The sequence below is a fragment of the Apteryx mantelli genome, chromosome 5 (assembly GCF_036417845.1).
Source record: "Apteryx mantelli isolate bAptMan1 chromosome 5, bAptMan1.hap1, whole genome shotgun sequence".
NCBI classification, from domain to species: Eukaryota; Metazoa; Chordata; class Aves; order Apterygiformes; family Apterygidae; genus Apteryx; species Apteryx mantelli.
This window is the reverse complement of record NC_089982.1, coordinates 3370078-3656448: the sequence shown is the minus strand read 5'-3', so window position 1 is coordinate 3656448 and position 286371 is coordinate 3370078. Positions and strand designations below refer to the sequence as shown.

The following is a 286371-nucleotide window of genomic DNA, read 5'->3' as shown; positions in this document are numbered from 1 at the left end:
AGAGGATCCAAAAACAATTGCTCCGTGCTTTGGACGGCAAGAGAAATGTACTGTTACAATTAAGATGATAAACCTACCCCTGAGGACATCTGTCTCTGTATTCACAGATCTCAGACATTACTTTTACTTGAGGCATTCTTTCAAAGAGTCTAGGGTTCTCCTTCCCATGCTAATCCTTTTGAAGAAAGGACTGAGTATTTATTTCCTCTCTCCGCCATGGGCCACTACCCATCCCCCTAATTTGGGTACATGAGGACCTGAGTTTATTTTGCTGCATCTGAGGACACAGATCCATGTCAGAGCAAGATGCTTCTGGCCTTCCTTTTTTGCCTTGTTGACCGATATTTTGTGAAATGCAAATTAGCCATCTCAGGTTTTCTATTCTCCGCTCTGCACTTAACCCCTAATGACCTCTTGTGGAAGAATTTTTCTTTTTCAGCCTTGACACGTATTTCTTCCTTCTGTTGCCATGTGGATCCATCCATCCTCTTAAAATAGGTCTGTTGACCAACAAGCATCTGTTACAAGAAAGCCCCATGCATACATACAGGCAAATTGGTGATTTATAGCTAAAATTCAAGGAGGGATGGCACTTCGGGGGGGGTTGGCTGCTGCTGCCAGCTTCCTTCGTACAACTCCTTCCAGAGGCCACTAGGCTCAGTGGAGCACCTGATTGTTTTGTGTTCTGTAACAAAAAAATAAAAAAGCCTTCAAGCTAGGTGTGTCCTATCTTACTGCCACTCAAGGGGGCAGTAAGATCCCAGGGGTCACCCTATTGTGCTCCATAAAGGAGCAGAATTGGAGTACAGGGACAGGGAGTGCGATGTCTGTGGGTGCCGGTTCTTCGCCTCTGTTCCCATGGGAAACAGTGGGAGCAAGTCAAGAGCAACAAAAGGTTCTTTTGGAAAAGCTCATACTTCCACAGCTCGTGCAGCAAGCAAAAACAATGAGCACAGACACTTCTGTGTTATCCCTCCATGAAGAGGACTAGCATCTTTATGTGCAAATAGCATCTTATTTCAGAAGAGGAAAAGATCTTTGGTTGCTTACCCACGGATCTGGTAGCTAAAAAGCCTTGATTTTCTTTTCTAACCAGTTCAGTGTTTTCTAACGAAAACGGAGAAGAGGGATGAATTTAATGAGTGTACAATACTAAACTAGGCTCTACTGGTAGTAGACATCACATGCTAAAACATGAGGGGTATAGAAACCAAAATAAATGCGTGACCCATACCACTTCACAGCAATGTGACTTCCAGAGAGTCATCCTGATTTTCAGACACCTCCAAAGTAGTTTATGCTGAACAGACTAACACAAGACACCCAGAGAAAATACTGCCACGCCGGCACAAGTGAGCTGCTAAAGGATCCTACTGTGATGAGCACCATTGCTGCAGTTATCTGGTCTGTTTTACAATGCAGCATTTTACATTGAAGCTTTTAACAGGTTTCTACCAAGGTTGCATCTGAGTCACATAGTAAATCTGGTGTTCAGAAATCTTTGCAGCTGTATCTCAACTCCCATAACAACTTTTAGTTACAATGCCTGATTCTGGGCAATTATTTCCTGTAGAGTTCAGTGGGTTTTGTTTGTTTCTAGAAAAGTTTGGAGCAACTTAAGGACTGCACTATTAAGCAAAAAAAATATCCACACTTTTAGCCTCTTCAATTTAGAGCCAATTTTGTAGTTTTTCGGTAGTCTGAATTATGAACTGTAGTAATATCAGTGGTTTCATCCCGCTGTGAGGGGCAGGTGCTAAGCCAGAACCAGAGGTACTTTCTGCTCCCAGTAGAGCAAATTAAAAATAGTGAGGACCAGTATGGAGCAGCTACTGCAGTGTGTGTGGCTTCAAGATTAAAGATTATCTTCTATCTTTGGATGCCGGAGTCTGAACTGAGTGCAGTTTCCAAAGTTCTGGCTGCATCGTATAATTTTTAAACAAAGATAATATAATTCTCAAATACGTGTTCAGTCCCCTACAAAACCTCAAAGAAACATGCCACAGATTTGGTAAATACGAATTTAAAGAATATGCACAAGAAATGTTGTTTTAGGAGAATATTTCAGCTACGCAAGAAAGCAGTATCTGTAAAACAGATACATAGCGGATAACTCTAAACCAGCTCCTGTGAGACTTATTGTTCCCATTTTGGATAAAACTAGGGGCCTGCGTGAAAATGAAAAATGTTAGATACAAAATGGATAAAATGCTTTCCCCATTCCTAATCTGCACAAGTCTGCCACAAGATGCCAGTGGAAGATACCTCAGAAGCATTCAAAAAAAAGCAGTTGTTTCGATATACAGAACATTATCAGTGTTACGGGTAAGGACTAAAAATAGTGAGTTACTTCAGGAGTTAAATCGACCTCTAACTATTTAGATTTGGAAGGAAACTTTCCTTATGAACAACTTGTCCCACTGTAGGATGCTTGCATCTGTCTCTGAAGTATCTGTTGTTGGTCACTGCTGGAGACAGAATAAGGGCTTAGCTGGAATGTGGATTCAATCCAACCTAGCAAAGCCTACATTCCTGAAATTACTCGCAACTATTGTATTCAACAAAATTGTCAGACTTCATTAGATACCTTATTTGTAACAAATAATCCAAGCATCTGTCTTATTTTATTTAGCCATTTAGAATAACTGTCTCACAGGTTTGCTTTTCAAATACCACCCTTATTGTGCATGTCTATGCCTTGCCTTGACTGGCTGCTATGCATATGGAGTACTCAAGATGAGAACTCTTCCTTTTTGCCCCCTCTCAAAAAAGCAGCAAGAAATAACTGATCTGATCACATACTGAAAACATGTTGAGACAACTTTAATTAAAAATCCTTCTTTGCACAAAGTAGAGGAAGCTGTGTGACAGAAAAATCATGTACCAGACTGCTCATTTTGGTTTCAGTCCAGGCCAACATTTCAGCACGTGCTTAACCATACGCCAGCATTTCCCAGCCTGTGCAGTGTGTGTAGCTGGAAGCCAGCGCTTCTCAGGAGACAGAGTACAGCGCCCCGCATAGGGATGCCACTGAAGGAAGACACCAGGAGAGGCTGGAAAGCTGAGGAGCAAGAACTGCTCCATGAAGAAAGCAGGGCTGGCAGTCCCCTACAGACAGCTACAACAACCCCATAGGTGCAGAGCTTGGGCATAGAGGAGGGCACATGCCATAGCCCAGCCCGCAGGCTGCACCTACAGCTGTGGCAATACTTTGCATTTTTGATTTACAGCTTTCTTAAAAGTGAGAAGATTTGTGTTTATATCTCCACTGTTTAAGCACATGCAAATGCACTGAGAGTTTTTTGCAGAAGAGCGTCTATCCCAGCTCAAAAGCCAAACAGCATGGGAAAGCAGGGACCGAACAGTTTCCATGGGGCAGGTAAAGTGAAGGATTTTCCCCAAGTGCTCACACTTGATCTAGCTGATGCTCCAGCTGAAGTCTGTAGTGAAAAGCTGCCTGTGCTTTCAATGGGAAGCAGACCCTGAGCACTGCTGAGTGATCACTGAAAACACAGCGCACTTGAAATCCAGACAACTTACTAATTCTGGCTATGTTTCCAGCTGCAAAAGCCCTGGCAGGGAGACCCAGCTGGAGCTGAGTTTCAGGACATTTGGCAGGGGATCCTGGACACATTATAAGGCCCAGACACAAGGCATGAAAGCAGGTGGCCCTGGCCTTATACCTATAACCAAGAGCAACACAAAACCGGAAGGAGCGGTGAGGCCTCAGCAATGAGATCAGTGGCAACCTCCACCTTCTGCTGGGGCATCATGGGTATTTGTAGCCCTTGAAAGACTTCCCATAGGACCACAGCATTTGTTTTAAGCCCTGCTGCTAAGTCCCATGGCTCTCTCTTCAGAACAGCACCAGCACTCTTGACCCAACCTACTGCTGCTCTTCCCCTCAGCCTTGAGCAACAAAAGGAATAACGAGCCAGCCTTGAAAATTTGAGCCAGGGTGATGAAGCCAGGCCAGTTTTGTCCCACTAATTTGTATTCCTCAAGCAGAAGGAGCTCTACTTTCCCCCCTTCAACCTTTCTAAAATAGTAAATTATCAGACAAGATCTTTTCTTTCAGCTGCTGAATAGAGGCTCTAAATGCCAAGCTGAATTAGACACAAACCTCCTGCTGAAGGAGCAACTGGTGTAGTTGTAGTTCATGATATACCTCCTTCACTTATCAGACTTATCAGCATCCCTCATCTACTTCTCACTCCCATTCTTTCTCCTCATCCCAACTCTCCTGCTCTGCTAAATGTCTCAGAACAGAAAAAGTCAACAGAGGTCAGAATCAGGAAAAAAATTCATAGGCCTGTGTAGGCAAAATGAGCAGTTTAAGCAGCAATTCAGAACATGGAATTTTTACAGTCCCTTTTCAGTAGATCTGATAGTCACCTGCCACTAGAAACACAGCATCCCCAGCACCCTACAGCAGCTTGAGTACTTGATGCAAGAGCTGGAGTCAGCAAAACACCCCTGTGAGACTTCCCCCAGCCTACATATCTATGAGCCCCATGGCTTGCACTTACCCTTTGTCTGTGGGCTGCAGGTTTGTCTCCGATGCTGGGTAAGAGACTGGACTGTACAGACCCAGCTGCCCTATCGCTGGTGCCAATGGCAATAACTTGCCTTGCCTGCACCCTGGCCTCCCAGGAGGGATTTGGATGGTGGCTGATCTCTCAGATGTATTTTCACAGGAGGAGCCTGATCCACAGCACTGCTGCTCTCCCTGATGTCTCACACAGGATGCTCACAAAGGGCGAGCACGCAGCGTTTCCCATCAGTCCTTCTGGGTCACATCTAAAAGTTAGGTGCTTCCTTTGCCCTCCCTTATTAGTTTGTCAGAAAAGCAGCCTTCAGTTTCTATAAGCTGTGGAGTAGGTGAAGAATTTTCACACATCCTTAGTTCACAACATCTGCAAGAGTTTCTCTGAGCGAAGACAAAACTCCAAAGAGAAAGTCCTTTCAAAACAGATCCTTCTCCCTAGTTTACACAGCAAAAGGATATCACTTGCCAGTGTTTGCTAATGAGTACACAAAAGGGGAAAAAAAAGCACAGTAAAAAAAGTAAGGACATTCTGCAGGATTCAATGGCCAAACATCTAGTTTGCCACTATTGTCTTCCCCACTTTTTATAAGATCGTCCTGGCTCAGAATCAAGTTAACCAGTTTGCAAATCTAATTTGAATTCTTAAACACAACTCCAATTTATCATGCTCCTTTCTAAGGTCAAATCTATTCTGTATTCTTTCTCAAAGTTTTCCAGCATGGTAAGTACTGTAGCTGCATAATAAAAGGAAATGCAATTCTTACTTTATGGAAAACTTCCTTGAAAAAGAAAATAACTCTGCATGGTTGTAGCTATTATGAATTTCAGCTTTTATAAAGCACATTAGTATTCACATTGGTTTTCACAAGAGCTTTGTACTCCTGGCAACTGTAAGACAGTTTTTCTTTCTCTATATATGAATATATATAAAGCTTAGAAAAGATGAATTCATGTTTGTGTTCACAAGATGCCAAGGTGCAGCAAAAGTGGGAATTGTATCTTTTTAATACCGTTTCCTTGCTAAGCCTTGGAGATATGTGGGACAGTAGTTGATGTACTTTGCAGGACCAGCAAGTGCAGCTGTTATACTGAAAAATGACAAACAGGGAAAGGCCCAGAAAAGACACCAAAAATAGTGGAAGAGTGTAATACACCTGGCTATACACAGGAAGGACAACCTTCAGTGCACAGTTCTAGTTATATTTATGCTGGAAGCACAACATGGCAGCATTTCATCAGTAACTAGCTGCTCAGGACATTCTCAGTCTAAGGATGATCTAGGCTCATGAAGAGAGCAAAAACCCCTGTAGACAGATCTGAGGAATGCTGTCGAGCAGCATCACACATCAAATATCTTGGCTACAATCCTCAAAAAAGTCTGAGTGAGTCAGTACTAAATGCCACTGAAATTAAATGCACCCAGATCATTCGATTTCCTTGAATAGGCTGTTGTACAGTGCTACTAATAATGCAGGTCACTAAGCTAGTGCTGCTAAAATCTTGATACCATATTGCTCTACAGTAGAATAAACACTTTGCTTCATTAGGGAGTTATTTTTTGCTAGTACTTTTTTTTTTTTTTTTAATCTTTTGGCATAATGTGAGGCTCTCTCAAGACCATAAATCCAGCTTTACGAGGACTCAAAAAGGAGAAAGAAAATACAATAAGAAAAATTAAATCTTTAAAGTGGTTCTGTTGAAATATATGACACCATAACAGTACAGCAGGATGTTGCAGGACTAAAAACAATGGTCATGCTCTAACACAACATGAGAGTATTTGCTTCCCAACAGCAGAGCGCGCATCTACTGCTCTTTTGGTGCATACAGATGTTACATTTGTCCATGCACCAGGACACTACCTTGCCCACCCTGGGAATTGGACCAGAGGTCTTTGAAAGTGAAGTTATATTTGAATTTGGTGACTGGATGCAGGCAGCACAGCAAGAAAATTGAGAGGCAAGGTGGCGCTCTCCCACTTGCTTTCTTCTTTGAGCATTTAAAGCTGTTTGCGAGGTCAGACTGAGTAGCAGTGTGACTGAGTAGACTGAATCCAGATGGAGGCCGGCTAGTAGGGAGAGCACAGGAGAGATGTTAAGTGCAACCAATTTATTGTGCAACCCTGCAATTCACAGCAAAGTCTCAAGTGCATTATATATAGGACTACTGTTGCCAGAGCTGGGTGCATGAAGAACACTGATTCTGATGCTTCCACTTCCAGATGCTTTTGAAAATCCACAGCAGATTTCTCTTTATCCCCTGAGAAGGCATTGGGTGGCTACAGGGCAGGAAAGTGTGCCCTGTGACACTGCCATCCACTCTAAGAAACAGAGGTCTCCAAGGATGTCAAAGGCAGAAGAGTTTCACTTTCAGTAGTGGCCCAGGGCAAATTCACTTCAGAGGCTCATAGATGAAGTACATAACTTTATGGAAGCCTGCACACATTTTATATGCCAGCTCTCAAGCTTTTAAATTCAGTGAGCTTTTGCCGTTATTTTTCCCACCTTTTCTGAAGTTGGGAGAAATGCAAAATTCCTCAGCAGTGAAATGTCATGCTCAAAAATAAACCCAGCTGCAATTCTTGCTCTAACAGCATGTAAGAGACATCCTGAAAGCCCTCCAGGCATAATACCCATTTTTGAGTCCCAGAAATCAACTGCTGAAATTTAGGCTTATTGACACAAATCTTTCCCTCATTTGCCTCTTGGAAAACAAAACGCCGAGCAAAGCAGACTCATCTCCCAGCCAACCATGCTCAGTAAGTCAATGTTTACCTGGAGTACTTTCTGATGCTTGAGAAGGATGCCACACTCAGATCCAAAGGCAGTGAAACTCTGCTCTCTTCACCAAGATTTCCCCCAGCTTATTAACTATAACTAAGACAATATACTCTACCAAGATGGAAGAGTATGTTGGCTTAGTTGTAATCAACAACAGACCAACTTCACCAAAACTGAACCACCCAAGAAAAACCCCAGAGGGGGCCCTGAGTTAGGAACACATTTCTGCTAGCGCTGACATCTTTTCCTTGCTCAGGAGGGCATGCAGGGCAGGTACTTGCATGCCTTCCCAAACAGGGATGGCATCTCAGAATTGGGGTACCTCAACCTGCTTCTGTCTTGAACAGTGCTTCAGCTTTTATTTCTTTTTCCTGATTTTGACCATCTTAGGCCAGTTCTTCCACACTGCATAAGACATGGTCTCCCGCAACAGGGCTCCAACCTCACTCCAAAAAAAGATACATAGCACAGATGAAAATCTGAAATCTGAAGTAGAGCCTCAGACCATTTTGGAGATAACATTATTGAACAAGAGACCCTTATCTCCTCTGATATCAGGCCTGATTTATGCAACCAAATTGTGAGTCACTGATATCTTCGTTGCACCAATGTGTAATTATTTTGCAGTAAAAGCTGCTCCCTGTATCTGTTTGCGGACATTTGGACACAGACTCTTCTGAAGGTGAACAGACATGGAGAGATGACATAAGCCTGCCCAATAACATACTGCTCTTCACAATAGTCACAACAAGGGAATTATAGGCTCTTGTTCTGTTTTTGTGGGCTAGGATGTCTAACTACTTATTGTGTATTTAAAAACAATAATCCTCCATTTTAAAGATTTGCAGAGCAAATAAGATAACTTGTTTTTTCTGAAAAGAAAATTGCCCTGCAGACGTAAATGGTCACGCAACCAGTCTGGAGTGACAGCTGGTATTTAAATGGAAAATTATTTCTTCTCAGTCTGTCAAGACAGGGACCTCATCTTCCAAAGCAAGTGAGATTGCTTAAGCCCCTGCATATCATGAAGCTGCTGACATAAGGAGGAAATAAGCAAAGCGAAACTAGAAATCATCTCTTTCTCCATGCAAGCTGCAGTTCCCTCGCAAGCCCTGGCTCCCAAATTCCCATGGGCTGTTCACAGGGTGGCAGAGAACTAACACTTGCAGAGCAACAGTGACAATCTAGCAAGTCCTAACAAGGTAGCATGTAACAGCATATGAGCAAGGCTCACACCTAGTCTACCCTCTCACCCTCAAAATGCTTGCTTGCTGCCTGGCACACACTCCTTATAGTTTGCTTTTAAGTCATGAGACATCTGTGAAGACAACTTGGCTCTGAGCATTCCACCTTGCTCTGCAGGATGGGAGCAGTAAGATATTTCACTTCAGTTTATGGAGCAGCTTATCCTCTGTCATATCCCCAAAACAACCATCAGGATGGGCTGCCACAGCCTGGGCTCCCTGTCCCTGGGCAAACCAGCACCCTCCAGCTGCCTCTCCCTGCTTGCTTGCTGCCAGGAAGGACTACTTCATGGGCAGCTGCCGCACAGCATCTCCAGTAGAGCAGATGCATTCCTGATGGCATTAAGGGGAGGTCCATCATGCTGCATGTACCAAAAAAAGAAGATATTCTCCTAACTTAAGTTTCTTTGAAAAATCTTGGCCGATGTGTAATCATAATACTATGCTCAGGTTCTCTCTACTTGAGGAATGCCTGGACAGCTGAGGCAAAGCAAAAAAGAAAACCCTAGTAATGTAAACAGTATTTATAAGGTTTTATTTAGGAAATAATTCAAAGGACAATGTGTATTATTACTGAGATGACATGTTGGAGAGTCTTTAGCTGAAATACATCAGCTAAGTTTCATGAATTTTGAGGCAGCAACTCCCATGTAGTGAAAAGCCTGCTCAAGTGCATACAATAGTTTTCTTCAAATCATTTTAACTTTTGTATTTTTATTGTGCCGATAAATCCTCAGCACTGTAGTACTTGAGGTTGTCTCCATCCTCCCACAGCCCTGTGACATAGGAAAACACTATAAACCCAGGCTAGAGATAAAACAAAGCACAGAAAGGTAAGCCAAGCTCTCCAAGGTGCTGCTGCTTCAAGCAACTTGACTCAAATCGAAGCAGCAGCACCTTGGAGAGCTGTGAACAAAACACACACTAGGCACGCATGCCCTCATGCATAGGTACCAAAACACATTAAAACACCTGGACAGCTTTCCCCTTAGTTAGAATAGACTCCATTTAGTTGGTCTTGGAGCATTTGGACACTATGGGATTTCACCAGAACAAGAGACATTTTCTGTGCATGCACACATACATAGGAGGCATGCAAGTGAGCATATATGTGATTTTAGAAACACCATGCTTTGGTGCACAGCTTTAACTTGTCAGAGGACTGTCATGGACCATGCTGCATACTTATGCCAAAATGATGATCTGGATGCAGATCATGGGTTCTGACTGCAGATGTTAGGAGCGCACCATTCCTAACAGATGTGTAATGTGATTAAATATGAAATGCAATGATACTGTCAAAACCCATTAATCACTCTTTCACAACACATTAATGTAGGCTTTACTGACAGCTGTGATTATACTGTCTTTGCAGGTACTGTTGCTCAAACTTACCCATTGGGTCTCAAAGAGGAAGAGATATATAGTATGCAAAGTATACTTAAAATGCATGGTACAGATATCTGTATCATCACAGAAAGTGTTTATAAAACATATTCCTACAGCATTCTCTAGGTTCTTACTTTGATTTCTGTTTAACCCTCTAATTCAGTGCCCTGCACAGAGACAGGGATAGTTTGCTATATGCAGGTTCAGAAACAAGCCATGAGCATGGCAGGTTCATGTGTTAGAACACAGTTTCATATGGGGTAGTGTGTACCTGCAGGACTTGGGGGCAAACTTCCACTTCAGCTGGAAGTGAAGATAGATTGCAAATGGTCCAATTCTGCAAACCAGGCACCTACAGCACACACTGCTCTGGGTGCCACATGATTTGGGGCCACAATAGTAGGCTGAGAGCTTCAGAAATTAATGCGAAAGTCTAAACCCTGTATTTAGGCAACTGAGGCTTGATTTTTCAAGACCATTCAGTATCCGTTGACCTCCATGGCAAATGCTGGTGCCTGGACCCTCTGAAAAAAAAAAAAAAAAAAAAAATCAGCCAGCATCAGACATGAGCTCAGTGCTTACCACTTTGAACACTTGCTGTGTGCCTTCCTGTGCTTTGCAGTCTCCCAACACTCTTCTAGGATGAAGAGCTTTCTATTTGTTTCTCCATAGGGCCTGTTTAGTTGTTTCACATGACTGTCCTTTTCAGGCACCGCCCCCATCTCTGAGTTCTGACATGTAAATCCTAGCACAGCAACTTAGAGGCATCAGGTTTAGTAACAACATCTGCTGTAAGCATAACCCCTTCTCTACCACCTCAGGACTGACCCTCTGCCTTCACTAACAGGGCAGAGTGCTCTGGGCTGCTGCCATTCATGTCTGGGACCTGCAGGAGAGGAGCACAGTGGGTAGAGGAATCTACAGCATAGCTATGTCGATTGAAATGGTCTCTCCTTTAATGTATGCATCCAAACTTTTGGCTTCTTGCCCCAAGAATTATGTCAGCACCCACTCCCTTGCATCAGATCCATGGGTCTAAAGGAGCCAGAACGTGAAACAATCACTCATGCAGCCATGCAGATCTCCTGATTTTGGCCTCCTATGCCCTTAATGCACCTACAACTATTAACCATCCATTGCCAAAATCATCTTCACTTACGCAATAATATATTGGTATGTATTTCTCCATCTGCTTTTAGTCTATTCTGAGCTTCATTTATTTGATGCCAGTCTTGTTTTATGACTTCCAAGACCTCTGAATTATTTATTTTGGCCTGAATATAAGATGAGCAGCTGCTCTCAGGCCCAGTAAACATTAGGAAGGCCAACAGGCAGCCTTTGGTAATGCTTCAAAGAGAGGAAAAGGCTCCTATTGAGTGATGTAGAACAGGCGTGTCTGTTGTTGTGCTGTTCAGGTTTGGCCATAACTAGTTATCCCAAGGAAGAACAACTCTTGTCTGCAGGAATAATAAACTGCAGCATTGGGGAAGGGGTAGCAGTGGCCAGTGCATGTTCACACAGGGAAAAACAGCAGTCTTGGCAAGTTACATTGTAACGCAGGTCAGCGGTCACCAGTAGTTACCATACTAGACCATCTGTTAAAGACTGTGCCAAACAGAAAAGCACAGAACAAAAAGATTTACCAAGTCAGAGCAATGACCATCTACCTCCATATCCTGTGGCAGACAGTGGCCAGCAATGGATATCTGAGCAAGCCAGGAGTGAGAATTTTGCAAAATACTTTGCAGCCTACCAGCAAGTTGTGGTTCCCATATGAACTGTGCCAGAGGCAGTGGCTCTGCATTTAATAACCTGCAATACCTTCTTATTCCATTAAATTGTCCACTCATACTTTGAGTCCATAAAAACTGTTAACATCCGCAGTATTCTGTGGCAAGTAAATCAGCAAGGTAACTACCTGTGTGACAAATTACCTCCTTTAATTTGTCTGAACACCTACTTGCCACCTACTAGGTCACCATGATGCATCCTAGCTCTTGTGCTAGAAGGGGCAAACATCCTATGCCTATTTCCATTCACCATATCTGGGATTGCATTAACCTCTGTCATATCGCCCAGTCATTTTTTCCATGCTGAATAGTTCTAGTCTACTTAGTCATTTCTCATGTAGAAACTGTTCCATCATTCTCATTGGCCTTGTCTGCAGTGTTTCCCCCCCACCCCCCTTCTTTTCCCTAGTCAGCTATCTTGCCTATCTAGACCTTCCTTCTGCGATTTACAGGATCAAATAGAGGATAAATAAGGGACCAACAGCTTCAGAGGGAACTAAGATTGGCACAGCAGTGCACCACGTATGTTGATCAAAGGAACAGGGTTTATATCAAACCTTTCAAGCAGGGGCTCTCTTACCACGTAATTTGTACAGTACTTAACTCAGTGGGGCCTTACCTTACCTAGGACACATGGGTGTTACTCCAACAATAAATAGTTCCAATAGGCAAAACAATGCTAGAAGCACACATTTTAAGGAGAAAAATAAGCTGGTAGTTGAAGGCTTACATGCATGCTCAAATGAGCCTTACAAAGTATTAGTATGGTGTTTGTGAAGGGAAGAAAACTGAAGTGTATTTGAGAGTGACATGGGGATAATGCCAAAAGGCTGTGAGACAGGTCTCAGACTGACAAAAACATTTATATAGAGCAGTACCTGCATAAAAGTACATATATATATATATAATTAGCATACAGATAGATCACACAGCAAACAGAGCATCTTTTATAGAGTGCAGGTTGGAAAAAGTTGTTATAATGCAAGTATCTTCCTGCACTGGCTCTTAGTGTGAGACCTTGAAGGTTGGAGGAAGACAGTATGGCCCAGTGTCCAACAGATTTGGAGAGGCCTTTTAGGTAGACATTAATGCAGACAGTTTAATTGAATCAGTGTGAACCCAGTTAGCCATATGGATTTATACAAGGCTACCATTAAAGTAAATACTAGAGGCTGGGACACCACATCAGTTTTTACTGCAATGTCACCTGAACTTTGCTTGTTTATACAAAATACCCCATCTAGAGACCAGAATTTCCCTCCCCTCTATCAAATCTGGCATCCAAAATGGCATTTCTATCCTGTCCAAATACAAGTCTATGGGATCACTGTATCACAACTGCCACACCTTAGAATTGGCCAAAAGCTATCATTTCAGCCTCCCGTGAGCAAAGGTGGTCTTTTCAGTGGAAATACTACTAACAAGTCTTGCACTGCAAAAAAGCCCAGCCACCTTCATTTTGTATGAACTCTTTAAGCTCTTGGTTGCCTACATCACAGGAAAAAAAATCTGGACTGTGGTTCAAAATCACTATAGAAACTGTTCCCTAACACACTACAGCCTGAAGAATTTATAACATGACCTCCTTGGTAAATGCCTCTCTAATGGTATTTCACAAAAGCAGTCTGAAAACCAGGTAAGGGAGCAACTGGAAGTATGAAGTCCTTCAATCTGAAGAAATTGGAACAGAAACAGTGTGCTATGAGAATGGAGATTTTGGTTTTCTCCTAGAAAGGATCAGTTGTTCCATTAGGGAATACTGATAGAAATCTTCCTTTTTGAACCAGAATCTGAGTCACAACCATACTTCATGGGAACTTGACTTCAGTTGTTTGCGATCCTTCCTCCTACGTCTTGCTTCCCCACCAGCATCTCTCCCATTAGGTTTGCTATCACATCCCTATTTGCCCTAAGTCACTAGTACCATAGAGGAGATAAGTAAAGATGGGGCCCACCTTCTACACCAAATACAATATGTGAAGCACAGAAAGCACTGCACCACTGGGAAGGGAAGCTCTTCATCTTCCCACCAGCACATGAAGTGAAGCGGACTCTACAGCCTAGACTTCTGTTCAAAAAGACACCTTGAATTATGTGCCTTGGAAGAGGCCATCAAAACAGACAAAGTAAATAGGAAAAAAACAAAGTCCACCCAATAATAAAAATTACTCCTCAGTAGAAAGCAGAATTTCAGAATCAAGATAAGCACATCCTAAATGCCAAAATACCTCAGCAAGGGAAAATGCAAGAGGGTAGGCTCTGGAATAGAAATTCATTACCATACTTGAAGTAGCTGAAGACTTAAGCAGGGGTAGATGAAGATGTCAACATATTATAACAAAGTAATACAGTATAATTCTCTGTAAATGGTTAAAAATACTTGCTTTGATAGCAACATACAGGCCAAGAGTTGACCAACATTGCTTAGTTTTCACTAGTGCTGAGCAGCAAAGGAAAAAAAGTCTTTTGAAGCTTGGCTCTTAGTTTATTCAGTGTCAAAGAGGGTTTTGGCTCCTTGTGGGATTTGCATGAAGCCCCCTTCCCCTGTGTGAAGTTCCTCCTGTTGTAATTTCAACAGCACTGCTTTGAGCAATATCACCTGGCTCATGGCATCACTTGCAAGAGTGAGACCTCAACCCCAAGCTTCCCTGAAAGGTGCTCACTGAAAATTAATCCTCCCTTAGTCCAGAAACGCAACCAGTCCAGAAACTGTCTGCTTGTAGCTATCCACCCACAAAGCCTGAGTATACTGGCAAGAGGAGAAAAACATTGGTTTCACGTTATATTAAAAATAGTTTTCTCCAACAGTTCACTCTTCAGTAGATGAGCACATGAATTCTGTACAGGACAGCCCACTGCTGATCTTCATGGCAGTGTGAAACATGCCTAAAGAATCACAGTAATTGACAGTTCCACATGTTAAAAAATTTTAGACCCAACTGCCATTCATGCTAAGACTGCCTTTTAGCACTCTTGTGATACAAGGCAACCACTCTCCAGCCAGAGCACCCAAGGCTCAATTGTTTGTCACATGGGGAGTCATGCTTTTGCCTTTAAACACACTTTCATATCTTTTAATCAAAACATGAATTTCTCAAGAAAACCCTTATTACACCAACATGAAAAATGCAAGCCTGCCAACTGTCACCCACCTGGAGTGATGACAGCCAGAACTCCATCCCCCAAATCCCTTTTGCTCTTATCAGCTGAGTACCACTCCTAAACAGGGCTGCAGAAAGAGCAAGCTTGGTCTCTCTCAGTTTAGGAGCTACTGGCTGTTAGGAAATACGTTTGTCTGGCTGGGCAGTCAACTCTCCCCTCTGCCTCTCCAGGAGAGAGAAAGGGAATTGCAGACTCAGGTTCTTGAGACTACAGGATTAAAATCAAGACTTATTCATGGTGCACTGCAGAAGGCCATAATACTGACAGGTGTAAGGACTTATCTCATCATGATCCCACACATTTCCCCTCTGCATTCTACCTGCAGGGTTTCACCTGATTTCCACGGCATCACCAGTAGCACCTGCAAGATACCTCACCTTGAAGGTTTGGAAGCACAACCCTAGAGGAGGAGGACAAGCTTCCCATAACACTACTCCAGTGCCTGTGTGATTTGGCCGGAGAAGTGCCTTATGGGGCAGTGAAAGCCAAGTTTCAGCTTGTTAGCTCAGCACAGAGCCAGCCCAGATTGCTTAACCCAAACACACTCCTGCAGAGCAGTACACATACACCCAAGACAAGATGCTGGAGAGTTGACAGGAAGTCAACTCCAGACATGGGAAGGAAGGGGAGTCACTATCTTTGGCTGGTATAGAGGGAAAGCAGTCATGTGTGTGCACACAAACTGTTTTATATTAGGTAACTATTTAAGCAGCAATAAAAACCACCAACAGCACTGTTGTAGCAGGCAACCAGCGACACTGATGCCTGTCACTCTATAGAGACCTGATGAGATTTCTTTTTCAACGCATTGCTATTAAGCAGAATGCTTGACATTTTTCTTTTCTCTAAAAAGGAAAAAATGCAGCTGTCCTACAGCTGATTCTGTAGAGACTCATATATAGCCTAGTTTCTAAGCAGCAGTCACCTGGCTCTTAAATATGGCTACACCAACTGGCACCTAACACAGGGATACTTTGTCTTGACCCTTTGCAGAAATTGCTTAGATCAGATTGACTTGAGGTTGCAACTTCAGCTGCAGCAATATTTGAAGGGATGAAATGAGAATATCCTAGACAAACCAAAATATTGATTTCTTGGTATTTCCCATTGCTGAGCATGAAGAAAATTCACATTGTTCAAAACCAGTGCTGCATCCCAAGACTGCTTATAATTAAATATAGCTTGTGTGCCTTGGGTTAGAGCACTTGGCATTTGCAAGCTGGAACTCTCCTGAAAAAATGTTTGCAGAAGCTCACATCAATTTGTTGCTGCTGGGCACAGAGGCAGACATCCTAAAAGCATGCAGATATAACCAGAAACACAGCAGCTATAGGTGGAACTCCAAGAATATTGAGGTATCTACATGTAAACCAAGTTGATTAGATGGTAAATTGTAATACAACACTGTTTCATGCAGAAAAGTAATGCAAGAAATTTCTTGCAGTGTGAGAAGTTAGGACAGGAATTTGGAATTTCCTGATCTCCATCCCAAAGGCCCCAAAAGTCATTAAAAAATTACTATAACAGGAGAAGACTGGCAGTCTTTTAGACTTCAAATCAGATTAACAAAGTTATTCTTTATTTGCATGGTTATTCAAAGGAATTTTCACTGAATGTTCAGTGTCAAGAAATACTCAAGTTACAATATACGTACGTCCCTTCTCATTTATCCTCACCTTTCTAGGAGCACAAAAGCTCTCTGACACAGAAGGGAGGCAAACGTCCTATGATATGGGAATACAGACTTCTCCATCAAGCCACTGTAGTCTCAGAAAAGACTAGAAGAAACACCTTTGTCTTGTAAGCCCTCTTGTCTTCCCTCCACATCTGTGCAGAATATCCTTTTATTACAGAAGCAGAGGGGTAATCCTCGCATAGTTTAGGATAATGGCACTGGCTCAAGTGAGGCATGTGGACTGAACTGAGCTTGCCAGCCTTTTTGAGGGCATCTTCAGCAGTCCAGATGTCTGAAGGGGAAGATCACAGTAAAGAGAATATCAACAAAACCAGCAATAATGCACCATCTCCCACTCTTCTACCTCATGGGAAAATCAATTTATTATACTAGCAGTTTGAGTCATTCTCCATGAGTTTTGTTCTTCCCTGTCAAAGGATTGTTTTTCCGATTCCACCTCAGACATTTGATATACTTAGACTAGATTTTACACCAACTTCCAAAGACTAGCGCATAACAATAGCTCTTTCACACTGAAATAATACATAGGCTCCCAGTGTCTTTAGCAGAAATGCCCAACTGGTTCAGCACATGAGTTAAAACACTTGAAGTCTGGGCAGGGGCCATGTCCTCATGACCCTCAGTGCCCAGCTGAGGGATGACTCTGACTCACTGCTTTGGGGTGGGGTGACTCACCCAGCTACCAAGTGACTCATTCCACAGGGTGAGATAACTCCCTCATGGATCTCTCACTAAAAAAGCCTTTAGCAGCTGCATCCAGTCCTAACACCTCATGAGCTCAAAGTGACCACTTGGATACTTTGACTTTCATTAACCCTTTTGAAGGTCACCAGCCAGCACATCTCAGAACACCAAGGGTCAAGAAAGTCAAGGCAAATAGAAGTCAGCTTAATTATTTCCCATTAAGACAAATTATTGGGTACAAATGGAAACCACATGGAAATGAGAGCTTCCTAGGCACTTACTAGCACTTATTGTGCCCTACCACGGGGAGAAGGGCTGGAACAAGCAGGAAGCAGAGTTAGTTAACAGTTCTGCTCTGCCTTGTAATAAGCCTCCTCCACAGCAGGAGGGTGTTGCAGTCCCTGCTGAGCTCAACACAGAGGGGAGCAAGGAGGAAAAAGGTGATTTTTCCCCCAAGGTACATTCTTCTCACCCAGAAAAATGCTGGCTGGATCAACCAAAGCATTCTGCAAGTCTTTGCATCTCAGGGGGAAAAACAGGAAAAAATGAACCTAACTTTCTTATATAATAATCTCCACCGGAAACATTTTTCTGATCACCATTTAAAACTGCCCTTTGATCAACTTGCAGCAAGCTGAGGAAGGACAAAGGTGCTGCAACAGTGACAGCAGCACAGCTAGTCCAGCACAGCCCTTCTGTTTCTCCTTCATCAAGCCTTATTTGACTGTGAATGAGATCCCACATTCAGACTGTCCATCAAATCCCAGGACACAGGCTAGCTATTTTTTAAAAACTATTTTGTTGGCTGGGATTGAGCTTACCACTTAGATAAAACATTTTAGGGGCTCTGTGAACCATACTGATGCACAGTAGGAGAGAAGAAAAATCATTCTTTATTATTCACTCCCATATCAAGATGAATGCAAGTAAGGTTTATAACAGAAGCTATCTTCCAAATATCAAAGTCCACATAGAACTGTCACAAAAAAACAAATCCCACACACCATAATCAGCTCCCATGTGCAATAGTTAAATTTTGCTTAAAAGCAGGGCAAGAGTTTGAGCAAAATGTGCCAAGTATTGGCATTGGCAGCACACAGTTCCTGGAATAACAGTGCATAAGCAGGAGAATTAGTCATAGAAGATAACACGGCTAGAATTTTCATTATTCAGGAGTTTGCCGAAATGCACAGCTTGGAGACGAGAAGCCAGGCTGTTGAGATGTGTGACAATAGTCAGGAATGTTGTCTGCATTTCAGAGACAACACACTGTCCCTTTCAATAGCACCAGTTCTACATCTCCATATAATCACTTTAGTTTAAAATTAGAACATAAGCCTGTGGCCAGAGAGTCTTAACACTTCAGCAGCGCTTAAACAGTCAACATTTGGGGGGGGAAAAAAATGATCAGGTGATCCACAGTGCATGCACTTTGCTAGCTGTCAGGAGGTTAATGGTGTGCCTCAAGCACAAGGCTAAATTAGGATGTGAACACCTTAATCTACAGTTGCAAATGCTGACAGCAATGGCACTTCATCAACTATTTTTGCAGTCTTATTTGCTGCATATCTCCCTGATTTCTCAAGCCCGTGCCACCAACCCTCCCTCATCTCCACATAAATTAGCTAAATGACCTCTTGTAGCCTGCTTGAAATGAAAATTGTCATCTGAAGGAGAAAATAGCTGTTCTGAATGTTTGCAGGGAATGGAGAGGGTGGTGGAGATTGAGTTTTCCTGCAATACAAAAACCTTAGAAATTAATCCATCAGAAATTAGTTGTACCTGATATTCAGAGCTAAAACATGAATAATCTTGCCCAGGAAAAGCATTAATATTCCTTCTTAATATTTGCACTTTGTTTTTAGGTCTGTAATGCAGTAAGAACCTACGGGATCTTGATTATGCAAAAATATTGCTGTAGCAGAGTTGGTATCTGTATTTGCTGCATGTGCCTTATAACAGGGACTCTGTGCCATGCTCCTAAAGAAAACTGATAGAGGTGTCTGAGTGGCCACTGTGGATGCACTGAAACCGTGCTCTTAAGAGCTTTATTCCAAGAATGCATTAAGCTTAAGGCTGAATGGCAGGCAGAGTCAACCTTGCAGCGGTACTGTTTGAGGGAAGAAAAGATACCAAAATTGGAAAAATAGAAATTAAAATATTGGCCAAGAGTACAATAAGAGAGCAGTTCTCCAATTTGTTATGCATGCATCCCTAAAAGGATTAAATTAATGATAGCAACAGAGTCAAGTCACCATGGATTAACCTGGGAGCAAGTTATTTCCTCCAGGGTAACTGCATCTAAACACATCACATATCAAACATGAAGCAGCTTTAGCAAAACAGTTGAAGTGACAAAATCCTCTTCCAGCACTGGAATAAAACATGCAACAGTCTCTGACAATAATTATCCATCAAAATTTCAGTTTTAATGAAGAATGACTTTGCAAACAGAAGTCTTCACCAATCAACTTTTCATTCAGACTATCACAGAAGCATGGACTTGCAGGACAAGTCAGGCTTGGGGAGACAGATCCCTGAAAGTCCAACCACATGCCCAAAATAGGGTCAGCTCTGAGGTGAGACCAGGTCGCTCAGGCCTTGATCCAGTCAGGTCTTGAAGACCCCCAGGGATGGGCACTGCCCAATCTCTTTGGACAACCTGCTCCACTGCTCACCTGTCCTCGTGGGGAAAAAGTTTCTCCTTATATCCAGTCTGAACCTCAGTTTCAGCTCACACCTGTTATCTCTCACCCATCTGTCCTGCTCTGATATCCCCTCATTAGATTAATATATACACAATCCATACCCCAAACCTGTGATCACTTAGCAAGCCTGATAATGCACTCCAGACTGAAAAGGAAGCTGATCAGAAGAGAAGAAAATTTAAGACACATTAGCTAATGGATCTTTGAAGAGGACAGAAAGGAATCTTTAGGCAATGGCATATGTGGGAATCTTGTCTCCATCAGAGAGAAATTTCTTCATAAAAAGAGAAAAATAGACCAAGGTCAGAAAATGTAAGCTCTCTGCTATTTCAGGGCAAACCACCTCATGACTCTCCAGTCTTCAGGAGCTAAATCTTTGAGGGTGAAATCTGTCCTTTTTTAAAGGGCACAAGATGATGTTTTAACACACAAAAGTGAGAAAGCAATTTTCATTTGTAAGAAAGCCTAAGAAGGTTTATTTTGGGATATTTGCGCACCCTCAGCCTCCCCAGTATAAAAGCACACTTCAAGTACACGCCATGCACCACACGAGCAGCGTAACAAAGATCCCAGCTGCCCTCTCGGCACATCCCGCAGATACTCACTGTGTCACTTCATTTACAGGCAAGATGATCATTGCCCCCATTATCACAGCAGCTGAAATGCCCATCTCAGAATTGCGCTGGGTGCCTCAGTGTGATAGGTAATATACCAACGCATACAGAGGTAAAAAGCCCTCTTCAAAGTATTCACAATCTAGTTGGGAAGTACACAGTGAAAGGGGAACTGAGATGGCACAGCCTGTCCCAGAGCAGCAGCCAGGCCAGGCACAGAATTTGTTTTCTGAAGCCCAGCACAGCACCTTTGGGCTGTACTATGCTGCCTTTCAGCCCGAAAGCCAGGCTCAGCTCTTTTAATCATTAAGCATTTTAGATGGGCCAATCTGAATCCTGGGTTATATCTGAGAATGTGAGCTTCCCTTAAGGTTGCACAGTTGAAACTCAGAAATTTCCAGGAGTGGCAGACTTCTCAGTCACTGAGCAGGAACCTAGCTAAGGTGCTCTGTCCTGACCTCTGCCAGCACGTTGCAGCTTTGTCTGCTTCTTTGTTCATTCCTGCTTGCTCAAGAGTGAGGAAAACTTGAGAGCACCCCTACACAGACACTGGATTTCTCTCCATCCAGAAGATGAATGCTCTCTGGAGAGAAATAAAGGGGCAAGACTGTCCTGAAAATCCAGGGAGAGGACACCCTACACCCTGGCAAGCCAAGAAAATTGTCAAAGCTGCTCCCCAAATCTGTTCTTCTGTGGGAGAGAGACTTCTGTAGCCATTACACTGGGACAAATATACAGACTCAAAATTGCAGCACAAAGAAACCCTAAAAACAGGGGCTGTACCATCCTTGAGCCTTGGAAAACTGTCCTACAGTTTTTTCCCCTCCCACAAGGGGACTAGGGCACATAGGTACTCCTATAATACCCCTCATGCAATATTGCTCTAGGTGACCCTGTTTGAGCAGGGACATTGGACTAGATGATCTCCAGAGGTGCCTCCCAACCTCAACAATTCTGTGATATTACCAAGCTGCACTATTAAGAAAGCTTCATCACTAGCAGAACAATAGAACCAGGAGCACTGAAGGAAGGAAAATATTACACATATATTTAGTCAGAAAGGTCACGTAATACAGGCTTCGTTTTAGGCTTTTAAGTGCTTAAAATTACACCTTGGTAAAGTTTCTTCCCAAATAGTAATGCTTCTTTTCTGGATTGGGATAAAATCAAACAGGGCTAAAAACATTCTTGCCTGGAGATAACTATAGCATGACCCAGCAAAGTAGTTTTCCTTCATGTGGGAAATTTTACTCTGATGAAAATTTAGCAATGAATTATTTTGGAAGAAGTTCCTAAGATAACTATCCCTTTGTACAGTTGCCACAGGGCTACTACAGCCTTTTGCACTGAGCGACTCGCAGCAGTTCAGCTTGGGTTGCCAGAGTCTCAGCAACTTTCATTGGCTTCTGAGAAAGGTTCATGAGTCAATGAGATCATGTCCCCAGATCCTGCAGGGGACTCAAGGAATCACTTTGCACCCCATCCAGTCCTACCCTCTAATTTCAGTGGATCAGAGAGGGAACTGCCTCCTGGAAGAATACGAACAAAGAAGGTGAACCCAAGTGCTCCATCACTACTGCAGAGCCTGGTCAGACCCCAGAGTGCCTGAAAACTATGACAAAATCTCATTGGTTTCACACAGCTGCAGCCAAAGGGCAAGGTTTCAGAGAGGTGAAAGATTCAAGTCAGCCTAAGCAGCAAAGAGTGTTTTATCCACTATTTGCCTCTGTAATGGTTAAAGGGGTTTTATTTACATTGGTTATTCAGAGTGAAAACTACTGGCAAACATCCCACAGCAGGTTTTGCAAAGAGTTTTAGCTGTAGGAGAAATCCTTATCTTTGGCAATTTCAGACCAGCAAGCAGAAGATGTGAAAAGATAACTTTTGTTATTACAACAGAAGGTTTTTTCATAGCAGTTAACCCATTTGGGAAATACTACTTGATATCCTGTAATCCCTCTGCACCTGTCATTTCTGTTTATTAGTTCCCTGAGTATATTCAAAGCTGTAAATGGAGACGCTGACCTGTCCAGGCTTCCAATTGAAGATGGGAACCAAGTGACAAAACACCATGTAGCTGTTTCAGTTTAATAATCCCACATGGACACGTTATGCATCTACTATCCCTTCTGAAGCTTATTTCCCAAAGGTGGTTATCATGCAGACAGTAAAATCTATTCTTCTTTGAGGGTCAGCATCAAAGCCAATGAAAAGTGCCATGTAATTCATAGAGAAAAAGCAGTTAATATATATTCCCCAATACAGAACTCCACATTGCGACAACTAAGACTGCTCAATACACCACTAAGCACTTAAACTTTAAATTATCTAATGTGCTGCATAGAAGCAAACAAGTACAGCTCAAAACCACAAATGCTTTCTGGACTGTATAACCCAACTTAAGCAAAAGCCCCAGAAGAGCATTAACTCTCTCCTTCAAATTCCAAATGCCCTAATATCCAGAGTGGGGCTTAGGCACCCTGTCTGCCAAAACCCAGAAGTGACTGCACATACCTAAGCTTCTCCAGCATGAGAAGCCAGACACCTAGCTCCCTCCTAACCTTCACAAGGACTCAAAGCAGGTGGAGTGGTGCTTATGTCCCATGAAGGGCCCAGTCTGGTCAGCGTGCTCGCAGTACACACAACATCCTTCAGGACAACCAGATTCTCAACAAAATCAAATTTCTATGCAGACAGCAAGGGTGAGAGCCAGCTTTTGCACAACAGCCAAGTGTGCAACAGGAACAGGAGAGCCAACTCCTCCCTCGGCAGAGCGGAAAGACTCAATTTCCACCTCCCAGGAAGGTGCCTTGACCATACCACAGGCTAAACCAAGGCGGAGACAATCTCCATCCCACCTTGTGGAGGGGCACCGGGAGAGGGGAATAGGCAGCATGGCACTGCAGCATGCTGTTAGGGCACTCAGCTGGAGAACAGAACCCCAGACCTCACCTGACAGGGGTCTGCGTCAGGCCTGAGAGGTTTACATACTCCCTGGGGCTTGCTGATGTGCAACATAAATCAAGAGATGCCACAGCACTAACAGCTAGAAAAGAAGAAAAACAGGCATCTCTATGCCATCTCTACAGCATGCCAAATATAGCATATGTAAAAATTGGCCAATTGTCCAAAAATAGAAAAATATTATCACAGTACATTAGAGTAAGTTCATAGTATTTTTTACTTTGCAAATTATTAATTCATATAGCTGGTTCACTTTTTACTGAGGGTAAAGAAAGGAGTTTTAATTTAACCCTGGTGTTAATTTAACCCTGGTGCACACTTGCTAAATGTAGCAATAGGGCATTGTTGAAGACAAACAACTAAGCACACGGCTTATTCTATAAACCATCAGAATCACCCTTCTAAGACAAAAAATACTTTAAGAGCATTTGGGTCTTTAAAAAATTAGTCAGTGACTTAAAATACCTTCTCCTGGTCACAGTAAAATGTGCTTCTCTGGCTCAACTGCATTTCCACTAGTTTTATACCTGCAAAACAGGCATGGGCCAGAAAAAGCAAGTTCTACTTTTTGGTATTCAGGGATCTTCCTATTATCTGCACAACTGGTTAATGCTCAGTTTTACCTGGGGGCATTTGAAGTCTTGAGGAGCACAGTCAGCTAAAATAGAGGTATGACCTGCTCATGCGAGCAAACCGACTATCAAAGAGAAAGCCACAGGGCATTCATCATTAAAAATTGAATTAACAATGTATTTGCATTTCCTCTATAGAGTTTTCTTTGAGAAAGGATTTAAAGGATGCTCTGCATCCAGGAGCTCCATAAATCCATAACAATGTCACAGCAAAACTTCTGAAGCATATCCTGACCCACACATTACCATGGCACCATACAGGGACAGGCAAGCTTGTGCAGCACTTGCCAGACAATACAGCTGAAGACCAGACTTCGGAGTCCTTGAGATTTGGACCTTGGTGGAGGTAAACTAAATAACCGCTTTTGAGTAGCAGGCCATGAATCTGGAAAAAAAACCAAAAAATTAAATTTCCTATAAGGACAGAAGCATGAAAACAGCAATGATGAGAAGTATGTGTGATAACCCATCAAAGTAGACAAGAATCGTCTACCATGGAAGTTATGTTACCTTGGAAGTTAAGTTTCTACACCTGGAAAGTTGTGATTCTGGGGCTGTATTTAGAAAGAAGCAAGTGTAACCCATTACCTACCTCTCTAGGTAGTTCTGGTTGGTGATCCCAGTACTCCACCATGGCAGGCATACAATTGCTCCATCCCCAAGAAGCTCATGCTGCAAAGCCCTTGTGCCCATGTCAGCTCTAGCTCATGAGCTTTGCCTCCACGTGATGCAGAGCCACAGGCCAGGAGCCCATGTGCACCTGCACTGCCAGACAGCCATGGCAAGTGAACAGTGGATACAGATGGATACAGACAACCAGGGACCAAGTTATTGCTGGTATTTCAGTAGCACATTCCTGTCCCAGGCAAAACCAACAAAAACCTGTGTGTCATGAACTATGAATTCCTCCTGAGATCCCACACTACCCCCTTACACTGCCTAACCAACAAAAGACGCAAGGAAACAAAACATGCCTCACATCTCAGTACCTAAAAGCCACAGTTTGATTATCCACCCCATCAAAAGCAGGAAATTCATGAAGTACAGTCCTTGGACAATGCTTTTTCTCAGTGTAGTGTATGTACCTGCATCCCTAGCAAGCATTTCCACTTGATAAATATTGCTGCTCTAGCAGGTTATGCTGTCTGATCCAAGGCTTGCAGGAACCTGTGGGTATTTACTGCAGAGAAATCTGAATCAGGCCCACATCCTTCTAAAGAACACTTCCATCCTGGGTATACCACAAATGGGAGAAAGCATACTCCTTCTGGTAGGAAAAAAGTGTGATGTGATGCACTCTACACTGTAAACCTCCCATGTGAACCAAGTCTTGAGAATATGTCCATCATTATGGTACTGCCTTTGATGCATCTTCCATTCACAAGGTGGATTCTCAAATGCACCTCGAAGTCCTTCAGCAACATCCCAGTACTTCATCAGATCTCAGCAGGGAATGGAGGGGGGAAGAAATTTAGGCTTTTTCACCTGTTACAGCATCACATTCCAACTACTTGTTTCTTCTGGCAGGAGCAGGTTTGAGTCTACCTGCTTTTTTTGAGGCTTCTCCATACAATCCAGTTTTTCCCCAAATTAATGCACTCCACACTGCTTTTCCAACTAGTAAGCACTGTTTTTAATCTAAATTTTTTGCAGAGGGACACATTGTGCAATTGATATTTCAGAGCAACTCCCCACTGCAGTCAGCAGGGAATTCCGCTTCCAAAAAAATCAATGGCACAACCAAACCTTTGGTTGTCAGAACTTTGTTTTATATATTGTGTTATATCTTCTAAATGAATCCTGGCATTGATCTTTAGAAAATTAATGAAAAATTAAATGAAAAGGGGAGAGGGACAACAAAATACTTGCTTCAGTCAAAAGGCTGGTAAGGGCAAAGACAATAACATGTGTTGTGCTGCTGGAATATTAGGTGTAGAACCTGATAGTGTCATAAAATAGCTCTGCTGTAAGCCTGGCAGGTGTTTGTGGGATCTCTTTACATCATTTAATTATTTATTGTAGAAGCAGTCAAAAAAGTAGAGTAGGGCTACCACCATTTTAGAAGTGAAGGACTACAAAAACCTTGGCCCAAGAAAGGATATTCAACAGTATTTGAAAGCCTTCAGATGCATGTTCCCCACTGAAATGGAAAGGGACTAGGTCTCCTAAATCCTTTACACACTTTGACAGCCTAACCCCTTATGTGCAAAAAATTAGCCTAGTAAAGAAGCTTTGCCAACACATACCAGCCCCACTAACTACAAAAGATTCATTTTTTCCTTGTTAAGAAACCTCCCCCCACCCCTCTGAACTTTAATGGAGTTGTGATTAATTACACTAAAGTGGATCTGGTCCAGTCCCTCCAATGCAACACTATTGATTTACTCCTGCAACACATGTAGCCCACCAGATTTTGACATTGAAATATGATCTCCTTTAATGACACCCTCTTAGTAATATCTTCCAGCTTTCTGTTATTCATTCTGGGATTTAGATTTAATTTGGGTGCTGTTATGTTGCATATACTTTTATTGTGCTCTGTTTACAAAATGATTCTTGCAATTAATTACAGTAATGAGATTATGGCTAAAAGACTTGCAGAATGCTGATTAGATAACTAATGATTGGTTGTTGTTTGTAGCATTTTATTCAATACACAACTATGGAATGGTCTCTCCCCTTTCCTTTTTTGGTCTTTTTGCCTGAGTTCTAATAGGTAATTGAATAAATGATTAGTGGGAAAGTAGATTACATGAATCATATTTAACCCCTTGGCACTTAGACAGCAATCTAGAGTAATATAATGTGAAGAATATTAGAAATCAATTTCTTTGGTATTTTCATTGTAGTAATTACAGGCTGAAAATAGTTTCAAATCAGACATTAGTACCAAACTGGCAAATAGGCTGAACCTGAAATACAGTGCCTGTGTGCAGGAGAGAGTGATGTTAGATAAGTAGACTCATCTAAGCAGCTTCATGCCAGCAAGGACAGGACTGAGCAGGACATGAAGGGGCTAGCAAGGGTGAGCAGAAGTTGACCATTCAACCTGGTGCAGCTGACCAAGAAGTCAAACAGCTTCCAGAACTACAATGCAGATGGGGGATCAGGTCACCCTTCCCCTGCTGTCAGCAAGCTCCTGTGAAACACTGGCCACATTAAAGCCCCATCTCTGTTCAGGGTCAAGTCTGAGCCCCAGAGAAAGCCCATGCATATCATAATCAGTAGGGATCTCATGGCAAAAAAAGTAATTAGTAATTAAAATCATACCATATTTCATGTGCAAAAATTGGCCAAATCAACATTGCTGGGCAGCTTTAACTATTGCCTTTTGGAAGGCCCATATTCTTCTCCCCAGGTATTTTGGCTTGTTTCTGCTAAGTATGATGTAATTTCTCCTTTTTTAACAGAAAGGATTTTTTTCAGAGCTTTTCTTTTAAGTATCTGTGCTTTAATTAACAGAAAAGAACAATTAGCAAGAAAAGCTAGCACAGCTGACTTAACCTTTGGTGTTGCTCATCAAGTGAAATAGATTAGATCACATGGGACTGGTAAGCTATACTTACTTATAGGGACTAGGGTTACTCCAAAATCTTAGTTATATAGTCAGACAGAAAGGACTCTGGTAGTTTCCAACCATTCTACAGAGAAAGCTATGAAAGATCTGAAAGGGCTTCTCCATACAACTCCATTCCCAATAAGGTAACCCAACAGGCATTTAACATGCCAAGAAAAACAAGAGGCACTGGACCAGATGCAGCATTTGAGTCAGGTTCTGCATAACGACTTGCAGGCAGTTTCAAAACCACCTAGAGAACACATCTTTCCCTACAAGGAGGTATAAGATTCTGTCCTTTAGCTTAAGCAAGACCCATCTCATGTCTGGAGATGCAGGATTTTCTCCCAAGGCCATACTGTTTGACTAAAAAAGCATGTCAATGTCCTGCAGAGGTCAAGGCCATGAAGGCACCACCTTGTCACCCTTATTGCCAATCTTAAGCAGTCCTCAAATCCCAGCCTATGATAGAAAAGCCAGAGTACTTGGACATTTGAATCATTATTTCCCTCCCTCAGGATCTATACAATTGGTCCACAGGTCTAAGGCTCTAAAATCATTCTGGGGGGCAGAACATGCTTGCTCTCAGCCTTCTGGAAAAATCCAGACCCTCCTAGCAGGTGAAAAATTTGCAATTCACACTTCAATCACAGGTGCTGGGTAGTTGATCATCTTTCTCACAGTAATTCAGATGTCAGTCTTCACAGGTGAAGTGGAAACCAGCATATTCATCAAGATGATGCAAAAACAGAAGCTTTTGTGGTGTGCCTTTGACACAGATCACTAATTTACCGCTCCTATAACAGCTTCCCAAATTCAAGCTGTCAAGTTCAAAACATCTCAGGATAGCCAGGCCTCAACTGATGTTAATCAACATTATTCCACTACTGAGTCAATCAGACCACCCAGATTAAAACAGATGACATGCAAGCCTATCCTAAATAATTCATTAAATGAATGCAAGATGAATTATCTTGCCTCAGTCTACTACAAAAGACATGGGCCTCTACAGATAAAATCCTGCAAAACAGACCTACTCATGGAAGAACAGATTAAGCTATCACATACCCCCACACAACATTTTCATCACCCACCTGTACTTCTTCAAATGTTTAGTATTTTTTCCAGAAAAAGCCAAAGATCTGGTAAGATGCATTTTTAGAAGACAAAGGTATCTAAGCAGAAAAATAGGCAAGGTTTCTCTCTATCCTCCATCAAAAAAGAAACATTACCAATAGCCTATGACATAGCTATACATTTGAGGCAAACTACACATTGGGCACAGTTTTCCTCTACACAGCCTGTTCATAGATAATGTATAAAATCGTTAAGCACACAAAGATAAGCCTCTGGCTAGAACCTGACTTCAAGAATTCCATTCAAATCAAGGAAAGGAGGGTCACAATCTGTTCTGATAATATCATATGTTATAAATACTTGCAATATGTTTAAGACAAGAAACATGATTGCCACTACTATAACATAACCTTTATCATAAGCTCAAGAGAAGCCAGTCATCTTTGAGCAAGGACAAAGTGCAGCATTGCTGATGGTTGGGGTGAACACAGTAGAAATCAAGTCACTCGAGATGCATTCATGTTTGTTACACCCATGTACAGCACCCAACAATCACATCTGTCATTGCCTTATGATTTTAAGCAGCTAGTATCTACTCTTGGAGGAGGAAAAGCATAGGGAAGCCTTCTGTTCTTTCAAATAAAGAACAGTCCTGCAGTTGCACTTATACACCAGTCTGTGGCAGCCCTTAGGCAGTTGGCAACCTGACAGCACTAACACATTTATCTTGTACTATTGCAAAGTAGATCTTTTCTACATACAAGGTTTAAATGCCTTCTACAGATCCCAACCAGGAGCTAGAGCCCTGCAGTTTAGGTCACCTTCTAGCACCGCAGTCTGTACAAACTGCACAGCAAGTCAGAATTCAGTTTAAATCATTTCATTTTGGAGTTCCCAACTACTCATCTTATACAATAGCCACTTGCAGGCTGCAAGGCAAGTGACTGCTGCTTTGCAAAAGAGCAGCAAGATTGAATATTAGAGCACTCTGGCCCCTCATACATGCTACCAATTTCACGAGGGGCAGTGCCAAAAATTCAACATCTTCCTTAAAGTTCCCAGCGTGGACACCAAACTCAAATACAATGGTGACACAGAGCAAAGCCTGAGCTGCATAGAATCCAAGTGCTGCTGTACCCTGAGCAGGACCGAGGTCCTCAGCATCTCCAGAAGAGCAGCACCTTCAATCTGCTATCCTACCCAAACATCATGCCAGTCAGCTCTATGAGCGCCACTACACAGTAGTGCATCCACCATGGACTGTTGTCCATCATGTCAATAATTCAGCATCAAGTTCCAGGTCCTAATGCAAGTCCTGTTACAGCAGTTTGAAGCAGCCATCAGAATGTATTGCATTAATTACGCACAAATAATGGGTTGTTTGTATATTTTAAACACATTATACAATACTTGGGAATAGGGAACAAGTCCTATTCTAATTTTTCTCTTATTAGTATTGATCACTTTGCAAAACAGGGCAGCTCTTTCATTGCTCCAAACACGGGAAACAAGATAGGTCAGAAAGGGCAGACTTAGCTGACAGCTAAGCTTCTGCTGAAAGTCCCAGAGGAAAAGGTGAAGATGGAGACAGTTCTGCACTTGACTCATTTTCCAGCCTTAACTATATGCAGCAAGCGCTTCAGGAAACTTGGGACTGTTGTCCAAGCAGATGTACAGACAGGTTAGGAATCCCTGACAGTATGATCAAGTGAGATCTAGCAAATGACTTCATCTCCCACACTGGTCTTCATTCAACTCTCATTTCCTGAGGTCAAAGACCAAATCAAAGTCACTGTTTGTTAAATATTTACCTTATTGAGTACAATTTGCTGTGTTCATTAGCAGCAAACAGTCCAATACGATGAATAATAGCATCTGACTTTACTCCAACTCTGAGCTGCAGCTTTTTTTTAAAGGAAGGCTAGTGACTTGAATTGCATCATGATCATTTAATTCAGAACAGTTGTCCACTTGGCACTGGGCATTTAAGTGAGGTTTCCTTTTAGGGTGTACTATTCAGTAGTGCCAGATCTATTTTATTCAGGTGATGATCACGGGTAGAGAATTAGCCTCTTGTCCAGTAGTTCAGAGACACTAAAAATATAAAAGCCTGGCAATCAGCTTCTCTTGTGGGTTATTAGAAGTGAGATAGCTTCAACAGAGAAGACTTGAAACCTCCCTGTTTTTGAAACAGCCTGTTGGGTAGCCCAGAAACAAGTAATTTGCTAGGAGGCAGTTATGAACCCAATTCCTGCACCTTCTGAACAAGTGTTTGAACTGCTACCCCACAGGACATTTATGGTCCCAGGGTGCTGTTGCAGGTGGTGCTCCAAATACCTTTTAATTCACCATGTGCACAACTCTGAATAAATAAGTGGGTCTAATCTCATCTGGAAGAAGCCATCCTGACTCCTAGTTAAATTAGTATTTGAACCCCAAAAGTTTCAGTCTGCCCCCAGTTTGGAAAAAGCATGGGTCTTGTGGTCAACCATTGAGCAAGGACAATAAAAGCATGAGTCCTGAAGCAAGGGACACTATTACCAAAAATCCAGCCAGCTTCCAGAAAGTTGGGAAAGAACTTATTTCATATATACATACACATACCAACATCAGTCACAATATCTCCCAAGTATCTGCCCTCCCTAAGTTGCCTGATGCTACATGGCCAAGTATAACATGCCCCTAATGGGCAGTTAAGTGTAACATAAGCAGCTAAAGTAGAGCTGAACGGCCGGATTAAATTTAGGAGCAGGACTACAGTTGAAGGAAACTACTCCCCATCCAAATTTTTGATCATTTGCCTGACATCACTTGAATTTTTAGTACTGGGCACGTGGGGAGATAGAAACACTTTCCTCACGCCCTTTATGTGCCCAGATCTAAAACAGAAGATACAAAGGAGTTAGGTGCTGATCTGATACAGGTCTGGACACTGTACACTCACAGGCTGCGGTATTTTCTAGGCACTGTTCCATTCATTATCTTATTTACAGATCATGGCAACTCCTGTGATAAGCAAGCTCCCAGATTTGTGTTTGTTTGAATGAAAAATACAATTCAGATCTTAACAGTATGCTAAGGGAATTGCTTATTTTAAAGATATTTGTTGACAGAGCACAGTTACACTATCAGATACAGTACTAGTATGGGGAGGGAAGAAAGAATCAATAGTCCCTAGACCAGTACAAAATAGTGAAGCCATAAAAATCAAGGCCAGCCACTACAGCTGTATATTAAAAGAAAATAAATCAATTGATTATTTTTTCATTAGGGTCACTTCTGTAAGATACTCTTTGAAATAACCCATATGAAAGAAAGGTTATGGAAGCATATCACCAACAAGAAGAGTGAAATGGCTAAAGACAGCCAGGAGTGACTTCAGTCTCTAAGTTAAACCCTTCAAAGGGGCTTGGTTTTCCAGCATGAGCAGGCACTTTCAGCAAAGAGCCAATTTTCTGAGGTGCTGCACATTACACAACTAGAAGCAACCAAAATCACTTTTGAGAAGCCCACGATAGTTCTAATCCTTTAGGCATAAATCAGTTACACAGTCAGCTGAAAGCCTCCCAGAAGTCCCCATGTGGAAACCCTTGCTTTCAACCCTTTCTTTTAAAATGGCTAAGAAGAAAATAACTGTTCAAAATTTTGTGCAAGTTACATTCTGTGCCCATCACCCCTGCTAATATGAATGGTTACAGATAAGCAGTCAACATTCATTCTTACTCTAGTGTCACCTCTGAATGTCCTATTATAGCAGTGGTGAGATAAACAGCTTTGTAAGCCTTGGATATGGCCAAGGAGGATTCTTCTCTGCGCAGGACCAGTGAACACTCAAGAAAATGAGGGAGAGAAGACTGAACACGTAACTGAGAGAAGCTATTAGCATTATTCTGTTTAGAAAAAACGCACATAAAGTCATCTTCTGAGTGGCAGACCTTGTTTTCCACATAGTCAGAATGAGGAAAGGGAGAGTTAACATACAGACAACGAAAGATTTACACACTCCATATAGACTCATAGGTATGTCTGCAAGCACCTTTGGTTTTGTGCTCACACCCTACTTCACGTGAAAGGTAGGACTAGACTTCCTGGGTCATATCACAGTGAGAGGCAGACCAAAACATTGCCCTGTAAGCATACAGAAGAAGTAATAGAAGTTATGGAAATCCAGCATGTAACATACTATGTCAGGTGTTACAGTCAGACCACAAAGCTTCTGCTCTAGCTACAGACACAAGTTCAACTTTTGTAAGATTTCTTGCATATGCCTATTTTACCCACCAGAAGCAACCTCAGTCACATCAGCAGAATTACCCACAGCCCAGAGTTAAGCATATGCTCAAGCAGAGAAATTGAACTTGTTTAAGGCATTAGCAGCTGCCTAGGGAGGCAGCCTACAGTCAACAAGGCAGACAACATGCACCTAGCAGGCAAAGCTGGACCAACCCAGCTGAGACACTCAGATTTTTGCCAGGAACACCTTAGTTTTGAGCACTTTCAACTGTTTTCCTGAAGCAAGAATTGTGTTGAAGAGAAACAGCAAGAGCCCTTCTCTCCACGACTCTTGCAGCTCTCTGTTCCTATCCCAGAAGTCAGCCCCAATACCCCAGGAAGAGAAGACTACTACTTACAAGAAATAAATATAGATGCTAGAGAGAAGCTCAGGAAGAAAGAAGCTGGAGAACCATTTTTCAGGAATAAACAAATAGGAGAGAAGAATCCTTGCTCTTTTGGAAGGAACAAAGTTTTCTTCAGCTCCTAAAAATCTTATCCTACTCAAGCCTTGTTTTAAGCATACTCTACTAACACAAAAGTAGAACTTACCAACAGAGCTGAGAAGTCTTATCTACTCCTTAATAAGAACTCCTAGAAAAGAGCACAAACATTTGTCTCAGAGGAAGAGAAACCAAGGGCTTTCCTAAGATACCTAGCACCCAGCAAGACCAGTTCCAAGGTCTTGCATGCTACATAATTCCTATATATCAATAAAAAGATACAGTCCCAGCTCAAGTGCACGTCTGCTTTCAAAGCTCTAGCTGAACTCTCATTAGTCTTTTATTACTAAACATAAGGAAGAAACAAGCCCCCATTTTCTTACCACAAAGCCTGTGTTAACAAGAAAGGACATCAACTCTCTAAAAGAAAGTACAGTCTCAATTAACTCCCTTGCACACAGCTCTACACTCCCTCATCTTACTCACAGCCAAAAACAAGAGCAGCCACAGAGGATCCTCCCCCCCCCCCCCTTCCCCCCGAATGTGGTCTCTTATAGCAATGTTTCTAATTGCCAGCTTGGTCACAGCTGGGTGAAGCTCTGAGACACTATTTACTGCTTGGGTGCATATTCTGCTATTTTCCATGTTCTTTGTAAGAGAGCTGGGGAGTAGAAGAGGTTTTGCTGTATTTTTTTAAGTTACAGTTTTAAGGAAAGTATGGGTTTCTTCTGAACTTGCTAGATATTGCCTAGCTAAGTTCAACAAGGGATGGTTTTTCACTCCTTTAATTCTGTTCTTTTTATACTGCTTATTGTAGGCTCATAATACAGAAGGCTAAAGCTCTTCTATTCCTCTCATAGAAACAGCGCTACAGACCTAGAGTTCACCTAGTGTTATGACTTTATGGGTACCTGACAAAGATATAAAGCATCATTAGCAGATGATGTACTGCTCTTATGGAAGATAAGCAACTGTCTTTAATTATGGTTTATACACTTTCAGCTGCTCTATTTACATTCTTATTTTAACTCATTACTCATGCCCATAAAGGGCTTAGAGACTATTGACCACTTATTAACCATTCATAAAATTAATATTTTCTCAGGGGGCTTAAATACCTGTTTGTTACCTTAAAATAAAGGTAGCAATTGATAATTTTGTTCTCAGATTTAGTCCTTGAAACTTCTTGTCTCTTTAATGCTTCACATTCTAATAGTTAAGAACCTTATTATTCATGGAGGTTCTAGTGCAAGTTGATATTTTCCAATACAGGGAAATCAAGAGACAGGCAAGTATATTCCTAAAACTTGGTTTAGCTGGCTCCATGAAAGGCAATTGTTCTGAATATAATCAAAGATGTATTTAAGAGTATAATTTTAATCTTTTTCTTGGAGGTTTCCAATTCCTTTAGTCTTGATGCTGGTCTTAGCTGTATGCCAATTGGCTCAGAATTTTAATTAGTTCTAATTGTAGAATATTTTGGTGCTGTTTTAGCCTCCTGGAAGAAACCTCCTGAATGTCTCCAGAGCAACATGGGCAAGCTGTAGACACTGACTTGCTGTAAAGGCAGCATTTTTTATTATGTTTGTGTTTGGAGAAATTCCTGAAGGGGGTTTACATTCAGGTAATAACCTCCTGCTCTATAAAACATTTTGTTCAATTTCTAGTTTGATCAGAGTTGTAGGATTTAAAAAAAAAAAAAGCTTAACTAATCAGTAATACACATTGTTTCTTAGTTGCAGTGTTTCTGGTTCTTTCATTAAGTTTTCAGCAAGCTATGTTTTAACACTGGAGTAGTTTTGGAAAGCAGAAATGAGGAGGACTGAGACTGGACAGCTCTTGACAGAAGTACTCCACTTCTTGCAGCCTAAAAAATGCGATGCTTTGCCAAATGCTGTATCCCTAATCTGGTGTGTCAGTGCAATGTGATTTCCTGTTTGCTGGCAGCCCATCTTATTCTGAGTAGTTGTAAACAGTGATGCTGGTATTTTTATTGGCTAATTTTACAAGCTGGCATCTGCTGTCAGCAGCTTCATGTAAACACACTCCTGCCACAGCATCTGTTCTGCTGCATATTGCCCTTGCTCTGTCTCACATGTGGAGCCAGGGAGGGAGTGATCAGGCTCTCTTTTGAAAGAAGGTATGTGCATTTAAAAATGAGAGCTGAATAAGGGACTCACCTTGTCTCTTGGGCCTGAATCTTTAGAAATGGACTCCTTGAATCAATTCAAGAGGGTTTTCTAAATGACCTTGAGGTTTCCACTCAGTGTCCAGCCTTGCTTAACACGTGAGCTGGGAGACATTTCCTTCACATGAAGACAGGAGATGTGTAAAGATGATCAGAACAGTGGACTGCTGTACAGAATGAAAGATGATTAGAATTAGAACGGAACGGAATTTGACTAAGACGACAGGACTGAATTGCTAGTGAAATGAGATAAAGGAAAGATTGATCTTATGGACCCTGTATATAAACTAGATACATACGGGCAGCAGGAGAGAACAGACCCCAGTCAAAGCTAGCACTGTTGGGCAAGGAGATAGGTATATACCTAGAAGGAAACCTTTGGTCTCAAATTTGATCTCAACAAAGAAGATAAAAGGTAATTATGATCTGAAGTTTATGAAAGGTTTATCAAGATATATAAGTATGGGAAACTTGACCAGTTGGCAGCAATGCCACAGAAATTGTCCAGCTTGCTTTGGCATCAGGCCAAAGAAAGACCTAGGAAAAAAACAAATAGTTGTATGAAACGTTCTATGTTATATTATATATTCTCATGCCCCCATGCATCTCCTACCACTTCTAGTGTAAAAAACATAATTGCTTTGTTTGGGTCTCCAGTGTATGTAGAATTTTATTCTGCACTTGTCACCATTAGATTTCTTTCCAGCAGAGTACCAAGCGTTGATTCAGATTTGTCAAATGCGTATTCTTCGTTTCCTGGGAATAGGCAGGAGGAATGCGTTGTGAAATGCTCAAGGATGTATTACTTCAGGACATATATCCAAACAGACTTACAGGCTTTGTTTGCTTGGTCCCAAGACTATGCTAGAGGAGGAAAAGGCAAAGCAGTTAACCTTGTATTTTTATTGGGAGGTGCGGGGGCTAGTGTTGGTTTTAGAAATTCATGTGAGGTATTGGATCAGTCTTAGAAAAAGGTCAGTCGCAGCTTGAAGAGAGCTGTATTCCTTTGAAAACATGGCCCAGGAGGCAGAAGCCTCCTCTTCCATGTTCAACAGTTCTTAGTACCCAAAAGAGGTATTTTTATGGCTGTTGTAGCTCTCCTGTCAACATCAGAATTTTGTTCCCACTAAAGTAGGTTTTTCTGCCTCAAGCAGGAAAAAGAATACTGAGAATGTAGTTACTAATTAAAAAAAAAAGGGGGGGGGGAGGGGTAGGCAGACCTGCAGCAGCCTCTCTCCTCCCTGGATGCTGCCATGACCTGAAGGTTAACTGGGACCCAGAGCAGCCACCTCTTTTGTAAGTGCCTGAGTCTAGGAGAGGTAGTCTTAAATGGAGTTAATGGGCCTGAGTTTGATGTAAAAGAAATGAAGAGAGCTGGGCATTGAGGGAAATGGAGTCACAACACCTGCAAGCAACAAAACAGCAAAGAACAAGGGTGTTGCTCACCACCCTGTGCAATGATCAGCCCATTTACAGACCGTATTTGTAAACACTCACTCTTGGTGCAGATGCTTGTGGAGGCCAGTAGATAATGCTTCGTGTAAATCTCCTGTCTGGCCACTTACCTGTAGTTCTGAGACAAGCTCTGCTTATTTTCTCTATAATTGCCCTCTGTTTAGGGGACTCATACAGGAAAAAGGGCATGTAGATTCAATACTTCTGTCAGAACACCCAGGGAAAGCACATTCAGTGTCTCCTGTTGAAATGTTTCTATTTCACATGGAATAATTGCATCTTTGGGCAAGAAAGGAAACACAAATAACTGGTCAGCTGGTTAGGTGCTCTCTAGCAAGATGGATGAGGTAGATTTGCACCTCCCCTTGGCTGGACTCTCCCCTCCCTTGTGAATGCTTTTAACCTTTTTCATTGCTATTTGGGCAGCTATGTTTGTCACTTTAAGAGGCAAGTGACAAGTTATCTTGCTTGTTAGGGTTGAAGTGATTCTGATCATGTGCAGAAATGATGTTTAACCCCACAAAAATGTTACCTTTTAATTTACCATTATATTGAGGTGTGCAAGGGGTTCAGATACTGTGAATATGAAATGGGAGTGAAAATACCAGTTCTTCACGTAACTTCTCTAAACACACTGATTTGCAGAGTACACTGGATGCCTAAGATAAGGTCTTTTTTGAGATGGTTATTGTTCAAAGACTAGTTCTTAGACCGGAGTAATGCACTGACAAAAAGCCACACTAAGGGTGAGTATTCAGTAAGTTCTTATGTAAATGGGCTGATAATTGTACAGTTTGGAGATCACTTCTGTTCACCCTGCTCATTTCATTATTCAGGGCTGTATGTAGCTTTACTGTGTAAAGGAGCTGCACAATCGGTGCATCCGTAATGGTTTTATTAAAGTTTATACCAGGCTCAGTGTTTCCTGAGGTAAATGTCTTTGGGTGACTACTGCACTCTGGGTAAAATATCTATTATGTGCCCTGGACCAGAGACCCATTACAAGTTCACATTACCAAGTATTCTGCTCTAGGCTATAGCTGTAATCTGATTGCCACTCCTTTCTCTACTTGCTGTGCATGTGCCCCCATCTCCTTCACCTCCTGATTGAATGAAATTGTAATCACCTACTCTTCTGTTTAGCTTGGGGCAGAATTAAAGGCAGAAAACAGAGGCAGCCAGAAGTGTCTGGGAGTGCACATGTGGGAAGGCAGAAGCTACAAAAGGGTGAACTGAGCAGGGATTAAACAAAGGTGCCAGAACCCAAAAGATCTCACAAGAGACAAAAAAGAATGAAGGTTTGAGAGCAAGGAAGAAAAGCTATAAATGGAGGAATAATTTAGGCGAGCAGCCGGTTTTCACTTATAGCCATATGATGCAGATGGTGTGTTTACATCTTGCTGGTGATATGTTAGTGAGCTCTATTAACCTTTATTTGTAGAGCATTTTCCTAAAGGCCTTACCAGGGGACTCTTCTTGCATCTAGGCATAGCCAATACTCAGGTTAAGAGGCAGTCCTGCTTGAAAGAGAAGGCAAAAGGTGTTTGGCAAGGGAAGGGGTTGAGTCAGAACAACGAGTCGTGAAGGAAGATGCACCAGTGGTTGCAAGCATGGGACTTTCCTTGTCTGATTCCCAGGATACTCCTCTAGTTGTTTAACCGCACTGCCAATAGAGTAATGCAAAACAGCTGTGGCAGTGATGGTGCTCCCCTTCAGCCTCACCCAGGTGTAATGCTCACCCTTTAAAGCACCTATCTTTAACAGGATTATACTTGCACCTTATTTGGCACTCTGTCATGACCTGTCTTCTCTGATGTGCTAAAACATCCCCTGCTCCAAAGCATCTGTAGCATTGAATGAATCAAGGGATATTATCAACTGAGAAAATAGCTTCTTCAGGATCACTCAGGGTGCCTGGGTCAGAAACAAAGCTTGTATCAATGCACCCGCGTCCTATAGCTTAACGGCAAAGCCACCTAAGTGCTCCAGCTCCTCTGGGACTGAAGGAGTGGCTTTTTCTAGCAGTGGACAGAAGTCTGTAAGGCTTGCCTCTTTCCAGCCCTTGGACTCTTGAGCTGGGAAGCTGCGTACAAAGGAAGGCTGCTGCTTAGTTTTTGGGACTCTTCTTTCCATTTTTTAAAATCTAAGACAGGTAAGCTCTTGAGTAATATATTCTGCTCATAACTCTTGGATGGGATGCGGGAAACACTATGAAAGCTAAGACTGACAATGGGAAACACATGGATCGTATGTCATTGGGCAATATTTGTGCCAGGATTTGTCACGAGGCAGTCTGTCCCAGAGAGCTGGCCCCCATCCTATCCTGTCACTCTCGGTTATTTAAAATTATCTAACAATGCACATGGAAAATAATTATTTTAATTGCTGAAGCACTTCTCCATGAGCAGATACTAGAGTTTGCAAGCTAAGTATTTCTGTGATTTTGGAACACAAGCCCTAACTAATGGCATAACTTGAGCATTACAAAGGAAGGAGAGAAATAAATATGCTCCTGCATTTTAAAAACAGTTGCAATTAGCTGATGGAAGGGACTCAAAGACTATAGCTGTGATCCAGATGCCATCTCGCAAGAACATAAATGAATGTGTTGGCAGCTGAAATTGCTAAGCATTTGCACATATTTGAGATATGAAGTGACTGACAATGACGTGACTTCTTTAGCAAATCATTAGGGGTAGGTTGAAAGAGAAGGTGGTGTCAAATAGCCCTGCTTGGAGAGGGGAGATCGAATGTATTTGCTTTCCTCAAACAATGGGAGAATAGATGTGGTTGGCCTCAGTGTGGAATACGAGGCAATGGCCCAAATGAACAAAACTGGTCCACTTATGAGCAAGGAAATTCAGGGCAGCCATCCAGACTGCCCTTACAGAGATTAAAAATAAAAGAATTATTGACCTTATAAAACATGGTTCAGAAAGGAATGTAGTTCTGTACAGCACTCTGTGATATTAATATATTTCACTATTATGAGACATTAATATAGTCCCAACTGTCATCGTTATATACATTATTGTGTTTGCACCCTGAAAGGCTGAATTCGGTGAGTGAAGGGCTGAATGCTAACCCTTGACCTACAGTAGAGTCCACAATTGTTATCACAGATCCTGATCCAAAATGACAGGCTGGGAAAGGAAAAGTGAGAATGAAGAGCAAATGGATCCTCTAATGGCTTCTGAGCTAGGTTTGGGCCTGCCACACACACCTGTGGGACCTTGAGCAAATTACTCAAGGGCTGAGTTTCCACAAAGCACTCTGGTACTTGCAAATGTATTTAAGTTGCTTGCCTAAGTTTGTGCAGTGTTTAGTAAAGCTGCTGAATGAATTGCTTGAGGGGAGAAGCCAGCTCTTCTTCATATTCGCTGATCCTTATTCTGATACAAGATCATTTTATTAGTCTTTTAAGAACATTATCCCTGATTCAGAAGAGCCATAATCTATTAAGTAATCTTTATCTGGATCTTTAGTATCTGTTTTGCTTCTGTCTATCCGTACAGGAACATTAATGCTACTCTTCCTCGCAGAGGTGGTTGAGGAGATGGATTCAGGAGGGTGAGATGCTGAGCTATTGCAGTTAGTGGATTCAAGTAAATAGCTTATGATGAGAAATGTGGAAGTGAGTCCATTATTAAATTTATACAGGGCTAACCATGTAATCAAATTAGCCTTTGCACTTTCTCCTGTGCTCCACTTTCTACATTAGAATATCTCCATAAATCTCTGCAAAGCCATTTCATTTGTTCCCCTTTAATGCTCTCTTCTGTTGTGATGCAAACAAATATCTCAATACTTGCTAAGTAGTGGGTAGGCTGCAAGTACCTCTGGCTCTATCAGCTGCTATTCATGGTACTCTTAAGTGTGTACTTCCACATCTGACTTGAATTATCTTGCTGATCAGTCTAACCTAGACTAAAGCATGAATATGTTGTTGAGCACTCTGGGCCAGGGCCTGTTTCTTTGCTCAAGGATGGACAGTATCATTTTAACACCTGGAGGCTGGCTCCCTGGGGTCACTACAGCCCAGTGAGAGAACAGTCGTGAGCATCTGTGAATGGGAGAGTATGCTGCCAAATCCAGAGTGCTGTGGGAAAAACTGTCACCAGGACCAAGGGGTGGTGATGAAACACTCCAAAATAAAATGCCAGGCTGAAATGTCACGCTTTCTGAGCCTTCTTTTGTCTGAGACAAATATTCATATATTTTCCCATGGATTTTCAAGACTTTGGATCTGTTTTTAGGCTGTAAATTAAGTGAACAGATTGTCCTAAGTGCTCAATTGCCAGTAGCTCCTGTATTTTGAGGGGGTGGAAAAAGAGAAATCGGTGCTGAGACCCTGTAAGTGACTGGGTCTTGAACTTGCACAGGCAGTGCTTTATTCACCACTTGCTCATTTTTCTTCATGCAAATACTGGTTTGTTGGTTATAACATCTTTGCACCAAAGTATGAAGATTTCAGGAGCCATTGAGGGGTGTAATCCCCGATATACCTCATCTGGCCAAGGGGTGGCCCACTAGCATTTGATGCCTAATCTGTCTCCCCCCTGGCTCCTGGTACAGATTTCTGTTGTCTGCTTTGGCTGAGACTATTGCTTTCTGCAGTCTTGCGTAGGTTGCTGTGGTGTTTCTTGAACACAGCCATTTTGTGTTAAAACTGTAGTTTTATCCATGCTACAAATCCAAATATATTCATCTACTACACAAAGCTGCTCAGCTGCTCCCAGATTGCTTTTGCTTTTAATATGCATTTAGTTACTGAATAGAAGGTAAAGCTTTTCTTTCAAGCATTTTGGAGGAAAAAAAGAAGTAATTACTAAATTTCATGAAGGTATTCCTTGAAGGTGTCATCTTCTCTGATTCTTCTTAGAGAAAAGGATTTTTAAAAAGAAAATGGCAATGTTTATATGCCTAACTAATTAAACAATTTGTTGCATTACAGTGGGATGGCTTCTATTCCATTAATGAAATGAAGATATGACCTCAGTGGGACTGTTTATACCTAAATTTGAAGTACGAAATTAAATCTTTCTCCAGACAGTGGCCCTATTGAATAGATGCAATAGTGTTATACCTTTACACTTTAGTAAAGGACAATGATACAGGGGGATGTATTTGGCTGGCAGTTGAGGGTTACTGAAATAACCTGAAGGATAAACTCATTTAATGTTCACTTGTATCCTGTTGATGACAGGATAAACAACATGCTAATGAAATGAATAGGCAATGCAGAGTTAGAAGCTGGTCTGAGCAGAGAAATTATATAAAGGGAACTACATACATGGTAGAAGTGAAATTAAACTTGGAAAAATGACCTCTTGCATATCTAAGAGAAATAATTGTGAATACACTAAAAAGATGATATCTGGTTTAAAAAAATAGTTTAAATAATATGTAATAGCTGACAACAAATTAGGAAGTGGCAAGTCACATTGGTCAAAGCTGTCGTTTCAGACATTATATACAAAAGCATTTTAGAGCTAGTTGCTTATTATGGCTTTGGTATGATTACACTTCTGGGCAAAATGTTATGAGAAAGATGTTGGAAAACTGGAGGCAGTCTGGAGTATAGCAGTGTTACCAACACTATAGGAATGACTCATTAGAAAAAGATATAGAGGATGACATATAGACCTTGGCTAAGCAATGACTAAGCGGAAACACTGCAAAAGTGAAAGGGGGTAAATATCAGGGGCAGAAATGAATCAGTATGAGCCGGAGACAGATCAGGTTCCTGAACAGTTTCTAGAGCAGAGGCCCATCCCTTGTGATTTTATTGTGAACTTACTCAAAGCAGTACCAGATCTACTTTCTGTTTTGGTGGGAGATAGGAATGAATCTCATGAGATTGCCCGGTTTCTCTCTGATCGCCTCTCTTTTCTGATGCATGAATACAGGTGAAGAAGGGACTGCTTCTCACAGTGATCTGGGATTGTGGAGAAAGACCCTTATAAAGGAGGAAAACTGTATTTCAGCCTCTTGCTGACTGGCTGTTCTCTCTCAGCCAGCAGGAGGGGGCATACTCTCAACATAGGATGCCCTTGCTGGTGTCAGAAGGCAAGCAGGATTGGTGCAGCACTTTGCTAAACTCGCTGTCCTCTCCTGAAGAGCCTGAGGTGCATTGACAAGGCAAAAGGCAGGACTGGTGATAAAACCAGAAGAACAGCAAAAAATCTGAGCCCTGACCAAATATGATGTGCTAGGCTCTGCACAGAGTTGCAATAGCCTCCCTGCAGGGCATGAGGCAAGGAGCATTCGGAAGGCTGTATTTGGTATTTTTTTAACAGTATGCAGGGACAACCTGGAAGATGAGGTTAGAGCACTTCTAGATCCTGGCTGTGGCACTGGGAGAACATGAACCACATGCCTGGGAATGAGAGCTGCTTTTCTACAGGGGAAAAGGTAGTCACGAGAAAACCTAGAACATGGCTGCTATTCATAAATAGCTTATGAATCATATGGAGCTCATCACAGTGTTTCCTAGAAAATTAAGATGTCACTAACATATCATCTGAAATGTCTCTAAATTACAAGCCTGCCAGTCCAAACGGCAGATAATGACTATCAAATAGCAGCCGAAAATGGGGAGCAAACAACACTGTGACATTAGATTGTGGTAAGAGACTTGTCTCTCCACAGCAGACTTGCCTCTCGGCCAGCAGAGGCTCCTGATTAGCTGGGCTTTTTATTTGTTCTTTGCCATCCGATCCTTTTTGAATATGCTAGCAAGGTGCTATTTCTGAGGGCTTTTTTCCCCACTTTTCCCTGATTTTTGGCTGGCAAAAGTTAGCAATGCTTCTGCAGATGGAAAAAACCTAAAAATGTGTATGCCAGGTGACATTACTCTCTTTGTAAGTCTGATGCAGGGCCTGGGTCAGATGTTCTCTGAATCATGATGATTTATCCCAGCTGAGGGTCTGGCTCTGCAGCTGTATCCTAGGGATGGTCTGATCGAAAACCTTAGTTCTTTTCTGATCTACTAATCAGTATAACATTTGAATAGCGAAGGTTTGACACTACCACAAATAGATATATGCTGTGCCTTTCATTTGCCTGACAACTTTATGTATGTACTTAATATTATAAAACAAAGCCCCTCCTTGTCCTCCTGGTGGCAGTAAAAATGACAAACATGGCATAGCTTGCAAGCTAGAGAATCCTCTTGTGTGAGGAGCAAATACTTTTGAAAATAATATGCATGATACAGTCTAAGCCAATGTTTATATTTTTGCAATAGCGGAGATTCATATATGGTGTCAGGGCAGAGAGAAGCATGCAGTGGGTTGGCTGCATTGTCCAGCTAGCTTATGAATAAAGAACAACTAATGCCAATGTGCAGAGCTGTGCATTATTGAAAGTTCCCCCATTAAAGACTGTGGGTCTGAGTACAAGCCTTTAATTGTGCAAACCTGTGCATTTAAGTCCTTTTTTCTTTTATACTGGCTTTGTTTAGGGATTGTGTGACGGAATTTACAATTTCTTTGGAGCCCGGATCCTGAACCTTGCCCTGCGGAGAGAGATCCTTGCACAGAATACAACGCAGGCATCCAACCATCAGTTACTGCCTTCATGCTATAAACAAACAGGGCAAAATCCTGGCATCACTGAAATGAAAGATAAAACTCTCATAAACTGTGAGAGGGCCAGCACAGAATTTTGAAATGCCCTGATTTGGGCTAAATTCCTGTCCAGCTGAAATCTGATCATAAGCTTAATTGGGAGCACAGTCAGGCCAACACTCCAGATATTTTGAAAAGCTTATCCACAACGAGGTGAAATTGAGGAGGAACTACATGGATGAAAAGGGTGTCCGTCAACCTTTAACTTTTATGCTTGTGTAGCTACAAGGCTTGATTTTGTATTTATTTGCTTACCTGGAGATAGTCTCCTCAGGGGCTAAAGCAAGGAACTGATATTGGTGAATAAACCCCCAGGAATTAATTTCTGATACTCTGGGGGTTTTCTGGTTTTGCTTTCTTTTTTTTTGGGGGGGGGGGAAGGGTAGGAAGATAACATGTAAAAATTGGTGATGACAAGGGCTCTGTTCTCATGAAGGAAAAAACTTCAGTGAAAACTTTCATGAAACTGTCAACACTGAATTCAAAGCTGTGTTCTAGTGCCTCTCCTGAAAGGGTTAAACATGCCTGAAAATAACCTTTAATCTATTTGTCAGATTAATACCTTCACCTGATTGAATAGTGTTACAGTGGTCAAACCGGGTGATTGTGAGAATAGGATAAAAGCAACAGCCTTTTACACTTAGGGCAGGGAATGTCTCTGTAGATGGCATACTGCTAGGAAGCGGGTCTTCACTGAAGGTCTGGACATGGTTTCCAAAGCTTTTTTGAATTTTGGAGGTTGGCAAGTATTGCTGTAGCGTGGCTCAACCTGTCCGCAACCGCTCGCACCACCTACCCTGGCAGCAGCGTCACCGCGACTCTCACCTGTGAGAAACAACAGGAAAAGTTCTAACACAGTTTAGCTACCTGGTGAGTGTTGTCGGATCTGGTGATTTCACGCTAACGTTTGCAGTATTTCTGCTTTACTCAGCATCCTGGGGACGAGCGCTCCTGTGCTGTTTCTGTAAAATTACAGCTATTCAGCCTCTGCCGTTGAGGAGAAAAGTTTGAAGACGTCACTTAGCTGCCCCCTCTGCAGGAAGCTCGGGGGGGGGGGGAAGAACCGGAACGTTTTCCCCTCACATCTTAACGTTTTTTTTCCCGAGCCTCGCGCTTTTCCAGCCCCTCTCCGGGGGGCTGACGGCGGCGCTTCGCAGTGGCAACACTGCCACCTGCTTTCCCGCAGCTCGGCCGCGCCGGCGGCTCGTCGCCGTCCCGCAGGCGGTGAGGCGGTTTCCCGCGCTGCGCTGAGGCGAGCCGCGGCGCCGCCCCCGGCCCCCCACGGGGCGCCGCGCCCCCCTGCGCGGCTCGTTTTATCCCGCTTTCGCCGCCGCGCTCCCCCTGGCCGTGGGGGGCCGCCATGTTAGGGCCGGGCGGGTGGCCCTGAGGCGCGGCGAGGCGCGGCGCGGCAGGCTCCGTCCCCGCGCGGGATGGCGGCGGCAGCGGCGGCGGCGGGTCCGCCCCGTCGGGGGCGTCTCCATGGCGGCGGCGGCGGCGCCGGGCCGCCTCCCCCATCCCCGCCCCCGGTTCCCTAGTCGCGCCGGGCGGCTGGACGGGAGCGGAGCCGCGCCGCGCTGCCAGCCCGCCCCGTCCCCGACCGCGACCCGAGCGGGCAGCGCGGGCGGGGGGGAGCTGCGGCCCCATGCGCTGAGGGCGGCGGCGGGATGGGGCTGCGCGGCGGTGGCGGCTGGGGCGGCCGCGCCGGGGCGCCGGCTCCCGGCTGGACGTGCCTGCTGCTCTGCGCCGCGCTCCGGAGCCTGCTGGCCAGCCCCGGCAGCGAGGGTGAGCGGGGCCCCGGGGGGTCGGGTCGGGTGGGGGGCGCGCACTTTGGGGCTTGTTTTATCCGTTTGGTGGCCTGTGTTGGAAAGGGGAGGGCTGCGCTGGCGGGGCGGCGGATGGGGGGTCCCGGGGGAAACGGGCCGTTGCCCCCCTCAGCGCGCCCCGGGGTCCGGGAGAAGGGAGGCGGCGGCCGCCGCTGCGCCTCCACCCCCGCGGGACGGCCGGTGGGTCGGGGCGGCGGGGCCGGCCGCGGGCGGGTGTGCGGGCTGCCTTCGCGGGGCGTTGCGCGGGGAGCGGGGGTTGCGCGGCCGTGCGTTGCAGGGCTTTGCACGGCGCGGGGGGGGGGGGGGATGTTGCACAGATGGCTTGGCGCGGGTGGGTTTGTGCTGGGGGTGCAAAGCATCGCACGGGGCGGGGGTCGCGCAGACACCTTTGCGCGGATGGGGTCGCGCAGCGCACGGCGGGGCTTGCACAGGTGCCTTCGCGCGGGTGCGTCCGCAGGACAGCGCGCGGCGGGGCTTGCGCAGGTGCCTGCACGCGTGGGCTTTGCGCGGAGCGGAGCGGGGCGCGGGGGGGGGAGGTTGCACAGGTGCCTCGCATGGTTGGGGTTGTAGCGGTGCCTTTGCACGGGGAGGGGGAGGCTGCAGAGCTTTGCCCGGGGGTCGCCTGCTTGCAGGCGGGCGGCGCTGGCTGCGGGACGGAGCTCGGGGGTGCCCGGCTGGGGAGGCTCCCCGTGAGGAGCCCTGCAGCTCCCGGCCGCAGTGCGCTTAAAGATAAACATATATACATATAGGAAGGAAAGGCACGAACGTGCCGGTGCCTAACCCGTAGCGCCGCGCCGCAGAGCGGTGCGCGGCCGGTGGGGCTGCTGGTTTGAGAGGCTTCATCTCTGACAAGTCAGCAGGCGAGAGCGTGTGGGAAGGTTTCCTCTCCGGCTGGGGGGCTCCCAGGTTTTTCGAGGCGCCGTATATCCCCCCGGGCCTGGCGCGGGCAGTCTTAGAGGCTTTTCGTTATTTCTGGGGCTCGCGGGCGAGGCGTGAGGTGAAAGCTCGGGGGGGGGGGGAACACCCAAGTTTGGCATCGTGCGGGGACGCTGGCTGCTCGCAGCAGGCTGCTTTTGTGAGGGAGGCTTCGTGGTGAAACTCCGGGCTGCCCAAACCCGGGAAAAGAGGGGAGGCAGGCAGGCGGGCGGCGGAAAAAGAGCAACCGCACCAGAATTTCAAAGATGTGGCCTGAGGTAAGCAGCTAGCCACAAATTATTTTGTAGAGAGACAGTAATGCGAATCACAATTAAAAAAAAAAAACAAAAAACAACGAAGTGAGGACTACGCTCTTCCAGCTGTGCCTGTGTCCGGTGTTCAGGGGTGGGAGATGCATTGATTTGGGGCAATGGCCGAAATGGCTATGATTTTGCCCTGGTGATAAAAAAAAAAAAATGGTGGGCCCAATCCGTGGGACCCTGCCTGGTGCTGAGTGACTTCAGCTGTGCCATGCCGTCATGCACAAGTAGCGGTGTTGCTGCCTGCGCAGAGCTGTGCGAGTTACCTCCCTGGCTCTTGTACGCGCTCCGGTTCGCCCTGCCGCGGTGCTGAGAGGCAGCTGGAGATGCCCTGAGCCCTGTCCCCGTCGTCCTTTGCCCACCCGAGCGTTTGCCCCAAATTGGGGAGCCTTCCCCCTGGCGCACGGTGGCTGCGTGCGAACGAGGAGCTGCAGAATAGGACGTGTACCCGACGGGGAACAAGCCTGCAAAGGATTAATACAATTGCCGAGTAACTGGTTTAGTGGCGTTTTTAGAGAGAGGCTACAGGGGAGTATTACAGTAATGGTTAGCAGCGTGAGGGTTTGCTTCGTGGTCTCTCCCCTCCTACTTCCCCTACTTGTGCTCTGTAATTTTGGTCTCTTCAGTAAATGCAAAGCTAAAAGACTGCTGGTAGGAGGGGTCTAACTGCAGACCTGAACTTATTCAATAACTGCTATCCTTGGCTGCTAACAGATTTATTTGTAAACAAGCATTATTTGACAAGTGCTTCTCACAGCGGGTCTCTCTTGCCAATTACTACCGAACAGCTCTGCTTTGGGGAAAGGTTCGCCCTGCAGTACGTGAAGCCTAATGCATGAGAAACCTCAGGCACTGATGGCCGTCTAGCCATCCGCCACTGACACTTGTCACCAATTTGGGTTCGAAAAGTTCCGTTTGGCTCCTTCTGGGTTCTGAAGCATGGGAAGAGAAAGAGCCTCCCCTGGGGTTAGTTGTCATATCCAGCTGACTGGAAGCTTTACGTTTTCTTGGATGGAGATGGCCATCTTAGGCCTGCGAATAATATTTTTAAAAGCTGTTGGTAGCAGGCTCTCTGGGTCTTTTTGGTTTTGTTCTCCCCCACCCTGCCCACGGTGGTTAAAAAAACAACTAGCAGATAACCTGTGATATATGGGTATGTAACTCAGCCTCTTGTTTTCCAGCTGCATAGAAGATGATAGAGTCTTACAATTATTTCTATTTTCTCGACTCCTGTGTCATATTTTTTTGTGTTCTTCTAAATCTTGTTGTAGTACATAGTGACGTTGTAGGATAACATTTGTGCCACACTCTGAACTGTTGTTTTACACATTAGTGTGAGGGGGGGAAATGCTTTAAAAATCTAGGTTAAGATTGGGGGTGGGGTGTCCAGAGACATTTCCCCAAGCTTATGTTTGGGTTCCTTAGCACAGAAATAGGTTTCCAGAAGTGCAGCTGAGTTTCAGAAACGCCTGCCCATTTTGATGGGGAACTATGGAGTGCTCAGCCTGCATCTCAAATCTGGCCACCTTCGCAGATCTCTTCAATTATGAATTTAAGAGTATAAATAGGGAAAACAGGGTTAATTTTTCCCAGGATTTTGGCGGCGGGGGGGGAAGATTTTGGTCATCTTTTCTCAAGCTATGTATTAAAAATATAGCACACGGTGAAGAACAAAGCCTCAGTACTATTTCATATTTCAAGCGTTGTTTAGCTGTTATTTTTAACTCTTCATCAATTAGAATTGGAGGCTTCCTTCCTCTCTTTGGCTATTTCTGCAAAATCAGAAATTCTGCACAATGAAAATATTCCAAAAAGTACACTGGAAAGTATTGCACATTATATTGAAATGTCAGTATTTCATCGTGGTTTATTACTTTAAAATGCCTTGCTTATGATTTGTCTGTAGGGAAACGCTTCCCTTGAATTACCGTCATACCGTAGCAGGTTTGACTGAACATATTATTTTCCAAAGAATGAAAATACATTCAGGTATTGGTAATAATCAGAAATACATTGCTTCAGACTTGAAAAAAGCATTGTTGACACTGTAATTAGCTGAATTACATATTTTTGGAAGCCTTGTAATTTTGAAGTCACTGGTGATGTTCAGGGTACGTGAACCTGAACAGATTTCCTGCGCGGGTTGTGTCTTGTTTTTCCGCCTGCGGTAACTTCTGACCTGTCACAGACCTGAGAGGCAGCCCTGGACTATACAGCTGGATTTCCTGCACCTCCTTTAGTTTAAAAGTGCACGTGTTTTAAATTAATCTGTTTTAAGTACTCGGGCTTGGGAAGTGGCTTGTGTAAATTATTTATGTAAAACAGACTGAATGAACAAATTGTTTAAAGACACCCCCCCCCCCCCCAAACTTGAGAATGATTTGTTACCCATCTCCTGTGAATTTGGATTGGTTTGCAGATCTCATTTGGAAATCACCCCAATGACCTTAAAAAGTGTCATGCTGGCAGATTTTTAAAAGAATGCAGTACACTACATTTTCTGACTGCTTGTAACAAAATAACAACATACCTGCATAATTATCATTAAATATAAAGTATATTTTAGTTTAGGGCTTTTCAGCAGAAATAAGTGCTGATAAGGCAATGCTATAAAAACTGAATATATTTTTAAACAACTACAGTTTGAAATAATGGCATTGTGATTTAAATAGGCAAAGGTGAGAAATACCAAATGAGTCTGCTTTGGTAATGAATATGTATGCTATTTATTTTCGGGACTTCAGACTGGAAGGATATTCTTTAGTTACTGTGTTTGGTCCTCTTCCTTTTAACTTTTTGAGGGATTTTTTTGAGGCTGTGTTTTTGTCAATTTATCATTTTTAGTTTGATTGAACGAATAAATGAGTACAATTAAAGGGGTGGGTTTGGTACGGGCAAAAATAGAGGAAGGTTGTAATTTGCAGATTATTGCTGCCAGAGCCTGGAATGATCCTACCTGTTCTAAGTGTGGTGACTTGTGTGTTTTGTGTTGGATGCTGAGGTATAATTTCTATGTCATGGCACGCTGGATAAATGCATATTTAGGTATAATATCACAATGTTTAATCTGACTGGTGAGTGAAGCCTTTTTCAAGGAGTTTGTCATGTGTTTAGTGGAAGTAGGTGTGAAAATAATTCTTTCATCAGCATGTTTCAATTAAGCTAATGGTTTGGGTACCAGTATTTATGATCAGGGGTTTTTTTTGGTTGTTAAGTTGCTCTTAGCAGCTTGGCTTCACATGTTGTACGTTCACATAGCTATGGCAATTGTGTAATTCTATAGGTATTAAGGACTGCCAGCATGTATATACTTTGTGTATGCAAAACATCACTTTAGATACATTTCTGTTTGTTCAACGCTGCTGTATACGGAGGCTTTGAGGAGGTCGTCTGTCCTTTACTTCATACATGGGAACGGTTCCCTATGTGCTTTCCATAATAGCAGTGCATAGCCTCAGCACTGTACATTTATTTTACTCACAGGAGTAATGCCATTAACTTCTAAATTCACTGCAGTGGAATCACTGGTATGAGGAAGGACAGCTCGTGTCTAATGGTCTTTTTGGGATCAGTCTTACGTGATGTATGCTTTTTTCAAGAGGTTTGGAATGACTCAATCATAGTTTTAAAATGAAAACTACTATCCTTATTTGATACTAGAACAGCATTTGAAACGCAGCACTTTAAGTATACGACTAAAAGCACTGCTGCTTAATGACACATTTTTACAAAATGCAAAGTAAACAATAGCAAAAGCCGACTCAAAGATAGTCCCTGCTTCCTTTTGAAGCTTATCTCAAAAACTGTAATAAATAATGGAAAACAGGCAAATTGTCTTAGAACAGAGCCACTGACAGACCGTCAGCTTATAGTATCGTAAATGTTGACACCATAATTTGATGTATAAAGCAGCTATTTGCAAATCAATTTACAGATGGATAAACTGACAGGTACCTTGGGGGAAAGGGAACAGTTAGTGTGCTTGTCTGACAGCTTCCACCCCCCCCCCCTTTACTCTCCCACAGTTGCCTAACGTTTTAACTCTAACACACCGTCCATCTCCATATCTGCTGTTTTCTTTCCATGAAACAAATAAGAAAACTAAATCTCTCACATAAGAACCTGTTTACTCTTTGTACTAAATACAAAATGCATTTTGCAGTAAGCAAAGAAGGTAGGGAGGGTGGGAGTCAAATTTCACGAAATGCTCCTGAGAATGTAAAGCCAGGACAGTTAATTGTGATGCCTCCCTCTCTCATCTAACTGGTTTTACGCTTTATTGCTCTGAGGATTTCAGTGTCGCTTCTGCTGAGAGCCGTGTTTCTACCATGCGCTGTGCTAGCGCCGAGTCCTCAACCCTGCGACGCTCCAGTGAGAATTGCTCAACTGAGCTATAGCGTAGGATCCTGTTGTATTGCGAGAAGCAGTGGGCTGTTTGACACCCAGTCTTTCTGACCTGGAGTTGAGACTAAGTTTTAAGTAGTCCATTCGCTGAGTATGCAGGTAGATATTTTTTTGAATAGAGATGAACTTTAATAGTTGCTTAGGGACACTGGGGAAATGAGACCTTACCTCAAAGTAGGAAGAAAACAAACTTCTTTGGCAATTGGAGTCATTTTATTCTCACTTTCTGCATTAAGAAATAAATCTAAATCATGGTTCGAGGGCAAAATGAGATTGGAGGGGGAAATAAAAAGAGAAACACACGGAGAGATCGTTTTCTAGAAACGTTGGCCATCAGTGATCACTTGTATAGAGGAAAGAGTATTCCTTATAGCTCTTCAGTTAATACTCAGCCTTCTATCCATTAAAAAAGTAAAGAAAAAAAATCAATAAATAACTTCTGTTTATGGTAAATCAGCCAGACACAGAATTTTAATTCCTGTCATGAGTGCACCTTTCTCACTGACCCTAAGTGCTGGTGAGAGTTGGAGCCTTATTTCAACCTAGGTGGGCTTGCAGTAGGTAGTCTCCTTTATATACCACGCAACGTTGTCCGAGTAGAAATAGTGTTAATGATTGTGTTGGAAAGAACAAATTTATTTTTTGTAATTTATTCTTCACTAGAACATTCTCTTTGAGTTCTTTAATAAAATTGCTGCATATTTTAAAAGTGAATAGTTTTTTTTTTTTCTTCTTCTTCTTCTTATTCTTTCAAAATGTATTCTGTATTTAAGATGTTGCCGTTTTGGTACAAACGGAACTGAGCAACGACCTGTCCTCTGTTCACATCATTCTTGTCCTGCTCGCCCCTTACTCTGTGCATGTGACCAGCTGGATGTTCACGTGAGGGATCGTGCAGAAGTGGAAGTGTTTGGTGCTGCAGTAGCTTTCACAGACACCTATATTGGGAAACTTAAGCACTGGCCTTCAGTAGCTTAGGTCTCTATGGGGATTTTCTACCTTTCTAGTTGTCTTTTGACCTAGCATTTCTGTTATAGTCCCAGTTTTGGCAGTTGCTGTAGCTTCTGTGAGTGGAGTATTTGAGCCTCTCCAAAGGTTTAGATGTATTCATACTCTTGGAGGTAGACAGCAATTACCCCTGTCTTTCACAAGGAAGCCAAGGAAGGGCAAGCACTGTGATCAGGAGGGGACTGAAGTGCAGTGATTTCCAACCTTGCAGCGCTTGGCTGGTGATCAGTCGGCCAAAACCCTTCCGTGTTCCGAATTTGCATGTTGGGTGGCTGTCTCCAGGGATCTGATGGTACGCTGCTGGCTGTGGACGAGGGTGCCGTGACCTGCGGGCTTCCCTGCAGCGCGCACGTGAGCGACAGCCTTCCTGCTCCACTCCGTGCAAAGAGGACTTAAAGATGCTGTGGGCTAGAAAAATTGCAATAGGAGTGTTCAGTGCAAACTAGGCCACACCAGGATGCATGGAAATTGCCCTCCTTCCTGCCTGCCCCCCCCCCCCTTTTTTTTGGTGCTTGAGGTAGCAGGCTGCAGCTGGGCTTTGTATGGATTGCGGTGCCAGGGGTGTATTACCAGGACAGGGACCAAGTTGAGCCCAGCAGCTAGCTCCTTGGATCAGAGATACCCCTGCGGAAGAGATGGCACGACTCTTGAGTTGTGGGCTTGTGTGCAGGCTGCTTCATTTGAGTGGAATTGATGGTGCTGAATGTTTTGTCAATGTATTAACTCCAAGGTTTTCTAACTTGAATTATTTTTAGGTTAAAAATAGTGTGGAGCAGCCAGTTTGGACTTCTTCATAATTCTGTGAGAGGTTAGAGAATCCCTTGGAAGCAAAATAATTATTTGGCAACAATAGCGTACATGATGTTTCTGTGCGGACTCATTGTTTTTATATTGCTTTAACTGTTTTGTATGTGCCAAATCAGTAAAGCTACTTGCAGAAATCTGTATACTTTTCTTTTTATGTTACACTTCTACAGAAAGCAATCATTTCAGGTTATTCATCTTTGCTTTACTAATGTCCTTACAAGTTTTCTTCTTAATATTGTGTTGGCAATGTGCTCTTCCTGCTAAAAACCTCCATCCTCTTCCCTCAACAGAAAAAGAAGGGATAAACTGTCAACGCCTTGAAAAGCCAACAGATCATCTTAACCATTTTTTGCTCCCACATGCTGTCTAAGCATTATGTCAGTTTGTCTCTCTCTCTCTCTCTTCCCCCCCCCCCCCCCACTCCAGTGAACTGGGTGGCAGCGGAGTAGTCATTATTGTCAACAGGAAGGCTTTATTGGTGGTGGACAGTGAGGTCTTGCAAGTCTGCTGATGCTGAAAGCTGACAGCTCTGGATTTCTCTGTGCTGAGTTTCTTTCCTTTTGCTGAGTTCAGTTATACGCCTAGCAGAATTTGATGTTCACGTCTCTTGGAGTCCCTTTTAGGAACAGAGCTTGGATTGCTTTTAGTTGGTACCTTTCTGATTCGGGAAGGGACATGAATGCATTTTAACACTCCTAGCAGGTGGTTTGATTGCATTGGGAATCCACTGGGATTTTGGTGCTCGTCTTTTAAGCGAGTGCTTAAGCAGGTGCTTTTTTAAGTAGGGTCTTGAAGAAACTGACTGCATCTTTGAACCGCTAGTAGATATGGTGAAAAGGTGTCGGTGACCTGTTGATCTCACTCTGTGCCCTGGGGAAACGTCTGAGTATTGCCATGGCACTGGTGTACCTTGACTGGAAGCAGTGGCTCTGAGGGTATGAATCTACCTAGGCCTCCAGGCAGCAGTCGGTATTTTGTCGCTCCATGCAAGCCTGTGTGGTGCTGGTCGTGCCTTGCCTCACGGGAAGTTTCTTTCCTGTTGCTGATGAGAGCGATGCTAGCCCCGAAGGTTTTCCCCGAAAGCTTTGCACTGCAGCTGCTCTGGAGACTGCTGTTGTGCAAGTGCAGAATGTAGTTTCCAGTGAATCTTATGTGTAGAGCTGGAACCGTTTTATTGACTTGCTCTCCTTTTTCAGTGAGTAATTCCTTTTAGATTAAATGGTGATTTCAGTGGAAATGGAAAAGCTTGTCCTTTTTTTAAAAAAAGGCAAAACAGAACTGGAGCTTCTTTTTAAGTTTCCATGAGCTTTGGTGTCAAGCTTTCTGTTTTTTTTTTTTCTGTTTTCCCCAAAACAAAAAATGTCTTGTTTTGTGGGAGGCAGAGAGCTAATAATTTCCTGACTGCTTCTGCTTTTAGGTAATGTATTGTGAGAAGAACAAACAACTGCCTCTTGTCTTGAGTGAAAATCCTTGCAAGGGAAAAACCTGCAGTTTACTATTTGATTTAGTGGGTCTGGTTATGGAAGTGAGCTTTTCAGTCCAGCTCCCTGGTGCTGCAGCCAATGCTGTGCCTGCAGAAAAACGCACTCAACCCAGTGAACTTTGACAGAAAGGGCAGTATCACACCCCTCATAAACTGCGTGTTCAAACAGAAATTACAGACATAATGCAGAAATTACTGAGTAAAATTGTCTGGCTGATGCTATGAAAGCAGTGGTCCATCTGGCCTTAAAAATCTGTGAAATCTGTGATGTAGATTTTAACATTTTGGCACTTGCTGTAAAAGGAAATCATGAGAAAACTTAGAGCAGAATGAAGCCAACATAATAAGACATAAATCTGTAGTTAATATTAATTTGTGAGTTCATTAACTAGTGTATATTTTCTTCCTCCAGTGGGCTATAAATAATAGGTACTTCTACAGCGTGCATTCTGCTGTAGTTGATTTCCATGGATGGAAATGTTTCCCAAGTTCTTGCCTGCTTGTTTTTTTGTCCTAGCTCAGTGCAACTAATTAATACAAAGCATCTGCTCCCCAATGACTTTGATTCTTTCCAGGAGTTTATTTTTTCGTTTGTTTTTGCTTTCTTGGATTATTTTTGACTGTCATTTGCTGGAGCGCCTTGGATTTATATTTCTTGAAGAAATACTTGGCACAACAGGGGAAACAGTTGGAAAATGAATGGCAACAGTAGTGCAATATAACCAGTAAAGATTTATGAAGAGGGAAAACTTTGACTCATGATGATGAAGAGACCTCTCCAGTCAGTGCCTCTTGGTAGCTCTGAACTCTGAGAAGGTAGGAGGAAGGATGAGGGGGTATACTGCATAACGAGAAACAAGCACTGTTAGTGATGGTGGGTTTTGCAGCTGTAACCCTTGCCTTAGGCCAAGGGAGGTGGAGAGGAGAAGAGGCACGTGCTGAAGGAGTAGTCCTTACAGCCTCACACGCTCAGTGTAGCATCAGTCCCTGTCCAGTTGAAGGAAATGCATTTCCCTCCCAGCGTTTCAAGAAAGGATCTGAGTCCTTACCACATCCATACAAATCCAGCTGAAGGCTCAAACCCTCAGTGGCTTGGAGGCTCAAGGCCTGGCAGAAAGCCAATAATGCTGTTCAAAAAGCCTCCCTGTGATGGTTCAGTGCAAAGCACTGCTGTCGTGTGTTATCACGTGCCCTGACCCCCATCCAGCAGATCACTTCACCTCGTGCTAAGTTTCCAGTGTGTGAATACTCCCGTCAACTTCAGTGAGGTTTCTTATGAGTATTTTAAATGTCGTTGCTCCTACAAACTATGAGTGTTGGGTCAGAGCTGTGACTACCTTGATTTAGCTCTGTCTTGTCCATGGACAGCTGCATGCTGCAGAGTGCTGCGCCAAGGAGGCCGAGAGCTGCAGGAGGAGCCTTGAGGTTGTAGGAGTACTTACTTGATTTTCACCTTTTTTCATACAGGAGTTCAGGTTAACAAAAACAATGTTCAGATTCCTGTTGAATTCATAACAAGTGTTTGTTTCAAAGCAGAGTTTTGCTTCAGTTCTATAAAAAAAAAAAAAAAAAGAAATTTTAGTCTGAATATTTTATTCCAAAATGTGCTACTTATTTGTAAAATTGTTTTCAAACATTTAAGTTGGCTTTAAGTGAAGTTTTCTTTAACCTCTTTTCATTTTGTGACGGAAGCTGTAGTTCTATGGTGTGTTGACTTGATCAAAGAGGTTATTCTTTTCCTCCTGCTTCTCAGTTTTATTTCAGTGAAATAAAAAAATGATTCATAAAGCTTTGCGGCTTCATGGCACAAACTCCGTCGGCTCTTGATATCCTGACCATTTTGCCTGTTCTCCTGGAGCAATTTCTCATGAGTAGCTTCTGTAAGTTGTGTCACATTATAATCTTGGAAACCTCTACTTGGAAATGGTGCTGCTAAGAGCAGGACTGCTCCAGTGCATGAAGAATTTTTGGGGCTTGGCTCAAAGACCATGGCCACCCAGAAGAGTAGAGTTTGTCATGTGCTGACAGAGACTTTGCCCCCATGTGAATCATGGATGTTTTTCTGGAGGGTGCTTGGATGCTGAAGTGTCAGGATGTTGTGTAGCTGGCATCATGATAAACGCTCAGTGTTTCATGCTCTTGATGGGATGGGGGTTTTTTGTTAGTTCCGGGGACTTCTTTCCTTTTGAAACTGGAGCAGAGAAATTGAAGCTGCTGCCAGTGGATTCTGCTCCAGTCTGGAGCCATTTCAGTTTAGTAGTGTGATCAAAAGCCCATGAAGCAGTGGCTTCTACCCGAGATGTCCACTATCCTCACAGACCAGTCCTGCTTTCACCTGCGCGAGCTAATGCAACCACGTGACGCTATGCTCGGTGGTGGACAGGGTGCTCTGCTGCCTGGGCAAGTAGGCTGGTTTAGGTCAATATTGAATGCTGGCAGCAGCCTCACTGGGCATTTGCTGTGCTTGCGCTTCCTTCCAGCCCTGATCCCTGCACAGTCATGATGAGGCTGCTGAATGCCAGTTGTATGAATGTGACAGGGACGTTTGAGTAGAAGGCCAGATGCAGCATCCTTGTCGGAGATTCATGAGTGAAAAAATACTGCTAGAGTTCAGGGCAAAGGTTTAGATCAGTTCTGGTTTTATTCTAACTTGATTACTCGCCTTTAGTAACGAGCCTGTCTGAGAACAAGAATATGCAAACTCCTCGAGCTATTATTCTACATTTAAAAAAAAAAAAAAAAAAAGGCTGTGGAGTGACTTTAGACTTAATCATCACTTATCCTACCCTGAAGGCATGGAAGTTAATGATGATATAGATCTGTGTGGTTTTGTGTTCCTCTTGACTGAGCATTAGAAATAATTAGGGCTTGTGGGATGGGTGACACCGATGGTGGATATGAGCAGAAAACATTTGTGAATGTATGCATGTTCCTCTTCCAAGTTCACTGGCAAAAATACATGTGCTAAGTGTGTGCTTATGTGCTGTGCGGTTTTTCGCTGATTTGTTGAGGCATGCCTGGCTGGTGCTGAGGAAGAAGGAAGTTGGCATAAATCTGTTCTGTTATTTGAAAGCTTTAAGGTTACAGGCCAAGCAGAGTTGCTCGTGATTTCTGGAGAGGTTGCTTAGCAGGGAAAGCTTTCCTGCTTCCCCAGGGCTGCTGAATATAGACAGCTCTGGGTTATGCCGATGGAGCATGTAAAGCATTGGGACTGGTGCAGGGATACCCAGCTATACAGGGGCTGAGCCTGGCACTGGACTTTCTGCACTGTGGAAGCCCTAAGCACATACTTGGAGGTTTTCCTGAATTACCTCCTTCTGTGCCCTAAATTCTTGGTTTAGTCGGCTGTTGGACAGCCACAGCCAAACGCACGCTGGTCCTCAGGCTTGTTGGGGAGGACCTGGTTCTGCCTCTCCTGAAATGATCTGTAGTCTCTTTTTCCGCCTTGTTGTGGGCTGAAACAGAGAGGTTTTTTTGTTGTTGTTGTTTTTATTCAGGAGCAAAAAAGCTTAGTTTTTGCCCAAGCAGCCACACAATTAGTGGTTAGAGCATCCGTTTGGGGTGGTGCCAGCCCTTCCATAAAGTCTCTGCTAAAACTCTTTCCTCCATGTTGCAGGCATGTGCTTATACCTGCTGTTTGCCCGTTGATTCTTCCACAGCCTGGCCAATCTGCGTTTTTTATGGCGAAAGCCATTTCGGCAAAAATAACGTCCCTGGCTGGGAGAGCAATGCTGCTGAGCCCGGGCCTTGAACAACGTGGCTTTGCTTAGTGAGCCTGTGTGTGTGCGTGGCTCTTGGGCCCGGGACACGAAGGCTGTCCGAGAAGGTGTCCTGCAAGCCCCCGTAGCCCAGGCAGCATGTGCCGGGAGCTCCTTCGGCTGAGGGGTGGGGGAGCCGCCCCCCTTCAAAGGGGAGACATCAGGGCTTGGATGGGGTGGAGGCAGGATCTGGCACTGATAAAGGACACACAAACTTGCCGAAGATGCCTGGCTGGGGTGGTGGTTGTGGTGGGAAGATGTGGATACTTCACGTGGAATAGTTGTCATTTGCGTTTATAACAGGTTTTTGGTATTTGAAAGCAAAAGAAAATGTCTCAGTCTGTACAGGCAATTTAGAATAACCACTAGCTAAACATATTCCTCAGAGCAGATCAATACAGTGCAGTATTTTAGAAGATACACTGTGAAAGCAATTCTGGGCAGAAGCTGTGGGGCAGCCAGAGAGTCTGCCGTGACGTATAAGCCCCTCAGAGCTGTCTGAATTATGCTGGGAGCCTCTCCGGTCTCGTCTCCAAAGCGGCCTAGGCACGAGGAGAGTTTAAAGTTACTAGAGGCTTTTATTTGCCTGGCATGTGAATTTTGGGTTACACCTTTTGACGGGCACAGTGCAGTATCTCATCCCCTCCTCTTTATTTTGTTCTATTTTCAGTCCTACTGAAATAAGGGAGGAATTGCCTCTCTTCTAACCGAAGATTTAGTATTCACTTTTCTTGGCTGACTCACCGGTATAAAAATTCCCACTGACTTGATTTAGAGTTGAATGGATCGTATTATCTTTTCATATGCACAGAATTGTTTTGAAATTGAAGTTAGTAACAACAATTTAAAAATTGCCGTTGATAGAGAATACAATATTTAGTTGTGTCATACTCTCTTTGAAACTTGATGTTTGAATAAAAGCACAATTTTTGCTTTTTCTTTTTTTGTTTTTGCTTAATTAATATGTCACAAAGAACTTTGTAGCATCAAACATTTCATCTGATTACATTCATTAGTGGCTTCTCCAGGACAAATTTTAATTAAGTTGTACAATGTAGACCAATGCTTGTTTTGCATCCGTTGCAACTTAAGACAGGAGTATACTGTTCTGCACTCTTTAATCGGTGATTGTAATGCAAGGAATTTGGGTAAATCTGCCCTTGTGTTGGCAATCTCACTCCATCCCCCCACTCTTTAAAATGACACATAGTTGTAAAATGGGAAGTGCTAGAAGGCCTGTTTTTAAGAGTATTTTAAAATGACCCTTTTTCTGACACTGTGAAGGAAGAAATGCAGTTCTGTTTAGGAGCACTTGGGTGTTGGCCTTAGACTTCAGCTGGAGCAGGAGAAATTAATGAGCATTTTACCTGAAGGCTTCAGAGGGGAAAATTTGGCCTTTACTGGGTGATATCTGTAATGACAGATGATAACAGGACTTTTGTTTTACTTAGGCTGTGGTGTGGAAAGCAACCTAATTGTGTATTTACTTATTGTGAACGTGTTTCAGCGTAGTCCTGAATATTATACCCACTGACTGTTCTGTAGTTAGGTAGCATTGCAAGCTCCCAATTTTCTTTGTGCTTTAGCAGGAGAAAGCAATCTGGCTACCGAGACCCCGAGCTGCCATGTGTTTTTGCTAAATGTCACGAAAATAGGCTAGTTGAGGCAGAGCAGCAGCTCTATGCCTTATGGTGCTATGCCGGATTAATACTTGGCACACGTTGTGCAAATACCTAGACAGAATAGTTTTACAGTGTTGGTGACTCCAGAGCTGAGAACTAATTTTTCTACTTGAATGTTGTTTCGTATGTTTTGGGCTATTTTTGCGTACAACAGATTTCCATCTTCAACTCACAGTACAGTACAAGCCAATGGTCAAGATCGAATCGACTCCGAGAACTGTTTTTCAAACTAGATCCATTGTTTAATCTGCACTTACTGTGTTAAGTATTTCCTTAAGGTGTTAAAGGAATATGCCTTTTGTTCTGGTATAATGTACCTTCTGGTTTTATTTCTCTGCCTCTATGTAGACAATATGGTTTGGTATTAAATCCTTGTACTTCCTGTACATTTAGGTCTTTTTGACTTGTTTGGGAAAAACAGGCACTTGAAGTCGAATACTAATTAAAGAAACTTGATCAGAATTTTTATATGTGTCACGAACGGCAGATACTCTGTAAATAGGATAATTACAATATCGGAGGTAGGCAGTTGGCAGTGTTTTTCTTTGGCTATAGCGCATTGCAGCAGGGTGACGTGGGCCGGTGTAAGACAGGGTCTGTATGCCTGCTAGTAAGCGTTCGCGTTGGTATATTTGTACAGAGTCGGTGAATTAGCCTGATAGAAGTACCAGGGTGACGATGATGACAGTCACGTCGGCTATACTTTAACATATATCTTGTTCGCTTCACTTATCTACGAGTCTGTAGGTACCTACATAAATGGACTTATTTCAGAAGGACTGAGTACCCAGTCTCCTCCACTGATTTCAGGCTTGTTGGGGCTGGCTTATCACAGACTGAAGGCTGCTTTAGGCCATCGAGTCTTGAAAAGTTGTTTGGGGATTTTTAAAGAATACGTCGGGTGGAGATCAGGAGACCCGGAGAAAGACCCAGAGAAATTGGTTCCTTTTCAAGAGGGATATGAGTGTAAAAAGTGAGATTGCAGTACACAAGTATACTGTGGGAAGCAAGTTTTGTAATCCAAAGAGAAGGAAATCCTGTGCTTTTAAAGTAGTAGAAAGTTCCTCCTAGTTTTAGACTTTGTATGACATCCATTGATTCAGAGACTAGTTTTAATTTCAGGATTTAAACCCTGGATACAGAAGGGGCACTGGAAGGCACTGCAGGCTCTTAGCCATAGAGACAGCACCAAAAGCTGCTATAATTTTCCTTAGCTCAGTTAAGTGTGTGTAGATTTATTCTTTAATTATTTCACACTTTGTACTCCGTATTTTAGGTAATATGAGGGAAAAATGTTATAAGCTTGGGAATAGTTTATTGCTGTTTAATGTAAATAGTTAGTTAATTGTGTGGCTTAACAGTTTAGAAGTTGATTAATTTGGCCGCAACTGCAAACAAACTGAGTTTTGGGGGGAAAACAAGAAAAGATCCCTTGGATTTCTAATAATGAAGTTGTCAAAAGACTTGGAAAAGTGCAAGAGAGAGAGAGAGAAAAGAATAGTTTTCCTGATAACAAGAATACTCTATTACTTGTGTATAAAATATTTTTTAAGAATTAGTTCATGATAACCAGGATACTGTGCCTGTTACTTCTGTTTGTTTTTTGTCTTATGGTCTGATTATGCTAAAAACTGTACTACTTAAAAAAAAAAAAAAGTAAAGAGTGTGTATGTGTGTAAGCATACGTATATATGTTTGTGAGTATATACATATATATTTATACAATGTGTCTTTATATATGTGTACATATATATGTGCGTCTATTTATTCCCCCCAAAAAGACCAATTCCCAAGAACTTAATGGTGGGATGTGCATCCTGCAAAAGTTTAGTGCATATGTAATCTTGTTTCAGTGGGAGAACTCAAAGGAGTAATAATGCCTATATAGAAGTGTTTTCACAGTATGACCTCATTGTTAAGAGGAGTTCTTGCATCGTTATCCTGCTCTAAAGAGATCTAACCTCCTTGGTTAATTACAAACAGTCTGTTTACCGTAGTTACCTAAATCTTGAAGCCTTTCTGAAATCTGTAATCCATCCAACTTCCCTAACAGTTTTTCCTCTTCTTTCTTTTTAGTGAATTTACTGGACTCACGCACAGTAATGGGGGATCTGGGATGGATAGCCTACCCAAAAAATGGGGTAAGTCTCTGTTGTTTGCTTTCTCAGTCACAAATTATACTAATCGTTTCCATTCCAAATGTAGACAACTGGGTTTAAAAACCTCCCTGGAGTGATTTGTTGGTAATGGAAGGAAAAAAATAAATAAAACAACAAGCTGTGACTGGAAAAATGGAGCTGTGTGGCTAGGGGATTGATTTATTTATGCCGTAGAGGCAGCCACACACACACACACACACACACACACACAAAAAACCCCAAACCAAAACAAAAAAACAAAACAAAAAAAACCATGAGTCAGCCCCCTCACTCCTCCCCACACCAAGAAAATCTGTGAGGTTATTTAAAAATTTTAAGTGATAAATTCTGATTCTCTTTTTCCTGAGCCTTTGGGATGAATGTACATCACAGTTTTCTGGAAGTCTTCTGCATCCCAAGGTGTAGAACATTACTGTTCACTTTAAATGAGCAGTGCTGTTTAGAAATACTTCTAGGTACATGATAAACTTCTGGAAGCTGATAACACAGAGTTCCTAGAACGGGAGCTGAGTTTTAAGCACCTTGAATAGTGCTATCGAAGAGCCTGTCTCTTTCCACTAACCATATGGAAAATGGAAGGAGTGTGGCCTCCTGAGTTGATACTGGAGTGAGTGCTGGAATTCAGGTGCATGAAAATCCTTCAGGGTGTCTGTTTGGCCTGACTGCATCATGTGAGCAATCACTGTTGTAACGGTGGCTTCTCCGTGTACAGCTGGGTGATTTGGGTCAGCGTGTTTTGTTTTCTTGCGATTGTAGGAAACATCGAGTGATTGCCTGTCTATTGTGGTCTTAGTTTGGCTGGGACATACTTGATATGCTGGTGTCACAGAGAGTTTATTGATAAAATCATATAAGGTTGCCTCCTGCAAGCTGCTGAGTTGAGTACTCCTGTCAATTCCTGGGAGCAGTGAACACTATCTGATGTTAGAAAACGTCCTAAGATTGAAACGCTACACAGCTGTGCCCTCCAACAAGACAGCTTTTGGGACTGTGGCATTCCAGAGTTTTGGACACCAGCTGAAACTGCCTGCAGAATTGCTTTGGATGCCAGTTCATTTGGACGCCAGCTGAATTGTCATAAAAATGGTGGTGGCAGTGTTTATATGAAATGCAGCCACCCCTATGCATGTATATTATACAGTGAATTCAAATCTGGCTTTCCATGTATTCTATTCTTTTTCCATATATTTGAAGAGCTGAAGTAAGCTCTTTGATGCATTGTATTTTATTTTTCCTGTTAGCAGTATTCTGTAGGTTCTAGTCACTTTATTTGGTAGCAATTCCAATTGTGATATGGTTCCTACTGAAGATACATTTTGAAGCAGCCTTCAGAAACTTTTAGTGTTGCTAATTACCTCATGAGGAGGAGAAGCATTCATTTGCATTATGAATCTCAGAGAAATTTAATTTTTATTCCTAGAACCACATCTTCTAGAAGTAGGAGACTGCATGAGGAGCTCGACTGTCATTAAAGAAAGCAAGCATTTAGTCCTTGTAGTTGTATGGGAAAGCCTGGGAAGAGTTACTGGTGTATCACAAAGGCTCAAACCAAAAGGCTTTGAAAATAGATTTCTGCATCTGTTCTTAAAAAACTAAAAAATAAGTCGTTGTGAGGGAAAAGAGGTCCGGTCATGCCAAATGAACTTGCTTTTGGCAGATCCTTCGTAGGATCTGCCTTTGTCATACTCTGAGTTTCTGTTACAGCTATATACAGTGGCAATTTATGTATCTTAAACCTTTAAGATGTTCCATGCTCCAGAGAGGTCCAGCTGGTCTCGTTTAGCCTTTTGTTGATCCCATTTTTGCTGATTGCAACGGAGAATGTGCTCTACTTTGGGAAATAAAAGCTGTGACAGGGGAAGGAGACTGACCCTCCGGTCTGGAGACAGGTTAGGCTTAGAGCCTGTTTTATAGCTATAATTCCAAATAAAGTACTTCAGTGCCTTAAATCCCCACAAGATCAGACTTTGGTCTGCTGCAAGACAGTGTGCACCAGCTAATCCTGTGAATAAGGAGTTTTAGGGGAAGGGAGAGGAACGCTTCAGGTTAGGGTTGCCTATGCAGAGCTTTGTCTAGCCTAGGTACTTGCGTGATACGGCTTTTGGCGGTGTCCAGTATTCTCGCATTCTGGCTGGGTTTCATTTCTCCCATACTCCTGAAAAGTATGACCCCCCCCCCCTTCTTTCTTGAGGTGAAGTGTTGAGGGGTCAGTGGGAATGAAGTGATTTGTCTGAAATGTGCTGTGGCCAAGCAGGGGTTGAACTGAGGCCTCCTGGAGTGGAGAACAGGATGTCGTGCGCAAGCAGACATATTCTTCTTTTGCTGCTTTGCTCTCTGAAGGGTTAATGAATCCTGGTAGCATGGCTTCCTCCCTACCCCAGGAGGTCCTCCCGGCTGTGCAGACTTCAGCTTGCAGCAGTCGTGCATGGCTCTTAAACCTGCAGTTACATCCGTGTTAGGACGTGGGCAAAATCCTCCTAAAGTCTGTGCAGCAGCGGAGCTCAAAGGGGGCCGTCTCCCTGCTGGTGGATCGTGGTCAGGATAGAAATGCTTTCTCTTTTGCAGCTCATGAGTTGGGAATTCATCCTGTTACTACATGCCAAAGAGACAATATTGACCTTGCTCTGCAGTAGCTGTAAGTTTACGTTATGTTTAGGGAGGTTATTGGAATTTCCTGAGGTTGTTTCAGAGAAAGATCTGGTCCATAGCGGGAGGTAGAAGCCTTCCGAGCACATCAACGAAACCAGTCAGGTTTTCTTTATTAAAACCTGTGCTTGTGAAGCGTGCCTGCAAAGTCTGCAAGTCTCTTAGCTCTGGATTGATTTCCTGCGGTGCTGCCTACGTTTACAAGAACTGGGCACATTAGAGGTTTACATAACATTATATATGGCTGTGACACTGACTAAGTCTGACCTACAGAAACTGCTTTTGCTAAACCTGCCCTTTTATCATACGGAAACTCCCAGAAGTAGGAGCAATGGGAAATGCTGTCAGAGAAATAGTTGGGTCCGATCAGACAGTGTTTGAAAGCTGTGTTGCCCCTTTCCTCCTTTGCTCTGGCAGGAGGCTACGTGCAGCACGTTTGGGCTCCCTGCAAAGTCGTAGCAGGGGTAGAAGCCGCAAAGAGCCCCCTGTAAACCTGTGCTGTTCAATCTTGTTCAGTCTGGCAATGTAAAAACAGGACCACTTCTAACAATACCCAGCTAATTGCAAAATCTGCCTTTTAAAATAAATGCTTTGGTTTAGCTGGCTTGATTTCTTCAGCAATTATGTCTGATTTTTGTTTCAGTGGTTATGATAGCATTGATTTACTTTTCTCACACCTTCTTCCTTCTGGGGTTTGTTTTTAAGTTCTTCCTTAACAACTTTGAAGTACTCTTTTTTTCCTTCCAAATCAGAGTACCACATACCTGCTTTACTTTTGTATAACTGGTCCTCTCCCATCTCCTCCACCTCCCATTGATTTCCTTGAACTTCCTGTAGCACGGAACAGGAAGGCCTCTGTGGTCCTTTGGGTATTGGCTGTGTGCTGTGGCTCATTGCACAGCTCCATGTTCCGTTTTTTTTTCTAGGCTCAGACAGGAAAATAAACATGCGCTAAGGAACCTAGTCCTGTGGAGATGTTAGAGGATGCTGGGATCACTCATAATTCTTCATTCATTGCAGAGGATGAGAGAGAGCTGGCTGGCTTGCTGCACTTGAACTGCAAGCGGAAAAACAATTGCCTCTGCTTTTGACAGTAGATAAGGCAAATACTGAAAATCAGGGTAAACTGAGCCAGATTCATTCTGCTAGTTGCTTGTCATTTATGTAGGGCATTGGTGACTCTGATTTTTGATGAGCAGTATTTCTGGTTCATTTTTTTGAGGCCAGATACCCGAGGGTGCCTCTTTGAAGTTAAAAATAACAGGGGTTTAGATTAGTCGGCATGGTTTGTAAACAGATTCACGTTGCTCTCTGTCAATCTTGGTTCAGATTGAGATTTTATGCTGGAATCCTGGCTCTGGACTGGAGGCAGTGTTTGCCCTCAGGGCTAGAAATAAAGTAAAAGGGGAGGAATAGAGGGGAATGGAAGGGGAAGGAGGATTCTTGGCATCATTGAGCTGTGTCATGTAGCTATGATTATAATTGGCATTTTCAGGGCAGTACTTTTGGCAGCCTGTGTTTTTTCCTGCAAATGCTGCTGTTCAGCTGTGACTAGTATAGAAGAGGAAGCAGAGAGGGATACACTGCGAGAATACAACTCGTCCTGCAGCAGGGAGCATAATGGAGATGAAAGTAATACCTGGGTAGGTTAAAAATGTATACTAATGACTCCTGAAAAACCTGCAGTTTGGCCACTGTTTTTATTTATACGCACATGCACTTGTGCACACGCAGGTCAGTGAGAAACAAATACTCCCCTTTTAAATATTATTATTTAAAACAGAGTAATCCAGACCAAAGTGGTACTTGTAATTTTCCAATATATGACAAAGTCAAGGATTTTAACAGGAGTAATTTGTGGGGTGGTGTTGAGTTCAATAGAGTCAAAACATGTAGGAGGTTTCTGTTTTCCCCTAGGATTTCTTAGGGTTAAATGTAGTATCTGTATATATCTAAACTTCTGTCCTCTTTGACCCTCCCCTCAGCTCTTCATGTTCCTGTGTAGTGAGCTTTGCATGTATCCCATGGTGATGTGTTTTCTTTTGATTATGCCACCTGTTTCAATATACCAGTGTGATTCATGCATGTATGGTATGGCATAATTATTAAAACAAAACAAAAAACTTGTACTTTGGTTCTGCAAAGACAACAGAAGTTAATAAGGCAGTTGTTGTGCAGGATAATTGAATTACCTTTTAAAGCACTGCTGAATTAAGGCTTCAAACCCTGAAGGCCACAGAGCAAGATTGAAGGTGCTAGCATTAAGGGGGTTTGGAGGTACTGCCATGAGAGCTACATTTGGCCTGCCAAATACTGTTCAGATTGGTGCATTTATTGTAGGGCTGCATTTGTTTCATGGAGCTTGAATGTATCAACCCAAATCTGAAAAGATGCGCTCTGCTTTACTCAGCATTCACAAGGCCTCTGCTGGAGAGCAGTATCAGGAAACATAGCAAGTAATTGAAGAGAATCCACAACAGAGTAATCACATGACTGGAGAACTCAGAGATGCATCCACCTACAGAGTAGTGGACTTGCCCATAACTATTTTAAGGGATGCAGAGAGGAGAGGAATAACCTCTTCCCCAGGTTTGCACTGGGTAGGACAAGAAGGCTAGGGCTTCCGTTTCAGCCAAGATGATTCAGATTAAACTTGACAAAAGTACTTTCTAATGGTAAAGACAGTGCAGCTTAGGAGCAGATGTGAAGTTTCTTTGACAGGAGGTCTCTGAGAGCAGGTTAGATGGTCATCTCTGCTCCTGTGGGCAAGCAGAGTTGATCTCCTCTGCAGGAACAGATGAAATAATCTATTTTGGCTTTTTCCAACCCTATATCTGAGATCCTGCAGGCAGAAAGATTGTGTTAACTCCGTGTCTGGGGTGCAAACTCCTTGTGTTTTCTCTTTTGTTCTTTCCTTGTTCACAAACAGTCCTTTTATTCATTCAAAGACCTGCATTTATGACCCACTTCTTGTCTGGTGCCCCCAACAGATTAGGTATGTTATATAGTTTTTTTAAAACTTGAGTACCTCATGCTCTACAAGACTTTTCATTGAATAGCCTCACCATTTAATTGATATGAAATATATCTTATTTCATGTATCATACATAATCATATAATAAATACCGTATCTTATATCTTATTTCCTAACCAAGCATCTGAAGTTGAAGCCTCTCACTACATTTGGGTGTGCTCTTACGTTTGTTGTCCTGGACTCCAGTCTTGCTGTTCCTCCCTTGGCGTGCTGTTGATGTGATGTCTGAAAGGGTGCACGTTTCTTCTGTAGATATGGGATGGGACTCTAGCAATCGCCTGCAGACAGACAATTCCCCACTACAGAAAGTTGGTGGCAGCATCTGGCAAGGCATAGGTCATGCTGAAGGAGTTCTAAAGTACCTAGAGTACTCTAAGATCCTGTAAAATAAAGTATTACTACTAAGATTAAGAATAAAGTGAATCTTTATCTCTGCTAGAGCTATACATTGCTATCTTGGTCTTGAAAATCCGCTACAGAAGAAATGAAGGCTGATCCTTCAGTATATCTCCTTTTTGTACATACAGTTGTCAGCGTTAGGTTCCTCTATACAGGCTCATTGGGCGCACAATAATCTCCTTTCATGCTAAAAAGCCTTTTTTTTTTTTTTTTCCTCTAGTGTTTTACAAATTAAGTTCAGGGATAAAAGAGCTTTAAACAGCTTTATCGTCTAAAACCATTGTTTTGTTACTTCTGTGCCAATTCCAGAAATAGTGGTATCCAGTTTAGTAACTGCACAATCAGAATGTATAAACCTAACGCTTCTACTAAGAATATGAATTTTTGTAGAAAAGTACTGCTATTGCAGAATGCATGTGTCACCGCCCAGGGTCTGTAATATCTGCATTAAGATTTTATAGCTTATGTTGAATGTATTTTTAGGGTGTAGTTATTTCTTCATTAGCTTAATATGTTTCACTTGAGTATATATCACTTAATGGCACGATCTGGTTTTATGACTTAGAACACATTGGCCTTGCTCTCGCCCTGTTAGACTGTATATATTTTTGTTCAGGTTAATGGCATTTTGGGGGTAACTGTAAATACAAGACTGCAGTCTTGAGTTTGTTTTTTTTGATGGTCTTTTCATAACAGAAGAAAGTTGGTTTTCTTTTCTTTCTACTCATTCAGGAAAGCCAGCTCAAAAAGCACAAAATAAAATGAATGTTAACTTCAGAAAGGAAAATGCCTGGTAAGTTTTAGCCTGGATGGTGAATATTTTTAGAATGCAAGATTTCTGAAAACGTGGTATTACAATGGAAGCTATTATTTTGTCTTCATGGCTAGTGGTTGCCTTGTGGATTGCACAGTGAATGCAGAAAATGAAACTTAGAGAGGAGCTTTTTGGCTGCAGTGGGCATTGGCCTAGGTCTTTCTTCCAAATGAAGAGCCATCACCTAGCCTAAAACCAGTAAGAAGAGCTCTTTGACTGCTGTATTACTGCAAATTCCAGATATGTGGCTATTCAAGAAATAGCTCAGCAGTTAAACATCTAAGACTGCTCAAACAACCTACGCGCATGTGTACAAAAGCAGAGGGTGTGGCAGGAATTTGGCCATCAGAAGAAAATGCCAGTATTTTAGTTGGAAGCTCTTTTTGCCTCAAAATATTTTGTTTGTATGCACCTTATTTTCTCCCAGAAAACTTTTCCATTTGGGTGGGGAGGGGGAACACGCTGAGCTGTATTATTTAGCGTACGATATCTGTGCTAAAGCAACCAGTAATCACAGGGTCTGTCTTTTTTAATGCTGAAAGTATAGTGGCAAAATAGGTCTGACCTTCAGTACCAGAAGTACACATGGCTATAAATACATGCTTTCAGGAGCTGTGTGTATTCATCTGCTTTTAAATGTCCAAAGTATGGCTTCCAAATTGTATTTAGCCTGAACTCTTCTGCTAAGAAAAGTGGTGGCTATTCTAACTAGGTTTTAGGCTCTTCCCAACTTGAATGATGAAGCGTTGTTGAAGGGAACGTCAGTGACAGCTGGCTATCGGTCATCTCTGCGTTGCCCCTGTGACACTGTATGCTGCCATGTCGCTGTGATTGATTGTCTATATCCCACAGGCTGAAGAGTGAGTATAAAAGAATTGCAGAACATGATCGGGTTGTGGCTATTACTGCTGCTTCCCCTGTCTTATCAGAGGGTTTAAAAAAAATCCCTCAAAGGAAAAAAAAGACAAACATGCGCACAACCAAAAAGACCCTGCTGCAATCAGTGAGGAGTTGTAAGCATTTGGGGTAGAGAACACTTATTTTCCCATGTATAATGGGAAATTGCTGTTCCCTATTTTCATTTTGAAGTAGTTAAATGAAAAAGCATCCATGATGCAGTAGAGCGTTGCAAGTGATTGAAACTTAGTGCGGGTTTTTTGGTTTTGTCGTCCCCCCCCCCCCATTCAGACCTGCCTCTGGATGGTCTTAGTTAATTGTAAGGCCTAATCCAAGGAAGAGTTGCCAGATAGCTCTAACGGGGCCAGGGTCAGCCCCGGGGAGTCAGTAGGAAGTGAGCCACTCGACAAGAAAAGTGGAGAATGACCTGGGCTCAGTGTTGGTGTATTGCCAAAGGAGAAGGATGAGGAATTGCCTGCTGAGCCAGGCGCCTCTGGGACAGCTCCCAGGACGGGAGTAAGGAGTAGAGATTGCTGATGATTTTCTAAAAACTGCATCTGTTGGACCAGGCTGTAACACCCCCAGCGCAACCCTTTATTCGCCTTCTTATACAGCTTTCCAAGAAGCAAAGTCATATTAGATGCCTGGTTCTTACCAAAAGCCTCTGATAAGCATTTGACCTTTGAATTCTTGCTTGTTTCTCTTTTGTGTTCAGTATTCCAGCAAGTGCCAAGCCACTGCTTTGATTATATAAAGTCCTTGATTTAACAAAATAAGCGTCAGAGAAGTAAAAAATTGTTCTCTGTATTGTGAGCAGAGATGTTTAGATTGTGAGAAAAGTTACCTTTCCTAAAGCCTGTTTTTGCCCTAAGAGTGTATCTTACTGAATTTGGTGCGTATGAACTACCTATATATTAAAACACAACAAATACACATTGTGCTGTAGATTTGTTGCTGTGCTGGAATAAAATAAGCCAGAAGCTTGTGAAGATATGTGCTCGCTATGGATAATTACCCTCCTTGCAACATTCTCCTACAGTATCAAAGATGAGAACTTTTGACTTTGAAGAGTGGAAAGGTCTGAGCCCTTCTGCTGAAGAAGTTCTCTTTTGACTTCAGCAAAAATGTTTTGGGGCCAGTGACCCGATCCTAGTCTTTGAAAGTTTTCCTGCAGCATCAGTGTCTCTTCACATAATATTGACAGTCCATTAATGCTATGCAGAAGATCCAGTTGGCAGGAGAAGATAGCGTAGAGTATTTCTTGATGCGATTTGAGACGTTGGTGTACACTGATCTAAGAGTTAATGTTTGCACTTCCGTTCCTGTTGTATAGGGTGAGCTGCTGGCCTTATGGTCTCCTCATTCAGTTTAGATACTGCCTTGCCTTGAGTTTTGGTACAAGCTAGATCAAGAACCTATGAGTGAGTCCTAATGGTGTCTCAGAATGAAACCAAGGTGGGAGAGGTGCTAAAAGTATTTGATGTTGTAATTTAAATATCTATTTATTTAAAGTGATTAAAAAAATTCATTGGTTTTGGTGTTTGATTTTCAGCAATACCTGGTGCAGATGTGCTGCTTCTAGGGAGTAGTCCTGCGGAGATAGTGAAATCCTGAAGTCCCAACTGTACCCAGCAGATGCAAAGCAGGGTGGGAAAAATACCTGGGATTTTTGCCTTTCTGAAAAAGAGGAGAATGACTTGATATGTATTTAATCTTCCAGCTATTTAGAAGAACTAGCACTTCTTCCTGTACTGGCAGTCTTTTTCATCACGACCTCAATTCTCTCTTCTTTTGGGGTGTCTTTGCACAGTCAATCTTGTCAGTGCTTGGTCATCTGTTCACAAACCTCACGGAGGTTCAATTTTGTTTTGTTTGATTTTCCTCAAGAATTGGGAAGATGCACACTTGAAAACGCTGGTCTGGTTTCAGACCTCCAAACTGTTTATGACTTGGGCAGCTGTTGGAGCTCCTTGCAAGACATAATTTTAAGTGCTGTTATGAATTTTAGGGCATGCACTGGCTGTTCTAGTTGATTGCAATGCAAATGTATAGTAAGCCAGTGAATCGTAGACAGCGTCGTGATTACAAATCATTTCAATAATGCAAGATTATTGAGTTTATGTCACAAATCCTTCTGGACTACACAATTAAAGTCATAACCGCAAGTATAATCCTGTGAGATAAAGTCACTTCATTACACAAGCTCCTTCTGGTTTACTGTTTGCTTTATTTTGATGCCAGATTGAATAACTGAATGTTCCTCTGTAATTAACTTTAATGGCAGCACATCTGGGTTTTTTTGTGTCTGTGCTAATTCTGGAGTTTATTTTAGATCCTTAAAAATATGGATTTTGATTAGTACAGTAGTTGAGCAAAGCCCTAGTGATTTCAGTTCTGGTATTGGGAAAATCAGCAAAAATGATGAAGGAAGTTTTAGGAAGGTTTTATCAGTTATGTCCATCACAATAGATATATTGTCAGATGATCAGAATAGAAATGTTTTGCGGTCATTGATACTTGCTATTAGGTGGTAGGGTAGGTGAGTCTGAGCAGTTCAGTGCCTCTGTGGGAAAGCAGTGGCTGGAGCGTGTGTGCTGCTAGGCAGAGTACATCCGCTAAATGCGAGTGGAACAAATACTTGATTCAGAAACTGAATTCGGACCAAATCAAACCTTTCTGCGTGGTTTTAGATATTCATCTCCTTTCTTGCGAGTTACTTGTGTTTTTTGGGTTTTTTTTTAATCATTGGACATCATTACACTTCCTGCTTCCAGTGCAAAAGAAACCGAGGTGGGGTAAGGAGCTACTCGTGCCAGTCAGCCAGAGCTTGATGACTCAGTATGTTGGAGTGATGCTGATAAATACCCAGATTGAGATAATCAAAACCCATCAGGGGATTTGGATGTTGTCCTACTTATTAATTTTAATGATAATTTAATATCTATGCCCATTACACAGGCTGTAAAGCTCTGCCCCTAGCTTCCTGAGCCCTGTACGTTCGGTTTTAAAACGTTGTTTATTCACGGTCTGGCATGCTTAACTTAGAGGGCTGGTCCTGCTGTGGACAGGCTGTACAGATAGATGGGAGCCATTGTGTCCTTCTGAGTTGCAGTAGCAAAGTCTAGCAGAGCCTGTTTCTCAGAGCCATAGAAGTGTATTGAACTGGCAAATGTCTTCAGTCCCTAGGGGATTCGGTTATGATGTTTGCAAAAGGCTTTTGCGGTGTAGGGGTTGGAGAGAAAGCAGGGAATCCTAAATAGGTCTTGCTCGGTGTTTCCAAAGCTATTTTGTCCCATGCCATTCCCCCTCCCTCCAGTAAACCTTTTTGACTCCTCTCTTCACTGCCTCTTTCAGGCTTTAACTAGCTGCATGAGCATAGCTTTGCTCCTGAGCTGCCCTGCTTATGGGGTTAGCTCTTCCAGTGCTAATGGAATCTTCCCCAGCGCATCGCTCTTGGCTGAGACTGACCCAGCGGATGGTCGATACACAGAAGTCCCTGTGCCTCTCTCCAGACGTTGCATGGGGTCCTCGGCAGAGGCTGGAATCTCTTTGTGTTAAGCTTTTCATATATGAGAGGGGCTTTTTCCCAGATGAATTCCCCGTGCATCTCTTCCTGCTGCAAGAAGATGTAGTATTGTCCCCACTGATTGAGGTTAAAGTCAGCAACTGAGGCTCAAATTGGGTGCTTGTACTGCTGATCTCCAGTCTTTTCTTGAACAACTGTGAGTGAGATTAAATTAGCAAAGTCCTGGACGCTACCTTTAAAACCAGACTACCATGCTCTTTTTTTTTTTTTTTTAATAGTCTCTTTTTAGTCTTTGGTTTGTGTGTTCTAAAATAAAGCCGCAAACAGAGAAAATAGTGAAATAAAAAGTTTTCACAGACAATGGTATGACTGAAACTACTGCTGACAAATTTTCTTTCTTCTCTCCTCTGCACACAGTTTTAAATCTTGGAGAACTGAACTAGTTTTCTCTCATATTACAGTCTTAATATATAAGTAATCAAAACGAAAATAGGCAAGAAAGTTGGGCAACTCTTCGCTATTCAAATATGTTAATTGCAAATCACTGCCATTCTAGACGTGCTGTTTCTTCCCGGGTTATAGTTTCCTTGCTTGTGGAGTAAAACAGCCAATTAAAAAAGCACAAAACTATAGTATTTGCTATTTCTCATTATTTAAAAATAAGAGCAAATTAGTGAATGAGCGAGCTGAAGGTAATGGTGTTGTAGCTTCATCGGATTTAAGGTCGGTGAGACCGTTAAGATTATGTAGTTGGATCTTTTGTAGTATTTACTCTGTACAAACTTGTGCAGTGGTCCCTACAGCAGGTTGTAACTTTGGTTTGACCTATAGTGCGTCCTTCAGAGAAGGGTTTCTTCCTTGATTTAAAGTCTTTCTGTTACAAGGAGTCTGCCATATCCCTCTGTAACTTGTGCCAGCAGTTAGCTCTCTTTGTTCGAAGATAAATTTTCTTTCTAGAGCGAATTTGTCAAACTTCAGTTCAAGGCTGATGGATCTTGCTATGCCTTTTCTTGCTAACATTACATATTATCTAGCAGTCATCCCTTTAATTCTCCTTCCTACACACGTGCCCTTGACACTATTGCAGGCTATAGCCATACCTGAGCCTTCTCTTTAGGTAGTTTTTATAGTTGTTTCTGCTGTAAAGCAGAGTTTGAGCTCGAGTAGCTCTGGACTCTCCTTTCTGAACTCTTCCCAATTTGTCAGCATCCTTGTTGAGGTGTCAGCATTTAAAATGAAAGTGGCTTTCTGGCAGTGGCTTCAGTCAAGTGTTGCATCCTCTCCATTCTCCGCTGTATCACCTTTCAATATCATTTTCAGTTGGCTCTGTGAGGCAAAGAGACCAAGGGGAGAAGGAAATCATCCTTGCATTAGAAGCCATGCAGAAATGAGAGGGCGTTTTAGTAGCTCCTTGGCTGGACACTGGGGCCGAGAGGAGTTCAGATGTGATGCTCCATGTGTGTATGACCTGGAGCCGTGTGCTAGGGCTGTGCCGAAGCCTGCTGTCACTTGACGTGGACACTTGGTTATTTGGGAAGGGGAGTCCAAGGGACACGGACGTGCTACTACATCAGTGTGTCACCTGCCGGTGGCTGCTGACTATCTGAGATGACTCGGTAAGCTGCTAAAAGTTGGTTGGACTGTGGCAGACAGTCACCTGTATTTGTGGGGAATACACTGTACAAATAAAAAGGGATCCAGTCGTTGCTTAGTCAGGAGGAAGTAAATAGCATTAGTAACACTGGGTGTCACTGCAGGAGGAGGAAGGAAATATTATCATTCAGCATGGGAGGGGTGATGGAAGGAACTAGTCAGGACTAGGGAAGATTTCTGGGTTGAAAATCCCAAATCACCCATTTAGTGAAGTGGACCTGTACTGTGGACTCCTGTTCCATCTGTGTTAGCAAGCACTTAACATCCTTCCTCTGGAAGGGCCCGTGATGTGCTGCCTTTGTTTTCCCTGGGCAAAAGCACTGTAACTTCTAGTCAGAGCCTGTCCCTTCTAGACTGGGGAAGTGGGTTGTCCTAGTGCAAGGTCTGTGGTGGGAAAAGTTCCTCTTTAAGTCCTAGTAAAGGTAGGGTTCAGTCCTTGCTCAGCACCAGCCATAGTGCTCATAAAGGCTTCGTGCCTGCAAAGCAGAGCGTCTTGCAGCATCTCAGAGCATTGCATTGCTGAGCACAGGAGATGGCAGACTTCCTTCCCTGAATTCTCGCCTTTGTGCTTGGGTGGCCTGTCTCTGGCTGCTTCAATCCACAAAAATATGAAAATTCCTCTTCTGAATGGGGAATGGTGTGTCCATCTACATGTCAAGCAGTAATTAAACATGCATAGCTTTCGGAGCAAGTGACAGCCTAGTTCTGTAATCCGAGGCTCTACACAAGAATCCAGTCTGCATTTCTTTCTTGCAAACATGGTTATTGCTCATAAAAGCCTGTCCTCCTGTACCAATGTGCTGTAGCAAGGACTGTCTGCTCCAGAACAGGACTGTTATTTGGAGCAGATGAATTTTCCAGTCAGGTGTGCAGGGGCTGCTTTGAAACTCGCTGAAATCGTAAGTCACAGGTAGTTCATTCCTTTTACCAGTAGTGGGCTTTGGGTCTAGTCCTATGCGAATAGCATCTAAGGAAAGTCTTCTGTCTGCAGTATAGCTGAATGAAACAACTATGGGAATGGAGAGAAGCGTGCAGATCAAATGGGTGAAATGTAAGACAGTGAGGTTGGCCTGGCTTCATTTGATGGTACTGTTTATCTCGTCTTCCTCGTGGATGCCACATGTACATGCCACATACTGCAGAGGGACAGGTGATAGCTTTAAAATATATGATATAAGCAGGCAGTTTGGGGAGGGGGTAAGCTATAGAGATGCAACAGCAGGTGGGGTTTTTGTGTGTGTGTGTGTGTGTGTGTGTGTGCATGTCCTTCTCCTGAATGGTTTATTCTTTTATTTAGTATGAAATTTCTTCCACAGCTTAATGCTTTAAGTTTGTGCACAATAATTTATGGATGAGAGCACACAATATTAGAAAGCTTTACGTATTGTGCGCTATTGGGGGCAACTTTTCAACATCCGAGTGCCATTTCTTTAGCATTCTGACTTTCAGTGGTTGTGTATTTTAAATAAGATGAATGGTGTCCAATTAACCACGCAATCTGTAGAAAGGCTGTTTCCTATGTTAATTAGTTCTTTCGGTGAGAATTGTACTTTTTATTTATTTCCTAAAGTTCATCCGTTCATCTTTTGTCTTTAAAATTTCAACATTTTATGTGAAACACATGCAAATCCAGTTTCACCGAGAGGGGACAAGAGTCTGAAGCTGAAGAGAGACAGTTTGAAAGGGGAAGAATTTCATGGTTTAACTGCGAAATAATAATGAAATAATTTGTAACTTCATGTTTAGTTGAAGTGGTCAGTTGGCTCATTCTGTGGAATGAAAGCAAGGCCTAGAAGAGAAATGGATAATCAATTCCGGTTTCTATGCTGAGTACTGCCTTTCCTCTGGGGGTCTCCCAAAGATGATTTAAAACCTTTATTTATCTGAAATAGGAGCTGGAGAAGGATTGTTGTGCTCAGCAGTAAAATGCCATTGCTGTAATTCAGCTGTTAGGGTTATAAGTTGCACAAAACCCATAGAGCAGCTCACGTCCAGTAATGGGACTGCTGTGCAGGTGGCTCTTCTGTAGGCAAGTCCAAAGGAGTCCCTGCTCATGGCTTTCCGAGGGGCTCTAGCCTAGCAGGAGAGAGGGAGCGCTGGAAGGAAACCTCCAAAGTTGGAGGAGCTGTGCGAGACTGCAGATCGAAGTGCTCAGGGGTGCTGAACTCACGAGCACCGGTTTGGCCCTGGGATGGACAGGCACTGGCTCCATATGACTCCTATCATTTCCCAGCTTAACCTGAATCTCACGTTGTTGGGAAAGGTTGATGGTGATCTCTTTTCACCTGAAGAAATGCATAGTCTCCCCAAGTTTGTGTTTTTAACTATTCCTCCTATTCTACCACTCTATCTTCTAACCCTCTGTTCATCGAAAGGAAACCTTGGATAGGAAATCGGCGTATACAGGCGTGTGGCTAATGTCAGCAGGCAAGTACTTAACGATAGACCAGCACTTTCATTCTCAGTTTTTGGTGTGGTGTTTTTTCCTTCTTTCTTTTCTTTCTTCTCTGAGGTACTTTGTCCTTGGCACTTCCATGTTCTTCCCCTCCCATGGCTTTGGGACTCGGGCATGGAACAGACGGTCATTATAACCTCTAGAGATAAGCATAAGCAGACCTTTAAGGTGTGTACACTCTGTCACTGTTTCTGTGCATCACAGACAGGTTGGAGCTAGTTTTAAACTGCCTTGCTCAGGCCGGACATGGAGCTCGCCATGGGCTGGACTGCCTCAGCATATGCTCTCCTTCAGAAACTTCTCCAGGTTCACCCTAAAGGTTTCTAACGATGGAGAATCAGCTCCTGCAGCGAGTTCCTCTTGTTGTTGCTTACCCCACTGCTTAAAATAACTAAGTTGTTTCTTCTGTACAGAAGTGTTTAACTCTAGTTTTCTGTTCTGGATCTTTTGTTGGTTAGATTAAAAGCAACCTAGTATCAGAAATCTTCTCTCTGTGTTAGGTGTTGCAGTAATATCATCGGGTAACACATGGTTTACCCATTGGTTAGGTAAATAATTTGAGGTTGTCTTGTTTTCTTCTTGTAAAGCAGCTTTCCTGGACTTTGCATTATCACAGCTGTTCGCTGAAGCAGCATTTGTTTTTGAAATGCAGACATCTCGGCTCAATATTTAGCAAGTGATTGTATTTGCTTTCTTAGCCACTGCAGACTGATGTTCGTTTGATTCTTTAGAGGTTGCCAGAGACACCAGAAGGGAGCATGGAGTTGTGTTAGGTTACAGGTCAGAAAAAATAGCTGATGAAATATGGAACCTCTCCAGAAATGCATCTTTTCTGAGATTTTTAGGGTATAGGACGTCCATCATAAACAAATGCAGACCTACATGTGTCTTCAAGTCCAGATTTAAAGAGACATCAAGGGCCAGATTGCACCTCCATCCATTATATTTATATCACTGTGATTTCAGTACTGTATTTAAATACCAACATTAGCTTGAAGCAGTGGGAATTAGATCCCATATAATGAAAAGTAACTAAAAGTTGCATTATGTTGTGGAATAACCATAACAGGCATCCACATGTATAATTTATTACCTATAGTGGGTAAGTACTTAACAACAGTCATAAACTCATTCTGTTCATTCATTTTTAGATCTTAGCCTACTGATTCAGACCTTAACTGAAAGTGAATATACAATCAATGTGAGGCTTTTTATGCTGGTTTAATAATGTAGGACTGCTGAGGATCTTTAATTAAATAATTATTCTTTGTTCAATCAGGACAGATTGCTTCACTATAGGGATTGCAGGAAGGAACATACAAAATCCACCCTAAACTCATCATGTTTTAGCTACTTACTATAATCCTGTGTAAGTGATAGTCTTTGTCTCGCACAAAGAAGCAACAGCATCCCCCAAAGCAGGAAAAATTGTAGTTAGATATTAAAAATGTAAAGCCTAATTCTGAAGCGATCAAAGAAAAGCATGCTAAGACCCAATTTGATGGTGCTGTGAACAATGTTACAGCTGTCTGACAAATGGGAAAAGCAGATTTTTCTGAAGGGTTCAGCTTCCAGCAGTTTTCTTTGTTTTTGATGACAGTCGTAAGGTGCTCAGCACTTCGGAAAGTCTGCCTGCCTCATTTAGCTGCCTCCCTAGGAAGCGGGCTCTTCAGCAAATTGGGCTTTTGGTTTTCTTACTGGTAACCTCACGTAATAAAGAGGTGGCAAATGGAGCTGTTAGGAGGAGGTGCAATAAATTGCATGGTGTATACGCTTGCTGTGCATGCTGATTCCCATAAGAGAGTCTGCAGAGGCACAGCAGCTTTCACATTTCTGTCTCGGTATATCGGAAAGGCAAAATATGTTCGATGTAGGGGCCGCTGCTTGTAGCAGCGCTCAAGGCTGACTTCGGATGGCCCCTGCTGCCGCGCGGCGTCATTAATGCGGCTCACGGCGACTGGACTGAGAGGACTTCAGTGTTTATGAGGGGACTGTAATCATTTAAGCCTGAATAGGCTTCAAAGCTCTAATGTGGCTGTTTGGCCAACAGAAATGAGATGTAAATTTGTGCTGAATAGCCACTGATTACAGAAAGATGATTAATGCAAGATTTGAAATTGATTTATGGGTGCAGTTGTCAAGGCCGAAGCCATGAATGTAATAATATCTATATGAAAAGCTTTGGGTCGATTAGAGACCAGGGAGCAAGGGTAAAATAGTGCATTTGCTGGAGGTCTGATACATTGTGTGGGCTTTGTATAATCCCGTCAAATTTGGTGCGTGCCTGAGAGGTTGGGTTTTGCCAGAGCAGCACATGGGTAATTTTATCACTTTGCCTGAAACATTGGATAAAGTAGTTTAACCAGTTTTCTTTTCATTAAATGCGCTTTTTGGTCAAGTAATTTTTCTCTCTTACTGGAAACTCCTAAAAACGTTTTCCCACTTTTAGGGAGTTGTAGGTAGCTGCTGACAATGATGAAGATTAATGATGTCGTTTAGTTTATACAAAAGAAATATTTGTTGTTCCTTCTCTTCCCCCGCTAACAGTTTCCCCGGTACATGCTTTGAAAATAGGCCAAATAGTCTCATCCCAATTGCAGTAGGCTGTTAGAAATCTAAAATAAGTTCTCACATATTTAAATGTTAGGACACATATCAGATGAACAAGGAAAACTTCCTTTCTTGCTCACTGCTTTTGAAAATTTGTCTGTGAACCTCTTAGTATCTTCCGTTGATGAATAACATTAACGCTATCCCTGAAAATTTCAGAAATCCAGGCATTTAGTTGTAAACCTAAAGCGTATGTCATCCTATGCGGAGTCCTTTTGAAAATCTGGCTCTGTCGGTCTTCCAGTGTTAAACTGTACGGTGTCAACGCTGATTGTTATGGCATTTGTTAAATTGTTCTGCAATGACTGTTGCATTAAGCGATGAAAAATGATTTAATGGTACTGTGTTTTTTCGTTGCCTCTTTCATGCTCATCTCCGTTGTCTTAGCCTCAGTTGCTGAACTGTGTCATGTACTGTATGCTTAACTCATAGAATTTCAAACCTTAAAAAAAGGGAGGGGGAGGGCAAGAAGCTGCGGTTGCGAGCAAAAGGGTTGCTTTGTTCTGGGAACAGGTCAGAGCAGCCTCTGATTAGGCATGCTGGAGAGGGTCTGATGCTCCTTCTTTATTTTGACTGCTTTAACCTCCAGCTGGGTTCTCCTTCCATTTGGATTTCGGTCCTGACATCTTTCATTGATCATGCAAATGATCAAAGTCGGAGCAAAACTTCTGTACCGTTTTCTTTTCCCGTTACATCTTGGAGTGTAGCACTAAAAAGTCTAGGTGACTTTTTCCTGATGTTACTTCATTTTTAACAACTGAGTGTACTTTAATTGTGCACTTCTCCAAATGGATGCTATATTTCATTGTGAGCGTGTTTTGCAAGTAATTTTTAAGGCTTTAATTGCTCTTCTTTCTTACAAGCTTGCTTGGGTAGGACTTGCTTTAGCAAATTACTGCTGGTGTTTCAAGATGATGTCTCGACTTCACAGGCATCTGCATTGTTTCTCATCTTGTCAGTAGTCTAGAGCAATCCCGGACTTATCAAAACTTCTGCATTATATTGCACCGAAGAAGTTTTACTAAGAAGTCTACTGCCGTACCTACTACACAAATGGAGGAAAGAGATGGGGCAGCAAGCTTTACATCTATATTACAGCTATAAAGGAGTACGTATATGGAGGGAGGAATCATTCAAATGGCAAATTCAATTGTTTGAACAGTAGGAGCCGATGATCTTAAAGTTCTTCAAATAACTTTAAGTCAACTTCTGTTACATCTTCACATTTAGCGCTTCCGGAGGCGAGCAGTGGTGCCAGGTCTCGGAGGTTTAGCATGAGCCTTTCCCATCTGGTGTTCTTCCTTAGCTCTTCAAGCAATTGAGTTGTGTGAGAATTTCGATTTGTAGTCATTTGGGAGGGAGGGGGATTTCTAGTGGTCCCAATTGTGCACAAAACCTTGAAAGCTTGACCCAGATAGAATTTGAGATCTAAAACCAAGATGAAACATAAAATACCAGAAGAAACAAAAATATCTACCCAGATACTTAAGTTCTCATTTTTTAAAGTTGCGGTTTTCTTTCTTTTTTCTTTTTTCTTTTTTCTTTTTTTTTTTTTAAACTAATCTTATACTGGTGTATTGTGTTCTGAGTATCTGAGATTGGTAGTAATGGAGTTGGGACGGAGAAAGGTGGTGCTTAACATTCGCTCAACTTGTTTATGGGGTGGTTCTGGTTTATAATGGCAATGCAACATTAATCATTCCCCCATCTTTATTAATTCCTGGCCTGCCCTACGTTATGATGCGTGTAGTACAAAAACCTTGGCATCTAGTGAAATTGAGCCCTGATAAATCTTGATGCAGTGATGAATAGCCTTTAACATGGATTAACAACTCTGCTACCCGCATGTTGGAAATAGCCTTTGCAAAGCACATACCTGGCTGTTCCCTTAGAGTTGCTGTAGTGAAGAATTGACTCCTCATGTTGCAGAGGGAGGGATTGTCTATTTATTTAAGTCTGCTCTCTGCTAGGCAAATTTTTTCCTTTGAAACGTATCGCGTACAGGGTAGCAGGGAATTTTTGAGGCTTCGCTGGTTACTGCAGTTATCAGCAGTGATGGAAATCGCACCGAGTCGAGCTAAGGGAGGAGCGAAGTCCTGGTGAGCCCGCAGCAGCCGGTGCTTTCCTCGGAGCTGCAGGTTGGCCTTCCCTGAGGCGCAGCAGGACCTCATGCCAGGCCTTCACATCTGGCGTCGGTCCTCTCATCTGAGCCCGGGGCAGAAACCGAGCTGAGTTTTTGCCATTCCTTTTATTTTTAATCGTATGTTCCATCTGGTATTTTGCTTAACCTTTGAGAGGCTGTTATGGTGCTGAGCGTTGGATGTGAAAATAGTTTTCGAGTCAAATGCGGTATGTCTTAGGAAAGATGTTTGGACTTTCAGTTCCTATCTTTCCTCCTTTTTGCAATTTATGTTTTTTCTTCCTCTTAAGTTCTGAGTTTATGAAAAAAAAAATCCTTAACTCCTGGCTGAAAATCTACTGAAATTAGTGAGGAAGCTCTCACTTACTTCATGTGATTTAGAACCAGGTCCCAAGGTATTCTGATGAGATGAGTTAACCAGACTGTTCAGCTTAGTGGCTAGGCTAGAGCGACATTGTAAGAAACAGCAGAAGACTGCAATTCAGTAGAAAAACATGAGAAACATAGCCCAAAGAGTGGTATTCTTATTTGTTTTTATTTATTTTTCTAATTTGACAGATTGAGGGGAATGTGTCAAACCACCAGAAAATATTCTATACCTTCTTTGGAAACTTTGCTTTTTAAATTAATTTTATTAGATCAGATTTTTGCCCAGGTAGGAAGTTTAATCAGATCCTTTCTATCCTCTGTATCTGTTCTCCATTTTGTTCTTTGCTTGACTAGTTACCTGTCGTCAGTAAGAAAAAATAAGTATGTATTCATGCATAAATGCCTTAGTTATAAATTGCTATCCAAATGAGGCTCCACCTTGGGTGGGGGGACTGTGGTATGTATGGAAATTGTGAGCTCCCAGGCAGTTCCAATTGCCTCTGGCATTTAAAGCTTTTAACAAACACTGGGCCAAATATTCTTTGCCTTGAACTCCCTGTAATTTTCTTTTGCTGTTTCCTGCCCTTAAAATGTGTTCCCAAAATCAAAGGACAGGTAGATGCTGTGTAGGAAATTCTGCACCTTTTGCGTCGTAAAGGTGGACGTTGGTATTGTGAAAGAGAAGTTCATCCGTGCAAATAATAACTTCTTTTGGCTTGGTAGCTGAGGTTAGAAAAATGCGTTTGAGGTTGAAAGGAATACTTTGGTTGTCATATTCATTTCTTTTCTTTTCCTCCTCTACTTTTTTCATTTATATTCAGGAAGAGAAGATGCCAAATACTTGGTTTGGGAAGCTGTCAAAAAGACCATTTTCCTCTTCGCTGATTTTTGTCCCCTCCCATCCTTTCCTGACTTGATCCGAGTTCATGAATTATTTTGACCAACCCCCCCTTTTTTTTCCCCTTGTTTAGAATTTATCTATTGAAAAAAGTCACCCAGCTGTATTTGGTTTCTTTGCACTCTCCAGGTGGAGCAGGACTGGATGAAGGGTGTTGCAGATCTGTATGTTAGCCAGCACGCTTGCTTAGGGTGGCGCTTGGAAGCAGAATTTGAACTTCAGGCTTGTGTAGTTGAATTGTCTTAAAAATTGTGCTCAAAATGCTTGAAAATTATTGTCTGATAGCTGTGCTTAAACTGGGACCCTGGGCAGTGACGTAGCAGTGGTAGAGGCAAGTTGGGCAAGGCCGTTTCACCTTTTATTTGCATCTGGCGATGGCACCGTTTATCCTGTAAGGCTGGAACTGCTCTTCTCTACTCCTGGCACCGCTCCTCCATCAGGAGAGCAGACTTGCAAACTTGCAGTGTCGTGGCTGGTTATTGCCTTTTTATTTTGCCCGTCGCACGCATCGCCTACTGGTGTTCAGATCTCCGTCACTTGCTGCGAGTGGGACAGGGTCCCCCGCATCCATCCCTTCCTCTTGTTGTGGTCGCTTCTCATCTCCAAGGCTGTGTTTTTCAGGGACACCGGAGGTTTGTGGCTGAATTGCTGACTTTTTTTCTTCTCAAGGCGTTTGAGCGCTGTCCTGCAGGATTTCATGAGGGGCTCGCGTCCACCTCCTCACTGCGCGCAGGAGGCAAGATCACAGTTTGGTTTTGAAATGTTTCATTCATGCCATGCTCAGCTGGATGATGATGAGACTCTGCCGCAATCAGTAGATTATGTGGGTGATACGCACCCTCTTGCCAATGCTGATGTTCAAAACAGCTGTTTTGCTCCTGCAGATCCCGAGTTTGGCATCACTTCAGGGAGGGGTACGAATAAGGCGAATGTTGAGTTCTTGTTTTGCACTCTTGTTCTGAGCAAGCAAAAACCTTCTTGTTCTTTTTATGAAGGGTGACCCCTGCCCCCAGCAAAAACAAAGGTTCTCCTTTAGTCACGGCTCTAGAGCTGAAAATCTGAGTCATGCAGTATATCACAGGACTCGGGATAAAATGTTAATATTGATAGGGGCCATTGAAGTAGCGAAATGTTGGGGCCAGTGTGTCTGTAAGCTGTTTTACGACAGACAAGATGGTGACACAGTCACTGTTACCGTACAGCTGCCACAGCTCTGCAAAAGCTTCTGCAGTGCAGGAAAAAAAATGTGTGCGGCACTCTGCCTGGCTTGCACGAGAGATTTAGCCTTACGTAAGCTCGCTGAAGTCAATGCAATTGCACAGAGGAGAGCCTGCTCGGATGCCCTTGTTATTTGCCTTAACTTTCTAATGCAATAATAGCAGGTGGGGAGCCGGCAGGCAGCTAAAAGATAAAAGTTGTTGGGTTTTGTGATGGGAGGAGAGCAGCAAAGGGAGGGATGGAGCAGGTTGCGAGAGGAAGAAATCTGGTTGCAGGAGGAAACGTGCATGTCGGAGGTGGCCTGGAGGTTATTGACTGGTAGCCAAGTCTTGACATGAGCTGCATAAATGGAAGTCAAAGAGCTGCCCAGATATTACTGGGATGAAAGGCAGGGTAAATTGTGCGATCAGCACGGAGCAGGATGCCGGGCCGGTCTTGTCCTTCTGGAAGGGCAGTGGGTTTTCTGTTACAACCTGACGTGGGAATTGTATAGCCCCATGTCACGCTACTCTCTGCACTGGTATGGTCATACTGGGTTCGACAGCCATACCTCAGGGTAAAATTAATCCTTCTCTGTCTGTGGGTAAAATCTGCGGAGTATCTTGGGTGCTTTCACATGTTACACACCAGTGACCTGAGACTGGGCCAGGCTTGCCTTTGTAGCGAGGGTCCGGGTTTAGCATGGTTGCTGCTGCAGGGGCCAGCACTGGTGACAAGATATGGGGGCTTACGGACCTCACAGTCATTTTACTGTGTCCGAGCAGCGGGCTGTGAAACACACTGTCTTCCTGGGGTCTGAGGTGATCTTCCTGTTCCCTCTGGGAAGAGGCTGTTGTGTTGGGGATGCCTCAGCCCAAGCACCGGGCTGTATTTACATGTGCTGACCCCACGCAGTAGCCCTCCAAGCAGGCTGGGAGGCTCGTCTGCTGGGACAGCGAGGTAAAGAGTGCTGCGAGCCGCTGCTTATTAATTGGGTAGAGTGCCATTCGTTCCTAAGGAGGAGTCCGCAGACTGGGACACGCATTCCCGGAGGGCTGAAAATGTTCTTTTGATGTGTTTTCAGATCTTCAGCAGTGAATTTTACACTGTGAGAAGTACCTGGAGCTCTAGCTCTTTGTTAAATATGTGAAGAAGCTGACAAAGAAAAGCATAGGAAAAGTAAAGCTGTATTCAGTGCGTGGAGCTGGTGAGCTAACATGAATGAAGAGGCCGGAGCCGCTAGTCAAACTAGCATATAGAGGCAGGAGGCAGAGAGTTGTATATATGTGGTGGAGAAGGCCCAGCAGGAAGGAAGACACGGAGGAGGATGGAAAAGGAAACAATGTGATTATTTTTTCCCCGAAGGAAAAAGTGAAAATACATAAGTGCTTTTCCAATTTTGCCTCTTTATGACAGCAGATACCTGACTTGTCATGCGATGTCACATAGCCCCACATGGTGGGGTGGAGAATGAAATGGGAGATGATGACTGGGAGAAGAGGAGGCTCCGCGTACGAGGGAGCCTGCGAAATAGCCGGTGGGAACAGAGGCAGCCTGAAAATGTGTTAGTGGAAGGCAGGGGTCCTGCTGGAAAGGTTTCTGCTAAGTTCTGGGAACCCCTTTGCTTAACGCTCTTAAGCCTTCCCCTAAGACACTTAGGATTTTGTTAGACACCTAATTTCTCACTTAACAGCACTGGGACATGGAATTACGGAGATGCTTGAAATCTCCACACCACCATTAGTGGTCATTTCAAGGGGAGAACCATACTGAAAATTCTCTTTGTAATAAAACTGCTTTGAAATTTTTGTTCCCATTGTCAGTATTTGTTTTTTGGGGCAGCAGCCTTTTGCTGTGCTGTGCTAGCAAATTAGAGTCCTGGAATCCTGGAGATTAGAAACAAGCCTCTGAGTAGCAGACAGCTGGTGAATGTGTTTTAAAATTGTCCATTTAACCCAAGGCCACTCCACTGAATGTTTTTTTTTTTTAGCTCATATATTTTTAGTTTGTGTGATATCTTTGGCCTTTCCATAGGCAGGCAGCCTGCATGAATTGCGTGCTTCCTATTGATGGAGCAGAGTGAGTCTGAGCTTCTGTTAACTTGCTAGCAGTAGCGTACTGGAAATTTCTGATTCAGAAATAGGTCTTCTATAAATGATTTAACATCAGGACATTGAAATGCATTTGTGTTTTTCTCCTTATGGCTATTAAAGACTTAGAGAAAACATTTAGCACTAAATTAATGTTGCATTTTTGTTTTAATCCTGCAGATGGGGTTGATTTATATCTCAAAAATATGTACTGCAGAAAGGAATTAAAATATGATATAATTATTCAGTAGTACTTAATTTTTTTCATGCAAATATTTTCAGCTAGATTTTGTCATATTAATGCATTGAGTTTTCTTTTTCATTAACCATTACTGTGCAGTATTTCATCCTCTGGAGTTTGTAGCTTGCTTGTATTCCTTTGTTGCTTGGAACGCTTGTCTGAGGTCTGAAATAATCAGGACATCAGGACCGCGCAGAAGGTGCAGGGGCTCTTCCCCCCCATCGCTGCCTCATGCAGGGATGTAGGAGCAGAACGGTGACAGGCTGACTGCAGTCTCCAGGGTGAGGTAGACCTGGCTGAACTAATCAGAAGAGAAAGAAATGGTGCACTTCTACATGCAGATAGGAAAGAAGAAGGTGGGATTAAATGACAGAGCGGGGATTTTACACAATAGCGGCTGCTCTGATAAAATCTGGTTGACTCTCCCTTGAGGATTATACACAGATAAGCAGCCTTAACTCATTAGCACCTCCCTTTCCTCTTGCTCTCTGATGATTGCTTTGGGTTTGACAGCAGGTGGTGATGGCAGGACTTACTCTGATCTGGGGTACAGTGCTGGAAACGCAGCACATCCTAGAATTGGAGATGTTGGATGATGTGCTTTGTTGTAACTGAGATCAGACTCTAGCACAGTTAGTGTATTTATGCTTGGATCTTATTCCTCATAGTGTTAAGAGTGCTCTCAGTGCATGAAAGAAACTGTTAGAATCACTGGATTTAGTTTTTGAACAAATTAGCTTTTTTCTGCTTTTTCCCACCAACGCAATTTCTGGAGTTTGCAATGGAAATGAGCTTAATTTTGTAACTCTGGAGGGCATGATGGTTTTTTTAAAAATTGATCTTGCAAGTATTGAAAAAGAGTGGTGCTTTTCTGTGGATTTTTGGTATGCTTTTGAGTTAGGTCATTAATGATACTACTGCAACACCATAGTCACTGCAAACATCAGTTCTCTGAAAATGCACATTAGATGCTCCCTAAATGTTGTATAGGGTTACACTGTGTATTCCGTAGCTATCCATACACATCCTCACTCCCTAAAACTGTTCAGTCTGGGCATTTTCCAGCCCTCAAATGCTTTTCACCACCTTCTGCTGGAGCTTAACGCTTCCCACTAACTGTGGGTGACCCTCTTTTTCAAGCAATCCTCTGACCTTCACCCAGAAGGAGCAAAGGCTGAAAGTCACTATGGTCATCTGAGTCTTTCCAGGGCTATACTGGGAAGTGTTCACCTGCACCCCTAACTGAGGAGGCCACAGTTGGAGGGCTACCCTTTCCATCATATGGAGACTTGCCAGTGTAATAAAAATAGGATTTTGGATTTACAGTGTCTTTGTTGTTATAGCTGTTTCTAATTAACTGCCTCTCCCCAGAGTTAGGCAGGAATCCTGCAAAGACCTGTCTAGGTTTAGCCATGAGCATATCTCTAGCTCCGTCTGTGGGACTGCCAAGATGGCTGATGTGACACGTGCATGTTCGTTGTGGGTCAAGGCCTTTCTAAGCCCAGAGAAATATGAAGGGTTTTGTTACATGAAAATATAGTTTAGCGTGAGGAAAAATTTCCTCAGGTTTGCCTTCCTCACTCAGAAGGCAAGTGGTGCGTGTGAACTCTGTGCATCGCAGCAGGCAGATCTTTTTGTGGAAATTGCATAAGTCTTGACCTTTACCTGCCGAGTCAGAGAAGAGGCCCAAGTGGAGGAGAGGAAAGGCTTTTTTGGTGCTGGCATTCATGACTCATTTTGAACTTAAGCATCGTGTTATGTTTTCATGCCACTTGTTGCTTTTTCATGAAAATGCTTGACTTCGATTTTAAATGAAAAAAATTCATCATGATGTTGGCTCTGAGGGTGTTCCCTGTCAGCTTGACAGTAGTGATACCGGGGTCAAGAAGGCTCTTGGCTTTATCTCAGGCTGTATTCACAATAAACAACTTGGTCTTTAATGTTACAGAATATTCAACTTGGAATATAGCCATTACCTTGTACCTGAGCAACTTTGCATTCTTGCTTTATGCTGCATTCACAGCCCTAATTAGGAGCGAGCAGCAAAGTTGAGTAGAGGCACTGGGAGGATGGAAGAGGTCTTGGGAATTAAGCCCTTACTGATGAGCAGGCCAAAAATAGAGAGGAACAAAACTGAAATAATCATTGGTTCTCCCCAGTTCTTTGTATTTGGTGGGTTAATCTAATCTCTTAATGTGACACTTGAGTTCTCCAAAGCAGAGAGGAAACGTTAATGTTGCATATTGCTATTATAGGCACTGTTGCAGTGCTATTTACTCTTATGTGCTGGACTGAGAAACAGCATTTCTTCCAAGTGATGTGCTTCAGAATGTGGCCAAAATAAAAATGAAAAAAACAGTTGCTACAATTCCCATAAACAGCTGGGAGAAGTTACAGCTGGAGCTCTGCTTAAAAACCCAAGTAGCACTCTCATAAACAGCTCAAGATTTGCAGTTCCCTGTAACTCCTTCTGTTGGAAATATCCTGCTATCTGCATGAGCAGAAACTCCTCTAACCAAGGCTCTCAGGGAGCAAAGGCCCATTTATTTCATATGCCACTCTGCTGATTTTTCCGTCAGGCTGTTGAAGGCGGGAGAGTAGCCTGGAGAGATGTGGTTGTCTTCTGTTGCGCTGGGCAGCAATAATACGGGAATGTGGAAAGGAGCTGGAGGGGGGAGCATGGACAAACGGGCTGTAAATAGCTTTGTTCTCCTATGTGAATGCTTTGGAAAAGGCCAACTCATGCCCCCATCTGCTTTGTTTTGTCAGTTAAAGCAAGAGTGGACAGATCCAGCAGTATGTTTTCCCACTTCTGAAATGTCTGAAACAGAAGGTTAAAATTAGCAACCTTTTATATTTATAAATATATTTTATATATTATATTTATAAATATATTCATTTTTTCATCTGACTTTATCAGGAATATATCAAGCCTGCAGTATGGAAAAACTTGCCATTTAAAACGTGTTTTTTTTTCCCCCCCCCGACATTCCCCTTAACCTCCAAATCCCAAGGTGCCCTTTCATGGGAAAGCTAAGATTTCAGTAGAGTTTTAATTTTTTTTTTTAAAGTAATACTTTCTCTTTTTACACAGTGGGAAGAAATTGGTGAGGTGGATGAAAACTATGCTCCAATACACACATACCAAGTATGCAAAGTAATGGAACAGAATCAGAACAACTGGCTTCTGACCAGCTGGATCTCTAATGAAGGGGCATCCCGGATCTTCATAGAGCTCAAATTTACCCTGAGGGACTGTAATAGTCTTCCAGGAGGGCTTGGGACTTGCAAAGAGACTTTTAACATGTACTACTTTGAATCAGATGATGAAGACGGGAGGAACATCAAAGAAAATCAGTACATCAAGATCGATACTATTGCTGCTGATGAGAGCTTCACTGAGCTGGACCTTGGAGACAGAGTTATGAAGCTAAACACAGAGGTGAGAGATGTTGGGCCCTTAACCAAAAAGGGATTTTACCTCGCTTTCCAGGATGTGGGTGCCTGCATTGCCCTGGTCTCGGTGCGTGTGTACTACAAGAAATGCCCATCAGTGATCCGCAACTTGGCCCGCTTTCCTGACACCATCACGGGAGCGGATTCCTCGCAGCTGCTAGAAGTGTCGGGCGTCTGCGTCAACCACTCGGTGACTGACGAGGCTCCGAAGATGCACTGCAGCGCCGAGGGGGAGTGGCTGGTGCCCATCGGGAAGTGCTTGTGCAAGGCAGGATACGAGGAGAAGAACAACACCTGCCAAGGTAAGGGTTTGTGGGAAGGGAGCAGTGCCGATGCCGTTGGGGTGGTGTGCGGTCTTGGCTTGGTTCTCTTGCACCCCTCCCATTGCTTCCCGTTATATCCGTGTTTCACGCCTAGTGGAGTTGAGGCTGGTAGACTGGATTCTCGCTTCCACTGAGGTCCCTTTGAATGATTGTGGTAGCGTGAGGAGGCCTTGACTGGATGTAACGGGACCTGCCGATGCTTCAGGCATGTGGACAACGAGAATCTGGCACGCCGCTATTACCTCTGGAGTGGTGTACTGTTGGGCCCATGAGGGGATTGCAGTCTCATCTGTTATTTGAAGCTTGACATTATTTATACTCAGTGTTGGGATTTTCCCATGAATTTTGGGAACTTAATTTCTTTTTTCTGGACTATTGCAGGGAACGTTTGAAATTACTTTCCATATGCAAGATGCATTTTGCTTTTGTATGTAAAGGAACATGTATTTCCATTTATGAGAAACAGGATTTTGATATGGTGTGAATTGATTTTATTTTCCCCTCTGGTAAATATTGTAATGCAAAGTTGCTCAGCTGTTTAGAGTTAAATCTAAAGCCCCACTCATGCAAACGCTTCCATGTGTGCTGAAGTTTACCCACCAGTAGCCAGCAGAGATTTCTGGGATTGCTGGTCAGAATAGATCTCCTGAATCATTGGGGTCTTGGCAAGAAATTTAGGTATCTGAAGCTTAAGACCTAATAAGAATACTTTAAGTGCAATATAAAATGAGGTTATGCGCTCTTGGAACAAACCTTGCTGTATTATGTAGTTGTGTATAAAATATGTACTTTTGTTGTATAATGGGGTAGCTTAGAAGAAAACCTGTATGGGCACAAAACAGAAAAGAAGATTTCAATGCAGTTTGTTTTTTGGAAGATAATTATTTATTGATTGTAAATCCCATCTTACTGCCTTGTACTTGCAGACACTTTGTAAGAAAGAACCTGTGGCCCGTGGGGGAAGCAGGGTGATTCTGCTTTGACTGAAGGCAGTGTTGCATTTTCTCTTCACCTCACTCCAGGTGCTCGTAGTTGTTGTTCACAGTGTTGGTGCATAGAATAGGTCAGCACATATCCAAAGTAAACTGTGGCCTTGATCCTTTAGTCCTCAGTCACACACCATTCCCCTAAAGATCTTAAAGTTCAAGTCTCTTCAAGAGTTGACTAGGAGAGAGGGTGTAGGTATATTTATTTTCAGAGAAACATTCTCTAGTATCATGCAGAGTGTGTTTTTTGACTGGGATGTTCTCCTTTTGTATGAGTAGATCTGTAGCAGATGCTGCAAAATCTGTCCTGGTTTTGCTGTCCTTCTGCCAATAAAGATCTCTCTTCCACATGTGGGTTAAGGTGAGCCTGAACTGGTATTTGATGCCATAACAAGGGGAACAAAGATGACAATTAGCCCAAACTGAGGACATTTTGGCCTACCTCTCTCATCTGCAACAGTTGGACATACTGGTAAGGATCTGCCTCTGTGTAGCTAAAAATATTGTGTCCCAAAATAGTATGTGCTGTTTGGGTGCCATGTCTAGACACTGGCTTCAGTCACCCGTGAGAATTTTTGGAGCCAGTGGGTACATCCATTAGTTATCTTTCAAATCCTACCCTTGTACGCTGCTTGAGCAGGAAGCGGTATCTCTGGGCTTTAGCCTGGAGCAGTCGCACAGGTCTCAAAGAGCTACGGGATTCGAATCTATTCTAGACTCGAATCTGTTTTGAATAGCCGGGCTGGGCCAGCAGAGAAGCAACATCTCTGGCAGCGCTGAGAAGACAATCTGGAGTACGCTTCCAGAAAACCTAGGTGACTTGGGGGTCTGCTTTCTATTTCCTTTTTAAGTCACTTGGGAGGAGAGTGCCTGATCCCGCAGTTTGACTGTGTTGGTTAGGAGTGTGGACATAGTTTGGATTTGTAAAGGTGGTCTTGTGGTGATGTAACCTTGCCCTCCTGTGATAAGGTGCAGCAGTATAAACTGCTTTTAAACTTTACTTACTGCCTGCACCCTACACAGAAAGTTATTTCTTTAATGACACCGGAGTTGTTAAAAGCCCTGAATTCCATCACTGAATCAATGGGATGCTGGGATATAAGTGCCTATGGCAAAGTCAGTTTTAGGGCCCCTTTTGGATGTCCCATGTTTCACTGAGGTCAGTGTGCCAAGTATTTGCTGCTGGTTGGCTCCGAGATGCTCAGTCGATAGGAGACACTAGCCTTAGGACATTCGGACTGTCCACGTTCAGCAGCCATGAAGTTCGTACTGATACCCGGTGCAAGTAAAATGTTTTCTGGCTTGGATGTTGCTATGCTTGCAAGGATGAGCTTTTTTTCCTAGGATAGTAAACTTTGCAGCCCGTAAACAGAGTAAGTTACACTGAGGAAGGTGCTATGCGCATTTTGCCTCTGTAATTGCATTGATACGAGTGGCTTTTTCCCAGCCTGACTGGCATTCAGGGAATGCACTTCATGTTCCCTGCTGGCATAATGATGGTTTCAGCACTCTGCAGTGTGGCTACGACAAACACCTGAATGACTTCTGACCTTTGGTTTGTAAATCATTTAGGCACATCTTGCAAGGGGTCTCCTGCTTAGCTTTCACGTACGCTTAAGCAGGTTATTACTGACTGCGCTTTGGGAAACGGTGCGTTTCCAACCCGGAAGAGCCTGGCTTCGTTTATTAAAATTTATCCTACAAAGATGACATTTTCCAAGCTCTAGTGTCACGTCTGGACAAGGCAGACTGCGCTCTTTTTATTAGAGACGATGTAAATCCCAGTCACCCTCAGAAACATATGGGAACTATTGAAATCCCTTCTGCCTACAAATCATTAATTGGCAACGATGTTCTGAATTCATCATCTTGTCAGCAGGGTTCCTTTTGAAGAAGGCACTGACAGTAACAGCTGAGCAATTTCTCTCGCTTGGGACACTGAGGCTGTAAATATGACATGGTCTAATCTACTTATATAATGTGCTTGCTCTTTCAATTAATGTAGGCAGCTAGGTAGTATTTACTTTGAAGAACCTAAGCTACTTGTATTTTACACTTCTTATGGCAACATGGCTCATTTATCAGCAACTGCCATGTTGATAACCAGAGGTAAATCGTGACTGTTTTGGGATATGGTTATAAAGGACCAATGTTAAGGTTAATTATTCACAAGAATAAGTTGCTGTACTTGTTAAAAAAGAAAGATTAAAGCACTTTCTCTGCGAATTCCTACACTGGTTTCCAGAGCAGTGATCTGGTGCAACTAAAGGAGTGGTGGTTATTGGTTTTGTCCCAGTTCTGCCCATGCTGTCTGAATAGGCCCTTGAGAAATGTTCCCGAGCATTTTCACCGGCCGACAGATGCCCAATTTCAAGTCTGTTTGGTCAGGTCTGCCCCAAAAAGGGCATCTTCTGGCATTTCTCTGTTCTTACTGAGATCTGTTCTCTGTATTCAGCCTCACCTTCAGCGCAGTGTGTTTCAGTGAGAAGCAAGAAACACTCATTTTCATCCCTGTTAAAGGCCATTGGAAGGGAGGGGCTGTTGGCACATGAACCTAGTGAGACCCAAATACAGTTGTAGCAGTGAGGTCCCACGAGTGACCGTGGGGCTGCCGATGTAATTGATTTGCAGAGCCTGGTATTTTTGCAGCTGCTTTTCGGAGCCGAATCACAAATTAATTAAATATTTGCATACAAAAAAGAAGTGCATTGAATTAGAGCCAAACCGAAAAAGCGTTCAGAAGGTTGTGAGGCTCTCCTTTCCAAGAATCAGTGCATGCTGCTGCTTTGAGACATCAAAAGGAGTGCAGCCAGTTTTAGCCAGCTACAAGCTATGGACAAGACTACAGATGTTACAGAGCCGGACAAAATAACGGAAAAAAAGGTCAGGTAAAATCTTAACTTCAGTGACGCCCTTGCCACCTTCCGAGGGAAGAATTTCAGAACTGTTAGCTGAACAGAAGATGGTTGGGCTGTGGTTTTCTGCTTTATAGAAAGGAATTGCTCCTGGAAGAAATATTTGGATGATTTTTTGTAAAACAATTATAGTATGTTCTAGCCCTTTTATTCTCTTGAATATTGACATTTTTATTTGATTCTTTTCCCCTTAATCAGCTTTGCTGAACGTACCTCCGTGTATTTACAAGCAATATTTATTTTTGCTGATTGTTCACTCCTTGTGTTGTAATGCAGCCCAGCTATTGCCAAGAGAAATGACAATTTCTTATAGGAAACAAAGGTCTCAGCAAAAACCCATGTTCACAGCTTTTGACTCAAGATTTAATTAAAACTAATTGACACAGGTAGCCAAGCTTACGTAGATCAAAAAGTTTACCTGCAGAATCAATTCTCCAATGATTTTCTTCCCGACTGATCGGAGGCAAAGCAGAGTTACTCATCTTCCTCTGAGAGCGATGCAATCAGTGCAGGCATTTGGAGGAGCTTTTCCAGAGTGATGATTGCCCCCCTGTTGCTCACCTATGGGAAGGATACTCGGAAGCAATTCATTCTCTTTTGGAGCTGGGCAGGAGCCAGCAGCCAGAGATGGCGACCCACAGTTGGTGGGTAGCAGGAGACACTATCTGTGCAGGCTTGGGGGGCAACCAAAGGTGATGGCAGCGCCACACTTGACAACCATCTACTTTCTCTGCGTCTGCAGTAGCAGCTATCCCAGAGGCCTGACTTGTGAATGGAACGCGTAGCTGATACTGCAGTAAAAATAACTGTGTTTTTACAAACAAATTCAATGTGTGTGGCTTCCCCAGGTGGCACAGTGCTGAAGCTCAGCCATTAACTTCTGTTCCCTTGTTTCTGGGTAATGGAAACATGCCGTTGCACAGATAACCTTGTTCTGAAGTTGGGGCTTTGACCCCAAAGCAGCCAACATTTCTCTTTTTGCTTCTGAAACAGAAAAATAAGGAGGGCAACTTTTCAACTCCCTCCAGAGCTTGCCTGCATACATCTCCTCCTCCGGTCAGCTCAGTTATCACTTTAAACTGTTATGGATACTAGAAAGACAGCATATCGCTAAATCCTGCCTGTCTTTTGGGAGATTTCCCAGCTGGGACTCAGGTGAATAAGGCAAGCCTGCTTTTACCCTTGTGGTAGAGCAGAGAGCAAGCTAAGTCCAGAGATTAAAATACATAAAGAGAAAGCTCATCTTAATTGTTCTACTGGGAGGTGATTACATGGCAAGAAAAACACTGATGGAAATATTCAGTATATGGAAAATACTGAATTTGGAAATAGTCTTGCCCCTCCAGGGAGTTCTTTGCCCATCATTCATACTTCTCAAGCATTTTTCTGATTAAAACCAAATTGTCTGGGAGTATGGTATTGTAGGTGTTTATATAATTATGAGCTGAAGGGCCTAGTTAATTTTAATTGGGCACAAAACCAACCGACCAACATCAGAATAGCTGAATTTTTGGCTGCACCATATGTATTATCTTTTCAAATGTAAAGAAAATGACTTGAGTGCTGCATTACAGCAAAAGGTAGCTGTTACTGGAGGGGGAATGATTTTATTCTGTAGAGAGGTGTGCACGTGTATATTTAAGTATTTTGTTAGGCATTTCAGCTGCAGAACAAGAGCACAGAAATAATTTCCACAGATCAAAACTATTGCAACAGGATCGATTAACTACTACTTTCCTTGGTTTATTCTGCACATCTGTTTGCCTTCAGTATAAGAAGCACAGTCTGTGAATGCACCATATATTGTGCTTTGCTAATGAGTTGTAACCTTCTGTGCTACCTTAGTATGCTCATGACCCCTAATGGCTTTGAAGATCTTGTTCTCATTCTACAGCGATGCTTTTAAGTCATTACTTTGTCCAGCTTAACCTTATTGTTCCTTGCAGTGACTGCTCTGCAGTCACCTTCCAGGAGGGCAGTTAAGGAGTACTAAAGTATGGATTGAGCAGCACAATTAAAACAGGTGGGAGAAGAGTTTGGAATCAGCTCAGCAAGTGTGAATTGCAAAGGTTATATTTGCTTCTTGCTCAAAAGATATTTGGGGGCAAGTTTTAGGGTGTGTTTTTCCATCTGCTCCCAGATAAACTACCTGATACTTAATTGAATACTGATTTTGTTTTCTTCCTTTAGCATCCTTGAATATAGGATGTCCACTAGTAGCTTAGGGAGCTACTTTTTGAATTATGGGATAGGAGAGGTGTTGCAGTAGGAAATACGTGCTAGCCATGGTGCCCTTTGGTTCCTTTGATTGTCATCTTTGTCTCTGAGTTGTTTGGAAACAGCTTGTTTATTAATTGTGGTTTTCGGAAACAGTCAAGGACTCTGGGCAAATACTTATGGATAAAGTATGTGAATACTGGTTGGCAGCATTATAGATTTAACTGCACTGATTTAAAATATAGCTGTCCCCACCTGCCCACTCTGCTCTGTTGCTGGAAGTTGCTGCTGTCGTTGCAGAAGTGGATAGCCTGCACGCGGGCTGAAGTGACCAACGGAGGATTTGTCTTAATGCCCCAGCCCGGGGCAGGTAAGACAGGGGCGCTGTCCCTGGGTGGTAATCTTCAGCAGAAGGGTGGCTGCAACCTCTTAAACTGCCACAGATCTGCCAGAGCTTCTCTGTCAGAACCCTCATTCCACAAAATCGATATTAAGTATTAAAATGAAGTGGCAATATTGCATGTTTTGTTCATAATGCAGGTTTTCAGTCTTGTATTTCTTGTTTAGGAGCACTTAGCAGGAGTTAATGATGTGTTGACATTTCAATTATATGCTTTTTCTCTTGGCATGCTTTATATCTTGACCATTTTAACTTGCTTTGGGATAACATTGAGGCTGACATCCAGGTCCCACAAAATGAAGCTATAATTTTGCCTTTTATGTACAGGTTTGCAGCTGATATTGTATTTTAGCTGGATAAAATTGTGCCCTGTATAAGGTAAGTTGCTAAGTAGAATGCAATGCAGACATTTCCAGAATGAGGTGAGTTGTCTTGTGATATGAACAGAGGTGCCCATTTATTTTGCTGGAATTTTGCTCATTTTTATCAGTGAAAAAGTTAATCTAGCGTAGATACGATGGTATTGACAGAATACATGGTTAAGGCTGTACTGAGTTTGATACTGATGTGCCTCCATTTTTAATTTCCCTCAGGATGGCGATGAAATTGTTGTTAATACTGGAAGTCACAGAGCGGGACTAGGTGTTATATAACCCCAAACCATGTACCCAGAATAGATTAAAGAAAAAAAGACAATAGAAGACGCCAGGCCATGAATATCCATTATTACTTTCATATACCTGTCCTACCTTTTATAAATGTATGTTCTTAAAAAACAGCTGAAGTTTTGAAGAATTGGGGTTTAAGATGACAACTTTCTTCCTGCTGTAAATGATGGTAGATGAGGTTAAGGGAAAAGAACTTTTTGGTGGCCTCCCCCAAATCCAAGCTCTAAGTGCTGCAGCTCAGTGGCCTTATTGGACAAAGTCTAGTGGATGGCTGGAGGTGTGAAACAAGGCCGGCCCTAGTTGCGTGCTCCTGCTGCTGTGCCCGAGGTCACCTCCCTGAAAGCAGAGCCAGTGGGAGAGGATATGTATCGGCTGCTCTGCCACCTCGCTTTCCAGCCTGGTGCCCGCGCAACCCCCGTGGTGGGGACAGCCTACCTCCTCAGAGGCAATGTGGGTGTTGGAAGTGTCCACGGCGAGGCTCTGAGGTGTCTCCTAAGACAAAACCTCTTGATGGTAAACTTTGAGAGTCGTTTGTAAGCAGTTTTGCTGGCACTTCAGATTTGACCCTTTCAATGTGATGAAAGGAATAGTTAATACAAACCATTAAAAGCATTCTGCGTCACTGAAAGGGCTTTTCTCCGGTGTATCTTGAAGGACCTTCTTTATGAAAGGAGGTCAGAGTCGCTAGTCCCCATTTATCAAATGACTGCCTTGGGGTAGAGACTGAGTTGTTCAGCGCTGCCCAGAGGCTAAAGCCTGAACTCCAGCTCTGGGCATCAGTGCTGTGCTTTATCCCGTATGCTCTTTTGTGATTTTAGAGCAATGTAAAAACCCTTGTAAGATCATGCCTCTCAGGGTGGATTCTCTGGGAAGTGCTGGACAGCAACACACAAACTTCCATTCCTCTAAGCCTGGAATTTCAACAGAAGTCATCTTTGCAGAGGATTTTCCAAGCTGTGGAAGGTGTTCTCTCTCCTTCCTCCCCCCCCCGCTTCTTCTCCTCCTAAATACTCCCCCCACACACACACCCCATTTAAAAACCTCCACCTAAAGTTAGGTCATTTAAGTCATTACTTTGGGCCCTTAGAAACTTTCTTTTCAGAAGTGTCAGGCACTTATTAGCATTTGCTGACACCAGTGGGTGCTCAGCGCCTCTGAGAACTAACTAGGCTGTTTGCTTTTGTGCCTCAAAATTAGGTACTTCCCTTCTGAAAATGTTTGGCCTGGAGGTGCGTTTTCTGAACAGGACTCTCATGCGAAGGAAAGCCTTTGTGTCATGCAAAAGCCATGCAGAGGAATCCATATCTGCGTGAAGGTCCCTTTCACTGCCAAAGCTGCAGCGTTTTTGAGAATTGGATCTTCTGCATATGGTCAAAAAAGCATACCCTGCATCAGCACGCTCTCTCCGGTCCTTCTGCGTGTGTGTGTGACTGGTATTACTTAAATAAAGTGAACGTTCCTGGGGAAGCAATAACATCTTTATTGAACTTCAGAGTCACGGTTACTCTCCACCAAGTGAAATGGCTGCCTCGTGCATGGTTATAAGGGTCCCTTTTGCTACAGTACTAACTCCCCAAATAATACATTAGATGTCTTGCACATAGTTGGATAGTCTGTCATCTAGTTATAACAGTGGCAGAGGTCACAGCATTGTGTTTGAAAGCTGCCTGGAAAGGAAGCTTTTTAATTACTGCAGAGCAAATGGAAAAGCTGCTCCCTGAGCGTGTGGGGAATGTGCTAATTTGGTATTTGGCGGAAGCAGCCTGCGGGTTGCAGCTTCCCAGCTCTTAGCTGCTTTTCAGATAGCCTGCTACCCAGACAGCAATAAAGCCAGGACGCTGGGCTTTGTTACTGCCGGAGCTCGGTGCCAAACAGGCTCCACACCGGTTCGGGAAGTACCAATGGTGCTGAGAGCTTGGGATAAGGGCCGTCATTGTATTAGTATAAATCAAAGGTGATCAATCATGCTAATTACCGGGCAAAATCCATAGTGAAGAGGAAATGGTTCAAGGTGATATGCGGTGCTGCAGGGTGACAGGGAGTGCCATGATGAATTGTGAAGGTCCCTGGATGCCCTGAGCCCCTGTGTCAGTGGAGGTTCCTGCTCACTGTTGACTCCCAGCAGATGAAACGTATGATCTCTCCAGGAAGAAAAATGCCTACGGCAAGGTGTCTGCAGAAGGAATTTGAAGTAAAAATGGCCAAAATCTCAGTGAGTACCATGGCAAAAAAGGAGTCAAGACCCTCCAGTGCCAAGCAGGATGGTCCTCAGGGCCTATATGTGCATATGAAAGTGCTGGGTTGAAGTAGACTTTGCTGGGTAAGGGGTAAATGTATGAAAACTATTGGGATTTCACTCTTTCTGTCCTACAGAGTTTGGGGTGAGGGCTTTTTTGGTCAGAGCTCGTGATACTGTTCAGTAGAGCGGGCGATTAGCAAGATGCACATTCTAGAAGTGAAATGCATGGAAACGGCTACAAATGGCTGCAGAAAAAGCAGGTGTCTTTGTTCTTTTATGAAATAATCTTCTTTCCCTTTCTGCTTACCCAAACTCCTTAGTCAGGCTCAGATAAAAGCTTTTCTCCCCTTCCCACGGATGAGGCTTGTCTGTATTATTTATTTATTTTCAAAGACTTTTTAGAAGAGCTTTTACATTGCTTTGTTGCTCTCACAGTTCAAGCATGATTTAATATGTCAAAACTAGTTTGCTTAACCGGCCTTGATTGTCTTGCATACTTCCACTAAAACAGGGCAGTCGTCTTTCCAGGCATATTGCTGCCCAGAAAAATGAAGTGTCACAACAGTTCGGACTTGCTCTTGTATTGTGACAGCGGTAGCTTCCTGTGAAAAAGTCGGCAGCGGACACTTTAGCGGTAATGCCAGCGGACACGTCTTGGGTCAGAGCAGTGGGGGCCCACACATGCAGCTGCAGAGACGAGCTTATGCTTGAGAGAGTTAATCGATCGTTCATGTGAAAAGGCGTTTTGGTCCAGATTGAGAGTCTGGAAACCACCGTGCCGGTGCCTGTGCTCGTGTGGCCTTGCTGAAATAGCACTTGAGTCCCTACTCCAAACTAATATACCTGGGTGCAGGTTTCCTGGCAAAAGTTAGCTGCCACGTGATCTTGTACCTTCTCTGGTTGGTGGGGATTTTGCCACTGATTTTGGTGGGAGGAAGACGATAGTTCCTTACAATACATGCCTACTAATTAAAACAATTTCCTGGCCTAGATCTCACTTTAGAGTGTTGTATTGACTGCCAGTAAAGCACAGGCTACAGGATAGGAACTTAATTTATACTAATTCATATAACTGAGATCCAACCTATTTCTCAAATGATGGTGTGATCCTGATCTTCTCCAAACCTCCTGAGTGTTGGAGAGCCTGCCTCTTTACGGTGGTGGTGGTCTCACCTCTAGCAGGGGGACACAGGGAGACAGTACTCCATTAAAAAGTCCTAGGGAAGAAGTTTTGAGTCACTCTTTGCTCTTATTATAGTTTTAAATGGCAGTCAACCCTTTGGGCCTGCTCGCAAGACTTTGTGCATCATAGGAAATGTTCCCTAAGCTGCCGTTGCTGCAGAGCTGTGCGCTCATCTAATTTTTGCTTTGCACTTGGCATCTTTGTTGTTGACGCCTTTGGGCTCACGCCTCCTGGCTGTGTTGATAATACGTACTCAGCATCGAGGTCAGACATCTCCTGGTGCTTTTTCACTGGTGTGCTATGCGGGGTTTTCTCGCTGGTGCGTGGGATGGCTGCCAGATGGAAATCTGGTGCTTGGGGACAAGGAAAATGAGTGTACGATTCTGTTATTGACTGAGCTCTGAGCACAGCTAATGGCATTGACAAGGACTCTGTCATCCTGATGGTGAAGGCAGAAAGTCGTGCGCTGACTCTAAAATGTAGCGCATTAAGTGCAGTGGCAGGGGCGGGGGGCAGTGCCCCTACCACCAGACTCTTCCTGGCTTATAAGGTAGATTATAAGGTAGATCCCTCCTGTTTGATTTGGTGGCTTCCCAAGTGATTCATGGGGCAGAAGGGTGCATGGGGAGAAGGGAGGGGGAAAAAAAAAAAGCCTGCTTTTTAGTATTTTGCCAAGAAGACAAAAGACTATGCTAGATCTGACCTCAGCACGTGAAGCAGTTGACCAGTGTTACCTGAAGCTTCATCGCCTGACTGCGAACGCTTAATGTTGGTTGAATGTGTGTTATAACGCAAGGCATTTACTGAGATTCCTGTGTGACACCTTCTGTATGCGTCCTAGCCAAAAGATGCAATTGTGCTGGTGCATACAAGTCGCTAGCTGTGCTTTTTGCGCAGTGTACGTGTGTTTCAGAACACTAGTTCCAGTGCCCCATGTTTGTTTAATATCACATATAACTCTTACAGGCTAAAAGCAAAATGAGCATTTTGCAAGAAAGCAAGACCAGCCTGAACTAGAGTCAGCGTTTTCAGATGTAGGCATTTGCTTTTAGGTCAGAAGCAGAAAAGCATTAGCTTAGGGTCTCAGTGTTCACTTGGAGTGAGCTGGTATAAGAATTTTGCCATTCTGATCAGGAAGAAACCAAGGCTGCTGTCAGCTGAGGAAAGTGATTTCTTCCTGAGCAGACCCAAAACCTTTGTGCCCCTCAGAAGATTGTGCTTCTAACTGTATGGAAAATTCTGAATACAGGCATTTATATGTAGCTGCCATTTGAAGCTATGTAGGTGACTGCTGGCGGGGTGAGCAGGGATCTCCTTCCGTTCTTTTCATTGCCGCCCAGAAAACAATGAAAAATAAAGCAAAAGCAGTGCATTGTTTTGCAAGGAATGCAAAGAACTGATGGCTGCAATACTGCTGTCTCGTGTCTAAGTTAAATACCTGAAAATAGGTTAGGCTTCATCTGTTGGTCACTCCAGTTTCTTCCCCCTCCCCTGTGGTCCTTCTTTCTGGTAGTATGAAAATCAGCACAGACGTGCACAGAGACTGTTCCTATGGACTGGTTTGGTGGGGTGAAGTAGCCTTCGCCCTGGTATCACTTCAGCATCACCCCCAGTAAATGCACTGGCCTCCCGCTTATCAGCTGGGTTCAGCCGTTTCACTTCTGCTGTGATGGGGACCCACTAGCTCTGTGTGATGCAGGAAACTCCCGCCTGTGCCATCCGGTGACCAGCTGCACTGGAGCTCTCTCCGGGGAGGACGGGCTACAAACGGGTGTAGCAATTGATAAGCCTCATCAAAGCTGTTCGCCAGCTTGCTTAATAATCTGTTTTTGAGAGTGGTAAGGAGCAGGAATTTCAGAAGGGGGTTTAAGGAGACCTGCAGAGATTGGATTACAAACCCCCTAGGGAGGTTTCCTGCACAGGTCCCAGTGTGCATTTGAAAGATCTGATATGGCAGGATTAGTACTGTCATGATGCTTCTTTAAACTCCAGGAGCCCCAGACTGCGGCCTGCCCACACGTACATCTGCACAGTCGACTGGTAGGACAGCAGCGTTAGCGGAGAGGTGCGGCTGTGGCAGTCCATCCTTGGAGAATTCAGCTGCAGAGGTCTAAGACCTCCCTGTATGCCCTGCACATTTGCCTCAGATCAGTACCAAGACAGCAGAGGTGGTATAACGGGATGTGTAGCTGTTCCTCAGCCTTTCCAGTGCTTACTCAGATGATTTAGCGCTTTGAGATAAAGCCTGAATTGGAGCAACTGAGGCACCAGTTGCTTCACATTTCTCCCACCGCACGCGTTGCAAAGGCGGCGTCTTGCAGCAGGGTTGGTCGTGAACTGTCTTACTAAGGCAAGATTTGCAAGACCGCCAGTGCAGTGCTAGAGCCCCCTGTACAAAGGTAGTCATCTTTTATATGCCTAGGGAAGGGATGAGCTCTGCAACAGCCACGCTGCAGAGATGTCCGGAGGACTTGAGTCTGTAGAGCTGTTGCGGGATTCGGTTGAATGCGTGTTGTCGCTGTCTGTGTGCTGCTGGGCAGATGGGAGGGCTTGTGGAAAGCCAGCTAGACCGTTCCTGTTTGTGGAGTTCCTTCCACGTTTTGTGTCGCGTACGTGCATGCAAACAATGCAGACTGCGCATATATAGATGAATGAGCACGGTCTCTCAGAAAGTTTATTTATTGAGCAAAGGCTTCTGGTGTAACAAATTCAAATTTTACATGTTCCAAAGCCTGATTTCCAGATGCCACTGGGAAAAGTGTTGGGCCACATTCGGATTAGCCTTATTGTTCCGTAATATCTTACTGGAGTACAAGGTTAATTAGTACCATAGGCAATATGCATTATTCATCACAGCAATCAGGCTTTTCTTCTGTTGGACTGTTGCATGCTGCAGATCGTTCCCCTTCCAATAACAGATCCTTGATATATTGTTTTCGTATTTAATCCTGTCAAATCGTATATGTGATATATAAATTATGTGGGCACTCTGCTGATTGAAAAACAACACTTCAGGTGTCCAAAAGGACTATACCTTCAAGGTTTAAATCTTGGCCTGCTGTTCTGGTTTGGCATAGACCTCTAGGACCATGGGCAATACAAGATGACTTTATTGCCGCCTTTCTTCATTTTGGGTTGGATGCTCAGATGATCCAAACTGCGATAGCACTTGTGACGTGTTGTTTTACATCAGCAACGGTTTCGGTGCTAATTATCAATGGCATCTCGTCGCATGCATAAAGTGCTAAAATCATGTTACTACTGTGCACTGTGACTGCCTGTGATATCCCGGCACAGACCTCTCAACCATCTCCTTTCCCTGCCCGAGGGCTGCAGCTGGAGAAGGCGCTTTCTAGCAGGGCTCCTTTAATGACGAGGACTAGCTGTGAGGTGCCCCTGGCTACCGCTTCCTACATCTACTGTCCTCACTTTGAGAAGATCATTGGCAATTCCCCAGATCTCATTTGCTCTCCTGAAAAAGCTTTGGGCATGCACTCACTTTTCGGCATAGTACGGCATAGCCTCCTTGCACAAGGGGGAGTGCCTTGCAAAGTGATGCTGTGCTCTCAGGGTCTGGGGGAGCGTCTGGTACTGACATCGCTGAGTGATAAACGTGGCAGAATTTCACCTTAAATAGCCTACAGTAATGAATCCTCCATCTTATGCCAGCCTTACTGAAGTGATGGTGATGAATGTTCAAGATCCCTTTGTATTCAAAACTGCAAGTAAATATTTTCCAGCAAATCTGACTCATTTCCGTCCTGCCCCTCTTGTTCTGGACGTGCATTGTTTTCCCCTTCCAAGTTTCCCTTTAATAGAAATAGAGCGTTCGGCTTATGCGACTGCCCTGCTTCTTGCCTCCTCTTGGCTGGGACAGGGAGGAATTTCAAGGCCATGATTTCTGCAGTCGAATGCAGAATTTATTTGTACAGGTTAAATAATAAAAAACAAAAACATATTTTGAAAGCTAGTACCCAAATGTGTCCAGGGCCTTTCTAGGGACACTCTGGGAACGGGTTTTCAGCAAGAACAGAAATGCGGAAGAAAAAGAGGAGTATTTGTTGAAAAGTGACTAAATGGTAGCAGTTGGTAGCCCTGTGGTCTTTCCTCAGCTGAGCTGAGAGATGGGGATCTAGGTGTCCTCAGCAGAAGAGGCACAGGGAGGAGGACAGTCCTTGCCCAGGAAATACCAGCTGCATCTGGCATGTGGTAGGATCCTGCTCCGTTGTGCCAGTCCTGCCCTGGCCCAAGGTCCTTCACCGCAGTGGTGGATACCTTTGGAACGAACGCCTACCCTTGTGGGTAAAGTGACTAGCAGACACCTCTAGCCTTTGATTTAGGTGATGCTGTAATGTAAACAAATAGCCCTGGAAATGTTGAGAGGTTGATTATCAGTATTATTCTTTTGCCCTGATTATTACCTGCTGTTTTGAGCAGGCAGTTAAGATGCCTTGCATCAGAGTCTGCTGCCTCCAGTGTTGCATGGGACTGCATTTGTAAAGTAATTTGAGATTAAAACCTAGAGGTATGCATTTATTGTTTGCTTAAAAGTTAGTTATAGGTGGCAGAATATCAAGTAAATTGTGCCTAAATTATAATTATGTGAATTATCAAAAGCGGAATGACTTTGTCAGCTTGGTCTTTAAGGTCTCATCAATAACTTAGGAGCCTCAGTAAATGCCCAGTGCTCGCATGCTATTTTGCTGCATGGTATTATGACATAAAGGCAAAGAAATTTAATTTTTTTAAGTAGTCCTGGGGACAAAAAAAAAAAATCTTGCAGCAATCAGTGGTGTGTAAATTTAGTGTTGTGTTGCAGAGCAGCACGGGCAAAAGTATTAAAGAAGATCTTCTGCAGCTGCTGTGTCCGTAGTTCGTAGGTCTCTGAAATAGCTCGTGGGGGCAAAAGCTAGAATGTGTGGCTGATAAGTAGTAGAATAGCGTTGCTCCCTCTCCTCCCCCGTTTTCTCAGTTATACATGACATGAAGCACTACTAGTGGTTTTTTTTTTTCCAGTATATGCTGGAATATAACAAAAGCTGTCATTGTTCCAGAGAAAAGGTACATTTTTGTTGTCATGTTTTGACTTTGAAGTAGTCAACCTAATTGAGCTGTTAAGTCTGAGCGCGTGAAAAAAGCCGCTCTATGCGGCGAGGCTGTCTGTCCGTCCTTCCTTCCCCAGGCAAGGTTTGTGCGTGCCTCTATGTGCCTGTGCTTGAAATAGCAGGAGGAGGTGCCTCGGGATGCCAGCCGCACTCGAGAGAAGGGTCCATGCTTCTGGTTTTGTCCTGCACCCTCCAGACGCTGCAAGGGTTAACGGCACGTAGAGGCCCGTTCCTTGGGCTGTGTCTGCGCTAGTAAAGTCAGCAGTGCTGGGAGCGTTCCTGGGCGCTGAAGTCTGTCTGTAGAGTCACATCGCTAGCTGGGTTTTGGCCGGACGTGCTGGTGCTCCCCCCCAGACAACTCTCTGGGAGGTGACATGGGCCGTGGACCAGCCCTAGCAGGCAGTTTGGAGGCAGCCACCCTGTTTGGGTGAGTAAGGGTTGAAAAGGATGAGCGTGGGCTGTTTTTGGCCAGTTTGCCTCAGCTCCACGCAGCTGCCCCAAGCCCATGTCATTTCTATTGCAGTTTTAATCGCTGCAACTGGATGGCTTCGGGAATGGCAAATGTGCCATGAAGTCAGAGGACACGCGCAGTACCAGAAACGTCCTCTTTGCTTTGGCCACACGGATAGACAGAGATGCAGCCAGCAACTTTGGACCAGTTACACTTGAAAAGTGTGCTGCATGCTCTCCTGGCTGGGAGGTCTGTCCCAAAGAGCAACAGAGCCAGGATCGGGGCACAGCGTACAAGCCAAATGCCTGACGTGACGTTCAGCAGGCATCGTGGGGACTCGGTGATATTTTTTTCCTTGCACTTTCATTTCCTATGTGTTTTATATAGACTTATTAAAGAAGGATATGGTGCCTGCACTAGGTGGGACTAATGTAACTTCCTGAAGAATGGCCCCATACACTCAGGTTTATGCTTTGCATGGGATTTTCAGTGCTAGCTCTTGGAATTCAGCTTGGTTTTTGGTAGAGGCAGGATGTTAAAATCTCTTACATACTTTAAAAATGCTGTCTTTAAAATTGTCTTCCAAATTTGCATTTCGCGGAGGAAAAAAATAGCTTTTAGTAAGTGGTTTGTTTAGGTATTTTAAAAGGTAATAAATAAAGGGAAATGTATAACTACTTAGGTTTTAGAAACATCAGCAACAAAAAAGTTAGTAGCAATAGTACGTGGGCAGCATTGCCTTTCCAAAGCTCTGCTCCTGCTCCTCTTTTCCCGAGAATGCTGCAGTTGCTGATAAAGGGGAAAACAAGGGCTGAGCACTGAATCTGAGCTGCTGCTTGTATGCTTCCCTTGTTTGGGCTCAAACTCCCAGGGCTTCTGTCGTGGGAGCAAATACTGGTTTACACAGGTGATCTCATTATCCTTATTTTAGTGATGAGGAAGCAAAGCAGAGAAAGGAATTGCCAAAATCATGTAGCCATCTAGTGGAAAATCAGGACTTCAGTGCTGTGCTCTGCTCGCTAAACCACGAGTCCGCTTAGATGCAGTGACTGTTGTTATATCTTCTCATTAGTGAGCGTAGGCGTGTGTCTAGTTTATTTTAGCTGATCTTAAGTGACTCATTGCCGTGACAAGAGCTGGTTTCAGTGATATGATTTGCAGTTGAGCTTCCCCCCTGTTTACTTGGGACAGGATTTCAGCTGTAGCTCAAACATCTTACTACATTTTTGTATTGCGCGTTCTCACTCTCTACAGGATATTTTTCAACTAGGTTAAAAAAGCTGGAGACAGGAGAGCAACATAAATTTATGGCATGAATACTTCATTTCTAATGTCTTAGGCTGTTGGAGAAATAGAGGATATTTAACAGGTTATCAAAATTCCACTACAAAGTACATGATATTACTAAGCTATTTGTATCTTCAGCTTTTAGAAAAGGCTGGAGTAGATATTTTGCTCTGTGCTGACTTGTTAAAAAGTAAAAAGGATGATGTGCAACCTGTTCTCTTCTGCCGAAGCGCCAGACTCTAAATGTGCATTCCAACGTTTACTTTAAAATAGCATGCGACTGTGCAGGGTGTTACTACGTATTTAATTATCTCCCTTTTTAAAAGGGAATGAAAGTGGATCAGTGCCTGACAAAGCAATATGCCTCCGTTTTGTGTCCTGTGGCAACATGACTTGATCTTTTCCTCTGAGGTAAAAACAAAACCAAAAGCTCTTAGTGTCTTCACACAAAATTGGCAATCTACTGTTTAGGCAAAACCCTTCAGACGCGCAGCTTCTGCAGTCAAAAGATTAGCAAGCCACGCCGTAGCACAAGGGCAAAGTTTCCAATAATTGGTGATTAACTAGTGCTTCCAAGTGAAGCCCGCTGTGAGCTTTCAGTTCAAGTCCCTTCAGCTGAACAGCTTTATAATGTAATGCTAGCAGGATATTTCACTGTATATGGAGAAGCAAGGGAATAATGAAATATACGTGCTAGAATTCCCATGTGCTGGGGCATTTCTTTAATTTATCAAGCTTACTGGTGTGTCTCCTGAAATTTTCGCCGGAATGATGACTAGTTCTTTAATTACACTTAGAGCTGCGTTGTTGTTGTTTGAAACTACAGATTGAATTTAGTAATGTAAGTGTCATTAATCTGGCGAAATAAAAATGTCTAGTTTTTTAATAAGGTCTCAATTTAGTGTTTTTAAAGACTCTGAAGAGATTTAATGCTAAAGCAGTTGATATAAATCTCCTCCACTCCTCTGTAATTGTCTCTCTCAAGTGTGTACCTCTTTTCAAGGGAACTTGGCTCACTCTAATTTGAAAGCTGTTTACTGCCTGCAGGAATTTGATGGTCTCTCACTTTTATTGTTAAAAGTTGTTAACATCAGAGGTGACCAGGAAGCTGAAGTGCCAGAGTTTACATAGAGCATTAATTGTCCCATTTTTTTTGTAAAGTGATGCCACAGAAAGGCCCCAGTCAGGAGCTGGGCTCCATATGCTGGATGCCGTGCGGATGCTGGGGAAGAGCAGAAGCAGAGCCTGTCTGAAAGAATTGAGTCTTACTGCATTTTAGACTTTTCATGTGAATTTCGCTAGTCCCCATTTTGGGTCCGTGTAACGCAGTCTTGCTTCTTGGCCCTATAAACTGAGCTTTATCAGTCCCCTACCCGATCTTGCTGGTTTTTGCAAGGCATTGAAAGATTTAAGTTCAGGGGTGCTGTATGGCTGCCTGGGCCTTGCACGGCGAGGTTTCATACGGTGCTAAATGGGGTGGAAATATGCGGTTGTTTCCATGATCATATTTGCTATGGTTTATCCCTGAACAGACTCCGGTCTTTTCTCATGGCATTTAATTCACACACACACCCCCTTTCTTTTTGCCAGACTTACTTTTCATAGTAAATCATCATATCGGTTTGTTTTAGATGAGGACCTGAACGGATTACTTGAGTTGTATATTGATTTAGAGATACGAAACAGGCACTGGATTGGCATTACTTCTTATGGAAACATTTGTGGCTTTTTCATTATGCTGATGTTCATTCAGGCAGACTTTATTTCTGTGGACCTTTTTGTCATCGTTGATGCCAGTGCCAAGTGCATCCGAATCAACTCCCTTCTACGCTCCGTTTCCCAGTATAAGGCATGGAAAAGCTGAGAAAACCTTGCCCTGCGGGTCGAAATGGAGCTCCCTGCATGGTAGTACGTGTATTTAGCCATCTTAATAGTAAATATTGCAGTTAAGAGGCCCTGATAGTCACCAGGGAGCTGAATCACTGCAGTCGGTTTAGAACAACAAAGAGCGGAAACTGTACCAGCCTTAAAGATGAATCGGCGCTGCGGTGATTAAAAAGATATATATTTCCCCTGCTCCGAGTAGGAGTTGACATTGTTTTCCTTTGAGATTTTCAGAAGTCTGTAAATAAAAATGCCTCCAGTTTCCTCGGGGAGCAGCTTAAGGTCTGAGAACGTCATTTGCCGTGAGCTGCTCCTCATTAGCCGGTGGCTGGCGTAGGGGCAAGAGGCCACTGCGCGGAGGGGCAAGCGCAAGCGCTCGGCTTCGGCGCTGGCTCCTTTCCTCAGCTGAGGCGCCCCTTGCCTTCTCGGGGTTTGGCGACCCGCTGTCGCCGAATTTAGAAAAGCGTAAGCAAATTCTGTCGCAGAGCAGGGCAGGGAGCCCGCGTGTTTGTTAGCGCGGTGCCGGCGGAGGCCGGATGCTCCCGGGTGCCGCGGCGCAGTTAATGAGCGCTGCTGCTTTTCTTTCCTCGATATGTGAGCGGTTTGGCAAGCAGGCCGGGGAAGACAAGGGGCAGCTCATGAGCCCAGCCGCTATCCTGCTTTTTAATTATTACTGTTTCCAAATCCCTTTCAGTATTCACAGCTCAATTTATGTGCTAATTGGTCCTTCTAATGATCAGAAGATGGAGACTACCAGAATGTGTGTGCGTGGGGGGTGGGGGGGTGCGTTTTCCCGGCAGTGCTACTGCGCAGCCAACCATAAATTATCTGCGGCAAACGTTGGTTGCCTTGTGCCCCTCAGCTGGTATCAACCAGCCCGTTTTGTGCTGGGTCCAGTGGCCTCCAGGGTGAGGGCCGGCTTGGGGAGCAGAAATGGCGCGGGGAGAGCAGCTACAGAGGAGCATCGCGCTGCCGGAGCAGGGGGAGGCCGAGGCTCAGAGGGAGGCAGGTGCCCCCGTGGGCTGCAGCACGGAGGGTTGCTGTGACTGATGGCGGTGCGTGAGCTTTTGCCACTCCTTCACCGGACGGGTGAGCAAGGAGCTCCACGCTGAAGGCGCAGTGAAGCGAACCAGCCCCAGCTCCCCCTCCGGGTACGAAAAGAGGGTTCCTCGTGCTCGCCACCTGCCCTGGTTTCCTGCGCCAGCCTCTTATTCCTGCCTCGGATCAGATCCGAGATGGAAGAGGGGCCCATTGCCTTGCAGCTACTGCCTTCTTTTGCTGCTGTATCATATGCCAAGGCATTTTGTTGGAGCTGCCTGCCACGCAGCTCTAATTACCAAGTACACATCTGCTCTCCTCCCCTCCCACTCACCCGCTGGTGAGTGGGCCTCACTTCCCCTGCAAACCACCTTGCCGCTTCCCAGCGCTTCCCCCTCTCCTTCCGCCCCGCTGGTCCCCGGGCGCTGGAGCGCTCCCTCTGCCGGCATCCCCCAGCCCTTCGCGCCCGCTTCCGAGCAGCGAAGCTCCTCTTTAAAGCATGTGCTGGCAGTGAATCTTCACGCAGCAACTCTGCGAGGGGAGGGGGTGCTTGAAATGCCGGCGTGTGCCCGTGCGGCCAACCGACCGCGTCTCCTGTGCCGTCTCTTTGGGGTCCCTTGCAGGTGGAAGTGTCCCCTTCTCTGGGACGCTTTGTGTTGCTCTGGCGTAGCTGTACGAGCGGGATGGAAGATGAAAACGCCCTCCCTGCCACCCAGCAGCATCCCAGCCACCTCGGCCGGGAGCAGCAGCAGGACCTGGCGGTCCTTTGCCAGCTGGGTGCTTGGGGCTGGAGAAAAGGCAGGTCAGGTTGTCCGGCTGCGGGAGGTACCGCAAGCAGCAGCATGTGCTCGAGGGAGCAGAGGAGGGATGACCCTATAAATGCTGTGGGTTTTCCTTCCCAGAGCTTTCCTATAGCACCGTGCGACAGTGAGGAGTATGGGCACAGTCTAGGCCCTTTGGGAATGCCATGTGCCCTATTTTTACAGAAAGAGAGCACTTTCTCTTTTTTTCTGGTTGCCAGTCTGCTTCCAAAACTGCTTATTTGTTATTTTGGGCCGTTTGTGGACAGAGCTTGTAAACCTGTTTCCAAGGAGGTAGTTTGACATTTGGCCTGCATATGTGGAGCTGAGAAGCATCCATGTGAATTTTTGAAGGAGTCCATGTAATTTCTGAGGAAACTACTTTTCTTGGTGCCTTAGCTTCAGCCAAGAACTTGGCTTGCAAGATATCAAGAGGAACTTTTTCCCTCTGGGGTGTTTTGCTATCCACTGAAAACTGGTCAGCCTTGGAGGCCAGTCTTTTTAGAGAGAAAGCACACATTCTGCACACTCGTTTCTTTTTAATCAGTTCTTTTGCATCGTTGGCAAGAGACGTTCTCCACGAAGAAAAAATGCAAATCTTCTTTTCACTCCTTGCTGTAATAAAATTGGTGAAAGAACCTTGACATAGAAACTGCTTTCTTAATTTCTTGGCAAGTTTGCGGAAGGTGAAGGGAGACTCTTTGATTTGTTAACAGGGCTAGGAAATCTCACTTGGGAAATTGCGCTATCCATTATGGCCGCACGTCTGCTCAGAAATAAGAGTCTAGCAAAAATAACCAGATGTGCCCAGTACACGGAAAACAACAGTCATGATACTGTTTTGAATAATACACTACTGAGGGATCTTGCTGGAGGTGAAATAAGATATAACATGGGAGAATCAAGATTGATGTATGAGTGTTGAGAACAAGGAAGTAGCTAGGTGTAATGAATAATTACGCTAAAATATCGTTTAGTTTATCTTCTCCGGAGATCTTCCATGGATCCGAGTTTTTCTGGTCCATTTCTGAAAGCAGTAATTGTCGTTTTTCTTTGTTTTCATGGAAAGTAATGAACTGAACACAAGCTGATTTGTTTCAAGAAAGCTTCTACCCTGTTAACTAGGGACATAAAGAATTTATGCTGAAAATGTGTTATGAGCCAGAGTATATGGCTCACAGTATTCATATTAACCCATCCTTTGACTTTATCTTTATTTTAGTAGAATGGAATTTTATTGGGAAGATGTTTGCATCCCCAGAAGTATGTAATGTGTGTGCTAGAACAAAAATACTACGCTGTTTGAGAACAGTATTTGTCAAAAGCAGACAGTAAATATTAAGTTAAAGGAGTTCTCCCAACCGTCCCTGAAGGCAGGTGAAAGTAGAGTGGCTGGAGGAGGGCTGGTACATGGGCTGAGCAACCCGAAGGGGGCACTTCAGCAGCATCCAAGCTTGGGGGAAATGACCACGTCAAGCATACTGCTATCGTCAAGTATTTCAGCTTAGACTGTCAATAATACAGGCAAAGCTGGGTGAAGAGGAAGCGTTAGACAACACGTACTAGTTAGTATTACGGCAAACATGGAAAAAGCCCTGCGATTCAGTGACCTGTGAGGTTTTTCTTGCCTGACCTTTTCATATTGTTTGTGTCACAGAATGCAATTTAGGTAACGGGGTAGTTTTAGGGGATTGGCATCCATCTCCAGTTCATAGGTTCCGGTTTGTCTCAACCCAGGAGTGACCACACATAATTACCATATGGTGGCCATATAGAAGTAGTTAGGGGAGTGGGAAAGAAGGGAGAGGAGAGGGAAACAGAGTAGTGGCCAGGTATTTTTGCTTCTTGCAGTTATCAGTATTGCAGTCCTGCAAAGCTATGCATGCAGAAATTGTGCAGTTTACTTGAAAATCGTGACTTTTAAAACCAAGTGTTTGTTGAATTCCTTGATATGCCTCGCACTTTCTGAGCTTTTAGTTTCCATTTTAAATCTTTTCATGGCAAATGCGAAGCCTACACAGCTAATTAGAAGAAGAAGGATGAAGGCTGTGATTCTGATGGTACATATAAAATACCAAATAGGATGAAAACAAGAGATCTGGCAAAAGTGACAGCAAAAAAAACCCCAAGCTTTTACAGCTGATTGAACTGCTCGACTCCAGGTTGGAGGGTTTACTCCAAGAATCACTAGGATACATTTTCTGAATTCAGTGATAGGTGAGCCTAGAGTAGCATAATAAAACCAAATTGGCTTTAACATTTCTCAGTGCTTTGTGTCTAATGTCTTTTTTGTTAGAGAGGCCAAGAACTGTACACATCTGCAGGGCAGCCGCACTATCCGCACCAGTAATAGTCTCTAAGAGGCACTGAAATAATAGAGGTGAGTTTTGGGAATATGTACGGCTTTATGAATTCTCCATTGACAAGAACATTAGTCCCCAGTGCTGTCACTTCTCAGTCACTTCTGTCACTTTTCTTTCCCAGCAAATTAAGGTATTATCCATGATCCAGTAAATTATTTGAAATCAATACATTTGCCAAGTTCTTATCTTGTCCAGTATGCTTAAGATGAAATATTATACAACATGCCTCCAAATGAAGTGTTGCATACATGAAAAATAGTCATTAAATTGTGCCTCTCAAATGACATCATACCTAACAATAAATTAGTAGGTGTTTGCATCTAAGCAGATCGGTGCAGCTCCCGGGAGTCAATTATTTTGTCAGCCATTGCTGCTTTATGAAAATAGCAGATTTTTCACCGGAGCCAGGCAGCTAGCCACGAAGGAAGAACTAGAGCGGATGCTATTGCAAAGAAATTGATATTACAGGAAATGTGGGATTGCAAAGCCAGCATAGGCGAAGTTAATACTTAGAAGTTGTAGAGAACTTTGAGGCTGATGCCTTTTTTTTTTTTTTTTTTGTCCATCTAATTGACAATATCAAATGACCAAAGAAACAAATAGTTTTAATGGGGGCATGCAGCTCATTCAAGCTAAACACATGCTTAATGCTTCGTGGGGAGGAACCTGCTTGTATACTGACATGCCTAGAAGGAGGATTCTAGATGGGATTTGTATTTACTTACTTACTGAGATCCCCAGTAGCTAATTGCGCCTAAGGTTAGAAGCTGCCCAGGAAAAGCTGAAAACTGCTTCCTAGTTCTAACACTATCCTTTATACTTAAAGTTGCATTTTATGTATGATGTAGATACTGTAGGCATTAATCTGTAGACAGTCAGTTTGTACGTATTTGTGTTACAATAACACACAGCATGTATGCTGTAACTGTTTGAGCCGTGTTTTGGAAGAGCTTTGAGTTTTTGTGCTAACGATAGTGCTGAGTGCTTCATTATGTTGGGGAATGATGAGCAGGTGCCAATTATAACAATCTTGCATGACCTGTTTAATATTCTTTGCAGCGCTGGCAGATATTGCAGATATTGATAAAGCTGGTATTTTTCCTTATAGCCTCCTCTCCTAGAGCTGTGACATTATCTAAGAGTTTCAGCACTTTCTCTCATCCTTTTTTTAAGGAAAATTTTCTGTTTTACAACTTTCTCTTCCTGGCATGTGTGCATTGCATATGCAGGAGATTGGATCTGGGCAGTAGCTGGGATCTTTACTGTTCGCTCTCCATTTTGTTAGGAGTGTAGGAAAAAGGATCACTGCTAGCAGAGTTCCTTCTCCTCCAGTCACACCATGGCCATCTCCAGACTTTGTTCTTCTCAAAGATTGTGCACCCAAGTGCATTAACAGATCCTTCTCCAAACACATCCAGAAGGTGGCTGGGAACCAACATGGGAACCCTGCCAACTCTGCAAGAAGCTCCAGGGATCTGTGGGTGCCAGCTTGTTGGGCGATCCAGCACGCCTCCCTCTGCTCCTCTGGAGCCCCTGCTTTGTGAGGATGGCAGGCAAGGTCTCTGAGAAGCTCTGCTCTTGGGCCTGAGATGGCCTCTGATCCCCCCACCCTCATCTAAAAGGGGAGGGACAACTACAGCTCGCCTCGCGCCAACCCATGAGGTGCAGTCTGTTCAGGATGTCCGCAGCACAGCTGACGTGGAGCCGCAGGGACCATGCTGACTTGACTAACAAGGGAAATGCAGGCCTTCAATGGAGCCCTGTCCCTCAGCAGTCTTTCCTTCAGTGAGAATTGCTTGTAAGTTTTCCTCAAAAAATTGCAGCCAAGGTTGTCACTGCCTTTCATGTTTTCCTGAACACAGACATAAAGCTGTTGTATCTACTGGGTATTGTGAGAATGATGTTATGTTTAAATAGGATGACAGCCTGCTTGAAATCCTGAAGATGCTGAAGCAGGATGGATCCAGTACTGAACTGAGACGAGATGAAAGGGGGAATAATGGTTTGAAGCAAAGGCTTTGACAAATTCTCAAGCACTGGTGAATCGTCGCTTGCTGCCAAGATAAGAATCTGTCCGCAAGGCTTTTGGAAAGTGAACATTTTCCAGGAGTAAAGCATGGCCAGGAAATGAAGTCTGGGTAAAGAGCACTTAAAAAGGGACAAGGAGAACGGCTCGTCATGAGTAAAGCGGGAATGTTGTCTTGCTTGTTAAAAGCATTTGTGACCTGGATTCCCTGTGTCACTGGACTCAGCTCACTACACGGAGTGTGTTTCAAATGCATAAATTCTTTGCATCATTCACAAAAACGGGTGTTGGATGTCCCAGGAGCCTGAGAGGCAGTTCAGTTCCAGACCGTTTTGAGATGTGTTGCGGTGTGACAGAGAGATCCCCTGGGGTAGATGATTCTTCTATTGGGAATCAAGCAGGTCTTGTTTAAACATCCTGGTGGGATGAACGAGGTGAAATGAGAAGCATGCAGCACTTGCTAATGCGCAGAAGCCCCGTGAGGCCTCGCTCTGGCGCTCTTGCCCTTGGCGTCGAATGGTTTGTGATCAGCCCGATGGCTGCGGCAGGGGAACTCTGCTCCTCCCGCAGACAGCGTGGAGCCCGCAGCGCTCGCGCAGCTCCTCTGCGTGGGCACTGCGAGCTAGCAGATGCTCCTGGCCACTTGTGTGCCATAGGCTTTCCTGCCCGCTCTTCCACTGCTGTGAATTAATTTGGAGCAGTGCTGTGCTGTCTGTCACGATTTTGCTCAAAAACGGAGCTGATAATTGTGTTAAATCGATTCTGCAAACAGTAGGGAATGATGATCATCATTTTCCACCTTCTCGCCTTTGCAGTGTGAAGACCGGTGCTTCTCTAGCACAGCCTCCTCGATGTGCTAGAATCCTATCCAGAGACCTCCTGAAGCCCTAAATGCTCTCACCCGAGATACCTAAGGTGCTGTGCCAGTGTGAATTAAGGATTTAGCAGTTCAGTCCACTCTTGGATTTGACACTATTGGAGTGTTGCCGCCTAATGGAGTGTCTCCTACTTGTTGGCTCTGCTGTTGGCCACTTTATGCCCAGCAGGCCTCTTGTTTTGGGTGAAGATGACTCATAAGCAGCAGATGGCATGCTTTTAGGGTTTTTTGTTGTTGTTTGTTTCTTTGTTTCTTTCTTTCCCCGTGAGGTTGCGGGGGGGTCAGAGACCTTTGGAAGAGAGAGGCTCTCTCGAGACCCTCCCTGACCTCTCCCCACATGTAGATATTTCAAGCTTGTTATTTTTAAATAATGTGAAAGTAATAGGAAGTTAGGCTAGAAATGGATCGTGGCTACATCCCAGGTAGTCAGCAGTCGTCTCATTCGCTTGCTCTGAATTCACCTTGCTGCATGTGAATCCAAAAGCTGATGTATTGAGTCTCTCTCGCTTTAGCTGAGGTATCCAATTCAGTCATCCTTATAAGTCACCATATATCTAATTCCAGCAATGTGCGTATGTGCTGCGTGTTAGAGGACGCTGCAGAACTCAGAATAACGAGATTCTTGAAATAAAAATACCAGCTTTGTTTTTTCTCTTTATGAAGAGGAACACATACGGTCCATCATTGATTTACAGCTCTGAAATGTCTTTCTAAATCCTGTCCAGAAGACTAAGGCATTTACCATATTAATGACAAAACAGCTCAGGTCCCTTTGGTGGTGCTTGCTGAGGCTTTTGCTTTTTCCCAGGGTGGTTTTTCTGGTGACAGTAGCACAGCCTCTTCCTATAGAAAGCAATACTTTTTCCTTAATGGACTGCAGAAATCAGAGTTAATATTGTATATCCAAGCACTGGAAATGGAGTTAATCTGGAAAGGAGGGCAGTACGGGAAGCACTCGTAAGGTTAAGGTAGCGTGCACCCTGTTGCATGTTGAATGAATTGTATGCATCCAGTATTTGGGGCTTGATGCGAGAGTCGCCAGATGCATACTTGTCACCTCTGCAGAGCAAGACACACAAGGTAGCCTTAATATCTCTTAAATATTCCTACAGAGGAGAAGGCAGGCCAAAAAGAGGAGAGCAGAGAGTGTGGGAACTGAACCACAGTGGCAAGCCAAATGGGAGAAGTAGGTTTTGAGGAAGAAATTTTGGGAAAAGGGGTGGGAGGGACTCAGAGGGCACGTGGATGCCTTGAAAAGCTACCTTTGACTCCATTGGTATTTCTGCTTGGGATTTGAATAACAATATGGATGCAGAAAATATAAAAGTAAGAAGTAGTGGCTAGCATTAGGGGGTGGGAGGTGTTCAATGTGTGAACAGCCAGAAAATAATCTCTGGGTAAAGAAGATTTTGTAATGCAGGTTCCGTAAAACAAAATAAATTGGCCTTTTAAGAATAAAGCAAGAATACTATTTTATCTGTTAAAACATACTGTGTTTTGTTTGATTACCTGTGGCTGGATTCAGTTCCCTGCATCAGCACTTTTAAGCAAACACGAATGCAGCCTTGTAAGATTGTTACAGCTATTACCTGATTTAGGAAGGAAACCTGCTTTCTTGCAGTATTGCTGGCAGTAATGAAAACAATGGTGTTTTCATCACGTGTGGGGAAAAATATGCTTGTTCGAGGTGAGTGGAGAAATAGTTTGTGTTGCTTCGGTACTGACAATAGAAATACAAATTCTTTAGTCAGAAAAGAGAATGTGACTTTGAAACATCCTTAACTCTGCCCCCCTGTGCATGTTCAGCGTGCTCTACTAATCTTTCCTTCCCTAAAATCCTGCTTAAGAGAAATGATGAGTAAGCCTCGAGAAGCAATCTTAAATCTCCCCATGTGCTTCTGCTCTCTGTATGCTTGGTTTCTGTTGCGACACCTGAAGCATGTTAGGATGTTACGTTATTTGTCATGTTCTCGTTAGTTTATTTTTGGATAGGTAGTTTTTGTTGCTCATATGTATAAGAGAAGCCAGTGGTTGTTAGTTGTAAGAGTTCAGTGCAATGATTTTGAGTGTGAATTGGAATCTAATATGAAGGTGATTCAATGGTCTCTGTTCATATATTTGATGAGCTTCAAGCACTGTGTTTTGAGGGGTGTAGCAATTGACCCAAACTTTTGAGATATTTGTAGGAACCCAACTGGAGAGCTTTTAAGTGACCCGCCTCCTACTGAAAGCTCAACCCTCATAATCAGAAAGGCAGGCGTGTTTTCAGGTGCTCGTGTTGGCCAGTAAAAGATGTAGTCACCGGTTTTGCAAGTCTTACCCCTTATTCCACTTCAACCCGTAAAATCTCACTGTTTTTTTCCTGTATTCTCTTCTGGCTAGAAACTACCTATGGCGAATCCAAGGCGGGAAGTGCCATTCTCTCTCTGCACCCAAAGGAAGCCGGGAAGAGAGGAGGCTTCCAAACTGGAAGCCCGGCTTTAAAAACTCTCAGTATCTTCAAGAATGGAGATATCTCAATATCTCAAGATGGAGAGCTTGTTTCAGCGTGTGTTAGGCCTTGAAGATGCAGCCATTGCTGTACTTTGTCGGGCAGAGCTCTCTGAATACCTGCCCGGAGGTTTATACTGTCAGTATTAAGTCAGTGCTTTTTGGAAAACACAGGCTGGGGCGGTGGGTGCAGGTTCCCTCGCTGTGTTTGGATGCTGTGCCTATCTAAAAGGCCAAAGCCTGTGCTGAAGTGCTCAGCCTGGTCTTGCCTGTTCGCTTCAACGCAGCTAGGCGTTTTCTGATTAGGTGATTTATGTAAGTGCCCAAATAAAAATTGAGAGACTAATTTAAAGCGAGCTCTTCAGAAAATAGCTGTGGGGGCAAGGTGTCATGCTCCCACTGAAAGTTCAGTCCTACACTTTAGACTTACGGCTTGAATGTGTTATTAAAAGTGTGTTCTTAGGAAGACGCACAGCCTGACGCCTGAGGACTAAATAAGAAGTGGAGAGAATTGATCTAAATCTGGAGAAAACATTGCTGTGTAATGTGAATGTATCCATCTCTGCATGAAGAATAGAGGTTGGGATATTTAAAGTCCTCCTGCTGACCTTGGGCAAGCTGCTCTCTTTCTTCTGTCAGTTTAGCCTGTTCATACCGTACTGAGGCAAAGTGCACCAAAGGGTGCAGAGACCTCCAAGCTTAACACAGGGAGTATTGGCATTATCAAAACAGTATAGTTGGCCCCTGATTTCTCCTACCTGTCTGTTTGCCCTTACTATGCTAACTAGGTGTTGAGAGCCCAAGCATTTCTGCTACGTTTTGGACATCTGCATCTGTTAAGGTATTAAGGATAAGAAAGGAAGTGGTGAGCAGCTGGAAAATGAGGTTTGTGATTAGTACTGGGTCATGAGCAGGGGTGAACGAACCGAGCCTGAAATTTGTTGAGGAGAAGCACGGACACGCGCCCACCACGCAGGAGCCCACAAGCACCCAGGTGCAGCGCAGGCAGCCTGGGTGGCTGATATTTATTGAAAATGGACAGCCTGTGAAATCGCTGTGAAAACACCGCATTGTGGAAAGACTGCTGAGAGACCCGAGGGCGGCCGTTGGGATGAGACGTCACAGAGGCTCCTTTCGAAATGAAGGGATTTGCTGCCGAAGAGCAGCCGGCGAATTTGCGGAGTGTGCCCTGTGAGCTACCCAAACAGAAAAATCCCCCGTGCTCGCCGCTTGTGTTGGCGCTGGATGGAGTTGACAAGCTAAGCGCTTCCTTTGGAGTTTTTACAATAGGACTTTCACGGGCTCCCCAACATGCTGAACGGGTGAGTTGATAGCACTGCTTACTGCATTATGTCAAGCCACACGGCTGCGCGTTTATTCATTGCCTGCCTGGCCTTAATCCTCAATTTTGCTATATTTATAGATGAGAGTGGAGGGGAGGAAGAGGGAAAGTTTTGAGCTTTTTTAGATGGATTGCCAGGTTCGAGCACAATCCAAAAATTTGCTTTAGTTCAATAATTTAAAAAAAAATTGTACGTGGACACAAAAGCATTACCTTTTAACAGGGCATTTTATGGCTCCCTAGTAAGGCCTGAGCTGAGTTTTGCACCCAGAGTAGGGAATCAAACACTTTGTGGTCTGAGCAGTTATCCTCTCAGGATGCTCCAGTTGGAGAGTTTGTAAGTCTGGCTGTTAACTAGCTGAAGAGTTGAGGCAAGTACTTTAGAAGTAGGTTTTGAAGGACTCCAAGCATCCCATCAGGCCCTCTGCAAGCAGGGTGCTGGGCCGCGACACGTGCCATCCAAAGTGTGCCTGGGCTGCAGCCCCAACTTTGGGGATGGAAAGAGTAGCTGTGCAGGCATCAACCTGCACGTGTGCTGCCTTCTCCCGGGACTCACATGATGCAGTCACCCGTTGCGCTGCCGCAACTTTGCTGCCGCTGCTGCCCATGCCAGGGAGACGGAGAGCTTGCGCCAGGAGCTGCGCTGCCCGCAGCCGCGTTGCCAAGCCATTTTGTAGGTGTGTTCTGGCAGAGAAGGTTGCATCCAAAAATGGATTTAGACACCTGAAAAGGGATTCAGGTGGCGTTTTGGAGCTGGAATCCAAACCCCCTATTCCAACCTTTCTCTGTGCAGCAGTGCCATACTCTGGAGGTGCCAAACCTTGTTAGGTGCCTCTAACTGGACTTGGAAAAAATTGAGGCACCCCCCCACCCCAAGTTGTTTGTAGACCTGCACAGAGCAACTTTATCAGCCACCTGAGTCCCACTGAGACCTAGAAACTAGGTGTTTGAGCAGTGCCAAAGTTATCTGACCCACACCAGCCTCCTCGCGTAAGAACGTGTCGTTACTGCCCAGACTCCTAGAAGTCCCCCTGGTACCAGAGGAGATGGCAGTGCCAGGTTCGGGTCCTTTGCGAGGGGAGGCCCTTCTGGGCCTTACCACAGGTCAGTCCCGTCCCCCCTCGGTATTGCCATGGGGCAGGATTGAGGCAATTTGCAGTCCTAATTGTGTCGCTGCTCTTAATGCTTTGGGATTTCTTTTCTGTTTAAACTTGATGGGGTGTGTAAAATTTGTTCCTTAAGTAGCTCCCTCTCCTGCACTGTCACTCCAAATTGTAACGCAGGAGTATGTAGGTACGTGGGAATTGCTAGAACTGTGGATGGTTGTAATATCTTTCGAATTAGGGCTGCTATACCTATCTTGATTTTTCTATTTTGGCAATTTTGACACATGAAAAGTTTTTCTAGGAACACAGCTAGCTTTTTTGGCAGTCTCACAACTGTGCAGGAGGCATTAAGTGCATTTTCTTGACTTTTGCCTGTCCTTGGAAAAAGACTGCCCCAGTAAAAGCACATTCCAGGTAACTAATACCTTTTGATCTTTGCAGCTCAGCGAGTGCCATAGAAAGTCTACAGCTGAGCTGTAGGAGGGAAGAACAGGCTTTATTTTTTAAGGTGGTTTTTAGCTTTTACAAAGCTCTTTTTCTCATTTATTTAGGTCATGTGTTGTGGGGGGCACTGTTACCCGTGTCACCTTCGTGGTGCTTGTTCTTTATTCTCCACTTAAACTTCATGCTGGCATCACCCAGGACGTTCACAGTCCTGAGCTGATGCGCCTTCCTTACTGCTCGGTAGTAATGCCCTATCAACTCCAAAGGCAATTAATGCCCTTTCCCCAAAATGACTTCTCCAAAAATCAAGGGTAATTGCAAAGTAGTTGCCCGTTACGTTGGCTTATCTTGTCAGTGACTGATTTATTTAACTCTCAAACGTTTTATCGATGTCTTTGGAAAGGAGCTACATGACTAAAGTAAAAATGTTAAACTTATTAATTGTGGTGAGTTTTCCCTGCTGGGTTTATCGTTATACATGAATTGTGCAGCTTGTAAAACTGACTGTATATTATTTCAAGGAAATATGATGCTGTACTATAGGCAGTACATAGTTTTGTTTTTAACTTCATTAGTGTTAAAAATGAAATGTTCAAGTAGATAAAAAGGTTAAGTGCAAGCTACTTAGTTCGTTTTTATAGAGTCTTTTTGAAGATACAGATACTATATATCCGTAGTGAATAGTTTTGTTGCTGTTATTAATCTGCAAAATCTGAAGTTCTTATTAAGATCCAACTCAGAGGAGAATCACCTCTTTCCCTTGGAAAGCCCCAGGGTGATGGATTGCAACAATTTAGGCCTTTCTGAGCCTTATAGATTCAAAAATTTTTACAAATTTATTGTCTTTAATATAAGAAAATAGCTTTTATTATCTACTGGATTCCTTTGCATTCCTATTGGAGAACAGTATGACTAATAAATAGTTTCCCTATTTGCTGCAAGAGTAATACCTGTGAGGCTTCGTTTTGAAAGCATAAACACCGGCCTTGGCAGAACCGTGGTGCTTCCCAGAGAAGCAGGGAGAGCGGAAGAAGACGTGGAGTGTTTCTGTAGAAGACGGTAAGAAAAGGGGAGTGAGTGCAGCTCTGCTCTTGGTTAATCACTTGAGGTTCCAGAGCAAGCAAAACAACATTATGGATTTCAGAAAAAAGGGTGGCCCTGGTGTTGTAAAGGAGGACCTGAAGGACAAGTTCTTCCTAGTGTCTCTGCTTTCCAGGAGTGTTTCCCAGAGGAAGGTGTTGGGCTGCGTGCAAAGAGGAATAAAACTTGAAATCCGTTTTCCTTTCAAACGGAGCGTTTTCTGGGACTAGCATGGAAAGATGAGCTTGAACCAATTCGTTTTGTACGTAGCAGTGCTTTGTTTGAGTCTCTCCTGTGCAATTTGTCCGCCTCCCACAGAATAAGTGCAAGTGATAAGAATAAATGTGGGAGCTGTTGTATCTGTGTTGCAGATGGGGGCTGTCTTGATCCCCTTGGTCAAACTGAGGGACAAAATTCAAAAAATGTCAGATGGCAAAAACGTCGGGTCTGTCCCCCTTAAACCAAACAGCTGGAGAGAGGGCAATCACCAAGACCGGCCAGACAGGATCATATGTTTTTAGCAGTAATGCTACTACAGCTATATATTAGAACACAGCCCTGGAGATGCCAGTTAAGAAACAAACGCCCAGTGGCCACAAAATCGCTGTCTCCGCACGGTACAGGCTGCTCCCGACGCTGCTCTTCCTACCCTGCAAGAGGAACGTGTTGGGAGCGACCATCCCACGTACCAGGAGTCAGGTTTCTTCGACTTCCAGGTCTGATGGGTATATTTTGAAAATTCCCCCTATTTATTTTGTAGGTCCCTTTGGAGCAAGATGTCTCCTGCTGTGACAGGCTGTGTCCTTTCACGCTGCTGTGGGACAGCCGTAATTGCGTGTCTTAGTAGCCGTGCCTGATCTGCTTTTCCATTTTTGCGCAGGTCTCTGCAGAGTGAGATGAGAACAGGCAGAAACTTTGGCATAATCAAATTTGTATTTGTTTATTACTTAGCTGTTTTTATGTCTTCCATCACCGGCGTATCAGAGCAGTTTATTTCCGAGACTGCCCACGTCCAGTTTCTTGCTTCCAGTCCCCCATGTCATTGCAAGTGATAAAAAGATGCTCCGATTTGGAACTTGAAGGCATATGTGTGTTAATATCCTGTTGAATAAAAATGCAGCTCTATAGATCTTTTTCTAATTTCCTTCTATCTGTAATGTCTCAGATGTTCATTATACAATCTCATTTTATTTTATTACCTTACTCTTTTTAATTTTTATTTTATTCATAACAAAAACATAGGATGAGCAGAAAAGATGAGGATCTAAATACAAGACTGGCAACAGATAAAGAACTTTGTAACATGAAAAAGGAAATTTCACACTATTAATATTCAATCACACTGTGTTTTGCACGGGGGGGGGGCATTCATAAAGCTGTGGGAAAAGCACAGGGCTGGTGAGTCTCTTCTGCCTGAGTCAGAGTCCAGATTGGGTGACGTTCTCAAAGCAGCAGCAGGGCTGGGAGTGATTGAACTTTGCCAGCATTTATCTTCACCATGGAAGTCATTTATCCTGTTTCTTAAGTGAGGTAGTAGATGAATAGGTCTTGCGCTTTTTGAGAAACAAATGCTCAAGGAATTTGGCCTCGTGGCCTCCCATTCTGTTGCAGATCCGGGGGAGCGGGGTTATCACTGGACAAGTGTCACGAACTGCCTCGTCGCATGCCTCGCTCATAAATAATGTCCCACATGGGTTGTGCTCTCCACAGGGTTTACATACAAAACTGTGTCCACTGTTACTTGGTCCGAACAGGTGCCAAGGTGTCGTGTAGTTGGACGGGGGGACCGAACGGTAAGTCACATTGGGGTAGGTTTTGGCTGCTCTGCTCTGAGCAGGGCACGGCTATTTTTTCTCTGCAAGACGGCTGTGAATGTCTGATGGGGAAGGCAAAAATTCAGTTTTTACAATTAAATACATCGCATGCTGCAGTTTGCGAGTTGGGCAGTGGTGATGTGACGTAACAGAAGACAGCATCTCAGAGTGTCAGCTTTTCTTGGGGAGGTGTGGTATGGTCCTCAGGCCTGAACTTGGTGGAGATCCTGGTAACGTGAAGAAAGACGGCAACAGGGTTCTCGCAGGAGCTAGAAAACCCTTAAGCCTTGACCCCCAAATCTAGATTTTAACCAACAACTACTAAAATTAAGGGATTTTCGTTTTTATAAGTAGGCTGGTTTGATTCAGAGCTGTTGCTCAGGATGTTTTAGAGGGGTTATTACCAACGGTTACTGTGGTTTCTGGAGGTTGATGCTGGTCAGGCCCTGGTTAAGGAAGTCCCTTTGTATTGTCTGTCTGTCTGTAATCTGTCTGGGCAGCTTCTGCCCCATCAGTGGGCTCTGCAGAAATTCGGCAGGGTGCTGCTCCCGCATCCATAGGGGCTCCGTGCAATGACCTCTTCGGCAGCGCGTTGTCCTGCCCTGGGTTCGCTTGGCTTTGTTCGAGGAAGCCCTTGCCTCCGTGCCCCTGCTGTGCTAAGGCTCGTGAAGTCGGAAAGCCGAGGGGTCTGTGCAAAGTGCCGTGGCAATGGAAGACTGAGTGGCATTTAGATGCGTGGTTTTTGCAGACTGTCTGCCCGTGCTGTTTGACATGCTGTAATCCGCTTTCGTACTTTGCTAGTTCATGTCATTAGCTTGGCGCTCCCTGTCTAAATATAAAAATGCATGCTGAAAAATCGATTACTGTCACTTGTCAGTGTGCTTCATTTACTCTGCCTCATAAGTGCCTGCGGATAATTGGCAAAAAAAGAAAAGTTAGTGGCCTGTCCGTGTCAGCAAGGTGGAGAAAGCGCAAAGCAGGGTTGCTCACAGCGATCCTGGCAGGTCAGTTGGAGCAGCGGCAGAGTTTGGGGAACAACTTTGGAAGGTGAGTATGGAAAGGGGTCCCTCACGTGCTCTCTTTCTCAGAAAAGCCTTTCTTCTCATCTTCGTTTGGTCTTTGGAGCAAACCGTGCTTTGTTGCCCAGCTCTGCAACCCTGTCCTTAAAAAGACCTTTCTGTGGAAGTTGCTTCACAGGGCTGGAAGTGCTGCTTGGAGAGGAAGCGTCCTTGGTGCCTATAGCTCTGAAATATGTCCAGGCCTATAAATTTCAAAGTTGACTCCTTAGCTTGCCCTTGTGGGGGACCTTGGGTGCAGCCCCATGAAGGTCCGGTACGTGCAGTTTTCCAAAGGGGGATAGCTGTGCAGGTCGATGCTCCCTGGGAACTGCGGGAGCGTTGGGTGTACTTTGACTGTACTGCAGCCTTACTAGCCAGACATGGGGCTTTAGCAATAATGCCAGGCAAAGATTTTAAGCTCTCTAGGGTGCCTTGTATTTTAGTCCTTCTAATCTTCATTATTTTCAGACCCTTTACATTGTTAGATTTCTTTCGTTCGTTGTTGGCGATGTTAAAAATAAGTCACTACCAATACAATTACTGAAATGAAAACCCGTGTGCTGGGCGGCATCTCCAACTGCTGCTTTTGCGTGCTTTTTTTATTCCTGGTTACTCAGCAATGAGTCGCAGGGTGTTAGTAGGCAGTCCTCCGTATCATCGGTTAATATAGCTACACGGACCAAACCTGGGCGTCGTACAATTTAATGTGTATTACTTGATGAAGCAGCTGAGGTTTTGCCCCATCATTTTGAATGGTGCTCCGTAAAGTTATTTAATGTGGTGTTAACTTTCAACAGGGGCATGACTAAATACTAGAAACGAAATTTTTTGACGTTTGTTGTTCATTATGGTCGATGTGCAGTTTGGAATCCTTTTCAAGTAACACTGCATACAGCCCTGATAACATGCTTGGAACATAATGAGCTGTAGCAAGATTATAGCATCGTAAAGGTCAAATAATCACTTAAACATGTATAAAAAATTATTCTTGAAAACGCTGTTTGACTACTTCAGAATTGGACTTAGTTAAAATGTAAAAACCAGCTCCAACAGTTCTGTTTTCCAGAGATAAATACAACAGAAGTAGATAACAATGCGGAGGAGAAAGAAAGGCTTTTACGTTTTAACATTGTTTTGGAGAAATAATGCTAAATACCGTGACTTGACAGGGAGGCACTCTCTGAACATTTAGCGTGTGTGTTTGTCTCTCACTGCAAATTAATTACTAATTGCCTGCTACGTGATGTGTTGAAATTAGCTCTTTCTTCCTCATCATCGCTTGAGACATCTTGCCTCCCACTTCTTAAGGAGGTCAGGGCTTCGGCCTCCTCTGGAATCCCAAATGAGGTTTGTCAGTCAAGCGTAGCAAAATCTAATCTCTTCCAGAGAAAAAGAAGAAAACAGACCAGAAAATGATCTGATTTTCTGATTTCATGGCCAAGGTTACCCTGGGAAGTGCTGAAAGTGGCATTTAAAGCCCGTAACTAAGGTGGCATGCCAAACTAAGCACTAATAACAGAGCAACCGTGTGGAAAGATATCGCTTTAACAATTTTACAGTTGCTAAGTGTGAAAATTGTAGTGTGGGCAAGCTCCTGGGATCTGTGGCAGTTGGTTCAAAGAGCTGGAATTGATGCTCAGCGAGGAAACACTCTCGGCCCCTGTAACTCTTAAACACCGGTGAGGTCAGCTCCTGCTTTTGCTGTTCAAACATAAGGCTGAACAGCTTCATTAAAGAGGCATTTTTTTACTTGGGGGGGGGGGTGGAGGTGGGAATAAAAACTGCACAGGAGGAGATTGGTGGCTCAGTTGGATGGTAATGTTTTTGTGTCATACAGACCTAAAAGAGAAGGAGGAATAAGTTACAGCATTTTAAAGAGGATGCACCCTTGCCTGTTGCAAGCGCTCTTCTGCTTTTCCCTTTCAGACCCTCGTGTTTCTCATGTGCATGCGTGTGTGCGCAGACAGGCGCACGCACGCTCCCCTCGCTTCCCGTCTCCACTGCCTCACTGTAAGTAGCTCCCGATGCAGAGCATGGTGCAAACGTCCCTCTGGGAAAGGGCACTGTGTTAGAGGATGCGGCCAAAGAGGTATCAGGAAGATGTTGAAGGAGCGGATCCAAAACAAGCGTGCTTTCAAGTTTCTGGACTTAGCATCTCCAGGCTGGTTTGCGCTAGAGATAGTAGCCGAGTTGGAAGAGTAATCTGTCACATGAGCTCGTCGATGAATTTGACTGCACATCCAAGGGGTGGCTACTGTCTAGCCGGCTGTTAAGCCAGCCAGACACCACTAGAAGCCTTCTACGAATTACTGATTGACCTCCTACCCCAACAGGGCTAGGAAGTGCTCGTACCGCGGGCTGCATGTAGTGAGGTCTCCAGTCAGTGTTTCCTGAGGGATTTCAGAGGCAGTAATAACTGCCTCACCGGACCTTGTTCCGCTAGCTCGACTCAGCAGCAGAGCTGGCGCTCGCTCCGTTGCACAGCTAATGCAGAAGGACCATCCCAGGTGCTTGTGTGCTGCCAGATCCACCTGTCCGGAGCCACGCAGGCAGCTGAGCCGCTGCTGCCTCCAGCAGAGGAAGTCTCGCTAGGGCCGAAGGAGCTTTGCAGGGCTGCCGAAGGCCCTTGGGAAGCGCCGCTTGGAGGAGAGGTGGCTCCAGGTGCCGAGGAGTTGTTCTCACCTCGCACAGCAGACGTGCGAGCAGCCCCTTGAGGAATGTGTTTCAGGCCAGGCCGCAGCAGTGGCAAAGACCAAGGGGCCATCCGTAGAAAGCACTGGCTGAAAATTGCCATCTATGCCGTGTAGGTGGCCAGAACAGATGATTGTAATAGCCCTTTCCGTGAACGTGTGAAACCTCTGCGAATATGCCTCCTCCTGGCTTATCCAGTGGAAGCATCTTTTCTGCCGAGGTCATTTAAATGCCTAAATATGGCTGCAGAGGTCATGCTTTAGGTAGCTTTTAACTAAAGTCATGGCTCCTGATCAGCAGGCATTACGGTGAAGCTGCCCCTCTTGCTTTTGGACTGGGGTGGGATTAAGCCTTACCTGTTTGATAGTACATATATAACCTGCCATTGGAAAGAGTCTTATCATAACCTATATGAAGCACAGCTGGGAAGCTCTCCAAGGCTAGTATGACTTTTATGTAAAGGTTTCTTCTTCATGCTTTTTTTTTTCTTTTTTGCTCTGTGTTTCTGCCACTGTAAATCTTGCCTGTTATGTTACTGTGTGTCTTCTAGCCAATTTTAACTCTCGCCTTTTAAAAGTGAGGGTTCCTGCGTGATAACAGTAGTGAGGCAAAATGTGTCAGCTGTTGGGCTGCAATAAGCTATTTCTGAACCAGTTTCTTCTACTGCCTCATGTTGGTGTTGCGGTGTCATATTTTCAGAAGCAGAAGAACTCGGAAGCAGCTTATATTTAACACCATCTCCGATAAGAGGCTGAAGCCCGACACATTCACATGGAGCAACGAGCTCTGGCGTTTCAAGGACAAGGCACGCAGGTGTCTTCGGAGCCTCTGCCCTGGATTGCGTAGCACCGCTGGCCACCCGATGTGGTGAGGAGCAGCTGGGCCAGCGAAACCCTCGCTTGGTGGGGCAGTGGTGAACGGATGCTACCACGCAGCCTGCTGCAGTTGCTGCTCAGCCTGGCAGCAGGCCCTGGGAGTTCGCTGGCTTGCCTTAAAGGTGATGAGTTAGCATTCCTGTTTTTTTCTGTTTAAAAAACAAAAAACAAAAAACAAACAAAAAACCCCCCCCTTAACATCGTAGAACTTGAGAGCCGAGAGGACTTCCGCTCTTTTTGTGCTAGTCCTTGTCTACTGTAAGCACTAAATCATACAATCCTGTTCATAAATGGGTTCATTTACCTCTTAATACACTGTACCACCTGCTCCAAATAAGGTAAAGGTCTGGTTTAACCTCACGTGGAAGCCAAGAGCCTGACCCTAGGCTTCCTCCGTATGGAGAACTCCTGATGAAACAAAAGAAAACCAGAGGAACTGCTGATTCAGTTCTTTCTGTAGATCCCTGTGCCATCAACCTCTCCATTTTGGAAGAATTATGAACCATATGTTGCTCCTGCCTGTGTGCCAAAAAGCAGAAGACTTCTATGGAGAAATTCTTCATGCAGCGCTTACACCTCTTCACAGGGGCTGTGCTACCGGCTTCAAACCAGAAAATAAAGCGGTCCCACCATGCACGTGTGCAGCCCGGTCCTGCAAGCTCCTCGGGGCATGCTGAGGCGTTGGGAAGGCTGGGGGGAGCGATCAAATCCAAGCCATCTGCTTTTGGGGCAGCAGCCTGAGCAGCTCCAGAAAATGGCTGGTGTTGGGAGCAGCAGCAGCCTGCTGCCAGCGACTGCGATGTGGCAAAGCAGCAGGTCGTGGCTCGGCTTTTTGTGCGCCAGAAATGAATTGAATGCATTTGCTATTAGGCTTTATTGTAGTTGTAATCTGTGGCAGTTGTGGATGTAGATTTGTCAGATCTCCATATGCAGCTTCTTAAATGGGAAATTTGTCTAGGGTTGGCTCGCTCTGAAGGCGCTTGAAAGACTGCATTGTTTCGATGGGTTTGGCTTCAGCAATGTGATGCCTTGCGTGGGTACTTAAAACCACATCCATTGGCATATACTGCAAACGTTTTTCTGATGCCCAGAGTATACAATATGTATTTACCTACATAACTCTGTTTATAAGATGTTCTACAAGCTTTAACCCTTTAGTTACTTGTTTTATTGCGTCAGCTGTGTTTCTTGCAGCCAGAGATACTTGGGACTCTTTGTGCCTGTTTGCCTCCTAAAGAAGCAGTTGTGACCTCCTCAGTTTTAAGTGACATCTGGGAGATATTTCTGTTTTTTTCAGTAATGGAATGCAAGAATCCCTTATTTTTCTAGCCTTTTTTTTTTTTTTTTTTCTTTTTTTTTTTTTTTTTGTGGGGAGAGGGTTGGGGCCAGTTGACTCAATCTGACATAAGCCTCAGTCTGAGACTTCCCCTCTGGCTGACTGCTGGTCTCTGCAGGTGGCAGAAGCAGCTGTTAAAAGCTACTGGATATTAACCTGTATTTTTGTATCTCTGGGCACCCTCAGAACCATAGGGGAGGGTGAAATGGGGAGCAAATGTCTGGAGCAGAGCGGGGGCTTGCCAGGCAGCCTCGAAGAAGGCACAGTGCGTGCGTTCAGTCCTTGCCTGGGCCAAAGAAGGGTGGAGAAAAATGATGCTACTTCTGAGAGAGATCATTTTTCGGACAGAGGCTTTGAGGAGAGGAAGGAGCCCAGGCTGCCTGCTTCCTGCTCTCGCCTTGTGTGGCATCCCGTGGCGGCCGACACACGTTCATGCAGCCCTGCTTCCCCAGGGAGGTGCAGTAAGCCTTGAATGGCGTGTCGGACACGGTTCTCCGAGGGTGAAGCATGCCGTGTGATCAATCTGTGCCAAAATGCCCGTCGTTCTCTGCACGACCCCGGTGGGCAGAGATACGGAGGTTGAGGTAGCAAGGAGAGCTGGTTTGGTGCCTGGTGCTGAGTTGTGCCTGGATCACCCCAGACTGCACAAAACGCACATTACCTTCCCCTGCTACCTCGTGCCTGGGCTTCGTTTTCTGTTAAGCACAGCCCCGTCCAGGTCTCAGGACTCTGGTTCACAGCCAGGCGAGTGAGTTCCTCCAGGCTGTCTCCTCTTCTGAACAGGTGGTTAATCCACTAAATAATGAGCTTCCTTTTCTAAAAACCTTCAAATGATGAAGCATTAGCTCCTAAACCACCTAGGGAAGCAGCATCTGGTGTGTCTATTAAGCCATATGCACTCGAATTCAGTTCAGCGACACAAAAAGACAGGGTGAACATTAATTAAGAAGTCCATTGATGATAAGAACTGACTCCTCTTAGAAATGATCTATACTAGCAATGTGGTTTGATTTTTTTTTTCCTTTTTTCTTTTAAGAAACAATTTGAAAGTGAGTTTTGAGTATTCCAACAATGTGTATGTTTTAAAGGGTAGCTTGTTTTCATTTGTTCAGGGAGGAGTTTATCCTCTGTTTAGAACTGAGTCCCTGAAAATCCTCTTTCTACGTTACCAAGAACATTGCACGCTCTTTTTCTGTGGGTTTTTCAAATGAGTGGAGCACCCCTGGCAAGGAATTTAAAAAAGAAAAAAGCACCTTTCCTGGGTTAAGGATGGACATGTGTTTAGGTATGTGCATGTAAATATGTGAAGCTATCTGATATGTATTTAAGATATGACACTTGAATGATCTTTCATAGCTAGGCAAGGAGATGAAGATCCAAGCATGTGCACTTGGATAATAAATGGATATTGTGCAGCAGTGGTCTGCAGTGATGGTGTCGGTTTACTCTTATTGGGTACATGGCACCAAGCCCATCTTGCAGGAAACTTCCCCAGATTAGAAAAGCAGAGTTCACTGAACACAGTTTAGATCACTTTGGCTAGCGGAGACGATGAATTTGATCATTAGCCGTTGGAATGCTTGGACAGGAATAACTATTCATTCAGCTTGCTCGGTCCCTTTGCTGCAGTTTGTTCAGTCACGCCAGAGTCAATTGGAGGATGATGATGTTGTTTGTTATTAAAGGCTAATTTGTGCATTGCAAGTTATGTTTATGGTTTGGCTTTGTTTCGGGCCTTGCCCCATTATCCCTTCAGATCTCTTCCTGGGGGAGTTATGACCAGAAGATGCTGCTGTAAATTAACCTAAATGAGCAGCCGTAGTGCTGTATGGGAAAGAATGCAGCTGAAAGTTTTGAAGATTTATAAAGTCCATGCATCATCAGCAAAGCTCACTGCTAAGGACATCGTTACGGAGCGGCTGCCAAGCATTTTCCATGAATGTTTCTGCATGGGGGAAAAAAAACCATTTAAAATTCTTCTTGTCGTAACTTTAACTAAGATGACCTTTTGGGGAGTGAAAGGACCTGGGTTTTGGACCACCAGTGGAATTATTTAAATACACTAATTATCTGGTAATTCTTAGAAAAAAAGACTATTTAGAAAAAGCTAGTTTCCGATGAAAAGTTTTGAGTGACCATAATTGCAGTTCCATCTCGGCATTTTCTTCTAAAGGCATCCAGATGATGAGGGACTAGAGTGTCTGAGTTCCCCCAGCATCTGTGGTTCCTCCTTGTGACTTAAACTCATGGGGTCAAGTAATTTTCTAGTAAAAGTCTAGCAATCTTACAGGTCTGTTGGAGACCTTTTAAACCTGCCTTTTCCCCCACTCTGGGAGCCCTTTGGTGTTAAGCAGATCCTTTTTCTGTGTGCTTCTTTATTAAAAGTCTGTCATACCAAACCCATAGACAAAAAGCAAGATATAAAGCCTACTACCACTGCAGCCAGATGCAGAAAAACAGCAACTAACATCATCACAGGAAAGGAATGGTATTTATTGCATGTATGTTTAACGTATGCATGTGTAGCTGTCTGTATGCTTGTACATACATGTATTTTGATATTAAAGGCAGCAATCCTAGAGGTGAAATGAACATTATAAGATAATAGAGCTGTGGTTTTTTCCTTCTCCAGTGGGACTAGCTGAGTCTTTCTTGGCTAATGCAAGTCTGCATTATGAGGCCGCAAGTCTGAAAGTGCTGCTCTTGCTGCGTGGAGTCAGTGTAAAGCATACAGAAATAGCTGAAATCTCGTCTGATGCCCAGCCTCTTTATTCCAAAACTCAAAGCAGAGAGAAAATTAAAACATTTTGTAATCGCATATGGAAATGCTTCAGCAGCTCTGCTTTAGCTTCCAGAGATACAGGAGGCACATTTGGGGTATAACAGAAGAAGCAGTTTTTCCAGTGCACAGCAGAGTACGAGTGCTGGTTTCATTCCTTATTCATGTTCAGTGGAACGGTAGCTAACATCTTCCCAGATAAGAGCAGCATTGAAAGAGCCTCCGGGCTATGACAGTAAGTGGAATATCGGAGTCCTGAGACTTGGGGATGTGCAGGATGTGTACAAGCTGTAGCATGCCTTGAGACAGGCTTGTTTACTTGCTCTTGACTGGTAGATGGTTTATCTCATAGGCAGGCTTGTCTTTAGAGGTCCTCCAGGGCGTTCTACGCTGACGACCAGCAGGGCTGACATACGTGGTAGGACCCAGTTTGTCGCACATGTGCTATGGAGATGGTCTGGATATTGGCTTTCCGCATGGGAGCTGAGCTGCACAGGCTCAGGGGTTAAGCCAGCCCTTCTGCTCTGTGCATTTCTCTCGCGAGGGCTTGCCAAAACGGGGTGTCGGCCTCTTCTGTTGCCTTGACTCTCTCTACTGTTTGTCTCCATTCTCGTCTCTCCCTGGCGTGTTTAACTTAACAAGTGCAGACCTTCCAGGTCCGACCACAGAGGAGGCGGAAGGGATCCGCAGGTTAGGTCGCAGACCTGTGGGTGCTGTTTGCAGCAAAGGCATAATTAACGCAAGACGGTTTCTGCTCGGCGGTCGTCGGCAGCAGCCATTAGCTCGCAGGAGTTCCTGGCGTCTGGCTGCACTGGACATGCATCACGGAGTGACAAAGCACTGACCACCGTGTGGGTTTTGATTGCTGCAGTTGTCTATATTAATCTTCTTTCAAATTTTGTGGTCTCCATTCCCCTGACTGTCCCCTTTCATTCCGCTCCCAGGAAGCGAATAGAGTGGAAAGTTTTGGAAGGGTTTTAGCTTCGCTCGCAGTGACAGGCTTGGATATGGTACAATGTGAAGTAGTCTTCCAGCACTGCGGGAGAAACGTCCTCGTAGCAATGTGCCACGACTGCCAGGGTTAATTCGCTGCCCGACTCACCCCTGCCTGGGAGGCTTACCTATTAGAGCTAGGTGAGTGAATTTGCTTTCAAAACACTGAGCAAATTCCACTTTTGGCGACTGGAAAATTCACTGAGAAAATGTACAAGAGGATTCTCCTTCTTAATTCACCTAGAAGCAAGGTTGAAAGATATTAAAAAGGGTCAGAAATACATTTGACATTTGTCATACAAACACACACAAATCTTCATCCTGGGGGGCGGAGGGGGGAAGGACCTTCATGTAATGGGATTTAGGCGATTTCTTTCCTCTTCTAAGACCTTGTTAGGTGCTGTGATTGCCTTGCCACCTAGTAACAGGCCAATAACAAGAGATTTTGATGGCTGTCACTCGGCAAGGGAAGTGAATGAAGTTGGATGATGGTGATAAATTGCTTGCCGTGTTGGCTGCGGACGGGGTTAGGACAGGGCAATTGTCTGCCTGAAGCGATGTGGAGCAGGTGCACCTCCACCTTCACGCAGTAAGGGGCAGCGTATTGTATCGCGCTTAATCTGTGCGTGTTCGTGAGACGGCGTGCTGCAAGGTATTGTGGGTTTATCCTGAAAAAGTACGGTATTGGCAACAGGCAAAAATGTTAAGTGTTAACATATATGTTAAGTGTTAACATATGTTAAATATGTCCATGTGTGTTCTTGGGGCTGGGATTGGAGGCCCGGCTGAACTGCTGGCTGCATCTCGCTGATGACGGTAGGATTTTGTTTGGCTGCCTCCCTGCTTTCACGGCTGGACAAAGCCAAGCGCAGGCGCTTCCTTAGGTCCCTGAATGCTGAGAGGTGGCGAGGGAGGTCTTTGAGCTGCTGTCATGTAAAGACTGTGAACATTTGTTTGTTTCCAGCTCAGTTTGGAGCAGAGTTAATCATGGGTCAAACAAAATTATAGTGCAAATCTTAAACCAGCAAATTCTCTTCCAGGCTATCATGCTGACTCTTTAGAAATACCCATTCAGCTGAGTGCATTGGCATGTAGCTACCCAAGTCCCGCTAATTTTGGTTTCCTAACTAAATCCTTGTTGGTCATTTCGAATTTTTAGAAGGAGATTTCCCAGAGAAGCAAACTCAGGTTAGGTTCCTAAACCTGTAAGTAGGCATGTACATAAAAGGCTTAAAGTAAACCCCCCATTGCATTGAAGCCAAGGGTAAAACTTCAATGACTCCTGATTTTCTAGGAGGGCTTATTTAAGTAGCTGGGAGTTTCTGGGCATGGACACTCCTATAATTCTCATTTCTTGCTTAAGGGTGGGGATTCCTAAAGCAGCTAAGTTTTTAGTGTACCAGTCTTATTAACTGAAAGTAATCTGGACTTGGGTTCCCGAGTCAGTAAGGACTGGGCTTTTAAAAACATTTAGGTGTTTTGTGGTTGTTAGACATGCAGGACTTTGGAAAACCCAATTCTGGTTTTGAAAATTTTCACCTTATGCCCTGCTGTTAGAGCAAATGAATGTCTGCGCTGGCCCTTGGGAAGGATGCCTAACATTTGAGTTGGTACCTTTCTTCTATTAGAGGTCGAGCATTTCCAATGTAACTCTGAAAGGGAACTAGCTCTGGTAGCAGCTCAGAAGCATCCTGTAGCTGAATCCAGAGTGATCCAAAGCAGCAGATCGGCTCAGTTATGGGGGGAAAAAAAACAAAAGCAAAACTGCTTAGGCAATATTCTTTGTTTAGTCTGAATTTGTAACAAGGGATGAAAATGTCTCTCTGCATAAAGAATATGCTTATAAGTATCAGTGCTCCGTGATGGTGGTTGATGGAGGTTTTACATGGAGTGTACACTTGGGAATTTAACTTGGGCCCAGGCATAGTGATCAGTTCTGTAGCCAACAGCAGAAAGTTCTCCATGTCTCCATTTCATGAAATTGTAGCAGCAACGTTTACCTCCTTGTGTACCTCAGCAGCAAATGCCAGCGTGGAAAGGAGGTGACCAGCAGGATTCCTCTTCCAGGTTACTCTCCTCTTAAGAAATAGTAATTGCTTGGCTTATTCTCCTGGGGCCCCTTGTTTCACCAGTGACTCTGTGGCCGGCGGGCCTGATCCTCCTCCCGGGTCCAGGGAGCCTGGCGATGCTCGCAACTGTGGGTACATATGCCTTTTTTTAGACCACAAGTCTTCTGAGACTGTACCTTGAGAATAATCCATTGATGCACTATTAGTACCAAACAGTCAAGATTTAGAAAAATACTTTGGTTTCTGAATTACATATTGCAATGAGGGTTTTTTTTCTTTCTTTCTTAGAGCGGGTGTTGTTAGGAAGTGAAAATAAATGGCTGGAGTGCCGGTATGAAATCTTTCAGTGCAGGTAGACCAGCGCAATTTCTCATGCATATGGATGAAAAGAGAGTAACTGTTTGTATTTTCCCCAACAGACCCTACCCGTGTCTGACATATTACCGCAGGTCTTCCAGCAGAATAACAAAGAAAACAATAGTTTTCCTCTATGGTCTCGTTGACTCTCTCTAAGAGTCCTGGCTTGGTATTAACAAGTAAACAATGTTTTCTTCTGCTAGATTGCCTTATGCTACAGAGACAAAATAAAATTACCAGGAAGAGAAGGTTTTATAAACGAGTTACTGTTTTTTCCTTTCTGGAAACAAAACAAGCCAAATGCTGCCAACCAAAATGAACAAGGGGAGAAGGCACCGAAGGAGGCGGCGGTTGGCTATATATTCACTGCATTTGTAGGAGTACATTATTGCTGATTCAATGAAATAAGAAAATTGTTTAGGCTTGCCTGAATGAGCATTACTTTATCTAATCAACCTTTTCTAAATTGGTCTTAATGTAGTTCTATAAATACATTATTTCCAAACTCCAGGTTGTGTGGGCAGCATCAGCTCTGCTCTGCTGTGGTACCAAAATGTGCCCTTCCCTGTGCTCAGTGCTTGAAAAGCTTTTTTTTTTTTCCAAAGGAGCAGGGGGAAGAAATTGCTTAGTTGGAACAAGCTGGAAGGAAAATGCCTTGTGCGTGGTCAACAGTGGGGTTGGCGAGATAGCTGGTATTTGGTCATCTGTAGCGGGGCACTGACTTCTCCGGGCAGGCGGGTGAGCACACATCTGGGCTGCCAAATGTGCAGGGCCAATCTTGTCACCCTCTGGTGACCCACCTTCTTGTGTCCTTCACACCTAAAGCATTCGGCACCCACGCGCCCATGGGTCCATTGGGGTGAATCGCTCCCCCAGAGGCATGGGGAGCCAGACTGCTTTGGCACCGAAGTGCTGAAAAAACTCCATAGCTCCTGTCCAGCTGGATTCTGGAGTTTTTTCCAAGAGATGAGATTTGGGGTATACGTGGAGAAGGAGGATCTGGGAAGCCCAGGTTGGGCTAGCCTTTATCAGGAGCCTCATGGCAGCCTGGGCACACTATTTGGACCGTGGTTTATTGAGAAGACTTTGTAGTGCTTAAGGGATGACCTCCAAGATGTGACCCAAAGGACTGACTTCACTCCATGCAGAAAAGAGATGCTGCCAGAGCTTAGTAAGCCCCAGTGCAGTGAGCTGTTGTGCTGCGGTCCAAGCGCAGGGAAAGGGAAGAGGCACAGTTGTGCTTGGAGCAGAGCCTTGGGGACTTGAGTATGAGGAGCTTGGATCCCGGCTGAACTCTTCCCCTTACGCCGGCTGCCAAGGAAATCTCTGGATAAGCAAATAAATGAGGGTTTGAGTCCAACCTGCATGTTTACGCCTTGCTAGAATAACATGCAACGTTTTCTTGCTCCTAGGAGAAATAAACCTAGGATCGTTCCCTGAAACCTGTTAAGTGGTTGTAATTGTGTTGTTACTAAGCTGGAGTGATGTAACTAAAGGTCTTCATGCGTGCATCATAAAAAAAGCTAAGTAGCATCACTGGGCTGGGAAGCAATAAGCCATGGATTTATGAAAAAAAAAAAAAACTTGTCAGTTTTGCCTCTGATAAGTTGTTAATTTACCTTTGAATTGGCAGAATTCCCTGTAGTTAGCATAGGGAGTTTGTGTTATGCAGCGAGCATCAGAGTAATGTTTGGTATCTGAGACAACTGACAGGTGTTCAGGCATGGCAGCGAATGGGAAGGGAAATTCCAAAGGCACGTTAAATCTGGGTGTATTACAGTGTACAGGCTGCTATGTGTGTACGTTATGAAGGAGCCAAAAACGAGTGGGATTGTTGCAGTGAAGCTGCTGGTGATGGAGGCTCTGTCTGCGTTAGCAGGTGGCGTGATGCGGTAGGAACGGATGTAGAAGGTGAAGGGGATGGGCTGCAGCAGCGGCAGCCACACGCTGCGCCTCTTGCAGGGGTCCTGCTTTGGACTGGCTCCAGCCTGGGCTCTCAAACCCTCTCGCAGCTGGGGCACGGTAGGTGCACTGCCAGAGGACATCTTTGGGTTTAGTCTCATCCCCCCAAATCCATTTTGCACCTTCTGCGTTGTGTGCCGAAGCACAGTAAACCGGGATAATTGAGAGATTCACTCTGAAAATACACTCCTGAACCAAATAAAAATTCAGTGTAAGCACATTTGCAGTATATTTTACAGTGTTTATTTTTTTTCCACATTTACTTTAAACAAATGTCCACCCATTTTGGCACAGAAACCTGGTATGGTCCATAAAGTTTCTAACCCAGTACCTATAAACAGGGTGTCTTCTCTCAAAAGAACCGTGACTTGTCATTGTGTTCTTTTATGGCACTACTGTTACAGGGTTGCGTTTTAAAGATGCTGTTGCTAGTTTGCTATTCAGCTAGCTAACAGGTCGCTCAGAGGCAAGACCCTTAGCAAACAAAAGGACAAACACTGCCAAGAGACAACGAAAGAAGACCAAAATCTACTTTTCTTAGGAGGGTTTGGAAGTCCTTTACTGTTTCTTGCTGTGACAGCATGATGTTGATCTGGAGGTATTCCAATGATGTCAGTACAGAGAAGGCAAACTCTATTTTATGTAAATTAAAAACTTGTTTGAAATGAAGTCTTTTGTGGAAAGGAAGGAATGAAAACAAGAGATGAGGGTAGGCATTCTGCTTTTCATTCACAGCTGTGAAACAGCTTTGTGGACTAACAGGTGTTTTTCTGATGATATATAGGATTTTGATTCATAATCAGTGCTTTGCCAGGGTACTTCCCAACCCATCGGAAGACCTCAGGGGGTTGTGTCCTAAGGACATGCAAGACGCGCTGCAGTTGGGGAGCAGCCCCATGTAAGGATGCAGGTGACAACGCAGCGGTCTCTCTGCACAGGAGCTTGTGCCGGTTGGGAGCTTGAACCATGAGAAACCCAAACTTACATAAAATTAAGCCCGTAACTTAGAAACCGCAGCAGAGAAGCTCATGACTATTCATTTTAGGTGTTAAAATGTCTACGGGATTGGGGATTAGAAGGCGAGGCACGCGCAAGGATTGCAAGGTAAGATCTCGTGGGGGCAAACAGGCATGTAGGGAAGTTGTAGCTTTGCAGTTTGGGGCTTTGCAGAAGAGCGTGTTTAAGAAATCTGACAACAAGCAGATCGTATTTGATCCCTGTAAGGAGACAAGAGAAGTTTAATGCTTAGCCTTTCGCAAAGGCAAAAACGTCATCGTTTATAATCTTTTAAGCAACAATCTCATTGAAGGGAACTAACATAGCAATGTTGGTTATTTATGTATTTGACATATTTTAAAAAAGATGAGAGGTGGTTTCTATATTTGTTTGTCATCAGAATGACATAGCAATGTTGGTTATTTATGTATTTGACATATTTTAAAAAAGATGAGAGGTGGTTTCTATATTTGTTTGTCGTCAGAATGACATACAGCTTTCAGAGTGAGTCACACATAAGTTTCATAGACCGTGGCGGTATATTTTGGGTTTTAAGAGCTATTGGGTAAATCCAGAGACTAGTAGATAATATACTCAGCTTGAAAATGATAAGCTTGGAGATATGAAAGCCATTGCTTTTCCTGCTATTGAAATGGGAAGATTAGTGGAAATGTCATGGCTTAGAATTCACGAAGCGATGTTTCCCTAATCAGCCATCAGACTAAATTGCTTGGCTACAGTATATTTATATTTATTTGTTTTATATGAAAAGACTGTGTATGTATAAAGGCAGGCTGAAACAGGTGTTACAGATTTATATAGAAATCCTTATACATAATGTTCTGCGCTATCACACTTATCTACTAATTGTGTTAAGTCTGATTATCTAGCTACTGTAAAATACTTGCTACCGTAAAAAAACTCGAGAAATACACATCACAACCTCTGCCGGAGGAGCCTAGAGGTTAGAGAGAGCCACAGACAGATGCAGCTTTTCGGAAACCGTGGGCCGAATCTTCACGCGCTCATCGCTGAGCATCACTCAAGGTGCGTTTCCCCTCGCCGCGGCTGTGGCCCCCGCGTCTGGTGGTGCTGCCTGCTTTCGCTTGGATGCCAAGAGGAAAATAAAGGATTTTCGGTGCTTTGAAAGAGATCTCGGCAGCCTGTGCGAGTAATTTGCTGCTTTCAGGAACAAGTGGTGACAGCTGGGAGGGCACAGCCGTAATAGCGCCTCTGTCGTTCTCGGGAGACGTGGCTGTGTTAGAAAATGCCCGATTTACGGATAGCGGGTGGCAGAATTTGCATGAGCATGCACTGTGCGTGCTTCTAGTTATATCTATCAAGTGCCCAGGTACTCGTCTGCGACACTTTGGATGGCTGTTGTTAATACAACATGGCGGGGGCGTCAGTAGGGGACATATGTTCCTACAGCCTTTTTGTTTTTCTCGGTTTTTCTGAGGCTCTTCTCCAGTGATGTCATGCCTGTGTATTGAGGCAGCCTTTCTCGAGGAGAAAACGCTACGGCACAATGATTTTTTTTTTTATTTTAATCTTTCTTATAGTCAGTATTCTAGATTAAAACCCGCTGCTGCGAGCAGGGATGGTTTGTAAGCCGCAGCCTGCTCGGCGGTGCTGTGAATCACACCCCTCTTCCCCGCTTCGGATTCAGCGTTCCTCTCCTGTCCCTTCAGTGCCGTGGTCCCTCTTCCGGTGAGCAGGGAGCAGGTAGACGAGGCCGACGCTGTACATCGGCCGGCGAGAGGGGTTAGTGCTCTTGACCTTGTGCACCGCTGCTCCTGGGCAGGAGGTTACTGCCTCTTCGGATCTGCTGGTAGCACGCGGGTTAGAAAGAGTGAATTGGCAAAAGCCTTAGCAAATTATTCAAACTAATAAGTTTGCTTTGCTGAAGTTAGGGAGAGATCACTCGGGTTGCTCTGCCGACAGATCTGAGGGGACAGGAATTTCTGGCTGAGGAAGCAGGAATGAGCTGCTGGGGGCAGGAAACTCTTTCCCCGTTAGAGCAGGATCCAGCAAAGAAAATGCGTGCTCTTCACCGCTCTCAAGACTTAGCTGTCTTTGTGCTTCTCTGTTCCTTAAAGAGAACAAACTAGAAAATAATTCTGCCTACTCCTGACGCTTCCTAAAGGTGCTGTGTGGATAGAGGAAAAAAGATGTTTCCCGGTAAAGAGAGCTCACAGCGCAAGGAGGAGATCAGGGACGTGAGATGGAGAAGCCCAAACCCGTGGGATGACATAGGATACCTTCCTGGTCAGTGACTTTGCAATGGGAGCCCTGTGGGCCCCATAAACTTGCCAGCAAATACTACATGCTCTTTTGAGGTAGTAGGAGCTTTTTTTATTCAATACGTACAAAATTCATGTTGCCTTGTCTCGGCTGAGATTTATGGCTGTGTAGAATATTAGTACTTTTCCGATTACAGCTCTCTGGCAGTAGGAGACTTCGCGCGCATACCTCTCGCTGCGAGAAAGCTGACAGCATGTGCTTATGCCTGCGTGCGCATTAGCAAGGGTTATTAATTTCTTTTGGATACAAACTAAAATTAGTGTCCCTTGACTTTTTCCTAACTGAAAATTGCTTTTTAAATATGTAAGAATCAGAAATCATTTCCTTGATACCTGGGTCCTTTCCTGAGCCTATCATTCACATGATCATTTGTCATTAGGCACAGCGGGCGGGAGGTTAATTGTAATTGCACGGGCACCTGGACTATTGTGTGATTGAAGCGGAGTTTCTCTGCTGTGTCAGGTCCAGCAGTATATTATTTGGAAGCGTTAGTGCCAGGTTGCTCTTTAAATCTGCCAGGGAACTGAGGAAGCAGTGATTTAAGCGTTCGATTTAGTGCTCTCTTCTTGCTGTCCGCTTCAGGCCACTTTACTAGCGACAGCAGAATGTGAGGGGAATTAAAATACAGATGCGTTGGACTTTTTAAAAAATAAAACCATGAACTAACTGGGGAGTTGGAACCCTTCATCTTTATAACTTAATCCTGTGTATCTTTGTTGACAGCTCTATATGTAAATCACTAATTATTCTAAACTATTCCCCTCCAGGAAATCCAGACTTCAACATTAAAGGCTAGCTATAACGAATGAAGCCTTACACTGATTCCCCACAGGTTTTATTAAGCTGTAGAGAAAACACAAGGTTCCTTTGCATCCTGAATAACAGTGATAGAGGGGTCAGCAATTTCCCTACATCAGTGGAGATTACCGGGTTTGGGGCAGTAATTGTAAGCACTTTACGGCTTCAGTAATACATACTTTTCACCTTCTCAGAGAAGAAGTGAGAGAAGGGAGGACGAAACGGGGCTGACCGCTGTGCGGAGCTCTCCTTTCACCGCTTTCTGCTGGTGGTGGAGTCTGGGAATGGGAGATGGTGCAGACCTGAGCCACGGTACCTGTCTGCCTTTCTCCGGCACTTCTTCAGCCACGCTTTCTCCCAGTCTTCCCTTTTTTGGCCCAGCAGTTCATTCACGGACCTACCCGATGGGGTTGGCAGTCTAGATGCAGGCTGGTCCAGCTCTAGGGCTTTCTGCAAATGCTTCTGAAACCACTAAGCCTCGCTTGGGTGTTCCTCGGTGCCCCGCACAGCAGCCTGTGCCGCTGCTTTTGCATCGTAAGCGTAGCCTTCCCTGCGAGGCTGCGTGCTGATGGTGTGTGCGTTAGAGGCATGGTGCTCTGGGCGACGGGGCTTACCTGGTAGAAACGCGGTGGCTTGTGTTGCGAGGAACAGCCCGGCCTCGGGGACGGCAGTGCCTCACGCTGAGCTGCAGGTCGCTTGCTCTGCATACCTCCCTGATCCAGAGGAAGGTCTTCTGCAGGGGCAAGGCAACCTGACAGCTTCCAAGTTCAGGTCTCCAGGCAGGGCATCTTTCAGCATTATTCCTGGAAGAGACAGCTTCATCGTCTTCTCCTGCTTTCCTCAGGCTCGAAAAAGGCAGTCTTGGAAAGCAAAATTTCCCGTTTGGATTTTTTTTAATCTCATTTCTCAGGAGCAAGGGAGAGCTTTTTTTTTTTTCTTTCTTTTTCTTTTTTCACCCCTTCAAAAAAAAATTATTAGACAAGCTAAAAATCTTCATGTGGATGAGCATACAGTTAGCATCTCGATGCCTTCTCCAATGCCGGTCTCTTGTCCTTTTTCCCCTCTACCTTTTCTTTGTATTATTCTTGGCCACCTTTCTTGAAGGAGCTATTGATTAAAGCATGCAAACCGCCTCAGAGCCTGCATATCAAGCTGCTCTTTTTTTTCAGGTTGCTCAGTATGGGAAGAGCGTCCATTTTTGCACGGCAGTGCAGCTTTTCCCAGATACCTGCTCTATCCAGCTCGCTCGCTCTTCTTTTTCCTCTCCTTTGCCCTCCCATCCTGCTAAATGGACATCTTGTCAAATGCTGTTTGCCCAGACTGACAGCTATAGAGGTCTTGGAGAAAAAGCCAGATCCCTGCACATACACGTGAGCAAACAGAATCAAAATGTCAAGGCGCAAGCGAAATACATCACTGTGCTTCCCTGTCAGGTTTGGCTAATATCACCCGGCTAAGCTGACAGAGGAACACCTGCAGCAAGTTAACCTATTTTTATTAGCACTTGTTTCACATATTTATATTCAGTTAGGAATATATGGACTGCTGGAGAGAAGGCTTTCAATTATTTCATGGCAAAATGGACTGCCTGCTGTTCGTCGTACAGAAAGACGTTCAGGGCAGCGAAGTCGCTTTCAAGCAGCACAGCAATTAATAAAGAAAGAAAAAATAATTTCACAGGCTGTTGTTAAATTAGCAATTCTTCAGCATGTCTGTAGTTCCTGGCAGAATTAATATACACTCTGAAGCCTTGGGCAGCCTTGGTGCATATCATTTACCCAGGAGCTTCAAGAGCAAAACGCAGAGAAAAGGAGAAGCCCTCAATTTCAAGAGAATTACTGGAATTATCTGTCTAGCAATCACTGAGGAGCCCGGTTCACAAATTATCAATAAGGAAAGAGATGTTTGAATCTGGATTGAGTCTCCTGGTCTTTCAAGACGGAAGTAGCGGAAACGGTGGCTGGAAAACGATGTGTTAAGTAACACAAAGAAAAAAAATAGGCAGGCAGCAAAATACATTTAAGCAGGGAGAAGAAAGTATACAATGAGAGCAATAAATTTTCCCTGTGTTGAAGGGGGATATTTTATAGCAGCTTTTTGCAAATTGAATGCATCTACATAAATAATGTAGCAACACATTTAATTGCAACTATTTATTTTTAAATTTGGCTGGATGACAGGAGAATTTCTGTGCAGAATAATGAACCTTGTGTTTTTGCCACTTATGCAACTTAAAAAAAAGAAAAAAATCGCAGCTAGTACTTCAGCAAAGTGTCAGTGTCTCAGAAGTTCGGGCTGGTCTCTAGCACATCTGAAAACAAACCACCAAAACCCAGAAATACCTCCGTATTTAATCACTGCTGGGGATTGGGGAGGCGAAGAAATGTGCCTGGTTCGAGCGCAGCTCCAGCAGTTGGGGTGCTGCTGCAGCCTGGAGCTGACACGTATGAGGCAGAAAGTGTGACGGGAAAGAGGGCGAGCAGGCAAGGGGGGGAATCACAGGGGAAGAGGCAGGAGGAAAAGGGGAGGCAGAGAGTAGAGAAGCGCCTCCGCTTTGCAGACCGCAGCCAGCGTGCTCCGCGATGCTCGTCCTGGCACTCGCCCTGCAGGTGCCAGCAAAAATAAGTTTGGTTCTTCATGTTTTCTGGCAGTCTCTAGATTTCAGGGCTTTTAAGAGGACACCGTCAGCCGCCTCCCTTGCCCGCTGGCTGTCGTGGAGCATCATCCCAGCATTGGCTTTGAAAAAAGGTGGGGAAGATGACCTGTGGGATGGGATGCTGAGTATAAGACCTAAGATGGGCAGGTTGTGGTCTTTCCTTGCAAGGTGTATGTCCGCCGGGACTCAGCCCTGGCCCTCCTGGCATGCCGAGCCCTTGCCCCAGCACCGGCTGCTCCCCCTTTCTCCCCTGTCCTCACCTTCCAATCTTTCCTGGAACGAATATTCAAAACAAAAGCGGGCATCTTCTGCGAAGCAGAATTGTTGGGTTTCCCCAGCAGTTTTAGGAAGAGTGTTAATGCGGTGCAGGGGTGCGGAGGGACAGTGGTAATAATGACTAAAGGAAGTACTAAGTTTTCAACGCAAGCAAGCTCATGTAGGCAGTGCTTGTTTCTCTGGATGTGGCTGGAGAAGCAGTTAAGCTTAAGATAAGCAGCAGTATCCCCTTATAATAGTTAGAGAATCAAATCTCCGTAAATCAAGCTCTGGCAGCTCAAAACCTTAAAAAAACAGCTATGCGAATGACCAGAATAGCTGCTGCAAAGTTTGCTTCAGGCTAGCGCTTTATGGGATGTTGGAGCCTGACAGAGGGAAATGGATTTGTCAGGGGAGGGGATTGCAGCGAGGGTTACGCGTAGCGGAGGAAAGGGATCCGTTGCTTTGCTTTGCTTTGCTTTGCTTCGCCTTTGAAGTGCTGGAGCAGCCACGTACGTCAAACAGCCGTTTTTGGGGCAAGGCAAAAGCCCATGAGACGTGCATGCTGCTGAAGCTATGGCTAGGCTTGCTAATAGGACACCACTCTCCCAAAAGGGGGATGTTTTTATGTAGATGCTTTTCTCTTAGAAAAGTCCTGTTTGTAGTCTGATAGAGAAAATCTCCTGTTGGGATGTTAACTGCATCTTTTTCTTCTGGGTTTTGATGTGTTTGTGTCAGGGCCTGAATTCATGGCAGTTCTAGCTAGTTCATGGCAAGGATGGTGCAACTCCAGCATCCAAAAGCTACAAGGCGGCCCACCCAGATCGTGTTGAGATTGGCTACCAAACCAGGAGATTTAAAGTGTCAGGTCCTATTGATTTATTCTGGTTTTGAGCCTGTGTGTTCACACTGAGCATGCTTTTCTCCACAAGCGGTGGTGCTTTTAGTGAAATAAGAAGTTTTCCTGTAATTGCAGGACTGCGGGATCAGAGCTCAAAGAAAAGCTCCAAATACTTGTCAGACTGACCCAGCAAGAGTTGGCAATGGCCCAGGTTGCCCTCCATTGAGTTTATTTCTAAAGAGGACCCATTCAGCGGATTTATTTGAGAAGGCAGATGAACTGTGAAGTTTTGCAGTGATGCATCTGATCCAAAGGAGTAATTTAATATACTTAACAAATAATTTCAGTGTTTTGATGTCTTGTTAATTTAGCCAAAGTGACTATGTGCTGTATTTGCAGGTGATGGATAACCGCTTGGTGCTCCCACGCTAACTTTGTTGCATGTGCGTGGAACATTGCCTTTTGTGGGACTCGGCCTCCAGCAATTCCTGGCTGCTGCAGAATTGGTTAGCATCATCCGTAGCTTAGATTTGCAAAAACGCTTCCCAGGAGTCACTTTTACGTGGATATACCCCTCTAGCACATTTAGTCCAGGCAACCGGAGATAAATTCTTTCGTATTTTCTGTCGGAAAGACTGTAGAAGATCCATCCATCTCGCCCTCTGATGGAATTTGAATGGCTGTGTTTGGAGTGACATATGTTCGCCTACTAATTATAGAGGAACAATTTTAAAATAAATTGCCTACAGTCAGTCCTAGCAAATTAACCCCCTGAGAGAGAGCTTCCTAAAGCTAGAAACAAACCAAACCTTCAGCATTTGAGGCAGATTTTGGATGGGTCTTTTTGTTTAGGTTTCAGCATCACCATAGGTTGGCTGGTGCTGCCTATTTTGGACCGAAATGCCAAATGAAATCATCGGAGGAAATGCTGATTTTATGCTACCTAAAGATCTCGTCCACACAGATGAACTTGTACAAGATGCAGTTGTTCAGCAGGAAATATTTTAAGCATTTTAGTTCCCCTTAAAGCCTGCGTATGTACAGCCTATTCGTTCAGGCTCAAACCTTGAAATGTTGCTAGAGTAAACACACATGATATAAATCATCAAAATAAATCCTCCCAAATGTCATATTTCTTAACCACAATTGGTTGCAATTGTCCAAACCGCAGTATAATTAGAGAATCTTTCTTTCTTTGCTGGCCAGGCTCCAGGTCTGCATGGCAGACTGAATCACAGGACTGAACCTCTTTGTAACATTGTGCCAGCAAACGCGTGGCTTTGAAAAACACTAATTTCCACTGGATTTTACTGCCTGGTCGTTGTGTTGCTATCTGTGCTGGATGCGCACACAGATGTGCATGGGGAGGGTCTGGCTGGATCATTTTCAAGTCTGACCCTGTCCCGTCGCTGCCGTTAGGGACGGCGCTTGTTATTCCTATTCGGTCCGCGCTCCCATTGAACTCGAGGGATTCGCGCGGCTTGTCCATCACTGCGCCACTTCTACAGCGCGCCGTGCGACTCCAACGTTTAAGTTAGCGTGCCCAGAACAACGGAGAGGCCGGGCCGAGCCTCTGGGTGCACAGAGCTCCAAAGCAGCATCCTCTGCCTCTCGGCTTACTCGCGACATGAGGCGGCTCGAGGTACCGCTTACTAGCGTGCAAAACCAAATGTCTGCCTGCCGCCTTCTGTACGTTAATCCCTCTTCCCCCCCCCCCCCCCCTTATGCGCAGAGTTGTAAATCATCACTTTCTCTGGTTAAGAGAGTGAAATGATTTCTGTTTGCCTTCATTTAAAAAAAAAAAAAAAAGAGAGAGACAGTAATTTGAGCAAAATTTTAGTGCATCCTGAAGTCTCATACCTCAGAGAACGGGAAAAGATGCCTAGATTTTATAGATAGCGATACATGGATTATGGCTATAGATACCTGAGAGATAGTACAGGCTTGTCGCAACAAGACGTGAACTGCCTTCTTCGTTTCATAGGCCACAAAACAAGGGCTTGGTGAGACCCGCATGGATTGCACCTTGTAACCGGGCGCGATGCCCCAACCCGGGCCCCTCTCGTCCACGCGGCAAGGTCCGGCGCCAGCCAGCCGCCCTGCTGAGGAGATGCAGCAGCCTGGCAGAGCTCCTGGCCCTTTCCAAAATGGGTGCTGGCAGCCTTGCACAGCCTCGCGCTGGCTGCGAGATAGGGCATCGCGCACGTAGCTTTTATCATCACTCTTCTTCAAGGCATGGAACAGGGGGAAACTGCGAACATCAGGAAGCCATGCCTTCAAGTGCTCTGCCTAGCGATGTGCCCCTGCTGGCATCATCGTATACCCTTCCAGCACTATATAAAATGGAAACGGAGGACACGAGTGATGCGAAAGGTGCCCCATATCAAAATTGCTTTGCGCTTCTTGTCAGAGCGAAGAAGTCGCTGTGTGTGCGCTAAATAGCTTGCAAGAACAGGTAGCTGCTGGTCATGGAAATAGCATTTGCACCAGCAAATGACACTTCATCCCAGCCAGTGTTTTCTCTGGGAACGTACCAGTTTCCTCCTGGTTTTTTGGACAGAAAGTTTGCAAAAGCAAAGCGGGCGGCCCCTCTGTAAAGAAAGCCTGTGAGCGCCTCCCTCTGCAGCCTCAGCAGCGTCAAGGAAAGACGACAGTCGTTTCTCGTTGCTGTTTGGCCAGCCCTGGGTTTGCAGTGGGGAGGCCAGCAGAAGGTAAGAGCTGCAAAAAGGGGCCTGGATCAGGGCAGGTAACGGAGTGCTGGAAGTGCAGAGCCAGCCCTCGGAAAGCGCTCGGCGTTGGCCAAGCCTAGCTCCGCCACCAGCAAAGCCAGCAGGAGAACACCAGGACAGCGCCGAATGCCTTGAAAAATCTTCCCTTTCCCCTCAGAGCACTTATTTTCTGCAGCTCGCTTTTCTTCTGCAAAATCGAACCCAAATGATAGCAGAGGTTTGCACGTCTGCCAGGATAAATCTCCTTCCCTGCTCCTCCATCCTGTTGCTGAGAGTTTAGGCTCAGTTCAGGTTTTTGCCTCACTGATCGCTTGGAAATCTTCTTTAGAGCAAAGTCAGAAGGCGCAGAAATATAGCACATTAAGATCTTAACGTAATCGCAGGCGTTTTCAAACGTATTATGTTCTGTGTGTTTTTATGGCTTGCAAATGCAGCTGACTTGGGAATTTGATGAATTTTTCAGAGCGGTGCCACGTGATGAAGTTTTATACCATTTAGAAGAAACACATTAATGTCATTAGTAGCAGTTAATTCTTAGTTTTCCAGCAACTCTACTCATGTCATAAATTGCTGTGTGACAATTTAGTAAGTCACATGGTGGGGAAAGTGGTATTTCAAGGGGAGGAAGTGAAAGTACTAATTTATTTATATTCTAGTTTTCAAGGTTGTTTTTGTATTCAGAGCTAGAGCTCATTTCAATTGCAGAACGGAGGTAATTCAGCCTCAGTCGGAGTAGGGCTGGACAGAAAGGCATCAAAAGACGCAATGTTTTCCAAGAACAAAGAGTATTTCCCACTTGAGATACATGAATCGGCTTACCTTCAAGGTAAGCTGAGCTTCTTTCTTCAAGGTGCAAAGCACTCAGGTGACCCACTTCTTCAGCAAGCTCCAGAAGCAGGTTTAAAGGCTCTTTCACAGGTCTTGGGCTGCAGCATTAGGCGGTTGAGTTGCCCAAGGCTGCTAGCAAGTCTGCAGGATTCAGGCAGACTGGCAGCTTTGAATTACAGGGTTTTATTAGGGGGTATTTATTTAATTCCCTTCAAATCCCCAAGGCGTGCTGCAGGAAGCAACATAACACTATTGCAGAGAGAGAGACCAACTCCAAAATGAGATCTAATCGGGGCATTTTACACATTTGCTATAGCTTTATCACTCTGGCAGCAATTTTGGAGCCAGCCCGCAGTTCATGGTGAGCTGTTAGGAAGGGCAGGATTAGCTCTTCAGAGCCTGCTTGTAAATTCTGCAGGAAGAGACTCAATTGGGTTTTTTTTTTCCTGCCGAGCTCCCAAATATTTTGTGGAGGAGCTCAGCACTCATCTGTTTGTGTTGGTGGGGAGACAAAAAGACAGGCTGCCGTGTTTTTGTTTTGTTTTGCCTTGTAAGTAAAAGTACGCATCAGGAGCGCAAGCCGCGGCTTGGAGCAGCTCCGCGGTTTAATTGCTTCCACGTTGCAGAGCTTGTGCCTGGCTCAAGCCTTCTGCTTTCCGCTTTGGGTGCTGCGGCGAGGCGGCAGCCCCCTCTTCTCGCTGCGGACGCTTCAAGGTATGGCAGCTCCGGAGACTCTCAACAGGGCTCGCTGTATCTGTAGCTTGTTTTCTATCAAATCCTTCAACTCGCCAGGCGCAGTCCCTGTGCTGGAGCGATGTGCTAATGAAGGCAGAGCTGATGAGCTAGCTACCAACCCCGCACTCCTTTCTGCTGAACGCACGCAACAGCCCCGGCTTGTGTGCCAGCTGAGAGCCCGCTCCATGTGCATTACGGAGCTTGCGCGCGTAGCTGCGGGGCAAAGAGTTTTCTCCTGGTTTGTACTGTGGCCGCTTCTAAAAGCCGTGGTAATCTGAGCCCTGTTCAGCTTGCCCGTCCGTACAGAGACGCTCCCTGCCCAGAGGAGTTTGCAGTGTTAGAAAGCAAAGCCGAACGAAGGAGGGGAAGGAGAAGCAACGGTAGTTCAGGGAAGGAAACGCAGCTCTTAGTCTGATACCCCGTGCTCTGTCAGCTGGCTGGACCGCGTTCTTATCCTCATTAATTTTTATCAGGTTTCATTTATTAGGCTTCTAGGGATACTACTTTATATTTGTGGTTTGTGACCACTGCAGAGACTAAATCTGGTACTGTGCAAGGGAGACAGCTTATTTGCTACTTGAGCTTTATTTTTTGGGATATGTGAAAGGTCACTTTGGTCCTAAGCATTCAAGTCCTGTGAGAACTACAGGGCTGCAGAGGGAGTGACAGGTTGGACCTTTCTCATCTCTCCTGACGTTTCAAGGCTTCACAGGGTCACGTTCCCTAATTTTTCTCTCTTCAGGACAAGGCCTAAACTCACACTAGTATTAACTTCTGGTCACAGTAGCTGCATGCTTGTGTTCAAGGCGATGGTTTTACCCGTCGTGCATCTGTCTGATTCTTCGGGAAACGGAGAACCTCCAAGGTTGGTCCTTGCTCTCCACACCTGCAGCTTTGTAGCTAGCTGGGGCCAGTCCACGTTGATGGGGCAGTGCAGCAAGAGGGGAAAGTGGCTCTGGGTGCTGGGGACAGCCTTCAGCCAAAACTCGGGGATGGTTACAGTGCTGCAGCTGGGAACCATTTGGTGTTAAGGCTTGCAGAAAATAACCTCTGTTGAGTAGTCCCAGCTGTTTGATGACTTACTTAGTCTGCTTGCTTTTTCCCCCCACTCACTGGTGTTCTCCATCTCTAGTATTGACATAGTATGTGAAGGTTCGGCATGCCATTTTAAGAGACCAGTTTTCACTGCAAGAGGCCCGGTGATTCCTTCTCCTTCCCCCCACTGTGTTCGAAGATTCAATTTCTAGCAGCTTGGCTCTTGGCAGCTCCCAACTGCAAACTCCGAAGCCAGTTTCCAGCACGATGTTGGTGCAGGGAGTCAGCTCACAGCATCGGTGTCGCAAGAGGCCTTCGCTGCCACCCTTCATCGCGGCGATCTCCGCTGACCCGTGCTGAAGTGCTTAGGCAGCAAGAGGCTGCAGAGCCGTTACTGCTCTGTGCCGGCAATGTTTTGCAGTTGCTATTAAAAATAAAAAGAGTGAAATTAATTCGCTAATAATGGGTGTGCTACTAACAGAAGCACAGCCCACTCATACCCAACACTAGCAGGCTCTTTGAGGCGTGTTTGCTGTGTCTAAAAATACTCTCTCTTTTTTTTTTTTTCTCCCCGAGCAACCAATTTCATTTAAAGACTATTTTCACACATCAGTGCCTGTTAATCAGTTAAGGAGCTATCAGTTCTGATATTAGGAAGAAATAAGCAGGTGTCATTAACAGCTTAAAACTCTATTTCATTTCTTTTCAGCTGTGTTGCAGCAGATTATGGGGAATCCTAGGCTCATCTGACTTCTCCTCCTCTCCCCACCCCCTTGAAAAGAGAGGTAGTACCATTAAATGGATGACTGTATCATGATAGTCCTAAGTATGCTTTCAAGAGTCATTGAATAAGAAATACTGAGATAAAAATAAAGCAGGCTAAAATAAGATTTTATTAGAAATTAAACCCCAGATACCCATGTAATTTTAACTGAAGTCATGTATACTTCATGAAGAGATTTTAAGGTTGACTGACAGAAGAGGAATGGTAAGATAAGCGATCAAAACTGAAGGTATGTAGATGTAAGGCCCTGGCTGTTTGTGGCACAGTTCTGCTCTGAATCCAATCTACAAAAAATCTGAGTTATTGCAGCCCAAGGCAGAAAATCAGAGTGTACCAGTCAGTGCTGTCCAGCCTCCAAACGAACCCTTGGGTGAGAGATGGTGTCAGTGGGTTCCTCTTCCCTAAAGTCACCCAGCTGTGTTGAACCCATGTGAACTTCTAGCTTCCACAATGCCCTGCAGCAGTGAGTTCCTCAGCTTAGCTATTTGCTGGGTGAGCAACAGTGTCATCTTATTTATTTTGAGCCTGCCCCTTGTTGGTCTCATTGATAACCTCTAGACAAACCTCAAGTTATGTCTAAAATACTGCATGAATACTGTGGTGTTTTTGCAGAAACCTAAGCTCCGTGAAGCGAGCAAAAGACCTGGTGGTGAGGGTCGCACGCCCTGCCTGCCTGTCCGAAGCCCTGGGCACCACTGTCTTCTCTGCAGCATGCAACATGGCCGAGGAAATTACTCGTGGTGTCCCTCTGATATCTTCACCTCCTCCTCAAGGCCTAAGCTGGGCTGGTGGTTGTGCTTGCAAAGAGCCGCTGAGTGTATTGTCTTGACCGAGCTGAAAATGCAGCGTACAGAATAGTTTCCATTAGGAGAGGTCCCTAGACCTCTGCCAAGAGCTGGCAGGCCAAGCTGCAGGATCTCTGTGCAAATCGCCTTCAGACCTTCTTCCCAAAGCATCTGCTGCCAGATGTTGGTCTCAGGACACCTTTGATCCAACTTGGTGTGGCAGTTCTTAGATGTATTTTAATTTTCTGTCCTATTCCTTTTTTTTTCTCCTCATATTCCATCTTCTGTCCTAGTATTCTTTCTTTTTAACCAAAAAGGTTAAACCAGAGGTCTTTTACTTGGGTTTGACAGTGCACTGCTCTTCTGGCTATTTATTATGGGAGTTTATGTTGAAATTTTCAGTGAGAAGGAACCTGCCTGACCTATGGGAGCTTCCAGATTATATAAAAATTGATTTGATTTGGTTTCATTTCACATCCCTCATTGAAGCGTTACGGGTTGCAGGCATCGCATACATCTGTTGGCATTGTACTTATTTGTGAAAACAAAGCATTCCCTTCAAGCACAGCTATGTATCATACCGTCATTAGCAAACTGCACCTTGTTGAAAATCTGTCAAAGACGACTGACTTATTTTGCATTTGCTGCTTTGCACCAAATAGAAGCATAGTAAACTCTTGTGCTGTAATGATTTTCTGTCTATCTTGATGGGACATAATGAGATAAATTCAAGTCCTTTTTTGAAGGCCAATTACATTGAGTACACACTAGACATTGGCTGCCCTTGTTACAACGTGCGTTTTCTTGCTTTCATTTCCCCTTCTCTACTGTCTGCATGTGCAAGTAAGTTTGATTCAGCTTTGAAATACAAATTATAGGCTAGAGAGGAGCTGTTTGGTGCTCTCCTTTCCCAAAAGACTCTCTAGAGATTGTAAAACAATTCATTGTTACAGATGGGGCAGTATTTGAAGGTAGCTGTGAAGTAAATAAGAGAATGGGACTCTATGCCAGAAGGTGAGGGATGTGCCCTAAACCACGAGGGCAGCTTGTGTCATGTCCATGAACAGTCCTCTAGAATAAATTTAGCCCTAGATGTGCTCTCCAGTGCTGCTATTTACAGCAGATATGTATGACCGCATTTTTAAATGTGTTCAATACCCCTAGGCGGGAAGAGGTGGTCAGCTCAGCTCAGTGGTGTTTAGGTAGGTACCTGATCACTAGTTTGGATTATCGCTGTACCTTGGCACCTTCGTCCTGTTGTGTGGACAAAAAAGAGATAGACTGTGTCCTGCCAAGCCTACAGTCTAAATACAGAGCAATAGTTGGGTTCTGAGCGATTTTGGAAATTGGATCTTTAAAACCTGTGAGTTCCTCTATTCCTACTACTTAGTCTCTTCCTGCCTTATGGGAGGGAAAGGAACCGTTTCTGTCTCTGCCGCAGCCAGCAAGCCCAGGTCCAGGCAGCTGTGGGCCTGTTGGATGGGCTCGTGAGATGACAGAGGAGCGAACGGGAGCCCGGCAGCCCGCGGCGCTTTTGGGGACCTGCTTCAGGTTTGCGTTGAGCTGTGCATGCTTTGTGGTCCCCATGAACCAAGCAAAGCTGGAGGCAGGGCTTCTGTACCAAATAAAACATCTTGGTTTTCGTTTTTTTTTTTTTTTTTTATGAGCTGACAGGCAAGTCTCCAGTCTTTGCTGAAGAAGGGAACACGTCAAGAAAGTTTCCCTGGTACTGTAAAAACTGGAGCTAGCTTTAGAGCCTGTTCTTCTACTTGGTCCTTCAGAGGAAACAGGATTCATAGTAAAAATCGACACTTTGTCTGTGGTGGAGATGAATTCTGCCATCACATCCTCTGGCCAGATCTTAGCACATGACCTTCATGCTGTGATTGTCCGGGGCATTCCTGGCAGGATAATATTAATGCTTTTGCTATGAATTCATTTTCTTTGCAAACTAATTATGATTTAGAAGTCTGAATGGAGGCGGAAAGGTCCTCTGGTTTCCAGGTAACGTCTAAAAGTCTGATAGCAGGCCTGAGCATCGTTGATATTGTGTTGGGCATAATTATTTTCAAGCTACTTGAAGGGTAAAAAATAACAGCACTTCGGAACAGGGGAGTGTGGTTATGTGTCTCTGCTTTTGGGGAAGAACAACAAATCTGTGCTTTGTTTTTCCTTCTTTCGATAACAGTGGTTTTGTAATTCTACATCTAACTGTAGAGTTAAGGGCCAGTTGGCTTTTTTCTAAAGCTGAGGTCAACATATGCAAAGCTGTGGCTGTTGCTGCTCATGGCTGAGTGCGCGCACACAGGCAGATAAGGGCAGAGTGCTTTGCTAAGGTGAAGAAGTGCTTGTTCCAGGAGACTGAAAACAAGATATTACTGTATGCACTTCAAATTATCAAAAGGGAAAAAATATCCCAAGCTACCCTTAGCTAATATGTTATACTTGTGAGAGCACAGTTAGCTCTCATGCAAAGTCTTTGTGCTCCATCACGCGTACACGTTGAAGCTGGAAGAACTATACTGTACGGCAGACATGCCTGATTCCGACTGTATGCAGAGCGATCTGTCTTATGTGGCACACTTCAAAATTCATCACAGATTTTCAGGGAAAAAACCCTACGGAAGTAGCCTTATCACAAAGTCTTAAAGCTGTCCATCTCAAGATCCCCTCCACCACTACGTTACTATTTATTTGCTGAGACATTGATTTCTGGGTATAGAACATCTTAAGCAAAAAACACAAGATGTATTTTACCTGGTTTTCTAAGACTGAATGAAAAATAAAAAGCAGCACAATAATGTTTTCTAAAGCAGAGGCATAGGATCTGTTAGGTCTAATGCATTCAACCAGGAAAACAAATACCTAGCAAAGGCAGATGCTAGAGGAGAAAATAATCAGCAGATTCGCATTCTCTTTTCATACAGATATTTAAGTATGCACTGTCTATTAGTGGGATAGGCTGTTGTAAAATATTCAAACCAAATAGCTTGCAAGTGTTTGTTTTCTTTCCAGCTGAAGATATGTTTTTAAAAGGAAATGTGACAAGACTTAATTTTATGATGGGAGAGCTTAGCCTGTGGTTCTTCTTTTTACAGTATGCAGACCTGGGTTCTTCAAAGCTTCACCCCACAGTCCATCCTGCAGCAAATGTCCCCCTCACAGCTACACGCTTGATGAAGCATCCACATCTTGCCTGTGTGAAGAGCACTATTTTAGGAGGGAATCAGACCCACCTACAATGGCCTGTACAAGTAAGCATGTGCTTATAGGGTTGTTTTTAATCCTTTTGAGCTGTTCCTGTACTGTGACTAGACATTATGATCATATTTACTGTGCTTTGACAGGCTCTGGGCTGGAGCCTGGACTCTCTGGACCTAGTCTGACCCACTTGTAATGTCGCTGGCTTTGTCCGCTTTACCCCAGTTACATGAGCAAAGACTCAGGCCTTTTGCTTCTAAAGATGGCATTAACCCCAGGAAGCACTTATTTAATGTGTAGTGTAAGGTATCACAACAGATGCTTCATCTCTTGCAGTCCACTTTGCAAGCATGCCAGAGACCACCTTAACCAGCAGCATCGTGTCTAAGAAACACCCCTTGGTGCGAGTTGGCGTGCGCGCGGGTAGCAATGTGGGGCATACGTGCGGAGGAAGGGGTGGGCAGCGCTTGCCAGCTGTAGCTGTGGGTAGAATATGCATGGTGCTTCTTAGCGTCATCTCTCAGCTCATTTTCAGTAGACAAGCAGGGAGAGAGCCCTACCTTTCCAGGCCACCTGGAGATGGTTAACCTTCAGGGTAGCTGCAAAGCTCTGCAGAGAAAGCTGCTTCTCTAAACCAACAGCAAAAGTACAGAATTTATCCCATGCTGTAGGGGGAGGGAAGTATAACAGACAGATTGGGCTACTGGGAGTCAAAGACAAAGGTGGGGGAATCCATAATTAATTTTGCCCTTTTCCTACAGTCTTGTGAGCTACCTTCTCTGCTATAGCTTTGAAGCTTCTTGTTCACTTTATGTTTCAAATATTTAGGCCCCCATGTTGCATACCCCCCACCTCATCTCACTAAGATCAGTGTAGCACAGACCACGAGTCTTTACTGGACCAGATCTGTCATGGTCCAGATGTGGTTTTGCAGTATAAGAGTGGTTAAAAAGTACTGAAGAGGAGCTGAACTACTGGGGCAGGAGCAGAAAGAACTTCCAGGAAACTTTACTGATGGAGAAGCAGGGATATAAGTTCATGTGCTCAGAGCTGCTGGGAAATGGCAAGGAGACAACTTCCTTCCTGTCTCCTTGCATCATTTTTCTGGAGCTGGAAGCCCGGAGTTGAAGGACAGACTTTAGATCCCCCTAAAATCATGTCAGCAGCCTGTTAGCATGTGGCACATCACAGGGATCATTTCCCGGCTGTCCTCCTAGCAGAGACCAGAACAAGACGGATTGGAGAAGCAGGATGGAAACGAACAGAGCAAAAGGCTGGAGAGAGCAGGACATGAGAGCTCAGAGCAGGCAGGGTAGCAGCTTTCCGAGCCTTTGTCCCCGTGCCCACCGCTATCCTTTCCAGCTCCCCCAGTTTGCACTGAGAGAAGGCAAAAGTCCTTTCCTGTTGGAGAGTCGCTCTCGCGGAGGAAAACCTCTGCCCTCAGCAGGTCTCTGCATGCCTCAAGGAGAAGATGCCTGGCACAGAAGGTGCAGCAGAAGTGGGATTCATGAATCTCTGCATTTAATTTTCACCAGAGGAGGGAAGTTGAAACATGTAGCTGTTGCAGGTGTGCTGTAGGGAAGGAGAAGACAGCCTTGGGCAGCGTGGCAGTAGCTAGCGCTGTACGATCTGGATGTGAGCCATGCAAGCACTTCTGAGGCTACTAAGCAGATATGCCCCTATCTTTTAGAGTAGGAGCTAAGATGGGCTAAAGCACAAAAAACTCTCACGCAAGGGCTTCTTAATGTCCCTTTTGACCTTTAGCATGACTTAAAAATCATAGGTAAATGAGAGATGAGTCCAGTCATTCTGGTAGTGGGGAGGGGAGTGAGGTGGAGAACTCTGAACTCTCGAAGCCCATACAAAATGAACATTTTTGTGCAGGCAGACCCAAAGGCAGGGACTGATACACAGTTGTGCTAGACTATCAGTGTCCACAGTGCCCACTGTCCATATATCGGTAGCGATGCTGCTGTCCATGCTCTCTCCGGAGGGAGAGGAAATGCATCCAGTCTGTCTGAGTTAGCCTGGGCAAGAAGCCCGCCAGCCCCAGAGGAAGAGGTCTGTGCAAACCCGTGACCTGCGCGCGGGCTGGGATTTTCCAAGGGGCACAAGGAAGCTTGGTGACCAGACTATGTTCAAATAAGGGTAGGATGAGTGCCTGTCTGCCTCAGGCCTCTGGTACAATCCCAACCCTGCAGGAAAAGGCTGTAATTTCTGGTTCCACAAATATTGCGGGGTTTTCTTTTTATGTTTGCTTGTTTGGTGTTTTTTTTTTTAACGTTCATTTGTTTTGGCTTTTTTAATGTTTGTTTGGGGGGGGTTGTTTGTTTTGAACGTTTGCTGTAATCTAGTGCCAAGTTAAGGCATGGTGTGCTAAGTCGTGTTGGGATCTTGCTCAGCAGGATACCGAGCGCACGCGGGGTGGGCGAGAGTTACCGCGCCGAGCCAGGCGCTGCTCGGCCTCTGTTGCCTGCCGCTTTGCGAGGAGCGTCAGCGCCAAGGCAGCTTGCTTACCATCCTTTGGGGGGAGCTTGTGCTAACCCAGCTACGTTCGTGCTGAAGAAGACGAGGCATGCTTGTGTGCTAACCCACTGCCGGGGTGGAAAATTTTGGCAGGGATAGTAAAAGAGCGGGTAGAGACCCTCCCATCTTCACCCAATCCGATTAGGCTTGCAAGGCAGCATCTCTTCGTGAACTGCAACGCTAAGGGAGGCAGACCTGAGTCACGGCTGGTGGGAAAATATTGCAAGTTTTGTGAATGTGGCCATTATTTATTACTGCAGAAGTTAATAATATTCATAGGATTCCTTCAACTTGAAATCTAGTTAATTGCAGGGAATACATCACTCTTCGGCTTCAGCTCCGCACCTGCAAAGTCCCCTTGCCAGTTGGTGCAGCTATAAAACCACATTTTCCTAATTTAAAGAGAATGATTTCCAGTCCCAAGGTGCCATATGACTTTTCCCCCCGCAGCCAGCACTAAAGAAAATTAACTGCTAAAGCGCTGTTGATTGCTCAGTTAAGCACAATGAGGGGAGAAAGGAAGGAAAATATGTTTTTATTTAATTTTTTTCCAGTTTCTTAAACATACTTAATAAGCAATAATTTGGTAATTTTTAAATTAATAGTGCTGTGATTCAGCCTGAAAGTCCATACAGGCATTTGAGAATTCTCTTAATATTTTTATACATCTTCCAGGAAGCAATTGTGCTTTATTTCTTTTTAAATAGATAAACCTAGCTTCAGTTCCTTGCAGGACATCAATTTAAAATGAAATGATATGAAGTTGCACCCTTTCTTCCCTCCCACCTCTGACAAGTAATTCTGTAGTAATTCAGAGCATACTGGGGAGGTATTTCTAAACAGTATAACATGTGGGACACACTGAAGTTTTTATAAAGTGTTTGGTGTAATAGTCTACTATCAGAAAGTTTACAATTAAATTTATTCTGAGTGTGTATATATATATATATATATATGTATGTATGTATCTCAGGGGAAATTTATCTCACAGGTTATATTTAAAATATGCTGATCTGCAGAAAACAGATTTTCTGTCCATCAAGGAAAATTTTTGTCTTCGGCCTCTGATCAATAAATCATGGTGCAGGAAGGGTGGATCTTCACAGAACTGCCTGCGTAGTACACAGAGCAGCAGACTTGAAAAAAAGGATCTGTAAACGAATGTCTTCGTCCTTGACAAAGAGAAGTTGGAAATGAAAACAGACCTTCTTAGCAGATCTGGGGCCCCTCAGCCTCAGAAGCTAAAACAGCGTTTTGTTCTCCCAACTGTGATTTTTTTTCAAAGTTTCACCCAAGTGCAATTTGAGGAGTCTTCAAATAGGTCTTGTTAAGATATCTGCAGACTACTAAAGACCATTCTTAGAGCCCCTTTGAGAATGCTAATTTTATAGGTCATGGAGTGCCACTAACTTCAAAGCATTTCCATTGAAGTTGATGTTTTTAAGCCTTCAAGAAGAGCAGCTGACTCTTCTGTACAAAGCAAGTAAAAACCTCTGGTGACTTTAGTGAAGTAATAATTTATTCCCTATTAAAGACACATTGTCCAATAGACATTTCTTGTGTCCAACCTCTTATTTTTTTTTCTTAGTTACTGGTAGCAGTAAAACTGCATTCATCCAGTGGAAATAAAAATTGGGCAGTTTAACTGGTGTTAAGGGAAAACGAAAAAAATCTGTTTGCAATGTATATAACTCCACACAGCTCCAGTGATGAATTTCCTAGTTTCCATGATATCAATATGAGCGTGAGAGGGCAGAAGGTAGTTCTGACTTCTGCTGTGCTATGGTGTCATTAGCTAAATAGCGCTAGGTCCCCGCGGTGCAGTTCGGAAGCGTCGCTTTGCAGAAATTCCCAGACTCGTGGTAGAGCCCTCTTGGGCAGGCCTGTGGGTAAGCTCCCTCCGCTGCCTTGTGCCTGGTGAAGGTTTGCTTTCCGTTTAAAATGATTTGAAGTCATTGTCCAGATGCTATTTGTAGTCCTCGTGCAGAAGAAGGTCCTGCGGACTCTAGTGGGGATTGCTGGCATGGAGGCAGCCAAGCAGCTAGTCCTCAAGCCTTCACGCACCTGAGCAGCTGCTTTATTTTAGGCATGCCAGTAAGTAGGCCCTTAGCTTTATGCATGTCTCGCTGAAGTTGATGGGTACGCGCAGGCATCTCGCAGCCAGAGCTCTTGCTCTTCCTCCTTTCCTTGTCCATGGCATTGGACTCTGGAGTAGGCGCACAGGGACCGACTTCCAGCCCTGCCTGCAAGGACAGGTGCTAACGTGCACCCCCAGCCTGGTTGCTGGGTCCTTGCTAGCAAATGGGCCTGATGTGTGGCTCACAGAACATAACACGACTGCAGCAAAGCTGATCAGCCGTTCCCTAAATTAACCTGGCTTTTGTCTTCCGCTCTTTCTCCCCAAAGAAAAAAATGTCTCGGGATTGCTTATTTCTCTCTGACAGAGAGTTTCTCTTTGAATCAAAACAGCTTGAGCTGAAACTATCATAGCGTTTCATAAGTGTTACCAATTTTATAGACTTAAAAGGGAGAGTAGGAAAGGGAAATAGGGAAAGATGTTTCTTGTTTATATGGTAATTTCAGTTTTGCAACATTGCCTATTTTAAATACATGAACTGAGTTTGATTATAACAAACTAAAATAAGACAATCTAAGACATGCTGTTAAACGTGTATGGATTTCTACCTGGTGAAGATATTTCTAGGGCTCTTTACAAGGAGCTGTACTTGGGTTTTGACAGCTTCATTCAAACTGAATGGGAATATGTTGCCATCACACCCTTACGTTCTCTAGAAAATCCCACTCTTTGCTGTGTGGCTTCTAGCGATGCTGTGGCTAAAATCCAACCCAGCTTGCTTTAATTCATTTCCCTTTCTTCCTAATTCAGTACCATCAGTATATAATGTGCAAATCTCTTGCATGAGATTCCTGCTGTCCTTTTGCATCATCTTCAGGGCGTATCTGTGACTCATCCTTCATCTTCAAGACAAGTCTATTAAAACAAAAAGTTTCTTGAGATACCATCTGGGCAATATTTTCCATTCCCTCCCAAACTGATAAGTTTTTTGTAACACAAAGGCATCAATGGGATGTGATCTTTTAAGTTGGCTGTGGTCTGCATGTTCAGAGGCTTGCACGCAATGTCCCACTGGTTTCACTGGGAGGCCACCACGGAGCGATGCCAGCTTTTGCAGATGTGTCTAGTGCCATGGCACGCTTCAGTTTTCTGGTGTCTCTGTAGCGTGAGGCGTCTGAAAAGGTATGTGCCAGCACCTTCTGCAAATGAGTGGTCTTGCGGTTGTCTCCAGATGGACAGCACAGCGGCCTGCTGAATTGGGAGTCACTTTTGGAAATCTTGGCCTGAGTGCACAATATGGCTTTTCTTGCCCGGCCTGTGGCCTCTCCCAACAGCACATGGGAAGACAGACCAAGTTTGTGGGAACTCTGCTGCCTCTGCAGCAGCAGCTGTTCAGCCACAGATAGCCTTGCCAGAGCCGTGCTGACATCCCGAGCGTGGAGACTGGGCAGAATAAGCAGGCGTGGCATAGCTAACAAACCATGCTAGCACTCGGAGCTTGGCAGGGACCGGGAAGGCTGCAGTTGAGGACCCAGATACGGCCGTGTTTCCAGTGGTCCGTGTAGATCACCATCTGCTTTGGGCTGCGTTAGGCATCTCATGCAGGTGTGATTTGGACAACTGCACTTAGGTTTCTCTATCCGCAAATAGCTAATGGGGAGAGGTGGGTGCATACAGAGGAAAGATTCAGTGTCTGAACTGGATACCCGACTAGTGCAAATACCCCAGTGCATGTCTCTTTTTAGTACCTAGGGCCAGTAATATAGGTGCAGTAGGGCAAGGAGGGGGAATCTTGCCCCCAGTGAAGCGATAGCAACTTGGGCAGAGCAAAGCTTTGCAGTTCCCTTAGCTGGAGGAACGAGGAGAGCATCAGAGGAAATGCCCCAGGGTGGGACGTGCTTCCGTGGGCGTTTTTGAGCCAGCCCCGTTGTGCATATCTTGTCCTCCCACACAGACCCCTTGCAGTGACGCGAGAGTGCTCAAAAGAAATCCCCATCTTTCCCCTTCTTCTGTTGCTGCTGCAGATTGTCTCTGTGTGCTTTTTGGCACGCGAACCATGCGACATCTCTTTTCAGCCTAGAGAGTAGTAGAGAGCAGGATGAATGATAAAACTGTTTTTACCATGTGTTTTTCTCACTTTACAAACCAGGACCCCCCTCTGCTCCTCGGAGTGCCATCTCAAATGTTAACGAGACTAGTGTCTTTCTGGAATGGATTCCCCCCGCTGATACTGGTGGAAGGAAAGATGTGTCTTATTGTATTGCATGCAAGAAGTGCAACTCACACTCAGGGCGGTGTGAGGCGTGTGGCAGTCATGTCAGGTACCTCCCCCAGCAAACCGGCCTGAAAAACACCTCTGTCATGATGGTGGATCTGCTTGCTCATACAAACTATACCTTTGAAATTGAGGCAGTGAACGGAGTGTCCGACCAGAGCCCCGGAGCACGGCAGTATGTGTCTGTAAATGTAACCACAAATCAGGCAGGTAAGTGCAACTTCAACCTGGGGAAATGGCTGGGGTGGGAGCCCGAGCCGGTCGGACCCGGTGTGGACCTCCCGTTGAAATGGGTGGAAGGCCAAGTGTGGAGGGCTGGCCCGTGGCCTCTTAAAATATGTGTGTGGGAGGGGATTCATGTCTCACAGGACATAATTACTGCAGTCTTCAACAGCGGGAATGTTTCCTTCCAGCAGGACACGCTTTTAGGATTTGTGGCTTTTTGCTTTTTCTTTTACGCTGAACACTTCACAGAGACCCCTTTACGTCTTTGCCTTTCAGTGTATCCACCCACTAAAACAGAAAGAGTGTAATTACCTCCCGTACTGGGAAAGGGGCATCGCGAAGAGATCATTTTGATTCCAAATACTGATGGTTAAAATGTCCTAATGTTGGGAACGGTTGCCTTAAGAAATTTGTTTTGCGTGATTATAGGAAACTCGGTCCCTCTTTTGCACTGTGATGCTTAAGTGGCTGGCCTGACGGGTGAGGTATGGTGCGATCTCTCTGCTTCTCTGACAAGGTAGGGTTGAGACGCCGCTGCTTACAGTGTCCTTCTTGGTTTTGCCCTGTACAGAGGGAGACCATGTTGACTGCCTTTTTCCCTTGTCCAGGGCTCAGGCCTTTGGAAGCCCGGAAGGGAAAAAAGAGGCTGTCGCCTTGGGGGCGTGCAGCTGGGGTACAGCAGAACCACGCACCTCGAACGCAGGCAGGTGGAGAGCTGGCGCTGACTGCTGTCACTTGGAGATGGGGTGGGAGGAGAAACGTGGTTACACCTCCCTCCACACATGTGGACGTAGCAGGCACACCACACAGCTTCTCTAAGCCCTGGAGACCTTCCTATAAGTTTCCCTTGTGGGCTCTGTTTTTCAGGGATCTCTCCATTTGTCTATTTGGTTGGCTTTCTGCCATTTGATTCATGGCTGGTTCAAGGCTGCTTGTGACACTTGTTCCCTGTGGAGCCCTTCCAGAAATGTGAACCAGTGGCATTTGGGACCGTAAAGTCTGCACGCAACACTGCTGCCAGATCACCAGAGCCATCCCTTGCCTTCTCCTTACAGGAAATACTTAGCCAGGAAATCTGGTGCAACGTGCAGTGTAACAGCTAGATGGAGATTGGCAGGTCCTTGCTGTGAAGTGGAAAAACGTTAGCTGGAGCAGGGCTGCGTTTCGTCCCTACTGCTCAGGGGTATGTGTGTGGGGTTGGTGGCCAGCAGAGCGAGAGTGCGGTTGCATTGCAGTTCATCAGGTACCTGTCCTGGTAATGAGTCCGCATTGTTGAAGTGCTGGACAAATTGTTGGGATATATCTTGAGGAAAGGAAGCAAAGGCACTCTCGGTCGCTGCTGGTGGGTGATGGATGTGGCAGGAGATCTTCTGGAGGAACAGCCGGGGCTGGCAGCGGGACACCTGTTGAAGGCACCTGTTCAATGCAGATCCATGAGTGTCACAGTCCTAACACTGTTTGCTGTTGTCCCATTGGGAAGGCTGCCACCAGTAAGTCTCTTGTTGAAGAAAATATGCTTTCCTGTTCCTAGGTTTGCATTAGTATGTCGTCGCTGGCATTGGATTTTCCCTGATGTGCAGAGTTAAATCCACATAAACCTCACTAAATGTAGCTGCACGAGAGAAGATGATATATTGCTGATCACTGCAGTCTGTGGGGAAATGGTCTTGCCTTGTGAGTTATGTGCCAGCCTCCCGATAGTTGCAGCGGGAATTACATGCATAATAACTGATTTTCTGTGCATCGTGCCAAGAATATAGCCCTTTGCACAGTTATAACCCGCAACCCTTCTTTGGAAAGGTCTGTTACAGGAAACAGTAGACCTGTGGGCTTCATGTGCTGCCCACAGCTCCTGTTAAGGATAGTGGATCTCTGCGTTACCCTGGTGGAAGTGCATCACAGCCAGCAGACCTTAAAGGTCTGGTAACGCTACAAGGCCAGCCGCAGCAAGAGGAGAAATCCTGCTGCAAGAACTGCTGGCTGTGGCAAATGAAAAAACTGCATGCCATGGGCAAGGCCTGGCCGTTCCCGAACTGCTGGCACTAGCACAGCACCACAGAGGAGTGCCAGGGTTTGTTTTGTTGCTTTGGCAGTCCCAAAAAGGCTGCTCACTTCAGACGTGCAAAGAACACGCGAGCTGCAGGAGGCTTGCCACACGGTGCGGTTTCTGTACATGGGAGCTTTTGGCAGCGGTAGTGCGATCTGGTTTGGGATCCTGAAGGGATTGCTTCCTGAAAAAAAATGTTTATTTCCAAAATAATTTGTTCCCCTTCCTCTCGCTCCGGTTTCAACTAATGATAAAAAGAACTGGCAGCAGCAATCAGTCTGGCATTTTCAGACCGATGTAGTTTTCTCTGAACTGTCTGGTTTTGAAATCAGGTTTGGAAATATTGGAGGTAAACCAAGTAATGTTTGCGCACAAGAAGCGGCACATCAGCCTCGTGCTGCAGCCCCCTCCCCGGTCAAAACCTGTCCTCGCTGCCCAGCCTGCAGTTACATGAGCTCTTTCTGACAGTGGGTCCTTGGCATTAGCTGTCCTTGTCCTCACTGCAAATCTAGATAAAGGTGGCTCATCAGTTTTGAAAATCAAGTGATGCGAGACCATTGTCTCTTGTTTTTGGATGTTGCTAGCCAGCAGAAAAGCTGCTGGTGAAGAAGAGGTGGCTCATACAGGAGAAACCTCACACAGAAACCAGAGGAGATACCTTTGTCTCCCAGGGTCACCTGCCTTGCTGTTTAAAACCTCACCTTCCACCATCAAGAGGGGATGTCTCTGGGGGAACTATTTTGGTCTCTGGGCACCCCAGCGCCTCTGCTAGGCACAGAGTGGGATGCCTGTGGAAGCAGGCAGAGGACGTGGCATGTGGCCATCTGAGCCCTTCACCGGCAGCGTCGATGCACTGGTGTGCAATGACTTTAAAGTTGCACAGGACTGTCAGTGCCCGGTATGTAGGTCAGATGGGTTTTTTTACTTGAGATTCTCTTGCTCTGAGTGTTCAGCATTTTTGCTGAGAAGCCAAGTGGTGAGGAACTTGGAGGCTAGAAGCAAAGACAGCTTTTGTCTCTGGGTTGTGTAACTGTCTTCTAGACGTTCAAATTTGAGAACACGTCCACCAGAAAAATGAACTGGTCCTGATAATGAGACGGTGAAACCTCAGAGACTTGCATAGATTTATCTAGTCCCAGCCCTGTGCAGGACAGCGTGGAGGTGAATGGCGAGCTTTACTGCCCCAGCTGGGTACTGCAGTCAGGCCACGAGGTTAGGGAGGCCGAAGCTTGCCTCCTCTTCCTCCCTGGTGGCTGGCCTTTTGCAATCCTCTGAGCATCTGCATAAGGACAACCACGTGGTTCTGGGCTGCGGCTGAGTCCTGCAGACCCTCAGGTTTGTGAGGGTGTTGCAGCTTCCTCTCCTGGAAGGATCAGGCCATCGTCACCACGATTCTTCTCAGTGACGCTGGGGTGTTATGCCTGGGAGGACAGTCCTGCCCTCCTGTCCACCAGCCTCCTGGACCAGCTACCTCGGCACCCTTCGCTCAAGATGGGACTTATTCTGGGGTGCGATGGCTAGAAAACCTTGTGTAGGCACAAGAGCTGGCCAGAGCATGGTCCTCTGCAGTGGGATAGCTCTAAAATACGTACCCAAGGGGCTTTCATCGCACAGATGGTAGGGAGCCATCTGTAATGCACTCTCACAGTGCACTAAAAGATGTGCCTCCTGCACATGGGCTAGAGCTCAGTGAATAATTGATGGTTTTGATTGTCGGTGATAGGACTGAGTTAGCCATCCGTCTCCTCTTCATGATTTTGCTGGAGTTTTCATGTTTTGAAACTGCCTCCTAATGCGCCTTTCAAGACCACTTCCAGGAAGCAACCCTCTAGCCGGGCTGCACGTGCCGCTAATAATTGAAGTTTGCTCTTTGAGCAACAACTGCGTGACATTTTTTCTCGGTGATTTCACCAAGCGGGATGATTAAGTAATGCTGTTGCTCTAAACAAAGACGTGCATCTCCCTTGAGGTCTTTTGTTTTAGCTGCCCTGTATAGCTACCCTGCAGTCTTGGTCAGAGACTCGTGCCTTGTAATGGGTCCCCAGGGAGCAAGCCGGCTGTGATTCATGGCTGCCCGCACGCGTGTTGTATCAAGGCAGGAGCACACAAGTGCATGCTCAGAAGAAACATTAACAGTCTTTCTAGGCTTAAAACCTGCAAGAGTATTTAAGCCAGCCTGCTTCAAGGTCTGTATGATACTTTTGAGCCTTTTGGGGGAGAAGGGGAAGATCTGGAAATGTTTATTAACAGTGGAGGAGTTGACGTGTCCAATGCCCTCTGCATACCAGAGCCCCCGAGCTCGGTGGGACCCTAATGCTGGCTGTCTAAAGTGTGTGGACGGGGCCATTCCCAGCCACAAGGAGCCTTTGTGCCCAAGGCCGCAACAGAGATACCAGTTGCATCCCATGGTGCAGTGACAACACTTAAACAGTCCCATTGGCGGAGAGGACCTGGCAAGCCACACTGCTGCCTGCAACGCTGGCCCAGGTTCTTGCTTAACCAGGACATCACTAGATGCTGGTAGCAAGCAGAAGGCCATCAGGAGCAGGGAGATGTACTCCGAGCCTTAATCCTCCCACTGGTTGCGCAGGCTGTGGCGCTGCGGTGGGGGAAAGCAAGAGAGATAAGTTTTTTTCCAGAGCAGTTGGGATGTACCGGGCTTTGAAAAGCAGCCAAGCGCAGCTTGGAAAGGGAAACCTGCAACATAGAGCTTGTTATAATCTTGTGTCAACAGCTGCTTGCTCTCAAAACTGATAGACTGCAGCCCTGCGCAGCCTGCGAGGGAGACGTGAGGGGGCGGAGGTGGCGGTACGGCACGTGCCGCAAAGTGGGTTTTGTGAGGCTGCCACTGAGAGCGGTCTAGTTAGACCCTGAGCCTTACAGGACGTTGATTCTTGCAACTTCCGCGTCTCCTGGGTTTTTTGTTTCATTTAGAGTATTGGGGAGCAGGAGTGTTGCTTGTTTTCTTTCCAAATAACAAAAGATTTCTAAGATGAGCCTGCAGTAAATGCAGTGTGTTGCATGCAACTGTACCAGATGAGAAGCGAGACACTGATTTGCAGCTCTACTTTCCAACCGGAGCTGCTGGCCTAGGGCCTGCAATAGCTTAAGCAGATGCTTATTTATGTAAAATTCCGATGCTGCCGCCAGGGTGGTGAGAAAGGCTTACCTGTAATGTCAGCTGTAGCACTACTTGATCCGCTGAGCTGCGTCATCTTCCTGGCAGTGGTCAGTAGTGGATGCCTTAGAAAGGGTATAAGCACGAGGTAAAGACACGGGGATGCTTTCTTAGTGCGCTCTCCAACCTCCGGGGAGAGCCTCTTTGTGCTTGATAGCCCTTAATGGATTTTTTGTTCCATGAATTTGTCTAATCATTTTATGAACTCCTAGAAAATTTCAGCAGCTGCAGGCAATCCTACATGAATTCAGTATGTTTGATAGTTTAAGCTCCGCTTCAGATTCATGTTGGTCAGAAAGGAGCTATTAGTGGCGTAAATGGAGGGTTGAAGCCTTGCAGTTGCGAATCTATTTGGGAAACACTGCCATTTAGAGATACCACACGAGCTTCCAGTGAATGATCACAGGTATCAAGAGCTCAGCATTTAACCCAAAGCAACGTGCCCTTAAAAGCAAAGTGTAATCTTGCACATCAGGATGAACTGATACCTCGGGTCAGGGTTATTCTGGCAAACACAAGTGAATTTTACTGCCTCGGAGACAGTCATCTCCATTCAAACCTGCGTAAACATCCCGAGATGCTCTGCACCCTGGCACACAGCCATGCGTGGCTCCTTCCGCCAGCTGTGAACCTGCCGGCTCCCTTTGGTGTCCAAACTGACAGTGATGCATCACAGAGATGCCCGGCCGATAGCTTGCGCTAACCAAATGCAGCTGAGCTGCCACGCAAGCACAGCTCCCCTGCAGTGGCAGGAGCCCCCCAGCCGGGCCGCCTCGCTGCGAGGGCTCCTGTGCCGGCAAGCAGGTTTTCGGGTTTTGCTGCTTGGAGAGGGGGAGAATCTTTCTTTCATGTGGCAGTTCAGCGCGTGGAGGGATTTTGCACGGTGCTCAGCGCTGGCCTTGCTGCATCTCTTGAAGTCGCTGGGGTTTTCCCCACCGATTGCCTGGTATACAGCATTAAAGGCCAGGAGCTTAGGAGAAGCCCACCTTTAGCTTTCCTGCTGTCAGGCGTTTTATCTCTGACTAAATCCAGAGCCCGCTGGAGAGCCTCGCTGATGCGCCGTGCATCAAGTTGCCAGCATTCAGGCAGGAAGAGAGAATAATTTCATTTGTGAAATCTCATGCATATGCTGATAATGGACTTCAGGAAACAGTTTAACATGGACGGGAACCAAGATAGACTCAGAAGATGCGTACGGGTAGCGTAAGCAGGAGCGGTGAACGGAGGTGAGCAGAGGGAAGTCAGTGGTAGCCCTGTCACTGCATCAGGCCAAGCTTTTGTTCATGGCTTTCACTTTATTTTTGAAGCACAATCATACATAATCAGAGAAAGGAATCAGAGATTCGCATAGATGCACAGAAAGTTTATCATTTTTTGTGATGACTGCATTCGTCCTGAATGTAAAATCTTCTTCGCACACTAGCCTATTCCAGAGTCGCAAGTTCACCCCAGCCCAGATGGCTGGGTGTCTGCTACCAGATGAATTATGGATCAGATGAATATTTTATAGTTTTATTTATAACTCCCCTGTTGGTACTTGCAACTTGCTCATAGTTGGTTATGAGCCTTTCTGTTATACTTGGAATATTAGTACATACTTGAACGTTGAAAGAATTCTTTGAAATAAAAAACCAAAATTCCCTGAGTTTATAATGCCACTTTTAGTTAGAAGTCATTTTTATTCTTACAGTGTGTGAGACAGCCCTGTTGTTGATATGTGGGGACATTAAAAGATGAAATAACGCATCTTCCTGCAGGAGCCGCCTGGTGAAGGTGCCTGCGTGGGCTGCGGCCAGGCACAAGGCAGCGCGAGCTGCCCCAGGCAGCTTCCGACCGGACGGGGCTAATTCCTCCCTCGCGCCCTGGTGGCGCCACCAGCAAGGTAGCCTCAGACCTGTGGTAAAATGGCAGAGCCTGGGAGGCCCGAGGACTAGATGTTTAAAGGTGTACAAGGAGTGAATATCGGAATTTCCAAAAGAACGTAGAGCAGGCTGTGCCAAAATCCAATATTCATTTCCCACGCTAAAAACTGTGCCGGTGATAAGAGCTTCACAAGGTCAGAGCCTTAAGAAGTTTTGCAGAGCACCATTGATGTTTCATTGTGAGAGTGATAATGCTGTTTTAAAATTTTATTTCCCATTTTGCTGGCACATTTTTAAAGTATTGCCAAGTAATCTTATATTAATCTAATTTTAATCATCTTAAAATGCAGTCTTCAGGACCAGAAGTTGTCCTTGTATTGCGCTGAGTACAGTACTTGGCAGAGAGCAAAAGTAAAGCATCTAAAATGGTTTCGCTTCCCAGATGACATCAATGTATAGATTTTTTTGAACGCAGCTTCTGAATTTTACTGCTAATAAAATTCTATCCAGATCTTCAGCCTCATCGTACAAGCTGTTAATTCCTTCGTCTGGTATGTTATTCCTCTGATTTAAGCATTAAAAGTAGTTTTACATTTTCAATACTTCTGAAGGTGAAAATACGAGGACTCAAAAGGAGCCTCCTCCCAAAATATCTAAAACTATTCTCCACGCTGCCACAGAAATAGCAGGAGACAAGTAGGCGTTTAATAAACACCCCACTTGCTCTCTGGCTTCAGCTTCTTTACGACCCCAAATCAGCTCTTTCCAATAGTCTGCCTCAAAAGTTGAGTAAAACGGTGGATGAGCAGGCTAGTCTGAAACAGTTTTGTTGCAGCGTTGCACGCTGCGTGAGCTGCGTTTTGGAAACGTCGCACGAGGCGCGGTGACTTTGCAGTGCGTTTCTCCTTTCCCATGAAACTACCGTGCCGATACTAATTTGAACCAACGTGAAAAAGTAAAGCGCACGCCAGCGCGTTGTGTATTTGTGCATATATGCAAACGCACAGCGCAAATGCAGCGCGGAAGGCAGAGGTTATCCATCCAGGGCTGAGGCAGGGGAAGGAGTCTTTATTTATTCATTTTACCATTTTTTCCCCCGCCGGTGCAGTCTCTTGCCGCTGCCTCACCTGCCTGTGTGACTTGGGGGTATCTGAACCCATGGAGCAGGCTGGGGTGGGACAAAATATGGGAGGGAAATACACGGTGTTTATGCAATGTGCATGACTTGCAGCTTCCCAGTTAGTACTTTATAGTGTTGGACAGGTTGAAATGTTTTTCTCCCTCAGATTGCTTGTTATGGGAGAGATGTAGTTCAGCAAAGCTTGCAAGGTTTTTCCAAATCTTCTCCTTCAGCGGGTAGTTGCTAGCGCAAAACACTCGAATAGCAAACAACCCCTTGCCCATACCTCAAAAAACATGTGAAATGCTACTTGTAGCGCTTGTATTTCTACCAAAGGGTTAATGTAACAGGCAAGGCTGGGCTGGCTGATATTTTACCAGAACGTATAACCCTCCCTGTACTCAGGGGGCTGGAGATCTCCACCCGGAGAGTTAGGAACAGTATCGAGGGGACAGACAGGCAAGCAGTAAACAATATTTCTTTCACAGCAGCTGGACCAAAGTTCATATACATGTGAATACTTATAAAAACCTTGGAGCTTAAAAGCCTTAATTAAAACGTACTTCATTTGTACTTGTTTGCTCACACGGTGGAATGCTTTCTGCATCTCCCCATCCTGCAGGAACAGTCGTGATCAAAGCGAGTAACTAATGGGATTTCCGGCTAGATCAGTACAATGGAAATCACCAGAAAGAAAGAGTTATTTATTTATTTATTTGCCTGCTTCTTCAGGATTGATGGTTTTAAGAAGGTAAGGTCAGATCAAAAGGCCCTGTCCAAATCAATGCAGGACACCCACTGGCTACAGTGGCGTTGGACCAGGCAGTGAGCAGGCACCAGGCAAGATTTCTTTTGTGCTGCAATGCAGCAAGCCAGGGAGATGTGTTACTCTTTCCTCAGAGGTGCATAATGTGCTGGCCTGATCCCGCAAGCGCTTCAGCTTGGACAGGCCTTCAAGGGAGAGAGCCGCTGCATGAAAATTAACTGAAAAATTCACGTTCTCTGTTAGGCATCTGGTGAAATCTGTCATGCGGGCTTGAGGTCCGAGTGCCGGATTGGGCACGTAAAGTGGTGGAAAAGGCCTTCTGCTCCCTGCGTAGCCATGCAGGCCGGGTGAACAGGGTTTCTGGCAGTGCTCAGGGCTGCCTCTGCTCTCCCCGCGCCAGCACCCGCTGCCTGCACAGCCCCTGCCCGCAGCGCTGCTGCATCTGGCATTGTAAAACTTCGCTTTTTGTGCTTTTTCGGTCATTGCTGCTATTTTTGTTTGCTAGGCGCTCTCAGTCCTTGGGAGGGTACTCTTGGAAAAAATCTTTGGAATTGCATCCCCTCTCCGACTGGTTTTAGTGGCCGATGGCAGGACCTGCTTCTCCACTCTGTGCCCCTAAGTGAGCTGAAAGGAGACGTGCTGAAGCAGATAAAGAGAGGCAACTGGGCTTCCCTTTCCTCCTTTGGTCTTCACGGGCTTTCAGGACCCCGTATGCGATTCGCTCATAGTTCACTTCTTTCGGACTTTTTTGCAGTCTGCCTCAAACCAGAGAGAGAAACTGGTGCTTGACTGACTAGATTATTAATTGTGCCGTCCCCAGAGTTGTCTTTCATACAGTTCAGCATTAGCATGGCTTATTACAGGGGACACTTCTGCACTGCCGCTTTATCCTGCCGTCTCCAGGGCTCTGCCTTCCCTGCGATGGGTTCCTGCCTTGAATCGTTAAAACACACAGCTCCTTGGGTCTGTGTCATTCGGGCAAGCCGTCGCACTAGAGCACGAAGTCAATTGCTGACCTTGCCGGAGACTTATGGCATGAGCCTTTCAGTGCCTGGCCATGCAAGGGCAGTTTGCACAGGGAGGTGCTCTCACCCAGTTCAGTAAGCTGGAAGAATATTGCTGCAGAAATGACTGGCTCGCTTTATTTATTGCATGTCTCTTTGTACCAGGTGCTGCTCAGGTGTAAAGGAGCTTGGGGCTGGCTGGGGAGGATGCACATGAGGGCACAGACCCATCCCCACCTTTCCTGCAACTGCACACAGCAACCGGCAGAGCTGGATGTGCGTGAAGGACAGACCGCCCTGTGCTTGCCACGGGGGCCTTGCACCATCCCTCTGCTGTATGTTGGCTCGGGCTTCATGGGGGACTTCTGCTGGAGTCTGATAGCTTTGCAGGGCTTCAAGTGCTCTTTGCAGCACCTGCAGAACACCTCTACAATGCAAAAAATCGCCATAAAGCAGTCAAACAGTTCATGGGTGTTTCCCGTGCTCAAGTAGCGACTGTGCATCTGTAGTGGCCTCACACGGTTCCTGTGTCCTCTGATAGCAGTGACGACTTATTTCAAATTCAGGTTGTATAGTGTCCAGTTCTTCTTCATTTAGGACAAAATATGGGAGGGAAATACATGGCGATGATGCAAATGAATGCAGTAAATAAATTCAAGTTGGCTCAGCTTTATTGTAGCCAGAGTCGGTCCATGCAATACGTGCCGTCCCTGCTAACGGCCAGGGAAGGTGTAACGCAGCAGGTCTGGCCCCATTGCGGAGCTGGTGCAGCGACGGACTTGGGCCAGCTTTTTGGGGTGTCCGCCCGTGCCACCTGCTCTGCACAGCCCATCACATAGGCGAAGGGGGGCCTGATGTCGGTCAACTGTTCTGTGATTTTAATGCCTGTGACTTTTACCCATTGATTTTCACGAGGAGATTTTCAGGCTGTGTTTTGCTGTGACCTCTGGCAAGCCTCTCGTCCTCCCTGCAGCAAGGCTGCGGGCTCTCGCGTTGGTTTTCCTTGTGACAGGACTTCCATTTCTCATCTACGTCTGTGCAGCACCATGCACAGAGGGCTTCAAACTCGATTTCTGTCTGCCTTTGCAAAAAACCCTGCAACAGTATTTTCTGCCAAAGCATTTATTGAGCTAACGGGTGCTGAATAGCTTAGGGGAAAATGGGGTATGGGGTGTCTTTGGTCCAAAATCTTATTTATGATAGTGACAGTTCCCTTTTTTCCTTTTTTAGACCATCACCGAGGAAAGAAAAATGTTTGCTCCAAGTCTCTCTGCCCTTCCTAGCTGAGCGCAATGTGTTGACTGTAATACATTTGGTCAGTGAACTCTGCTTTGTCCGCTAAAAACAGAGCCATTAATAATGGGACTGTCCATTCCAGGCGGTTGCAAATACCAGTGCTTGGGTGATTATATTTAACTAAAATCCTGGCCCATTTGACTTTCTATCCAGCGGGAGAGCGATCGCTACCTTTTCAGTAAATACACTGACGTTTTAGTTGGCCTTTGGCAGTAATAGTATTTAGAGTGTCTTGGCAACTATTCACCGATGAGGGTCCAAAAAAAGCACTTAACAAAAATCAAGCGATAGCAGTAACGAAGTGCTGAAGACGCTGACACTTTGTTTATCCTCCGGAGCGCTTAGCAGAAATTTCAGCTGCTCCTCTTGCTTTCACCGGTTCTCAACTTTTGAACCCGGCCCGCGGTCCGTGAAAGAGCATCCATCCGCTGGGGCGGCGGGCGCCTCGGCTGTGCTGGCCCGCACCGCGCTGCGTGGCCCCGCTCCCCGGCTTCGCGGGGGGCTGCAAGGCGGCTGCCTGCCTAAGGGCCCCTGGGCAGCCCCGCGCAACCTTTAGGGCCCAGCCGAGGCTCTGAAGTACCGTTGAATTTCCTCGTTAAGGTCTCGGTCGTTTACCCCGAATGGAAGAAGGTATTTTTTCACTTGCAGGCATGAATTCACTCTCTAGATTGTGGGAAATAATCCCCTTTAAAGGAGAGGAAAAGTGCTTTCTTTCAATATAAGACAGGAGGAGTCAAGGAAAAGGAAACCGTGTACCGAGCTCTGCTCAGGACTGCTCCGGCGCTTTCTGAAAGTGCTGGATTTTGTTCAGTGATTAGAAACTGAATAAATCAGATGAAAGAAATGGGTTGATGACAGGGTGATACATGTGTCGGAGAAGGGGAGGGAGCAGAGAAGGAAAAGCATAACGTGGGTGACTTTAATTATGTGGAAGGTGGGAATATTGACTTCCCAATGCTGAGCGGTGTGTGAAAAGATATATTAGTCTATATTCTGTCAAGGGTTGATGAGGTCTTCTTGAAGATGTTAGTAGTTACTTGGAAGAAGAAGGTGCACTAGCTGGCAGTATTTACGAGCGCTTTAATTACATTTCGCAGACTGAGTTCCAATTAGAAGGGAAGGAGAAAAAAAGAGAAGAAAAGACGTACAGCTTGTGTTGAGAACAAGGTGATAAATCTGTGGCTAAGGAGAATGGTAAACAAGGTAGCTATACATCATAGCGTCATTTGCACACTTCTATTTTTAGGCACTTATTCCTTCTCCCATCCTCCCACCACCACAAGCAAAAAATACCCATAAAGGGGTCAAACACAGGCTTCCGTTGTTCATCTGAAAAGATATAAGGGAAAGAGCATTTGCGATTGCTGCACTACAAGACTATTACTTTTTGCCAAATCATTAACTGTGTCATGAAACAGCAGTCCCGAAAAGGCAGACAAGAGACAGATCACAACATTTGTCTCTGCTCACACGAGCAGTGTAAAAATATTGCCATCGTTAGTGCACCGCTTCACGTCGCGTTTAATGCTGCCAATTCACACGCTTTTTGGTTACCTTGTTACGATCTCACCCAGGCAGCTTCGTACCCAGATGACCATGATGTCCGATTATTTTACTGTCGGGGAGTAATACTGAAAGGAGTTCTCTAAACATTGCTTGGTGTTGGCTTAATCCTGTTGCCTTTGTAGCCAGCCGGGGACTTGGCTACATACTTCCCTGGAAAGGTGGTAACTCCCAGGCTGAGCGCCTCTCGTTACTGCCCTCTCATTCCCGCTGGCCTCAGAAAAAAGCTGGTTTTCTGTATTCTTTCCCTGCGGGTGTAGAGCGTTTGCCAGCGCAATCTCTACAGCTGATGCAGGTAAGAGATTAGTTTTGTCTAATTGTATCAGTATTGGGCACAGAGAGTAGCTTGGGTCTTGGGGTATTGTTAATTAAAGCAAAGGTAAAACTGCAAACAGTTCATGACAAACACTGAAACTCTAGCCGGGGAATAGCAGGTATTAGCTAGTGAGACAGCTTTTATTTCAGATAACATCAGTCCTCCTGCTGACAAATAAAAGGGCTAACGGCATTACTTAATAGTGGTGAAATGGCTGCAGTGAAACCCTGGCAGTACTTCAGTAAATGGGAATTTTTGCTCTTGCCTTCTGTAATTCCAGGATCTCCCTTGGAAAGTTAAAGAGATCAAAGCAGAAACACCCTTTTCCTTGGTTCTGTCAAAACCGTAGTCCTTGTTTATTTAAAAGAAGCTACGTGAGGAGTAAGGTATGATGGAGTATAATTGCAAAGTTCTCATATGGCAATTAGTATCTTGGAGCCATCTTAATGCTGTTAAGAAAGAGGCATAATTGTGTGTAGGACGTGTATATTTATCATGGGAGCTGGCACTTGAGACCATTAGGAGGCATCTCTAGCTTTGCTCTACGCTGTGCAGAGATTAATCTAGTTTAGGCTAGTTAAGAGCCTGTCAGAGTGATGCTCCCGTCGCCCGAGCGGTGAGAGGAGAGCACTCGGAAAGGCGGTGGATGTCTCCCGTGGCCCTGGTACGGTAGGCAGAAGCACTTTATTACAGAAACGAGCAAGGCTGGAAACTGTGGCTAGGAATAAGACAGAAACAGCTTGCCAAAGGAAGGGAGGTTTCGATAAAAGATCGTCATTAGCAGCTCAGCAGCATTGAGGGCTTTTTAATTAAACGTGTTTGGGATGGACAAGGAGGGTCTCAGGAGAGAGATTGTTTTGGCCGCAGGCCTAAAGCTACCGCAGAAGAGGAGGTTGTATGTGTTTTAGCAGAACACGTTAACCATGAATCTCAAAGTGCTTTGCAAGGAGAGTGCATGTCCGTTCCACACGTTTTACAGGTTGTGAAGGAGAAAGAGAAGTGATTTGCCAGAGGTCACGCAATGATTCAGCGGCGGCGCTGGCAAGAGATCACAAGTCACCAGGGTCTAGTGGCACCATGCTTTGCCAGAGTTAAGGTTAAGCCATAAAGTTAACTTAGTTTTTGTGTGTCCTTCCCCTCTCCCCCCACGTTTATCACATACTTTTAAGTATTCTGCACATTAATCCAGAGTTGGGGAGTGAATCTCAGCACAGAGCAGAGTCCTTCCTGATGAAGGCTGCAAGATAGTACAAGACCGTGCTTACGATCTCTTCCAAAATTTGTTCCATGTTAATCTACAGCTGAGCACAGGTTCAGATGACCTCTTGGGGAATGGTTCAGCCATTGCTTTGGCTAATTCGATTCCTGGAGGGCTATCTTGTAATGTGTTTCCCCTTACCTTACTGGATCAAATTCTTCTCGTAGTTGCGTGGAAGCTATTTCTGATGAAGTGATGAATAATCTGTCATGCAGAGGGAAGCAAGGTATGGCCTGATGTCTCTGGTAGATTTAATTTCCACTTGTTTCTCTAAATGTCTTCACAGCTGCTCACAGCATTTCTATTAGGGACAGTTGTTGGAACTGTTTGCTTTAAACTTCATTGTTTCTCCCGGATATTCAGAAAGCAAGATTCCCTGCTGTATCAAAGTATAATCCCTTTGATTTTCATTCTTTTGCAAATGCCATGTCTTGAAAACTTTTTGCCACAGTTTTCTGAGAATCCTTTTGCCAGCTTGTTTAGCACCTAGTCACAGCGTATGATTTGGCATGCCTTACTGAGGAAAAGATGAAGCAGAGAGCATCAGATATGTTATTCAGTCAGTGACTGAGATGCCTTTGGGTTCCCAAAGTTTGTTGCAGTGACCATCCTGGGTCTTGTCAGTAGAGAGACGATCTGAAGAATTAAATCACTGAGTTTATAATACACTGCTGTGTAAGATAAGATTCATGGTCAACAGAGGATATGGCATTTAATGGCCCTTTTAAACGTTGCATCCAGGCTTTAAAGGCCATACCCTCTAAATAAATGAAAGAGGACAGCAGCCAGTTCCAGCAGCTTTAAAATGAAAGCAGCACCCAAGTGATGCCAGTGGGACTTTACAGTCCATATTTATGCAGTAAATATAACACTAAGTGGCCACTGGAAACCGTGCAAGGATGGTAGCAGTATCTGTCTTAAGATACAAGGTAAGATGTGCCTATATGGTCCGAATGCCATTCATTTAACAGGGGAAAGAGGTAAGTAATATGAAGTTCTTACCAGAGCAGTACACAAGAGGTTTGACAGGCATTAATGGCTTGAGTAATTTTGTTTGGAGTACAATAAATAAAGTGATTGTGTCCCACATGAAGTAATATACGTCTTTGCAAGCAGTTGCTTGGCAGCTGTATGACTGGATGGGATTTCTTCTCAGCTGTGTAACATTTCGAATGGATGATAACACAGAAAAATGTATTTCCACGTTTCTCAGATACATTCATCGCTGGTAGAAAAAGGCCTATGGGAAGGTAATCTGTGGAGCTGGATTCTGTGCATTGTAGTGTTATATAATATAAAAATGTGTGTGGACAGTTCCTACTGATTAGATATGATTGCTCAGTATCTGCAGGCTTTTTAAAATCACAAGGTTTTTTTAATTTTTATAGACTGGTAAATGTTGCCAAATTGCTTGGAAATTTGCTGGCAGTCTTCAAGGGATATTCAGCTTAAAAAGACACATTTAAAGCACACATCCTTAGTTGAGCTCTACTTGATTTTGGATGATGACTCACACAAGTGTGAATGTGCATATGTTTATATTTAAAACAGTTTAATTTTTTTTGTTTTTCAGGTTCAGGTTCTCAGGAAGTAACTGTCGAGTTGAAAATCTTTTTTGACGCTATTTTTATTTGTCTTTAGTATCCCTTAAAATGTTCTTTATCCCCAAGTTTACTTCTTTTTTCCTGCTGCACCCTTCCTTTGCACAAGCAGGCATGGCTATTGTGTGTGAACATATTTTTGTAATGAATAGGCAAGATGGGCAGTGCTCCAGCACATCACTGTAAGGTGAAGTTTGGTAATCTGCCCCCGGGGATGAGCTGTCATTGATTCAAGGGAAGATGAAAACTCAGTCGTGTTTTGTGGGAGGGCTAAATTATCTCTTCTGGCCTTAAAATTTAGTGATCCTGTTTTAAAATTGTGTGTCTTGGTTTACCTGCTGCCTGTAAATTTGCTAATCCAAGTTAAACAAGCATAAAACATGTTCTGGTTGAGTTCAGTGCATCTGTACCTTGTTTTAACTAAATTATTTTAAATGTTGTGCCTTTTGTGCCAGCCTAACTGTAACTGTGTGTAGATGGGGTCTAAAGCTCTCTAAGGGTACTTCTCATTTTTTGGACAGTTTAGCAACATTTGAGTACTTTGAATCCTGAGACAAGGCCAAGTCTTCATTATTCCTGCACTCGCTGTGATAGCCTTGATAATGTGACCACTTCACCCTTCCCACTTCCGTGGAAGGCAACGTTGTAAAAACAGCACCAGTTACGTGCCTTGCTCAAATCCAGTTTTCAATGCTGCAGAATTAAGAACGGTTAGAGCTGGTTAATGGGCTTCCCCCTTGCATAAAAGGGGAATAAACAAAGGTGAGTAGAAGCTGATTGGTTTGAGAGAAGGAAATCTCTATTTTGTTTCTGCCGTGGATTAGGGATGATCAATGATCATGTCAGGAGGCAGAGGAGTGAATATACCCCAGGATCTACATTTAGTTATTTAATCATCCTGTCTGGTGCATAGCATTCATCATTCACGTTTTTGATGCCACTTGCCGTTATCATCTCACATTTACGCAGGGCACATTTAAGGAGAAAAGTCACCCTAATACGCAGTGTCCCGTGGAATAGAATAGCGCTGAAACCGGTACGGTTTGGGGGAAGTTGGTCAGGCATGGAAATGCAAGATCCGTTCTTCTTTCTTCTGTAGTGAGATGTGCCATACAGCATCAAACTGACTTTTTGGAGGACATATAGATGTGATTAATCTGGCATTGCTAATACTTATTACAGTTAGAATAAAAAGTAACTAGATGTTCATCCATATTTTTGTATTGCTTGCTTTTAAGAGGAGCCAGTGGCAAGCATAACAAAGCCCATCGAACAGAGGATTATTTTAATTAATTCCCCCCCCAAATTGCTATTTCCAGAACCACCTACACCTGTGTTTCTTCAAAACTCTTTGGCACCAAGTTGAATCCTGAACACACTGAAGGTAGGTGGGTTTTTCTCTGACCTTCCCCAAATTAAAGGTCAGAACATTCCATTTATATTTGACCCACAGAGACCTGAGACACCGTCTTGGAGAACGTTTTGCCACTAGCTATGTCTTCTCATCACAGATTCTCTGTGAACCCCTGACAGTGACATGAAGGGAGGGGATCCAGTTGGCTACCAAAAGTCATCAGAGACGCCAAGAACCATACGCTCCCAGTAAGGCTCTCCACCTTCAAGATCTTTGTTAGATTTCTAGCTCTCCAGTCTAAGTAGTTTGGGCCATGGCCCCATGCAGACAACTCTTGTACAAGTCTGGCCTTGAGATGACAGCCCCATGGATGGCAATAGCAAAGTCCCCATCTAATCTAAACAAAAATCTAATGAACTACCCTGCATGGGTAGCCCTCAGTAGTGCTGCAAAATACTTTTACCCAAGACTAAGTGGGAGCTAATGTTGCCACAGACCTATGACCATGGTATGCGAATGCCTGTGAGCAGCTAATATTTGTGCTATGAGCTCTAGTAGCTACCCCATCCTGCCACCAGCCTTACTTAAACTAATTCCAGCCATCTTCAAGGCGTAATTTCAACCAGATGCTGGCTGAGGTGAGCAATCACAGCGTGAAGATTGGCCAAGGGAGAGTCACAAATGTGCAGGGTGATTACCTATGGGGAACTGTTTCATATAGTGCATGTGAGGAGACATAGGAGTTGCCTGGACCCTGCTGGATACACTTTTTTTAAATTTCCTCACTAAACTTTTTAATGGTTTTGTCCACATACTAAATGAGGGTGAAGTGAGATAAGCGATTGTTAGGGTTGGAAGGAGTAGGGCACTTGCTCAGGGCATCCTCTGATCTAATACAGAGAAGAAGGCCAAGAAACTCCTCCAAGGGAGGAACCCCTTGGGACCGATGGTGCTGAAAACCTTTCTCTCTCCTAGCAATTACAAAGCTGAGAGGAGCCGTGTGATCAGCATAAGAGGTACAGCCTTGCAGAAAATATATAGCCCTATTACTACAGCCGTATTAGAGTGGTCATGATTTCTCATGACCAGAGAGAGAGGAATCTCAATACAATGAGTCTCGTCTTGTCTCCGTCTTTCCCTAATGAGGTCTTGGGAATGCTGGAGGAGAAGAGGTCAGCAAAACCCCAAAAGGTATTTGGGGGAGTGCAGCTTCACAAATGCTTACTTGGAAGCAGTAAAATGCTTGGCTTTTAGAAGCCTCTTAGCCATATCTGGGAATAATGACGGCACTGCTTTTGTTTCACAGCTGGAAAGCGGATGGGTCTAAAACATGAGTTTGTGGTGTGTTTTTTCTCTGATGCTTCAGAGAGTGACAATATCTGAAATGCAAACCAAGCAGGCATAAAATTTGCATTCTGCTATCCTGTGTGCAGACATCTGGTTTAATTTCTGATCAGTCATATCCAAAAAGAAATGAAAAATCCTGCAATGAGAGGACAAAAGATCATGCACCAACTAACACAGATTGGACTAACCAGCACATCAAGGACGGAAACCTGGTTACTGAGCACAGTTCTGCTGATGCTGGAGGGGATCTAAAACCCTGCCCATTTCTGCCTAACATGTGCAGCTACAATTTAGCACTTCTGAAATCTCCCTTGGGACCATTTAGCTTCTGCATGGGAATCCCACCCACGGATGCTCGGGCTCTTTCCTCTTCCTGCAGTGCTGCCCTGACCTCCAGAGACTGTGGTGACCCAGGTGGGTACAAGAGTGATATCCTGGCAGCGGTAGAGGAGGAAAAAATTGAGCAGAGCTTCCCTGTACAGTCTGTAAAAATGGGTTTTCACAACGGCAACATTTTGACTTAAAGCTGTTTCTAGAGTATTCTTGAATTGTTCTCTAAAACCTTCTGAAACCAGCTGGACTGAAAAGACTTGCAATATGTTGTCGGGCAAACACCTGTGTTTGCTTCACGCAGGAAGCTAACGCCCCTGTGCAGAGCGGGAGAGTCTCAAGCCATGCTTCCAGGGGGAGCCGCAAGCTCTGGGGAAGGTGCTCTGGGAAGACCCATGGACAATAGAGTATGACAGTAGCAGTTCAGCAAATTCTTGTGCTTTCTTAAGAAATATCCGTCGATACCAATCATTTCCTAGTATGTTCAGTATCCCTTCTGCACAAAGGAGGCCTGTGAATGGTCTGCCCATCTCCATCTATCACATTCAAAGCACTGATGGTCACCCTGGGCCTTGTGTTGCTCAGTTGTGATCTCTGTAGTTGTGCCTCAGCAAAATCATTTTACAGCATGCTCCTCTTTAAGCACACGACAAGTGCACCTGCTGGAGACCAAAGTTGGGGAGAGTTATTAAATTATGTAAATTAAGCTTTTATCACAAATTTCTCCAGTATTTTACTTCTTTTTACTCGTGTAGGGTGTCTGTTCCACATTTGAGCTCAGCATGGTGTTGCCAAGTTGCCTGTGATTTAAATAGCAGAAGCTGGCTGCCAGGAGTAACGCTTGCAGGTATTCCTTCTGTTCTTTATTTGCCTTACAGCAGTGCCTGCAGGCCAAAGCGAAGATTGTGCTGGCAGACGATGAATAGTTGGTTCCTGCCCCTCAAGTATAGATAGATAAAGGAATTATCATTATCTTCCTTGCACAGATAATGGCAGTGAAGGATGAAGTGACTTGCCCATGGTCATGCTACAAGTCTCTGGCAGAGCCGGAAAGCAGAGTATTATTTCCCCTGGTTTGATGCTTTTATCCCAGGGCCATCCTTTTGTATGGGCAGCCACTTTCAGCAATCCAGATTTTTTCTTGTTCTTCCTGGTGCAAACTTGCAGGCTGGTAAATGCCACAAAATGCGTCTCCCAGATTCCTGCCTTTCAAGATCCATCTCATTTTTATCATTCCCCTTTTGATGTGCAGTTGCCTTTGTAGAGCCATATGCCTGGAAGGATCTCAGGATATGTTCATGTAACCTTCTTAAAAATCTCCAAAGACAGAGGTGCTACAGCTTCGCTGGGCGATTTTTCCTGATGTTTGCTTGTTTTTGTCCTGAGGAAGCTTTTCCTAGATTTAATTGCAAGTCTCCCTTGCTCCAGAGACAGCAGCCTTGTATGTATTTGGAGACTCTCACATTCCCTTTCAGTCTTATTTCCTCTGGACTCGTCAGCTCCAGTTCCTTCAGTCTCTCCTCATAGCTCATGATTTCTAGACCTTTGCTTGTTTTCTGATTCTCCCTTGGATCCCATCAAAATAGACCATGTCTTTCTTGACATCCAGCGTTCAAAACAGGGCACAGTATGGAGCAGCCAGCTCTTCTGAGCACTTTCCTCTTCTCCCTAAAGACCTGATAAATCAATTCTCTGCCTTGTGGGAACCACCAGTTTTATGTTGCAGCTATTTTTCATCCTTTCCGAAGAGGTTGCAGGAAGCTAAAGGTACCAAAACCGTTCAGAATTTTATTTCGAGCCTTTTTCGAGCCTGGTCTTCTTTGGGGAACTTGCTTACAGAAAAGGTCTGGGCCATGGTTCTGCAAAGCTGGGGCCAACTCAAGGTCCCGTCACAGGTGCCAATGGGTTGTACAGATTTGTACTTTTCTCACATTTATGAACAAGATGTGGGAGAAGAGTGGTGACAGGAGGCAATGTGAACCACAGGGAATCCGAAACTAGCTACCGCGCTGGTGAAGGATTTTCTCCATTCTTTCCCCTGACCTGCTGCATCTCTTCAGTTGCTGTTCTTTGAGTGGAAACATAAGGAGTTTATTTGGCTGCCTCTGATCTGGCTGGAGTGTTTAGTAATTTGGCTTTAATATTAGAGTTCATCAGCAAGATTGATTGGTGTATCATACAGAGTGGCAGGCTTGGCAGAGAAGGAAATTTCCCACGCAGTTTAAAAATGGTCCGTGCCTTTGGTGAATTTACCGGGTTTAGAATGTAATAGTGGCCGGGAGAAGGATGCAGCAGGTCTTGTTTGAAGAAAGGGACTGATGGAGGAATTAAGAAGGTGAGTGATTGTAGGGAGCAGGAGCACTTTCTATGCATTTTGTTGAGTAGCTATGGTTTTGTTTTGTTTTTAATGGCCCATGATTTTCAAAAGGAAGCTTTTGCTTAAATGCAAATAAAATATTAAGCTACTAATGATAGGAGAGGAGCTGTTGTGTGTGTGCTGGAAGCTAACCTGATAAATGTAGTCAATAATGAGGATTCTGCTGCAAAACAGTGAGCCCTGTGGCTATGATCTGGCAAAGTGCTGACAGCGGTATTAGTACTCATGCGCTTAAAGTTAAGCGTTTTCCCAAAGCACTTTGAAGGATCAGAGCTCAAGTTCCTATCACCTTGCTAGGAATGAATTTATAAGGGTGTTGCGAGTCGATAGTATTTATTCTTTGGCTTCTGTGAAGTTTCACGACAAAATCACTAATGGAATATAGGGAAATTGTAGCTATTCCGTGGTGTAAAGGAATCCAGCTCTGGTTTTAACCACAGACTGTTCTCCATCTTTGAGAAAAGCTTAACAGCTTGATTTCCAGAGGCCTCAGAAAAACCTGAAACAGAGGTAATGCAATTTCCAAGTCGGCTGAAATGATAGCCCCATTCAGAGTCAAGTCGGTGGGTGGAGGTAGGTGCTGCAGGACGTGGCTCGGCGGCAGTCCAAGCTAACCTGCCCCAGGGTTGCTGCTCTCCTTCCCACCTCCCCATATGCCTCCCTCTCTCCCAGCACTTGGGTCACGCCAGACTGCTTCAGGGAGCTGGTTTGGCCTAAGTTGGCCAAAGAGGACTTTTTTCTGCCCAATCTGTTCCCAGAGACTCGTTGCACAAGTGCTATGGTGCAGGAAGAGAGAGCACCCGGGGGAGAAGACTGCAACCACTATGGTGACCTAAAGTGCTGTGGTTCTGCACCCTGTAGGCAGATATTCCTGGCAAAAAATATCCAGATTATCCAGAATGATGTTGGAGAGCGTGGCCCTTGTTGTCTAGCCAGTCCTTAAAATTCTCCTAAGCTGCTGTTTCTGCTCAGGCGTTGAATGTATTTTGGAGTGAACAAGCTGGCCGGTAGTATTTCCCCTCCTTCAAGGTGAATGTGCTCAATATTCTACAATTGCCTATGTTAAGTCTTCTTGGAAATCACAAAGGAAATGAAAAGAACAGCAGTATGAAGGATTTCTCTTGACTACTGGAGTACCAGCACATTTCTCATTTTTGTACACCCCAACAGTGTGAGTTACCAGCGGTGACTGTGCTTGTTAGTTTGTGCTGTCCAGAGATAAACTGCTGCTACTGGCATTATTCTGATTGATAACTTTTATGATTGCGGGGGTTCCTATCACCTGCAATTTTTTCTTGTGATATCTGGTCATGTTTTCATAGAGCCCCATTCCCGAAAGTCACACAAATCTGCAGGCAGCTTTCGCTCTTTGTTTAAAAGTACGTCTTGCATCCCTGATTGCAGAGAGCTGAAAGCATGTATATATACAGCTCAGTAAATAGAAGGCAAATGGCAAGAATCCAATTTATTTTCTGAAATGATGTGCTTTTTAAGAGTCTTACCCAAGATTATTCAGTACTTGGAGGTGGCGGTGATATATGATGGATTCCATTAAATATTCTGGCTCTGTTGTACATGAGGTGGTGTGCACCTGAGGAATGAAAGAGCAGTCTTGCCCCAACGACTTTATAATTTAGTGCCCAGATCCTGTGATGTCTTATGCTTTAGACATCACTAGGGATCCTGTTGTGATTGCAACATGTGTTCCTTAGCCATAGCAGGGCTTAGGCTTGTTATAGTAAAGGTTTTATAACTTGCTCCGAGAAAAAAACAGGGAGTAAGCAGTGATTTTGGAAACATTTGTGCAGTCAGCAGTGGGGCGCACAGAAAGGAGTGCTGGAGATGAGACGTTGCTCTGCTCACATGTCTTCTCGGGTTGCTGTGTATCCTCTGTAAGGAGCGATATTCAGGCCATGCAGCAGGGAGCCCAGGCTCCCCTCTGCCTTGCACAAAGGGCTTGGTAGAGGTGAGCCTGCCGCCCTTCAAAGTTAGGCATGTCCGTGAGTCTTAGCAAGATTGTGCCTTCTCATCACAGGCACCAGTAGTCCTTGGGATGTGTGTGTTCTCTCTTGGCATAAACTTAACAGCATGCTGGAGCTGGAAGGCCGTTTTGTTCTGCATGGGTGCAATGCCCATTACCGCTGAGCCGCGATCCCCAAGCAGGGTCCCTCAGTGCTCCTTAAATGCTGATCAGTTTAGTAAAATGTTAGCGTGGAAAAAACAGCCAGGCTGTAACCTCTACCCTGAATCTGTGCTGTTTCCCCTGCCTGTAGCAGGAAGCTGAACAGCCAGTTGTTGCACTGAAGTGAATGGCAAAGCTTGCATTGATTGCACCCGCTGTCCTCTAAGATACATATGTTGAGCCCTGCTTTTCTACAGATAAACACTGTATTTTGATTAAGAGGAAAAGACTGCATACAAATATGTTAAAGCTATGCATTTTACTGTCTTCATGACCTATGCATCAGCAATCAATGGAGAATCTTCTTAAAAGAAATACATTTTTTAGATCTATTTTTTTATAGCACAAGTTTATGTATTGTGTGATTCAAGTAGTGATCTCATACATGCGGTAATACAGCTCTCTTGCTATATGTTCTTTTAATACAGCTTCATATGAGTAACTAAATACCACGGCCTAGGTATTCTTAAAAAGAGATCCGCAGCAGGAAGCAAACAGGCCTTTAGGGGTGGGTCAGTTAATGTCAGCTAGTAGCTATGAAGCAGAAGATACCTGGTTTCCTTGTTTCTTCTTTTTGTTGTTTCTCTCCTTGCAACCTGCTGGCATCCAGGAGTTGCCCAGAGTGAGGTGGTGTGTGCAGAGAGGAGCAGTGGTGCTGCCAAGACCCGAGATGGTGATGGAGGAGCCCGTGTCTCCATGCCTGTCTGGCCTCCAGCTTTCCTGGTGCCCCAAGTCACGAAGGCCAGATCTGTGAAGGCATCTCAGTCCCAGCCCCCACTGCTTCTTACTGGAGATAGACACCAAAAATATCTTTGTGAATCTTAGCCTGAATCATTTGAACAAGATTTTCAGCACAGTTGGGCTCAGTAATTGGGGCCAGATTTTCAGGAGGGCAGAGTGTGACTAACATCTTTCTTTAGCTAACAGTGCCTGAGGAGCTGCTGGGCCACCCTAAGCCATTTTTTAATTTCTTTCCTTCTCTGTCTCCTGGCTACACTCAGCCCTAGTGGTGTCAACCCAGTGGCTTGTGGGGCTGAACTGTAAATTGGATCAGAGTCTTAAACCAGATCTTAGACGGGATCTGTTTTAAAAATGCTCACGTTCTGTTTTTACAGTTTTACGCTAGTCCAGCTCACTTACCCACTTTACACTTTCTGACATCCCCCTCAAGTTGTGCAAGCGCAGTGGAATTATGGCAAGAAAGGGTATTTGGGCACAGTAAATCTTAAAGCCTTAGACCACACCAGCACGCTGAGCTGCAGTCTCAACTAGGCACGTCTGCTTAGCTGTCACACAGACCCGAAATAAAGGGCCAACCACCATCCCTGTGCTAATGCAGGCTGCATGCAGATTATTTCTGATACCTCTCTAATGTGAGTGTGATTTGGGATTTTCTTCTGTTTTGTGCCTTCCTACAACGTGCATGTCTCTGCAGTGGAGCTGCTAACAGTTAAAGGCAGTGTCCCCAGCACCGCTGTATCTGCTCTGCTCTCTGTCTCCAGCAAAGGCACCTTTCCAATGCCTTAGATCAACAATTAGAAGTCTGGAGAGAAGTCATTTGAGGAAAGCTTGGTCAAAGAAACAACCTACTCTGCAAGGACAGAAGTGGGCCGCGTTGGGCTTTGCCTTGCGCAAACCCAGCACTGCGTCCAGCTCCGAGGCAGAGAGGTCGGGGAGCACCTTGGCTCCCTTGGCAGCTCGAGCTCCGTGTCCCACCTGCTGTCTGGCTCAAGGAGTTGGTTGAATCTTTAAGGGGTTGGGGTGGGAACTGTGTGAGAGATTGCCCCTTTTCATACGATATAAATCCGGTTGCTTGAGTTAGCCATGGGCTCGGATTACAAAAATGGGGCCCTGTCTTCTCTCAAGGCAACCGAATGCTTGAATTGGTTTCCTCTCTTCATATGACATGATGTGACCTGCTTGGTTTCAAGGCACACATCAAGGCATCTTGGATTTCGGAGGCATTCGAGATGGAGGTGTGTAAGAGAAACTGTAAATCAGTTTGAGGCCTGGCATTTATCTGAGATATTCTCCTTGGGAGGTAGAAGATGGGGGGAAATACCATATATTCACTGGCAAGGAAATTTGAAGAGTGTGCTCTAGTTTTGATTTTTGTGTGAAAAGAACCTGTGTGAAGCCCCCAGTTGGTCAGAGGACACCTTGAAAAATCATTCGAAAGAGGAAGGTCTCCATATATGAACTGTATTTTAGGATTGGGCTCATATTTTGCAAGGTATTTGAATTAAATCCTGTGGTTAAAATTTACCCTCTGGCACTATTTTGGGCCCATGTATCATTTAAATCCCATGTAAGATCTCGGGTAGCATTGAAATGGCATCCAGTGGTACCTAGAGCAAACCCTCTTCATTTCCTGGACTCAGTTCACAAGTGCTTTCAAGTGACTGCTGATGTGGGTCACCCTGTTTCCATAACTAGCCATGCAGGGCTTGGGACTATTTGTCCTCACGGGGCAAAAAGTTTTGAAACCCATTATCAAGCAAACTGGGGCTCATCCCCGGGATATGAGAAGTTGCAACACAAGTCAAGTTATGACTTAAATGCTAAGTTCTGATTCAGGCGTGACCAAGGAGTCACTGGATCTTGAGCTTTTTAAAAAGTATATTTTCTGTGTACAGAAATGGAAAAAGACAATACAGTGAAGTCATTCTTTCTCCCACTGTTCTTTTCAAAGCAGTATTTCTGCTTTTATAATATATATAGCTTGTTAAAAATGAATCTGCTGCTTGAAGCCTCCTGCAATTTCCCCTGCCTTTAGTCTGATTCAGTGAATAATGCTAGGGTTGCTTCAAACTCTGCAATAACCAAAGGCGTAAGAAAAGAATTCAGTAATGTCACTAATCAGAAACGGAGTGAAAACCTGCAGTAAACTAGACTTGAAGTGGAACCAAAATTACCTGTCTCGTGGTTGCTCTTCTGGTGTACATAGGTTTTGTGTTCTTCAGTTAACACTGGCCTTATATAGGGCTGTGCATTAATGATAGCCTAATTATTGGGTCAGATGATAGGTGATGGTATTGATGTAACCACAAGCATGAATTTGACTTCTCCATCTTTTGGCGTAAATTCGGAGTGCAGAAGAGCTGTGGCATCACTCGTAGGGAAGAATTCCAGGCTGTGCGGAGAGCTCAGGAGTGTTTGCACACACAGAGGTGTGATCGCCTCAGAAGAAACTGCAGGCGCATACAAAACGAACGCTAAAATCCGTAGCAGAGAGGCCTGGAAAAGCAGACCATAACAGCTTGCGGGGCAGAGCCGGTAACAGCGGACTCATCACCTTTGCTGATGCCTCAGGCTCCTTTGGAAGGGAGCCTGGACCCGGCTAGCCGGGAGCTGCAGGAAGTCCGGAGAGGTGCCAACCCCGTGGCCGGTGTAAAGCAGCATCGCTGCCCGGGCTGCACGGGGCTGCTCCAAGTGCGGATGCGTCCCGGCAGGCGTGAGAGTTGCATCGAAGGCCCTGGGCTTGTTTTTTGCAGCGAGGGTGACGTGAGCGTGTGTGTTTTGCTCACCTTTACCCGCTAGTTAGCAGAAAACCGCGCTCGCCTTGGGGATGTGGGCGAGGTGGGGAGCCATTAGCTGCTGTTTCTGCCAGAAGTGAAAAATACCAAGGCAAAAATAATTGGGCTGGAGAGAGCATTAGATAGACCATGAGATGTAGAAACTGGATTATTTGTTTTATCTTGGTGCAGTGGTCATTCACCAGATAACATTAGTTTCTCTTAAAATATAATTAACATTTTGTTCCCATAAACATTGTTGTGTATTAGATGTTAGTGGGACGCAGCGCAGTATTTCGGAAATACTGTGTTTGGTGCCTAGATGGCTAATTCAGTGCTAATGTCGTTATCAAAGGTTGCAGAGGAAGAATGTCCTAAAAGGTCTATTCCTTATGAAATCATCTCCTGTAGTTATTCAGATGTGGATATTGATGCATCTTCCGCAGAGATTTGAATCTGTTTATTTTGTCTGGCCCCTTATCCTGCTTAAGAACGTTAGAAGCAGAATTGCAGAAGTAGAAACAATTCTCTGTGATTTTTATTTGCCTTCTGACTAATTTTGGTCCCAGGAAAGCAAAATGTACCTTAGCAATTTCACACCTAGTGGCATCCTCTGTTTGCTTTCATCACATGCATGGCCGTTTTTGTGAATGGCGGATATAAGCGTAAGCGATGTAATATCGCTCTTTCGTTTTGAGTGTTTTGCTCAGAAATTAATGCCGATGTACGGATTACTTGTAAAGCAACATGTAGACAGTTCACTTTGCATCTCCACTCTCTGTAATGTCCAGAGAGCGATTTGAATAAGAATTCTGTCTGCTCACATCAAGAACCATAGGAGATTACAGCTTTATATAGCATGACTTTTCCATTAATATGTATATTTTTTTACAAGTTATGCTCCAAATGGAACTTTTCAGTGGCGCAGCTTCTTTCTATTAACGGATACTGCCCTTGTAGAAGCAGTGACCTTTAAAAAGCAAGTTTCAAGTAATCCTTTTATTTCCCCGAGATCATATAGCACTGTATCCGGTTGCAGGCTTTTAAGATGGAACGATTGCAGGCTTTGTCTGCTTGCGCGGATTGAATTACGTTTTGTTTGACAAAGCAAGCTCTAAAATACTTATACCTGCCTTCTTCAGTTCAGAGCCTTGTAATCTCGGCGCGTTGGGGATGCACAGTGGTTGCCGTATCATCCCAGCACCGCTGGGATTTATTGAATTTACTTAATTGGCCTTTATCTCACGGTTACACTTTAGCACTCCTTTTGAAGAAGATTCAAAAAGGATACAGTTGCTGCTTTTCTAATTTACTCCGAGAGTTCGGTTGCTCGTTTCCTTATCTTGCCGCCTTTTCCCTGCAGAGCGGAGCGCTCGGCGCAGCTGCGGCCAAGCGTGCGAGCGACTCCCCTCGCCGGAGGTGGAAGCCCCTGGAGCTGTTGGCTGGCAAAGCAAAGGCACGTGGCAAAGCCTGCCGCTTTTTAAGGAGGCAGCTCTGTTCGGGGCGGGGGATTGGCTTGAAAGCGAAAGAAACCCCAATTTTAGTTGCGCCTCTGCCCCCGGATGCTGTGACCTTGGGCAAGGTGCTTCCCCAGCTCCGTTCGTTTTCACAGAGACGTGGGAAGGATGAGGGGGCATACGGTAGTTTAGGTAGGCAAGGTAGGGTATCCGCGTCACGTTTAACGGACGCTTTTGGACGGCAGGTAGCGTGTTGTGCGCTGTACACTGCTGCTGAACGCCAAGAAGAAAGCTAAACTCCCTTGGAAATCCCAGAGCAGGATTTTGCAGCAGCCAAAGGCAGTCAGGAGCACTTGTCTCATTCTTTAGGTTTTAATGCCGTTGTGAGTCTCAATCCTGCAGACACTTAGGGAAATCTCAATAAAAGCCGGGGAGAGGAGCGTTGTGTGGCTGGGCATTGCTGATGCTGAGAAAAGCACAGCTTTTGCCTTCGGGAGAGGTGTTCGATAGCAGGGAGGGCTGAGATCACCCCTCGCTGCCGCAGCGCTCTCCTCGAGCTTGCTTTCGGTACTGTGAGTTTAAAGAGGTGTAGGTGCTCAGCTCCAGCTTTCTCTGTCCTGCTGGACCTCCGCTGCCAGCCGTGTTGCAGCTGTGTGGTGGCACTGGAGAGCAGGGCCCTGGAGGGGCACAGGGCCGTTCTTCTGGGTACGTCAGTGCTCCATCCCCCAGAGCATCCCGAGTGCCCCCCGCTAAGAAGTGACCAGTATCTTCAGTTTAAGTAGGGACAATTAGGTGGAGATCAGAGGCCTGGAGCAAACTTTCTTAAGGGCAGACGGGAGAGTGTGGAGGGTGTTTTTTGGTGCATTTTGCTTCCCTCACCCCAAAGCGTGACTTGCTTTCCAATGCCTGTGAAAATCATGCATCTCACACGCTCTCAGCATCCTCTCTGGGCTGATGCAGCTCCCATACCCGTGTGTACAGACCATGTATCTCCCGTGCATGTCCCACCTTGATGCTCTCACGCGTGCCTCGTACCCATTTAGGCATCTGGAGTACCTAATGCAAAGTCCTATGCTGGACTGGCCATTTCAGTCTAGGTTGTTACTAGCCGTCACGTAGCCCCAGCGAGTGTGGAAGATGTTAGCTGAGGATGAAGTGACTTCTGTTAATGCGAAACTGTTGGTGGTCACCATGTGCTTTGCAGGTGGTGCTTACATTTATAACATTATCATCATCCAAAGTAAGGGTTTTTTTACCTGCTCGGTTGTGAGCACAGTGGTGGTGCGCACAGCTAAAAAGCAAAGGGTGTCTGTGAAGCTGATGCCAGCTCTCCAGCAGAAAACAGCATGGAAACGGCCAATGCCTTTCCGTACCCTCTGAGAGCCAAACAGGCAAGAGATTAGTGAACAGGAGGGAGAAAAACTGGGACTGAAAAGGCTCGAGATGCAGGAACCAATTTGAAGCAGGCAAGCTTACTGCTAGCCTTCGGTCCAGGGATATCGTCTGGAACTGTTCCCTTAGTCTTTTTGGCTGAAGATTAGGCTTGGCAAAATTTGTTTGTTTGTTTGTTTGTTGTCTTTATTTTACTTAATTGGTTTTGGGAAGTTTTTTGAGTATTGCGGTAATTAGCTGGTCCTGAGTACCAAAGAAGTAACTTCTTATAGTTCCAAATAATTTTTGGAAGATAAAATGTGTTCACGTACTGCTGTGGTTTGCCCTCAGGCCCCAGTGTTGCTACAGACTTCCTTGCCGTTGGTCTCCGCAGCCCCTCTGAGTCCTTGCTGAGCGGTGGCCCCACCAGAGGGTGATTCAGGGACCCTGGGCCGGGCTTGGGTGGCTTTTCCTCCAGAGAAGCTGGCCTTTCTCCCCAGCCAGGCAGAGTGGAGGCAGGCAGCCTTGCTGCCCTGCCTGTGCAAAGCCCTGTAAATTAAGGGGCTGAATTGCTCCCCTCCCGTTTTGTTTCGGTGTCATTCTCATCTCTGTCACAGAATAACAGGGCTGTGGATGCGTTTCCCGTAGCAGCTTTTACTAGGGAGCTGGCAGGGATGGTAAAAAACACAGCTTGAGAAGTCTCGGAAATATCAAACCAAAAACAAAGAATCAAGCCCGTTTCCACTGCACGTGTGGGCTGCAAAGGGCAGATAACCTTTGAGGACTGCGTCTTAAAATCAGAAGCAGAGCTGTATATGTCTTTTCCTTCGGCAGCTTCCCCAAGCACGCTGCAAACTTTCGAACCGCCAGCGGGGATCGCTGCTCAGTGATCGCCATTCAAATCTTTGCAGTGGCCATTTGCGAGGAATTAGCATCACCGTGGAAGCTGTAACACCCCCGTGGTGCTTATGGGGAGAAAATGAATTACAAAAATAGTAATGGCCCGCTATGCTGTTCAGCACATCCGGAATGAGAGGGCTGAAAGACACCCAGGTTTTAACTAGTGCTTGAGCCCAAAAATAAATCAATAGGGAAGGAGCCCACATAACTGAATGCTTATAAGGTCTGCACATGCTAAAATGCATACCTGCAAAGCAGTCAAAGGAAAGCAGTATGTAATTTCTCTGGGATAACAGAGCCCCGCCACCCGTTTGAAAAGGGCTTGAAAAGGCAGGGTGTGGGGTTGATGAGGGACCGCTAACAGAGTGCGTGTTGTTGGGACGTTGCCCAGGTGGGCAACGCTGGGCAGATCCTCAGCTGCTGCAAAGCTGTGCAAGTCTGCTGCTTTTCTTGGAGTCCTGCCGGTTTATACCTCCCGGCTTGGTTTGTTCAGAGTTCCTCCTCCCGAATCACAGTTCTCCTTGCGTTTCATCAGATCTCGCTAAAGCTTTATGTAGATCGACACACAGTGGCAAGCAAAGTTTGGCAGAAATGCCAGCAGTGGAGCGAGGCGGTTGCTTGGCATTCGTTACCAGCTCCTCGTGGGACCAAGCTCTTCGCTGGGGTAAATCGCTGCCGCTCTTATTCAGGCAGTGGCAAGATTCCCAGTTGTCAAAAACCGTCAAAAAGCACTGAGGCCAGAACAGGCCCCGCTGATGAGCAGTTGCTAAGGCTCACGTTGTGTCAAAGCTGCAATGATGAGCTCAAATTCGGATGTGGCAAGCTGTCTTACTAACCATGGTTTTGTCTGTTTTGTTTTTCTCCTGTCTTGCAGCACCTTCTCCAGTCAGTAGTGTGAAAAAAGGAAAGATAACTAAAAATAGCATCTCCCTTTCCTGGCAGGAGCCAGATCGACCCAACGGCATCATCCTGGAATACGAAATCAAATATTTTGAAAAGGTGTGACGGACTGATTGCTGAGCATCCCAAGTACCTTCTCTTTACTGTCTTCTTCTTTTAGTTATAATTATCTTAGTCATGGAAGGGAATGGAGTGATTTTATGCATAAATCAATGTCAGATTGATTTTGCAGTAAATGATTAGGAAGACTTGAAATGAGGGTGTTGTTTTCCATTAGTGTGGCACTTCTCTTGAACAAATACATTAAAACTGCATGTCAGATTCCTCTCCAGCCTTATCACATTAAGCTAGAGCCTCCTCATTTGTTAAAAATAAGAGCGTTCGAGGATCAAGCATTCCTCACCTCCCGGAAACATCAGCCTAACCCCCGTCCTTAGTATTTACATTCCCCGCTTGGTTTTACTGCCTGTCTGGCATTTTTTCCAGGGCTGCCCATTAGGTCTGCTGAGGCACATTGAGCTTTTCCCATCCCTCCGGTAGATTATTGTCTGTGTTCGCTTCATGCTTTGCAGTCCCGTGCACGGAGGGGATCAGCTGCTGGCTGAGCAGTGAGCCGCGAGCCACCTGCATGCTGGCTAATTTTTGGAAGGGCTGCCTGGAGGAGGACAGCACTGAGGATCGTTATTTCCGAGGGAGATGCCGAGGAATGTAGGGTTGAACAAATGAGCTAGATTTTTGCAGATCTGATTGTTCAGGGCCATGGGATCTCCACGGGTGTCGTTGTAGCCGTGGGGTAAGGAGAGGAGAAAAGTTTGCAAAGAGAACGTGCCTGTTACGACCTGAAGAAGGGCATCTTTGCTTAAAAGCTTGCCTGACTTTTCCAACTGTAGCTCTTGGTCTAATAAAAAAAATACTCTCTCTTCCTGCAAAGCTTGCCTCTCTTAGGTCTCCTTTTCAAATAGTGACTTGTTCTCTTCCTGCAGAATTAATGCAGTTTTATAACTGAAAAAGGTAACAAATGCACTGTGTCTAAGTAGCATCTTGTGAATGATGCAGCCGGTCTAAGACTTTAAAGTATCAGGCTTGCAAGAGTCAACTAAGCAGCAGTTTCTGGCCTTGCAGTGCAGGTTTTTTTTCTGAAAAAGACAAACTTCCTACATCAAAAATGGAAGGAAAAAATTAAGTTCAGTTTAGTCAAGATTCTCATTTTATGCTAAACTTATTTTAGGGAAGATCTTCTATTAGTTCTACCTAGCACCCAAGTGAAGGTACTCAACGTGTAGCAGGATGGGATCCTTACTCCTCCTCTCTTTCTTTGTCCATGGGAGGGACCCAAGGCAGCAGCCCATGCAAAGAGGCTGAAGGATTTCCAAAATCTCCTTCTTCATCAGGGTAAAATCAAGATTTTTTGCAGTTGAGAGGCCTGGGGTGGGGCACTTAAACCACTAGGGTGGTTTAAGTAGATTTAAGTAGGACTGAGCTTTACCAAAAAAGGCTTCTCTCCCCGTTATTCTGCAAACAAGCCGTTGGCTCCTTTGGGAATCGGGACTCGTTGCCTGCGCCCCGCTGTGCCAGCCCGTCTTTCTGCCCAGAAAGCTGTGGCGACAGAGCAGTGTGCCGTGGGCACTCGTGAATTTGGGCTACATGGTGTTGCAAGGTCTGGCCTTTCCCAGGGGACCCTTGCCTAGCTCCGTGGGGCGCTCTGGGGAACGACGATCTTCGCTTTGGGCACCGCGGAGCGCGCCTTGCTGCCTGAGCCCTCTCTGTCCCAATTCCCCATCAGATGGCGCCTGGCGGGAGCCATTTTCGAGGCAAAGCAGCTGACCAGAGGAAGCAGAGCCCAGACCCCGGGGTTCGAGGAGCTGTGCAGGGATTGGTGTGCAAAGTTTAGCGTGTCCTTGGATTGTTTTTGGAAACATCAGTTGAATATGATTTCTTGGGGCTCTGGAAACTTTGCCATTCCAGAATGGCAAGCTTGTAACAAGGCACAAAGAAAGAATGAGGATTTGCTTTTGCCTGAAATAATCAATTAGTGATTCTTTCATTACATTGTTTGAACGACTGTTGTGCTACATTTAATCCTTGCCTTGGAGTGGCCTGGGAAGATTAGCCTCTAGAAACCTTAATAATGAGCAAATAATTCAAGCAACAAAATACATATATGTGTTCATTTTGTTTAGTTTGCATGTTGTCTTTTAGCAAAGCACGGGGTTTTAAAATGTGCTATTTCCAAATAGCTTCAGTAAATAGTTCTTAAAGTGCAAGTCATTCCTGAGCAGGTTGCTGCAGCCAGTGAGGGCTTTCGCCAGCTTGATTTATTTGTTTCAGGCTGATATTGAAGCTTAGTATTTTCCGTAGGAAAGCTCAAGTGTTTAAGTGTTTGCAGAAGCCAGCACTGTATTGAAAGCCTTTTTGGGCTGACACCCAAGTGAAGATGTGAACTAATATTCACTTACTGCTTTTTAACTATTCATTCAGTTATATTTGTGAGGTCACCCTTCATCCTTCTTGCTTGTCGTTACCATCGTTCAGATCCTCTTGCTTTTCAGCCCTTTACAGCAGTATGTTTAGAGTGTTCATTTCCAGGGGATGAGAGTGGTCTATATTGAATGTTCTGGAAAACTGAGATTTGTCAGATCACATTCTTTGAAAAAAAATCGCTCTGTAACAAGAAAGAAAGGACAGATAGATAGAAATGCCTCCAGTACAGTCTTGTGTAGCTACGTGCTTTAATTAGAAAATATGTAATCCTATATTTGGAGATTTCCGCGGGCCTGATCCAAAGCATATTGCTGTCTGTGGAAAGTTGCCCAATAAAAAGGTGCCAAATTAAAAAAGAAAAATCAGCTCAGATCCTAATTACTATGTTGAAATCTTGGTAGGGAATTACTGAGAATTTTTATTTACCTCATAAAAATTTGGATCTGAAAGGATATGGTGAACAAAAAGCAGATTCCAAGTTCGTAGACCTTAATTTATGAGCTCTTGTCTAGATTATTTGGCTCAGTAAATGATTCCAACTGTAATTACCAAGCACTTGAGCGAAGTTTTAATCAAAGAACCAGAACTCTTTTCACATCGGAAACTGATTTAAATGAAGATTTATTTCAGCAAATTTTCTTAAAGCTCATTGCTTCAGAAGAATAAGGCAAAATTAGGTATTTTTCAGTAGTTTCAGTGTATTGTTGCTGGCCAAGTTCTAGTTTGTGGATCTAGGAAAGCCAGAATGAAGCTGCCCAGCGTATAAATACACCGCTCTCCTTCAGGCCTAATTACATTACTGGGAGGTGTTTTGGGTGTAAACCAGAATCACTTTTTAAGGCAGTAGGCCTGTTTTCCACTTCTCCGTGTCTTGGGGTTGGGTTTTATTTATAGTGTGGACCTTCCCATTTCTCTGGGCACGTCTGCGTGAGCTGTGCTCTCTTTTGAGATGGCAGCATACATACGTCAGGGCAACGGCAAGTTGCTTTCAGGGCCCGTGATAAGTGTGGTGTCGCCATTCCTGGGCGGAAAGTACGACCGCGCTGTTACGGCTCTGTTTCACGCCTCCTGGAGTCAATTATCCGAGCGGCAGGGCAAGAGAAACTCAGGTCCCCCCAGCCCCATGCTGTCCAAATGGCCTGCACACGTTTCGTAGGGAAGGGAGGCTCAAAAATGCTTGTTTGGGTCCTTTTTCTCTGACACGGCCGCTGCGCTCGTGATCAATGTGTGTTCTGCGAGAGCCGTTATTTGTGTGTTTGAACTCTGTGTTTCTGGGGGGGCCGGGGAAAGGACCAGGAGACGAGCTACACCATCATCAAATCAAAAGAGACAACTATTACGGCCGATGGCTTGAAACCAGGCTCAGCGTACATCTTCCAGATCCGCGCACGGACAGCTGCTGGATACGGTGGCTTCAGTCGAAGATTTGAGTTTGAAACCAGCCCAGTGTGTAAGTCATTTTAATTACTGTCAGCTCGTGTCTCTGTAACGGTTGCCAGAAAGGAGTCTGAGGATCAATATCTTTGCAGTGAGTTCTGTCACTCCCGCGTTCGCTCCCTCTCTCTCTTTCTGGCCTTGTCCCTTTAGTTAGAAACATGGGTCATGTCATTACCGTGGGTTGGACAGGTTAATGCGTCTGTCCTTGCTTCCTCATCACGTTTAGCTGGGTGGGAGCTGAAGCATCGGGAGATCTTTAAGCTTCAGAAATTCATAAAATTCATTATTTGGAGAAATTGTACCTTTGTGAGAGCCGTTAGCACTGAATGATTGCCGCTTTCACACCACCGAGCGAGGAAGGGTGAGGATATCCCCATCCATAATGCCGTGGTGGAGTGCCGTGAGACGATGGGAACAAACCCAGCAGGTGAAATATCTGTTATTAAATATTCATTGATTGCATCTAGAAAAAACCCCCAACTCTTTCTCCTTAAATGGTGCCTCCCTGCAAGGGGAAGGACTTAACCAGCATTAGCACCTTGTGGTGTAAGTCACTGTCAGGTTGGAAGGCAGTTTCCTTTGGCTGCCAGTGCAGCAGCCTTAAGAAAAGGAATTTGACTTGTGCTCAGAAAGGGCAAAAATGCTCACTGCAGGCTTAAGGCTTTGCTTGGTCTGTTAAAAACTTGGGGAGTTTGGTTTGGGGTTTGTTTGTTTTACTTTTAATGCCTCTGATCCAGGCCTGGATTCTGGAGCATTATTCTGTGCCTGGGTGAATCCCAGAGAAATGCAGAGTGCAGTCCCACGTGAAGGCCCAGCTGCCGACTTCTTCACACGTTCAGATGCAGCCGTGAGGAAACTCCCTCGGTCCCTATTACCTAGTTTGTGCAGAAGTGTCAAAGATAATTTTCTCTCTCATAAAATATGTACTTTGTGTATCTATTTCAGATAGTACAACTGACATTTATTAATCTTTTATAGTATTTGCATGGGAGAGAAATTTTGTTTTGGAAATACTCCATTCCTATGGAAAACAACAAATTGGTCTGGATGTTTTCCTTAGAAAAGTAAATTCCTCCATACTTTGATTACTGTTACTCCAGATCACTTAAAATTCATCATCATCTCTTTGGAAAAAGTTTCTGAGTTGTCATTTCAATGCATGTTACTTTTTAAGCCATAATAGATTTTAAAGGAATCATTACATATGTGCAGATGTAGCTGTGGAGCCAGTGATTGATCTAATACAGTACAAATTGCATCATGATGCAAGCATTAATGCAATAAGAATGGTCTATTTAATGTATTTCTTATTGTATTAACCATTAATTGTGTCCTATAAGTAGCAATGAAATCGTATTATACGGGAAAGTATTCTATACTGTACTGGAGAAGTTCTGGTTGCTGTTAGAAAGTATCTAGTTTAGCATAATTTGAGTAATTGTGTTTCAGAATATTAATGAGTAATATACTGAATATATGCACATTTGATCCAGTGCTGTCATCACCTACAGTCCTGAGCCAAAAATAATGGCATTTCCTTAAAGTCTGTCATGCGAATATCTGCGTTAGGACCTTTTCCTGGGCATCCCGTGGTGATATCTCAGCACCCTTTACAACCCTTGAGTGATTTAGTCCCACCAATTTATGAGGCTCTCTGGCACTGTAAAGGCAGAGAAGCAGGTGCAGTGATACTGCGGAGCTGCTAAAACGCCAGTGTAGTCGAGGAAATACCCCGTGGTCCCCAGTTCGGGAGCTGGGGACCGTTCCTGCGTTGGACAGCGCATTAACTCACGCTGCGGCCAGGTGTTCAGACTCTGTGCAGGCCTGAAACGCAGGAAGAGCCCCCCCGTCCTGCAGAATCACCTCTCCGTTTGACACCTTTCAAACAGTGAGCTGTCCCCCAGGGTCAAATACAGAATCGGCGTCGGTGCCAGGAACGTGCCAAGACTCCCGAGGCCTTTGCACGTGCGTGGGAAGGAAGGCGAACACCTGGCATTGCTGCACACAAACCTGCAGCAGCAGGTCACAGTTGCCAGCTGTGGTCGCAGGCAGGGGGAGACTGATGACGCGGACAGCGAGCACCGGGCAAATTCTCGCTGCTAGGCCTGATTCTGATCGAAACCTCTTCTGGAGCCGCGGCAAAGCATTTTGGTTCAGGCACACATGAAAACCTTGCAGTGACTGTTGTGAGAATGCAGTGCTCCTCCTCCAAAATCGTTTGGACTAAACAATATGTTTTGTTTCCAATTCACAAGGTTTTTGACAATTTGTTTTCTAACGCGCTTGGAGGAAATATCAAACAGTAGTTGCTTACAGCTACATGATCTAAGCAACGTACCTGAGAAACACAGGGAAGAAAACAGTTGTAGCTTATTTTGCCCTTCTCTTTTTTCCACCATTTGTGTTTGGTTTTTGTGCTGTTTGCTGAACGCGCAGGTTTGGGAAGCACTGTGATGCAGCACAGTGGTGTGGAAGTCTTTATTTGGATGGAAGCTGTTGCTGGGGTACATCCACTTGTTGCTGCCTTCCCTTTACCATGCCATGGAGCCTGTCCCTGACCCTGCCAAAAACTAATCCCGCCAAAAAACAGTTTTTGGCTGGATTGGTGAGCTAACCCAGCTGATCTCCAGGCTGGGAGCAGGAACATGTCAAGGAGGGATAAGGCAGGTCGACCCCTGTCCAAGGCAGCAAGGTCCCAGATCTGCTTATGCATCCTCACCTTTGGGCTCCTGCAGGTCACACTAGGATCTGTCTGATTTCCCTATCCCTTGAACAGTGCGAAAACCACCGGAGAAGTAGCTTAATGTTCTCTTTTAACTGTTTTTCTTCTTAATTATGTTGCCAAGAAAGCAATAGAACATAATCTAAAGGCGCCTCTATAAATTTGTGAGGCTAATAAAATCTCTGGAAGATGGCATGGCTTTGGAGCAGTTAACGTTAAGTACCTGAAGTATTGGGCCAATCATTATGAAATCATTTACTGTACTTCTGCAGGCCCACCGCCGGCCTGAGGTCAAGTACCAGCCAGCTACTGTGACCCACTGCAGATCGAGGTTTAATACCTTACCTTTTCTTCTTTCTTTTCTTTTAACAATTAATATGGGGTCATAATCAGTTATTTTTATAGCTTCCATAAAGCTAGTCCTCTGCTAAGGATCCCCTTGTACTCGGCTCGTTTAGTTAAAGGCTGTCGTTAAGGTGCAATCAATTGCTGCCGCTGCTGCCCGGAGTGGCCGGGTTTTTGTGGAGGGCTGGTGCTCCCGCGTGGCCCTGCCAGGAGCTGTGGGGCAGCGGCTCTTTGTCGCAAGGCTCTTATCCTGCATTTTATCAAAAGGGATCCTTTAAAAGGCACGGTCTGGAAGAGTTCTGCTGCCCTTATCAGGTACAAAGACAAGCCAAGGTATGAGTTTTAGCAGATTCCTGTTTTACAGAGGGCACCTTCTGGCCATGTGACAAGAAGTTAGTATGCAAGTGCTTATAACTTTCTGAAGCACAGGTAATTTTAATTCTCTCGGAGATCTCGCTCGTGCCTCATATTTAGCAATAAGGAATTAATTCCATAAATGTTTTCTCTGCAAATAGGAGCTTGCTGGGTTTTCTTCTTTGATCTGAGTGATTTCTAATGCAGCTGACCCAGGAAAACAAACTCCAGTTTGCAAACTCCAAGTTCTGTAACATTTCAATTTTTGAATTCAGTAATGAAATGCAGGTTTGTTTGTTTGCTGGCTTGGTTTTGCCTGTGTTTTGGTTTCTTCTCACCCATTTCCTCTCCAAAGTAGAAACAGACAGCAAAGAGGGAAAGAAGAAATGAGCTGATAAAACTGAAGCCTCACTGGCAGCCCTGCAAGACAGACTCATGGGCGTGTTGACTGTAATTTTAACCTTAATCTCCATTTTCTGTTTCTCATCTCAGCAGTAGCTGCATCCAGTGACCAGAGCCAGATTCCAATAATTGTTGTGTCTGTAACAGTGGGAGTTATTCTGCTGGCTGTCGTTATTGGTTTCCTTCTCAGTGGAAGGTAAGAGAAGCAGCTGTGTATTTATACATCTCCAACTTTTGTGATAACTTTTATCTGACCAGCTGATTAGCGCCATTTAGGTGCGAGTACCACGTGAATGAAGCTATCAAGCTGTAGCGCTGTAAAACGGCACCAGGGTGGGCTGATTGATCTGTTTGGACAGGCAGGAATTGCAAATGCATGCTCACAGATGTAGTTCACTTCGCAGTGATTTTCAACTCTGTGTATAGACTGGCCATGTTTATTAGACTTGATTCTCACAGGAGCACTTTCATGTTCCTTTAAAAATGAGCAGAACATGTTATTACAGGTAAAATATTACCTGATGTATCACAGAGTTCAATGTCTTTAAAGGGTATTGTTTGCAAATCTTGAAGTCCATATGTTTGTACTCAGATCTTGCAATGGGCTTTTATCACTTAGAAAACTTAACTACAGTAAAACACATATAAAGACAAAGAGAAGAATCCCAGACAAATGGTCACGTGCCCTAAGTTTGGTAGGCCTGGGTTTTATTTTTCACGTGTAGGATGCTAATGTTTTCCCCACGTAATAGTAATTTATTCAGAGAGCTACCCTCATCGAGGAACACGCTCAACTTTAAACCATCAAGCAATCCCGTCGACTTCTCATGTGCTTAAACATAGGCAAGTGATAAAAGCCTGGGTTATACAGTCCTTGACAACTCTAATGGAAGTTGATGGAACTTGTTGGTGAACAAGGGATTGTGGTAATGGGGAAGAATCTGGCTTGTGTCAGTCTCAGTTTGTACCGCGTCACTAAAATTGCATAGCAGCTAGCATACAAGGCACTTTTTCATACACTACATGTGTATTCTTCAAAGTCATTAAGTACCTGTCAAGGCGTAGTACGTTTATTTTAATGGCAACAGTCAAACAACTGCAGTGTCCTTCATGCAAAGCAATGTAAGATACCACGCCAGCATCTATTAATACTGCTGAATTTGTTCTCAATGAGGAGTAAACACCTCTGCTTATAAGTTACTGATCAGCCCTCTGTGGCATTCATGATACAGGTCTCTTTAGCTTGGGTCTAGCAAGGTGATTAAATTACAAGATCTGGCAAGTATTAAGAATAGTTGCAAGATATTTGCAGAGGAACTGTACTGATACTGAGGTTATCAGCGGAGGGCCTTACTTCACAGAGGAAGCAGGGCATCTGTTTGTGAAATCCGGCCAGGGTGAGCAGCTCTGTCCCCAAGCATGAGGCATCCGTGGGAGGACACAGTTATTCCCTGTCTTACCAGGTAAGTGTGCCAGATTCATCTCCCTTCAGGGTCAGAGTCTGGCACTCTCTTCCAGCGCAGCCATTTAAGCTCTTGTCTTCTACTTTGAGAGACTTGTTGGGTTAAAAAATCAGAAAGTAAGTGCTCCTCTCTGTAAGAGAAGTGTGCAGTGGTGTGTGGGGGTGAATGGCTTCGTGCCATTTCCCTCTGAGCTTCTTCCTGTCTGTGCTGGCCACTTTCCCATGCTGAAATACGCTCAGCAGTGCCCTTGGGACAAGATCCATAACAGGCATGGAGGAGAGTAACTCTGCGGTTGTGCAAGATAAGGTTGTGCCCAGTTCAGATCCTTCCACTGCCAGATGTGACCCACTCACCCCACCATGGAGTCCTGGGAGACAGATGTCTCCAAGCCTCCTGCCAAAGGCGACTCATGCCATGCAAAATATTGAAATCACCATTACACAACAGAGAACTTAGATGACAGCCAGGACCCTTGCCTGGGAGACGTGGTCCTCAGGCCTTGTTCCAAGCAGATGTGCTCTCACCCCTCTCTGTGGACCCCAGGGGCATCAGCAGGCTCCCAGGAGCTCTTCTGTAGGGCCACGCAGCGGGTGTGGGAAGGGGCAGGCACAGGGTGCAGGGACTGGAGGGGTTCGCTGGCTTGTTTTCATACACAGTCTCTGCTACTGAAATGGAGATCTGGCCAAAGCAGGCTCATGGTATATCCAAATCTGCACATCTTGCTGCCTGGAGAGCTTGGTACTAGTGAAAATCAGGCCTCTCATGTCCCTTAGGTCAGATACCCCTTAATCAAGCCACCCAAAGACCCAATTACTTTAAAAAAAGAGGAGATGAGCTCTCAGTTCATTTTTAGCTTTTCAAGCTGTGGCTGCATGGACTGGGAAGAACCCAGGCCCTCAGCTGGAGGTGGTGAAGCTCCATCATTAGAGAAGTAGCTTCAGGATTGCAGGGCTTGTTAGCCACTCTGAGGTCTTGCGAATTTTAAAGCCTGGCCAGTGTGTCGAGTGACTCTTGAGAACAGCCTAATAAACCTCAGAAACCCAGAAAGTTGGCAGCCAATTTGAAATTATACAAAGCAAAACAAAAAAGTTGCTCCTGTTTTGAAGAAGCAGAAATGCCACTGAAATATGTCGGTCATGCTGTTTTGCCTTGGATGTGATTTCAAGACAATTCATGGAGTGATTCTCATGCTGGGCCATTGCTGGGGTGATAAATGTATTCCAAGTCATAGGCTAATCCATTTTTGAAGCTGTTAACCTGTTTCTGGAAGACACTCTCTTCTGTCTTTGAAGTAGTTATGTATTCCAGCACTTGGCACCAGGGGGTTAAATTTCCTTTTCTAATTCTTTCCACTAATTATTTTTGGAAAAACAGACATTTTGAACTCCAGGAGTTGCTCCAGCTGGAAGCCCCACTGCTTTCCCACCGAGCTCCCGGCTCGCTCTCCTCCCTGGCTAATGCAGGAGGGCAGGTACTGCCCAGCTTCAAAGCTAAGGAGAAAAGCCCCGTAGGTCTGCAGCGTTGAGAACATAGCCGGGGCAGCTTCTGCAGATGGGCTCCTCACCTCCGGCTCCATACTGCTCCCGGGTTCCCCCCTGTCCCTCAGGCACCTCAGAATTAGAGTGTTGCTCCCAAGGGTGTCACATGGCATCTCTTTGCCAGGCATGTCAGGAGTGGGGGCACTCACAGGTCTGGGGAAACTGGAAAAGGAAGGGATGGGGAAAGGCATCCTCCTCCTCTCCGCAGTTCAGAAAGTTATTTCCCAGCCATACAACTCAGGAGTTTGCTGGGCTCTGCAGGTGTTTTATTTTCCGCTAGGTCCCCAAAGGCAGAAGTTTCCACACCTCTTCCTTTTGGCTTTTGAAGTATCTCTGCAGTTTCTCGCTCCTTTTGAGCGAAGGTAAATAACAGCTTGGCATTTCCCGTTGGCAGCTGGCCCTAACCCAAAGGTCAGCTCGGTGTTAGCCACAGTGGCATTTCCACACGCCAGCGTCCATCTGTGGAAGTGCGCTTTGTTGCCGAAGCTGGAGCTTCCTGGGAATTTGCAACTAAATGCGCTTTGCCCTAAACAATTAAGCTGCATTTCAGAGCTGATTTACTTGCAGATGCTCAAGAAAAAGCTTGCTGGAAATAATGTGTCCTCTGACCAAGGTCATAATGCCACTAGGCAAAATAGCTGATAACTTTTTAAGTCTTGTGCTCTTTATATCAAGAACATATTAATTATATAACAATCAGGATTACAAATCAAAGAGTCACTAAATCAGACCTTAGCTGTCTCAGCAAAAAAGAGAAGTGGATTGCAAATGTATTATTCAACCAGATACAAGCACTGAACTAAACACAGAATTGTTACGATCTTTGCTTTCTTAGGATATGTGCTTTTCTCGAGAGCACAATGCATTTTACAGATACAGCAAAGCTAAATTTGTTCTCTTAGCAATGTTTGAATTAGATGCCGCTTGCATCACTGTTCTGAATTGAAGTATATGTTAATCTAAAATCATTGCAGGCTTTTGTTTTAAAATCTGTGTCAGACATATGCCAGTAGTAGAGATCTGCAAGCTACATCCTGCCAGGGGAGTAAGGGCCTGCAAACATTGCCGGCGTGCCGTCAGCCCTTTTGTTCCTATGATAAACCTAGGTGGGAGGCCGGGAGCACTCCAGCTAAAGCAAGGTTGTAACAGCCTGCAAGGGAGCAGCAGTGGGAAGGCGACCCACTGCTCCAGAGCAGATTTCCCTATTTTGCCCTTCAAACCAACCCTGTTTACAAAACTCAAGGGGTCTTAGGTGGAGTGTTAAGGACTGCTGTTCCCTCTCTTCCCCCACGTGTTAGAGCTTTGTAGCACTAAACAAAGAAATGGGCTTTTACCGAGTTAAATGGGAGCGCTGTTAGGTCAGTGCTGAGCTGCTTTGCAAAAGCTGCTCAGAAGAACTAACAAGTGTGCTGTGCATCTGCATTTATAGCCAGCTACCCATTATGGGTGACCTTTCCATCTAAAGCAAATCTTCCAAAGAACTGGAGGGAGCTTTTTTTTTAGAAGTTAACAAAAATATATTTGAAGCAGCAAAACCTGCCCCTCACCCTGTGTTGTGCAGATATAGAAAGTCTCTTCTGGCAAGGAACTAGACTTTAAAAGACAAAGCAAAGACAAATCTTGCCACCTGGGTACTGGCAATTAGAGGCTTCTGCACCGGAGTGTCCATCCTTGACCTCAGTTGATTTAGACTTTTAAATATCCACCCCTGCGGTGGCAGAGGGCTACTTGCTGGACACAAATATGTGCATCTTTTTAAAAAGTGACTTTCAAGGAGCAGAGGGGTTGAGAAGATTGTTGGCATATATTCCAGCTCCTGAGCCAGCATTTGCAACCTTCTGCGACATGGGAGGTCAAAACGGATGCGTTTTTCCACAAACATCCCCCCCCATCTTTTTCCAATATGTGTCAGGGCTTAAAATAGTTCACTTTTTTGATGTTTCCGTAGGAAACAGGGAAGACAGTTTGTAGATAATGTTTTCCATAAGGAGGATTTTTCCAGAGTGAGTCACAATTTTTGTTAATTGTGACATTTTAAAGGAATTTTATCTCTGCATTCCTGCCTGCTTTTCCTTCTTCCTATATGACATTGTCTCCCATGATTTATAACTGTTTTATGATACTGCCTACTGCCAAGTGTCCCCGTGATCCACCTGACAACAGGAAGGATTTTGTGGGAAAGGCTATTGCTCTGCTGGGTCAAGATTCCCATCCACCAAGAACAGGCAGGGTCCGGTCCTGCCTCCGTTCAGGTTAAGGTTTTTACTACGCCCATCACGTTAACAGCCTCTTTGCTCTTTGGCAGTACCTCTTCCTGGAGAGGAGCATTCGTGGTGTTGGTTCTCTGGAAAAGAGTGCTCCAGCAGCCGGTGACCCCTTCCCAGGGCTGGTGTGGGAATCTGCTGCCTGTGGTCAACATCTCTACTCCCGGGTCCCTAGATGAGCTGGGCCCATTCAGCCATTCCAACACCACCTAAAGAGATGGTCCCCCGTTCTCCAAACCCCCTCTGGGCTTAGCACGTTCGTACAAACGTGGCAGGCTTCCAAAGCCAGCGTGCATCGATGCAGTTTCGAGGAGGGGTTAGGGAAGCAGGCGATCTGCGTTCAGGTGACTTTGGCCCAGGGAGTGGGCAAAGCCTGACCCAGTCTGTAATTCAGCTCAAAGCCCGTGAGGCACAGCCCTTGAAAGCAGTATTTCTGAGTTATTTCAGCAGCAGCTGAGGGAACAGGGCAGACGGACCATTATGAATACGTAACTGCCTGGTGGGTATATCACACACAAACCTCATCCGAGGCAGACGGGTGGGATGGTACCACAGTCAGCAAGGGAGAGCCGTCGCCCTCGTTCAGAAGCGCCTCATTTGGTGGCGTTGGGCAAGCCCTGCATCCGCTTGGGCAATGCACTTGGATAGCATGCAGTTAGGGAATTCGGGTGTCTTAAAACAGAGTCTTACAATGTCTTGGCTGTGCAATGGGTGGAGAATGAAAAAGGCCATCAGGCTGTCATCCTTCCGCACTTCCAGAGATTTCGCTGTGCTTTGGGTGCTGGAAATAAAAAGTGTGACCACTCCTGGAGGCGCTCCATATTGTGACACTTGGCCTCTTGTCTAGAGAAAAGGTTATCTGTACTTCCTTGCAGTTTAGACATAAGGAAGTATAATACGACCCGTTTCCAAGAGATCTTTCCGAATGCAACTCCCTTCCCCGAAAGTGTTACCCTCCTTTGCCCGTAGTGATTGTACATACACCATCTGCTCAGGCTTTTGTATTTTCAGTTATTCTCCAAGAGCTCAGAGACATGTTTCAACATGTGAACAAGATACAGCTTGGCAGGAAGAGGATGTGACTCCTTAGACATTAATAGAGAGCTGGGCAAACCAGAAATACGTTCGTAACAGTTTGCAGTATACAATGTCACTCCTGTGATGTTTGAAGTAAGCGTGTTGACTCACGAGGTGCTGGGTGCAGTGCTGGCCTTCTGAGCTAGGGATGCAGGCAGTCATCACTGCCATCTCACAAGGCCGCGTGCAGGATTAGAAAAATCTTCCCAGAAAGCCTCGAGCATTTTAGTCTCTAATTGCACGCCTCTAAAGAACATCCCATTGGAACAGCTTATTAAAAGCAAAGGAGGAGGCTTTCATTTAGCACACTTCCAAGTCTTTAACTTACAGCTCTTACCAGCCGCAGCTATATAGGGCAGAGTCTCGCTGAGCTGCATCTAGGCGCTAGAAACACAGTTTAATTCCAAATGTTGTCTGGGTCATCTGCAGACCTGTAGTAAATTAATTACACTGATAGAAGGCACATCATATATATTTCATGAAGCAAGCATGCAGTCCCAGACTTGAAACAGTGCCAAGGGTGTTGATAAGTGCTCCTGGCACACATTTATTAAAGTTTGTTCTCCAGACAGTTTGGTTTGAGAGCCACCTAGGCAGTACGAGGTCACCTTTGCTGGAACTGGAGGAGTGTCAGCTTTTCTCATCTAAGTGGACTCAAAACCGTAGGTTGGTCTAGCCAAGAACCGGGGCGCAGCTCTCGCCACAGAGGTCCCAGAGGCCCCGCTGCAGCTCCAGGCTCTCTGCCTTGCTCCTGACCATCTGCAGCCGTTCCCCCGAGCTGGGGCCTGATGCACAGATCACACTTGGTTGCAAACAGGCTTTTGGAGATGCTGCCACCTCAGCTCCTCGCACTTTCCAGCAAAGGGGATTTAACAGTGCAAGTGTTTTCTCAATAACCTTCGCTGGTATACAGGAGTATCACCTCTTAACCTTGAGCGGATCCAAGGGACTTCCAGGTAAAAAGTCAGCTTGCTGGTAAAGATTTTAAAAACAGTTTTGTTGGCCTCAGGGTTTTTATATTCTGAAGTGTTTGTTTGTCAAGTATCTTTGCCAAATCAAGAGGTCTTTTAAGCATTAGCAATGATAAATCCTCCTTCGCGTGAACTGCTGAGGCCAAGTACTCCATTCACTTACCTATCCAAGTGCTCCTTGGACTGGAAAGAGAATTTTGTTCTCCACTGAAGTGGAGAACAGTATAGTTTGTTTCCAGTAGCCCTAGATTTTCTCTAATGTCACACGTTTTACTATTTTGATCCTAAATGAGTTCTGAAAGCACAGTGTTATGTGACTGCCGTGCAGGAGTAAGGATGTATCAAGGCATCAAGGCTCACTTGCATTTGAGCATTCCCCCCCCATAAAGAGAGTGAGTGAGATCTTGAGTACTCTGCACTCACGACTGGGAACAGATTTTGTTTCAGAGCAGCTCAGTTTCTGATTAGGCACCCAAGCAGTTTTCTGTGTTTCAGAAAACAGTGAGCTCTTTTCTTTTTAAGGAGACAGTTGCTTTCAGGTTAATTGAACTGTTGTTTCAAAAACCTTGACTTTGGATGCTGAGCAACATGGGAAGGTCTGGTGACGGCAACTGTTAGAAAATGCTTGGGGTGAAAAAGGGCTCCTCGCTAAAATGTAAGCTAATGGAGTTAGAGTCATCACAGCCAAACTACAGCCACAGGGATCTTCTAGAGACTTGCCAGTCCCCTTCACTCAAATCTTGCGAGTTTAGCCCAGAAAACAGCAGAATTGACTCAAAATATATAATGTTCCACTTCCTTTTATATGCTTTTGGGTTTTGGACCTCTAGGGTTAACATGTGTCAGTGGAGAGATTTAGTGAAAGCTGAGCTTTTCCCATATTAATATGACTCCAGGAGCTGGGGCATTATGAAAATACCAAATATTATCAACTATGGTAAAAGAATTGGCATCGCTGCTTATAAAATGCTTGCAAGTTGTTTCGCTGATGCAAAAGGAGCTGAGAGACATTTTTCACCAGCTCTAATTTAAGTAAGCACATAATCCAGTGTGTAATTCTGTAAATCATTGCATGCCTGAAGTTATTTTGCATCATAATTTAAGGAAGTGCAATTGCAGAATGTTAATTTTGTCAAAATAGGCTATTTTAATGTGTTCAGGCGTTGTAAGCTATACTTTAAAAATCTGAAGGGTGCAATTTTTTTCGAAAACGCTGCATGATGATGATTTTATGAGAACCAAAAAGTGAGATCTTCAGCTGGCTTTAACTGGAATATCTGTCAAAAAACACTGGGCCCGTGCTTATATATCGTGCTGAAGATCTACCTGTTGCTAAATTACTTTAATATGTTCAGTAACCGAAAATTGTCTGTGCGAGTTTTTCGAGCAGCATGACGGGCAGTTATACAGCCCGCTGCTGGGCGCAGCCTGATGCCAGGTGAACACACGCTGATTAGACTAGAAGATCCAAGTAATAATAACAAACAAGTAGTGCATATGAAAATGTTGCGAATGTATTTGCACCTTGCCAGGGCAGTGGGATTATTCCTTATCCTGGGCCTTTTTGTTTGCTTTTCAGTTGCTGCGATCATGGCTGTGGGTGGGCTTCTTCTCTCCGTGCTGTTGCCTATCCGAGCCTAATATGGTCAGTGTTCTCACCCGCCCTGGCTCCCGTTCGGTGTCCCACCTCCGTGTTTTCTGTGCGCAGTCTGCCGCTCTCTCCCTTTCTTGTACCGGCCTGCAAATCGCTTTCGCATCCGACCTCTGCACCCAGCTTGTCTCTCTCAACACCTGGAAATAGCCTTCCCCGAAGCACAGTGGTTCTCCAGTAAGAGCAGGGGTCCCCGAGGCCAATCTGATATGTTGTCCCATGGTGGATCGATGCAGACAACACACCTGCAATGTCATGTGTCGTAACAAACATCATGTAACTTGTATGCTGGACACTTCATCCAAATCTGCTTCCTGTCACCAAGAGGGTGGGGGGGCAGTTTGCCAAAAAGAAAGAAGAAGAGGGGGCAGGCGGGAGGGAGTGTTTTTAATGGCATGTAACGTGCATGTCAGTGAAATGAGCTGTATGTCATTGGTGCCGATGACATGGGGCTGTTTGCAAGGATATGCCCGGGGCGCCGCGGACATATCGTTGCTGGTGCTGGGCGCCGGGTGTCTGTGCTGCATGCTGCCCCGTCCTGCGACTGCCTCTTGCCAGGCTGCCTGACCACCTTCTGTGCTGTCCTGTTTTCTCCTCTTTCCCAACTCATCAAAGCAAGGGTGGGTTTAATTTCTGTCGGTGTGTCTGGACACGAGTTGGGTTGTTCCCCGAAAGGGAACGTGGTTTAGGGCTCTGAATCAGCTGCAAGCTGTGCAGGCAGCGATCTTCTGAAGCCAGCTAGGAGACGTGGAAAATTGCAACCATCAAGCATCCACTTGCAACTGTAGGAGCGCGGAGACGTCCCACTCACGTTCACAGCCAGCCACAGGTTTTGCCATGTAGCTAGGGGAGCTACTTTTATACTCTGTTTTTGGAGGATGCTAAGGCTTTGGGTAGTGTTAGCTGGGGCGCGCTGCAGTCTCCGCTGCAGAGCACAGCAGTGGCCAGGGCAGACCGTTCCTGTGTCCTCTAGTCCCATGGTTTGGCTCTGATAGAGCCCGAACCAGCTGCTTTGGGGATAGAATAAGGAAATCTGACAGTTTGTAGTTTCTCCCCCTGCAGGAGATGGGGTCCCATGTTGGCACTGGTTGAGAGCTGTACGGCCACAGTTAGCGTGTGCCGTGGCCAGCCTCGCTTGCCCTCCCAGATGCCCACATGTCCCTCACGCCTGGTGCCACATTCATGCATTTTATAGCTTCTGCCTGACAGGGGGCATGGGAAAAATCCCTTGCTTGGAGCACAGGGAGGAGCCGGCCTCAGCCTGCAAAGGCCCCAAAGTTGAAGGCTGTTTTTTTGCCACTGGGGTGTTCTTTAAACAGTTTTCATGACTTCTGAGCACTTAAGAGCAGCGTTAGGAAGGTAGATTGCTCAGCTTGAAACGTTTGGCTGCAAAAAGTTCTTCTGGTCCGTGCGGCTGTTTCTGGAGGTCACCAGTTTGGCACCGGCTGCGCTAAAAGGCAACCGGCAGTAATTCTGTAGCGTGTCGTGCCTGTGCCACCAAAGCACGGGGATTTGTCCTTCAGATTTCCTCCACTAGGCAACGAGAGGGTGGCAGCAATGGACAATATTGCATGTGCCTGCTCAGAAGAGCAGGGCACGCACCGGACATAGCAAAAGAACGAGATTAAGTCACTGGTTATAAAGGAAAGGCAGAGTCACAGAGAAAGCCTGACTGACCTGGAAAATGTCCTCTGCAAGTTTCCTGCTAACTCGCAGAGCAAATGACGTGGCAACAAGCTGCTGTCCTGCGAGGTGGAGATGGGAAAAGTGACTTCAAGGCCCATGCACCGTCAGCTGTGCTCAAGGAAGGCAGGACAGGCTCTTTAAAGAGATTTATGGAGCTCACTTCAGAGGGAGCTTCCTGCGAGAGGGGGAAATGGCATCGTTTAAATTATTTTTAATTGTTCTCCCGGCAACTTAGGAAAGCCAGGAGTCATTCAGCGCAAAGGCAGGGAGAGACCAAAGGCTAAAAATACTACGTCTGGAATTTGGAAGCTTCCTCTGTATGGCATCCAAGTCAATCGGAGGTCAAATACAGGATCGCGCAGTGCTGAGCAGGCCCGCGGTGCCTGGGAAAACAGCGGAAAAGGTAGCGAGTCATCAGCAAGGGAACCTGCGCTCGCTCCGTCTTGGCAGGTCAACTTGTGTATCTTTGAATGGAGCCGAAGATCTTAGCTTGTAATCTCATCGTCTTTTACATGGCTGTCCTCTTTTGATCCTGTTCTCCACGTTGTAGGACTCTCAGAGGACATAGAGGAGGACAGTTGAGGAGGAGTTGAATGAGCAGTTTCCCAGCCGTCAGGGGTTGCACCAGGTTACTCCGGACAAAAGTTTGGGCCGGTGCGATGGAAATAACTCATTATAGACATGTCATCAAAAGGCGGGGGAATGAAATGAAAGGACGAGGAAAGGGAACAGAAAAATGGAAAACACAGTGTAGAAGTGATGTGTTTTAGACCAGTCCCTTGAGTATTCCCTGGTTTTGTGGTATTAAGTATATTCTAGGATTATAACCAGCCTCACTAGAGGTAGCCTTTTGCCTCTGGCTCTCGGTGTCAGGGTCACTTGTGGAGGATAAAGCTGCTTGTTAAACAGGTTATTGTCTCCACACGTGAACCGAGGCCCCAGGATCTCAGCCAGCTGGACAGAGGCTGCTTTGTTTGTTCCTCTGGGCGGACTGCAGTCCTGCCCTGCAACACGTCCTGCGGGCTTATTGCTTTAGCAGCCTGGGATAAACACTCGGAGCTGAGCACTGACCCCGTGCAAGAGCAGCCCAGCGCTCCTTGCAAGCCTCCTGTGAGATGGCAGCTCAAGAGGGCTTGGTTGCACTCCTCAAAGTTGCCGTAGTAAAGGATGTGTTTCTGAGGGAGGGTCTCACACCCAGAAAGCAAGTGGGGTTTTGTCACTGTTTCGGAGAAGTGCACAGAGTTCACTTCTCCTGGACTTAAGAGATTAAATACTTGTATAAATCTCTGCAGGACCAGGAGCGGAGATTGCACGCTCCTTTGGGGCACAACTGATTTATGGTAATGGCTGCACCTAGCAAAGGGAGGTCCCATTCCTCGCTGGCGACTTCCAGCGCTCTCCCCATTTCCAGGCACACCTTGGCCATGTGCTCAAATGCTTTGGCATATGGCTGAAAATAGTACCTAAAACCTGCCAAATTGCAGCCTTTGGCCTCGGGCTTGGCTGTCCAAGGTCCAGCCCCGTTTAGGGACGCTCCCCTGACCTGGTGGCCCCGAGTGGGGACATGGGAGCGCCTTTCCTCGGGCACCGTCTGGCTTTTGGGGATGCCCCCGTGACAAGGGCACAGGGAAGCTCAAGTTCAGGCGCAAACCATCTCCATCAGTCCGAGGAGAGCAGGCATCTCGCTGCCTCATTTCTTGCCGTTGAAATGGGTTTTCTCTGTGAGTTGGCTTCTGCCACGCGTGGCAACGGGCATCGGTTTCCCGATTGGGTTCTTCATCTTTCTACCTGTCCGTTTTATATTTTATAAACCTATATAGGGATCATTTTACAACTTCACTTTTATAATCTGCCCCATCAATATTTTATGAGCTGCCTGCCAATCTGCAAGTAGTTTTTAAATAAGACATGATGCCCTAAGAATATTTAAAATCTCACTTTTTTCCCCTCTGATATTTTTATTGAAAAACATGGAGCTGTGCAAGGAAGTTATTTGCTTTCTAGATCCAGAAACTGGGACGAACCTACAGCAGGAATAAATGGCTTGAGATTCAGGCGTGCTTCTGCATTACGTCATTTCTTTGGCCAAGTGTCTCAAGCTCAGTGAGAGATAAAATGAGTGTCAGGATCTTTATACTTTTGCTGTGCAGGATACAGAAAACATATAGAAGATCTGTGTTTTGTACAATGACAATAAATGAGAGAATGAATCTTCTATCAGCAGACCTTCGACTTGCAGCTTTTTCCAATAAATATTAAGAACAAATGTACATGCAGAAATGTATAATTTCACAAACAAGTAGAAATTTTTTTCTCCCCAAAATATCTTTTAAAAGCAGGAATTTAGATAATTTATCTGCCGATAAGCTGTGTTACATAGTGTGGCAGGACTGCTAACTTGAAATTGCAGATTTTTATAGGTTTTGGTGTGGGAGAAAAGAAGAAAAAACTTCTGTTGTGTGGCATTTAACAAAGCTAAAGGTCCAGAAGGGAAGAAGTGTGGTTTAGTTCCAGGCAACATATGCACGGGCTATTTCTCGGAGTGGTTTAAGGGCATGAGGCTGCAAAAGGCTCAAATGCCAATAACGAGCAGGTTTTGCAGGAAGATTTGTTAGTGATGCTGAGCTGTTGCTGCAGAGTCATAGTCCGCTAGCTGCAATTGCACTTCAGTGCTTCTCGTTGAGGCTTGTTTTAATGATGCTCCGGGGGTGGCAGAGCCTGATTTAGTATGTTAATGCGGCGCGTTGCTGTATGCGTTACACGGCTCCGGAGAGGGCACAGGCGGAGGCAGCTTGTTTGCCTCGGCCCTGACTTTTGCGCAGTAAAGCACTGGCCGTTTTGCATCGAGGTGCGCTCAGATCGCTGCGCCGGAGGGATTGCCTGTTCCCCTTCTCTCTTCCCTCCCTTCTTTGCAGTTTTAACCTTCGCATCTCTTCACGGTTGACTCATCCTGAGATGCAGTTAGTAAGAAAGGTTATGTTGGAAAAGATTTTTTTATAGATTAAATACTCTAAACCCGAGGGAGAGAAAAGGATGTTTGCTTTAAAAGGTGAACAGAAGGGATTTTGTATATGCTTTCAGTAGCACAAGGATGAATTGAAACCTCTTTATAAGTGGAAATCTGAGTTTTTGAACACATATTTTGAAACCTCCTTCCCCCGTCCGCAATCCTAAAAATTACTTTTGCAGAAAACTAATTTAACTTTCGACACCTTGCAGCAAAAAAAGAAGGGGAGGGGGTTTGCCAGAAGTGGGAATTGATATCGATACCCACATGTTTAGTTTTCATACTTTTGGGGAGCGGAGGGGAATTGATGAACAGGAGAAGAAACCATTTTCCAGCCAGTCCTAGCCAGGGATGTCCCACACCAAAACCGCCGCTGATGTGGTGCTCGCTTGGAGGGTCTCGGCACGCAGCCAGGGCTTGGTTCCTGGGCGGTTAGACAGCAGCCCATCTCCGGAAGCGGCTGAGCAAGGAGACGATCCCTCGCGTCGGCACGTGTTGCCCGGCCTCAGCAGCCTGTTTTTCTGGTCTCACCTTGGCGCGTGGCTCCCTTCCCGGCAGCCACCCTGGGCGCCTGCGCCGTCCCGCTCTTGCCCTCGGCCCTCCGGCTCAGCAGCGGTGCCGGCACCCTGCCGGAGCCGCTGCCCCCGCTGCCAAGGAAGCCCTATGCCTGGCGTTGGGATTTTGTTTTTAGCAGCGAGCGTTTTGCCAGGCCAGTGCCAAAATCGTGGAGCCGAAAGGCTGCTTGTTGGCCCCTCGCAATGAGGCAGGCAGCAGTTCCCTGTAATGGGGCTTCATGCTGAGGGCATGTTTCGTGCAGATGCCCGTTGCTGCCTCCTCCTAATTACCGTTTTGTTTCTGCTAATCATACGTTCTTGCATGCTGTGAATTGCACTGGAGCGCTCACATCCCACGTCCTAAAACTGTGGGCAGCGAAAGAGAAGACTGCGAGTTTCTTAGCTAGGCATCCGGCTGTGCGCACAGGCGAAGTTTGGGTGTCTGGCGCACACTTGTCCCCTTCGAAGCTGTGGTCCTCTGTCTCGGTGCCTGCCCTTTGCTTTGAGGGTGTCCTAGTTCTTAAATCGCCTTGTTGTGTCAGGTGCTTGGAAAGAACGGCAGGTACCGTGCATCATGCATACAACATCACAGGTTTTTAGCTATCTATACGTGTGTAGGTAGCAGATCGCTGTGCCTGCAGAGTTACCCTGCAGACTGCAGCTTCCCAAGGGGTTGTCTGAGTGAAGCAGGTCCCAGACACCACCTCAGCAGCCACCGAAGGCTAATGTGGAAACATCACCTAGAAAACCAGTGAGAAGGGTGTGGGATGCATCAGGGGAGAGCAGCCAGACACTAATAGGAGGAATCCCTGGGGGAGCTGCACCTCCCGTACGGCTGCGTTTGCCACTCCAGCGTGCGATTCAGCAGCATGCTTTGCATTGCTGGGTGCTAATGCCGGAGCATTAGCTCTTGCTGCTGGTCGGGGGGGGATTGCATGAATGGTAGCTGCCCAGCTAAAGATAGGAGGTGTGCAGGAAACACCTGCAGAGCCAGAAATACATAGGAGACCCTTGAAGGCGGTGAGGCAACAGGTATTCATTTTTTATCCCATCATTTTGCATGCATATAAGATGGGGTTATTGGCACAAGGGTGTTTTCTAAAGCCTCAGAATTGAAAGTCCTGTACAAACGCTCAGTGTGTGAAGGGGACCACGCAATATAGACGTTATGATACCTGTAAAAGCAAGGGCCGGGGCTCTGCAGTCCAGGAGATCCCACTTCTGTGATTTTAATGTTTCATCCCATTCCCCTTCCATTGTCCTTCCTGTTCTTGCTGTTTTCTTCCTAATAATAGCTAAATTAGATGTATGGCAGATGGAGTTTTTCAGAAGCATCTGTGGGATTTGGAAGCACAAGGCCAATTGAAAATCAGCGGGCCTTGGGCCCTGAACCACGTTAGGGAAATTCCGAGTAGTTTGATGAGCTAAAACTGGGACAGCAGCAATCTGGCCACTTGAGAGTTTGGATTCATCACTGCTCTGGGTTTTTGTGCTTCGTGTGATTGAAGTAATGAGCGGGGTTCAGCTATACCAAAGACCAAAGCATTCTTCTTTTGTTTTTTTCCAGGCGCTGTGGCTATAGCAAGGCTAAACAAGATCCAGAAGAAGAAAAGATGCATTTTCATAATGGCCACAGTGAGTAAAGAGAGAAGCTGTGTACACATGTTTTTGGCTGTCCGTGGTAATGAGAAATACAAGTGGGAGTTTTTGCAGAAACTATTTTGCTGGTAATTCACAGAAGAATCCAGTTAATTTGGTTGTTTAGAAGTCCCCATCTTCTCCAGCTCCAAGTCCCATGGAGAACTGAGCTCAGGCTTAACTCTACACTCGAACAGTCCCGTCAACTTCAGTTGGCTTTACATGTGCCCAGCACTTTGTGCCTGCACGTTTTTTTTCCAGGATGGATCAAACTGAGTGATCCGATTGCAACAGATCTGTCTAGTGAGCCATTTTATTTTGTTCCTCTCCACTGGAGTCTTTGCTGTGTGGCTCAGGATGCTATTAATTTTGCCTGGCTGGCACGTAACAGTATTACATTTTTGTGGTCTGGATGTCTGTCCAGAATGCCTGTTTGCTCCAACCTTTGCTCCAACCCCACCAGCAGTGAGGACCCAGCCCACAGCTACTCTTTGCCTTGAATGCCTCTGCAAAGGAGTAAGGAATAATTCCTACTTCTTGCTCATTGCGAGCTTACAGAAATATAGTGTTAATGTCTGTAAGCTCGTCTGAATATGCAAAGCTGTATGGTGATACTTAAAAATACGGACATATGGCTGCTGTCAGTCCTTCTGGACATCTAAAGCTAGTGTCTCGAAATCCTTTCTCCATAAAGTGTTGTGGGACCTGTGGATGTGTAAGAGCTAGGTGCTTTTTGGTGTGGAAAAGGAAAACACGTCTTGAGCGAAAGTCAGATTTCCATTAGCGCTATATAATGAAGGCAGCAGGAAGCAAATCAATTAAGAGCCACAGTGTAATGTAGCTGTCGTATGAGACTGATGAGCAGTTCTTCGTGTGAGTAGCCTTAACGATTGTCAAAACAAACTTATAATAAGGATAATGAAAATACCTTTTCCCTCTCAAGTCCCAGAGAAAAAGCTTCATATTGATTGTATCTATAATGATACAACCCACAGGCTTTGTTGTACTGCAAATATTCTGTTCATTTAAATCTCAGCAACTACATCTGAAATAATGTGGCTGATGGATTAGGTAATATGTGACTGGTAGGGCAGAATTTATTGCAGCTCTCCATCAACCCTCATCCATCCGACTGGCTTTGCAAGTCATTCCTTCACATTTTTCTTTTTGCGCCTTCCTTCCTGGTGCCCCCTTTCCACGGGAGGGCTGGTTGTTTGGGCTGCTGCCTCCTGACGAGGCCCGTCCAATGCTGTCAAAAACCTCAAAGGCTTTATAAAGCTTTGCAGTGGGGGAGAATTAGAGGTGAGGCCCTGCAGCATGCAGAGACGGAGCTGCTGGCCCAAGGTCACCTAGGGATGCTGGAACGATTCCCAGGCCTGAAACGAGGTCCCCCAATGGCACGCGTCCTTCTAGCTGAACACTATCATGTGCTTTCTGAAATACGATGAAGTTATATGGATGTCACATAACAACTGAACATCTGAGAACACTCAGATGTGCGGCATTTCAAAGCACGAAGCATTACAGAGTATTGTCTATTAATTTTTCCAACAAAAGTCGGCTATTACCCTCATTTGCCATGCCATATGCCGTTAACCTTGTGATCTGTGTTCACAGTTAAGCTGCCGGGAGTGAGAACCTACATCGACCCCCATACCTACGAGGACCCGAACCAGGCCGTGCACGAGTTTGCCAAGGAAATTGAAGCTTCGTGCATAACAATCGAAAGAGTTATTGGAGCTGGTATGGAAATGCCTTTCCTGCCCCTGGGCAACGCGTGAGGGTTTCCTTTCCTAACGCTAGAAATCAGAGACGGTCTGTCAAATATTTGTCCTGTTAGGCACTTTGCAAGCGATGTGGAGTATACCCTTGTTCCAGCTGAAGTCCGGGAAAAGCCTGTCGTCTGCAGTTTTGAAATTCAGTGACTGAACTAAAAACAGCAAAAAACAGTCAGTTTGGACCAAGCCAAATTATTTCTATAGCTTCTAAGGGAAATGATTCACTTAATTCTCAGGTTCTTTTCACCGCTTTAACCTTTCTCTCCTCCCCCATTAAGCTCAGTTTCAAAGCAAAAATTAAGAATAAGAAGTCATTTGAGATGAAACGAACAAACAGAAGCCTGAAGCATTTAACTTCTTTGAACAAAAGAATTAAATTTCCATTTTCTTTCCAGTTAAGTTGTTTGTTTAGACCTGCATCCACCCTTAGGAATATTTTGCATCTTCTGAAATAGTACTTTTGGAGATAATTTACCGTTGACCACCAAAAAAATCCATTTAGGTTACTTAAAAAAAAAAAAAAAGGTGGTTGCAAAATTGGAAAGGGTTTATGGTCTGTAAAAATATATATTGCTATGAAAGGCTAACAGTGTTGCATCTATTTAACTTATCAAAGGAGGGCTAAGAAGCAATTTGCTTGTGTTTTTCAGTTATCTACACAGGGAGATGATACAGGATATGACCAGATTCTTTAGTCTAGTAGACAAAAACATCACGAAATGAAAAAGAAAAAAACAAATGGGAAATAGAGACAACTCTTTATAAAAGAAAATCAAATACAGGAGCAGCTCGCCCCCCTCGAAGGGGGTAAAACCTATCACTAGGAATGTTTCATTTGACTCTGGTTATCTTTTAAAAGGCCAAGATTTGCAGCTTCCTAGTTTTCTTGGGCTTGTGAATCACTTGGCTTGCGTTACGCTGGCTATTTGGGTAGCTGGTCACTGGGATGTTCTGCTTTCCACATCCATGAGTGCGTGACAGTGTATTGTTGATTAGCAACCTACAGGAGGTAGCCTGTGTACTATATATATTTCCTATGGACAAACATATGCTGTGCGCTCCTTAGGCATGCTGTGATCCCTTCCTTTCCAATTTTTTCCGCAGGGGAATTTGGAGAAGTCTGCAGCGGGCGGCTGAAACTGCAGGGAAAGCGCGAGTTTCCGGTGGCTATCAAAACCCTGAAGGTAGGCTACACGGAGAAGCAAAGACGAGACTTCCTGGGAGAAGCAAGCATCATGGGGCAGTTCGACCACCCCAACATCATCCACCTGGAAGGCGTTGTCACAAAAAGTAGGTACAAGCTGCTGCAGACCACTGTCTTTAGATTCGACTGATGGGAGAGTTAGCAGTGTGGGTGGAGGAAAACTTGGGTAACTCCAGTTACCGCTATGCATAGCATCGTTTCTCAAAAACCAGCATGTCTGAATGCTGGTGAAGTGGCCGTGGAACTTCTGCCTTGCAGGTGGTCGCAGTTCTCATCCAGCAGCACCTTTCACTTGCCATGGGGCTGTGCAAGGGCAGTTTGAATGCAGTGACACCAAGCTCCCTGCTCATTCCTGCTTTTGTTTCTTTTGAAACCACAGTGGCCCCAGTGTGAGCAAGGAAGTGCCAAGAAGTGGGAAGAGGTTTCCCTGGCTGGCAAAGGGGGAGGATTTCGCTATCGAGAGTCTGAAAAGCCTTCTGATGATTTCCAGCCATCAGATTTTGAGAAACCACTAAAGCAAAGCACTGGCAAAGGGTCTGCAGGAGGGTAGTGTTGGGGACCTGTGTGTGCTCGCAGGGGATGTAAGCAAGGACAGAAGATGCCAGTTGGAGTATTTTTTCCAGAAGCAGGGAAGTGAAACAGGAGTGTAGCTGAAGGGGACAGGGCTGTGTAAAACCGTTGTTAAGACAAGCTCCCTCCAGATCCGCTAGTGCTGTGCGCAGTAGTAGTTGTCCCTGGCGTTGGGATATAGCTTATGGGAGAGGCAAGGGCCTGGGAAAAGGCTAACTGTGAAATAGCTGGCAGAAATTCCAGCGCAAAAGTTGCTGCTACGTGCTGGTGACAGTGCGTGTGTCGCTGCATGGCTGCAGCCCGTGCTATAACTCTGCCCCAGAGGTATGTTCCTGTCATATGCCCCCATCAAAGGGACGTGTCCCCTTGCGTGCCCCTACCAGAAGCAGCACATTGCTCCTATGACCCAGCACACAGAGCCTGGTGCATTAAGCAAAAAGAAGTAAATAAATGGTGAGGTGTGTCTGTGGGGCCAGGGATGCAAGCTAAAGTCTAAAGGTTTTGCTGGCTTTGGGAAAGGATGGAAAAGGACATGGCTGAGTTCCCGTGGGTCCTCAGGGCAGGAGGAGAACTAAAGGAAATGCACGTCAAGACTCTCTTGGAGTCACCTTACGTGGCCTTTTTATGCATAAAAGCCTGACCGTGTCTGTCCTTTGTGGATAGAAAGCTCCCATTTCTAGCCCTGTAGGGATGGGGGATACTGGACAGGAAGTGAGTGACATTTGTATGCCTGTAAAAGCTGCTGCTGACGTAGGCTTGAGTCTTTTGCTGTCGTGGGCTTGAGTCTCTCGCTGTCGGGGCCTCAGGGGATGGGTGGGAATCCCCCTTTTAGAGAGGCTGTCCTGTTTGCCTAGCATGCTGATTTTCCTTAGAGTGTTAGTGGGAACCAAAGGCCATGGAAACGCCTGGGGACTCTGCCGCCTAATTGAGGGCGCTGGATTTGTTCTCGGAGCTGGCAACGAGAATAAATGCCGGAGGGAGGGTCTGCAAGTGCAGCCATAGGATCTGCCAGATGTGCTGAATTTCAGCTGTGTTTGCTGAATCAGAGTCACAAAAGTAGTGTGGAGATGAAAATAGTGGGATTACCTTGCTTTCACAGGTTTCCAGAGGCAGGGAAACGTATCCAAGCTGGGAGAGGTCCAGGTTTAGCTCCCATTGGGCCTGTGGGGATTCGAACCCGGGGATGGCTCTGCCTACTGTGGTCTGGGGCACTCTGGGAGATGCTTTCCACTGTCTCTGCCTCTACATGTTTCCTTTTGCAAGGTTAATCGCAGAACGGCTTTGGAAGGGAGAGTTTGGGAACCCTTCCTTTCCTTGTGGAAGTAGAGCTGCTCCAAAATTGGTGCTGGAGCAGCTGGAGTTGGGGTGTAGGGGATGTGGACACCAAGCTCCTCAGCAGCTCAAGAAATGCTTGCTTATTGCAGTTGAGATTTTTCCATCAGCATTTGGTTCTCTGGATGTTTGCATGTAAAAACCTTCTTTTTTCTTTTCTTTTGCACAAACCACAGCAATCTTTGAGTTCCCAACCATGATGCTATCACAAACTCTTGTTGCCTAACTTCTCTTTCCATTCAACATTTTAGTCATTGGCCTTTCGTTGATTCAGGTCTTTAGGGTAAAATGTCTTTGATGCGTCATAATTTACTTTGGAAGTCAATTAACCTAAATTGAATTAGGCCATTTTTAATTCTGAATGAGAATATCCACGCAGGGGCTTAATGCAGTTTAACTAATCTACTTCAAATGCACACCTTTAGTTAATTTGGATTAATTGTCCTCGTTGTCCCCATGCAGACAAGCCTCTAGCTATTTCTGCTTTGCAAAGGGACTGGTGGTCCTGTTTTCATTAGCGTGCCGTTTTGTCGCTCTGACAGCGTGCACATTGCATTAGTACATTGGTATGAATGACATCTACACGCATTTTATGGCCCCATAACGCCAGCAGGAGGGAACCCTGCTGACACAGAGACTCAGACCAGCACTTCCAAAGGGCTGATGTTTACTTTTAATTTACTTTGTAGAAAGTTGCTCTGTTTGTGTCTTTATTTTCACGCTTTTGGATATGAGGCTAATTTATTCCACAATTACTGTCAACCTGCGGCAGCCAGATAATGAAACATAAGTGCCAGAAATCTTCTTTGCTTTTTTCTGCTCGAAACCCAAGGCAGGAGCCTGAGGTAGGTCCCTCAGGGTGGTGCCGTAATGAGATGCCATTCTTGCTGCAGCACTGCCTTTAAGTGTCAGAGATAAGGGACCCCATGCTACAGTCGGTTTGCAATCTGTCGTTAAACCGGGCACATCATAAATAGCAGCACAGTCTGCAGAGATTTTTTGACAGATGACTAAAGAACCCAGTTTTTACCTTAAATTGCACATTTGCAATGCGGAGAAACACCTTGCCAGAGCACGTACGGGCTAACAGCGCCAGCTTTGCTTCGTTGCTTCGCCTTTTTCCCACCGAAAGCAAAACAAATACAGCAACCCAGGAGGCTTTTCAAGATTAGCATAATGGGAATTTACACTGCTGCCGCTTAGACCTGTGCCCATCGTGCTGTGTCCGTGCAATCCTGGGACCCTTGGTTAGCGTAAAACGAGTTGAGTTGTGGAAGAGACCCGCACCTTGCACTGTTCTGTGCTGCCACCAGCACCGCTCAACCTTGCCCTGCCTCTAGCCGTGTCAGTTTTCCGTGTGTGGCCCCGAGCGGATGGTTCGTTTTGAATGCTAATGCACAGACAAAAATCTCTCTTCCTCCCAGACGGGGCGCGTAATGTTATTCAGGGTCCCAGATATTGCTCAGGGCCCCTAGGTGCAGCGCTTGTATCAAAAACAATACTTTTGGCGAGCTTCTAACGCAGACAATAGCTGTGATACTAAAGAATGAAAGCAATGCTGCTCCTTCATGCTGCCAAAGTAGTGTCTGCCCAACAGTGAGTGTTTTGATTGACAAATTCACAATTACCAGGATTATGTAGATAATTAGACAGTAAATTAGGCAAAGAGTTAACGGGAAAGAGGGAAGATGAAGATGAATTCTAAGCTGTAGAATATGAACTGATTTTTAAGAGCATTTACCTTCACGTACATGTTATGACATGTAGCAGCTCTCACTGATCATTTCTACAAAAGACATTTATAATGCACTTTAGAAATAATTGACAGCTCCTCTTTTGTCTGGGCTTCATGCTAGCTAATGGAAATTGATTTAAATAAAAAATAATTTACATGTTCTTATAAGATTTCATTGAATTTACAAGGGCTGGAGCACACCACATTAATTATTGCTATGTCATTGTGGCAAGCTAGCGAGAAATTAGATATAAAAACTGAGCAAAAACTATATATAATTACCATTAAAATGACTCGGGCATGAAAATTAATCAAATGGATTTGGAAAAACATTATTATTCCTGTCAACAACAGGAGGCCAGGTCTTTTGTTCTGAACTTTTATTTTGATCCCTTTTTTTTACTCACTCTTTGAATTAGGCTGTATTTGCAGTACACATCTTGGGAAGGGATCTTGTTATTATTTAGGGGACGTAAAAGGGAATTTTTATTTCCAGGTGTGCTCACACGGGCAGTCACATGGGATGGCATGGATTAGGTGAAGGCCGCGTTGGTCAGCAAGGCATAGGTTATCCGGTGTCAGCTTGTGACCTCTTTCTCAAATATCATCTAAACCCCCCCGCGCAGGACTCAGTCCCCAGCCTGTTTTACGGAGCTGCTTTTTCTTCCCCTCCTCCTCGAGTCCCCCATCTCTACACACATACTTTGGGGCAATAGGTATTGTCATCCCTCTGGGGCAGCAGTGTCGCAGTGCAGATGTGCTTTTGCATAGTTGTATATTCGCGTTCAGAAGCGCTGTGAAAAGACTGTATTCTTTTTTTAATATATATATATATATAAATTGGCTACTAACAAATTCACTTCTTTTTTCCAGGCAAACCAGTAATGATAGTAACTGAATACATGGAGAATGGTTCTCTGGATACATTTTTAAAGGTAATACTTAAATTCTTTTTCCAGGGGGACCTTGGTTAAAGTTTGGGTTCTTTGCTGAAGGTTGGTGTCAGGGCAAAAGTTTGCTGAGTGCTGGTTCAGCCCTTAAGGCTTCTTTATGGAGGCAGGAGTAGCTTAGTTGCCTGTTTGATCTATATTTATACAGCAGCATGAAGGACTTGGTTTGTGCATCGATAAAACCAGATAACAATAAATTGCAGAGTACTGTGTTTATTTTAGAAAGCAGTCTGCTGCATGGAAATGATTCGCTCATCCTGCAAACCTTCGTGACATTTCAAGAACTCATCCAGGCTGCATCCTGGCAAAACGCAGACTTGTCAGAGCTTTTCAAGAAACATGAGCTTTAGAGGATGGAGGGTGGGGGAAGTAGTTAGATAATCCATGTAACACCATGAGGATAGCCCCTACTCCCAAATTTTCAAATATGGCCCTTTGCAGTTACACTTTACGTTTAACTTGATGCCATTCAGGCAGGTGACTCGGAGACAGTCCTCCCCGGTGCTTTTGTACACACAGCTACGCGTGTTCACTCCCAGTAGCAGTCTCTTCATCACTCACCAGTGAAAACAGCTCGCTCCTTGATCTCCAGTTAAAAGAACTACATTTCCTTAGCTTTGTCTCTAGGGAGCCTCATCCAAACAATGAGACTTTCAAAAGTTTCATGGTCAGAGCAGGAGAGTAATGAAATATTAATTTCCCTGTTTTTCTTCCCTGGAGACTTGTCTTTGCCTTTTCGTTTGTGTGCACGTTGTGCTGAAGGTGCTGGGGCTCTCAGCTGATCGAACGTCCCCCTTGCTTTTGCAGAAGAACGACGGGCAGTTCACAGTCATTCAGCTGGTTGGGATGCTGCGAGGCATCGCATCTGGGATGAAGTACCTGTCTGACATGGGGTATGTGCACAGAGATCTCGCTGCCAGGAATATCCTCATCAACAGCAACTTGGTGTGCAAAGTGTCCGACTTTGGGCTCTCCAGGGTCCTAGAAGATGATCCCGAAGCAGCGTACACTACCAGGGTGAGTTATGGGGATACTGAATTGGTTGAACTCAAGAAAAACGTATTCCCTGTCACATTTGGCATTTAGGCTCTTTAGCAAAGAGGTTTCTACAAATGCAAAGCCCCCAAACTGTGTGCATGAGTATTTGGCCAGGTGTTATCAGTTAATCGTTGTCAGATTGATTTTGCAAATGCCTGCAACTTTGCACTGGGGGTGGCCAAACAAAGCAGAATTCAGTAGCAATCTAATAACGTTTAAGTCCATTTTGAGCACCTGAGTCACATAGCCGGCTTTCAAAAGCGCCACGTTCCCAGCTCCGTTCTGTTCTCTTTGGCAAATACCAAAGGGAGAAAAAAAACAAGAACAGGTGCTTTGCTTAGGTTCCTGCGCAGAGATCTAAGCCATGGTCTCCTGATCGGCTTAGCCTTTTTAAAACATGGCTAAACACCTAACGCTCATTGCTAAGGAAGCACATTTTCCCCTGCAATTTCCCCCCACGTCCGAGGGGGGGCCGTGGCAGCCTCAGTGGCCCGTCCCTTGCCCTGCGGCAGGATCCCAGGCTTCGTGGGCATGAGCCCACCCGCCTCAAGGCCACGCGTCCCTACGCTAGCACAGGAAAGGCACGAGACGGTGCCATGGAGAGAGGGCCGACAGGCCCCATCCCCACCAGCCCCGGCTCTGTAGAAAACCTCCGATAGTCGTGGCAGCGGCTGTCACAGCTTGACATCGCCTATTTACACGTTTTTCCGAGCGTATTGTTTTGCGGGTGATGTAAGCTCTGCGGGTCATGTTCCCAGTTCCTGGGGAGATTTGGCAGTCGGGGAAAGGCATTTTGGCTGCTGGCAGTCGCAGCCAGCACTGGGGCTCTGTGCACGGCTGGACCAGAACCTCCCTGCGAGCTCGAGGGCTCCCGGCCAGCCCTGCTGCAGCCGCGACCTGCTGCCCCGTGCTAATTGGCACCGCTGAGAATCTGGCCTCTCGCTTAAGGAATGCACTGATAAGCCTGCGAAGAAAAGAAGGGGCTTTTTTTGTTCATTAATTTGCTTTTCAAATGTGTTCCAAATTCTGTCTTTTTTCAATGACAAACACTCTTACAGGGGGTTCAGGGAGACTTACCAATATTTAGCTCAGCACTGGGAGGAAAGGACTTCACAGTAAAGTGTATTTTGATATAAATCAAGGGAGACGACTCTTTAAACCCAAAGACAAAAGTATTTCTTAATCCAAACTCTCCTTCTCCCCTCAACCCTCCCAGGGCTGGTTTGAGGTTTGATTTCAAAAGCACTACAAGAGGGGAAGGGAAATAGCAAAGCACATTTGACAGCTCTCCACAAAAGATAAACCACAGTGATCTGTGGAAGGTGGCATCGTTGCCAGCCCTGCAGCGGGGGCCAAGCAGGCTGGTCTTTGCACACGCACATTTTTGTGCCCACTGCACAGAGCCAGCTGCAGGATCAGGGCCTCGAAAAAAAGTGCTCTTTCCGTGGCAGTTTGCATGAAGCTCTCGTTAGATCAAAGTCTTCCTCCGATTCAGAGTTGTCTGTTCCTCCCCCGTTCGCTGTCGGAAAGCGAGGAGCCGTATTCCCCTACCAGCCAGTGCAACATAATTGAGATGTTGATCCTATACATGTCCCGGCATTCAAACAGAATTCAAACAACAAACCTTCAGGACAGCCAATTAGTAGGCAGCCTACAAACGCTTATGGGCTGAGATAATGTGGAAAGGGGCCCCATGCTGTCAAACAGATTTACTTTAAAATTCGATGTCTCTTTCCAGAGAGAAAATAGCATCCCTCGGTGCTCTGAGAAGTATTGTTTCATCCTCTTTTGCATGTTCTCTGCCCTCCTCTCCAATCTGCTTTTTTTTTTTTTTTTTTAATCCCAGGGAGGGAAAATCCCCATCCGATGGACAGCACCCGAAGCGATCGCCTTCCGCAAGTTCACGTCAGCCAGCGATGTCTGGAGCTACGGGATAGTGATGTGGGAGGTGATGTCCTACGGCGAGAGACCGTACTGGGAAATGACGAACCAAGATGTAAGCACGGGCGAGGGCTGTTGCGTGACGGGTCTCGGGGGCTTAGCGCTCATTCTGCAGTCAGAGGGGCAGGACTGGGACAGAAACCCCCCTTTAGAAGGACAGCCGCTATAAAAACGGCTTTGCTCTCCCACATCTTCCCCATGCCAGAGAAAACCAATCCTCCTGTTGACGCTCTCTTTTGCAGCAGCCCAGAGCAGGCTGTGTGCAGAGGGAAATGTGTCTGCGCGGAGGCAAGCCTGCTTCCCCCGGCAGACTGCTGGAGCTGCACTAATGCTGTTAGAGCTGGAGCCTGTCCCTGTTCTGTCTAATGACAAAGGTCTGCCAGGGGATAGATGCTGATAACTGGCAGCATTTCAAGTGCATGTACGAACCCCTGCTGTCATGGAAAGCAGCAACTGCGAGAGTCGTGGTGAGGGCTTGTTTCCCTGCACAAAAGCTGGGTGATGCCGTCTAGTGATTGTGGTCCCACCTGGCAGCACTGGGATCCGGGTTTCAGGCATCCTCGCGTTGCCAGTTTTGAGAACAGTTTTACTCCTTTTTCTTCTCCCATCTTTTGCCGTGTCCGCTGCGGAGACCTTTGAGTCTGTGTCAGTGCTCCCTCTGCCCTCAAAGCTACCTTCTCAAGCGCCTCTCCAGACATTGTCCCACTCTCTGCGCTAGCTCTGATCCCGGTCTGTGTGAGAAGGCTCTCCCTTTCCTCCTCCAGGGCTTCCTCCTACCCTGAGCTCACCATAAACACCTGTTTTTGTCTCAGCTTAAAAAAAATGTGAGACTGGGGTTTCCAAACTTTCTGGAGCCACTCCTTCCCCTTTGCATCTCTGAGAAACATGGCATGTGGAGCTCTCCTAGGATACCATCTCATGCATGAGGAATGGGGTCACCTTAAGGTACACAGGGCCCCCAGAGCAGCTCTGCGATGTGGGAAAAAATACAGCCATTCTGCTTACGGCAAATGGAGTCCGTCCTCGTCGCTCCCACCTGCCTCCTGCTTCATGTCTGCGGAGACCTGCCGCAGGCCTGGGTGGCGCAAGCAGACTTCGCTCTGCTGTGAACTTCCCCTGGCCCCAGCACAAGGCCTGAGGATTCGCCTCCTCTTTCTTTGAACAGCATCCCTGTCCCCTTGAGTTTTTGCTGTTATGAGTCTTCTGTTTCTCCTATATTTTCCTGTGAGCTTTCGCTGTCAGTGGATGTTAATAGCTGTCATGCCGGGCTGCTGGCTCGTCCTGTCTGCTCGCCTGTGGAGTCCAGGCTGGGACGCGAGCAGTACCTTTGAGGCAGTCACACCGTGCATCTTGCCAGGAAGACAAGCATAGCGTCTGGCGTGAACGCCCCACCGGTTCTGCACTGCTGACGCTGTCACCTTTGCAGGGAGCTTGGTAAAGCAGCATACATCCACACAGGGGGTTATCTCAATCCTGGACAGAGACTTTCTGCCCCATGCAAAGAGCGCAGCGGTTTAGAGCCAAGCTTTTCCGGTCGCACGGAGCACTGTAGCTATTTTTAATGCTGATGCAAGAGCATACCGCAAATATTGTTCAGTAAATGCCAGACTAAGGTTCAGGCTGGTGCCAGTGAGATAACGCTCGATGGCCAGGGGAGTCCTTGTCTGGATAATAACGCTTTAAACATCTCCACCTTGTGCAACAGTGCCACAAAAACCCAAACGCCACTCTATTCTGCAGCACAGTGGGTGCGTTTCACACTTATCTGAGGAAAAGTGGTTGGGGACTGGTTTCTTTAGCAGCAGAAAGCAGAGAATGGTGAGACCTTTATGAGCATCAGTTGCTGATCAGGCTTTGCCTGGATCATCTCTCTGCCTGTAATATCCATAGCTGGCCACTGCCTGGGCGATAGTAGCCTAGGAAACTTAAGTCTTGTGGTATAGAAATGTTTCTCACGTGATTTATGCCTTCCTCCTTCATATCCTCATGGCCCCTTCTTCTTCTTCCCTCGCCTCCTCGTTTTGGCAGAAGAACAAGAAGTGTTAGAATTCGTGCTGGGCTTCACGTGGAGGGCTGTGGCACTCTGCTCACATGAATTTCAGGCTCTGTTGCCCACCAGTTTCGGTCGTGTGACTTGCAATTAAAGCGCATTGCTTGCAGGTACAGTCAGCGGTGAGCAAAGCTGTGCTCCTCGTGATTCATGCAGATTGCTCTCACCCATGTTAAAGGAGGTACAGTGCAGCATGGCAGGCACCGTTACAGCTCCAAAGGCTACAAACCACACTGTAAAGGCACGATGGTTTCTAGATGGCTTTCTAAAAATATCCTTTGGCTGAACCACAAGATAAGGCTTTGATGCAGGAATTGTTGAGTGGAATTTCGTGCCCTCTGTTACACAGGTTAAATTAAGTTAAATTATCATACTGGTTGCGTTTCAGTCTTCAGAGTGGTGGTTGTATGAAAACTGCGGGTTAAAAGTGTTACTTTGGTTTACTGGAAAAGACTCTCTCAGCTCATCCTCTGGCAGACATCCCACATTCAGTCACCCCAATCCCTTAAGTGAAGAGCGCTTGTCCGGAAAAGGACAAGAGACAAAATGTCTCCTACTAGCTGCAAAATTTTGCTCCTCAAGTCTTACAAAGCAGCGTGCACCAATGACCAAAAAAGCAAATGTGCCATTTTCTTATTTTCTAACTATTGCGGTTGTCACCAGTGCCTTGCTCATTGTTGTTTCATTCTTTTACTTCAGTTATAGCCAGACCCCCAAGGCACCTTGAGATACAGGAGTGTATTTCAGCGTCCCAGCTCCTTGCAGTATGCTGATACCATTTACATTGTATCGCCAGAACGAACGACATCCTGTAAATTGAGTTAACGCTATTGATTGGGATGTTACTGCCAGGAATATAAAGCATACATAACTCCATTGCAGATGTAGTTCAGATATTCTGAGCTGGTGCCAGATGGTCTGGTACACATCTTGCTGCTATTTTCTTTCTGCTACAGCTGGAGGATGATCCCTTATTGTTAAAAATACATATGTGGCCACAGCAAATAACGTTCTTGCAGCTGTGCTTCACTGAGGTTTTTTTATATGGCAGTTGCAAATTTAGGGTCAGGGATCAGCTGAAAGCATGATGTGAAGAGAGCGTAGTATGGTGGGCCTGTTTTTTGATGCTGTGAGCAGAAGCTGTGTGGTAGAAAAGACCACTTTGCAATCCTGTGTAGGTTGGATAGAAAATGGTGCAACTACTCCACTGAGAGGTGAAATCTGTGGAGATACTCCTGCTAGCACCTCCTGGCTTTAGATGGGTCTCCCTTTGAGCACTGCTGGTCTTGTGGGCCAGATCTTCACATGTGCTCGGTACCCTTTGAGGAGATTACAAAGTGTCACACAGTGTCTCCTCTACCACATATGCCCTCAGGGGATATGAGGTTCCCACTGCTCCTGCTCAGCCAGCTCTGTTCCTTCCTAGGACTTCCCCACTTGGCAAAAAAAAACCGCACGTGGCAAAGGACGATTTGAAAGCCATTTATGCAGGTCCTGCATTTTGGAGCCTTCTGAAAGACAATGTCAGCCTGAGGTGGCTCTTACGGTACTGCCCGTCAGGGGATTAAAGAGCTCTGGGTCAAGAAAACAACTTAACGTGCTAACCTCAGAGCCTTCTTTTTCAAAACAGGATGTTTTCAAAGCAGAAGTGAGACAGTGCCTAGAATGAATGGCATCTGAGGCTGTCTTTGGAGTCAAACAGTGAAATGCTGTGGTTTCCCACATGACTTTCACCATCAACAAGAGCTGCTTCCAGCTCCTTTGGGTCAAAGAGTCTTGGAGCAGAGGACGTGAAGGACTGCCGAGGCTCTCTTGGCATGCTCACACACCCTCATGGCCTGAAATGAGAGCTGTGTTTGCCTGAAAAGTGTTAAGGGTTTAAAATGGGAACTGTTGGACTCTGAGCTCTGTTGTAAATCTATCGAAAACTGGGGAAAGCAAGTTGCTTTATTTATTTCTGCTCGTTTATTCTTTTCTGCTTCAAGAGCACAAGCAGCACATGTGCATACCAGTTGTTTTAGCTGTAGAGCCATCGATAGTTGTGTTTGAAATCAGTGCAACAACCCTCCCCTGTTTTTAATTTACATGCTCTTGTGCTGACATTTTAAATTCCTAGCAGAAATGTGGACACACTAAGAAACGACTAGACCCAGACAGTATTGAATGATATATGAGATGGTTGCTCTGCCTCAGCCTCGAATCCATCCATCAATTAGTATTCAAAGTCTCTTTTGAAATACAGTCAGACTTTTATTACTGTAATACAGATTTGTGGTCTAGCACATGCCTTTTCATTTAAAAAGAAGCCAACAACTGAATAAACAAAATTGCTGTCCTCCAAGGCACTGCTAGGAAGCCCCGTAGGCTGCTGTTTGCAGACTGCAGCAGGCTCAGGAGGTTACCTGGTATAACCTGCAGACCTCAGCTGAGCCTTGAACATGCACAACCTGAGATCTGGCCCACCTGTTATACCCGTGCCTCGGTTCTCTGGATTCATTTTTCAGTGACTGGAAATTAATTATGAAACCCATCCTGTAGAAAATGTGAAAGATAAGAGGGTTTACTGGGTTTGTTTGTTGTATGCAGAGGTTGCGGGGAGAGAGTTGTTCATAAGCATATTGCTGGCCTCTAAGTTCCCTGTTTACAGCAATTTACTTTTGGGAAGAAGGTGAGAGGAAGAAAAGCAACCCAGCAGCCTTGTGTTTTGTCTCCCGTAGGTGATTAAAGCCGTGGAGGAAGGCTATCGCCTGCCAAGTCCCATGGACTGCCCTGCTGCTCTCTACCAGCTAATGCTCGACTGCTGGCAGAAAGACCGGAACAGCAGGCCCAAGTTTGACGAAATTGTCAGCATGTTGGACAAGCTCATCCGTAACCCAAGCAGCTTGAAGACGTTGGTTAATGCATCGAGCAGGTATAAATTCAGGCCAGAGACATTTCTCAAAGCGAGATTCTTGTCTGAATACCCGCCCCTGGTGTAGAATTACCACTTATTATTTGGCCGGCTCAGATCCTTGCGTGGATATTCCTCCAGCTTCATTATGTCCAGGGGAGTTTTCCCAAATCAGCTCTTGTGTTTAAATTGGCAGACAGGTGAGCAATTCAGTTATTTTGTAAATGCAGTGCTGCTGCCACAAGGAGAATTACTGTGGCCTGTCTTTCAGAAACTGGAGTTTCAGCGGTATTTATAGGTCCATGATAAAGCTGCCTCTGCTCTTACCACAAGGTTAGAGAGAGCAAGACTGAGCCTATGAAATATATAGTAAACACTGCTCAAATTACCACCCTGTTGACTTTATCCTGGCAATACAAATAGGAGAACTTCTTGGGAAACTCTTTGGATGTGCAAAGCTCACAGAAGTCCAAGCGCATCCCTCCACAACTATCCCCTGTCCTGTTAGCCATCACCTCCAGCTCTGGCAGTCTTTGTAAACACAAGAGGATCTTTGTGGTTCCCAAAGAATTGTACCCAAATGGTTTCCTAAACCACATTAAGTGAACAGACTAGCTGGTGTGCAATTAAACATGAATCTCAAGAGCTACACAGCTATGAATAAGGTAAATATGGCCAAGGAATAAAACTGCACTTGGGGAAAAATAGGGATTTGTATTTTTCAGTGAGTTCTAATACTGGTCTCTCCACCATACCAGAGTCTTGGAGAGTCGTCCCCGTCCCCCCCACTGTGTAAACACGCAGTAGTACTGCTGAGCCATGTGCATCGCTAATCACTTGATTCCTCACAAGGTTGTGAAGGAGCGATGTATATAAATCACTGCTGCTTCAGTGATGTCAGTGGTATTCCACTGATTAACGCTGGGTGAGGTTCTGGCACTTCAAAAAAGTTTATTGTCAGAGGAGAAAAAAAAAAAGACACAAATCATTATAGTGACAGCACTTTAACAGGAATGAGGTACAGATGTTAAGACAAGGTTATGCCGGCAGCGTGGACCAAAGCAGATTTACCGTGTGCGTCCAGACCCGTTGTGTGCCTGCCTTCGGAGTGAGCCTTGCACAGCGGCACATGGTCTATCTCCCCTGTTGCTGCTAGACCGCACATCCCGTGCCGACCTCCTCCTTTCCCAGGAGCAGCTTTTCTCTGCGATCCTCAAGTACCTGCGGTCGCGAAGCCTAGAGATTCCCTGCTATCCCAGGGAATCCCATGCGCAAAGGAAGAAGCTCTACCTTCCAGCTGGGGTCAAGTATCATGTCCCCGTGCATGGCGTCTCATGCACTGGGAGAGAAGAGACATAAAACCTCTGTACATTTCATTTTTAAATACAAAATAGATCTGATTCTTCAGGCTATTTCACATGCATCATTAACCATCTGAAGAAGCAATTGAAGAGTGAGTCTTATTAGCAATTAGTCGTAATGTCAGTTCCAGCAAACCTGCAGGAAAAGGTTTATGATAGCAGAAAACATGTGATGTTTCTCTTTTATTTTCCATTCAGAATAGTCATTTTGAAGGCAAGCTACATTGTGGTTGATGTACTGCTATACCAAATGGTTATTCTAGAACAGATGAAAATAGGCAGAAAACCATTTCCTTGAGTTGCTAAGCTCTTTGCTGATATTTTATTGCCTGTACAGGTCCACCCAGTTCCAAACTGCTCCTTTTCAAAGTTGCGCTGGGTATTTTGAATGTGGATAGAGCACCTGAACAGCCAGGTTTTTGTGGCTGTTTATTTAATCATAGAATGCCATGGCCGGACCACAGTGTTTCCAAATGAAGCATTACTTCAACATACAGCAGTTGTAAAGGACTTTCTTTTATATATGTAATGTATTCTTTATGGAAATTCTCATTAATGCGAATAAGGGAGGAAATCACTCTCTACATTACAGCGGGTGCATATCAGTAGGTACCTCATGACATTAGTGATGAAAATCCACTTCTCATTATGATTACTTAGGAGTTTTGAATTCCTCATGTGTATAAAATGTTATGGGAAGCCATTATGCTCTTGGTACTGCAAGTATTCACGTTTTATTGGACCCTTCAGCATCACTATTAAATAAACAAATAATACTAATGTGATCATAAAATACACGAAGATTCCTGAAGTGCTAAAATAATATCCCGGCTCTCCTTCCAGCTGCAAATCTTTTAAGTCTAATTCTCACAGTCGGAGGCTGATCCAGCAAACACGTTTTCCCAGGGGTAGTAATCTTGGTGCAAGGCTTAGGTTAGCTTTATGCCCTAGCGCACAAAGCAGGGACCAAAGCCTGGCCGATCTTGGGCAAGCCCCTGCACTCTCTGCCCCTCACTAGAAGAGTGGTGGACCCGTATACAACACAGGTCACTTGCGCCATGTATTATATTAGTATTTCTGCTGCGGTGAAGGGTTACTATATGCCTGAATTGTTTCTTCTGTGTGTGGCATAATTGAACGGGTCGGGAGTTGCCATGGTGGGGTTTGAAACAGGGTATGGAGCAGGAGTCTCCCTTTGGTTTCCGGGCTGAACCATGAAGCTCGCCTCCAGCCTGGAGTTTGCCTTGGAGCGTTGCTGCTCTCTGCAGGACTTCCTGGCTGCTGGCCACGTCTGAAAGCCCGGCCTGACTTGGCAGGAGCCGGCCCCGAAGTGTTAGCAGCAGCCTGCCATTGACAGTCACTGCTGGGAAATGTAATTTGGGTTTTGGCTTCCAGGCTCTGGGTTGTCTGAAGTTAATTATTAGCTTTAAAGAAGGAGGAAAACAGAGCAAGAGGAGCAAAGCTGAAGTCCTTGAAGTAGGAGGGATTGGGGGAAACGGTGTGGAAAGACAGCCTCCTTGTGTACAAGAGGTGACAGTGAAGGACACTAACCCTCTCCTCAGCTGAGGCCACCTCTTTCTGCTTGCATTGTGGACCAGAAAAAGTGGGCAAAGGTACAGGTGAAGAGGCATGTTAGAGATGTCACAAAGTCTTGCCTAGCTAATCCTTCATAATCATTTTTTTCTGTTTTGCTCATAAAACAAGAGTTTTGAAAACTTTTACGCTGGCCTATCTGAAAGTAATGGTAAAACTGAAAACTTTGTAAAATCTCTTCCGGAGCTTATCCAGGGTCTAGTTCCCTCCACCTCATTTCGGTTGAGCTCCACTTCCAGGGTTAAGCAACAACTGCTGATGAGACGCAATAAATACCACTTGCCATGAGACTGGTGGGAGGATTCGGGCTGCAGTAATCACTGGAGAATGCAAGAAAAGAGCCGTCTCCACCATATAAAAACATGAGTGACTGAGTTGTGTTGGGTACGTCTTGATACTGATTTTGTTTGCTTCTCTGTTTTTGCTTTTGTTTCTAGAGTATCAAATTTGTTAGTAGAACACAGTCCGGTGGGGAGCGGTGCCTACAGATCAGTGGGTGAATGGCTGGAAGCCATCAAAATGGGACGATACACGGAGATTTTCATGGAGAACGGATACAGTTCGATGGACGCCGTGGCTCAGGTGACCTTAGAGTAAGTAGTTTCCAAATCATTTTCACTTCATTTATTGAAATTGAGAGTGGGGGGAGACAAACCATTAGAAAATAAGTAGGGAGGTGGCTCCAGAAAGGAAGCATTACTCGTTTGCAGTCAGCAGTTTCCAGGGAAGCGTGCTCTTTTAGCATCCGTATTGACGATAACAAATGCAGGCAAGACCAGAGCTTACCGCCACTACATTGACAGCCAGCACCTTGGCTCCTTTGCTCGAATAAATTAATGCTTGAGTTTGAAAAATTGACAAGCTGTCCTCCTACATAAGAGTAGTTGATTACGTGGGGTCTTGACAAAATTAAAAAAAAAAATCCTACTAGTAAATATGTATGATCTAGAGTCCTCTCTGAGCTGTACTGGCTTTACACTAGCTGGTTTCAGAGGTCACCTGGATTTACCCAAGGCTGAGTGGACACTCAGCCCGGTGAAAGGTAAAGGGATTCAACATTAGTCTGACCCACAGAAATAAACCTAGACACAGCTGATGCCCGCACAAGAGCATCAGCAAATCCACAGCTCTAGGTGACAGGCTCCCTGGCCTAGGCTCTTCCTTCTAACTTTCTGCAGGCTTAAAGCAGGCGTGAGTTGCATTTTCACTGCCTTTCGCATCAGCGGGAATCGCACCCAGCAGGAACCAAAAGCTGCTAGCGGGCTTCAATCAGTTATTTGTTAGCCAGAATATTGCAAGCAAGGCTCAAGTCCTGCCATGGAGCCAGCTCCTCTTCTGCTGAAGGCGTCAGGCCTGACGGCAGGGCTGGGCCCACGGCACCCGTTGTGCCCTGCACGTTTTCACGTGCGTGTGCTGGCGGTTGGGGCAGCAGCACTGCATGACTTGGTAAAAATACCTCGGGGCTGCTGGTTTGTTATGCTCTACCTTTAATTGCCTTTGTCATTTGTGTAATCTCGTCCATACTTTCTTCCGGCCGCTTATTTGAACTTAGCACGGAGCCTGCATTTCCAGCTGGGTTAACTTGAGCTCGGGTTAGCACAGGCATTGAGGCAGAGTGGGAAGGATTAGGCTCCGTGCTTGGGGCTGCTTTGGAAGAGGTCCTGGCTCCTCTGATCACAAGCAGGCCAATGCAACCAGATGGCCAGCGTGCCTACAGAAGCGGAGCAGAGGATTAAGGAAAAAAGGACTAAAATCCCCACAGAACCACAGCGTTTCTCCTAGCTGTCACCGGGTTTTCTATGGAAACGCACTGCACAGGGTAGGAATTCCTCTGCACATGACGCAGAGCTTGGCAATCTTATCATCAGAGCAGGTTCCGGTGGAAAATGTAGATTCTCTAAAATATATCACACGCTTGTCGCTGTTTGGCAGCAGAATTATTCAAATCGAAGAAATAGGTTTTACCATTTCTTAAACAAAACTCCAAATTTGTTCTAATTCAGAATTTTCTGTGAACATTTTAAGAGCTCTAAAAGAAATGCTCAAATCAGAAATGAAATGCTTTGGTTTGGGTCAGAGAAAACTTTGAGTTCAACCCCAATTAGGCATTTTTCACTTTTATTTTTTACATTCACCAGTAAATTAGAAGTTCACTTGGTCACATAGCTCTACCCGCTGTCCTAGCATCCGTCTTCCTAGCAGGCTGCCAAAACTAGGACTCCCTAACCTCCCCCTCAGGAGGGTCAGCTGCATTTCTTCAAATTCACACAAAATGCAGTGCTTCATAAAATGACACTATTAAGTATTCCTTAGGTTGCACGTGTATAATTTGTAAGTAACAGAAGGATCTATTACAACCGTGCCAAATAGCCACTGTTTTTTGGTGTAAAATCTCAGCAGGCCGACCCTCAACTCAGTAGCCCCATTACTCATCGCAGAGCCACCGCTTTCTTCACTTGTTCTCCCTGCCTTTGAATTTGTCCTCTCTTCTCTTTGCAGCCACGATCTCTCTTTTAATCTGTTCCCTGCTTCCTCCTGCTGCTTCTTTGTCTTTTTACCCTCTTCTGGCTTTGCTTTCTCTCTCTTTTTATTCTTTTCTTACTTTTTATTGTTTTTATTCATTCTTCTCTCACGTGCGCATTTCCTCCTCCTTTCTTCCTTGCCTCATGGAAAACTTTGGGAAAAAAGTCCATTTTGGATGAAACCCTTCCTTTATTTAGAGCAGTTCTTCAGTTTCTCTTTCTGATTGCTGAAAGTGGTTACCCACAACAGGGCTTCTTGAGGGAGTACCCTTTTACATGAAGACGGGCTCAGTGTAGGAGATATGGAAAAGCATTTAAGAAATACACCCACAAAACATTTTTTTAGAAAAAAGGACAGAGGTTTTGGGACTAAAATATTCTCTGAATCCATCTGACGTTTCACTGGCTGTCTTATATCAAAATAAAAAAAATCAAAAGGTCAAAGAATATCTACATTCTTAAAATGAAACTTCACTTACTCAGATTTTTAAAATTAAAATCCTTAAAGCAAGATTATGAAATGATCTGCTTAATTCCACTTCAGATTTTAAATACTTCTATGTATTTACCCTTCAGCAGTCCAGAAATTTCAAGAACATCCCCCCAAAAATCTTTTCAAGCCAACCAAAAACTATTTGAAAACCATTTTTCAGATTGGCAGTGAACCAAGAAATCCATTATCCGTGCAGTTCTAGCCAGAAAGGCAAGTTGTTTTAAAAGTCTTTAAATCAGATTATAGCTGCCAGAGATGCTCTGACCCTCACGAGCTGCAAACCATATCTAAGACCCCCTCCTCAGGGTCCTGATAGGTTGTGTATAGCACAAGCGTCATCTTCGGCCGCTTTTTTAGCAGCCCCCGTGGAGACGACATGTTGGAGCTGCTGAGCTGCAGCTTTCTTCCAGGCTTTCTCAGCGGCAGAACAAGGCAGAGGAGCTGATGCCCTGGGAGCCTTTAGGTGTTTTTGGGGGGGTTGAAGCTGAAAGGAGATGTTTCACGAATCCATCTTATATTTCACTGACTCGCTTCTGTCAAAGCTGGAAAAAAGGGCAAGAAGTTGAAAAGCCCCGACTTCACATAGTCGCGCTGCCCAGTAGGTGAGGACTGTGTGGAGCAGCACTGTGGCCAAGGAAATGGTCTATGGGTGGGCTTCCTGCAGAGATGGCTCAGCTGATTTATCTGGGCTAGCTCAGCTACTAGAAGAAATGCAGCTGGCGGCCCACAGTGTAGTGTTCAGCATGGCTTAGCTCATCTCCCCAGGGCCGTGAGCAAACCCTGGGACTGTCGGCGCGACTGTCTCCAGCCGGGCTGATAGTGCCATGAGGACCACACTATTGATTTGACTCTTAAAACGTGCTGGGAGGCTCCTTTAGTATGGAGCAATACCATACTTGTACAGCTCCATCACTTTTCCACCTGGGAAATTTAGCAAAGCTCTGCTGATTTTGAGGTAGCTACATCAGTTTTTCTGAGCTGGCTCCAGCTAGGTAGTAATACATGTCAGCAAATAAAATCTAGAGGATCCAGAGCACCTTAGACGGAGATGCTCATGCAAGGCATCATGCTTCTCCAACAGCTCTGCCTCGGACGTTTGCGCTGCGTTTGTGGTTCAGCCAGAGGGCTTGGTCCTGCTCAGGTCTGTTCTTGGGAAAATTGGGGAAGATCAGTTAAAAAGCCAGCCAAACATGCAAAAACAGGGCCTCTGTGATACCTCTAAGACACGTTAAAAAACACAAAAGGCTCAGCTCTTAAAATTAGATGAACCACTGTAAACTTCAGTGGCTTAAGAGGAAAGGTATCCAGTGTTTAAGACCTGAACCGTAGGCTCAGGCTGGTGTAAACTGGCAGGTTGCCCTTAAAATCAACAAAGTAAGGGAAAGAAGTGCTTATCTGGATTCTGTGGGGGCTCCTCTTAGATCCTCCCAGGTTCTCCAGAGAGACTCAGGGGAAGAAATAACCTTGGAACACACAAAGTTCTTTAAAGGTTAATATATTTGGGGGGTTTGTTTTTGTGGAGGTTTTTATTTTTCTCCCCTTGAAAGGGAAGAACAAAAACATTTTGTACCCTGCAAATGAGAATTCAGGTTAAATGTTCCTTGTCATTTTTAATATAGGCAACTGTTCAATATATTCCAGAGCTGGGACTTGGGGGGATCAGGTAAAAAAAGATCTGAACATTTGGAAAGTAGCTTGCTTTCCCCAAATGACATCAGTAGAACATTCTTTACAATTTAAGAGGTTGCCTTCAAATACCATCCAAAATGATATTCCCCAAATTCAAACTGCACAGGGGATGGATGTGGAAATTAAATGGCAAAAAGGGGAACTGGATAAAAGCAGAAAAAATGTGATGGAAGTAAAGAATTCCTACAGTCTACTGAAAAAAAAAATCATTAGCAGTATAAAGAGGATGGCCATAATATTCTGATGTTACAAGTGTCTGTTGGTGCCTGGGTTATGGCCTCTTTACGGGATCTGGTGGAGATGGTAGATGTTCAGCACTTTTTGAAAATCAGGCCTCTCTTGGGTGAGACACTCAAAAGGTTGGAAGTCCTGATGTGCCCCGCTATGCACGCAAACCAAAATCCTAGTTACCGCCCTGCTTCTTTCAAACTGATGGCTTGATGCATATATTCCAGAAAAGAATAGTGCTAGTGACAAATTTCTGGAATCAAAGATTAAAAACCTAAACACAGAGAATATCGCCCCAAGTCCTGAGCTCTGCCTGCTTAAGCAAAGTCCTGAAAATGTATGTGTTCAAACAAAGAGTGATTTCTACATTTAGCTCTAATTCTTGCAAAGGGACGAATCACCTTGTGAAAAGTGGAGCCTCACCCTCCACCCCCTCTTTCCAACTGGATATCAGACTTGAAGGAAACCTTTCCGGTGGACCAGACCTGCTCTTTAAACTTGTGGACCACCTAGTGACTTTGAGTGTGTCTGGAGCTCTTTCAATACCCTGCAAGAATAACTTTACCAGGACAATACTCAAGAATAGATAGAACCATGACTTGAGTTTCAGTCTGACCCTTGACTGGACCAATTACTAACAAAATGTGGACTACGTACTATACCTTTTGAAAGATCTGTACTCACTGAATCTCAGGACACCCTGTTGTTTGTTATTAGATGAAGAGCTCTGAATATTTGTAATGATCTGTGCTGTGTTGCCTTGCATTGTATTTTTTTCTTATAAAATAAAATGAATTATTTATTAAAAGTTCTACCTGGATGAAGAACATTTAAGAGTTCACCTGCTCTAGATGCTTATCCTTAGCCTGAAATCTCAGTGCTGAGATTGCGATGCTACGTCTGCTTCTCAATGACCCAATTCTCATGTCATAACAACGAAGGATGGGAATAATGAATAAGAGCAGATGAACTCTTAAAAAATAAAGGTCCTCATTTCAAGCAAAAGTCCCTAGCAAGAGGATTCCTTTCTCTAGTGTCTTCTGAAGGTCTTTGAGGTTCTTCTTCCCCTCATTTGAACTGATGACTAACTTACTCCGTGAGTGGTCCCCATCTGCGTGGTCAATTGTAGAGTTACACTACATGACGAAGAGTGGTGAAATCTGGCTTGGATGGGAAATGAAACACAAAGTATCTGTGGGCAGCCTGATGGCTGCTGGCCACAGCGATCTTTCAGGAACCTGGCTCTTTTGCATGACGAAATGGATGGTGAGGGGCTTGTATTTTATGTGGCAATCCAGTCCTAGTCTACACTGTGTTCGACAAACTGGTCCATGGTGTATTAGTAGTTCTGTTTGTAAATAAAATGTTTTAAATATATTTCTTACAACGTGAAGACCCTGAATTCAACCCTTGCAAATGGAGGAGATCGCAGTTAAGGGGATACTTTTTTGTCCTTCACAAAATTGCAGCTGGGTTTTCATGGCAGGCTGTGGCATTGGAGCAGCATGCCTGCAGCTGTATGTGAACTGTGGAATGAGCCGACACCAATTGCACCTTTATTCCCTTGGCTTTTTGGTCAGCTTAGGTCAGCTCCTTACTACAGCATTAACATGTGATTCGAATTCCTGCTTATTTCTGTTTTCAACCACAGGCAAAAGAAAGAAATGTAAAAAGGGGAGATCTCTACCTAAAAGAGGACTAAAACTCTTGTCGCTGCGGGGATTTGAAAGTGGGGAGACGGCACAGCTTGCATGTGCAGATGGGTCTCCACGGCCTCCAGGAGTGCCCACGTCACTGCCACGACAGCACACACAAACTGAACATCTGGAGTAGGGTCCCTTGGCTCCAGATCACCAGTGACAGTTGCTTGCTTCTCCACAGGGTCTCAGATGCGCCTTTTCTTGGGGGGAACTGCACGTTTCCTAGCGTCCTACCAGCCCCTCGCAAAGCCCCTGTAGCTCCTTCCTGCTGAGCTGACCCCAGGGAAACTGCTAGTTGGTCACGGTCAAATGAGCCAAGCAACGCTGGAGCTTTTTATGTTCAGTAGTTTCGTAGCCCTTTGGCACGGAAGTTTGATTTTGTGCAAAAGCCAGCTGTTTTGTGCCCCCAGTTTTGGGCAACGGCATTTAAATTGACTTCTGCTGTTGCTGCTTTAGATCGAGTGCTTCGGCAATGTCAAGTCCTGGCTGGAGATGGGACTTGGCTGTGTGGGAGCGTGCAACATGTTGGAAGTCACGTTTGAAAATGTGAATTAAGCTCCCACATTCTTCAGGCACTTTGGGGAAAGTTTTATCACTGCCTTTGCAATGTATAAGGTAGCCTTTGAATAAAATACATTATATATAAAATACAGTATATTTCCTCATGCGGGTCCGGCACTGCTGCTTCTGCTCGTGCCCCAGTCAAGGGAAGCACTGAGCTGGCATAAATCAGTGTGGTCCCACTGACCTCAGTGCAGCTCTGCTGGTTTTACACCAGGGGAGCATCTGACTTGGGAGCCGTTGCCTGGATTAGGCTTTTGGTCCATCTTTGTGGAGGAGAAAGATCATGCAGCATTTTTTCCCATCCTTGAGGAATCCCCTGGCTTTTGGCCAGAGGCTCCACATTCAAGAGGATTCATTCTTCAAAAAAATAGACTAGATCCCCTGGTGAGCACCTAATGGATTGAAACCAGAAACACATTTTTCTTCTCTCTCTTGCTTTCTCTTTTAAATCAATGAGGCACTCAAGGATATTGGATTATGGTAGATACTGTAAGGGAAGAAAAGCTCTGTAGTGAGTATCCAGAAAATCTGGAGTGGTGCTTGGATCCTTTTGATCAGGAAGCCCGCTGCTACCCCAGTGCTTCAGGGAGTTTTTCTTTCCTAGATTGATTGAGTTGCGTATGAAACACGAACATATACGTGCCTTGCTAATAGTTTCAGGCTGGTTGTTCTGCATGACGTGCAAGAGGAGAGGGAGAATATCAGAGAAACCATACATGTGTGAAATATTTGGTGCTGGATTTTCAAAAGAGCTCAGCCTGCACTTTAGATACCTGAAAAAATAGCTGAATTTTCAAAAGTGCCAACTGAGCAGCACTCAGCAGGGGGAAAATGGATGCTGGCTCTTTTAAAAATCTGGTCCTGTGCTGGTTTTTTTTTGATCTTTTGGTGTGAACTTCCAACACTGCTGTGTACATGAAAAAAATTGTACGTAACAATAGCATTACTACATTTTCCTTTGTTATTAAGATTGCTTGCCGAACTAGTTTCACAATTCAGTGGAGGCAGAAATGAAAGCTTGTCCCCCTAAGAAGTTAGACACCTTTGCAGATGCCGCAGCCTATTCTTCCGGGTAAGGAGCGTGCCAATGTGTCTCACTGACCTCCGTTGCTCTGTGCCCAGTATGTCGTGATTTTCTGCATGCATCGGAGAGATGCATCATGGAAAAAGGGATGATAAGGAAATGAAGTGTTTAGCCTCGAGCAGAAAATCTGGTATACTCCGAATCAAAAGGCTGAAAGAGTGACAGTCCCATGGAGAACAGATCTGACTTTTGGCTTTAACCGACTTTTGTGTTAGTGCATCAACCCTCACTCTGAACTGCTTTTTATTCAAAGCAATGTTTTAAAAAGTAATCTATGTAATTTTTTGACATGGATGATTTGTTGTATTCACAAAGGAGTCTCTGTCCAGAGTGTAAAGCTGCTGAGAGCGACACACCTCGATGTGTAGCTCCCATGCATTATGCAGAAGTATTCAGGCGGTCATTGCATGTGCTCATCTGCAATCTCCAGCATCTGAATGTGCTGAGTGCTGTAGGCCAGGTTTGCCAACACCTCAGATGGCATTCGGGCTCCTGAGAGAAGCTGCAGGGTCTGGGGACATTGAGGCTCCGGGAGCCAGTGTGGTTTCCAAAAAGCGCCCAAGTGTTTTAGAAGCTCAAATCCCCTTGGCTTTCAGTGGGGAGTCTTCTCCTACATGACTTGTACGTTTCTGAGAGTCCTCCACAGGGACACTTGTGCCAGCAGCTCTGGGATTAATGCATGCATTGGCAAGACCTTAGAGCCCTACTCTGAAAACATCTTTTATTCACCTCAGGTCAGAGGTAGAAGGCCAATAATTCTCCAGTGGAAGTCTTCAGAGAAAATGTCACGCGTCTCCTCTAAGTCACTGACAACTGCTCTAACAGTCTCCACGTCTTATGTGGGAAACATGAGCATGCCTGCCTTTATCTTTCTTCCAAAGCTTGCTTTCTTTGATGTCTTTGTTAACTTTTTCCACTCTTCAAAGAGCTGCAGGGGGCAGCGGGGTGGGAGCCGCGCTCAAGGTGGCAGCAGCTCAGCGCTCCTTAGGAGTGAGCCGTAGGGTCCCCATTGGCATCTCTTTGGCTTTACCTCATCTGAAGAGGAAGGAAGCATGGATTTACCTTACTTCGCACTGCTCATATCCAAGATAAAATATCAGACTGTCTTAGGAGAGGAGGAAACTGCAACGCATATTTTCTTATGCAGGTTTTCTCCTGGAATAGGGTCTTTCATGTGTAGTAGAAACCCAGGGACTGGATTCCTTGATGTTTGGCCTGGCTTTTTTCCGTGGCCTATTTGATCTCGATCCAATCCCTTCACCTCTGAGATGTCCACAGCCACTAAAAATGGGGATAATTACCCTTGCCTCCTAAGCAAGAGCAAGGTATTAGCAGTGGTTTGCAGTGCGTGGGAGTTGTTAGTAGTGAGGTCGGCCCGAGTTGGTCCGTAGAAACAACGTGTGCTTTCTCCACACAGGGACTTGAGGCGCCTCGGAGTGACACTTGTTGGTCACCAGAAGAAGATAATGAGCAGCCTCCAAGAGCTGAAGGTCCAGCTGGTGAACGGGATGGTGCCCTTGTAACTTGCTTTTAAAGTCACTTCCTCGAGTGATCAGTCCTGCACTTTGTATACTAGCCCTGAGATTTATTTTGACTAAAAAAAAAAAGGGAAATTCAGTGATTTCTATAACTGAAGGACACTGGCCTCAGCCACGTCATTTATAAAGCAGTGTTTGACTCAAACTTTCCTTTTCTTCCTATTTGTGTCCTCATTTTCATGAAGTAAGTGTAACGTGCATGGAACATGGAAATGGATCTACTGTACATGAGGTTAACCGATTTCTTACGCTTCAGCAGCAACAACGCCAAGCCTTCCCACCACATGTTGTCTGTACTTGGGATATATATATATAGCACCTTTATATACTGAATTATGGCAGCACATGGTAATACTTCCAAGGACTTACTTGAACGGAGAAGTTTTGTAGCCGTTTATGGGCTCGCAAAAGCTGCAGTTTACTGAAGTTTACTTCAAGTCTTAATTGTCTACAGAAGTGTATTGAAGAGCAATATGATTAGATTATTTCTTGATAGATATTTTGTTTTGTAAATTTAAAAGATGCTGTTACACAGCGTTAAGTTATAGAGACTAGTGTATAAACATGTTGCTTGCTCGATGGCAAATACAATACAGGGTGTATATTTTTTTCTCTCTGTGTTACAAAGTCCCTTTTAGTTTGCTCTTCTGTGAGGATGCTACATGAAGAAGATGTATATACTGTACAGTTTGCTACACATCAGGTACAAGATTGGGGGGGGGGGTTCTTTGTTTCCTTTTGTTCTCTTTCCCTCCTTGTTTCGTTTCCGTTTTGTGTTGCCGCTATGCTTTGTATTCTTGCTGTTGTTTGGTTTTAGCAACATATAAAGCTTTCAGGAGTTTTAATTACGTATATGAGGTAGAAAGCGTGTGCTTAAATAAAAGACGTTCCTCTCCCCGACCCCATCCACGGTGGCAGCATTGAGAAGAAGTAAAATGGGATTAAATCCCCCAGCTCGCGGTGGCCTCAGGGGCAACGTGGCACCTGGACGGGATGGCCTTGCCAAGGCGGCAGTGATCGGAGCCGGGCCTTGCCGAAAGCAGCCGCCCGGGCACCCGGCAGCTTCTCCCCACGCAGGGCCCGGGGGGAGGCCATGGGCTGGGGCGGCTGAAAGGGCGGCAGCAGACGGGGCCGCCCCGCTCCTGCCCGCTCCCGCGCCGGGCCCCTCCGCCGCGGGGCAAGCTGGACGCCTTCAGCACAAAGAACGGACACCCGGATGGATATGCAGGCGGCTACTGACCTGGGCGCTTTGCGTGGAGAGGAGGGAAACCCAGTCGCGGCCAGAAACAATTTTCATTCTTCTTTTGCTATCGATGGGATTAATGAGCACAGTTAATACGGTATTCTTGGGTGGGGTGGGGGTTTTTTTTAAAGGCTTTGGTAAAGATAAGGATTAAAAAAATCGCTCTGCTCATGGCAAGTATTTACGGCACAGCAGAGCCGGAGCAGCGCTGCCAGCGCCGCCAGCAGGCCCGTCTCCCGCTGGCCTTCCCGAAGTGCGTCTTCAGTGTCGCTGCAGCTGCTTTTAAACATCTTCAATTCCCTCAAGGCCCTTGGATGAGAATTGATTCAAATGCTAGTTTCTAAAGAAAAGGGGTGGGGAAAGGCCTAAAAGGAGAGGGTTTTTTTTCTCTTCTTCCCGCAGAAGCACGTAGGGATTTTAGGAGCCCAAGTTCCCACAACTTGCAGCAGGGCTTTTCAGTCCCAAATGTTTTGCAACACCCTGCAGACTCGCTTCCCCCCCCCCCCCCCCCGAGCTCATCCGCAAAGGTCAGAAATAGCCGAGGCGTGCGGCGACAGCGGTGGCATGTGGGGGGGGAAGGTCTGACAAATCTCGCTTGTGCGATTTCTCACGCCGTCGTTTCATTTTGCCAGCCGCCTGGCCACGCAAGGATGGGGTGGGGAGCAAGACGTAACGGTCTCGGCGCATAAAAGAGATTTGTCAAATAATAAATAATTTTATTAGAGCTGTCAGTGGAAGTGTCCCGGGATTATTTGTGTCTCCTGGCCTGCAGTGCTTTGGGAAATAATCCGTAGGAAGGCAGGAGCAACAACTTGTTTCTTTGGGAGACATCACGCAGTCGCTGCTTGCCTCAATCAGCCGCTCTCAGAGAGATTTTTTTTATTAGCAAATTCCTGCCCTTCTTTCCGTCGGTTATCTTCAGTCGTTCATTAACTGTGGAGCCTGCTGGATTTGGGGGTTGTTCGGTTTTACGGGCTTTTAAAATGAAAGTCTTCTCACTTTTGTGGCGGTGGAAAGGCGTACGCAGGACTTCTGGGATGCACCACGTGAAAGCGAGAACGACGTTCTTGATAGACTGTAGGAATTACCGGATGCTGGAGTAACCTTCAAAATACCCTTCGGCCGAACTAGCGGCAAGTGAACTGTTCTTAAGCCCGACCAGCGTTTGTAAATAGGGCGTCTGCGCTCGGTTCCTTAAATAAATAAATAAATAAATACCCTTTTATATTTATTTCAAGAGCTGTTCTTGCTACAGATCTCTTTCTTGTAAACTTTGAGCTCAGCAAAAAAGCCAATGTTTTAAAAAACAGGGTCCAGAAGTTACAGCTTCTATATCCATGCTCAAATTGCAGAGCAAAAAGCTGAGATTTTTGGTTCACTTCAGAGAGAACTGCCAGTCCTCAGTATTTGGGAAGTTAGACCGTTTATTGGGGCATCTCTTGCAGATTTAGGGTTTTCACTTCAAGCTCCCTTTTTCATGTGGCTTCTTCCAAGGCCTCTGGGATTTTGCGGCCACTCCTGGGAAATCGCAGCCTCGGCCGCCTTCCTGGCCCGCCGAGCTGGGTGGCGCAAAGCGCCCGTGGGGAAATGCGCCTTCGACAGGCAGCTTCCGCGTTTCGTGCTAGGAAGAGTTGCAAGGTAAAAACGCACAGGTTGCGCTGAGATGCTGGAAATGGTAGTTGCATGTAGTGGGATGCGGAGAACAAACTCGCGGGGGTATTTTTCTGATGCAAGTGTCAGAGCCAGCTATCCAGGGCAGTGGGCCGCCCTCGCTAGTCGTGGGCTGGCTGTTTACACCATACTGAAACGTGCAAGCGTTAGATATGCAAAGGCAGCGATTTTCATTCCCCAGCCCAAAATTGAGAGCGGGAGGTGGATTTCCTACCTAGGGTGAGTCGAAGCAGTTTGCTTGCCCATCTCACGAGTGCTGCTGCTAGTACGACGGCTGCTTTTTCCCCAGTGCGTTTCGCTGCAACGTGGGAGGAAGTCTTTCAAAGAGAGGGGGGTCTTTCCAGAATGGTTTTTCTCCTTGGGACGAGGAAGTCTTCCCAAGCATGGCTTGTTTAGACTAACCCCCATTCACTGTTTAGTTACCACTTGGAAAAGTTATCTAATCATAAAAAGAGGAAGACTGAATTTAAGAAAGATCAGTTTTAGATTTTATTTATTCCTCCCATAGGCTAACAGCAAGAAGAGCTAAAGGTGAACGTAAAAAAATTTTTTTGTCTGCTCAGTGTTGAATATAAAAATGTAGAAGTCCCAGTCAGTGATCAAGAAATTGTGAATCCTTAGACTGCCGTAGTCTTGAAATTAGTCATTAAGGAGTGTGTGAAATACATCAGTAGCAGTCTAAGAGTAACGCTTAGTTTTGAGTCCTTTATTAATATGTTCATTGCAATTCCTTAGGGCAGGTAGGGCGGGAGCTCTTGTGTCAAGTGCTGCCCAAACCGCAGCATTCGCCTTGGCGCCTCGCATCAGCCGTTTAACTCATAGAAGATTTTAGCATTGCTGTATTTATTCCTTCCTTTTTTTTTTTTTTCCTTTTGACATTCTCTGTGCATTCTGTTCGTGTACATGTTTTTGTAGTGTAAGATATGAAATTCTCTATTTTTTCATAAAAATAAAAATCTTTGAATACCAGCTGCAGCCGGCTGTGGGTCGCCCCCGCCGTCGGCGCCCAGGGTCCATGTGTGAGCTCTCCGCGCCGCGTCGGCTTTCCTGCTCGCGCAGGTCCGGGGTGCCTCGTAGCTCAGCCGCCTTCAAAAGGGGCTTCATGCCTTTGCCCTTCCTGGGGAAAAGGGGAACAGGCGCAGGCCGGCGGCTCAAGAGCAAGCTGGCACATCGGCTGTCCCCCGCTCCTTCTCGTGCCCCCTAAGCTGGATGGCAGCTGCACGCACTGTCGGGGGGAGAGCGGGGCCCTGGGATACAGCAGGGATCGAGCCCAGGCTGCCAGCACCCCAAGGGAAGGCCCTGATTACTCCTGCCCGATCTCTCCTTCTACCTCTGTTTTGATTTGGGGGGGATCTGCTTTTTAGTTGTTTGTGGGGCAGAGCACCCATGTCGGGGCCCGATGTCCTGCAGGCACCTAACGGCGCAGCGGGTCCAGGCCAGGCACTTCCTTAGGTGCAGGGGTTGTTTTTTTCCCCCACCAAGACCCCATTTGTCTGAATTTTGGATGGACGGGACCCAGCTCATGCTCCCAGCCCCTGTGGCTCAGCAAACTTGAGCAACAGCCAAATTATATGTGCCCGGAGGGGTGGATGGTGGGTGCTTAATAGCTGTGGCAGATGGGGTATCCGCTGCCCAAGGACCACGAGAGGAGGAGGCTAGCACTGATGAGGACGGAGCGGGGAGACGCTGATTTTACCATCCTACTGGAAACCCCTGGAAGACAACGGGAGATTGCTTGTCCCCTGCGTTTATGGCCCGGAAAGACGAGGGAGGCTGGGAGGACAGAGGAACGGCACTTTATATATGAAAGGAAACATAAGGTCAATTGGATTAACAGAGTGATGTTGTCAGCAGCTCAGATAAAACCTCTCTGCATGGACATGCCAGGCCCGAAGCATTATTTTCTTATTTAGCTCTTGCTTTATCTATTGCTTAACCAGGATGGCGACAGACTGTGAGACGCTAAGAGAGAGCAGCAGGGACAGGGAAAACGCTAATAATTCGCTTAGGCTGCGTCGGCCAAGACGGGGCTTAGCTGTTCTCCACGGCTTTTCAACAAGGTCTCCCTAGAAGGGCTCTTGATAGCCACTGCTGTAGGAATAGGGCTGTCCCCTCATTAATACGTAGCAGCGTTTTGGCGCTGAGCTCTTCAGGATGCCCTAGGAGACAAACTGGGACCTGACAAAACTTGCTACTGCTGCAGAGCTGTTTGGGGTAGTAAACGCGAAAGCTGGCTGCAAAGCCCATCCATAAGCCTCAGTTTTAAGTGAGTATCAACAAGGCAAATAAAGGGATGGGAAAGCATCAGTTCAATGCGTGGTGGTGGTCAGGAAGGGCACGTAGCTGCAGCTCTGGGCACCAAAACCCAGCGAGCCCTTAAAAAGAGGCGTTTCTAGACATGCCATGGGGAGCCGGGCCTCAGGCAGGGCGCCAGGCGGTGAGCGAGGCACCGGCAGGAGGAGAAGGCAGCAACTGCTGGAGCAACCAAACTGCAGGTAAGAAAGGTCTGAACCAGGCAGGAACATTTTAGGGAAAAAGCCAACAGCGGTTAGCAGAAATATTGCCCGCAAAGGGCAGGCGCTGAGCAAGCAACGGCTTTGCACAGGGTGGCACAGCGCACGCAGGGGCCGCCAAGTTAAAATACCGTGTATTGCACTGCAGGTGGGGAACTTCATCCCGGCCGGGAACTCGCGCTCCCAGGATTTTGCAGCTGCAGGGAGTTAATAAGGAACAAATGCAGAATTGCGTTGCATTTCCCAGGCTGGTCGTTAGGAGGCTGTGAAGCACAGAGGGAAACTCATATTTGTTCTCCAATACTTCACTGGGCCTGTTTTCCACTTCCCCCATGCTGCAGCCAGCACAAACAGTGCGGAAAAAAATCCCCCCTGCACTGGATCTTTTGTCTGTGGCAGAGAAAACTGGTGTGTTTGGGCAGAGCAGGCGGTGCTCTGCCTTGAACTCACAGTCCAATTAATTTGGGGTTGCAATAGCTTATTTTTTTTTAATTCTAAATTGTTTACTTGATCTTGAAAAGTGCTTTTAATTGAAACAGGCAGGTGAGCCCTGTGAGACAAGTTACCGTTATTTTGGGAATCATCATTCCGAGTTCAAGAAAACCTTTTTCTTTTTTTCCCTTTCCTCATTTGCTCTTGCTGTCTCTGCTAATGTGAAAATTTACAACGAGAATTAACCCTGCATTAATAGCGTGCAAGGCAGAAACCGCAGAACAGGACAGATTTATTCAAGGCAATGCCTGGAGTCCAGCTTCAGGGATGCACTCCCAAAAAACTGTGCACGGAGAAACATGGCAAAACAGGCAGGAGCTGGGAGAAGCTGTCCGGGAAAGGGGATGCAAGCAAAAACACATAAAATCCCTTCTCCAATATATCTGTTGCATAAGAAGAGGGAAGAAAAAAAAACAAAAAAAGGCAAAGATGTGAGATGGGATGCCAGCCTTTTTCTTGTTTTGCTACCAATAAAGGCCATATTTATTACGAGAAAATTGAAATCCTATTGATTTTGCTCCTGAGACACTGTGTTGCAGGCTTGACATTTAAACATGAAACACCGAGCGCCAAAGTTTAATCATTTGCCTCCGTGAGAAATACAGTGTTCAGAGCTACTGAGCGAAAGGGCATGTGAGGTAAAAATGATATTTCGTTTAAAAAGGGAAAAAAAAGAAGAAGAAAAGGAACAAGCCCTCCCGGCCACCCACCGGCTATGCAACGCTGGCCGAGCGGGGTCCCATCCTTCCCTGCTTCGTCCCCTTCTGCTGAGCAGCATCGGCAGGGGTCAGCCTAATTTCGGTGGGTCCCGAGAGCTGCAGGGGAAGACCCTGGGCTAGGAAATGGGATTTTCTACAATTTTTTTTGTCTCCAAGGCAGGCTGACCAGGTAATCGGAGGCTGTGAGAGCTCCTCGTGCAATCAGGGTGACTGCTTGGCGCGTGGGGCTCTTCTCCCCTGCCACCTGCTTAATACTGATGGGCCCGCTAGGATCTTGCAAACACAGGCAAAATTGACTATTTTCCCCCAAATCCTATTGGGGGAGAGGAAAGAAGGCGTGCATATGTATATATATATACATCCACACACACGCAAAAAGCATGCGTGCATAAGCTGGGCTCTAGCAAACCCAGCAACCCATGCCAGAGCACTAGCCCTTTGCCCTCCTGAATTTCTATATTTTTCACCCTGCTGTATCCCTTTATTCAGAGATTTCCCTACAAAATGTCCATGAGGATGGCTCGAGACGCAGCGGCGACCTGCTGCCATAGGGAAGGGCCAGGGGACAGGGATGCACTCAGGGATTTGTCACCTGCTGTTTCACTGGCGGCTCCAAAATTGGGGCAGATTTGCAAGACGGGCCCTCGAATTTCACCACGGGAACCGGCAGGTAAAGGGCAGAGCGGCACGTGTTATTGATGGGGCCCATTTGATAATGCGCACATGCAATAAACGGTGCGGGAATGACCACAGATTGGGCTGAAAAGGGGCGTTTCAGGCCAGGTGGGGCTGCAAACAGAGGTCGTCAGGGTTTGGTAACAGCAATGATTTGACTCATAACTTTCATTAATGATCCCGGCCCTGGCGTGAGGGAGGTTAATGAAACCTGCTGATAAAGCGAGGAGAGCCGGCATTATCAGAAAGGAAGGGGAAAAAAAAAGAAAAGCCCCCAGAAAAGCCCCAAACAAGGTTATCTTGAGGAGCAGGATGACAGAAATGGAGTGAATTTAATAATACGCTCAGGAGACGGCACACGAGCAAGGCAGCCGTGCAGGGACGCACTGCCTCGCTCCTGCCTAAAAGCCCACCCCAAGGAAATGCCGCAGGGAGCTGACAGTGGCTGAAGCAGGTGAGAGCTGGCACCAGGGGGAAAAACATTGCTTATGGCCAAAACTGGCACAGGAGCAAATGAGCATAAACCGGCTGCAAATATACGTTGAGCGGCAAGTTAGCATAAAGCTGCAAAGAAGGTCCCTTTGGGTTTTTTTTTTTTTTCCACATTTTGTGCCGGAAAGCCAAGCTTTTGTGGCCTAAATCACAGCTCTGGCACTCAGCTTGGCATTAAAAGCCAGGCTGAAAGTCTTGTCCTTGCAAGCTGGCTGCTATTTTTGCTGCCAGAGTCGAGCGCTTTATATTAACGTGTCAATAAGGGATATTTTGTAGCGGGCTGAGGTCCGACTCTGACCTTTTGAGGCAGACAAACTCACACTCCCTCTTTTCCTGCCATGCTTATTCCTTGTTTCATAGTGGCAACAACTACTCTTACAGTAGGGAGAAAATAATAACTGACCAACCTCCAGCCCCCATGCCTCACATTTTGGGGAGCCTCCTCCAAGGTGCAGTATTCATCCTCCTCATAGAGCCCAAATCAGCTGATTGCTTTGCCCTTATGCAATTAGCCCACAGGTGCCACCAGGAGCCTAATTAGCAGGGCAAAAGGCTGATGGCAATAGCTGCAAAACTGGGTGCTAGGTCAGAAATGTCGGAGAGTTAAGGCTCTCCAAGGGTGACCTTGACCTTCCCTGAATACATATATGTCCTTCCTTAAACACACACACACACACACATATATATATATAAATCTAACAGAGTGCCATTTGAAAGCGGTGGCCAAATACATTTGAATGGGCAGTAAGGGTGTTGAAACACGGTGCAATTTTTTTCCTCTGGGAGGGAGAAGGCAGGAGGGAAGGGGGGGCCCCGGTGCGCACGGCGCGCCGCGCAGCGCTTGCAACCTGGCCACAAAGTGTAGGAGTGGGTCCGACCCGGCGGCAGCGAGCAGCTGCTCCGCGCGCCCCGAGGAGCGACAGCGTTCGGCGGGAGAGACCGCTCCCGTCCAGTGGCTCTGCCTCAGCGCAAAATAAAAACATCTATTCTGCAGCCAGCAGCCTGCTTTTCTAAAGACCAGCTGCCTCTTAATGCCGATAATGGTCATCCCGGCGAGGGATGAAAGCCCGAATTTGCATTCATATGCAAAATGATGAGCGAGAAAGCCTGCGTTTGGCCCCCAAAACGCCGCGCGTGTTTCCAAATCAAGCAAATTCGGGCTCGTTGTCTCTTTCTCCCGCCCGGTGGATGACGGACGTGGTGCAAAACGGCATGTTTGCTATTGCCGCTCGTTTTTCCGTATAGCGCCGGGGCCTCCAGCCAGGGGAGGACGTCTGGCAAATTCAGTGCGTTTTTTAATCCCTGCTGATCACTGTTATTAGTAATTATTATTTGCAGTGCGGCAATTTCCCAGCCCCCTCTTAAATTAAGGCTGAGGCTGTTTTGTGAGAGGCGCCGGGCAAACATGTTCCCAGGGATGGTCCCTCTGGATTAAAGGTTATTGCATTTGGGGGTGATAACGATATTTTGGAGACGTTTCTTTGCTGGCTGCTTCACCCATAATAGTTTTATTAATAAAACAAAATCAGCAGAGGCCTTTGGCAGATTTAGGGATGTTGTCACTTGCTGTTCAGAGCCATTGCAATACAGATTTGTTTAGCGCAGTAGCTTGCTATTTGCTTTGTCTGTGGCTTTAATTGATTTGATATTAATACTGATTAGTAAAAATAACAGTATGTCCCTCACACCTGAGCACAGAGGAAGATATCACTGTGGATAATTTCAATATGCGTGCAGAGGGATTTGCTGCGGCCAGCAGCATATTAAGCGCGATCTGCTTGGAAAAGGCTTCGTTGCATCAACGCGCCAGCGCCGTGGCCCCTGCGATTTAAGGGCAGCGGCGTTTTCTGCTGGCAACCACTATTTTTATTGAAGTGAGTCCATTACAAGCGTTGCCGTCGCTCTGAAGAGCCTCTCAGGGAGCTCTTCATCGCCTCCGAAGATCTTGCAGGTTTTTTCGCTGACATATTTAAGCAGTAATATTTTTTTCTGCATTCACGCTCTGTAGTTTGATACAGCTGCATTCTGCCTGGGACCTTTTTTAAAAGAAATAAGGCTTTCCATCAAAACCAGGCTTAGCGAGGCTAGAATAAAGCAGGAGATGCCTACTAATTCTTCTGCTCCCTTTTGCTTCATGTTGGCCTTTTTTTCCAAAAGTTCAAGCCCACAAGAGATTGCAAAGTCCATAGTGAGGTGGATCTCTTCCTTGTGGTACTCAGGTATCAGGTATTTTTGGATTCGGACAGACTCAGAGCAACCCTCCCTGCCCAAAACTCTGGCCATTGACAGCTAGATATATTTTTTTTGCTTGGTTTGATTGCTGAATCCGATTTTTATAGCTGCTTTTCCTTCTGCGGATCTGTTTAACCAGCGCAGCCACCTCTCTGCTGTGTTTTTAGGCACTTGGCACAACAGCAACTGCATTTATCCATCTCATGTTTCTTGTTAGACTTGTCCTAACAGATTTGCTTTACCATTTTAATTATTTTTTCTATCTTCACCATGCAGCAGGCATGCGTACTCACATCTCTATAGAGCAAGTGAGAGGGGCAATCTCCTTTTCTAACATATAACGAACATATAATCAAAGTGATCTCCTATACCTAAGCTACCATTAATATTTTGTTTCTGATTCACTGCTCTTTATCTCAAGTAGATTCTCCATCGTGTGGGATGCAGCAATAGCTGAGAGAGACTTTCAGCCTCTATGATATTTCGAAAGTGAGGGTGTTTTAAGCATTAGCAACATATGCAGCTTGGATTGCATATATGCATATTTTTATACATATATTAAAAATATACATATATTGCTTCGATCACTACAGTGAGGTGCTGAGGAGCTGCTTGTCCTCCTCCGTGGTGTGGCTTGTGCAATAACCTCATATCGCACCTTTAATTCCCGCTGTGAACAAGGCCAGCGTTAACAAGAGGACAGAGCTCCCCCCCCATCCCCCGCCTTTGAGTGTTGTTTTTTTTGGAACAAAAAAGCCAGCTTCCAGGTCATGCAGTCAGGCAGAACAAACACATATTCTGTCATTTACCACCCAAGATACGAAGCACAAGCGAGGAATGTCCGGATGCCACAGGAAGTGCTGTTATGTGAGCGCTCCTGCCAAAAATGACCTGTGTTTCCAATAGCCTGCTGGCCTGCCCATGAATCAGCCAGGGCACTGCTTTCCAGTTCAGGAATATTCTCCCTTTGCAGTGAATCCTGCAAATATCCCCCCCCCCCCCCCGGATGGGCCGGGATTCACATGACCTGTGGCAATAGGAAGGCAATGTTTGTCTTTTCTGCGGTGCAGCTCTCCCTTCCCGCGGCTGCTCCCAGCCGTGAGAGCTCTGTGCTCTCTCCTGGGCACACCAGAAAATGCCGCACAGCGCCCACAGACCAGTGATTTCTTGCTGGTTTATTATAGAGCTCCTTTCCCCAGGCCAGGACAAGTCGAAGAAGCTCTTTGCTTGGTCTCAGAAATTTTGCACTGAGGTCATTTCTAACTTGTACTGCAAAGCGCTCGCAGGCGGTATTTATTTCAGCCGCATTTGCCTACCTCTCGCCCTCTGTATTGCTGTCGCAGGTGGCTCAGCGAGATATGAAAGGTGCGTGTTTAGGGCCTGAAGCTGCAGCGCCCCCCGCGGCCGCCAGGCGGCGCCGCCGTGCGAGGGCGAGCGGCGCTGAGGGGCGGCAGCTGCGCGGCGGCCCCGAGGCTTCATAACCCCCGCTCGGGGCTGCGGTACCGCTCACGGCCGCCAGGTGGCGCCGCCGCGCCGCAAGAGGGCGGCAGCGGCAGCGGCAGCGGCAGCGGCAGCGGCAGCGGCAGCGGCAGCGGCAGCGGCAGCGGCAGCGGCAGCGGCAGCGGCAGCATCCCGGTGTTGCTCTGCCCACTACGGAGGAAGCTGCCTCGGCCCAGCTGCCTCCCGGGGAGCCCCGGCCCCGCAGCAGCGGCCGCCCCAGGCAGGGGGATGAGCTGGGGGTGCAGCAGGGAGCCCCGGCACGATGTTGATCCCCAAGCTACCCCCTGCCCTGGGATCCCGGTGACACCCCCAGGCTAGCGGCAGCGGGGCCGGGAGGGTGGTGGGACCTGGCCAGAGGGCAGGACTGGGGACTCTTTGGGGCACTATAGGGGAGCCCCGGGCTGGGCCTGGTGCAGAGCCAGATGGGGCCATGAGTGCTCCTCTGCCCTTCCACAGGAGCCGGGAACCGCAGGACCGGGATGGACATAGGGATGGAGTAAGACAAATGACAGGACTTAGTCTCTGTTTTCAGCTACAGAAATGGCCTACTGAGCCTCCACTTGGGGGTCCCAAAACATGAGGAATTAGCCTCGCTTTTGGACCCCAAAATGCAGGACTCAAGAACAGGTGAATGTGCTTGAAAACAGGGACTAAGCTTCCATCAGTGGCCCCCAAAACACAGCACTTTTAGCCTCTGCTTTTAGTCCCCAAAACAGCCAACCTCACCTCTGTTTCCAAGTCCCAGAAACGCAGGACTCCCAAGTCCCCATTTCTGGACCCAAAAGCATACAACTTGGTCTCTGCTTTGAGTATTAAAAATGGCCAACTAAGCCCCCATTTCAGGCCCCAGAAACATAGGCACCTGCTCTGCGCTTGAACACAGAGCCTCTGGCCCCAAAGCCGCAGGATCCAGCCTCTTTCTGCAGACCCGGAAACAGCCTACCTCGCCTCCATTTCCGAGGCCCCCAAAAGCCCCACGCGGCTGCTGCTCCCGAGCCCAGCTCGTACTGGGGGCACCATGGGCCGGGGGCACCGGGGGGGGTCCCTGTGCGGGTCCTGGCCCGGGGCAACCCTCCACCAGGCCCAGTCCGGCCCATCCACTGCCCGGGGGCTGCAGTGGCCCCGCGGCCGCCAGGCAGTGCCGCCACGCGTGGGTGAGCAGCGCTGAAGACGCTGAGGGGTGGCAGCTGCGCGGCGGCCCCGGGCTGGGCGGTACCACAACTGGCGGGCTGGGCTGGACCGGGACGAGCAGTGGTGGTCCCGGCGGCGGCGGCAGCTGCGACCAGTGGGGAACTGGAGTGCCGGGATGTGGCTGCCGGGATGGACCGAGCCAGACAGAGCTGCGGAGCCGCTGCCGGGAGCCGGAGCTGCCGCTGGGGGCCGAGGCCCCTGGCCACAGCTGCCAGCTGCTGCCCTGCGCCACGGGTTGGGGCCGCGCCAGTGCGGGGCCCCACGGGAGCGACCTGGCTGTGAAGCAGCCACTGCCCTGGGCCGGGGGGGGGGGGGGCATCAGGTCCCGCTGGGGCAGCCCTGAGCTCCTGTGTGGGGAAGGGGCCACAAGCGACCGGTGCGGCGGCCTTGGGCTTGCGACGAGCGCACAAATATTGAAGTGGGGGACTTAGACCAGCACACGAATATTGAACCAAGCGCATGAATATTGGACCAGCGACAAGCACATGAATATTGAACCAGGGGTGAGCAAGGATCTCGGGAATGCTCACTGCATGGTGACTAATGAGCTTATGTCCATGGTATCAATACTGACTAATTGGGTATTTAGTAGTGAAAGTATTGGATAGGTGTCGACTGATTAGTTTATCTATGTTGAATCCCTGTGACTAACTGAGCACTCAGTCAGTGTGGAGCCATTGGCTTATTAATATTCACTCGATACTGACTCACTGCTCAATAGTGATTCAATACCTATAAGCTCATTGGTTCTTTAGTAGTGGAAGTAGTGTGTAAATGTTGACTGATCAGTTTCTATATGTTGCATCACTGTTGGTAATTGAACTAATTGAGCAATTAGCTTATAAATATTGAATTGCTATTGACTCACTGGTCAGTATTGATTCAGTACCTCTAAGCTAATTGGTTAATTAGTGTTGAAAGCATGGGATAAAAGTTGAAGAAATACTGGACCTGGAAGATGGTGTCTCCTCCCCCCCCCCCCCCCAAACTGCTTTTGCACAAGAACTGTCTCAGATACGAGGTTCAGCCTGGTGTATGCCAGCCTCCCTGCCCTTGAGGTGCTTGCAGATGGACACCCCCCCCCCCCTTAGGGAGGGTCTAGATGCTCTGTCCCCCCCCAACCATCCTCCCAAGAGTCCACACACCCTGTTCCACCCCCTCATCCCCAGCCCTCTGCCTCCCCCCACAACAAAAAGGGCCCCCTCAGCCTCTGCTTTGGGGCTGGAAATGGCCAAACTCATCTCTGTTTCCGAGCCCCCAAAAAGCAGGACTTGGTCTCCGTTTTCAGCCTCAGAAACAGCCTACTGAGCCTCCACTTGGGGGCCCCAAAACACAGCACTTAGCCACCCTTCTGGATCCCAAAATGCAGGACTCAAGAACAGGTGAATGTGCTTGAAAACAGGGACTAAGCTTCCATTGGTGGCCCCCCAAAACACAGCACTTTGCTTTTAGTCCCCAAAACAGCCAACCTCGCCTCTGTTTCCAAGTCCCAAAAACACAGGACTCCGGAGTCCCCATTTCTGGACCCAAAAGCATACAACTTGGTCTCTGCTTTGAGCCCCCATTCTGGAGCTCAAAAACGCATCCCCAAGACTCTGTTTCTGGCCCCCAAACCTCATGCCTCACGGCCCCGCGGGGAGGCCGGGCAGGGGGCGCTGGGCTCCGGCCCCTTCGGCTTTATTCCCTCCCCAGTGCGGCCCTGTGGCCGAGCCCCCCCCTGCTCCTCCCCTGGGGCCGCCGCCGCCCTCCCGGCCCCGAGCGCCCCGGCCCGCACGGAACCATGGAGAGAGGGAGTAAGGGTCCGGACGACAGCTACAAGGGACCAAACGGAGCTTCCCGCCCGCGGCAGTCGCACACGTGCCCTGGCAACGCCCCGCCCCCGGCCCCACCCCCAGAGACTGGCCCCGCCCACTGCCCACGCAGGGGACCTGCTCACCCCCAGGCACCCCCCAGTGCCACCAGTGCCCCAGGCCGTTCCCGGGGCCCCCGTTCCCCCCCCAACCCCCTCACCCAGTCTCTCCGCTCCCCCATGTCCCCGGGCAGCGCAGGGCAGCGCCGCGCCGGGGCCACGTCCTGGGGGTGGCAGGGCTGGGGCAGGCGCGAGAGCCCCACAGAGCCCCACACGCCCGGTGCCTTCCCTGCACAGACGCAGCTTTATTGCCCTCCTGCCCCGGGCTGCTGGGGCCCCCCAGTGCAGGGCACCGCGGCTGCCGCCTGCCGCACATGGGGGGCCTCGGCACACCACTGCCTCTGCCGAGCTGCAACGACACCGACGCTGTGGGGAGGCACCATGGGCACCCGGCCACAATGCCCCTGGTGTCCTGCGGCACCCGGCTGGGGCGGCTTCCCCAGCAGGACCCCCGGGGCTGCGCGAGCCCCCCTCCCCATGCACCCCCCCGGCTTTTGGTACCCACGGGGCCTCCGAACGCCTCCCCGGCCCGCGGGGCAGCAGCTGGGCCGCCGGCACCTACCTCCCAACAGGAACGCCAGGTTCTGCTGCTGCAGCCACGCGGCCGGCGCTGTGTCCAGGAGGAGGCCTGGCACGGGGGACGCTGCTGTCAGGGCACGGCCGCGGCCTGACCTGACCCCAAACATCGATTCCAACCTGACCCAGCCCAACCCGGGGACGTGGCCGGGAGCAGCAACAGAGCCCGGAGCTGCCTCTCACCCAGGACGTGGACGGCTGCTGCCTGCGGCGCCTGGCAGCTTCCCATGCAGCAGCTCCGCGCCGTGCTCAAGAGCCTCTCCAGCAGCGCGGGGCAGTCTTGGGCCTGGGGCAACGCAGGGGCATGTTGGAGGAGCTCGTCTCCAGCTCCAAGCACCCCTCCATCCCCCCCTCCACCTGCCCGCCCACAGGGCAGGCAGCTGGCACAGGGACGCGTCCCTGGCGCAGAGCTCACTCACCAGGTGCCTGCAGACCTCCTCCTGCAGCTCGGCCGCGCTCAGCCCCATGCTCGCGGCGATGCGCCGCCGCACCCTCTTCGACCGCAGGAATGGGGCGCACAGGTGAAGGGCGACCTTGCACGCCTGGAAAAGAGCGCCGGGCCCTGTCATGGGGACGCCGAGGGAGGAACCTCGCCGCCGCCATGGCAGCGTGAGCCAGGGCCTGCGGAGACACCGGCAGCCCCGCGTGGGTGGGCAGGAGCGGCACTGCGGCTCTGCTGGTGCCATGGGGCTTCCTGTGGCTCTGTGGGGCACTCGGGGACTCTTACGTCGCAGACGGCCGGGGCCGGGTCCCGGAGGCGCAGCACCAGGCTGGGAAATGCCACCTCCACCTCTCTGCTGAAGAACGACCTCCTCCCCAAGGCAGAGGAGGCCAGGGTGCTGTAGAGGGCGAAGGCCAAGCAGCGCAGCACCTCTTCCTCCTGCGACGAGAAAGCCCGCCGGGCCGGCTGCTAGCAAGGGTGCTGCGCACGAACCGCTCAGCCCCAACGGGGCGCTGCCCGCGGGGGACGGTGGCCCTGCCACGGCTCCCGCCTGCCAACACGAGAGCGAGCAGCTCCACTTACCGCCCCCCAGAACGCCCGGCTGCACCTGGCCATCTCTTCAAAGGCAGAGCCCACGGCCCTCGCCCCCAGCAGCCCCAGCACCTTTGCCAGCGCCAGCAGGCTCTCGGCAGCCACCTCCGTGCCAGCCACGTCCTCCAGGCTCCCGAGCAGCACTGCCACCACGGCCACCCCATGCTTCCGCAGCTGCAGAGCCAAAGGCGCACGAGCCACTCACCGCTTCTGCCTCTCACCGCTGCTCTCTGCCGTGGCGCCAAGGGCGGTGCTGGCCAGAGCAAGCCCAGAGCAGAGCCCGGCCCCGGGAGTCCCCACCGCCACCCAGCGTCCCCTTTGCTGCCCTGCTGACGCCAGAGCCGGGAGCGCGGCCTCAGCACTGCCTGCGCCTGCCTCTGCTCCTCTCTCCAGGCTCCTCGAGCCCTCACCCCCGGGCAGCTCTCGAGTTCGGGCTGCGCTCAGAGCCCAGGAAAGGCCGCTTCACCTTCGCCGGCACTCCACTGGCTGCGTTGCCCAGGCCTCTCACGGCCATTTGCCGCACGGTGCTGACGGGGTCGCGCGCTCTCTCCCCAAAGGCCTCCAAGAGGGGCTTCAGGAGCTTCCTCTCCTCCACTAGCTGCTCCTTCATCAGCTGCAAGCAAGCCCCACAGCCGCTAGCATCGGGCGCGATTCTTGCCAGGCGTGACACAGGAACCCCTCCGAGCCCTCCCTGCCCCGCTGCTGCCTCACCTCGGCAAAGAAAGCCATGGCCGTGAGCCGCAGGTTCGCCGAGCGCGAATCCAGCCAGGGGAAGAGGCACTGCACCAGGCGCTGCGGCACGAGCTCTGCACGGAGCAGCACACTGCACACAGAGCACAAGCAGGCTCATGACACACAGTCATCTGGGATGGCCGCAGGACGCGACTCCCAAATTCACCTGCTCCGACGCAGATGCTGCTCTGCACCTCAGCAGAGCTCCTGGGCATGCAGGAAGCTCCCGGCAGCCCTTTCCCCGGGCGCAGCCCCTGCGACAGGGCAGGGCACGTCCCGGGCTCTCACCTTGCCAGGAGACACACGCCGGCGGTGTGAGCCCGGGGCTCTGCCAGGGACGCCCATGCTCCCTGCTCCCGGAGCAGCCGCAGCCACCGATTGTCCAGGCACCTGGCCAGCACCAGCTCCAACGCCGACACAAAAAGCCTGGTGAGAAAAAACAAAGAAACTCCAGGTGCAGAAGTTTGGGGGGAGATTGCTCTTCAGCAGAGCCCTGCAATGGCCCCTGGCTGGCGACACAGAGTTTACAGGCAGGAACAGCCATGCTGCGGCCAAATCCCCAGGCACGCTGCCCTGCAGCGACCAGTCCCACCTCCCCACGGAGGCAGCCCAGTGCCAGCGGGACAGTTGGGTGCCCCTGCAAGGCCACAGACCACATGAGCCAAGACCTGGGGCACAGGCCAGCCCTGCCCCTGCCCGTGCCCCTGCCCCTCCTCACCTGCCCGGTGTGTCGGTGCTCCCTGGCTCCCTGAGGGACGGCGCCATCTCCTCCCCCAGCGTCTCGCTGACCTGCCCTAGGAGGCCGGGAAGCAGGTAGGGAAGCAGGTGCTGGACCAGCGTCTTGCTCCACAGCACTGACACCACCTCGCAGAGGGCGCGGGTGATCTACAGAGAAATTCAGCCAAGAACCATCTGGTCAAACAAGGGCTTTTCCCACCGGCCATGTCCCCCTGCCGGCCGAGGGGCTTTTACTGTCTCCATTTCTCACTGCGGCGGCGGCCTTGCGGCCCGGCAGCAGCAAACTCTCCCGGCTCCCCACACTGCCACCGCCCCGGCACAGCACCCTGCGAGGCTCCACGGGCGCTTGCAAAGGGCATGAAACCCCCTCACGCTGAAGCATGAGTTGGAAAGCAGACGCGAAGCAGCAGTAATGCCTCTGCCGCTGACTGTACCGTGCGAGGCTCCAGGGCAGCCTGGCTGCTGCCCAGCTCCCGAGCGCAGCACTCACTCCCGTGGCTCTTTCCAGCTGCCCCTAACTTTTCAGTTAAGTGCACCACGAGTTGGCACCCCAGGGCGCTTCTCCCCAGGCTCCTCCACACCTCCACCATGTCACTGCAAGGGAACAGAAACTCGCCTGTGAGCCCGCATCCTTGGGTACCTGTGATGCCCTCAAGAGAGCCCAAACGCTCTCCTCATCTGCATTCGGGGCTGGCGATGCCCAGGTCGGGACAGAGACACGAGCCCGCGATCCTGAAGCGCTCAGCCTTTCCCGGGGAAACACCACTGGCTTCCGACCGGGAACCCCCACGCAGGCGCGCCCCGGGGCTGGGTCTGACGGCAGAGGGAAGGGCGAGTGCACAGACCTGTCCGTGGGCAGGCACGTCTCGAGGAGGCTGTCGAGCACCGGCTGTGGGTGAGAGCGGGCCAGGAGGAACATGGCCTGCAGCACGAAGCGCCTGTGGGTGCTCTGCCGGCTGCTCCACAGGCAGGTGTAAAGGATGCGCACGAGTTCGGGCACCTGAAAGGAGGAAGGCAAGAAAGAATGTCTCGGTGTGTCCTTTCCCGTCCTTCTTTGAGACCAACAGCCAGCAACAGAGAACAAAGGCGAGCGCGAAAAACGCCCCTCTCACCTCCTCCTGGAAGATTTGCTCTCCACAGTCCCCCAGAAAGGCGAGCGTCCAGCGCTCAGCAGCCCACGCGCACATGCGCCTGGTGCACAGCAGGCTCTCCACCACGGTGCTCATGAAGCCTGTGGCCTGGCCTTGGGGGAAATATTTGCAAACAAGCTGGGGAGAAATCAGAAACACAAGCGACCACGTCACAGGTGGCTCGGATGCAAAACGCACATTCTGACAGCAGCACTCACGCACGCACACGCACACGCACACACATGTATCGTGGCCCCCCACCCCACTTTTCGGGGGCCAGTTACCTTCGCGATGTTGGCAGAGGTCGCCAGCAGAGATGCAGAGGTGATGGTGCTGAGCCTCTCACGCAGGTGCCCGATCTCGTTGGTCCAGGTCGCCATGTCTGTGGTCTCAGCTGGAGCCAGCAGAAAGGGGAGTCATGTTTGCGGGGAGCCAACCTCCGGCCCCGTGGGTGGATAAGGGAGGACCCAAGGGAGGGCGGCAAAGGCCACGTGAAGCTAGGGCCCCCCAACACAGCGCAGCGGGTTCGCGAGCCAGGCAAAGGACCGGTCGCGGAGGAGGACGGTCCCTGGTGCTGGGGACGACATCCTGCCCTCAGACAGCAGCAGGGAATGGCCCGGCCCGCTCTCCTCACCTCCTATTTGGAGCAAGCAGCTGAGGCAGGTCACTGCCCACTGGCGGGACGCGGCTGAAGTGTCGCATGTCAGAGGCCCCAGCAGTCCCGCCAGGGAGCCGAACTGCTTACAGGAGCGGCCTCGCTGCGGGAGTAAGAGGCAGGCAAAAAGGTCACCGGCAGCCCCACGGCTGCTCGCCCTCTCCTGGCCGCGCCACCCCCGAGCTGCAGCCAAGCTGGGGGCGAATGCGGGGCCACCCTGCAGCCCCAGGAGACCTGAAACCCGGCACCTGCCCACGCAGAGCTCCCTGTGCACGGGGTCCCCGCTCACCCTGTGCTTACGTCCCTCTTCATAAGCGCCCAGCAGCTGGACGCACACCTGCAGGGCCCTCTCCCGCTCACATGCGTGTGCCGAGACGAGCCAGCGCCGAAGGACCTGGCACGGGCAGACCTGTCTCACCACAGGTGTCCTTCTGCCCGACGCCCCTTGCCGAACCCCTCCCTTCCCGGCCCTGCTGCCTCCGCGGCCCCGGTCTCTCTGGGTGCCCCGGTCCCAGGCAAGGAGCCCTTCCCACGGGGACCTCCCCACTCCGGGCTCTCGCTGCGGGCAGCATTGACTTGTGCAGCGCCCCTCGCTCACAGCTGCGGCTGGGGAGAAGCTCTGGCTCATCTAGGGGCTCTGCAGGACACTGCGAGCTGCCTGCAAGGAAGCTGTGGCCGATGGGAAAAGCTTGGATGCAAAATTAGGGTGAGGGGGCCTGAAACTAGGACCATTTCACTCTCCGCCGGTGTGGGCGTTGCATCTAGTTACAGGGAAGCTCCCCTCCTCAGACCAGCCCTATGGGCAGGATCCCCATGGCTCTGCCCCACTCCGGCAGCAGTGATGCTTTCCCCACCGTCCCGGGGACCCTCACCTGCACCACATCCTCGAAGCAGATGGGGGCTGGCTCTGCCCGGAGAAGGGCTGCCATGAGCTGGCCCAGCGCTTGCAGGGACGGCGCCTGCACACCCTGACACCAGAAAGGGGGGCTGAGGCTGGGCACCCCTCAGAGAAGCCAGCGCAGCCAGCGGCTGCCGGAGCGCGGGGTGCCTGGAGCTGGGCCCCTGTTGAGGGGTGGCCCAGAAGGGCTGGCACCTACCAGTGTGCGTGGAGCAGCTGCTGCCGCCGCCGCCTCCCCTCCCCCGTCCATCTGCTCCGGGCGACGAAGGCAAACGACACCCTGGCAGCACTGAGCCAGGAGGCTGCGGTTTTGCTCCCTGCTCAGACGGGGCTTCAGCTTGCTGCCAGGAGAAAAAAGGGAGAGAAGGCAGAGAGGTGGCTTACTAGCACTCTCCAGAGCAAGTCAGAGGACAACTGCCTTTGTCCCCATTGACAGCCCCAAATCCAACACCTGCAGCCCCAGCCACACCAGACAGCTGCGCTGGGACACGCAGCGACTCCCACAGCCCCGGCACAGACCCTACCTCAACTGCTCCACGGCCACAAGGGCCCGGGGGTGCACTGGGGACTCCTGGGGCTCCTCCTGAATCACCTCCTGCAGGTCACAGGCAGACACGCGCAAAGTGGGCAGCGGGCAGGGGCGCGGGAGAGCCCTCCTGACCACCCTGCCCACGGGCTCTGCTGCCAGACCCTGCAGGCACTGGCACCACCACCCCCATGGCTCCCGCAAAGGCCCCGCAGGACAAGGCGGCAGCTCCCCAGCACCTGGACGCTCTGCGCTCCCCTGCCGCGGCCCCAAGCACCAGCACCCATGTGCCCCAACGGCTGGGGACATGGCTCGGGGCCCTCGGGAGCTCGCACACTGCCCCGGGAGACCATCGTGCCTCTGTGCAAACCTGCCCAATGGCAGAGCCCAAAGCTCCCCTGGATGACGGCCCCGGCTCCGGGCACTCACCAGCAGGGTCTGCAGCAGCTCCCGCTTGCGGCAGAGCTCAAACCTGGGGCCGGCACCTGCAGCCTGGATGGCAAGGCTGATCTCAGTGACACTCTGCACCAGGGAGAGCTTCAGCTGCGCGTCCTGATCCCAGGCGACAAAAACACACTTTGAGCTCTTCCGAGGGTGGAAAGAGCAGTGGGGCTGGGGGGGAATCTGCCTCCAAGCACAGCACAGGGAGGACACTGCGCCTCCGGGAGCCCCGCGGATCCCAGCTCGGCACCTGCGCCCCAGCAAGGAAACCTCTCTCCCCTCCTGGGAAGGAGCCTCCCACGGGGAGGGAAGCAGCTGCCCCAGCTGCCGGCCGGAAAGACCCCGCAGACCCCGGCCCAGGGCAGCAGGGAGAGCAGCGCTGGCGCAGCTGCGATGGGAGAGGTGTGCACGGGAAGGGCGAGGAGAGGCCAGAGCTGGTGGCACCCAGCCGGCTCTGCCCCACACCCCGAGCATCCACCTGGCAGCCCTCTTGGTAGAGCCACAGGACGTTCCCCACCACGTCTCTCTCCACATGGGCAAGCAGCTGCTCCCTGGGAGCGCGCAGCGCCATCCGGCCATACGTCACCATCAGCGCAGCGCGAGTAGCACAGGTCCTCATCGTGTCGCTCTGTCGGGGGGGTCGCCAGAGAAGCACAAAGACATCAGCCCGCAGCCTTGTTGTGACGGGACTCCGCGCACTCCCGAGGCGGGAGATGCCCTGTGCCTGACCAGCAGCTCCCTGCAGCGACACCCCGGGCCCTTTACCTCCTGGTGCTTCAAAGTCCCCGTGAACTCCTTCACTGAGGACAAGGCCAGCTGGAAGTGGCTCTCAGCACAGCGCGACATAACTGAAACCATTCCCTGCAACGCAGCAGAAATGGGGAGTCGCTCCGGCCCCAGCGCCCAGCCCTGGCCAGCTCCACCGGCCAGGCAGGACCTTTCCCCAGGCAAATGGCCGCGAACAGAACACCAGCAAGGGCTGGAGCAGGGCACGCAGAGCCCCTCTGCCATGGGGACACGCAGGGGACACGTGGGAAAGCAGGGCAACACGAGCAAACCTCACCTGTGCCTCCCACAGCTCCAGGAAGTTGGCTGCTTTCAGGTGTTTCAGCATCTGCTTTTGCACGTGGCGCAGACACCCGCAGGCTGCCAGGGCCGTGCCGAGAGCCTTGTACAGGAACCGCTGCAGGAGAAGAGGCTGAGCCCCGGCTGTGGCGACAGCCCCGCCTGGACGGAGAGGGCCAGGCCACGGCGGTCCCACTGTGCCGTGACCCGCCGAGGCGCCTGCGGCGCCGGCCCCAACAGCAGCCAGCGGCCAGCCCAGCCCCACTGCCAGCTCAGCACGGAGGGGAGCGCAAGCGCCTTCCTGGGGAAAGAGAGCGGGCAGCAGGGAAACCAGCCCGTGGGGCAGAGCACTGCCACCAGCCCTCGCCCCGGCCCCAGCCTCCCGGGGCTCTGCTGCCGCAGCCCTCGGGGCGCGCGAGCGGCAGCGACGCCGCACAGGGAACAAACCTTCTCCCAGGACAGGCAGGGAGAGCTGCCCAGCTGCCGGCTCAGCTCCTGGCTCAGGTCCATGGTCCAGGTCTCGCTCGCGATGAGCTCCAGCGACGTTCGCAGGAACTAGTGCAGAGCAGGACATGAAGCAAATGCCCCCCTGCCCCTGGCCAGGGCCTTTTGCACATCCAAGTGGCCCCGGAGACTGTTGGGGCAGAGCTCCCCCTCACGACAGCCCGTCTCCCCACCCGCCCCTCTCACAACCTGCCTCTCGCTCTTCCCCTAACGTGCCGCTCGGTGCCCAAACAGGGAGCCCCCAGGTTCCTCCCACCACTTTTCTGGCCCCCCGTTTGCCCCATCCAGCTGGGGCCCCCACACAGACACTGTACCTTCAGCAGAAGGCTCTCCCACTCAGCCACGTCCAGGGAGCTGGCGGTTGTTCCTGCAAAGCCCAAGGAAGCAAAGCCCTCGCTGTTATCGCAGGGAGCACCACAGGAGAGCCCGGGGGGTTGCTTTGCAGTCCGATGCCCCAAAGCCTCAGGCCACCAGGCTCACAAGCTCCCGCAAACCCGGCACCGTTCCCCGCCACCAGCCTGGGCAGCTGAAGGCATCTTGCTGCCCCCTCCACCCCCAGCCTCTCCCTCCCGCCGGCACTTTACCTGCCAGGTGCTGCAGCAGTAGGGGGATCTCTGCGGCCCAGCTCGACCCCACGGCTCCATGGATCACGCTGGGCAGTGCCTGCAGCAGCTGCAGGGCCACGGCTCCACGGCCACCGCTCGTGTGCGGAGCCACCACTGCCACCATATAGGCCAGGGCAGGAGAGAGATGGGCTCACGCCTGCCCCAGGAGCCGTGGCTGCCCCGCAGGCAGACAGGCAGGCAGGCAGGGAGGTCGGCGCTGCCCTGGCTGGCAGCAGGCAGTCCAACGGCTTCGCCTGGGCGCTGCCATCCCCCAGGAGGAGCAGGAGCCCCCGATGGGCAGGGAGGCTCAGGCACCCTCCGACACGCTCCTGCCTCCTCCCGGGGTTGCCCAGCACCGGCCTCGGCACCGTCTCTCCCGCCCTCTCCCCTCGCCCCAGCCACAAAAGCTCTTTCCCCGGGGCCCTGCCACTCACCAGCAGGCGAGCCAGCAGGGCCTGGGGAGTTGGCAGAGGGGCTGCAGGCAGAAAGAAAGGCTGTGTGAGATGCCCAGCCCTGCCGGGCCCTGCCCGTGCCACATCCCACACCCTGCATGGGGCTGCAGGGGACGAAGGCAGCCCCGGCACGGCAGGAACAGCCCCTGGGCCACCAGCAAGAGCTGGACACAGCAGCACCAGTTGGCTCCACCGGAGAAGGGGTGCGTGGGGCAGAGTCCTCGCGCCCAGCAACAGGCACTGCTCTGCCCTGTGCTGCCCCAGGCCTCCTGCGTGGGGCTGGCAGGGGACACAGGGACACACGCTGCCCCACACCCACCCAGCCCAGCACAGCGCGCCGTGACCTTCTGCTCCACACCTTGCTCCGCAGACTCCAGGGCCTCGGGTGCTGCCTCCTCTTCCTCACACTCTGCTCTCTCCTGTCTCTCAGCCAGGGCACGCAGACAGCGGCAGAGCGGGACCAGCATGCCCATGTACTCGACTGGCACCACGTACTTCAGCAGCTTCGGCCACAGGAGCTGCGGGCAAGAACCAGCCCATTCAGCACACCGGCATTTTCGCTTCTCCATCCCAGTTCTCCCATCATTGCCGTGTCTCCGGCACCGGCCCAGCCCCTCGACCTTGCTCCTTCCCTAACTCAGCAGCTCCGGTCTTGCCCTGCCTTCCTCCTCCACCTTCTCTCCCTCTTGCCCACTGTGCTTTGTGCCCCTTTCCCCCCTCCCATCGCCTGCCTGGCTGGTGAGAGCGGCCGGCACAGCTCATCCCCAGGGGCAGTTCACCTCCCCGCTGCAAGGGGACGCAGGAGCCATATGGCCCCACCAACCCCTACAGCTCCTCTACGGGATGCAGGCAAGACGCGCCCAGCAGTGCTCCAGGCAGCCGCAGCTCACGCTGCACGAGCAAGTCCGGCCCCACAGAGCTCAGCCCCGGCTCTTCTCAGCTGCTTTGGTGGCTGAGGTGAGGGGTCCCCGTGCACAGGCGGAGGACGACTCACTTTGGCCAGTGCTGCGGCAGAGACATCCAGCGTGCCCAGGATGTGGGTGCACAGGCGCTGAACAGCCCTTTCTTCCTGGGCTTCCACCATGCAAAGGTTTCCCGTTGCCTGCGAGACAGAGGTGGGAAACACCCGTCACTGCCCCTTCCCAGACCCGCGGTGCACACGACAGGGAGGCTGCTCCCACCACGGTACCCCAGTGGCCGTGCTGCACCGGGCTCCCCACTGTCAGGGACGCCCGCAACAGCATAGCATGGCCAGGGCATGGGACGCAGCCCCAGCACTGCGCTCTGCCCTTACCAGTCTGCCCGAGGCCCGGCTGAACTCGCTGAACAGGTGCCCCACCACATCCCACGCCGAGCAGCCCGGGGTGCTGGAGCGCAGCAGCTCCCCGATGAAATGCAGCACTGCCCTCCTCACCTGCAGGCACAGGAGGCTGCAGTCACAAGCCCCAGGGCAGCTGCCTTCATCGCGCTGCAGCCCCTCTGCCCGGCCTGGCACCAAGAGGCTGCAGCAGCAGCCCTCGGTCCGTGGCCGCCACCGGCCTCCAGCCCCAGGCCCTGCCTTGGCCTACAGCTATGGCCTCACCAGGCTCTGCCCGGGGAAAGGGCTGCTCTGCCCCCGCCGTGCCACCGGCCCTGCCCAAACCAGCTCACCTGGGCTGCGGGGTCATGGCACACGGACTGTGCTAGCTTCGCAAACAGGGGCAGCTTCTCCCGCACGTCAGGGGCTGCAGGGGACAAGGAGAGGCAGGCGCTGAGGCTGAGCCCCCATTTCCGCAGGGATTCGTCACAGCTCCCAGCCCTCCGTATGTGAGCGGGACAGAAAAGCGGAGCCAGACTGCACGTCAGGGGAAGCAGCAGCATCCCGGGGGGACGCCGTTTCTCCAGCCTGGGTTACTGACCTTTGGAGTGGACCAGAGCTTGCAGCACTGCCACGGCTGCCACGCGATCGGTCTTGCTCCCGTTCCTCAGCTTGTAATTTAGGAACATGATCGTCTCTTCCAGGCAAAATTGGGCTGCGGGGAAGAAATCACGCTCGGCGTTAGCGACCAGCATCTTCCCACGCAGGCAGGTTTGCAAGAGAGCTGCCGGCACATGGTGGCACGGCGCTGGCCCTCCTCTCCTTACCCTGCAGCACCATGCAGCGGCACAGCTCTGCTCTGTGCTCCGGGCTGGGCGGCTCGATCTCATTGCAGAGCTGTGGGAACAAGGTGCGTTTCAGAGAAAGCCAGATCGGCGGCGAGAGGGACAGCAAAGAAACTGCGCTGTTGGCTCTTGTCTCGCAGGCAGCTCTGGGCACGGACCCACGGCCAAAGCCCAGAGCCCCGGGCACGCGCAGAGCTGTGCAGCAGCCGAGGTGGCCCAGGAGCCCCAGGCCAGTGACGCGGCGCCAGGCCTTATCTGCTGGTGCACAGCAGCAGTGATGGCCAGAAGCTTGGCCCGGGGCACGCAGGTCTGAACGTCTGCCATGGCCCCCAGGAAATAGCCGAGACCCTGCAAAGGAGCACGCGAGGAAGAGGGCAGCCGTCACCACCAGCCGCCCGGAAAGGGAGAAACTGGCATCGCTGGGAGGCGCCACGGCCCCAGCCCACTTGCAGGGAAACCCCAGCCCCGCACGGGGTTTCTGGCTCGTGCTTCCCGCAGAGCGGCACCGCCAGGTCTCTCCTCCACGCAGCCCTGCCGGGACGGCCTTTCCTGGCACACCGCCCCCCTCGCACCTCTCCCCGTCACAGGGGCTGGACGCAGCCCTGGGCGCAAGGGCAGGGCTCCTCACGCACCCCCAGCCCCGGGAGGTGGCGCAGCCTCCCCTGCCGAGCCGCTCGCCCCAACCACTCGCTGCTCCCTCCCAGCCCTCCCGCCGTGCTGCTTTCTTCCAGCAAGAGCCCGGGAAGCCTCGGGTCCCCATTCCCCCAATCCTGCTCGAAGGGACCTGGCTCCTCCCGGCACCCCGTAGCTCCTGGATGCCTCGCAGCACCCCCACAGCCCCCAGCTGCACCATGCCCTGCACAACGCCTCACCGTGGTCACCGCAAAGGGGTCCTGGACTTCCTGGTACTGGTGCAGCAGCCAGAGGAGCTGCTCCCAGACGTGCTCACGGTGCTCCTCTGCATGCAGGAGGACACCCATCATGGCACCCATCGCCCTGAGCACAGCCTTCTTGACCTGCCGAGGGACAGCGAAATGCCGCTTTGAGGCCTCAGGGTCTCTCCAGCGCTCACCTCCCCCAGACACGAGCCTGCCCTTCCCGCACGGGTGCTTTCCCTTCCCCGTCACCCCTGGCAAGAAGGACTCGCTCGCCAGCACAGGGAGCATTTCCTCCCGCCACCCCCAGCCCACCCGCCAAAAGGCCCCGGCATTCGGATGCTTCCCAGCAGGCAGCCCCTGGCCCCCAGGCTCCCGGCTCGGGGCCGCCACGGGGAGCTCCCATCCTGCCCACTTGCCCACACCGCTCACCCCGGCACGCTGCCCGCAGGCTCCCGGCTCAAGACACTTTTGCGGCCAGCCTGCTCCCTTCGGCTCCTCGCACAGCGCCGTGCACAGCCCCACCAGCCCCCGTGGACGTCCCCGCTGCTGCCCATGGCTGCGAGAGCAGCAACGCTCACCTCTTCCTCCTCGCAGCCCCTCCAGTTCCTGCCCGCGTAGCAGAAGAGCGGGTAAACGGGGGCGCAGAGCTGGGCAGCCCCCAGGCAAGGGAAGGCACATTTCTCCCGCTCCCGCAGGTACGTGCTTATCCCGCTGCACCACTGCTCCACAACTGCAGCACAAGAAGGGAAACAGCATCGCCTCAAAGCCTCTGACTGGTGCAACACCTCGCCCCCAGGCCTGCTTTAAGCCCAGGCTGGGCTCACCAGGGCGCAGCTGTGAGGAGATCTGCCTTCAGGGACGCGTTGGGCTGCGGTCTGAGACGCCTGGATTGAAACGCTGCCTTGTTTCTCCCCTCTTCCGCCCCAGCACACCTTCTCCTCTGCGCAGCCTTGCTCCCCTCCACCACTGCCCGCTGCAGCCCCGGCCCCTTCCCCTTCCCCTTTCCCTCCCCGTGGGTCCTGCCGCGGCGCCGACACTCACCACCGCAGACGGCGCACAGCATCCGGCCGCTCCCCACCACGCTCAGCATGCCATGCAGGGCCGACAGCGTCGTTTCCGCGAAGGGCACGCACTGCAGGGCTGCGGAGAGGGCAGGGAAGGGCGGCCCCGGTCAGCCAGAGCCGCCGCGGCCCGCGGGCTCCATCCCCTGGCAGCACTGCCAGGCCAGGGCCAGGGCTGCGGGGCCGCGGGGCCGCGCCAGGGGCAGGGGGACGGGAGAGCTGCTGCAGCGCTGGGGGAGTCCCCGGAGCGGGGAGGGTCCTGCCGGGGCAGCAGTCCTGTCTCCTGCCTGGCACCTGCTGTAACCCGGAGCAGTGGGCCGGGGGGCCGTACCGTAGCGAGCAGCAAGGTTGCGCAGGGTGATGAGGATGAACTCCTCCGACATCTCCTCCATGGCCTTCAGGCGGCCCTGCAGTGCTGACACCACGTCGTGCAAGTGGGAGCGGGCCAGCGCCACCAGGATGTCACTAGCCGCCGTCCTCACAGCCACCGTTGCACCCTGGAAGACAGCAGCTCACGTGTGGCAGGAGTGCGACTGCGTCTGCCATGGCTCGGCCTCCAGGCAGGACACAGAATCGGGAACTTGACTCCCACTGTCCCTCGCTTGGGAACAGCCCCGCAGCCACCTCTCGGCACAGCTCCGGGTCACCACCCCAACCCCCTGCCAGGACGCATCCCAAAGCCTCTCCGTAGGACGGCCGGGCCGGGTGCCGGTGTCCGGGGTCACCCACAGCGAGAACGAGCTCACCTGGGCCGCTCGCAGGTCCTCACACGCCACCGCTATCACTCTGTTCACCGCAGAGCTCTGCAGACAGCTCTCGTCGCCCCACAAGACGCTCTCCAGCTTGCGGTAGGTCTCCGCTCTGCTGCCCTGGGGACACATCGCACACGGCAGCGATGGGACCTGCCGCCCCGCAGCAGCTCCGCCATGCTGACGCTGCGGACGAGGTGCCGGCGCTGCTCAGCACAGCCATCAGGAGCGGGTGAGAAACCCTGTGTGGGGATTTCCTGACCCCAACCCCAACCCCGGGGACACCGCCACCTCCTGCGGGAAAGGAGGGCGCGTGGGAGCGGCCACCCAGCACCGCCAGCAGGATCAGCATTTTGGGACGAGGCACAGCAGCAGGGCAGAGGTGCCGTTGGGCAAGATCCGCCCATGGCACCTGGGGAAGCCGGGGCGCTGCGGGGAGCCCGCGAACCCCCATGCAGCCCCGCGGGACGCCCCTGCCTCACCTCGGCGTCTTGCAGCCGGTCCAGCAGAGAAGTCACCATGGTGGCAAAGGTAGCAACGGCCACAGGGACCGACTCGGCCACCCTGCCGCCATCCTTGACAAGCGCAGGTCTGGACTTGGGACCCACACGAGTGAAGAAACCTGGAAGGAAAGCAGCAGAGGGTTTGCATCGCTCCTGCAGCCGCGGGGACAGGCCCTGACTTGGGGAAAACATCTCCCCAGCTGGAGCATGGGCTGACAGGAGAGGCCGGCGGAGCCGGCTCTGCACAGCCTGGGGAAGAGCAGCCCGGGCCAGCTTGGGGCTGGCCCCAAGCGGGTGACCCCCGCTCTCCCCGCACTGGGAACGCGGGCGCCGGCAGGTCCCCGTCATCCCTACTGAGCGTGCCGGCAGGCAGGGCGCCGAGCGTGGTGCCGGCCCCCACCTTGGAGCGCTCGCAGCACCCCCATCGCGGCAGGACTCCCTGGATGGACGCACTGCTCCACCAGCACCTCCCACGGGAGCCGCGAGCCACTGGGCCAGCGCCAGCCCTGGGAGGGAGAGGAGATGCGTGGGGTTCACTGTGACCCGCACGGGCCCCGACGCCTCAGAGGGCTGCCGGCAATGCGGGACCAGGGTGGGGGCCAGGCACTGGGGACCCCCCGCACCCCAACCGTGGCACTGCCCCAGGCTCCAATGCTCGCAGTTGCTCCTCGGCCCCCAGACATTTTGAGCGGTGACTGTCTCCCACCATCGCACGGGGGCAATCGCTCCAGCAGAGAGGCCCCAGGAACCAGGAGCCGTTCGTGCCACTGCTCACACAAGCGTTGGGTCATTTGGCTGCCTAGAAAGCCTCGCTGGCACCTGGGACCTGACAGCATCGGGCCACAAGCCGCCGGGTCACACGGCCTGCAAAGCTGCTCTCCAGCTCCCCAGCCAGCCCACAACACAAGTGGTTTTTTAGATGTAGCAGAACTAATTCCTTATGACATCGTGGAATAAAAGCCAGCGCCAGGCGGAGGGCAACGTTATCGCCCTTCTCCCCCACATTTAGGAGTTGAGTCCCTGCAGTCCCCAGGAGCCCTCTGATAGACCCGGGGGTCTCTGGGCTCGGCGCTGCACAAAGGCAAAGCAAAGCTGGTCCCTGCCCCACGGGGCCACAGGCTCTGTACGTGGGGCAGATGCAGGAGGACACGAGCACCAAGCACGGAGCTCACTGGACACCCAGACATAGGAAATGCCTGGATGGGGCTGTTTGGGACCTGACAGCCACGGAGCTGCTTTCCAGGGAGGCTTTGTTTCCCTGGGAACGTGGTCCCCAGGGAATCACTGTTGCAGACAGAGCGGGGCTGGCCCCAAGCAGCCGCTGCGGGGGGACGGGGGCAGCCCAAGGCATCAGGGAGGGCTGCAGCTTTGGCTCAAATCATGCTGCCCTGGGACCCCATCACCTGCCCCTTTTGCCTATTGCCACCCAGCAATGCAGCCCGCAGTGCCGCTGGCCCAGGTGTGTTTCTGAGCAACCTCCCAGGGGCTCCCGGCCACAGACCCACTCGGGGACTCATGCTGTCCCCATCAAGATGCTCTGTCTTGTTTAAATGGATGAGGCACAACAGCTTTGATACCATCTGCCTGCTCTCTTGGTTTGCTCAGGGGGCTAACAGGCTGGTAAAGGAGTGCAAGCAGGGACCTCAGGACTGAGCGGGCAAGGAAACGCAGCGCTCCTGCTGCCTCGACAGCCAGGCGGGCCAAGGCAAGAGGAGAAGGGAGGCCAGATCCCATGGTATAACTAGCACCGCAGAGGCTCTGCAGCGAGCACAGGGGCTGTGGCCAGGGCAGGGCTCATGCTGCACAGAGTTTTGAGGCTCTGGCACGACCGTGGCTCCACTCTGCACCTGGGCACTGCCAGGCAGGACCCACAGCACAAGCGGCCGGGCACAGAGCTCCTCGCTGGCTGCAGCCCCTCGGGGGCTCGCTCTGCCTCTGTCTCTCCTGCTTGTCTTGCAGCGATGCCCACTGCCAGGAGCAGCGCCCCACACAGTGCCCCGGGCTCAGCCTGCCCCACAAAAGCCTCCTTGGCACGGGGCTCCTGCCAGCGCCTGACTGCAGACTGGCAACCTGGGGCCCCAGGGAAGGGGCGCTGCTGCCCGCTTAGTCTGCCTGTGCTTACAGGGGCTCATTACTACTTTAAAATGCCCGGCCCATCACAAATTTTTGAAGCAAGTTGCCCAAAACCTTCACAAGGTTGGCTGGGGACTGGGAATTGCAGGCAAAGCCTGGGAAGCAGAAGCAAAAGCAATGCTGCACAACAGGCACTCTTTGACCTTGGGGACTCAGGGGAACCAAGCCTTGGTGGGGGACCTTTCACAGTAGGCAGGACTGGGGAAAAAGACTCAAGTGTCTTTGACAAGGAGGATGTTCCAAGTCCTATATGGGACAGTTAGAGTCTAATATTCCTCACTGTCATTTGTAAGGGAGTGAAATGTGCCTTAACAGAAAGGAACAGAGGAAGAACCAGACTTTGGGTTTGCTCTGTAGCTCCACAGCGGATGGGCTGAGCCTGTCCCTGCAGAGCACAGTGCTGGGAGCAGGTTGTGCAGCTGAGGAAGCGATTTGGAGGCCTGTCTCATCCGTGCTGCTGCCTGGGCCATCCGCAGCACTGCTCTGGCCTGGCTGCCCTGGTCCTTGCTCTGCACTGTGGCCATGGAGGTGAGGAGCTCTCTGGCACAGCACTTCTCTCTCGCAAGGCGTTACAGCGCCTGGCACAAAGGGGCCCTGGATTTAACTACAGCCCCTTTGAGCAAAGGGAGGAAATGTTCATCTGCGGGTTTCTTTTTTTTCCTTAAAAAAAAAAAAAAAGTTAATCCGTTCTTCTTTTTTACTTTCTGCCTGGCTTTTTAAGGCCTTCAAATCCTCAATGAGGGCTTAGGCACAGTAATTCACCTCTCAGGGTGTCAGATCACTGTTTTGGGGCTTTCCAAAAGCTACAGGTTTTCAAGGGAGAGGAGAAGCCAGGGCAGTGAGGCCTTTTCAGCCCATTCCAACTGTTTGTCCTTTCTAGTGAGCTAGTGTTAAGGGTTGTTTCCTGAGGTGCCTCACTCCCATTGGTAGGTGACCTTGTAGTGTTTTGCACGGAATGTTGAGGTGCAACTGGATGATGACTCCTGAAACTACCAACTCCTGTCTTCCCAAAAGAAGCATGGTAGTGGGGGGGAGAAGTGGTATTTGATCAAAAATCTGCCCCTGATTTACCGCCTTGTCTTCTCCTGCTTTTCCTGGTTGCTGCCTGTGTCCTTGACCTCTGTGCAAGAGAGATGGGGCAGCTTCTTGCAGTGAATGCTGGGACACTTTATCTGTGGTCTGGTAAGGTCCTACAGAGGCATGTGCTCACCCAGGGGGGCCTCCCCTTTGTCTCTGCCTTCTTCAGGCCACTCTGCAAGCACTTGTGTCCATCGCAGCCAGACTCCCTGGCACTGCAGTCTGAAGGCTACCCGATTATCACCTTGTTGCACTAAAATTGCATTTGTTTTGTCCCTGGCAAGTAAAAGGCCAGGGATGACTGTTCAGTGCTGTTCAAACTCTGTGAGCTATCTAGGCTTAATCCCATTTCTGGGGCCTGCCTCTCTTGCCAGGTTCTGGCCAAGCTGGAGGATCCTTTGTTCCTGGGGGCAGGAGGGAGCCCTGGGGAAGTGGTTTTCAGACTTGTTCTTTGGTCTGTTAAGGACAAGGTTAGATGTACACGTGCTCTGCAAATTGCCTGTGTGTCAAATGAACCCTTGTTATAGGCAGGTACATATTCAAGAAGCCTGTCAGGGACACCAGTGCATGAAAACAGAGTTTGATCAGTTTGACCGACTTGGAGGTTTGATGATGCGTTTCATCTTGATGTCTGATTCCTGTCCAGGCCAGGAAGCTGTTGCTCAAATACTTGACAGTACACACAGAAGGCTCTTGGACAGTGTGCAGAGGGATGCTACACAGGAACCTAGAGAAGCAGGCAAAAGAAGTTAGTGGCATCCTCACGAACACATAGAAACATCTCTAAGCTCTTCCAGAAGCACCAGGTTTCCAGGCCAGTTTCTGCTCAGCTCACCTCCTCCCAAAATCCCAGGGGCAAGAGGTCTCGGAAGGGCTAAAAGGCTAATGCAAAGCAGCATGGCACCACCTGCTGTTACTGGCATTTGTGGGAAGCCACGCTGGGGCAGAGCAAAGGCTGCCTCAGGCTGGCCTTGGGGGCAGCTGTGCTATCTAGTGCCTGGCAGAGCTCCCTTACCAGTGGGGCTTTGAGACCAGCCACCTTGTAGACGACCGGAAGGGCCCCACAAGCCCAGCCACATTTTCCCACCTGCTCCTACTTCACTTTGGCTCTTTTCAGCTGCTCATCTCCTAGTTCTCCACAGAAACAACTCCCATAGGAGTTCCAGCTATCACTCCCAAGGGAAAAAAAACCCCACCCTTTTAACCTCTGCCGGGGTTTTCCCCACAAGTTACTAGCTCAGAGGTTCCACTACAGTTATTGCAATCCTTGGCTTTCCTCTTCGGCAAGAGAAACAAGTCTGAGGTGTAAACTGAATGGAAATACGCTACCTCCATAGAGCTGGCCCAACAGCAGCAAACACACTCCTTGTCAAATGGCTGCAATACGGCTTTCAGTTCAACCTGGGGAATTCCTGCAGCATGCGACTGATGTTGCAAGCACTCCAGGCTGCACCTCCTAAGACCTGAGATGAATGAGGTGACTGGTAAAAAAGAAATTCTGCAAACCTCTTGTAAAGCCTGTAGGATTTCCCAGGGCTGAAACAGCTGATGCTTTGAAGGGTACCTTTGGGACACAGCATTATACATTGTAATGTCTACAGTGAGAGGCAAAGGGATCCAACCCTGTAAAACTGCACCAGTACCAGGAAACTACGCCAATACTGGGTTTGTTGAGCACCTTTCCATTTTGCCATTATCCCCTGCCCCCAGTTGTGGAAAGAGACGCCACTTTGCCACCACTGCATATGACAAAGCGCATCATGTCCCCAGCAGCAAGCAACAGAGCAAAGCCATTGCCACTGAAGACAAGCCAGAGCAGAACAGATGGCACAAGCATCCTGCCACGGGATTCCCAGGCTTTGTGCCCCAGGAAGCCAAGGGATTTTACTAAGGAAGACTTGCCATCAGTACAGACTACATCTCTGGTTGCTCCCCTTCCTGTGCCTAAAAAGCAGAGGCGAGGCACAAACCCCCGAGATGCTGGTAACTTCTTCAGAGGAATCCTGTCTTCCCAAAGACGGGCCAGAGGTGGCCAAGCCCCAGGGCAAAGCTGGCAGGCAGCACTATCAAAGAGGTGTGAGGGGCTGTCTCCCAAGTGCTTTGGGCAAAGCAGGTAACCCCGTCCGGCAGAAAGAGTCAGGGTCCATGCAGAGGACGACAGGAATCTTGAAGAGAAGCATATCCCAGACAGAGGCAGGAGGGTCCCCCCCATAAGCACCAAAATGCAGTGCTGGGAAAGAAGCTGAAAGAAACACAGTTGCCTCGCTGCAGCTTGGCTCACTGCAAGTTTCAGCTCGACAAGAGAAACCAAACTGGCCTGTGTCAAATAGCTCCTGGGCAGCCAAATAGGGAGAAGGGCCCACGCAAAGACAACAGGGATTCAAGCTGCTTACTGCTGTATGAAGAGGCAGGTGGCAGGACCAGCTGCCAGCAGGGAAACGAGCTAGCAGCCTGCACTTCCAGGCGGTTGCAGCCGATCCCGCCAGCCAGAGCTGTACAGAACCTCTGCTCAGTCACAGCAAGGACATCCTCACGGGCTCAGTTGTGCCATCCTCTTTCCCAGCACCCTTCTGGCCAAGCACCTGGGACCATCCTGAAGGGAAGGTCCCTAGAGCTTCTGGAGAACAGCAGTTCTGCTCCTCCCCAGCCAGAAGACACAGCTGCTGAGAGGCCTGCCCAGCTGCCTGGCTTTTCTCCCTGCCAAAGATATCCAACACCCTCTGTTTAACAAACCACCCAGCACTGGGCCCACACTAACCACAGATTACACCTTCACAACTGAAGGGAATAAAAGGGTTTCACCTCCCTGCTGGCAACAAGTCTCTTCTGTCACTTTTAGACATCATGATTACTCATTTCTGCTGACCCAGGCAAGGCATCTCTGCCAGACCATCACATTGCTCCATGTTCACAGCCACCCTCCTCTTTAGGTACTGTTTCAGAGCCACTAAAGACCCAGCCCTACTTGTTTCTCCAAACAAAAGACACCTTGGGCTCTCAGCTGAAGAGCTGCAGACAGACCAGTCACTCGGAAATGAAACGCAGCATTTCATCTGGACAGCAGGGTGAAGTGTGCACCTCCCACACCCACAACCCCAGGTATGTTGAATGCGCACTACGCCTCAAATACATGGTGAGCTGCTGGAATTTTTTTGGACCAGCACCTCCAAACTTGTTTCCATAACACAGTCTTCTCTTAAAAAGAAACTGCATGCCACTCCACTTAGCAAAGTAGCTGCAGGTTTTGTCAGAAGGGCACACAGATTGTCCCACTAGAGCTTAGATCTGATGCGTCTCCCCAAGGCTTCAATACAGAGCCCTTTCTAGGCTTTGCTCCTTACAGCAATTCAGCCGAGGCATCTTTGGAAAACTGTGCACACAAGCCGTGCTCCCCAAAATACACATCAAGCCCTGGCAGACAAACGGGCAGGCAGTGCAAAGCCCATGCTGCACCTCCTCAGTCACCCAGGGGTATCAACTCTTCATGCACAGAAGCACACACTCACACAGAAACATTTGCAAGGGACAGCCTGGGCCAAAGGGAAACATCTGCTGCTGTTACAGACTCCATGATTGCTTCTTTCCCACCTTGCAGCTTATTTACAAACACCTGTTCATTCCCTTTCTTCTTCTAATACCATGCTTTGATACTGTTTGTGTGTATGATTTATACTGTTTATACCGCTTTTATGTTGTTTATCCTGTGCTTTCTACTGGCTGAAAAAGAGCTCTTAGTCTATGCACGCTGCCTCACAGCTCAAGGCACTTTGTGGTTACAGCAACAACACTACTGCAAAAACTTTTCAGATTCATATTACAGTTAAAAATGCCAATGCCCTGCACTGCCTGTGTTTGTGTTAAACACAAAGAGATTGTCACATCCCCTAAACCCAGGGCGACCCTCCCTCCCGAGAGCTATTCTATTAGGAGGACAGGAATTTATCTAAAGTCAACACCAAACCTTGTGTCCTCCAGACTGAACTGACTTCAACTGATCCTAAGAAACCCCCCAAAGCCTAAGGGACCCAGCCCTGACTGAAGGGTGCTTTGGGGACACGCTGATCCCTTTGCAAACAGCTTCTCTTCCAGACAGGCCTTAGGAACAGAGGGCAGGGAAGCTTAAACAGCAAACTCCCAGCAAGCTCCCGAGGTTGCAGTTTCACACAGCTCAGGTGCCCCTAGGAAGCACAAACTGCTCCCAGGCTCCCCCCACCCCAGCAAAAAGCTGCTCCTTCTCCACAGCCTGCCATCCCCCACGGCTCAAGGGCAGCCCAAGCCCTTTTCTTTGCCTGCTGAGCTGGGGCAATTCTCTTATCAGAGCATCCCTCAAAAACCTCACCCAGCCACAACCACCTCCCACAGGAAGCTTCCCCAAAAAGCCTTTCTTTTAATCAAAGAAGCTGTTTACTTTAAACA

General features: G+C 46.7%; 2 protein-coding genes across 6 annotated transcripts; one reads left to right on the top strand and one right to left on the bottom strand.

The window, feature by feature from the left end:
- The first annotated feature begins 46605 nt into the window (after window positions 1-46605).
- On the top strand, window positions 46606-250274 carry EPHA5 (EPH receptor A5). Of its 5 annotated transcripts, none has more exons than XM_067297308.1 (17): window positions 46606-46616; window positions 63111-63175; window positions 91257-91920; window positions 158621-158776; window positions 165476-165811; window positions 197545-197669; window positions 201342-201501; window positions 205405-205507; window positions 221090-221157; window positions 222778-222903; window positions 224043-224228; window positions 228653-228714; window positions 229537-229746; window positions 231614-231763; window positions 236476-236669; window positions 240040-240195; window positions 249300-250274. In XM_067297308.1, exons 2-17 carry the CDS (start codon window positions 63137-63139, stop codon window positions 249403-249405), a joined length of 2841 nt encoding a protein of 946 aa, XP_067153409.1. In that variant the 5' UTR covers window positions 46606-46616; window positions 63111-63136; the 3' UTR covers window positions 249406-250274. The 5 variants fall into 5 exon arrangements, with proteins under 5 accessions (XP_067153409.1, XP_067153407.1, XP_067153406.1 ...); XM_067297306.1 differs by having other exon boundaries at window positions 205402-205507; XM_067297305.1 differs by lacking the exon at window positions 249300-250274 and adding an exon at window positions 244908-245911.
- An 8633-nt stretch (window positions 250275-258907) lies between these two features.
- LOC106489536 (maestro heat-like repeat-containing protein family member 2B) lies at window positions 258908-279170 on the bottom strand. The gene is made up of 37 exons (XM_067296983.1): window positions 279146-279170; window positions 278725-278864; window positions 278240-278362; window positions 277825-277990; window positions 277474-277572; window positions 277011-277162; window positions 276427-276570; window positions 275717-275902; window positions 275537-275606; window positions 275311-275424; window positions 275063-275136; window positions 274707-274826; window positions 274407-274514; window positions 273732-273930; window positions 272940-273074; window positions 272670-272722; window positions 272299-272406; window positions 271850-271969; window positions 271516-271647; window positions 271265-271414; window positions 270775-270897; window positions 270344-270414; window positions 270019-270160; window positions 269794-269889; window positions 268901-269024; window positions 268551-268660; window positions 268249-268404; window positions 267982-268136; window positions 267571-267730; window positions 267117-267283; window positions 266687-266824; window positions 266378-266489; window positions 266133-266279; window positions 265658-265840; window positions 265361-265513; window positions 265053-265175; window positions 258908-258913 (listed from the first exon to the last, which is right to left on the bottom strand). The coding sequence occupies exons 1-37, from the start codon at window positions 279168-279170 to the stop codon at window positions 258908-258910; spliced, it is 4584 nt and encodes a 1527-aa protein (XP_067153084.1).
- Window positions 279171-286371: the final 7201 nt, after the last annotated feature.

Coding starts and splice junctions, on each gene's coding strand:
- EPHA5 (XM_067297304.1), top strand. CDS start 63,137: ATGGGGGATCTGGGATGGATAGCCTACCCAAAAAATGGG. Junction 63,176..91,256: donor TAGCCTACCCAAAAAATGGG/GTAAGTCTCTGT, acceptor CTTTTTACACAG/TGGGAAGAAATTGGTGAGGT. Junction 165,812..197,544: donor TGTAACCACAAATCAGGCAG/GTAAGTGCAACT, acceptor CCTGTCTTGCAG/CACCTTCTCCAGTCAGTAGT.
- LOC106489536 (XM_067296983.1), bottom strand. CDS start 279,170: ATGGGGGTGCTGCGAGCGCTCCAAG. Junction 270,161..270,343: donor GTGGCCGTGGAGCAGTTGAG/GTAGGGTCTGTG, acceptor TTCTCCTGGCAG/CAAGCTGAAGCCCCGTCTGA. Junction 268,405..268,550: donor CCTCTGCCAACATCGCGAAG/GTAACTGGCCCC, acceptor ATTTCTCCCCAG/CTTGTTTGCAAATATTTCCC.